The sequence below is a fragment of the Dipodomys merriami genome, unplaced genomic scaffold (assembly GCF_024711535.1).
Source record: "Dipodomys merriami isolate MVZ:Mamm:240054 unplaced genomic scaffold, mDipMer1.0.p SCAF_1, whole genome shotgun sequence".
Lineage (NCBI taxonomy): Eukaryota > Metazoa > Chordata > Mammalia > Rodentia > Heteromyidae > Dipodomys > Dipodomys merriami.
This window is the reverse complement of record NW_027202270.1, coordinates 121,937,283-122,170,563: the sequence shown is the minus strand read 5'-3', so window position 1 is coordinate 122,170,563 and position 233,281 is coordinate 121,937,283. Positions and strand designations below refer to the sequence as shown.

Genomic DNA, 233,281 nt, shown 5'->3' with positions numbered 1-233,281 from the left:
TTCAAGTTAGCTTTTTCCAAATGATACAGACTATGATGTTAAGTTTATAATTTTAAAATATCAGGAAAGAATATAGAATATAGTTATAGTTATATGGGAATTTGACCAGTGAGATAGAGAAGCCACACGTTTAGAGGTCGAATTGGGGGTCTATTAGAAAGCTGGCAACTGAAAGTGTACTCCTGTCCCAAAGACTTGAACCACTCAAATACACTTGATACTGTTAAAGCAAAGAAAGAGTAGGAAAGCAATCTCAACAAACCAGGTCAACTCTAATAGAGAGCTGAAAAAAAGGACACCATGGTGACCAGAGTACAGTCAGGAGACATGAGGCATGGCACAAATGGCGGCTGAGCTGGGGGGGGGGGGCAGGTAGGGAGAGTAGGGAGTAGGCTAAGTAGGGTCGTGGTCAAGGGGCAGGGTCACAGGGAGTTCAGGATGTCTGGAGAGTTCATGGTGCAGTTCTGGCAGGACCAGCAATCTATTGTCCAAGTGCCCATCCCTGCCTCTAGGAATTCAGGCATGCCCATCACCTGGGGGTGGGATTTCACCTTCATCCACGAAGAAGCCAAGATGGTACCAGTTAGACTCCATTCCCTATCATCCACCACATTGCCAAGATGGTGCCAGTTAGACCCAGGATCCTTATTTCATTATGAATATATAACTTTTTGTCTGGCATTCTGGAGATAAATAGCCTTTTTAAACATCCAGGCAGTGCTGGAAGTGAGTTTATACTGTTTTCTGATTCATATTGTTTGGGGCACATTTTTGACATACACCGAGAAAGCCAACTTTCTTTATTAACTATTTTTATTTTTCATGAGAATGGGCATCTTAAATATAAAACATCAAAAGTGTTAACATGTTTGTGTTAAAGGACGTAGATGAGATACAAAATAGTTTGGGTAAAAAGAGATGGTGTGGGTAGAAATAATCGAGGGCCATTTTAGATCTTTAAGATGTGTCCTTTTCAGCTCTGCCTCTGGATTAGTCCGTTGGTGCACGGTTAGTGAAGGACAGAAGACAGAAGAGAGTCGAGAGGGGTGGAAAGAAGGGCGTAAGCTAAGGAAGGGATGAAAAGAGGTGACTGAATTCTCTGACTCTCACACCTACGTTGTGAGGTGGGGGAATTTATATTTGACGTGAACTCTTTTTGGAAATTTTATGTCACTTCTGAGACCTCTTAAAAATAGTGAGAGTGAAACTGGGTGCCAGTGGTTCACACCTGTAATCCTAGCTACTCAGGAGGCTGAGATCTGAGGATTGTAGTTCAAAGCCAGCCCGGGCAGGAAAGTCCATGAGACTCCTATCTCCAATAAACCACCAGAAAACTGGAAGTGGCGCTGTGGCTCAAGTGGTAGAGTGCTAGCCTTGAACTGAAGAGCACAGGGACAGCACCCAGGCTCAGAGTTCAGGCCCCATGACTGACAAAAATAAAAATAAAAATAAAAATAAAAATAAGTAAATAAATAGTGTTTTTTTTTTCCCGGATGTTTAAGATTGACTTGTTTTTGTTGTTGTTTGGAAAGATTTTTCACTGAGTCTGACTGTATGAGACTAAAGCTTTTTTGCATAATAAAGGTCAAGTGAAGTAGAGACTCACTTTACTTCCATTCATGAGATCTGTCATTCCACTTAGTAGGCCAGTGAAGCAGATAAAAAATGCTGTCAAGTCAGAAACAGTCAATTGTGTGAGTAAAACTCAGTGAGTAATTGTGTGACTCATTTCAATGACTTCCTTCTGCTAGCCACAAACCGGAACACATTGTTCAGGTGCCTTAAGATCCTGGTTGGTGATGAGCCTGTCAGTATCCTCCAGGGAGAAATTGAACGATTAATTGGGGGTCATAGAGCAATTGCCATTAAAAAAAAGACATCCTTCAGTCTACCTGATGGACCATTCAAGTGATTTTTTTTTTAAGTGTTCACTTTCAAACAGATTCCCCACTTAATAACGGGATTAAGAAGTGTTTTCATTTTTCCCTTGGCAGTCAGAGACAGTGGTTTGGGGACATAGAGTTCACATATGCTCAGATTAGAGCAAAAAGGGGAAAAGATAATAAAGGACTCCACCTCCATGGGATGTAGTCAATGAACAGTAGGAATGTCTGATGTTTGTAAGTTCTTTCCTGTTTCTGGGCCATAACTAGTAACTATTTTTTGTTAACTTTTGGCAAACATGTCATAACCTTCAGCCTTGGATTATTAGTACCTCACAGGCTTTCATTAAATGAGACAATACACCTAAAATTCTTGTACCAGTGGTTGCATCAGAGTACAAATACTACAAAAGTACAAAGTAATGTTATAATATGGGAAGAGAAAGCTGTCCTAGCTTGGAGGAATTGAACGTTGGTAGTGGAAGGTAATTAGGAGCTGGACTTTTGAACAAGAATGAATAAATTGCTGGGTGCGTGTGACTTACAACCTGTTATCCTAGCTCCTGAGGAGGCCAAAATCTCTGGATCATGATTTGTAGCCAGCCTTGGAAGGAAAGTCTATGAGACTCATATAGAATTAACCACCAGAAAACCAGAAGTAGTGGTGTGGCTCAAAGTGATAGAGCACAAGCCTTGAGTGAAAAAGCTGAGGGACAGCACCCAAGTCTTAAGTTCAAGACCCACAGCACCCAAGTCTTAAGTTCAAGACCCACAACTAACAACAACACAAAAGAATGAATAAATGCCATCTTAACTTTAAACATCATCTTAACTTTCTCCTATCTCAATCCTCTTCTTAAATCCTGAGAACACTGGTGTGGATGTTTGGCCTCACTTAACTACTGGGATATTAAAGAAAAATGGGACCGGCTACAAGGCTAAATCCTGTGACAATGTGGAACCTACAGTTAGCTCTCCAAACTTGGGGGTCTAAGAATAGTGGGAACCAGTAGACTTATTTTCCAGAATCCTCAACTTAAGAATAGTATGCTCAGCCGGGCGCTGGTGGCTCACGCCTGTAATCCTAGCTACTCAGGAGGCTGAGATCTGAGGATCGAGGTTCAAAGCCAGCCCTGGCAGGAAAGACCGTGAGATTCCTATCTCCAATAAACCACCAGAAAACTGGAAGTGGCGCTGTGGCTCAAGTGGTAGAGTGCTCGCCTTGAGCTGAAGAGCTGAGGGACAGCGCTCAGGCCCAGAGTTCAAGCCCCATGACTGACAAAAAAAAAAAAAAAAAAAGAATAGTATGCTCTTATTTTTGTGTACCTGAAAGCATCTGCTAGCCCCAATTTTGTAAGGACTTGGGTATGCAATTCGGTGTGTTCTACTAGGTCATGGGGCTTAAACTGTGGGTCTGGACGCTGTCCCAGAGCTCTTCAGCTCAAGGCAAGCCCTCTTCCAGAGGACTAAAGCCACAGCACCACTTCCAGTTTTCTGGTGGTTAATTGGAGATACAAGTCTCACAGACTTTCCTGCCTGGGGTTGACTTTGAACCATAATCCTCAGATCTCAGCCTCCTGAGTAGCTAGGATTATAGGCATGAGCCACTGGCACCTGGCAAGATCTCTTAATAGAGACACTTGTCAAGTTTCTCCTCTATAAAAAGGTTGTATTTTGCAATAAAATATCCCTGGTTGATGTAAATTAAGCAAAACATGAGCTTTATTTTTTGCTTCACTTACTTTCATCTCTCCCACAGACCAGAATAATCTAGTATGTTGTTGACAGTCTTTTCCAGTTGTTTCCTGGCAGTCAGGCCAATAAGGCTCACAAAATATTTGGTACATGACTTCTATGATTCCCATTATCTGCCTGTAGCCCAATTGAATTTTGTGTAGTCTGTGAATGATGTTACGAATATCCAAATAGCCTTTGGCAGGAATGAAAGGTTCCTTTATTGGCAGGATTCCCAAATGACTTCAGTGCATTTTTACTAGATTAAGTCCAGTCTCACACTGGATGCAAGCTTTACAACAGCTCAGCTATATCATCAATCTTACTCCCTGGTGTGCATGAAGCCTTCACCCAGGTCAGGCTGATCTTCAGCTATGGTAGCTTACCTTTTTTTTTTTTTTGTCAGTCATGGGTCCTGAACTAAGGTCCTGGGTCCTGTCCCTGAGTTCTTTGTGCTCAAGGCTAGCACTCTACCACTTTGAGCCACAGAGTCATTCCTGGTTTTTTGAGGGGTTAATTGGAGATAAAGCCCCAGTTGGCTTTAAACTGTGATCCTCAGATCTCAGCCTCTTGAGTAGCAAAGATTAAAGGTGTGAGCCACTGGCACCTGACTAGCTTACCATTTTTACTACTGCTTGCCAACCCTAAATTGTCTTATTTCTATAGATCCAAATTTTACCCCTATCTCAAGGTCTTACATAAAAGCTACCTAACCTTTCTTTTTCTTTTTTTTTTGTCGGTCCTGGGGCTTGAACTCTGGGCTTGGGCGCTGTCCCTCAGCTCTTCAGCTCAAGGTGAGCGCTCTACCACTTGAGCTACAGCGCCACTTCTGGTTTTCTGGTGGTTTATTGGAGATAGGAGTCTCACAGTCTCTCCTGCCTGGGCTGGCTTTGAACTTCGATCCTCAGATCTCAGCCTCCTGAGTAGATAGGATTATAGGCGTGAGCCACCAGCGTCCGGCACTACCTAACCTTTCATTTGAAATCTTCCAAAGAAGTTTTTCTAAATCTAATCCACATTTTTTTGGTGTGTTCATATTAGTAGTTAGGATTCATCAACTGATTGAACAATTGACACAATACCAGGATCATAATACAAATTTAATTATGTGTTCTAATATTACATTTATTGTATGTGAATGCTTCAACAACACCTTAAAGGGTTTTAATCATAATCAATTTTTTTTTCTCGTGCTATTGGGTACAAAACAGAAATGCAATAATTTTTTTTTTTTTGGTCAGTCATAGGGTTCAAACTCAGAGCCTGGGCGCTGTCCTTCAGCTTTTTTGCTTAAGGCCAGAACTCTACCATTTTGAGCCACAGTGATTTTCTGGTGGTTAATTGGAATAAGTGTTTCACAGACTTTCCTGCCCAAACTAGCTTCCAACCCTGATCCTAAGATTTCAGCCTCCTGAGTAGTTAGGATTACAGGTGTAAGCCACTGGCACCCAGCAATAAATATATCTTGACTTGACAAAATCATATGCAAGATAAAGTTAACTAGAATACTTTAAGTGGGTCACTTGTTAGCCTCTTAGCTTATGGTCATTAACCATACTGAGTGGTGGACTAATAGTAAATATTTATTCTTCCTTATACCTGTCCTCATAAAAAATTTCAGAGACACTTTGTTTAAAACGTTTTATTAATAGTTCTTTTTCATAGCTCAAAGATACTACAGATAATAATCAGCAGAACAACTACAACAGAAACTTCACCTCTACAAAGATAGCCAGTGTATAGACTTCATTACATAGGCACATTTTTTTTTTTAAGTAAACTGGTTTTCACATCAAGTTAAACAAAATACTGCAAGAAGTTAACTGAATGAAGATGTATGGTGAATGAAGGAAAATATAAACCTTGGATCAGCTAAATCACTCAATGGATTTGGGGTTTGTCCATCCACACACATTCAGACTCACGATGGATATTATAAAAATGGAGGATGCTCCTCTTTCACCCACTGTATAAAACATTGATTCTGATTAATCTCTTGAATATGGCAAATGTTTTCTCCAGATTATGTTGGCAAGTAGAGACAAAGTTAAGTGAATGCTGAAAGTCAGAGATCATCTAATCCCATTCTCTCATTGATATATTTTAAACCTTTAAATCTAACAGACTGCTGTTGAGAGCAAGCCATACCTCTGCTTTCCCAGCACTGATCCTGCCATTCTAAAACACACAGGAGATGAGAGCACTTGAGCTTAAGGCTTTACTAACAGCGTGGCTAGATAGTGAAGGTTTGTTCTGGATAGAACCTGAGTATGAACTGCAAGTAGATGCTGAAATTCCTTGTTCTATCCAATTGAAATTGATCCATCACATGAATAAAACCAGAAAAAAAAACAAACAAACTAGAACCTCCCTCAAACATACCATGCAAGAGAAGTTATTTGTGGCTTTTGAAGTTTTTTTAAAAAGTCACTGAGGGATAGTGATATGGAGGGCAGGAACAATCCCTTTCTTTCAGAAAACATGATACCCTAGTCAGAAAACATGATACTGTTTTCCATTCTGAAAGTCTTGTAGTCTTTTATATAATTGGACATGATCTATAACTCATTGACCATCTTAATAGCTTTACAACCAGACATCCTTTGTAGCTTGAAGGCTTAGATCTAGATCTACATCTGCTGTTAAGTTGTTCTGAAATCCTAAGATCTATCTGGGAGACTTTATACTTCTTTACACTTAAACCACTGCTTTACACACTAGGAGATGCTGGTGGGACTTCCCGAGCAGCATGCCAGCTTGATCATTACCTCTATCTTTGTTTCTGATTTAAGCAATACCTTGAAGGGAACTAGCAAATAGAGGAGAGCAAGCTTTTCTGCGTTTCTGTCATCTGGGCAGATGCTAAAGGGGAGAAAGATAGGAAAAAAAAAAAAAGACGAACAAGCCACTTTTCCTAATATAAACAACTTAAATTTCTTGGTTCTTACAATATATGAAGTGTCATATTGACACGAAAATCACTATCACTAAAATGGCACCAAAAGTTATTTTCATAAAATAACCCATAAAACTAGAGCTGGAAAGGGCCTGAGGAAACGAGTCCAGCTCTCTGACTCTCATCTGTGGAAAATGAAGTCCAATAGGGAAAATTCCTACCAAGTCAGTTAACAGTGATTGTCTTCATAACTATGTCCTATAAAAAGCCACAGAAACCCCAACTTTTCCCTTGGAATAACAAGTATGGCACACCTACCAATGATTTTATATAAATAATCTTCAGTGTTCCATGTGTGCTCTTTACTCTCTTCCAAGAAGCTGGCTGCTAACTCAGCATCTTCATCAAGTAGACACTTGCTACAATACTTGTTATGCTGAATTATTCTTTTTTCTTTTTTATCCCTGCCTTGGAATCTTCCAGTTTCATACTTATAGCTTTAAGAAATGATCCCAAGTTCCAATGTTTTGAGGGTTAGTGTCCAATATTGTATTTTCCATCTCTTTATAATTTTTCATACTGAAATTCTAAATTTTCCTTTTTTTTGGCCCGTACTGGGGCTTGAATCCAGGGCCTTGTGTTCTCATTTGACTTTTTCCACTCACAGTCTTCTACTACTTGAGTCATGCCTCCAGTTCTGGCGTTTTGCAGGTTAGCTGAAGGTAGAAGACTTGAGAATTGGTCTTTCCTGGATGGCTTTGAACTTGGATCCACAGAAATCACCTTCAAGTAGCTAGGATTGTAGGTATGAGCCACCAGCTCCAAGACCTGTATTTTCTCAGTCTGTTCTTCTATAGCTTTTAAAACAACAACAACAACAACAACAAACACAGGGCCAGGAGCTGGTGGCTCACGTCTGTAATCCTAGCTACTCAGGAGGCTGAGATCTGAGGATCGCAGTTCAAAGCCAGCCCAGGCAGTAAAGTCTATGAAATTCTTACCTCCAATAAACCAACAGAAAACCAGAATTGGTGCTGTGGCTCAAGTGGTAGAGTGCTCGCCTTGAGTTGAAGAGCTGAGGGATAGCACCCAGGCCCAGACTTCAAGCCCCACAACCAACAAAACAAAACAAAACAAAAAACAGTTATTGTTGACCTGTTTGCCTCTTTCCAGGCACTACCAAACACATTACTTTGGAAACTTTCTTCCTTTATGTTGGCTTGGAATTGAAACTTGAGAAATATAATTTTTCTTATTTAGCTTTAAAAACAAAGAACTAGACTTTCTTAAGCAGATTTACTAAGGCACACTAGAAGAAATGTAAAATCTCTACTTTCTGGCTTTAGTTAATACATGGAAAAATATTAGTAAGACACACATTGTTTTCTACATTTATTTGCCTTGCAGATCTTCACTTTTAATTCCTTAAATACAAAATTATGAGTCGCAATATCCAAAGTTAGCTAATCTCATTTACAATGGACATAATTTTAAAATGGAAATTGGCACTTAAGATATTATTTATAATGTTTAGAAATCATCTTTAGAAACTTGATGAGAATAACTTGACTAATTTTATATAAATTATAAAATTGCCATGGTCTGGATAGGACTTGGTAGTGAAGTGTTAGAGATGATTTATTTACTACATGACACATTTTTTCAATATTTTTTTTTCAATTTCCTTTTTTTGTTTTGTTTGAATTTCCTGTCAAATTCCATTCTTATCATCATCTCTAGTATTAACATATAAAAATCCTTAGAAGAGATAAAACTGGTATGTCCAAATGGGAGAATTTGTAAAAGTAAGCTGGATGACAGTACTCATACACAAATTCAACAATTCTGAAGTTTTAAGAAAACATTTCCACTTCTACACGTATCATAAAATAGTAAGTCATCGTTGAAATTACCTTAATTACATCTGGCAAGCCTCAGCCTTCCTATTTCAGATCTTTTACTATGATGACATAATAAGTGCCATGTAAAACTGGTCATGTTCAGTATTGGGGAGGACTAAAATTGACTATGCACTGTATACAGGGGATTCTCTCACTCATGTTTTCTTCATTTTCTTTTGTGCTGATACTGGGCCAATCTCACATAGCATTTTCATGCAAGCTGGTGTTCCACCACTTGAGCCACATCTCCACTTCTGGCTTTTTGCTGGTTACCTCCAAAGGTAGGAGTCTCTGAAGATTTGTTTTCCTAAGATGGCTTTAAACTGGGATCCTCAACTATGATTACAGGTATGAGCCACTGATTTTTTTGTTGTTGTTTTTTGAGACAATCGTTTTATGTAGCCCAAGCTGGTCTTGAACTCATTATGTAGCCACACTGGCTTCCAACTTTAGAACCTCTGCTTCCCCCTCCAGAGTGGTGATCTTCCCACTAGCCTTTCTAATGGGCAAGGCCCAGGCTCATATGTCTGTTGGACTGGAAGCAATAAAAGGGAATCTGTAATTTGCCTATGGAAAGCATCTTTGCTACTGTAGCTTTGTGCAGAAATGTTTTTCAATATGAGGAAGGTACACTGTAGTTCAAATTCAGCAGCACATTAAATACTTAAGTGCTGATAGTTACTATTAGTTGATTCTGGAAGCAAGAAAAAAAGGGAAGAAAAATTATTTAAGTGCTCCAGAAAATGAAAGCAGCTTGCTCGCTTAAAAATGAGTATTTGGTGGAAAACAGAGGTTAAGTAGTTTCAGAGTCTCAGGTCAGTGTTCATTTAACAAACAATTATGAAATACCTAATAATGTCCCTTTATTTCATAAGTATGCTTACTCTACAGTAAGAGTTTAAGGTGGCTGAACCTTATTATACTCCAGGCTTTGTTAGAGGTACTGAAAACACACAGAGTAAAATATGTTCCTTGTCTTTATGCATTGTACTTCTCAGGAACAAGAGTTTCTAGGGAAATAAATTCCTGCTTTCGACTACTGGATTGGAATAGAAATTAGACTCATTTCAAATAATACTTTAAACTTTAAAACTGGGTCTCAAAGATCATGAGCCCTGATAATAGCATAGGAAGGTAGAGGGTAGAGAAGAACTAAATAGGGGGAAAACCGCACAATAAAACTGTCTAGACAATATTTAATATGAACAAAGTGCAAACTTTTGATAAGGAACAACCAGTATTATGTCTACAAAAGAAGGTCAGAGGGGAATAATACTCCTGTCCCAAATACCTCACATTTTCTAGTTTTGCATATCAAAATGAGTACATTTCTCCCAGTTTTTCTTTGTAAGGTTGAAAAGCAAGTCCTGGACTTAAGAGAAAGCAGAGCTCTTGACATCAGGTGACATCTACTTTATGCCTTAATAGCAATACTCTGTAATGATAAAATGAATTTGCTTTTAAGATTTTCATGTTATTGATAACAAAGAACAAATTCTCCCCCAGCCCCACAAAAATCCCACAGTCTCAGATACACAGATCTGTATACCAAAAAGGAAATTTGCCCAACTGTGGGTTTTTTTTTCAGGTTTTTAAAAAATTAGGTTATTAGTAAAACACTAAAGAAATATTACATTATAGTCTCCTCAATGTTACCTATAATATTTTGCCTAAAAAAAACAGTAGACCCGGCTGGGAAGGTGGCTCAGTGGTAGAGTGCTTGCCTTGCATGCATGAGGCCCTGGGTTTGATTCCTCAGCACCACATAAGCAAAAAGAAAAAAGCCGGAAGTGGCGCTGTGGCTCAAGTGGTAGAGCGCTAGCCTTGAGCTGAAGGACAGCGCCCAGGCCCAGAGTTCAGGCCCCACGACCGGACTCAAAAACAAAACAAAACAAAACAAAACAAAACAAAACAAAACAAAAAACCCAGTAGACCCAAAATGAACTAGCTGGAATCAAGGTAGTAGGGTTTTGAAAAATTAAAAATAATTTACTTGAGGAATAAAGATCACATAAAGGGATTTCTCCACCTTGGTTAAAAAAAAGTAACAGTTCAGATGAAAGCATAAAGGCAATGAGAAGGAGCAGGAATAGGATGGAAAACAATATGCACATGGTGCTTTGCAGGTTGGTACAGAATCCTGACACAGTGCTGGGCTTGGGGAAGGGACTGGGATGACCTTCATTCATATTGACAACTCTCTGGTCCACTGGACATTCTGTGCCTTGAATTCACCAAGCATGCTCTGGGATCGCCTGACAGAGCACTTCTGTGGACTCCACTGTATTTCAGCATGAAGATATTTAGGAAGGAAAAGACAACTGGAATTAGCCTCATTTCTACTGAGACCATTTAAAAGGAAATTTAAGTCATCATGCAGCCAAAATCCGGTGTGAAAATCCCTTTTATAGCATGTGGGATAGGTGATTATTTTAACCCTTGGGCATTACCAGCAACAAGAGATTTTACTTCTTCTAAGACAATGTTTACTAGAAAATTCTTAGAGTGTACATTTGTTATCTATAAAGTTATGCTTTGTTTCTAGTTTTGCTCTTGGAAGTTATACAAAATCTAATTTCTTCTCTTTTTTATAGTTCAACAGTAACTCCCAGCTATACTTTCTTTTTATTTATAAGAGCTGTTTCCCTGTTCTTTATATAATCAGACTCTTGATAATCCTCATCTACCTGTGGACACAAACAACTTATTAATACCTCTTACAATAAAGCACCTATAGTTGAACCCAACCCTCTATTTAGATATTTACTGGCCAATGCATCATGCAGAATCCTTTAAACATCTAGTAACACAGATTAAGATAGAATGCACTAGCTTTGTGAACAGCAACAATGAACTCACAATTCAAAATCCAACCTCCACTTCTCCAGGAAAACATTTCTACAAGAATGGCTGGAAAACCAGGTCTCCTCAGTACCCTCCCTCTCCCTCCCTCTCCCTCTCTCTGTCTCTGTCTCTGTCTCTCTCTCTGTCTCTCTCTCTCTCTCTCTCTCTCTCACACACACACACACACACACCCACTCATATACTCAACATTGTACTTTGAGGATGGCATTTTAAGTATAAAAACTCAGAATGTAAGATTTCTTGCTAACATCTGTTCAACCACATCCCTGTAGGTTCAGTACTTGTAGGTTCAGTATTATCCTTAGAAAATTTAAAACATTACGATTTCTGTAATCCATTGTCAAAGCAGTTAAAATTCAATGACCATTCATTGAGTAAATCTTCAATTGGTCAGCCAAAACTGGAAATATTGCCAATTCCTGTATTAGCTACAAAGCTGATTAAGTGTCCTTTCTTCACAAGAGAAAACACCAAGATACAAATGTGACGCAGATGTGGGCAGGTATAGATGAAGGGAAAGAAGATTGAGTGTCTCAACTCTTAGAACCAGGATTGGGAAATAATGGCTTTCTTCCATACCTACTCTACTGTTTTGGATCTATTACAATACTGTGATGATCAAACTCTGACACTGGGGGGAAAGTTCATTCCAAGTTAGTTAAAAAAAATCCTTTCACCTTGAAATTCTTGTAACATTTGAGTTAAAGAGACATGCAACAGTTTAGTGGCTATGAGGTATAAAAAGGACGCCCAAATGCCCCTGAAAATGCCAGAGGACATGAATCCATATAAATGAGTCCTCATATGTCTCAGGAAGCAGAAGGGGTATGTATTTTTCAGTGTGAATTTGAAAATTCACTGACACTGAGGCTGTTTACTGAACTGAATATAATCTTACATTTAATGACCCTTTTCCACAGAGGAAAGGCAAATTCAATTTTGTTTTCCACTCAAAAGAAATATAAATCCAATCCAATCTATTTGTAGAATGTAGGCCTGGTCACTGAATTTTTTTAAAAAATCCTATTTTTTCCCATTGTCTATTGTGACGTAGGATAGCAAATCCTGTGACTGAAACCTTTGAGAAATAGGAAAATAATAAACAACAAAGCACAACATAACAACAACAACAACAACAAAAACCCTTGAGTTCAAAACAATCTAGAACAAGGAGAGAACACCTGAAAAACTCCTCTTGCATAGTGTTAACATTTAACGATCAAAGACTCTACACAAGGTCTACTAGACCCAAAGAGGAAATTTGCTTTGAACCTTTTCAGAGCCTTTTATATAAAGAGTGACAGAGATGGTTTTGGGATTGATTTCTCAGGACTACTTTTCTCCAGACACTCTTGAGGGATAAATGATTTTCAGAACCAGTACCAACACTGACGTTGGAGGTTCCTTTCCAAACTCTGTCTTCACAAACCACATACCAGTGCTGCAATACAAGCAGAAACAGACAAAGAAGCTTAATTACATAATAAGCTTCAAAAGTCAGGTGCACCACGTGCTTCAGGCATGATCAGGGTCAACTAGCTTCCAGCAAGCAACCACCTCAGGGGTTCTCCTGTTGAAATACAGGTAACCTTGAACAGGAAGCTCTCATAGACTGTTCCCACATGGAGTTGCCACAGCACGTGTTGACTTCAACTTCAGCTATTCAGGAAGGCATCCTGTCGTGACTCTTGGGTTAGGATTAGTTGATGTAAGTCTTTATCACTGTACCCCACACTCCTTGGGATTGGCCATTTCATCTTCATCACAGTCTGGCTTCAAACTCTTTTTTTGTTCAATTTCCACCTGCCCAAAGAAAAGTTGCAGAAAATGTCATGCAAACAAATGGAAGAAAAAGACATTCAAACAAGCCAAAAGAACCTCAGAAGGTTCTTTGAGATTCCTTGTGCTTTTGCTAAGGTTTTGGGCTTTAACACACTGGAATTACTGGCCTTGAGTTCTCATCTTTCCTCTCTCCTTTCCCCCTTTCCCCACTCTTTTCCCCTCTTTCTTCCACTCTATCTGCCATACTAGAACTCAGGGCCTGGGCACTGCCCCTTAGCTTTTGTCAAGGATGGCTCTCTACCACTTGAAGTACAGCTCTTCTGTTGGATTTATGGTGATTAAGTAAGTGGAAATAACATCTCACAGACTCTCCTGCCTTGGCTGGCTTAGAACTTCAGTCCTCAGGCTGCAGCCTCTTCAGTAGGTAGGATTACAGGTGTAAGCCACCAGCACCAGCAGTTATAACTTTCTTTGCACACGTTCTTTGCATGGTCTGGAATGACCTCTTTCCAATATTGTAGCTGGAAGATTCTTATTCTCTGTCTTGCACTGTTGCTCAAAGGTCACCTTTGTTCTCGATTCATTAAGTAGACCAAGTGCCTCCCAGTGAACTGTATCTAGAACATTTGGAAATGTACCTGGCTCCACTATTCCACTGGCTCCGTAAGACAGGGAGACCTCATTGGCTACAATATCCAACAGTGTAGAATGGAGTAAGCAATTGAAAAAAATGCTACCCAACGAAAAAACTCCCATCTATCTGATTTAAACCCCTCCCAATCCTTCCTCTTTTAACAGCCTCCAAACTGACCAATAGTGGAGTAAATGCCAATACAAAAAGACAAACCAATCTCACCTTGAAAGTACCACACTTCAAACTCAAGCAATTGTTTGCTTGATAAGGGAATTGATAAGGGAATTCTTTGAGCTCAGGAATCTCATAATTAAGGTTGTTCTTCAGCACTTGCTTGGCTGTTTGTGCTGACTGAACAGGGTCATGTTTGAGGGGAAGTGCTATATATTTTTTCTGGCCACAAGGTGGAGAATTTGTTCTTTTCTGGTCATTAAATGTTTCAGGCCACACAACTAAGAAAACATTTAGAGGAACAATAAACTGTTGCATAAATCTAAAGATATTATTTTGAATAGGAAATTATTGAATCACCTTGCAAAATACTTCTTAAATAACATTCCCTAAAAGATCTGACTCTAATTCTTTAAGACATAGTTTTCTGTATATAGCAAGGAAAACTCCCCACTACATAGACCCTGTCTCAGACCAAAACAAAACAAAATAAAATAAATGCTCTCCCCCAACTCCCTTGAGCTCCAGCTTTGACTACTTCTCACACATTTCTGATCCTATTATTATTATTGCAGAAGTTTGCTTGGCTTTTGAGTTTTGTTTTTGTTCAAGTCCTGGAGCTTGAACTCAGGGCCTGAACACTGTCCTTGAGCTTCTTTTGCTCAAGGCTAGAACTCTACCACTTTAGCCACAGTACCACTTCTGGCTTTTTCTGGGCATGTGGTACTGAGGAACAAATCCAGGGCTTCATGCATGCTAGACAAGCACTCTATTACTAAGTCATATTCCCAGCCCCAGCTTTTGAGTTTTTGTACTGCTATGGCCCAGGACAGAGGTTATGTGTCCTAACTATGTTCAGATCTATCATCATCGCCTCCTGTGGATGAAATATGTGACTCAAGAGTCAGCACTTCCTGATACTCCCCCTTCATTTTGCAACATAAATGGTATTACAAAGATACTCTCCCTTCATTTTGCAACATAAATTGGATTACAAATGAGTAATAACAATTGCTTCACCCACAGTTCTTTTTGTTGTTATTCACATTGACAGACATATTATCTCTCCTTTTTTTTTCAACCTTTCTCACAATACAGATTATACATTAAAATCAGATATTTCCACAGCTATGCATGTGAGCTTCCTCTAGGGTGGTCTGGTCAATGAATGTTTTTTACCCTGGGTAAGCACCGCTTAAAAGGAATAAGGGTGGAGAGGGGGTTGGGTCAACAAATGGACTTGGAAACCAGAGAGAGCCCCTCAAGGCTACCTTGTAGCTGTAGTGTGCAGAATAATTGACCCACTTCCGGACATCAGTCTTGTCTTCCACGGAGACGGATCGAACAGCAGCTTTGGAGGCAGAAGTTGTGGGCATGCTGAATTCCACATTCACATGACTGGCAAACTTGGAAGGCACTTCCCGGTCAGAGCCAAGTTCCAGGTGGCAAAAGAAGCAGTGTGGGTGTCCAGATGCTGTGAAAGAAAGCAGTCAGAGATCGAGTTCTTTGAGGATGGGGGTTTTAGTCTCTCTCTTTTTTATTTTAAGGCCAAAGATCCATCTCAATAACAAAGGGGGCCTGGCAAGCCTGGCACCTGGAAGTCTTTCAGAAGGCCCAAATCTGAGGGAGAATTTGCTTCAGTAAAAATCATACTCTGTGTGCCTCAGGCTATTTGATATAACACCATCTCATTATTGCAGCCTGGTATCCTAGCAATAAAACCCACAGCCTGAGAAACAGGGGCTGTTCTGCCTGCTCAGGTCAGAGTGATATGAGGACACAGCACAGATTACTAAGCAAGAGGCTGTGGGACAGAAGAAACAGAATCAGCACCAGCATTTAATAAAACCTCAGCTACAGCCATCTGCAGCAAGACAAATTGAACTTTCTTAATAGCATTCCAAGCATTCAGAAAAGCTTTTGGTGTGTTTTTGTGCATGAATGATACATGACAGTGACATTCCTTGTGAGACAGCACACTCGTATTAGGAAATACATGGCACACTAAACCGGACACTCGTCTGCACTCAGAACTCCCGGGCTTGACTTCCAGTTCTCCTACAGACTGGCCTCAATTCTTCACCTGTAAAATGGGAAAGGTATGAAAAATGGGTTCAATCTGGGTTCCTGTGGCTCACACCTGGAATCCTAGCTATTCAAGATGCTGGGATCGGAGAACTGTAGTTTGAAGCCAGTGTAGGCAGGCAAAGAGTCTGTGAGACATTTCTAATTAATCTCTCTCCCTCCATTTCTCTCTCTCTCTCCCTCCATTTCTCTCTCTCTCTCTCTCTCTCTCTCTCTCTCTCTCTCTCTCTCTCTCTCTCTCACACACACACACACACACACACACACACACACAACTGAAAATGGAGCTACGGCTCAAGTTGTAGAGTGCTAGCCTTGAGTGAAAAAAATAAGGGACAATACCGAGGACTGAATTCAAGTCCCAGTATCAGCACAAAAGAAAGAAAAGGAAGGAAGGAAGGAAGGAGGGAGGGAGGGGGAGAGGGAGAGAGAGAGAGAGAGAGAGAGAGAGAGAGAGAGAGAGAGAGAGAGAGAGAGAGAGAGAGAGAGAGAAGCTGGCTTAGCTGGGTGCCAGTGGCTCATGCCAGTAGCTACTCACAAGGCTGAGATCTGAGGATTATGGTTCAAAGCCAGCCTGGGGCAGGAAAATCCATGAAGTCCATCAAACTCTTATCTCCAATTAATGAGCCAAAAAAAAGAAATCCAGAAATGAAACTATGGCTCAAGTGATAGAGTAAGTGAAAAAGCTAAGTGCCCATGCTCTGAGTTCAAGCCCAAGTACTGGTGTACACACACACACACACACACACACACACACACACACACACACACACACACACACACACACACACACACACACACACACACACACACACACACACACACACACACACACACACACACACACACACACACACACACACACGCAGCAGCTCAATGCCAGGCAAAGTCCCTTGATGATCTTTTAATCCTGTAAGTCTATGCATAGTTTTACTGAAGATGGATAGAAAATGTAGCATTTTATTCTCATTTGGGAATATTATCAAATTTTTTAGGAAAGAGCTCAGTGCTATGATTAGAACCATGGATGCCTCATTGTCATTCACCAGACGTAACAAGAAACATTCATTGAGCATCTTGTGCCAGGTGTCATGCTAAATGCTTCAAACAGATTCGATTCTTTCACTGGATCTTCCTAATTAATGATCTCTTGATGTCTTAACGTGATGCTCACTTTACAGATAAAGCTTTTGGAGGCAAGTGAACTGCCCTAGGTCACAGCTAGGAAGTAGGAGACTAAGAACTGAATCCAGTAGTCAGTTCTTAACCACACTGACTGTAGAGTATTTTTAACCACCTTGTCTAAGTCATAACCTTATGGTCTCCAAAATCTAAGTCTAGATTTGAATGGGATAGAGATGGAGTAGGCTGTATGAACTGGCTATGGATAAACACAATGAAATGTGTTCAGCTTCATTATGTAACTGACATAGCCTTTTAGGTATGCATTTCCCCTAGGTAAACAATTCCAATTTTTTTTATTGGTTTGGGCAGGATGTTTTAATCAGAGAGTAAAAAGACACACACCCGCTCTCTAAGGAAAACATTACAGAGTGAAGTATTTGTTTTGCTCTTATTCATAAATCTAATATAATTCAATGGTTATTTCCAAAGACTAAGACTTTAGATAATTGAAATGTTTGTACTGATTTTTAAGAAATTTAAATAAGATACAAAGAGGTAAAAATGAATCCATTTGCTATATCTTTTTTCAGTACTATGGATAAAATTACATCACTATAATTTACTAGACATTTATTACAGGCCAGATACTTAACAGCATTATATAATTTCCTTATGAGCTAGGTATTAATAACCCTATTTTAGAGATGAGAAAAATTAGGTTTCTCTGAGAGGGTTAAGTCAATTGCCTGAGTTCATACCACCAATAAACAGTAGAGGTGGGAATATATTTCAGATCTGACTCCAAATTTGGTTCTAAAAATTTCAAATGTATTGTTACAGATTAGATCAAAGTTATATATAATATATAGAATATGATATATAACCTATATATAATATCTTAATAGTATCTTGAACAAATGTTTTCATGTTTTTATTTAATTACCTTTCTTTGTACATTGTGGGAATATTCAGAAATTATTTCTTTTAAAAAAGTGACTCTTTTCTTTCTACCACAGCACGTGCACAGCATTCTACCAAAGCATGTGAATGCAGCACTGTATCCTATATTGCTGTTAGCACCTATTTGTTGTTCAAGGCTGGCTGAATAGTTATAGAAGCTGCTACTACTTAATTTTATGATCATTAGCAAAAAGCTCACATATCATATAATCTTTCTAGATTGAATTTAACATTAATATTCAGATGTTGGGGCCAGGCAAATGGTGCATACCTGTAATGCCAGCTATTCCAGGAGGCAGAGGTAGGAGGATTGTGGTTGAAGGTTGTTCCAGGCAAAACAAGTAAGACCTTACTTGCTGTGAGTGAAATTCAAATAGAAGAGTGCCTGCCTAGCAAATGTGAGGCCAAGTTCAATCCACAGTAGCACACATGCGCTCGCATGCGCACACGTGCACGCATATACACAGAAAAAAAAAACCCATAATTTTTTCAAGAAAAGATTAATCTCATATTTGGCTTGTTTTGAACTTCATATAGTCTAAAAGATAGCTTTATTTGTTGGAAACAGCTATCAATTCAGGACAAAGTGCCTTATTTTTTCCACGTGGAAATAGTAAGATTTGTCTAGCACCTTACACATGATTCAGAAACACTTGTGAGGTTTGGATGGTCCTTGAAGAACTGCTATGCTTGAGGTCAGCTGGGCTGAGCTGTACTGGTAGAGCACATTAGAATTCCATGCAAGCTACTTGGTCTACTGGTGGTAGATGCTGGGCCAGGTCCAGTGTGGAGGTAGGCTTAGGATATCAGGAAAACTAGGGATGTTGCCTTGCTGTCCCACACTGCCTGAAACCATAGTCATTAGCTTTTCCTAAGGCCATTCCTTAGTACTTATATCCAAGAAACTACTCCTATGGTACTTTTGAACATTTGAAACCACTTTGAAATGTGTTTGTATGCACCGAGAAAATGGCAACTATGGTTCTCATGCATTTTATTTTTTTATTTTTTATTTTATTTTATTTTTGGGTCCGGTTGTGGGGCCTGAACTCTGGGCCTGGGCGCTGTCCCTCAGCTCTTCAGCTCAAGGCTAGCGCTCTACCACTTGAGCCACAGTGCCACTTCCGGCTTTTTTTCTTTTTGCTTATGTGGTGCTGGGGAATTGAACCCAGGGCCTCAGGCATGTAAGGCAAGCGCTCTACCACTGAGCCACCTCCCCAGCCCCTCACACATTTTATTTTTGAACCTCCTGAAGCTTGAACTCAGGGCCTGGGCACTGTCCTTGAGTTTTTGTGCCTGAGGCTAGCACTCTACTACTTGAGCCATGGCTCCACTTCTGACTTTTTAACTCTTAATTGGAGATAAAAGTCTTATAGACTTTCCTGCCCAGTCTGGCCAGACTCCTGAGAAGCTAGGATTGAGGGCATGAGTCACCGGTGCCCAACAGTTCTCATACTTTTAAGATAAGGTCCACCACTTTTGTTTGGCCTGACCTCAAAGTCAGATTCCTCCTGATTTCCCTCTTGAGTAGCTGGGATTACAGATGTACATTACCATGCCTGGCCATTAGAGATTACTTCAAGTGTATGTCTATCAGCCTTCCCTATGAAGAGGATTTGGGGTATGGCTGTGTGGCTTTAGAAGAGTAATGTTGCTTTCTGGGCCTTCATTTTCATTTGTAGCATGGAGAGGTTTGACTAAGGACCCTTTCCAGCTTGAAAATACAGCCATTCCACGGCTCTGTCCTCACAAAGGCTTGTATCCAAAAGAGAATCAGGGGTTCTCTTTTCCTCTGTCAAGCCGGATGGGGTCTATGGCTGAGACACAAATTACAGTGCAGTCACCAAGAGAATAATGCAGAGCTGATTTCAGGGGGCAATGAATAAGCAAGCACAGAGAGGAAGCCTTGGTTTGTACAATTCTGTCAGTTTAGAAATAGACAGCAGCAGACACAGAGGTCCAATTGTCTCTTCAGTTTGCCCTGCTACACCCAGTGTCTGACACAGAGTGCCTGGTGTGTGCCCACTCCCCGGGACAGCCTGGGGCGTCGAGCAGACTGTACTGCCTGCTGCTGTCACATCCAATCCATCCTGGATACCAGGATACGGTAACAGACACTCCACAATTGAAGCAGCAGATGAATACTCTGAACACACGGTAAGGATTTAATGGTGAGAATGGAAAAAGGCCTGGCTCCATATTTCAATCAGGATTTTTTCCCCCCAAGCCTTATTCTCTCTCCCTAACTAGCAAATCTGCTTTGGTGAAGACATGGACATAATTTATTATAAACAAGAGGAGAAGTGGTTTGTGGTTCTGAGGATCCTGGGCTTGTTGCCTGCCACAGTTAGCCACACTCGAAGAACATGAAGTGATTAGAGCTGCTTTGCCTGCTGCCTCAGCCTGTCCTTTCCTTGACTGTTACCAGAGGAAAGTAATTGTGGTGGGATCAATCAAGCACAGCAGCATCCTTTAGGGCTAAGAGCAGGGCAACTGGCTAGGAAATGATTGGCAATTGTTTCCATCAAACATTCCTTCCTTTGCTTTTTGTCTGGTAGCATGATGGCCCTCTTGGATCTCATAGTCTGCCAGATCTTTAGTCTCTTTTCCATCTCTGAGTCCCGAGCCAAGCTCTGAGTTTGAGTAACTGGACTCAGAACTCTCACATGCATGTAAGATTGCATATAAGCCAGTCCTTTCTCTTTTATCCAGGGCATTGTCAGAAAGATCTCTTTGGAACCCACGCATTTTCCAGGATCTGAGAATGGACTGCTTCCTGCCCTGTAGCTAATGCTCCAATGAGCCCCAAAGGAACACAAATTGAGAAGAAGCTTGCAGCTCAGCTGAGCAGAACAATACAGCTCGTTATGGACTATGTATGATAATAAGGGGTGAAAAGATGTCATGAATTGGGTCACTACACTTATTACTTCATGCAAACAAATACTTGTACTTTTCCACCTCTCTCCCCCTCCATCACCTTCCCTGCCACACTATGAGAAAAATCTCTTCATACAGAGATAGGATGTGGAAAGTGAATCCCAGCTCCTCAGCAAACACGTGACTGTTCTCCACAGGAGAAACTACCCACCTGAGTTTTTGTCGGGCAGTCGGTTTATCCTCCACACAATGGAGTTGAAGGCATGCTCATATTTGGCAGTTCCCAGAGTTACTCTCATGACAGGCTCGGAGCCCGAGATACTAGTTGAGCCAAAACTTGCTCCCCGGTTCACTTTGGCTTTCAAAGACTTTTCCCCCAGGACACTTTCCCTTCGGAAGTTTTTCACCCACTCACTAGGCACTGGGTAACGAACCATTACATTCTCACAGGGAACCTGAGTGAGGGGGTCGCGGTTAGAGGAGAAGCCGGTTGACATCCTCAGCCAGCTCTGCACCTCCACCTCTGCCCCGTTGATGCTGGCTGCCGTCCTGAGGGTGAAGGGCAAAGTCTTTTCAGCAAACACGGTCCTGAACCGCATTAGTTCAAACCGGCATGCATCCAAAGGGTTGAACAGAATAACACGAGAGCTGTTGAAGACCTCCTCGTCCACACACCCATGGAAGCGGCACTCATGGAGCTTGATCCACTTGCTGGTGGTGGTGGGCATGATGTCCTGTCGAGAAACAATCTCATTGCCTTTGATGAGGATATCATTGAGGCCCAAGCGACACTCTGCCAACCCAGAGAGAAAACTCAGGATATGGATCCGAGTCAAGACATGGTGCTGGAGGATCTGGTTTTCGCCTTTGCTCACAATACCGGTGAATTCATCTCTGACATCCACCGTAATCTCTTCTTCCAGGTAGTTCAAGCCAACAGTGCTCAAGTCCATTGACAAGACAGGCAGATCCATGAGACGGTCCTGAACTGCGCGGATGAAGCTCAGGAAGTCGTCGTAATTGGTGGTGCCCAGCTTAATCACTTGCTCCCGCTCTGCGGTGTGGGTCACAGCGGGTTTGGGCTGGTATTTCTTCTTCTCCTTGTAAGTGACACGATCTATCCGCAAACTGTGGATCCTCCCATTCTCGTCGTAGTTTTGAAGCCGGGGTTCTGAAACGTCATGGCAGATCTCCAGCTTGAACTCACGGAATGGTTTTTCTAGGCCCTGTTCATAATATAGCTGCAGGAAACCACTGTCAGTCAGTTTGATGTAGATTGGTCCCCAGTGCCTGGAGGACATGATGTTTTTCTTCTCAGGGATCCTCAGCATCATTGACCACCCATCCCTGGGCTGGGACACAGCTGACCCAGGCAGGTGAGCGTCCAGTTGAACCCAGGCTGCTGGGTCATCGTCAGGTAGTGTTGTGCTGCCCAAGTGATCAGGGTCATCAATTTGGAGTTGTTTGAGTTTTTCCACAGCATCAGAGTGGGATTGAGTTTTGCTAGAATCATCAAAACTGATGGCATCCTGGTAGATGACAATGAGAGAATCTCTTTGGCTTTTGCCAGTGGTACTGGAAATGGAACTATTTTGGGAACGCCGCTCCTGTTCCTCAAAGAAAGCACTGAATGGGTTGATAGGGGAGGGCTCGACATCCTGTAGAGTCTCATTCAGGAAGGGATTGGTTGCCCTCCACGGCGGTGCCTCAGTTATGGAAGGTGGGCGGTTCAAGGAGGAAATGTCCAGCTTCTGAGCTTTGGAGAAGTTCATCAACGTACTCTTGGGACGGTCCCTCTTAAATGACCGGGTTGAGTTATAAGGTATGTCTGAGGTCACAGATGCAGAAGGTGGTGGTGTACTTGGCTTCAAAGGGGAGGTGACGGGTGGCAAAGTGCAGTGGACTTCATTGTCATCAAAAGTGACCCAGCTGGGGAAGCGCGCAGAAGTCACTGGAGGGGCAGGGTGCCCGTTCATGGCTGGCCTGCTGGCCTGCCAGCTAATGGTTTCCACCTCTACTTCTTCATCTTCCTGGAGGGAGGAGGAATTGTCTACAAGGAAAAAGAGAACCATTCAGGACGTCTGGAGTTATGAGAACCTAAAGCAGGGGAATAAGGGGCAGTTTGAGTTTTATTTAGAACCCCAGTAAATGCCAAAGCGACTTATTCCTATCTCAAGTGCATGGCATGGATGCAGACCTCAGAATTTTGTAATGAGCACACCAGAAGGACCATGACATGAAATGCATTGGGTATACAAGGCTATCAAAACAGAAGCACTAACTAGAAAGACCAAGGCCTCGAACAGATGTTTTCTGTACTTAGCTCTGAAGTATGTATCATTAATATTTAAACACTGAAAATGACTTTCTATGTAAAATGATAACAATTGACCTCATTAAGACAAGATATAATTGCAAACAATAGAGTGAAAAGAATTCTAGCCTAATTGTGGTCAATACACATTAAAGACAATGTTAACATCCTTAATATGCATGTAATAAGCTCATACAAGTGAATAAGAAAAACATCAAACTCCAATATGAAGGGACATAAAGAGATGTCTCATGAAAGAAACTTAATTGTCAAATAAGCACATGGAAAATATCCAATCTCACCAAGAGTAAGAAAAGTTAAAATTAAGCCAAAAAAGCAGTGATTTTTAAAAGTTTTTATCATTTAGTGAAAAGGACAGGCTCCATGATAGAACACTAAATACATTCCCACCTTCTTTTTTTTTTTTTTTTGGTCATAGGGCTTGAACTCTGGGCCTGAGCACTGTCCTTCAGCTTTTCAGCTCAAGGCTAGTGCTCTACCACTTGAGCTACAGTGCCACTTCTGGTGTTCTGGTAGTTTATTGGAGATAAGAGTCTCATGGAGTTTCCTGCCCTAGCTGGCTTTGAACTGCAATCCTCAGATTGCAGCCTCCTGAGTAGCTAGGATTACAGGCGTGAGCCACTGGCACCGCCCCCCGCCCCCCCCCCCCCACCTTCTGTGAGCCTAAATTGCTATAAACACTCTGAAGAGCTGGTGGCAGTTTCCACTGATGGTCTCACAAATACTCATCAACAATGGCTTAGCAATTCTACCCCAAGGGAACAAATCCAAATTCAAGTTGGAAGAACTTAGCATTATTTGTCATAGAGAAAATAAAAGGAATGATTTTAAACACTCAACAACTGGGTGAATAAACTCCAAGAAACGGAAACAAGAGGTTTTTCTAGTGTACCATTTGCAGTTTGCTCGGTTTCTTTCTTTTTTTTTTTTTTATGTTCCAAATGTGATGGGTTTATTTAAAAATATGGAATGCTTCACCAATTTGCGTGTCATTCTTGCGCATCATGCGATGAGTACATTCTTATTTCTTTTTTTATCCTTTTATTGTAAAGGTAATGAAGATCATGCTGATCTTCTCTGTATCCTTCCAATTTTAGTATATGTGCTGCCGAAATGAGCACTGCTCGGTTTTTCTCTCTCTCTCTTTTCCTTCCTTCCTTCCTTCCTTCCTTCCTTCCTTCCTTCCTTCCTTCCTTCCTTCCTTCCTTCTTTCCTTCCTTCCTTCCTTCCTTCCTTCCTTCCTTCCTCTCTGTCTGTCTCTGTCTGTCTCTCTGTCTGTCTGTCTCTCCCCTTTAGTTTATCTATTCCTTGTTGTCACCGTGCTTGATTTCTGTACCCTTTGTCTTATATAAGTTTATTTGATTTGGAAGGGGAATCACAGAAACGGAGGGACAAAGTGATACGCACTAGACACTATGTTGGAAATGAACTTTACAACTTGGAAGGGAGGGAAGGAAGAATGAGATAAAATGAGGGAGGAGGTAACACTGTTCGAAAAGAAATGAACTCATTACCTTACTTATGTAACTGTAACTGTAACCCCCCCCCCCCACATCACCTTTTCTTTAATATATATTTTTATTGTAAAGATATTGTAAAAGAGGTTACAGTTACATGAGTTGTACATTACCTTTACAATAAAAGGATAAAAAAAGAAATAAGAATGTACTCAAAAAAAAAAAAAGCTGGTGCTGGTGGCTCTCGCCTGTAATCCTCGCTACTCAGGAGGCTGAGATCTGAGGATCCCGGTTCAAAGCCAGCCGGAGCAGGAAAGTCCGTGAGACTCTTATCTCCAATAAACCACCAGAAAAGCAGAAATGGTGTGGTTCAAGTAGTAGAAAGCTCACCTTGAGCTGAAGAGCTAAGGGACAGGGCCCAGACCCAGAGTTCAAGCCCCACAACTCACAAAAACAAACAAAAAAACAAAAACCCTTAGGGACAGTGTCTAGGCCCTGAGTCCAGACCTCACAATGGGCACAAAAAATAAAAATTAAAAAAAAATTGAGGCATATAGTAAAATAAGTCCCAGACACTAAAATGTTTACAAGTTTAGAATAACATAAGAACAATGTTATAATGATGATATGATAACAATCTCATGATACCACCTCTTTTTTACCCTAAAATTTCCATCTTGGGTTTTACTTATTTTATGATAAAAAAAAAAAAAAAAGCAACAGAGTCTTGAATCTTGATGAGGAACAATCCAAACAGTTTTTGGTAGCACAGGGATCTATGTGTCTGCAAGTTGTGGGAAGGAAGGAGGACATGAAGCCTTCAGAAAGCAGGAAGGGAGGGATTCTGATGAAGGCAAGGCACAGGTAAAAGCTGTTTGGTAGACTGTAGATAGTAAAGGTTGATGATTGAGTGGGAAAAGAAACTTTGCTTTGGAGTAGCTCTTTCGCTTTCCTTGTCTTTGGAAGGATGCACATAGGAATCTGTGCCACCCTTTCACCCACCAGGTCCATTGCTGGCCATTTGGAATCAAAGGGCAATGGACATTCAAAGGTTGAGTTTTCTGATTGCCTGGCTCATCCTTCAGGCATACTATACCCAGCTATATCAAACCTGCAATGTCACACAGAATTGCACAGGTAATTATCCATGGATGGAATGGTTGGCTTGTCATCCACTCTTCCAAGAAGTGTATTTAAACAGACAGCAGTTTCCTTGGGAAATGTCTTTGAAAAGGTAAGATGAACACATGAGTACACACATGAGTAGATCCAGATCTATACCAGCAACAATGAGTATACAGTACTTCCTAGATGTACAGCACTGCAAAAGCCTTTCAAAGCACCTTAAAAGTAATAATGAGCCAGGAAATAGTGACTCATGCCTGTATTCCTAGCTACTCAGGAGACTGAGATCTAAGGATCGTGGTTCAAAGCCTGCCCAGGCAGAAAAGCCCATGAGATTCTTAGCTCCAATTAATCACCAAAAAAGCTGAAAGTGGAGCAGTGGCTCAAGTGGTAGAGAGCTAGCCTTGCACACAAAAGCTCAGGGAGAGAACCCAGGTTCTATTGTGCCCAGGACCAGCACACACATATGCACAACAAGTAAAAATGAAAATTCACTTTTCTTTATGTATATGTGATTTATTGTGTGGAAAATGAAAGGAAAGTGATCAAGAAACTATCTAGGTCTATAGTATTTACATTTTATATACTTACTATATTATTATTATTATTATTTAAAGCTAAGAGCAACAACGTAACCCTGAGTAAAATATAGTCACCTCAGTGGAACAGGTGATCAGCCTCCCTAGAGAACTGAGAAAAGCAACTTTCTTTTTTTCAGAATTTAGGCTGGGCACAGTAGTTCAATCCCAGCTAGAGACTGAGGGATCATGATTAGAGACCAGTACAGGCATGAACATAAATGAGTCTATAGTTCAACCAATGTCCAGGCATTGTGGTGGCACTTGTCCTTTCCAACTGTAGGGGAAGCAAAATGACGGTTACAGCGGTAAGTGCTTGTCATCCTAGTGCCAAACCAGGAAACACAAATAAGAGGATTGCAGTCCAGGTTGGCTCAAGAATAAAATAAGATCCTGCCTTTTTTCTCCTAGTTATGGGGCTTGACTCAGAGTCTAGGTGCTGCCCCTGAGCTTTATTGCTCAAGGCTAGCACCCTACCACGTGAGCCACAGCTCCACTTCTGGCTTTTTGGGTGGTTAATTGGAGATAAAAGTGTCACAGTCTTTCCTGGCCAGCGTGGCTTTGAAACTATCATTCTCAGATTTCAGTCTCCTGAGCAGCCAGAATTACAGGTATAAGCCAGTGGTACCTGGCAGAGGACTCACGAATCTGTTATTAGTTTATTCTAAGACAAACATGCAACAATGTACAGTGTAGATGTTTATCATGGCAATGTTTGGAGTCCTGAAAAATTGTAAACAACCTAAATGCTCAACAATGGGAGACTGGTTATATAAATTGTTATATCCTTAAAATGGAATCCCTTGTTGCCATTGAGACAATGCTCTTGATATATGTTTACTCACATGGAAATTGACCAGGACATACTGAATTGAGTGGATAAAAATAAGAACTTTCAATCTGAATTCAGATGGCCTGTGTTTCCATTATATATTGGCAGTTTACTAGTTATGTCACTTTGGGCAATTTTAATTTCCCTGTGCCTCAGTTTTTCCACCAATGGTTTCAGGAAAATATTAAGCACTACTTGGCTGACAAATAATAAAAGTTCAGTGGATGTAAGTTGCTCTTACTACTGATACTGGAAAGCTACATTTATTATACAAAGTATGCACGTGTTAGAAAGTATACAAATGCAATATTTTATAATGCTTTGTTACTGAAAACAAATGTCTTAGATGGAGTAAGAGGCAGATAAAAATTTTAAAATGTTTTCTTTCTTTTAAAAACAATGTTATCTTGGTCACAGGGCAAAACACACCCTTATTCCAATTACAAATTAACCTTAAAGAAAAGACACAAGCAGCTTAACAGCAGTCTGTTGAGAAAGCAGCAATTATATCTTTCCTCACACAGTTATGACCAACTGGTGAGGCCAGTGGTAGCAGCAATGAGGGGAAACAAAAGCCTGGCACATTTTTCCAATAAGAAACAAGCAAAAGCTAATTATCTTGACTACAAAGTTAACTATTACCCACAATTCCATTTTACTGACTCATTAAAATGAAACCTAAACCAAAGATTCAACATTTGTTTAATTACTATCTCTTCCACTTCCTACATCCAAATTGGTTTGGTGCTATGAGCTGGGTTCCTGCCCAACAAAAGTCATCTGTGAAGATTAGGTTCTCCTGTACCTCAGGGAAAAATTTCAGTTCCTACGAGGTTCCTGGTATTTTTACTAATGCAGACTAAAGAGAATCAGTGAGTTCTTTAATGTTAGACCACAATCTGTTCTAAGTTCTCAAAAATTATACTAAATGAAGTGATTACAATGGCAATTAAGGATGTCAAAAGAAGCTATTTTGCCATCTTCTTTTTCCCATTTGTTAAACTAACTTGTTAAAAGTTATGGAGAGGGCTGGGAATGTGGCTTAGTTGTAGAGTGCTTGCCTAGCTTGCATGAAGCCCAGGGTTCAATTCTTCAGCACTATATAAGCAAAAAAAGCTGGAAGTGGAGCTGTGGCTCAAGTGGAAGAGTGTTAACCTTGAGCAAAAGAAGCTCAGGGACAGTGCCAAGGCCTGAGTTTAAACCCCAGGACTGGCAAAAAATAAACAATGAAATAAATGAAAAAAATAAAAGTTATGGAGAGATATTTGCTGAAACTTACCGGGAGTGGCAAGAATAAATATTCTTAGGTCAACATGAAATGGCAGTCACATTCCAATCAGCCTACTAAAGAGAATATACTGAAATACATGAGACTATGCTTAAAACCTGCAACACAAAAGATAGTTAAATATTTTTAAGGCAATCTGTAAAGTAAAAAAGGAACATAAAACTTTTTTTTTTTTGCCAGTCTTGGTTGAATTCAGAGCCAGGCCGCTGCACCACTTAGCCTTCTACCACTTCAGCCACAGCACTACTTCTGGCTTTTTCTGGGTGGTTTATTGGAGATAAGAATCTTATGGGCTGGGAAGGTGGCTCAGTGGTAGAGCGCTTGCCTTGCATGCATGAGGCCCTGGGTTCCATTCCTCAGTACCACGTAAGCAAAAAGAAAAAAGCTGGAAGTGGCTCTGTGGCTCAAGAGGTAGAGCACTAGCCTTGAGCTGAAGAGCTGAGGGACAGCGCCCAGGCCCAGAGTTCAGGCCCCACGACCGGACCCAAAAAACAAAACAAAACAAAACAAACCAAGAATCTTATGGACTTTTCTGCCTGGATTGGCTTTGAACTGAGATCCTCAGATCTCAGTCTCCTGAGAAACTAGAATTACAGGTGTGAGCCTCCAGTGCCCAGCTTCATAAAACTTTTTTGTGGTTAAAGAGATTTTTTTTTCTTTTGTTCTGGTACTGGGGCTTAACCTCAGAGCTTTATGCTGTTGCTTGTCTTTTTTACTCATGGTTGATTCATGCCTCTAGTCCCAGCTTTTTGCTGCTTAATTGGAGATAAGAGTCTCTCAGATTTGTCTGCGTAAACCATAATCCTCACATCTCAGCCTCCTGTGTAGCTAGGAATATAGGTGTGAGTCTCAGCACAGGCTGCTTGAAAAGACCTTCAACATAGTAAAACTTAACTAGTCTCTTCATTTTGCTGAGCAGACTGTGGCTCAGTGACGCACTCATTTGGATTTTCATTAATTCTGTTGTTTCCTTAACGTTTATTAAGTTAAAATTTACTTTCCCCCATAACTTTTGGAGTTGTCAAGAGTTATCTTTTTTTTTTTTGGTCATGGGTCTTGAACTCTGGGCCTGGGCACTGTCCCTCAGCTCATCAGCTCAAGGCAAACACTCTACCACTTGAGCCACAGCGCCACTTCCCACTTCTGTTTATGTGGTGCTGAGGAATCAAACTCAGGGCTTCCTGCATGCAAGGCAAGCACTCTACCACTGAGCCACCTTCCCAGCCCCAAATGTTATCTTGACATTCAGCTTCTTAGGGGTTTCGTGCAACAGGGAAAAGACATTAATTAAACAATGATTAACATCTATTTATATAGTGAAGTCTTTGAGCAAAAGGTGAGGCAACATTATCCCCTAATGCGCAGGTGAGAAGAGTGCTGGCCTAAAACATGCTGAGAACACAAATAAAAAGCAGAGCCAGTCTGTCCTCATCTGTCTTCAGTGATGTCCAGGAGAGAGAAAGCTTTCATGCCGGCAAAGTTACCTGGTCAGAGATATCCCCAAATCTAAGAGGCGAATGCATCAAACTACCATTTACCATTACTTCCCAGAATCTCTAGGAAGACACTACGTTCTGTTTTCACTTACTGAAGGAATCTATGAAACCATACTGAGCACCATTTCCCATAGAATGGTCCAGTTTGCCTTTCTACTTCTTCCCTAGTTATTAAGACTGGCAAACCCAACACACAGAAGAGCAAGAACCGCCGAGGGATATTCTACTTCTTGCAGGTTGCCGGTGGATACCCTCATATGCCAACCAATACTCAGTCTTTTCTCCCTGGTTCTAAACTTTTGCCTCTGTTTAACCATTGTTCATGTTTTTAAGTTTTTTCTTATGTTCAGATTTTGGACTTGCTATTTTTCTTTTTTTTTTGGGTGGGGGGTCCAGTCGTGGGGCCTGAACTCTGGGTCTGGGCGCTGTCCCTCAGCTCTTCAGCTCAAGGCTAGTGCTCTACCACTTGAGCCACAGCTCCACTTCCAGCTTTTTTCTTTTTGCTTATGTGGTGCTGAGGAATCAAACCCAGGGCCTCAGGCATGCAAGGCAAGCGCTCTACCACTGAGCCACCTTCCCAGCCCCCAGACTTGCTATTTTTCTTGTAACCACTTCAACTGAACTGGGCTTAGTGCCTCCTGACTTAATAGTACTTTTGCTCAAGGATAGCATTCTACCACTTTGTGCCACTTCTGGCTTTCTAGTGGTTAATTGGAGATTAGAATTCATGGACTTTCCTGCCTGGACTGGCTTTGAACCTCGATCCTCAGATCTCAGCCTTCTGAGTAGCTAGGATTACAGGCATGAGCCACAGCACCCAGCCATATGCCTTTTTTTTTTAAATGTCAGTTTCTCACATTATTTTAGATGAGAGCTCCATTCACCAACTTAGAGAGAACTGAGAACTGTACCTGCGCCTAAGCAAGGGGCAAGGATAGATTCTACCATCTATAATAAACTGACAAAGCCAGTATTTGGCTTTATAAATTAGTTTAACATTTTCTGTATCAAAATATTCAATAAGACTAATGATGAGACCCTAACTTGCTTTTTTAATTTTTTTCTTCAGGTCCTGGGGTTTGAATTTAGGGCCTGGGAGCTGTTGGTAAGCTTTTTTGCTCAAGGCTAGTTCTTTGCCATTTGAGTCACCTCTCTACTTTCAATGTTTTGGTGGTTAATTCAAAATAAAAGACTCATGGACTTCCCTCCCTGGGTTGGTTTTGAACCATGATCCTTAGGTCTCAGCCTCCAGAGTAGCTAGGATTACAGACAAGAGTCATCAGCGCTCAGATCCTAACTTGCATTTTAAAATTTATTTTTCATTATCCTAGCAAAAAAAAATTGTTGTTTGCCCATATTCATATGGACTTACCACACAGCAGTACACTGAGTGGTTTCTAGGGTGTGAGTCATTTTCATGCTCTGTGAAGGTCTGCTGATGGATCATTAAACTCTAAGGTATGTGAAGCAGCAGAAAGGGCTCTTGTGTTTCAAGCTTCGAAGAGAAGATCCTATAGGGGAGAATGGTGAGCCTAGTTCTTATGCCCACGAGGTATCAGGACTGAGCTTAAGGAAAAGTACTTCCTGGAGGAGCACTGGCAAATCCTAGAGAAGTGACAGGATTGTAATGTCCATGCTCCAATGAGCAGGACTGACGAGGACTGCCTGCCCACTGTTACAGAAGCCTCACTCACTCCTCCGCACCTCCACGCTCCTTCTCCTGGCTGCCCTGTGGGGATACATCCCAGAAACGGCCTGGGACACACCACACTCGTCAAGTCAAAGTGATTTCTGTATCCCCGAGGGATGGAGAAACAGCCAAGCTTCCACATTTCAGTGAAGGACTAGGGTGAACAATACATCCTAAAGCAGGGTGAGGAGAACTTAACCTCGGTGTTGCACTTGGTCGAGAGTATCAATTTCTAAGAGCCTCTTGGGCTTCTAAAAGCCTCTTGCCATTTGGGCAAACAGGTAAAACTAGGTTTTAGGCAATTACAGGAAGATTCCTAGAGCGATAACTGCAATGAAGAAAGAGCATACTATCTTTACAAGCTGTGTGTGTGTGTGTGTGTGTGTGTGTGTGTGTGTGTGTGTGTGTGTGTGTGTGTGTGTGTGTGTGTGTGTGTGTGTGTGTGTGTGTGTGTGTGTGTGTGTGTGTGTGTGTGTGTGTGTGTGTGTGTGTGTGTGTGTGTGTGTGTGTGTGTGTGTGTGTGTGTGTGTATGCGCACATGCACACGGTGGTCCCAGGGCTTGAACTCAGAACTTTAGTGCTGCATCTAAACTTTTGTGTTCAACTCTAGTATACTACCACTTGAACCACAGCTCCACTTCGGGCTTTTGGTGGTTAATTGGAGGTAAGAGTCTCATGGACTTTCTTGACTGGGCTGGCTTCAAACTACAATCCTCAGATCTCAGCCTCCTGAGTAGCTAGGATTAAAGGTATGAGCTACTGGTACGTGGCTTCACAAGCTCTTGTTTTTTGTTCTCTAAATTGAATTAGTATAAGTTGCTTGTACACTGTGATATTTACACATGATAGGGCACAGAGGAGAGGACCAGACTTACAAATGACTAGCAAACATCCAAGCACAATGGCGAACCTGCTAAGATCCTATCAATCAGTGTATGGGCCTGCAGAGCTGGGGCCCATCATCCTATTTATAAATAACACTTCAATGTCTTTTTTTTTTTTTTGGGTCCGGTTATGGGGCCTGAACTCTGGGCCTGGACACTGTCCCTTAGCTCTTCAACTCAAGGCTAGCGCTCTACCACTTGAGCCACAGCGCCACTTCTGGCTTTTTTCTTTTTGCTTATGTGGTGCTGAGGAATCGAACCCAGGGCCTCATGCATGCAAGGCAAGCACTCTACCACTGAGCCACCTTCCCAGCCCACACTTCAATGTCTTATTTCCACATGTGAGCCATAGACTATATACACCTGGGCACAGACCCATGCCTTCTGATGCTCAGAGTGGAGCTTAGGAATCTCATCTGTCTCTCCTGATTGAAAATACATACTAACTCGGCCCTGGTGGCTCACACCTGTAATCTTAGCTATTCAGGAGGCTGAGATCTGATGATCATAGTTCGAAGCTAGCCCAGGCAGGGAAGTCCATGAAACTCTTATCTCCAATTGGCCATCAGAAAAATGGTGCCAGTGGCTGACGCCTATAATCCTAGCTACTCAGGAGGCTGAGATCTGAGGATTGCAGTTCAAAGCCAGCCCAGGCAGGAACATCCATGAGACTCTTAATTCCAATAAACCACTGAGAAGTGGTGTTGTGGCTCAAGTGGTAGAGCACTCTCCTTAAGCTGAAGAGCTGAGGGACAGCGCCTAGGCCCAGAGTTCAAGCCCCATGACCAACAAAAAAAGCAAACAAAGCAAGCAAGAAAAAGAAAAAGAAAAGAAAAAAGAAGAAAAACAGTGCTGTATCTCAAGTGGTAAAGTGCTAACTTTGAGCATAAAAAGCTTAGGTACAGTGCCTAGGCCCTGAATTCAAGCCCCACCATTGACCAAAAAAAGAAGGTGAAGTACTATAAGGGAACATACTTACTTTAAGTGTACTCAGCAAAATCCTCTATTTCACTGTCCTAAAACAGTTTTAGTAGTGCCACTGTATTATAGAGCACACTGGAAGTTTGATTCTTGTTGAACCCCAGAGATGGGGGGAAGATGGGTCCGTAAATTTAATCAAGGTGCTAGTGGGAGGGGAATTGCCTGGAGTGGGGAAGCTCTCACACATTATTACATAAGCTTGTGGTTTTGTATACTAGGGCTGAAAATAACAGACAGTCTGACTGAGTCTGAATCAAGTCTCACTGACTTCCTCCCCCCCCCCCCCCCCCCGCCCTTTGCTAGGTCATAATCTTGCTTGTTGAAGAAATTGGAGAAACTTGTTGGGGGTGCTAATCTCACCCACAGGAAGGTAAGGGATGCTTCCTATAAACTAAAAGGATCTGAAGATTTTTTTTTCCACTTACATTACCCAAAGCTCATTTTTCTTTAAGTCAGAAACAATAACAACAACAAAACCACGAACAACTTGTGTATACAATAGGCCACTTCTTTCCAATCGAGTTTGGATTTGATAATTTGATTTTATTTTAGTACTTATCTCTCTCTTAGCAAGATCAAAAGAGACATTCTTACAGACTGATGATGGATGCAGTTAATAAAACTATAAATATATTTAGTTAAGAAAATCTTTGAAAAATGGGAAAACATCTGATGCTTAGCATCTCAATAGATTTATTCTAGCCTGTAGAAATCTAGCTGTACTCTCAAATCTCTCAAAGTTTTCAAGTAATTTGTAAAGTTATTCTCAGATGACTCATTTACTCAGCATTCTCCTGACTTGCTACAACATGCTCTTCTTTCAGCATAAATACATGAACATACAAATGCCTCCTAGGTGGACACAGGCTCATAAAGGAAATTCTAGTTTAAGAATGGTTCATATTAATGCTGGGTTGATTTCCTGGCCCCATACTAATCCCCACTACCTGTTAAGGGTCAGGACAAGGCAAAGGAAGATAAACAACGTCTAGAATCAGAATGACCTGGCTCTGCTATATGAATACTCTTACGTTCTTGAGAATGTTACAGTACCTACAATCTGGACTTTTCCTCTTGCCTGGGATCTAAATAAAACAAACACCACTGCTACTCTTCTTTCTAGATTTTTGTTTGTTTGTTTGTTTTGTTTGGTGGTGGGTCTTGAACTCTGGGCCTGGGTGCTATTCCTCAGCTCTTCAGCTCAAGGCTAGCAATCTAGCACTTGAGCCACAGTGCCACTTCTGGTTTTCTGGTGGTTTATTGGAGATAAGAGTCTCATGGGCTTTCCTTCCCCGGGCTGGCTTTGAAATATGATCCTCAGCTCTCAGTCTCCTGAGTAGCTAAGATTACAGGCGTGAAGATTACAGGCGTGAGCCATTGATGCCTGGCTCTAGAATGTTTTAACACTAGGCTTCTGATTCCTGAGAAAATTGTTGTAATTGTTGCCATGACCAGGAATAATGTGGCCTTAACTCAGAAAACCATTCTTTTTATGTCCCTTTCTTAGATACACACCCAGTGCCCAATGAACACACAGTAATGACCACCAGGAGGGGATTCTTATGAGCTCTTGACCTATTTCAGAGGCATTACTAACATTACAGCAAATGTGCCCTTTTCTTCTCCACATCTCCTCTTCCATTTCTCTTCCACTTCTTCCCTTCCTCTTTGCCACTCTTTCCTGTTGCTCTTTTTCTCTCTTTTCTTGAGACAGAGAAGAGAATTCTATCCTTATGAACACACACACAGACACACAGAGCTTCTAATGTCCCTGGCCATGTGTGGAAGACACTAACAAAGCCTATAGATGTTTTTCATCTCTATGCTATTGGGCAGTCCTCTCTGCCACTGACTGTTGCGTCACATGATCTTCTTTAATCAAAGATGAATTCACAAACTGCAAGCAGAAAGTTGAAAAGTACTTGTCCATAGAAGTTTGCCCTTTTTAATTTTTTTAAATTTTTTTTTTTTTTTTTGCTGCGCTTGGACCCCGAGACCATTTTATGTGTGGCCTTCCAGGGGATATGGGGCATTGGAGGATTGACATGGTACCTAACAGGCAACTGACTGCTCACACATGACTGAGTCCCTGGGATAATCTAAGTCACATATAGGGCTTAGAGATCAATCTGATTTGCAGAATCATTTGAGAACAAATAATTTTTTCTTAGGCCACTAAATTTAGGGATGTAAAAGCTGATGTAGCAAATCCCCAAACTCTGAACTTTTCTTTTGATTCTGTAAGCTACTAGATCTTTAGAACAAATTCAATTTGTAATGCCAGCTCCTTAGCAGCTAGACAAGACAAATGAAAAGATTCTTGTGGCAACCTTGGGCAGATACAAATTCCTAGAACCTTCAAACTTGTCTGGTTAATGAGCAAAAATGTTTCAGCTCTTTTGATCCTGTCTACTCTCCTTTTCACATAAGGAGACAGACTGTATTATTATTACCTAAAGAACATAAGATTATGCTACAAACTCTATAAATTTGAGGAAAGTAGGTTGTTTTTTTTTTTTCTCCTCAGAGATTCTAATTGGAAAATTGCCATCAGTGGCCTGTGAACCTAGGAATAACTATGTGGGAAGTAGACAGGCCCAACTGTATTGCCAAGTGGTTGGGACAATGGGCTTTACATTTATATCCTGCCTATAACATTTTCTAGCTTTGTAGCCTTGAGTGAGTTACTTAAACCAATGTGGCCTTAGTTCCCTCAACTGGAAAACAGAAATAATGAAAATATTGGTCCCTTAAGTTGGTTCCAGGACTGTGTTCACACACACACACACACACACACACACACACACACACACACACACACACACACACAGTATATGGAGAGAAAACATATATGATAATTTTTGCATAGAGTCAATATTCTTTTGGGGGAAGATCTTGGAGAGACATCTGGCATTGTGGACCTTTTGATAAAGCATGGAACAGTTGGTTTTGTGTCTATTCTTGGCTCTCCCAAAAGCTATTTTATCAATTACCTCACTATAACAGAATAATCATAAATTCTAGTCAACAGTTGTTTAGAAGCAAATATGAATCAAATCGTGAACACACTTCTGAACGTTCAATAGTGTACAATCACTGTATAGTTAAGTAGGCCTGTAACTACTATTCAAATAGTGAGTTTTAGGTTCCAAATAATTTCTACCTTTCTTGTCTAATCTGAGTCTGTCCCAAGAGGGCAGTTATTACATCTTAGAGATATATAACCATAAAATTAGAAAACAGTATTAGAATATTTATTTGCAAATATACTTAATCTAAACTTGTCTATACTAACTATAGATCTGTAACGAGAGTATAGATTGTATCTATCTCAATGAGATTGTAGCCATTTCAATAGTCTCTCAGAGACCATAGTTATTTCTGCTCAAAAAGTTTGGAAGGCTGACCATTAAAATATGTTGACTGTAGAATGTATATGCAAGAGTTGGCTGCTTCTGTGGGAGCACACAGGGTAGTAAAAAGTAATGAAGTGAGAGATTGGATAAAGGATGACTGATCCTCATGATTTATTTTCATGGAGTAAATTTGGTTTTTGTTGACATTTAAAGTCAGAGACTTCAGTAAACAGACATGAGGTAATGGTATCAGGACTGCTGTTTTCTAATCTAAAGCTTCTTGTCCAGCTGTGACATTCCATGTAATGTTGACAAACATGCTGCCTTCTACTCTTTAAAAGTAGTAGCCTTGCCAGGCGCTGGTGGCTCACGCCTGTAATCCTAGCTACTCAGGAGGCTGAGATCTGAAGATCGCGGTTCAAAGCCAGCCCGGGCAGGAGAGACTGTGAGACTCCTATCTCCAATAAACCACCAGAAAACCAGAAGTGGCGCTGTAGCTCAAGTGGGAGAGCACTTGCCTTGAGCTGAAGAGCTGAGGGACAGCGCACAGGCCCAGAGTTCAGGCCCCACTACTGACAAAAAAAAAAAAAAAAAAAAAAGTAGTAGCCTTTGTGTCCTATATTGAGGACACTTCCTAGGGATCAACGTGAATAGCCTTTGTAGGCAAACACACAGATTGGCCCACTTCTCTGCATATATGAAAGAAAAGGGACATAAAAGTGGTACTGTCAGCCTACCACTAAATAAGAAACTTATAAATATGCTTGCACAATTCAAATTACAGAGATTTGCTTTTGAAGAGCATGAATTATATAGATGGAATCTCTCTCTCTCTCTCTGTCTCTCTGTCTCTCTGTCTCTCTGTCTGTCTGTCTGTCTCTCTCTCTCTCTCTGTCTCTCTCTGTGCTTGAGCTTAAACCCAGGGCATTGTACATGACAAGTACATGCTCTACAATGGAGCTATATCTCCAGTTGGAGTGTAAAAATTTCTATGCTTTAAGAGCAGACATAAATCAGTATGAATTTGATAAGCATTGTTATCAAAGAATAAATAGTATCCAAAATATTTAGAGCAAGAATGTAAGTATCATGTTTAAAATCTCAAGATTTCTTAAGAAACTTAAAAGACACTTCTTAAGAGTGTCAAGGGACATGTAAAAGGACATGTGCATATATACTTTGTTCATTCCTATGTCAGTTTTTCTTCTTCCATGTATTTAATTTGAGATTAAATTTGCTAACCCTTCTGAGATGATGTTAACTTCTGGAGCATATCTGGACCACTTTGGTGCCTTCTAAAGTCTAACTGATCTTACATGGAACTTCTAAAACCTTTAAAATACAAAATTCTTGCCATTGAAGAAAGTATGGAGCTGGGCACCCGTGGCTCACGCCTATGATCCTAGCTATTCAGGAGGCTGAGATCTGAAGATCGCGGTTCAAAGCCAGCCTGGGCAGGAACATCCATGAGACTCTTTGAAGGCATAAACCAAACTGATAGGTGATTTGATATTTAACAAACATGAGAGTAAGGAAAAGAGAGCTTCTGTTTGGACAATTTTATTGTTAGTTTATTACCAATAAAGCAACAGAAAACCAGAAGTGGTACTGTGGCTCAAGTGGTAGATTGCTAGTCTTGAGCTGAAGAGCTGAGGGACAGTGTCCAGGCCGAGAGTTCAAGCCCCATGACCAACCAAAAAATAAATAAATAAATAAAATAAAAAAGAAAGTATAGATAAGTAAAAGAAATAAAAATCACCTACAATTCCACTGTAGTCACAATAAGAGACATCTGTATTATAAAGAAGAGGGATGAAATAGAAGCTAAAATAACAGCCCAAAGTGCTCTAAGTTCACTATGGGAGTCTGGTGACATCAAATGATGCATGGTACTGTATCATGGAAGTCTCTTTAAAAATGCATACCAAGGGGAGGAGTAAAGGAAGTGGGAGAGGGAAGGGATAGTGGGAGAACAACAAGGGAGGGGGTACCAATGCTTGACAAGAAATGGACTCATTGCCTTACTCATGTAACTGTAACCCCTCTGTACAGCATCTTTACATTAAAAAAAAAAAAAAAAGGCATGCCAAGAGCTGGTGACAATGGGTGATATCCTAGCTACTCAGGAGGCTACGTTCTGAGAATTGAGGTTTGAAGCTATCCCAGGCAGGAAAGTCTGTAAGACACTTATCTCCAATTAACCACCAAAAACTTCCCTCTGAAACCCAGAAATGTAGCTGTGGCTCCAGTGATAGAGCACTAGCCTTGAGTGAAAAAGCTAAAGGACAGAACCCAGGCCTTGACTTAAAGCCCTAGTACCAGCGCGCGCGCGCGCACACACACACACACACACACACACACACACACACACACACACACACACACACACACACACACACACACACACACACACACACACACACACACACACACACACACACACACACACACACACACACACACAGCATCACACAGCATGTCTGGACCATCAATGCTGGGTTCGATTCCTCAGCACCACATAAGCAGAAAAAAAAAAAGCTGGAAGTGGCACTGTGGCTCAAGTGGTAGAGTGCTAGCCTTGAGCTGAAGAGCTGACGGGCAGCACCCAGGCCCAGAGTTCATGACCTGACCCCCCCCCAAAAAAAGAAATATGTGGTGCAGAAATATATTGTGACACTATGTTAATAAGTGTAAAAAAAACTAATAAATCTTACTATCCATGAGTGATTAAAAACAAACCTCTCAGTAAGGTAAGAAGAGAATTTCCTCAGCTGACATGATAATGGTTCAATACCGAATGTGTTCCCCACTTCATCACTTCTATTTGGTATTATATAACATTTCTTAGGTATTATAATAAGGAAAGAAATAAAAAGTAAAAGACAGACGTAGAGCTATGTTTATTCACAGTGATTTCATACAGAAAAATCTAAGAATATGAACAAAACCATAAAACTAATAAGTGAACAAATGTATTAAGGTCTTAAGATCCACAAAAATGGAGTAATTTCATGTTCCTGGGATTTACATACTTAAAATTGTTGTGATGAAAAAGGTTCTGAAGTTGAATCAATAGAATTCCCAATAAAAATCCCAGGCCTTATTTTTTTCATTTATTTGTGTTTTGACAGATTGTCACTATCTATCCAAGTGTGTCAATAGCCAAAACATTCTTAAAGAAAAATATGTTGGTAGACTTCACCAAATTTCAAGATTCACTATGCTCTGTGGTAGTTACATAGGAGAATAGAAATAATAACCAGATCAGTGGAACAGAAGAGTCTAGAAGTAAACCATTACATAATACAATCATATTCTGACATAGGTATTGTCAATTCAACAGAAAAGGAAGTCTTCAATACAATGTGTTGGAACAACTGGATATCCATACTGAAAAGAGTAGCATGCCTTAACCCTTTCTTCTCTTTATATATAGAATAATATTCTGATATATCATCATATCAATATACAAATCGATATGAAAGCTAAAATCTTTAAAAAGAAAAAGAAAACCAGAAAATTGCACTCAGTTTCAACTTAACACGATTCATAGAAGATTTGATTTTGGTACTCTGCACCTTGTGTGTGTGTGTGTGTGTGTGTATATATATATATATATATATATATATATATACACACACACACTATATATATATATACATGTTATATATATACAGTATATACAATATATATACTACATATATATTTATCTAATAATATGGGGAGGGGAAGGGGAATAACAAAATGCTGAAACAAGGACACAGGATGACCCATTGCAACAATGATACTCACACTATGTTGAACATGAACTTTACAACTTTGGGCAGGGGGGAGGGGAGTGAAGGATGTGGAGAAGGGAAGGGATAGAAGAAGAAAAACAAAGGAGGGGGTAACAATGTTCTACAAGAAATGTAATTATCATCTTACTCATGTATCTGTAACCCCTCTGTACAGCATCTTTACAACAAAATAAAAATTAAAAATATGAAAAAAATTCATAGAAGAAAAACAGAGTGCAAGATCATATTTATTCAATATTAATTGAACATACTCTATTTGCTACCAGGCAATGTAACACATGCTGAGGATAGAATCAAGATTTAACGCAGTCCTGCCACTACATGAGATTTATCAGGCATATGATAGACCAAATGTAAAATAGGAACAATCCCCTGACAGTGTCTTTAATAAGTTCAGAATCTAACAAAGGAAAGAGTAGGATATACGACCAATTACAATATGGTTAAAGTGATCACAGCACCATATAAAGTGATCTTACAGGTATATAAAAAGTGCTGTGTGAACCCCAAAAGGAAATGACTGTCACATTCTGCCTGGATAGCTGAAGCCAAGCTGGCAAAGAAGCTGACATTCCACTTGGGTAATAGGACAAAAGCCAGAATGCCTCAAGCACAGCCAAGTGCTCACTACATACACTTGGTTGGGATGCCAGCTGTGTATTCACATTTATGGAAATAATTATCCAAGAACATGAAGGGTGACTGTGGGAACTGAGGGAAAAAATATCTGTAAAGGTCTAAACGCAAACATAAGAAACAATTTATAGTAACCTTACAGTACTCTACAGTAACTCTCTAGCAACATAAATAACTGGCCTTAGTCATAGTGACAACAAATGTTATCTGAGATAAACTCGTGTCAATCTCCAAAAAGGCCTGCCTCCCAAAACAACAACCCTAAATTTCTGAGGCTAAAAAGTATGAGATGATATTTTAAACTTATGCTAATTTGCTGGCCTTTGACCTATGACCTATCTCCATGATTGGAGCCCAATACATACTATGGCCATATAGAATAAGTTGAAGTGGTATGAGAAGGTCAGAGACTAGGACAGGTAAAATCTAGACTATGCTGGCTCTAACAACCATTCACAGCATAAGCATTTGTCTGACCAGCTGCCTACTCTGTGCTCATGGCAGTACTCACCTTTAGCAGCAACCAACTCCACTATGTGCCCACAAGTACCCTGAATAGAGGATAGCAATAAATATGAAATCAATTTGAGAAAGACAGTCCAGTAAGCTAGGACTGAAATGGTAGATCTTTCTCAAAATGCATAGGTTCTTCCTGTAGCGATGAGAAGGCTCAGTTGTATCTGAGATTTTAATATAGATAATGGCATACCCCTATCCCTTCTGGTGTTAAAGCACGTTAGAGCTGTTGAATATTAAGGAATTCTAAAATAAGAGATCAGAATTTTTTTGCAAGGATGACTGGCTCTTTGTGATATTCCAGGGGAACTAGAATTATTAAAAGAACTGTATGGCCACAATGCCAGAGTCAAGGTGCCAATTTCTGCGACCACAATGGTTTGTAGGTGCATAAGCTGACAGAACATTGACGCAGAAGGATGTTTATATTATCTAATAAGTTCAGCAAAACAGCTCTATAAGGAGAATGATACAGGGTAAGAGTGTGGGTTTGCACTATACCACAAATAGGATGCGGTGATGTTAGGAAAGTTATTTAAGTCTCTAAGCCTCACCTATGAAGTGAATGATGCCCTGTGGGAGACTGTGATAGTCACAGATAATGTGGTCAAGTAGCAAGCAAAGTGCACTGCATAGACACCTAATAAATGGTTGCATTTGCAACAATAATTAACATAATGCACCGCCATTAATGGTTTTGTAGGGGGATGGGGAACAAAGAGAAAATGTATGCTATGAATTGATTGTTTTTGTTGGACAGATGCCATGTCAAATGGATTTGAGCTTGTTATATGGAATGAAGCCCAGTGAGAGAAACAGAGAGAGGGAAAGACAGAGAGAGGAAGGCGGTGGGGAGCGAGAAAGAAGAGGGGAGGAGAGGGGGAGGGAGAGGAAAAGGGACTTGAATTAGAATATGAAATAATACATACTGATTGAGGACAAGAAAAAAAAAAGAAGGAAAAATGTATCACTCACACCCAAGAAACATGTATACATTGTTACTAAACTAAGTGACTTGAAGGCTACGGCTTCAATGTTTCACTTATTTTTTTTTTTTTCCCTGCTTGTAATCATGATTATGTACTCTGGTCAGAGTCTAATCCAGTGGCTCCATGTAGCTGGCATCCAATCCATATTTACTGGATGCACACCTGAATCAGGTACTGTACTTAACTTGCAGGTGTAGCTTAGAGTAAACACAGGAAAAGGAAGCCAACCATAGCTTCCTATGTGGGGACAAGTGTCAAGCTCTCATACACAGAAGTGCCCTTTGCACTGTACTTCCACAATGACACATTGTCACAGGTCCACTCACAATAAGGACAGGGGTCATTGCCTGAACAAAGCAAAAAACCATAACAGACGCTTCAAGTCTTGACAGGAAAGGTCTGTGTCAGTTTGTTTCCCTCTTCCCACTATGAATCCTTCAGATGTATGAAATACTTTGTACTGTCTCATTCTGAACTAGGTATTCTAAGTAAATTTGATGGATAAATCCTCATGACAACCCTACAAGAGGTCTTATAATCTGTATGAAGAAAACAGAATTCACAGAGCTTAAGTATCTGTTAGAGTAAAAAATCAACTAGGCTTCACCTCTCTATTCATCTACTTAAAGTAGAACACACAAATTCAATAAAGTGCACATGTCCTAGCGCATGGCTTGTAAATTTTCACAGGTGAGCGTAGAACATCATTATGACTGGTAATCAACAAGATCCCTTATGCTTCTTTCCAGTAACTCCCCCCCATCCCCTGCAACTATAATTCCAAGTTCTAGCAATTCTATGAGCTTTGCGCAGAACATTCTAACTTACATAAATCAATCATTCTGTTGAAGTTCTGCTTTTCTTGCCTATATCATCCATTTAAAATGTCCTAATATTCTTTGTAAAGTCAACTATTGTTTTATGTTCCTCTTCCTCCTCCTCCTCCTCCTTCCTCTTCGTCAGTCTGTGGAGCTTGAACTCTAGGCTTGCACGCTGTCCCTGTGCTCTTCAGCTCAAGGCTAGCACTCCACCACTTGAGCCACAGCGCCACTTCCTGCTTTCTAGTGGTTTATTGGAGATAAGAGTCTCATGGACTTTCCTGCCCTGGCTGGCTTTGAACCTTGATCCTCAGACCTCAGCCTTCTGAGCAGCTAGGATTATAGGCATGAGCCACCGGTGCCCAGCTTTTATATACCTTTTCTAATAATGATTATAAACTCCATAAGACTAGTTTAGGTTGAGTGCCTCTCATCTAAAATGTTTGGGACCAGGAATATTGTGAGTTTGGGATTCCCCACCCCCCGCCCCGATTTTGGGATATTTATAAATATAAAAATGAGATATCTCAGCTATGGGTCTAAAGTCTAAACCGAAAATTCACATATACCTTATATATGTATATTTATAAACATGTACTTAGATACATATACTTATACATTTCATATACATCCTATACATGTAGCCTGAAGGTAATTTGATACATTATTTCAAATACTTGGGATATAAAGTCAAATATGAAATTTCTCCCCTGTAGTGTCAAGACAGGACCTAATGCTCAGGACTTTAGAGCATTTCAGATTTCAGACATTTAGTTTAGGTATACCTGACTTGGGTTTTCTTACATTCCCCTTGCACATCTTACATGGTGAGCAATATAGGTACTGTACCCAAGAATGATTTTCTGCTGTACTGTTTTAAGTACTTTATGTAGATTTTCTCACTTGATCCTTCCAATAACCCAGTAAAATAGGTACTACCATTATCTCCTTTAACAGATGACGACACACAGCTAAGGAGGGATGGGGTCAAGGTTCAATCCTAGGCCTTGCTGTTACTCTCCCCTTCCCCCTCTGCAGATTGAACCCAGGGCCTCATGCCTGTTTACTAGAGAGAAGTTATACTGCTGAGTTATACTTCCAGCCCTATTTTTCACTGCCTATTTTTCAGGTTACAGTTTTGCTTCCCACTTGGCCCGCATCTGAACTGCAATCCTCCTGTTATAGGCTTTCCACCTACTCCAGGGTCACAAGAGTGCACCGCCATGTCTAGCTTTCCTTTGTACAGATAGTCTCAGGGACTCTTCTGCCTGGGCTCTTCTGTATGACAATCCTTCAGTCTCAGCCTCCCACATATCTTGGGATGACAGGTGCATGACATATGCCCAGCTGTGGGTTAAGAAGTAGCCTTATGAGCTTTTTTCCCATGATTGGCCTCAAACTTTGATCCTTATATTCTTAGCCTCTCAACATGCTAGGATTGTAGGTTTTCCTTTTCTTTTTGTAAACTTTTTTTCTTTTTTGGGGGAGGGGGTCGGTCATGGGTCTTGAACTCTGAGCTTAGGTGCTGTCCCTCAGCTTTTCAGCTCAAGGCTAGTGCTCTACCACTTGAGCAACAGTGCCATTTCCATGTAAACTTTTTTTGTTGTTATTAAAAGAATAAAGAAGGCCAGGCACCAGTGGCTCATGCCTATAATCCTAGCTATTCAGGAAGCTAAGATCTGAGGATCGTGGTTTGAAGCTAGAGACTCTTACCTCTAACAAACTACTCAGAAAACCCAAAGTGGCATTGTAGCTCAAATGGTTGAATGCTAGCTTTGCGCAAAAGAAGCTCAGGGACAGCACCCAGACCCAGAGTTCAAGTCCCACAACTGATAAAAATAAGTAAATAAATAAAAGTATAAAGCACACAGAAAAGACCATCAGTCCTATCTATGTTTAAAGCTTGGTGAATTTTCACAAAATAAAGATGCCAAATAAACTCAAAAGATCAAGAAACAGAACCTAATCAGTACCCCCTAAAGACTCTATCTGTCCCATTCCATTCACTAACTGCTCCCCTCTCAGGATAATTGCTACTATGACTCCTGACACCATTTCATAGTTTGATTATCTTTTAATTTTATTTAAATGAAATCATATACTATGTCCTTTTTAATGCTCATGAGGAGAAAGTGGAAAAAATCAAGCTCAAAAGCCAGACTCAGGAAGGGCAAGGAGCTAGCATAGTTCTCATAGTTCTGAAGATCTCTGGCGAGGTGTGGTTTCCTCCACACTACCATCTTGAAGAATGAGCAACACAGTCAATTCCATGGAGGGGAGGGGGGCGTGGTGGTGGTTATGGAGCTTTTTAGTGACTTAGGATACGATGATAAGAGAGTAGCAACTTTCTCTATCCTGCCAATCTCGCTACTGAGATAAGTCTCCCTAAAATCCATCTTAGATAAGACCTAGAAGCCCTAAGCATAAAGGAAAGTAACTGAGTATAATTAATCAATAAGGGGCTAGGAAGGTGGCTCAGTGGTAGAGCACTTGCCTTGCATGCATGAGGTCCTGGGTTAGATTCCTCAGCACCACATAAGCAGGGGGAAAAAAGCTGGAAGTGCGCTGTGGCTTAAGTGGTAGAGCGCTAGCCTTGAGTTGAAGAGCTGAGGGACAGCGCCCAGGCCCAGAGAAGAGCTGAGGGACAGTGCCCAGGCCCAGAGTTCAGGTCCCACGACCGGATCCAAAACAAAACAAAACAAAATTAATCGATAATAATGGATTAAAATGCCTGTCAATTAGAGGCATTATTTAAAGAAAGTTAAAGCTAAGCTACAGCATAGGAGGAGATATTTTCAGATAAACTCATATACAGCATATACAAAGAACATCTATGACTCAATAAAAACACAGTAAACGATCGACAAAAGCTTTGAAAATGCATTTCACAGACAAGGATAGCCAAATGACCAATTAACATATGAAAAGATAGACAACATCATTAGTTATAAGGAAAGGCAAATATATGCACAGAGTGACATATTGAAATGAAAATGACAGAAACAGCAAGTGTTGGCGAAGGTGAAGGATGGCCATAGCACTTATACAATAAGGGGAAAGGGAGTATTTATTTCTTTGAACATCTCCAAATCCTTCCAATAAGCTCTTCCTTTAAAATTTCTTATTAGCCAAAGGCTATTAGCTGTTGTTGCTTGCAACCAAACAATCCTACTGATTCCTTAATTCTCGTGTACTGAAGCTCTCTGTTTATGTATGGCAGCAAGCACAATCTGATCAGTCAAACTATATAAACAAGAAACTTCACCTTCCTGGAACCTAGTTTTCATCATTTTGCGACTTTCTAAATGATATCCTACAGACATCATCAGAGATCTCTCTTTTCTGACACTGAACACGTGAGTGAAAACAATGGCATATTCATCTTATTGGCTCTTAGTGAAATGACTAAGGGGAAACTAGCTAAAACTGGACTTCTTCTAATAAATCAGATGATTAAAAAATACAACAGAACATTGACCTTTGTACAAATTAGCAGCAACAGCAGATCTTCAGCAATGCCTAAGTGGAACCTACAGCTAGCATTATACTTAATGGTGAAGAGCTAAAGCCATTTCCTCTAAATTCAAGAATGAGACAAGGATGTCCACTCTCTCCACTTATCTTCAATTTAGTATTAGAATGCCTACCTAGAGCAATAAGATAAGATGCAAAAATAAAGGGGATCCAAATAGGGAAAGATGAAGTAAAACTCCCCCTCTTGGCATATGATATGATCTTGTATTTAAGGAACCCTTGGACTCCACTCCCAAGTTACTCGAGCTGATCTAAAACTTTGGCCAAGTAGCAGGGTATAAAATTAATCCTCAAAAATCAATGGCTTTCCTTTATGCCAACAATGAGAAGAGTGCAGCTGAAATCAGGAAAGCAAGTCCTTTTGTAATAGCCCCACAAAAAATAAAATGCCTAGGAGTTGAGTTAACTAAAGTAGTGAAGGGCCTCTATGATGAGAACTTTAAAAACCTGATAAAGGAAATTAAAGCAGAACTAAGGAAGGGGAAAACCTCTCATGCTCCTGGATTGGGAGGATTAACATCATGAAAATGGCAATACTGTCAAATGCTATCTACAAATTCAGTATGATACCTATCAATATCCCAACCTCATTCTTCAATGAAATACAAGAAGCAATCCAAAAATTCATATGGAACATTATTATCTTTTATAAGCTGGTAGCTATAAAAATAAAACCAACCAAGAAGTGATTAAGTAGAAGGACTTTCAGGAAGGAACATTTCTAATACCAAACTTACCTCAACAAACAGAATGAAGAACTGTACACCTATAGAAACACTATCATGTTTGGCAAGGTATTTGTGAAGTCATCTCTGTGATCACTGAGGCCTTCCATGTTTCCCAAAATATGAACACAGGCCAACATTATCAAGAGAGAGTAAGAAATAATGAACAAACTTACACTTAGAGTTGGCACCAGTGATTTACAGGTGTAATCCTTACTACTCAGAAGGCTGAAATCTAGAGGATGGAGTTTGAGGTTACCCTAAGAAGAAAAGTTTTTAAGACTCTTATCTTCAAAAATAACCAGCAGAAAAAGTAGCATTGGAGCCAGGGTTAGTGCACCAGCATAGCAAGCATAAGACTATGAGTAAAGACGTGTGTGTGTGTGTGTGTGTGTGTGTGTGTGTGTGTGTGTGTATGTGTGTGTATGTGTGTGTGTGTGTACCAGCCTAGCAAGCATAAGACTATGAATAAAGACTCCAGTGTGTGTGTGTGCACCAGCATAGCAAGCATAAGACTATGAATAAAGACTCCAGTGTGTGTGTGTATGTGTGTGTGTGTGTGTGTGTGTGTGTGTGACGTGTATGTTTATTTGTGTATCTCTCACAAGTCTACACTGGTGAGCTGTGTATATATTGCACTGGGGAAGTTGTAATGGGCATTTCTGGATTGCACCTTGGAAGTGCTTGCAGAATGGTTTCTTCCATGTGATCTGAGTGGTGCCAAATCATTCCTTAAAGTTGATTGTGTGTACTTCTTCAAATCAGTCAAAACTCAAGAGTCAATGCTGACTATTTTTTTTTAAGGTATCATATATTAGAAGCATCGTCTTTGGAGCTAGAAATCTGAATCTGACTAACACTTACTGTGTGTAATCTTGGATACAAAGCTGTATAGTTCAGCTTCAATTTCCTAACCCATCAAAAAGTGACTAATATTCTATCTCCTGTGCATGGTTGATAAATGACACAATGTATTGAAAGCAATTATATCTTTAGCTGCTACTATTATAATAAGGAAAATGGCTTCTATCAATTATTAATGTCTTTCAAATTGATTCCAAGAGACTTCCCCAAACAGAAATTTAGTATTGTTACTGTCATTAGTCCCTGTCAAGATTTACACTCTTTCTAGATTTATACAGTCTAGCTCAGACTCAAAATTACTTTTACAAGAATTTTGAGCAGACAAAAACATAGCCATAGTACCCATGAGCTGAAGTTAGTTAGGGCTTTTACTAACATGAAGGTAGAGGGGATTGATTGGAATCTATTGTATACACGTATTATTGTATACATGTATGTCATAATGATATTCCTTTGTATAGCTAATTAAGAACTATATGCCACAGCAGTGATTATCACTAGACACTATGTTGAAAGTTAACTATACAACTTATAGGGGAGGGAGGGAGTGAAAAAACTGGGAAAAAACGAGGGAAGGAGTGACCACTGTTCAAAAAGAAACTCATTACTTGACTTATGTAACTGTAGCCCCTCATATATCACCCATACAATAAAAAAGAACTAATTTGAAAGGATAAACTTGAACTAACTGCTGAATTTAATTTAGTTAAACATTTGTACTTAGTAGGCATTCCTTCATTGTCATTTAAATGCCAAATAATGATGTACATTTTCATAGCCTCACATTGTGTAAGTCAAGGCAATAAAGAAGATATTTTATGAGGGAAAAAAATATATGCCTTCCTCCTGCCTTTAAGAAAGAAAGAGAGGGGCTGGGAAGGTGACTCAGTGGTAGAGCGCTTGCCTTGCATGCATGAGGTCCTGAGTTTAATTCCTCAGCACCACATAAGCAGAAAAAGCCGGAAGTGGCACTGTGGCTCCAGTGGTACAGTGCTAGCCTTGAGCTGAAGAGCTGAAGGACAGCACCCAGGTCCAGAGTTCAGGCCCCACACCTGACCAAAAAAAAAAAAAAAAAAAGGAAAAAAGCAAAAGAAAGAAGAAAGAGAAAAAACAAAGCAGAAACAAAATACATGTGCACATGCCAGACCTGAGGCTGAAACTCAGGAACTCTGTTCCTGAGCTATTTTGCTCAAAGCTAGCATTCTAGCACTTGACCCACAGCCCCACTTCCAGCTTTTTGGTTTGTTTGTTTGTACTTAATTGGAAATTAAAAGTCTCATGGGATTTCCTGCCTAGGCTGGCTTCAAACAGCAATTCACAGATCTCAGCCTCCTGAGTAGCTTATAGGTGTGAGCCACTAGCATCCAACTTTAGAGTCATATTCTATATTTATCCATATATACAATTATGTGCATAATATATATGTATATATATACAATGTGGTATATATATACAATGTGATAAAGATATTTATCAGAGATTTTCAGTCTTTTCTTTTTTGCCTATTTCATATTAGAACCTCACATTTGGCATTTCCTAGTATCAGGGTTCTATTGGGGAGTGGGGAAAAGTAAGCAGAGAGCAGAGATGGCTGGACAGGACAGAGGTGATGATGGCTACTGTCCAATATGGGAAAAATATCTCTTCCTCTTCCTCCTATCCCATTGTTCTTTCTAGTATTTTCTCCTCTTCTATTGTTTTTTTCCCCAGTATCTTCTTTAGCTAATATCAGGTATGATTCAAAAAGGAATAGATATTTAGTTCTAGCTTCTAGGAAGTGAATTTAAGTTTTTGGCTCACTTTCCTTTCTTCTCCAAGTCCCTGATGTATGCTTGCTGTTTAGTTCAAATCCTAGCCCAAACCTGCCACAGAAACTAATGCCTGTCCCACGTGAGACACTCAAAGGATATCAGTCGTACCATTTGGCTTCGCTGTGGAAAGCAGAGAGACAGTCATAGAACTATTTGTCACTTACAGGAAAATACTTTTAAAATGTCAAAGAGTAGATCAGGTGACAAACTTTCCGAACTATCCAACCTCACAGGATTTTCAAGATTGTAAGGAAAGGATGTGAATCACTGGACCTGGAAAGAAGACACAGGAAGAGGAAACAGGAGCTTTCCTGTCCACCTTTTCTGTGAAAGAGCTGTCAGTACTGTGCAGATGGCCAGGGTTCTGGGTTTCTCTAACCCTTGTTTCCTAACCAACAAAATAGGGGTAATAATTGAGTATTAAGGGAGAGAATATGTATAAAGCACAGGACTTTAGAGCCTGGCATGTAGTAAGTACTTGATAAACCTTAGTAGTAATTAGCCCATTAATAACCCTTTGTATATTTATCAAGAAGCCAATTAGACGTCTCAATTCTGTGGAAGCTAACATTTACCACTGGTTCCTAAATTGCTCACTGCTCACATGTTCACCACAGTGTGTGGGGAGGAGGTACTTGCCACGCTGGCCCATCTGTCTGCAGTTCCACGTAGCCTCGACTGTCCATAGGGTGGTATAAAATGATGCATCACAAACAGTTTAAGATACTGTCTTGTTATTACCACAGAGAGTGCAAGAAAAAAGTGTACAACAAGTAGGCACATGTGATAATGAGCAGGCAGCTGCCCTGGTAATGACTTACCTGATGGTATTACATGCATACACTTCCATTTTTAACCTTAATTCATATGTTGTTCCTTTCATTTGTGTCTCATGGAGAGCAATGTGATATTCTTAATTCTTTCCAGTCCAAGTAGGGTGGCTTATATGGTTGACTTTCACCATAAAAGGAGAAGAATGTAAAACAAATTTTGAGATGAGCACGGATTTGTTCTGTCTTTAAACAGGGTAATTGGCTGGCTCCCTCACTGTCAAATGAGGCCCAGGAATGAAATGAATTCTCTGGTGGCAGAAGGACAGGTCTTCCAACTATAATTCAGGGTCCTACATATACACTCTTCTTGCCTGTTGCTTTTCCAAAGTTGCTAGGACATGAAACAATTTCAGAACTACTGTTCTGGCCATCTGAGTGGAGGACTCTCAAATGAAATAACACTATCTTTGGCCAAGTCTCTGTCTGTCTTTTTATCCTACTCCATGGGAGTATTATTCAAAAGAGGTAGTGATGACAAAATGAATAGTTCCTGTTTTTTCCACTGAAGGATAACTCTCCCATAGATTTTGTGTTCCTCCACATGTAGTCATGGTCAAAACAGAATAAGATTCCTGAATTCCACAGGACCCAGGAGAACGACTTCATAAAGAATCTCACAGAGGACACTGGTCCACTCCTGCTGCAGCAACCAGGTAGTAGGGTCAGGGCACACCATAGTTAAATCTGTTTACCCCTCATAACTAAGCACAATTCTAAATTATACAGATAAATGAGAAGGCATCGAAGAAGTATTTGGAGAAAAAAATACAACAGTGTTTGATCAAACTATGATCCAGCAAATCATAGATCTAGACTTGACTAATTTGATCTAGACTTGACTAAATGTTTCTCTCAATTAATAGGTTATCTTAGATCCAACATTTGACATCCCCTTTATCTAAAACCAACAATAATGATGATGATAATGAACTTTTCATCAGTAACTACAATTTGATGCAGTATAAGAAATGTTTTCCAAATTATATTAAGTGAAGTGGATAAACAGAGAGTGTGCGCATATGTGTGTGTATGTACATGTATATGTACGTGTGTATATGTACGTGTGTATATGTACGTGTGCACGTGCATGTGCGCACACATAGCATCTATGAAGTGTAGGTGTAAAGACTGCAAGGCACACCTTGCATTCTTGGATAAAATTTCTTCCTCTCCTAAAGAGAGATTATGTGATTAGCCATTCTTCTCTTTCCAACGTGGATCTGGGAAGTATGGAATCTGGCTCAGGTTTAATCTGCTTAATCCTCAAGGGGCCAAGCCTAAAAGTAGGCTATGGATACTTTCTGCGTTTGTGGGTGTTGGTAAGAAAAAGTAACAGCAACTGTCATGCAAACAACACTATCCTTTGCCATTGAGACTGAATTCTTGGGGAAAAAATAATTAGAAGAAGAGAAACTTCACTTTTTTGGGGGAGGTGCACACACGTGCATGCACGTGCAGTGTACACACCAGTATTGAGACTTGAACTCAAGGCATGGGCCTTGTCCTTTAGCTTTTTTACTCAGGGCTGGTGAGTCCTAGCTCCATTTCCAGCATTTTGATGGTTAATTGGAGATGAGTTATAGACTTTCCTGGCTAGGCTGGCTTCAAACTAAGATCCTCAGCTCTGAGCCTCCTTAGTTGCCTGAGCCACTGGAACCCAGCAACTTCACTGGTTTTAAACCTGTCTTCATATCTCCTCTACAAGTGTTCTCAAGATAAATGGGGTAGCCAGGGCACTAGTAGCTCATGCCTATAATCTTAGCTACTCAGGAGGCTGTGATTGGAGAACAGAGGTTCAAAGCCAGCCTGGGCAGGAATGTCTATGAGATTCTTTCTTATCTTCAATTAACTACCAGAAAACGGGAAGTGGAGCTAGAGCTCCAAGTGGTAGAAGGTTAGCCTTGAGCAAAGGAGCTCAGGGACAGCACCAGGCCTTGAGTTCAAGCCCCAGGACCAAAAAAGAAAAATTTAAATAAATAAAGAAAAAAATTAAGTGGAAGTTTCAGCTGTGTGTGTGTGTGTGTGTGTGTGTGTGTGTGTGTGTGTGTGTGTGTGTGTGTGTGTGTGTGTGTGTGTTTGCAGTATAGGGGATTGAACTCAGGGTCTTATGTTTATTAGGTAGATACTCTATTCAACACCTTTTGGTGTTGGTTAGTTTTTGAATTAAGGTCTCTCTTTATGTTTGGGCCACCCTGAGTTTCTATCCTCGTACTTGTGCTTCCCTGTGTAGGGGCTAGTGATGACAGGCACATGTCAACACAACCAATCATTACTTGAAATGGTGTCTTGAGAACTAGCCTCCAAAAATACACAAAGACCTCAAACCAGGATCCTCTGCCTCTCAAATAGGTAGGATTACAGGCTTAGGCCTCAGGACTAGCTGCTTTGGCTTTCTAAAGCTAGAGATTTCTATTGAAACAAGATTTCCATTGAAACAAATCTCTTTGTCAAAGTCCCCTAAGCTACTTCTACAAATTGCAATCTCAGAAAGACCAAAAGGAGTCCTATCTTGGAACACAGTTGACTCTCCCCCAAAGCTTCCTGTTCTGGCTGATGAATAACCATCACACCTCCAGCCTAAGGGATTCTCTTTTGCCCTCTCCACGTGTAGCTCTAGGCCTTCTGCTCAGAAGACAAACTGACCCAGACTGCTAAAGTGTCACTGTGTGGTGGAGATTTCTGCTTCCATGACATATTTGTCTGTATTGATTGTAACTGTACTGGTTATAAGAACCTGAAAATTCAGTTGAAAACAAAAAAAAATACCTTTCTGCAATCTTAAAAATCAAAATGACTTTTGTAATCCAGTCTAGTTATGTTTGCTCTTATTTTTTATTTTTTTAGTATGTAATCATCTTTTGATAACAAACTATCCATGCATATTACTCATTACTCATTATTAAGAAACATGTCCTAGTATGGGAGTTCCTCAAAAGACTCTACATAGAGCTCTCCTATGTCCCAGCAATCCCACTTTTGGGCATTTATTCAAAAGGTCACACTAAAGCTACCAGCACAGCCATGTTTACTGCACCATTATTTATCATAGCTAAGATATGGAAGCAACCCAGATGCCCCTCAGTAGATGAATGGATCAATGTGGTGTGTGTATATATATATATATATATATATATATATATATATATATATATGTACACACACACACACACACACACACATACATACACAATGGAATTCTATGCCTCCATCAGAAAGAATGGCATTGCCCCATTTGTTAGGAAATGGAAAGACTTGGAAAAAATTATATTCAGTGAAGTAAACCAGGTGCAAAGAAACATAGGTCCCATGGTTTCCCTTATTTGCAATAACTAGTATATGTCTGAGACAAGCAGAAAAGGTCAGATAAGATGATGTTAAGTGAAATGAACCTCAAGATAAAAACACAAGTGTTTTTTTCTTTCTAACATATTTATAAGGTGCACATGATTTTTTTGTTTTGTTTTGTATGTCCCTCCCCCACGATATAACCCTGCTTTCACTGTATTTGATGTTGGTATAATTTGGGGGGGCGGAAGGGAAAAAACAAATTGTTTAAATAGGGATACAGGTTGACCCATTGCAACAATGAGATGTATAAGACGCTATGTTGAAAAATGAACTTTACAATTTAGGCTGGGAGGACGGGCGGGATGTAGTTGTGGAGGTGGGAGGGAAGGGATGGTAGGGGAAAACAAAGGAGGAGGCAACAATACTTGATAAGAAATGTATTCATTACCTTGCTCATGTGATTGCAACCCCTCTGTACAGTATTTTCACAATAAAAAACTTATTAAAAAAAAAAAAGAAACATGTCCTTACTTGTAAAACCCAGCAGTCAAAATAGAAAAGCTCTTTTGGGCAAAACTAATTTTCCTCTTCCTTTTTTCCTACCACTTCCATTCTACATACTCTTCGATAATCTTTTGCTAGGCTTCACCTCACTTCATAGATTCTGCCATTAAGGGCTTATCAGTCCAATCAAGGAAAACAAAAATTTACCTAATGATCAGGTTGACTGTAAGAACTCAGGGTTTTTGTTTTAATTTCCTGTTGCATGAAATATTTTAGATCTGAGGTTTGGAAGGTAAAGCAAGAGAAGAATAGCAGAGAACAAACCTTATGATTCTTTTTTTTTTTTTTTGGGTCTGGTCGTGGGGCCTGAACTCTGGGCCTGGGCACTGTCCCTCAGCTCTTCAGCTCAAGGCTAGTGCTCTACCACTTGAGCCACAGCGCCACTTCCAGCTTTTTTCTTTTTGCTTATGTGGTGCTGAAGAATCGAACCCAGGGCCTCGAGCATGCAAGGCAAGTGCTCTACCACTGAGCCACCTTCCCAGCCCCAACTTTATGATTCTTAAGGGCAGAAACTAATGAAAACATCTTTGGGCCCTCCATAAAGCCTGAATTAGCCAAGGCCTTGGTCATTTACCTAAATATGGTCCTGAGTAGCTCTTCTATATAGAGACAACAGTGAACAAACAGACAATGCTTGTCCCACATTTCTCATTCTCATGGTATGAGAGGAAATGGAATTAAAAATATACATCATATGAGCAGAATAGCTCAATAACTACATACATATGACCATATAAGATGATGCTAAGCAAAATGAATTCCAAGACATGAACACAAGAGGTTTTTCTTTGTTGTTGTTGTTTATTTTATTTTTTTTTGCCAGTTGTGGGCCTTGAACTCTGGGCCTGGGTGCTGTCCCTCAGCTCTTCAGCTCAAGGCTAGCATTCTATCACTTGAGCCACAGCACCACTTCTGGCTTTTTCTGTTTATGTGGTGCTAAGGAATCAAACCCAGGGCCTCATGCATGCAAGACAAGCACTCTACCACTGAGCCACCTTTCCAGCCCCATGTTGTTGTTTTTAATGTACTATGTGATTTCTTGTTTCTTTTGTGTGTTCTTCCTCCTATGATTTATTCCCTGTTGTATTTGATTTTAGTATCCTGGGTATTGTATATACGTTAATCTGAATTAGGGAAGGGAAGGAGAACAACAAAATGGTGAGATAAAGGACAAGGAGGGAATCAATGAAACAGCTATACTCATACATAAGACAGTATGTTGGAAATGATCTGTACAACTTGGGGAGGCCTGGCGGGGAGGGAAAGTGGGAGAAAAATGAGGGAGAGGGTAACAAGTTTGACAAGAAATATACCTTTTACCTTACTTATGTAACTGTAACCCCTCTGTACATCACCTTGACAATAAAAAATTTTTTTAAGAGTAAGAAGAAAAAATATATACATCATAAAATAAATTACAAACTGAAGCAAGTGTGAAGTAAAAAATAACAAAAACAACTAAACAAAAATCTTCTCAAGGAACCCAGACCTGCAGTCCTCACCTAGCCTGAAGATCAGGGAATCTTCCCCTGGGGATCAACAGAGATGTAAGTATAGATAAGGGGTAAAGGAGACACACAAACATGTTGTCCAGTGCCTTGTAAATCAGATTTCACTGAAGTCTGTTGTATTTTAAAAACAAAGTAAGGGGGCTGGGAAGGTAGCTCAGTGGTAGAGTGCTTGCCTTGCATGCATGAGGCCATGGGTTCGATTCCTCAGCACCACATAAGCAGAAAAAGCCAGAAGTGGTGCTGTGGCTCAAGTGGTAGGGCACACTGGCCTTGAGCTGAAGAGCTGAGGGACAGCACCCAGGCCCTGAGTTCAGCCCCATGACTGACAAAAAAAAAATAAATAAATAAGGAGAGATGTGGGGAAAATTCTGGAAATCTCTTTCATTTTACATATAATGAAATTAACATCCCCAGATGAGCTGCCACAGCCACTTTTAAATAGGACTCCTCTAGGCTTCTGGCTTCTAGCCCAGTGCCTTTGACTATATAGCAAAGGGAAGTTTCGAGGGATACTAGAGACTTCAGTTTTGTAATGTGTTTATAAGAGATAGGGGATATGGCTCATATTCAACTTTTCCTCGCATTTAAATGGTATATATAATGGGTTGGGCATAACACATTTTTCAAAACTGAAGAATGGCTCAATATGTAATTTTGACCAAAATGTATTTATAAACCATAAACAAAGAGTGAACCAGGCAGACCTTTCTTTCTGATGTCTACATGAAAAGTGAAAACTGAGTTGCATTAAGTGATGACAGTACTGTGGTAGTATGACAGTTAATGGAGTTTTAGGGCAAGGGCCCTGTCTCTAGCAGTCCCAAAAGACTGGGTATGGCCATCAGTCCCATTAGAGAGAAAGGAAAGAAATTTAATTCACCTTCCACCTTCCTGGTATGGATGTGAGCCTTATGCCAAAGACTGGCAGCTACCCAGAATGCTGAGATATTAGAATGGTGCATTAAAGCCATCTCATGCATAACAATCCCTGAGACTCTCACCTCCGATTAGCCAGCAAAAAGTGTAGGAGGTGTGGTTCAAGGGATAGAGCACTTGAGCAAGAAGTCAAGCCAAGAGCCCATAGCCCTGAGCTCAAACCCCACTGGAATGTGAGTATGTGTGTGTGCACATGCACACGAGTGCTCACGTGCACACGCACACACACACACATACAAACACATGAAATAGTGGAGGATGTGAAGCACAGGGGAGAAAGTTACGCATACTTAAGTAGTGTTGGTCAAAGGTATGGTATCTGGCAGAACACTATCTCATGATTGGTCAGGCAGGGCCCTCTTGGGAAAAGAAAGTCATGGCTGTCTGGGAGGATGAATTCTACACTCTACTCACAAGATGTTTTTTCCAGTAGTCCTGTCTTTCCCAACTGAAATCAGTGATGACTGCAGAAGACAATGGCTTAGAGCAAAGGTGACAGATGCAACATGGAGGCAGAGATTGCCGAGTTCTTCTCCTGCTTTTAAGTTAACTTCAGGACTGAGTTTTTAGTTTTTAGTTTTAGCTTTTCAGCTAAAAGTGGTTTTAATCCAGAGTGACTATATACAACTTATATCCATTTGTCCCAAAAGAACTACAATTAACCCCAAACTCTGATTATTACCATACCTGAGCTTTCCTTGCCCTTCACAGAGGTAAGCAGCAGACTTTGAGTAAACAGGCTGGTACTTTTAAGTGATTATGAGGCCTCCTGGGAACTCACCACTGCTTAAGAAACTGTCCTTAGTAATTTTCCCATTTTCTTTGAACAACACAGCTATACTAAGTAAAAGAAAACACTCCCATCTTCCACTATTGCTTAGCTTTTCCTCTCATGAAACAAACTAGGTACAGTGTTAATGGAAGGCTTGGTAAAAGCAGAGGAAAAATCTCCATCCTGGTCTATTCTGACACCTGCAAACTTAGAAGTGAACACTGGCAACAATTCAAGAGCTTTTACTATTACTATGATTTAAAAAAACACAACAATAATAGTAGAAAGTTTTCCAAATGTAGCCTGGTATGTAATTCTCAGAAGATGCCTCATTGAGGAAGAAAGAATTTTATTAATTTCAGATTAAACCTTCCCCACCTCATACCTCTTCAAAGGACAAAAGATTGGAAATATCACTTCAATGAAAACAAGATATCTCTGCCTTGCCATGATTCTTAGCCCCTGCTTTGTATTAATCCTGCTGTCTCTGCAAAGAAGCTGCTTCGTGTAAACATCATAAAAAAATAAAAGAGTTGTATTCCAGACAATGAAATCAGTCACTTACACTCAGGCATTTCTAGGAGGCAGGGGACAAAGCTGGCAGAATTTTCAACCTGTTGCTATAGTAGCAGAAAGAATGTGATTTAAGCAACTCTGCAGAGATCCATATCCAAATCCCTCCAGCTCTTGTAGAGAACATTAACCCTTCACTGTCCTTTCTTTGGAACAGAAACACCTGGAAGAAACTTACATTTTTCTTAGAGCTGGATGTAATTGTCACAGCATTCACTCATTCTTTTATTCATTCTTTGCCTATTTATTTAGATTTTGTTTTGTTGGCTTCTATGTTTTCATTGTCAAATAAGGCAGACATCACTCTTGGTACTGAGCAAAGAAGACGGATATTAAATTACTGCTCAAGTAACAATACAGTATGGAGCAGTAGGATATATGGAAGACATGAAGTTTGCAAGAAACATCACTGTAAAGGAAACAACTTATCCAAGATAAGCAGCTTATCCTTTGATTACAGCAGACTATACTCTGAACCATACAATTATTTGATTGCTTGCAGATGTTAATTTGACAATACCAGGAGAAACACCTGTTCTGGTACTATCACATTTCTTACAAAGTATTAGTTCAATTGAGTTGTTGAATTAAACCAATTTTTCTACATTAAATAGAAATAGCATAATTTTTCAGAAAACCACTGCACAGAAGTGCCAAACATGAGGCTGTAATTCTTCATTTAATGTCACCAGCCAACAGAAATGGTAAGTAGGATTCAGCACAGTCACAAGGACCTGAGGGACAGTCTCCACTCCAATTGATTGTTACAGTCAAGGCAGTAATGAAGAAACATCAGCAACTACAGTTCAGAAATGATCATGATCCAGATTTCTTTCCCTTCTGCTATACAGTGTTAGAAGTCTCATCTTGAAAAAGCACTTCCTTTGCTAGACTTCCTTGTTTCCCATACAGCACGGGTACTAGGAAATCAGATTTGCTACCCTATCCCAGCCCCCAGAGTCACTAGATAGTGATATCCCAATAAGCTTTGTGAAGTAGGCGGCAGAATCACATTGCCAACCAAAAGCTGAGAAAATGAGAAGACAACTAATAAGCTAGCTACAAGATATGATCTCAGAAAGGTTATATAATCCTTTGTACTCCAGTTTCCTGAGAGGTAAATCTGATGTACCATATAGATCTAAAGGCACAGAATACTCAATAGCAGAGCTCTGTAAATCAGTGGCCTGTAATAAAATACTCCTTTAAAAATTAGCATAAACTAACTATACAAAGGCATTTACATACAGGACTCTAATGTACATTCTTCAAATTCACCCCTTTTATCTTATTTTATTAGCATGTTACCTTCCTCTTCCTCTTTTGAGAAAGTTTTTAGTGGGTTTCATTATGTTATCTACACACACACACACACACACACACACACACACACATGCATATACATAATGTACTTCTATAATATTAATAGTTTTTGCTATGGAGAATATTTGAGAATCTCAAACATATTAGCACATTGGTTCCTATCCCAACAAGAGAGACTCAAGTCACAAGCAAACAAGGGCCATCAGGAAAAGATATTCTCCTAAACCTCTTACCCTTTGCAATGTGCATTAAGCCAACATTGTTCAGACTAGAAATTGGTTAGTTACTTTTTCACCTGAGAAACCTAACAAAAGGATGTCATATGACACAAGTAATAACTCAATCCTGATTAACACCCTTCCTTGAACTGGACAGTAGACAGCCATCTCAGTGACTAGCGTTCACATTTTATAGGGCTGGATGGGATGGAAATAGAGATCTGTCTACTAGGATTCTAATGGGGTCTCTTCAATTATGAGATGGATTCATGCATTCCTTTGTTGTTGAAATACCACCCAATAGACCACTGCAGCAATGACTCAGACATATATCCTTGTTACAAAGAACAGATTGGCTTCACAAGATGAATAGTTCTGACTCTTGGTTATGCTGGTCCTATTGTATTCCCAATACTCGACTTAATAGTACACACCATGTTCCAAACACCAGTGAAGCTGTCACTGGATAGGTGAAGGTTTGAGAAGTTTCCCTTTAAAAGTACAGATTCTTCACTTAGGGTTCCTGACTTGGATTCCAGAATAAGAATTTCTGGACAAGTAAGTCACAATGGTAAGAAAACTGGGCAGAGCTTGAGTAAATAAGCAAGCAGGAAAGCAGATAGAAAGAAGGCAGATACATACTCAGAGTGTGGGTGCTCTAAGGAGCCTGCTTACTTACTCACTCAATAAAACCCCATCAAACTTTGTTACTATTATGATTTGTCCAGAAATTCTTAATCTGTGATCGAAGTAAAGGACCCTAAATGAACAGTCCCTACTTTTAAATGGACACTTCACAATCCCTCACCTGCATCCAATGACAAATACTATGTTCAACAATATACAATTCCAGACACCAATTTGCAACTGTGACTTTTTTTACCATCTACCATCAGGATGAATTTGCTTTTTCCTTGAAGGTGATATTAATGTTTTTGTTGTTGTTGTTGTCTTTGATAAGAACATGAAAGTATTAGTTTCTAATGCTGGCCAATCAACAGAACTTTGGAAATTACAGATTCATATAGAACTTTGTAAATTACAGATTCCTTACAGATATCTGATGGAATAATCTGACACAGGTCTTGACCTGTTGTTAAAAAATATCTCAAAGTAACACTGGCAATCACAAGAATTGAGGTTCCCTTCCCATCTTACCTAATAGAACTAACTCAATCTGGTGACTGACTTTCTTCCATTATGTTGAACAAAGTATTTGTTGATGACATTAAGTATACAGAGGGATCAGACCCAGATAACTAGTGTATCAGTTAGATATCATTAACACAAGAAACAACTCTAAACCAGTAGCTTAAAACAATAAGCATTTATTATTGCTCATTAGTCTACGGGTCTGAATGGGTTTGTCTGATCTTTGCTGGGCCCACTCTAGTGTCTGAGGACAGATGATTGGTCTAGAACTGCCTGGTTCACATGTCAGCTGGTATGGCAGGGGCTCCAGGCCCCTGGATGTCTACATGATAGCTGAACTGACTTCAAAGAGAGCAAGCACAGTGTGTGCCCCACCACTCTGTCAGCCAAAGTAAGTAGTTAAGTCCAAATGGAGATTCAAGACCTGGGGTAACAGACTCTACCAACTAGTAAGAAGAGCCTCAAAGTCACATTGTAAGGGAACAAGTTCAAGGAGAATAATGAGGGCCATTTTTATCTATCAACCTGTAATATAGTATTATACAGAAAAATGTCCCCTCCAGCCAAATGTAACTTCTAAGTGAGAGCAAATGTTTTTATTCTCATCTCAAAAAGATATAAAGCATACACATTATAACTTCATCTGCTAGCTTCCATTTCTAGTTTCTGCCTGTATTTACACATATATGAGCACACAACATACAATGTTCTTCATGCTGAAAATCTTAACATCAAACTAAAGCAAAACCTCCCCAAACCTTTTCATCCACATCTTCAGAGATCACTCCCCCTACCCAAGGATGTAAATGGAGAGGGAGTGATCTCTGAAGATGTGGATGAAAAGCCAGCCTTATGAGGACTTGTTCAGGGTATGTCTATCTTTGACATTACATCCCCATTTAAGGTATACTTACGGATGAAATGTAACATTGGTCCTGAAGGGTATATCCTCCAAGGGACTGAGCGGCATTAACATGAAGAGGGCTGAAGCATAAGAAGAAATATTACAGGAGAAAAAAAAAAAAATCTGTAAGAGCAGCAACTGGCCCAGAGTAGCAGGAAACTGGTGTTTACAGGAGGCTACAGGCTGATGCTAATTATAATTTAGCCCTGGGCTGCTGGCTAACCATTCTTTACCTCTGGCTTCCCCTACTTTATTTACCTTTGCCCAGATTGCCACTACTCAAGAAATGCTGAGACTGAATCCACAACTGCTTTTCCTGATCTAGGCTCCAAGGTGTGCAGTCAGGGTGAGGCTTAGCAGCAGTTATGATAGTGTCCCTACTACCAAGGTTCTGTGTTTTGTCTTTTAGACAAACAACCAGGACCTTTTGGCTAGAACTACTCACATTCTTTAAGCACCTACGTGTGAGGTCTGTGACAGCAGGGGTGGAAGAAGAATGAATTCCAGAAACCAGAAATACATGATGATAGAGGAGTGGCCAAAGCTAGGTAGTGCCTGAAGGCTCTTTTGGAAGGAATTCGAAAAAAAGGAAGAACTTATAACCTGCCCCAAGACAAAGCTGTCTTACTTATTTTGGTTTTCAATGTGCTTGGTAGAATGAATGAAAAATTAAGCAACAAGAGTAAGTATAAAATTAAAATAAAAAGAAATGCTACAATCATCATCATGATGCTTCAGAAAGACCAAATTCAAGCAGACACTGCATTTAATTTACTTATGAAGAGAGCCTAGGAAGTTAGGAAAACACGTAACAGGACTTCACTGGACGAATCATTATCCACAACGTTGTCAAACTTGAGTGCTCACACAGGTTGGAAGGGATAGTGATGTTTTTATGTGGTAATAGTTAATACTCCTGTGCAAAGGTCCTAAGAGCCAGGATGACTATCAGTGCAGCTGACTCCATGGGTAACTTGATGTTGCATCTATGTCTTCTCACTTATAACTGGAGAGTCCCAACTTTAAGTTGGACTCTTCAGGTAAAATCATCCTAAATGACCTCAACTCCTGTTGACTTTGTCTTAATGTAAGTGGCATTCTTGGATCGGATGATGTGCCAGCTGGCAGGTGGCAGCCAGTTTCTGCTTTTAATTAACCAAAGGGAAGCTAAAGCAGTAAGGAAGCAAACACCAGGCATTATCACCACAGGGCACTGATAATGACAGTGATGAAGAACTATGGATTCTTTTCAGCAAAAGACATACTGTGCTTTTCATAAATTTGAAAGAGGGATTTGCCCTCTATATAAGGGGATTTCTACCATGCTGGGATCCCTCCCTACTCCATCGCACTCATACAGCCAACTCTGTACTCTTTACATGTAAGAAAGTTCAGGTACAAGCTCTCTGTACAGTTTTTTTGTTGGTTTGATTTGGGTTTGAGCTGTTGTCTACTGCTGCTCCAGAATCCTAACTATGTTAAGTACAGGCTGCTCCTTATAGAGAACCCTTAAGTAGCCTGCACAAAGAAGCCCCAAACAAACCTATATTGCATTTTCAGACACCTGGGCACAAGTCAAACATATACATGCTTTGGGCAATTTCTGTTGCAGTTTCCTATGCTGTTCCTCTGCAAACCTCTAAGCTCAGCATCTTCCTACTCCAATGTAATAATGAGGTAATTCCTCATGGCTGATTTAAAAAAAAATAGTGCTGTCTCAAGCATACTACAGAAGCACAGCATCAAAGTAACTTTATACACAACCTTTTAATATGGTAATGTTTTGTACTCTTGGTGCAAAGGCCTCAAGACCCACTTAACTACATGGGTAGCTGCTACTCTATTGGTAACCTAATTTCTTTTCTTGCCAGGTGTTAAAATTTGGGTTAGACCAGGGACCAGAGGCAGCAGTTTTATTCCTTCTCATACCAGGGTAGCCAATGGCTTGTTTTTAGAATAAATATCTGAAGCACAGAAGCCTGTTAACAATGAAGCACTTGATTACTCTGAATTACTCTCTCATCCACAGCAATCGAGGGAGAAGTCCTTGGCACCAACCCCATGCCAAAAACCTGCTTCCCAGCCTCCTCCATTTGCCTTCCCACCCTCTCCTCAAAGAACTCTCAACACACATACAAAGATCTCAGTTTTCTCCCTTAAATACCACATGAAGCCCACACTGAACATCAGGCCCACTTCTTCCCCGGAGGACTGAAGATTTAATTCAGCACTTCCATGCTCACATCTATTTAATTAAACCAACTAATCTTTTAGTGCTTGTCCTCAAACACTACCTCTGGCATTGCTCATTCCACACTGAACCTGTTAAACAGAATTTTCTGTTTGATTTTGTTTTGAGACAAAAAAAATAAAATGTGGTTTTGGGTTTGTTATTGTAGAGCTATGGTAACAATTAGCTACACTTCAATTAGTAAGATTTATCCATGCACTACAATGCCAACAATCCTCAACGCTTTTTCTTCCTCAAATCCTATTTGGTAGAAGCAAAGTGGTGTTGGGGGATCTCTCCCACCCAACACCCCAATATATTGCACCAGTCAAAAGGTAGATTACACCAATCAGAGGTAACGATTAAAGCTGTGCTCTAAGGCCAGGCTATCAGGTTACAAGTTCTAATAAATCCTCCTGGAGAAAGACATTTCTTTGTTTTGAGACCACTGAGAATTAAACAACCAAACAAAACAGCTTCAAATCACTCAGAAACACACAATCAAGAGAGACAAGCCAATACTAAAGCAAGTAAAGTGGATGAGGTGATCCTGCAATTGTCAGCCCTTACCATTGGGAGTAGGGGCTTTCTGGGCCCCCTGGCCTGGACTCTGGTTCCTCCTGGTGAGGGATGATAGTGGTAAGGGGTCCAGGCGGTGGGTGTGGGTAGAGGTACGCTCCTTGCATGCTTGAACAGGACTCAGCACTGTCTGCCTGCCTGTCTGCCACTCAGTCCTCTTGTCTGGGTGGGAAGGGCCAAGATGAAAAAAAAAAATGTGCAGGTTACTCACTGGCCTTCCCATGCAGACACACCCAGGAGGAGGGAGAGGCAAGGCAGACTGGGAGATTCTTCAGAGGCAGTGCCTGAGATCTGGCTTCTGATTCCCTTTGTTATTACTTCCTGAACTTTGAGCTCTGTCTGCGATGTGTACAGAAGGGAGGTAAATAACACTTGGGTGATTAGATTCCAAGAGTGCAAGCAATAGTTACTTCAAAAAGGACTGTTTAAGTGCATACACCTTTAAACTTAATACTCTAACATATATTGGAAACTTTCATGCTCAGAACTCAAGTATGCTATGAACCCTTTCTCAGATTTTTTACATTATTTTTTTGTTTTTGCTTCAAGGGGTGCAAGTGGGGGAAGTGGAGATGGAGATCTTTGATTTGGAGAAACACTTATCAAACTGTTGTATTTTTCTCTCCCAATTTTTTTTTTTTGCCAGTCCTGGGGCTTGAATTCAGGGCTCAGGCATTGTCGTTCAGCTTCTTTTGCTCAAGGCTAGTACTCTACCACTTGAGACACAGCACTACTTCCAGCCTGTTCTGTTTATGTGGTTCTGAGGAATCAAACCCAGGGCTTCATGTATACTAGGCAAGCATTCTACCACTAAACCACATTCCCAGTCCTTCCATTTTTTCCTAAATGTAAATTTGTTGAAAGATTATTGTGAAAAATTCCAAGTACTGGGCTTGGAACGTGGCTTAGTAGTATGCATAAAGCCCTGGATTTGATTCCTCAGTACCACATAAACAGAAAAAGCCAGAAGTGGCACTATGGCTCAAGTGGTAGAGTGCTGGCTAGCCTTTAGTAAAAGAAGCTCAGGGTCAGTGCCTAGGCCCTGAGTTCAAGCCCCAGGACTGGCAAAAGAAAAAAAAAATTCCAAGTAGTATTTATCAATATGAAATAAAAGTAAAAATCTCTCTATTATCCACAATGGCCAGGTTCATTGCCCAGAGGAAATCACTGTTAGCAATTTCGTATGTGTAGTTTACAAACTTTCATGCATATAACACATAGATGAATACTCCTTTTAAAATAACATACCTAAGATTAAAGTATACCCATGATGTGCTACCTGGCACCTTTTCTTTAATTAAACTTAATGATACATGTGAGATTTTCCATATCAGTATATAGAATTGCTATTGGCAAGAAAAATAAAAGACTGTTCTGTTTATGTGGTAGGTCTGGGGCTGGGGACATAGCTCCCTGGTATAGTGGTAGAGTGCTTGCCTAGCATGCTTGAGGCTCTGGATTTACAATACAGCACTATAAAAACAAAAAATAGATCTAAAATCTGGGGTTACTGCTTTATGAAAGAGTCTTGTATTTGGGTCACAGAAAGCTTCCTGACTCTGTGGGAATGATTGGTTTCCCATTCCAAGTATGGCTGTTAAACTCCATATTTGATGCTCTCATATCCAATAGGGAAGATCCTAGGATCTATCTCACCATGATGGCAATAGTAACGTGACAGCCTCATCTAACCCTTCCCAAGCATTTATTCTGTGCCAGGCACTTTTCTTAAGGTTTTGTATGTATTGATGTCACCCTTATCCTCCACAATCCATGAAGCCGGTGCTGTTACTATGTCAATTTTTTTTTTTTTTTTTTTTTTTTTTTGTCGGTCATGGGGCTTGAACTCTGGGCCTGGGCGCTGTCCCTCAGCTCTTCAGCTCAAGGCGAGCACTCTACCACTTGAGCTACAGGGCCACTTCCGGTTTTCTGGTGGTTTATTGGAGATAGGAGTCTCACGGTCTCTCCTGCCCAGGCTGGCTTTGAACCGCGATCCTCAGATCTCAGCCTCCTGAGTAGCTAGGATTACAGGCGTGAGCCACCAGCGCCCGGCTTACTATGTCAATTTTACAGAGTGAGAACCACCTCAGAGTTCATGGACAAAAGAAATACTTGAAAAGCACTGCATGACTGAAGTAACTGGCATCAACAACTGTGATCTTTACAACAATGTATTCCTCAAAGCATCGTTAAATGGACACCATTTTCCAATGGGACCGGTGTTGTAATTGGGGTTCTGTTCCAAGATCTCACCTTGGCAATTGATAAGCCCCAGACATAATAATTCATACCTTCTAATAATCAGTTAAAACAGTAAAATGATGTTCCACAGCAGAGATTTGAGAATAGTTCATATAACACTTTCTTTTAATTGACTAGGTAAGTAATGTTTAAGAAAATTGTGTGGGTCTTTTCTAAGCATGCATACTTTGTTATGCTGCTCAGCAATGAGACAGTTACTAAACTATAAGCATAAATACATTTGAGCTCATTTCCACAAAAGACTATAACCTATTCTTTAGTGTACATGAGAACACATTATATCATAAATCTGATATATTAATATGAGGTTATAACAAGCAATAAAACATTTAACTATAAACAATCTGCATTCCTGCCTCTCAAACAGAAAATGTCATCTGAGGAATAATTTTGACAGGCTTATTTCTTAGAAAAACTATGCAGGGATAAGGGGAATCAGCACCTTATTTTATCAATAATTCTACTTTAAGAAATAGAGCTTCAAAAACAGTCCACCGAGTTTTATTCCTTTTAACATAGGTCCATAAGCGCATTTATAGTTTCAGCCACTGACCTGATCTTTCTCCCTCTCCCTCGTCTCCCTTTCCAGATAACTTACCCAAACACGGGAAAGACTTGTAGGTGAAATTACAGAGGGGTAGACTGAAAGACAGGAGGAAGAGCAACTAATTCTCACTTAAGATGATTATAGTTGGGGCTGGGAAGGTGGCTCAGTGGTAGAGCGCTTGCCTTGCATGCATGAGGCCCTTGGGTTCGATTCCTCAGTACCACATAAGCAAAAAGAAAAAAAGCTAGAAGTGGCGCTGTGTCTCAAGTGGTAGAGTGCTAGCCTTGAGCTGAAGAGCTGAGGGACAGCACCCAGGCCCAGAGTTCAGGCCCCACAACCGGACCCCCCCCCCAAAAAAAAGATGATTATAGTTGAGTCAATACTATGTAGTCTGCTCTCCTTCCACTATGACAAACTTTCAACACAGCACCTAGAAAATGGTAGGACTTTAGTGGTTATTTGAGAATCTGCCCTGTCTAGTTCTCTAATTCAGAGTACTTTAATCTTTATGTCCAATAGGATCGCCACTGATAAAGTATGTTGTTTTCTTATTTGCAATTACATTCAACAGTAACTATCAGTTCAGAAAGAAGTCTACACCTTAAATAGAGTGTGGTACTGCTATCAAACAAGCAAAGCTCTAGATTAACTATTAGGGAAAATCAACACATGGCCAATGGTAGTGAAGATAGCATCTGAACTTGAGTTCTCCCTATGCTCTGGTCATGTCAAGGTTGGAAGCTCCAGATTTCTGGAATCTCGGGTAAGAATATCATACTTGGCTGAAGATTAACTGAAAGATATATAAAACATCATGTATATTACAAAGTGCTAGCCAAATGTTGGATAATGACTACCATTGCTTCTGGAGCTCTGAATGGTGGCAGTGGAGGGTGATCATTGCTTGCAGAGAGAAATCAAGTTGCTTCTGCTATTCTTGATAGTCTCCCTCTATCTGTAGCTGTTGTCAGTGTAGGAAGGTCTATCTAAACTCAAAAGTAGCAGGTGATGACCATTCAAGCAGAAAATGTGGACACAAACATTTTCTTCCTACATTCCTCTTTTTTTTTTTTAAATTAGATTTTGGGAAATACCTCCTGTTAGAATATTTACAAAACCACTTTTAAAACTTACAGTTATAGAAAATTTCAAATGTAAAGAAAAATGGAGGTCCTCCCCTACAGTATAACCCCTGCTTTCACTGTATTTCATGTCGGTATAATTTGTGGAGGGGAAGGGAAAAAACAAATCGTTTAAATAGGGATACAGCTGGACCCACTGCAACAATGAGATGTACAAGTCATTTTGTAGAAAACAAACTTTACAACTTTGGAGGGGGGGAGGAGAATTGGGTTGAGGGGTAGGGGAGGATGGGAAGGGATGGGAAGGGGAAACAAAGGAGGAAGCTACAATACTTAAAAAGAAATGTATTCATTATCTTGCCCATGTAATTGTAACCCCTCTGTACAGTATTTTCACAATAAAAAAAGAAAAAAAGAAAAATGGAGGTAATAATCTAAAAAAACCCCTTAAACATCACCATTATTTACTGACACTCACACATCAACAATTATTGACTCATTAAAATCTTGTATCACTTGTATCCCTACCCACTGAGGATTATCTTAAAGCAAATTTACAGTATCATTATTCTTTTACCCATAAACACACATATATGTATCTGTAAAGACAAACAGTTCAATGTTTCAACTCCAGATATCCTGCTTTTAAACTCAAAATATTATTACTTGTAAAAATGAATTATAACTCCCAGGAAATATTAACTTCCTCTAAATATCTAAAAGGTATTTTTTGAATTTTGTTCAAGTCAATCCACAAATTAGTTGGTAATGTCTTTTTCTTCCATCTTTGCATTTTCCTTGTGATTTAATTTTGGAAGAACATCTTTTTTTGCCATGAAGATTGCCCCACAATCCATATATTGCTAATGGTACATTCCTCTGTCCCTTACATTTCCTCACTGAGTCACAGATCTAGACCTTGATCAAATTCAGGTTTGTTTTTTGGTAGGTATAGTTGTATAAATCTATCAGTAGGCAACTGATCTTTGTTTTAGCTCTAATTTGTGTATGCTTTGCAATCACTGACGACCAGTCCTTCAATATTACCTCACAAGTATTAGAAATGGTGATTTTCTTCCATTACTTTCTCATTTACGTTAAATTTTTTGTAAGTTCTTTTCTAATCAGAAAAGAACTTTCTTTTGTGGAAGGAGGACTTCATGGTGACATTTCCACACATGTACCCCATTAAACTCACTTCTTTTATCACTCTCACTTCCTTATTTACTAACTGGGATACTATTGATGTTAAAACTGAGGCCTTGTGAAGGTTAAAATATGTTTGTAACTTTAACTAAGTATCACTATCCTACAATACTGTGAAATTCGTGAAATGTATGTAGTCATTTAAATTCAATAAAAATATTATTAAAAAACAAACTGAGGCTGGGCACAATGGCTCATGCTTGTAATCTTAGCTACCTGGGAGGCAGAGTGAGAAAGAATGAGATTTGAAACTGTGTGAAACTTGTGAAAATGTCCTCAAGCCAATAGGCAGAAATAGTGATAGGTAGGATAAGAAGTGCAAATAGGAAGATTATGATCTAGGCTAGTGTAGGCAAAAGTCACATTATCTTTAAAAAAAAAAAAAAAAACAACTAGAGAAAATGGGGTTAGAAAGGCCATACTAAAGCTACCAGCACAACTATGTTTATTGCAGCATTATTCACTATAGCTAAGCTATGGAACCTACCCAGATGCTCCTCAGTAGGTGAATGGATCAAGAAAATGTGGTATATATGTATATATACAATGGAATTCTATGCCTCCATCAGAAAGAATGGCATTGTCACATTTGTTAGGAAATGGAAAGACTTGGAAAAAATTATATTCAGTGAAGTAAACCAGGTGCAAAGAAACATAGGTCCCATGGTTTCCCTTATTTGAAATAACTAGTATGTGACTAAGATAAGCAGAAAAGGTCAAAGCTATGTACATATGACCATATAAGATAAGTGAAATGAACCCCAAGATAGGGACACAAGAAGTTTTTCTTTGTTGCTGTTGTTTTTAATGTACTTATAATGTACTTTGTGATATTTTGTTTCTTTTGTATGTTCTTCCCTCCTGGTATAACCCCTATTGTCACTGTATTTGATACCGGTGCCCTGTATCTTGTATATACATTTTTCTGATTTGAGGAGGGGAAGGAAAATAACAAAAATGCTGAAATAAGAATACAGGTTGGCCCATTGTAACAATGATATGTACAAGATACTCTGGTGAAATGAACTTTACAACTTTTTGGGGGGAGGGAGGAGTTGGGGAGGTGGGGAAAGGATGCTAGGGGAAAAACAAAGGAGGGATAACAATGCTCAATAGGAAATGTACTTATTACCTAACTCATGTAACTGTAACCCCTCTGTACAGTATTTTTACAATAAAAAATTTTTTAATAAAAATAAAAAGAAAATGGGGTTAGAAGCATGAATCAAGTGGTAGAGTGCCTGTCTAGCAAGTACAAAATACTTAGTTCAAATCTAAATATTATTAAGAAAATGAAAGGGGCTGGACATATGGCTGGGCCATAGAGTATCTGCCTAGCAAGCTTGAGGCCCTGAGTTCAAGCCCCAGTACCAACAATGAGGAAAGATTTGTTGCCAGAGGTAGAGCTCGAACCCAGTGCAAGAAAAAAAAAGTACTTAGCTGGGTGCCAGTGGTTCATGCCTGTAATCCTAGCTATTCAAGAGGCTGAGATCTGAGGATTGCTGTTCAAAACCAGCCTGGACAGGAAAGTCTGTGAGATTCTTATCTCCAACTAATCATAGAAAAGGCCAGAAGTGGCAATGTGGCTCAACAGGTAGAGTGCCAGCCTTGAACAAAAAAGGAGCTTAGCAATAACACCCAGGTCCAGAGTTCAAGACCCAGGAATAGAAAAAAAAAAAAAGGCATGTATTTATCATATCTATTTTTGGCCATGTGTACTATTAGGTAATATATCAATCAGTTCCATTAGTCTATGATACTAAAAAGATTATTAATATTATTTTTTAAATATTCAAATTTCTGGAGGAAGCAACTGGGAAAGATTAATTAGAAACCTTTCATTAAAAGGTAGAGAAAAACTGGTGTACCATTATCATCAAGTTTGCTTACACTATTACTTGTGAGCTCTTGGACTCTGGTTAAAACTTTTCATCTTCTTGGTCTCAGTTTTCTCATCTATAAATTGGGGTTAATGTCAACATTATAGCTTTTGTGAGAATTCATGACAAAGAATGTAAAGACAGTTTGACAAATAACTGATGTTCAATAAATTATAGCTACTAATTTTACCAGTCTTTTCCCTGATTCCAGCACAGTGCTTAGCAAACAATACTTGCTCAATAAATATTGAGTGAATAAATAAATGACTAGTTTTACTTCGTCCCAAGCTGATGATGCAGTTAATATTTCAAGAGGCTGAGCATATAGAAGTAAACAAAAAGTCACTAATGATGAGCTTACATTTAATTGGGTGTAGGCATTAAAGGGGCATTCCTTGCTCCCAGTCTCAATTCACAGTCAATTATTTTGACAGTAAGTACTATTGGTAACCCATAGGATTGAGGCAAGAGAGAGCAGAAACAACTCTCTTACATCACTGCAGGTGTGAGAAGAAAGACTTCAATATTTTCTGAAAGAAAGATTTATCAGTATTCCTAACTAGCTGAGGTGAATTAAAGGCTAACTTAATGCTATGATTTGGTAAGTATCCACAAGGGGGGCATTCATGTGTTGAATGAAGGCTTGGTTTTTCCCAGGACTGCACCATTAGCAGGTAGAGAAACCTTTGAAGAGTGGAGCCTAGTGGAAGGTTGTAATATCACTGAAGGAATGCCCTGGAAGGGGACTGCAGGCCTCTGGACATCTCTCCTTCCTCTTTTTTACTTCCTGGATGAAAGGTGAGTTGTTTTGCTCTGCTGTGCACTCTAACCATGATGTACTGTCTTGCCACAGGTTCCAAAACAACAGCCAACTGATCGTGGAAAAAATCTTCCAAAACTATAGACCAAAATGAACCCTTCCTCTTTGTAAGTTGGTTTCTCTAATACTTCTTAATAGTGACTAAATAAAAGCTGACCAACACACCTAATTTAGTGGGTGGAACTGTGTCCTTTAAAAGATAGGAAATGCTACTTTCCAATAGTAGCACCACCTAGGAAACCAAGCCTTCAACACATAAAACCCCTACTGGATCCTTAGCAAACCACAACAATATGTGAGGCCTTAATGCCCTTCAGCCCAAGTCAAAGGTTAACATCTTTCTTTCTTTCTTTTTTTTTTGCCAGTCCTGGGGCTTGAACTCTGGACCTGGGTACTGTCCCTGAGCCTCCCTGTGCTCAAGGCTAATGCTCTACCACTTGAGCCACAGTGCCATTCCTGCTTTTTCTGTTTAGGTGGTGCTGAGGAATCGAACCCAGGGCTTCATGCATTGCTAGGCAAGCACTCTACCACAGAGCCACATTCCCAGCGCAGCATCTTTTTTTTTTTTTTTTTTTTAGAGAAAATTGATGTCTTCTTATATCTCCAGTGATACAGTTCAGGTCCTAGCCCCCAAAACCTATTAATGTGCCCTTTTTTGGAAATAGGTCTTTCAGGGATAATTAAGAGGAGGTAATACTGGATTAGGATGATCCATCAATCTAATTGTTGGTTTCCTTATAAGAAGAAACCCAACGATATGAGGGAAGGAGGCCATGTGAAGATGGAGGCAGAGATTGAGGTTAAGTTACCACAAGTTAAGGAATACCAAAGGCTGGCAAGCAACTGCATGGTTGTGGATTTCTGGTCTCTGGGACTGTAAGATAATAAATTTCTGCTGTTTTAAATTACCTTTTTGTGGTGATTTGTTCTAGCAGTCCTAAAAGACAAAAACATCTAGTGAACTCAGGCCAAAAGCATGGATCAGTCAGTCTCCCTGTGGCCTAAGTTGTTCAATAGGAAAAGAAAGAAGGGGTTGGGGGAAATCCTAGATAGAAGAACCTGAATCAGCTTTAATTTGTCTTACATTAACTGGGCCAACAGCCGACTCTTCAAAGCAGTGCAAGTACTAACAAGTCAGCCTGCCTTGCCTGAAAAGCAAGTGGGAAGAAGCCACAAAACCTGTTGGCACTGAAACCTTGTGGATGAAAATGGCCTTTGTGAAGTTAGGTGGCTTTCATCTTCCTCCATGTAGGGGAAAGGGAAACATTAACATGGGAACAGCACTCTATCCTAGGCTTCCTCTGCTCTGCCCTTATTGTATCCCAGGAACCCCGGGGGCTTAATGAGAACATCATATGCTGGGGAGGTTACCAGTCATGCTGAGACCTAGCACAGTGAGAAGAAATGGCCTCTTTCAGTATGAGTAGAAATCAGCTCACGAATGCTGAGGTGAAGAACTTGTCTATGGAGCTGCATCAGCTGGGCCATCTTCACAATGTCACTGTGGGCATGTGTAACAATAGGTGAGGGTGGGTGGACAATCAGAGTCCCCAAACACCCTTTATGAGTCAGGCACTATGCGGGACACTGGAGAGACTAAGAACAGGCTTTACTCTTACATATGGGAAATGTATGAGGGCTGTGAGCTTAGAGATGTTTGATTTCTTTTCCTTAAAAGTTATCTTAATATTGTTACTGAAGATCTGCTCGGTCTGTTAAGAGCGATTTTAGAAACATGAAATTTCTTTTCATACATATTTAGTGTTTTAAAACTTAGATAAGAAAATTACTTGCTTAGAGAGAAAATGGTATTTTAATGTCTTAATAGGGTTTATAGTGAAAATGTCTTAAATAAAACTAATATAATTGTTTTTAAAGTTGGGAAAACTGTCATTTTCATTTATTAATTTTTTTTTTGTCGGTCATGGGGCTTGAACTCTGGGCCTGAACGCTGTCCCCCAGCTCTTCAGCTCAAGGCTAGCACTCCACCACTTGACCCACAGTGCCACTTACGGTTTTCTGGTTTTATTGGAGATAAGAATTTCAAGGACTTTCCTGCTCGGGCTGGCTTTGAACTGCTATCTTTAGATCTCAGCCTCCTGAGTAGCTAGGATTACAGGTGTAAGCCACTGGCGCCTGGCTTAAAAATATCTTTTACAGCATTGCTCAACTATTCAACAAGACACAGCACTCGGGGTATAGTATGTTTCCAAAGGAAGATGTCCACACTACAATTTACCCTCAACTGCAATGGTCTAACATTGGGTCAGCAGTACATGATTTACTCTGTACTTAATAGATGGCTAATAGGGGGCTGGGAAGGTAGCTCAGTGGTAGAGCGCTTGCCTTGCATGCATGAGGCCCTGAGTTCGATTCCTCAGCACCACATAAGCAAAAAAGAAAAAAGCCAGAAGTGGCGCTGTGACTCAAGTGGTAGAGTGCTAGCCTTGAGCTGAAGAGCTGAGGGACAGTGCCTAGGCCCAGAGTTCAGGCCCCACGTCCAGACCCAAAAAATAAATGAATAAAAATAGATAGCTAATAATTTTACTAGCCTAGTGTAACTTGCCTAGGGAAAGAATGGCCTCCATTCACACCATCCGTTAACACTTATTCCAAAGCCCACCCATGCCCCCAGGATCAGTGGGGCTTACCACAGGATGTACAAGAAATTCCTCTCTGTTTTTCTAGAAAACAAGTCATAACAAGTTGTTTAGTGATGTTCTTAATGCAAGGGGGAAAAAAAGGAAAAGAAGCCATGAGTAAGATTTGTACTCACATTTGGGGTCTGTTTTTATCATTTTCTAATGGTTCACTTCAAAATGGCACCACTAACACAATGGGCAAAAAATACAGATGGGAATTGGAACATTGTGTGTGTATGGTGTGTGTGTGTGTGCGTGTGTGTGTGTGTGTGCACACATACACTCGCACGTGCATGAATGCATGTGAACACGCACTCTGCAGTGAGTGTGCATACACTGACACGAGTAGTGTTCATGCACTGACATAACACCTCAAGGCTAAAGCAACTAACTCTTTCTCTACAAAGAGATTAAAAACCAGCCTTTCTCAATGACTTCTAGAATTGTTGCTTCATGGTTGCCACACATGCTTTGGAATATTTGCTGGTAGCAACAGACACATCAGTCCAGATATCTCTAGAGATGTGCACAGAGGTATTATGTATCATCCTGTGCTGATTCTTTTATTGCTTGTCTAATTGTGATAGGGTTTTCTACAATGGTGAGGTTGGTCTCAAACCCATAATCCTCTTGCCTCAGAGCTTTATAGATATGTAGCACTTTGCCCTCCTTGTGCTAACTTTTTCACTTTTGCTTTTATTTTTTTCTACTCAAGCTCTACAAGGTACTTTTCTAAGCCTGATCTCACTGGCTGAGACACTGCCTAGAAAAGGCAGAGCCAAGACTCCAGCATTACTTCTCAGCACACAGTGTGATACTATTGTAAAGAAGTGATGACAGCCATAGAACTAATATTAAGCAGAACTGTTAGTTCTTAGCCATTTTTCTCCGATACCATCATCCACGGACCCACAGCATAATCAATGCATTTTGAAAGGGGAACTTAATATCACTTCAAAAACATAGCCTTCATACATAAATCTAGCCCTCAAGCCAAGACAGCCACATTGAAACTGCTCTCCTAGGATTAAAAAATGCCTTCTCCCTCTCTCTATGCATAGCAGCTGAGGTTAGAGCCACAGACATGAAGCAAAAGGCTCAGAGGAGCCTACACATTCTAGCCGGACTGCTGTCAGCCACTGCTAACAGGGTAAACAGCCTTCCCTCCCCTCCCCCTTCATTCCTCAACAGCTTAATGAAGATTTGACCTGTCATCTTCCCAGGGAACATACTCCATGGCTGTCTGAGAGAGATTGATTTTCATTCTTTAATAGAACAGTGGATTCTCCGTTAAGGCCAGAAGCCAGCAATAAAATGGGTCATAAACGTATTTATAGGGTTATAACCCCCTTAGAGTAGGCAGCTGGATTTCTCCCAGGCCTTGAGCCTGCCAAAATCAAAACTGAAGAAATCCTGGCATAATCATCAGGGAAGGATAAGAGGCTTGTGGAGGTCATGACTCTCAATAGGCTGCTGCTGCAGACCAGACCTGGTTAGGCTGGGTCCTCCTCCTTGGTCTTTGGAACTGATGGGCCTATTTCCCCAAGACCATCTGGCAGCAAATGAGGAAATACAGCTTGCATTGGAGATTTAGGATAATCCTGAAAAAGTCATATTCACCCTCTAAAATGTCCAAGATTATGGGCTGGAGTGCGGTCCAAGCTCCTAGCAAGTATGAAGCTTTGTAATCAAACCTTAATTCTAAAATAAATAAATAGATGAATGAATGAATAAGAAAATGTCCTTAAGGGGCTGGGAAGGTAGCTCAGTGGTCGAGTGCTTGTCTTGCATGCATGAGGCCCTGGGTTCGATTTCTCAGCACCACATTAGCAGAAAAAAAAAAAAGCTGGAAGTGGTGCTATGCCTCAAGTGGTAGAGCTAGCCTTGAGCTGAAGAGCTGAGGGACAGTGCCCAGACCCAGAGTTCAGACCCACGACCAGACCCCCCCAGAACAAAGTCCTTAATTCTATAGTATAACATTATAAATGTAAATATGTACACATATCATAAGTAAGTGCTGGTTTTCAATATATGAAAGTAAACCTGTCTATCTTCTTGTTAGCCTGATAGTCTAAAATCTCTTTTGGGGATAGGAATTCCAGGCAAGAAGTCATCATTATTCAGATATTAAAAAATATTTTATTGTTGAGTTGACCAGATCAGCTGAAGTATGTAAAAGTTGTCTTTGTTCCTTGACCTTTTGTCATCCTCTACAACTTGTCTTTGAAGAATTAAGATGACCGGTACACTATATGTGGGACTGAGAATAGCTAACTATTTTCAAAAAGGAAGTTATCATATGGGGGAAGATGTCAGATTTGTTCTTTTTCTGATATAATAACACAGATGAATCCTTATTAGTATATTAATTAACAAAATTTAGGACTCAACCTATACTCACTAAATTTAAATATGCTACTGAGTGCAAACAATGTTTATGGTATCTCCAGCAACTGTAATACAGAAATACCCATGAGTGTATTGGTGAAAAAAGTCGGGTAATCATTCAGATGTGATGCTTTGCCCACATTCATAATAAAGAAAAGGCCAAATTTTAGTTAATGTTTAGTATAAAATTTTTTTTAACTTTTAAAACTCATGAATTCCCTCCAGGAGAATCAAGTTATAAACCCTGAGATTGGAATAGCTTATCTCCTATAGCAAAATCCATTCTTCTACTCTCCCTTAGATTTGCTCTTCACAAGTCACAGATACAGCATAATGGTAGTAACTACTACAATAATAGTGACTATCCATTAATCACACTTATATCAATAATTATTGTCGGGGCTTTAAATACATTTTTTTCATGCAATTGGCACAGCCCCATGAAATTGCTGCTCTTTCCACTCTAATCTTGTATATAAAATTGTGTATCTGAAAGCTTTTTGAAAATGAATGCATTTTCACATACTATATAATCCTTTAAGCTAAGCTCATGGTTTTACTTCCAGTGAGAACCAGGTGATTTTTCTTTGTTTCAAGTCAGAAAAATCTTACACTTAATTCTACTAACTTCCCCCTACTTAACATGATCTGAACAGAAATAATATGAATACCATTCCTTGACACAACTTTTTTGGACACAAAGTAAAAGTTGGATATGTAAACACATTCAAATGTGAATTTATAGGTGGCTACATCAATAAAATAAAAATATCACTGGGTACCAATAGTTCACACCTGTAACACTAGCTACTCAGGAGGCAGAGATCAAAGAATCATGATTTGAAATCAATCTGAGACTAACCTCCAATTAACCATAAAAAAAAGGGCAGAAGTGGAGCTGTGGTTCAAGTGGGAGAGTGCTAGTCTTGCACACAAAGCGTAGAGACCGTGTCCAGGCCCTGAGTTCAAGCTCCAAGACCAGCACAAAAATAAAATAAATAAAAATATCAACTATTCTTCATTCGCATTTTCCTATTTTTTCTCCCTCAATTCTGGCTGTACATTCTATGCCTGGAAAATGGTCACATTGCTAACCTAAAACATCGACTGAAAAGGGGACATCAAAGTGCATTTGAGTGCTAGCAACTGAGAAGGAACAATGAGCGTAACTGAGCATGAATGGGGTGCAGACTTGCTCAGCCACAGAACGCCAATAACTTCCTGGGATTTCTCCCAGGAATCCCTGCTCTTCTCGGTAATGCTACTGTGCATACTATTGCAAAAAAAGTTCTACCAAAAATCCTATTTGAAGTAGGTAAAGTCAGATACTTTTCAGTGAATGAAAACTCTTCATTTTGGAATCAGTTCTTTTAATTATGCTACAGTGATATATCATTCTAAAATCTCTCAGTTTTCAATTACAAAGATTTAGTTTGCCCATGACACTTCTGGAGAAGGAGATGCAGCTGCCCCACCTCTCCAGAATGCATACTCATTCCTAGTATTAGCAGTCACTGGCCTAAAGTTCAGATAGAGGCCCAGAGAATATGTGTTTAAGGATTTAAAGGCATAAATTATGCCCCAAATTGCTAATATATGTCCTACCTTGCTTGATCCATATATATGTTCCTAACAATCTTGAAGGCCAAAATAGAATTTCAATTTCTTATACTCTTTGAAATTCACAGAAAAGCATCACAGTGCACAGAAAGGTGAGAGCCTGTTACCTGAAGCTTGCCCCCTACTTTCTCCTCTCCCACGTAGCCCCTCATGTCTAAGGTCGATTCCTAGCCCCACAGTTTAATGGTGACACACCAGCAATCTTGAAAATACAGGTGCTAGGAAAGGTCTTAAAAAGGCCTCTAGGGCTGGGAAGGTGGCTCAGTGGTAGAGCGCTTGCTTTGCATGCATGAGGCACCACATAAGCAAAAAGAAAAAAAGCCGGAAGTGGCACTGTGGCTCAAGGCTCAAGCCTTGAGCTGAAGAGCTGAGGGACAGCGCCCAGGCCCAGAGTTCAGGCCCCACGACCGGACCCCCCTCCCCCCCAAAAAGGCCTCTAAGCTGTCTAAGCAGAGGATTCTAGAGTCTAATTGTGGCAAGCGTGAAGAACACTAAGAAGTGGCTCTGACAGAGAAAAGGAAAGCCATGGAAATCTGTGCTGCAAGTGACATTTCAGAATCCCCAAAGCAAGTCACATGACAAAGCCCAATGTCATCAGGTCAGGAATATCACCCTGTTGTGAGGGTCACCGATGTCCCAGGGAGGCACAAGGAATTTTCCCCTTGGTCACCAGGACTGAAGGTTGAAAGAGGGAGGGCAAAGTCTAAGATAAAACAGCTCACAACTTGGTGCTTTCCAAATGTAGCAAAATAACCTGGGACCTTGCACATAGCACTAGAAAGAAGTGGGAAAACTGGACTGCAATATACCAAAGTGGAAAATGTCCCTGCAATTCTAGCATCCTCTGCCGGAAAAGCACAATAACCTGGCAAAAAGGAAAGCAGCGAGTTTCCAAGGATACATTCCATCTCAAACTAATGTGTTGCTTGAGGCAACCAATTTGTACAAACAAACCAGTCCTGGGGAGGGGAGGGACAGCTACTCATGCAAGTGAACCTGGCAGCTCCCCCACCCCCACCTTCTGAATCCTCCTCCCTCTCATTCTATTCCACTTCCCACCCAGCTTTTCTCAGGAAAGCTTTGGGACCCAAGTCTGCAGGGGACTAACACAGACACCAATTGGATGAGCCCGACCTTTGGTTATGAGAACTGAACCAATAGAGGAAACCACTCTTTTATAAAAGCAGTTTATAAAAACTAGCCAACAACATAAATGAAACTTTTCCTAGGTTTAGCTGGAACTTTTGTGGTTTTTTTGTTTTGGGTAACTCTCAATTTTTTTTTCTTTCTACTTGCTAAGCTCTAGATTTAAAATATGCTACCATCAAAAGAGTTATTCCACAATATGTTCCAGGAATTTTAATTGCCTGGTGTAAAGTTAACCCTCAGAGCAAAACTACAGGCTCAGTATTGTTACCAGTATTATTTACATTCTACCATTCAGGAAAGTGATGGTTAATGAAGTTAAATAATTTGCAAGGAAGTGGTATTGCTGATAGCATATCTTGGTTTGTTGGAACTCTTAACATTGTTTTTTATATACTAGGTCTACTACTATAAAGAATAAGCACTATGCCAAAGAAAAGCTAAACATAAGCACCTGACTCTCTTTTTGTACACAAACAAAAAAACAAATATTTGAAAGACTAGCTCCCTTAAGCAGAGACCACCTCCATCCTGCACACAAATAGACCAGTGCCAAAACAATTAAATCAAGACATCTATCATAAAAAGTATTTTAAAGCCGGCACCAGTTGCTTATACCTGTAATCCTAGCTACTCAGGAGGCTGAGATCTGAGAATCATGGTTCAAAGCCAGCCCAGGCAGGAAAGTCCATGAGACTCTTTATCTCCAATAAACCACCAGGGAACCGGAAGTAGCCCTGTGGCTCAAGTAGTAGAGCGCTTGCCTTGAACAGAAAGGCTGGGGGATAGTGTCCAGACCCAGAGTTCAAGCCCCCTGGCCAAATAATAACAACAATAACAATAATAATAATAATAAAGCCGAAGTGCACAATTAATGCACACAAGAATCTACAGAAACAAAAATGGGGTCAAATTTCTACTGGTTCACAAAAAACTAATTTGTTTTAAAAATATTCTGGTATTCTTCCATTTTGAGGGAGAAAACATTTGTCAAGGAAGATTAAAAATATCTTCTAAATTTGTAGTTAGAGGAAAGAATTTTAAAAATAATTAACTTTTTTTTTTTTTCCAAAGAATAAGATCAGAAGAGGTAACTTAAAAACAACAAAAATTCCCTGGAAAGCCATCATGGAAATCTGGGCCCCTGACTCTGGTTTCAACTCTACAAGCTGCAGCAGGAAGGCAGAACAGGCAATAGAGAGGCACATTCATCTTGAAACCTGTCCTTGTACCTATGGGTAGATGATGTTCTCATTCTAACCTTGACAAATCATGACAAGAGAACCTTCCTGAGCATCAAAAAAGTCTGATCAGGAAACTGAAGGTTTATAATCCTATCTGCATAGGCACTTGTTTCTGAGAAAAAAAAATGAGTCCCAAATATCTAGGGATAGCATACTGTCTGGGCAGAGTGAAACACACACACACACACACACACACACACACACACACACACACACACACACACACACACACACACACACACACACACACACACACACACACACACACACACACACACACACACACACACACACAGACACACACACGAAAGCCATGAGTTGAACAAAGCACAAGTAGGGATAACTGTACAGAACTGTAAAAAAAAAAAAAAAAAAAAAAATCCAGGCAGGTTCATCAACATATTTCTTTCTGGGTTTTCTGTTTCCAACACTTTAGCAAAGACATGTAATTCCAAGTAAAATCTGACATTTTATGTGGTTTGGGGTTCCTGTAAATTGAGAGCTGAACAGATCGTTTAGAAAAATGTAGTATGGGGCTGGGAAGGTGGCTCAGTGGTAGAGTGCTTGTCTTGCATGCATGAGGCCCTGGGTTCAATTCCTCAGCACCACATAAACAGAAAAAGCCAGAAGTGGCGCTGTGGCTCAAGTGGTAGAGTGCTAGAGTGCTAGCCTTGAGCTGAAGAGCTGAGGGACAGTGCCCAGCCCAGAGGTCAGGCCCCACGACCAAAAACAAAAAAATTATATACAGAATACATACATATAATTTCAGAACTTTTCAAAGCCTTTAATAAGCTAATGCCTGATATAGATTTCTAATAGAGGTAGTACAGCATGGCATACTGATGCTCGCAGCATGCTAGTTTTCTTCAAGCTGCTACATGGGACATCCTGGGAAATACTGGGCTCTTAAACCCAATGTTTGGAACACACCTGCCTCTTACCACCTGCATATCTCACAGCATTCATTTGAGGATTCATTCAACAGAGCATTAAGCATCAGCTACGTGATTCAGCCAGTCTGGACACTCCTCAGTTTGTCTGTGTGTGTACATTCTAAACCCCACATGTAAATGTATACTTTTCTTGCACATAAAAGAAAACCAAAAGGGAAGCCCACCAATCAATCAGCTTGTGCCACTGTGAATGCTTATGTGTTTTCACATAGGAGACTGTCTCTTGGAACAGCCTTCAAAGGGAGAGGCTTGTTTTCACTCTTGATCCTCTTGCTGTTTATAAACACTGTAAACCCAGTGGCATCACACAACTACTCATCTGGTGAGGATGACAGGGTGTGCTTGTCTGGTGTAGGCAAAGGGGACCCTGGGGAGACAGGAGGTGATAGAAAAGACAGTAGGTTTTATTTCTGAAGGAGGGAAAGCTGGCCTGTTTTCTACTTTCCCTGTCATTTACCCTGGAGAATTGAACCCCAGAACAAGCATCAACGCTGCTTTCCAGCACTGCTCCACACCCTGTAATCTAACCAAGGTGAGGGGATTTGTTTGCCTTCCTCCTCTAATTATTCCCTCGGTGAGAAAATGAGAAGAAAGTGTAGGCTGTTCACAGGAGTCTTTCCCTCCACAACTAAGCTGCAATTCAGATTGTCCTATGGGGTTGCCAAATCCCTGCAGAACTCCTACACAGATGACAGAGAGGAGGCAGCAGATCAGCTCACAGCAGCCCACTACCAAGCAACAGGGGCAAGGGAAGCAGGCTTGGTCTGGGACAACACTCCACACAGAGGTACAACATAGAACATCTGCCACAGCCACTGTTCTTATATACTGTCTAACCAAGGATAGCCCTGGTCAGCTGTTCTGTGATTGCAGTTCTTGTTTTCTCTGTAAGCAGTCCCTTCATTAAATGCTCTCCAAATAAACCCTTTCTAGAGTGCCATTTGCTTCTCACCAAGACCCTGACCAAAAAAAAAGCAACTGGGCATTAGAATGACTTTAGGAAAGGAAGTGGTACTGTGGCTCTAGTGGTAGAGTGCTAGCCTTGAGCCAAAGAACTCAGGGACAGTGCCCAGGCCTAGAGTGCAAGCCCCACAACTGACACAATGACTTTAGGAAAAGAGAGGTGCTAAAAATACTTAGAAACTTTGAAACACATTAGTAATGGCTTGTTCAGGAGCTGAAGGTATAGCTCAGAGCAGTCATTGCCTAGAATGTGCAAAGGCCCCGGATCCCCAGTATTGCAATGACGACGACGACGATGACAATGACGATGATCATCATCATGATGACGATGACGATGATCATCATCATCATCATGATGACAATGATGTCAACAACAATGGAGGAGGAGGAGGTGGAGGTGGTGGGAGAGGAAGAGGAGAAAAAGAAGAAATAATAATTGTTGTTGGTGTTAATATCCACTGCAGGGAGGACTGATTTTCATCACTTGAATTATCAAGAATTAAGGCAATTTTTACCAGTGAGAAAGTACAGAGACCACCGAAAAATCACTATGAGCTTAGAGATCCTCACTTTTTTTTTCCCCAGTGAGGGGCCCAATTTCCCAAACAATGAGAACCCTGCAGCGCGCGCGCGGGAACACACACACACACACACACACACACACACACACACACACACACACACACACACACACACACACTGCCAAAGGTCATATAGCTAGTATGTGACAGAATTCACACACACACACACACACACAAACACACACACACACACACACACTGCCAAAGGTCATATAGCTAGTATGTGACAGAATTAGGAGTTAAACGTCAATAAGACACCAGAGTCTGAACATTCTTAGTCAATACACACACTGTATTTTTTCCTCCTTAGGAAGGTTTGGAAAAGAGACTGAAGGCAAAAGAGGCAAAAAGGCTCCATCTGTCTTCCTAATGGCATCAGCTGCTACAGGTGCCTTCCTATCATTGAGCTGCTTCCCAGAATGAAAATGGGGTAGTAGGTCATACATTAATTAGCCACTAGCCAGTGGATCATAAGCCAAAGACTTGAAGTACCTGTGAAATCAAAATGCTATAAAGAATCGTGGTTTGGGGCTGGGAAGGTGGCTCAACGGCAGAGTGCTTGCCTTGCCTGTATGAGATCCTGGGTTCGATTCCTCAGCCCCACATAAGTAGAAAAGGCTGGAAGTGGTGCTGTGGCTCAAGTGGTAGAGCGCTAGCCTTGAGCTGAAGAGCTGAGGGACAGTGCCCAGGCCCAGAGTTCAGGCCCCACAACCAATAAAAATAAATGAATAAAAATAAAATAAAATAAAGAATCATAGTTTGTGACAATAGAATCTGTGATATATTAGGATACCCTGCAATATTATCAAATACCAAGCAAAATCCTGTCTGAACCCTTTAGTCTATAAGCAGGATCTTCAAACTTGTCCTTAAAAGCACCCAACGTGAGTAAATGCTATCCGAATATGAAAAATGACCCAGAGACAAAATCCTAAGCAATATTTTTGGGAAGGGAAAACAAATATTGTTGACACACTGGATAACTTCATACACAATGAAACTAACAGTAATTCTACCACTTTCAGAAGAAAACAACCCTTTCAGCCAAATATTCATACCAAGAATATAATCTTGCCAATGACTTTCTAAACCGTCTATAACATGGTGCTTGTTGGCAGGCTCATACTCCACCTGCAAAGAAAATGAGTTTTCCATCCTATGCCGACTGCAAATTTAATAAGTGAGAACATGGGACATTATAGACTAGCAGATAGCTCAATTAACGTATACCTGAAGGTCAAGCATTCACTTGCAAAGTGATTTGTAATCTGGGTACAAGGGCTGAATCCTGACTCTCAATCTGCTTTTTGTAACATTTACCTTCTTGCTGCTTACATCCAGCTCCCTTCTGCTGAAGAGGCAAGATGTGTGGGTGGTAGGATGAATGACTCAGCCTTGTGAACACTACAGTTCAGAAGGAAAAAAATAAATTGATAGGGAATGGTGCTTGTACTAAACAGCCAGAAAATAACACATTAAAATACTCTGTCAAAAATGTTTCCTCTTATGAATAATTAGTCAACCAACTAGCTAATTTGTTTATACATTTTTCTCAGTGCAATTTCAAACCACTCTGGATGCTATTTTTCTTTTTTTTGGTCTGGATGACCACACCTGAATTCTGCAAACAAAATTGGCTGTCAGGATTTAAGAAGACCTTAAAGAGGAACTGGAAATGTTTAAAAAAAAAAAAAAGCTAAAAGTGTTTTGCAAAGAATTCTGCCTTGGAGGCCTAGCTTACCAGTTGAGTCAGCCCCAGAAGTCCTGCGGCTTGCCTGTTCTTCTGCATTGATGAACTGTAGGTCTGTGTATGAAGGGCCAACACTAGGACTGCTGGTATCTTCAGAATGGGTGGTCCAGCTGCTCTCGGAGGTCAGAGGACATCTCCTCAGGGACTCAAAGGAAGGGCATGTCCAGCAGGGCATGGTCAATGGAAGAGCTGGGGACAAGACCAAAACCAACAGTGACAGTAAGTATAATTAGCAACCATTTGTTTTTCTTCGGTGCTTGTGTTGCTTTGGTGTCATTCACAATCTACGCAATCCATGTCAACGGTCATAAAAGGCAAGGACAGGAAGAGTCATAGGGCTATAGACAGGGAAATTGATTGAGACACTATGATGAGTCACAATTAAATCAGTATTAAAACTCAGGTCTTGAATAGAGAGAGGTAGGCAGTACAGTAATGACACTCAATGAACATATGTAAAAATGGAATCAGATAACTTGAGAGGATAGGTATTATTGAGATAGATGTGGGAAGAATGATGGAAGGGGTGACACTGATCAAGATGCACTAAACTTGAATTGTAATCTCTTTGTACAAGTATCTGAAGATAATAGAAAACCTCAGGTCTCAAGAACCTCAAATCTAAGCAGAGATATAGCACATGTGTATACATATACAGAGTAGCTATATGACTATATATGTATACACACGTGCTATGTCTCTGCTTAGTGTGATTTTGAAAATCACTGGAAATTCTGCAGACTGTTAGATATGCAATTGAAGGTTCACTGAAGCTGCTGACCTGCATGAAATCCAATGAAAATTATCTTTAAGGGGGAAACACACAACCTTAGTCTAGGGCACCAAATCAACCTTTCAAAATCACTTCAAAAAGTGCTTTTTTCTTTCTTTAATCAAACTTCCTAATTCTCTTAACTTGTCTACAATTAACTTGCTCAACATCTGCTTTCTCCATGGTGCTGCACAAGAAATCATAGCCCTGCAAATCTACCAAATATTCAAAAGAGTGCTATCAGGGAAAGAATAAAAATGGAAGACGCTACTGTTTACCAAGTATCCACTCAAAGGTCAGGCACTTTTACAAATGTTGCCTCATTCCACCCATCAATACCAAAAGGTCAGCAGAAATCTAATTTTATACAGAGGGACCTAAACTCAGAGGTTAAGAAAAGTGCCAAGATAACACAGCCAATTTTCCTGGCTGGAAATAAAACTGTAGTTGGGTTGAGAAACAGAAAGAGAAAACAGATTTAAGAGCGAAGAAAGAAGGCTGGGAGTGGTGGTTCACACTCATAATCTCAGCTACTTGTGAGGTAAAGACTAGGAGGATCTCAATGCAAGGCCAACCTGGGAAAGAAGTTAGCAAGACCCTGTCTCAACCAACAAGCTGGGCATGGTGGTGTGCACCTGTTATTCCAGGAGCTTCGGAGCACAAGCATGAGGATCACAGTCCAAGGCTAGCCCCAGACAAAAATATAAAAATATGAGACACTACAAGAAAAATAGCAAAAATGGGCTAGGGTTGTGGCTCAAGTGGTAGGTGTCAGCCAGTAAAGCACAGGGCCCTGAATTTAATTCCAATAACTACAAATTACGTGTGTATATGTGTGTGTGTGTGTGTGTGTGTGTGTGTGTGTGTGTGTGTGTGTGTGTGTGTGTATGTGTGTATATATATATATACATACATACACACATAAATATATGCTGATAAGGAAGAACAATACTTTTAAATATGTGTACACCAATACTTTAAATATGTAAATAAAATTGTAAATATCCTAGAAAACTACAACTTGTACAATAACTGAATTAAAGTGAGTCAGTCCTTGGAACTTTTCCATTAAGACAACTGTCAGGTCAGGTGGTTTTCCTAAAAAGTTCTATCAAACTTCAGTGGGAAACAAAACAAAACAGAACTTTACTCGTCTGAAATTATTGTAAAGTACTGAAAAGACACCCCATTCCACCCCTGCCCCGCCAACATCCACATCTGTTTTGCAAGGTCAGCATTTTCTTAATACCAAAACATGGCAAAAAAAAAAAAAAAACCCACAATTTATATTCTATAAAAGAATTACGGTCTAACTTTTTTTGTGTGGCAGGACTGGAGTTTGAACTCAGGGCTTTGTGCTTCCTAGGCAGGTGCTCTACCATTTGAGCTTTTTTGTTGTTGTTGTTTTTTTGTTTTTGTTGGTCATGGGTCTTGAACTCTGGGCCTGGGCACTGTCCCTCAGCTCCTCAGGCACTGGTGCCCAGGTTTGTTTTTTTTATATCTAGTATGTGGGCTAGGGAAAGTAGCTCAGTGGTAGAGCACTTGCCTTGCATATGCAAAGTCCTGGGTTCAATCTCTAGCACTGGGGAAAAAAAAAAAAAAAAACATTTGATTTTTTTTTTTTTTTTTTTTGCCAGTCCTGAGGCTTGAACTCTGGGCCTGGGCACTGTCCTTGAGCTTCTTTTGCTCAAGGCTAGCACTCTACCACTTCAGCCACAATGCCATTTCCAGCTCTTTCTTTGTATGTGGTACTAACGAATTGAACCCAGGCCTTCATGCATGTGAGGTAAGGAGCCTACCACTAAGCCACATTCCCAGCCAATGTGATTTTTTTTTTTTTGAAAGGAGAATTAAATCATAACTAAACAGAATTTATCAGACTTACACAAAGATATTTTAACAGGGCTGGGAAGGTGGCTCAGTGGTAGAGCGCTTGCCTTGCATGCATGAGGCCCTGGGTTCAATTCCTCAGCACCACATAAGCAAAAAGAAGAAAGCCGGAAGTGGCACTGTGACCCAAAAAAAACCAAAACAAAACAAAACAAAAAGATATTTTAACATTTTCACATATTTTCTTTCATTATTGCTTCCCTAAGGAATCATCTTATATAGTTTTCCTCTCTTTAACTACTTCTTGTCTAATGGAATAACAAAGCCAGGAAATTGATTCAAATATAATCTACCAATCATTAGATCCCTCCAGTTTTACCTATACTCTATGTGTGTGTGTCGGGGGCGGGGGAGGGGGGGAAGGGGGAGTGCTTAGCTGTATGCAATGTTGCCAATGGGTAGATCTGTGTATCTAGCACTAATCAGGATACAGAACCACTCTATCCCTCATGTCACCTTTATGAACACTCATTTCCCTCCCATTTGCCTCAGCCTCCCTGTTCTATTCCCTACCACTGGCAACCACGAAGCAAGTTTTTGTTTCTGTAATTTTGTCTTTTCAAGCATGTTATTGCGAGGGATAATAGTGATCACCAACTCACTTGGATTGAGAGGTGCCTGGGGGATTGGTAAAGCACACCTCTGAGGTGCTTCCAGAGATGATTAGTCCATGACAAACAAGTCCAATGACATCCATCTAGCAAAGGACTTCTGAGATGCTTCTCACTCTGACATATTAGAAATAAAGCTGTATGGACATGTTTCCATTTCTGTGGGGTAAATCTTCAATAGTACAACTGGCAGGGCCTGGGCATCAGGATCATGCCTGTAATCTTAACTATTTGGGAGGCAGAAATTCAGAGGACCAGATTTCAAGGTAAGACAGACAAAGAGTCAATGAAACATCATCCCAACAAATAATCTGTGAAACATGGTATGTGGTCCCAGTTATACAGATGGTAGAGATAGGAGAATCCTGCCAGATTCAGCAAAAATGTTGCTATCTTATCTAAAAAAAAAAACAACTAAAGCAAAAAAGCACTGGGATATGGCGTAAACACTAGGGTACCTGCCTAGCAAGGAGAAAGCCCTGAGTTCAAACCCAAGTAACGTCAAAAAGAAAAAGTACACTGTGAACCAGTGGCTCATACCTGTAATCCTAGCTACTCAGGAACTGAGAATCACAGTTCAAAGCTAGCCCGGGCAGGAAAGTCCATGAAACTGTTACCTCCACTTAACCACCAGAAAAATGGAAGTGATGTTGTGGCTCAAGTGGTAGAGCACTCACCTTCAGCTGAAGAGAGCAGTGACAGCACCCAGGCCCAGAGTGCAAGTCCCACAACCAACAAAAGAAAAGAAAAAGTGCAATTGTGGGAACATATGGTAATTATATGTTTAGTTTTATAAGTAGTTATTAAACTATTTTCAATAGTAGTTGTACCAACTTAGATTCCCACTAGTAATTTATGAGCAATCTAATTTCTCTGTGTCTTCACTAGCATTTAATATTAGTCTTCCTTTTTATTTCAGCCTTTCTGATAGGTGATAGATTTTTCTAAAATTTGCATTTCCCTAGTGGCTTATAATAATGAATCTCTCTCCCTCTCCCCTCTCTCCTCTCTCCTCTCTCTTTCTCTCTCTCTGTCAGGGGGCTTAAACTCTGGGTCTGGGTGCTATCCCTAAGCTCTTCAGCTCAAGGCAAGGGTTCTACCACTTCAGCCACAGTGCCATTTCCAGTTTTCTGGTGGTCTATTGGAGATTAGAGTCTCATGGATTTTCCTTGCCCAGGCTGGCTTTGAACTGCAATTCTCAGATCTCAGCCTCCTGAGTAGCTAGGATTATAGGCATGAGCCACTGGTGCCAGGCATGAATCTCTTTTCATGTGCTATTTGCTATTTGTATGTGCTTTACATGTTGATGCCTATTTCCTATTCTTTTATTGTTATTATAAAGATGATGTACACAAGGGTTACAATTATACAAGTCAGGTAATGAGTACATTTCTTTTTGGACAATGTCACCCCTTCCTTCATTTTCTCCCAGTTTCTCCCACCCATCCCCACCCACAAGTTGTACAGTTCACTCTTAACACAGTTTCTACAGAATACCACTGCTACAATTGTTTCCTCTGTGTCCTTGTTTACTCTATATCCTTGTAACCCCCCCCCTCTTACTCCTCCCAAAGATGGATAAATGAACAAACAAGATAAAAAAAGAAAAAGAAAAACCAAAAAAGCCCTCTTATTTCCCTTTCCTATTTTTTTAACTGAGTTGGTAGTTTCTGGTTGGGTTTTAGATTTTTGCTTTTTTGGTATATTGTAGATACTCTTCTTTTGTTGGTCATGTAGTTTGAAAATATGTTCAGGCGCTTGTCTCTTTATTTCACATGGTCTTTTGCAAAGCAAAGGATTAACATTTTGGTTTTTTTTTTGTTTGTTTTTTTATTTTTTTATTTATATTGTGAACACACTGTACAGAGGGGTTACAATTACATGGGCAAGATAATGAGTACATTTCTTGTCAAGCATTGCAGCCTCCTCCTTTGTTTAAGGATTTACACTTTGATGAGGACCAATGTATCAAATGTCACAGGTATGTTGTATGCCTATTTCCTACTATGTATATAGTAATTCACTATATAATGATTTAAGATTTCTTGCCTCCAGGGGGTAATAGTGCCCTGTTGAGAATACATGGGTTAACATAAGAGAAATCAAACAATGCAATTCAGTTTACTAATGCATTAAAGAAAAAAATTACTTCATTGTCATAATATAGGAAAAGCATTAAATATTTTGTATTGTTATTGTAAAGATGCTATACAAAGGGGTTACAGTTATGTAAGTTAGACAATGAGTACATTTCTTTCTGAACGGTGTAATTTAATACCAATTTGTGGAGTAGTTTTTGGCAAACTGCAATGAAAAGAGACTCAAATGTAGTAATAATCGAAAGAGATGACAAATCAGAAGAGATTCAATCAAATAGATATAACAATCTGAAGAGACTCCCAAATCTAACAGATGGTAACTAGAAGATACTTCTCAAATCTAACAGGGATGGCAATCAGAAGAAGATTCTTTAAATCAGATAAGTCAGTAGAGTCTCCTAAATCTAACAGATATGATGATGAGAAAAGACTTCCTAAATCTAACAGAGATGACTAAATTCTACAGTTGACATCACAAAAAGTTGAGTAGCTTCCTTTGAAAGCTTATCTGATGATATTTACTACTCTACTTCTGTTCAACATTGTATTTGTGCTCAGAGTGTGTGGTGAAACAGGAAGTGAAAAGAAGGGAAAGAAACAAAACTTTCATTATTTGTAGCTGATACGTTTATATTTATATATGATAACAAAAAGGTCCTACTAATCAATCATCAAGTAAGTAATTTCTGAAAATCAGCAAGATTTATGTAGAAAATAAAATAACAAAAATGCAAAGCATCTATAATAATAAACCTAACAAATAACCTAAACAAAATAATAAACCTACCAAAGCCTCAGAAAAGGTACTTCTAAAGTTGGTTAACAGATCAAGAAGATCTAAGTACATGCAGACGTATATACATATATATGGACTGAAAAATTATTTTATAGATTTACTACAATCTCAATTAAAATCTAAACATGTAGTTTTACTTACATTAACAAGAGAATTTACCCTATTTATATTTGAAAGAAGTAGAGTTGTTTGCTGTATTTACTGATCCAGGGGCTTGAACTCAGGGCTTGAGAGTTATCCCTGAGCTTTTTTGCCACAGCTACTTTAATGGGTTTTTTGGTTGTTAATTGGAAAGAAAAGTCTTGTGGACTTTTCTGCCTAGGCTGGCTTTGAATCACAATCCTCATATCTCAGCCTCCTGAGTAGCTATAATTAAAGGCACAAGCTATCAGTGCACAGCTAATAATTTAATAATATGTAGATATATAAAACAATCAAAATAGTACTGGGAAGACTGGATACCTATTTGGAAAAATAAAATTAAACTTCACACTGTACACAAAGTATCGAACACAGGGCTAGGAAGGTAGCTCAGTAGTAGAGCACTTGCCTTGCACGCATTGAGGCCCTGGGTTCGATTCCTCAGCACCACATAAGCGAAAAGAAAAAAGCCGGAAGTGGCGCTGTGGCTCAAGTGGTAGAGCACTAGCCTTGAGCTGAAGAGCTGAGGGACAGCGCCTAGGCCCAGAGTTCAGGCCCCACGACTGAACCAAAAAAAAAAAGTACTGAGTACAGGTAAATAAGTGTTTATTACAGAAGATAATATAGCCAAATACATTTATGATTTTGGAATAAGGAAAAATTAGATTTTCTTTATCAAAACACAGAAAGCACTCAGCATAAAAATTTTTTAAAAATGAGCGACCATCTGTAGGGTTTGAGTTAACATCTAACACATAACCACTAGCAGTTCCTAGAAATCTGCAAGCAAAGGGTAGAGAACTCAACAGGAGTGTATTTAAATAGGCATTTTATGGAGAAAAAAATCCAAATAGCACTCTTAAAATAATGCTAAACATAGGGGCTGGGAAGATGGCTCAGTGGTAGAGTGCTTGCCTTGCATGCATGAGACCCTGGGTTCGATTCCTCAGCACCACATGAGCAGTAAAAGCCAGAAGTGTCGCTGTGGCTCAAGCTGGGAAGATGGCTCAGTGGTAGAGTGCTTGCCTTGCATGCATGAGACCCTGGGTTCGATTCCTCAGCACCACATGAGCAGTAAAAGCCAGAAGTGTCGCTGTGGCTCAAGTGGTAGAGCACTAGCCTTGAGCTGAAAGAGGTGAGGAACAGTGCCCAGGCCCAGAGTTCAGGCCCCACAACTGACAAAAAAAAAAAATAGTAATAAAATAATGTTAAACATTATTGGCAATTTTGGAAATGCTAAATAAAAGCACAACAGAAGCTGAGTAGTGGCAAATGCCTATAATCCCCGCTACTCAGGAAGCAGACATCAAGATCATCATGATATGGGGCTCAACATGAGCAAAAAGTTAGCAAGAGCCAATCTCAATGAACTAGTCATGGTGGTTCGTACCTAAGGTTTCAGCTACATGGGAGTCTACAGGTAGAGGGTTATGGTCTGATGCTAGTCCTAGACAAAAACACAAGAAATAACTAAAATAAAGGGAAAAAGCCTCAAGACTTGGCTCAAGTGGTACAACACTTTCTTAGCAGTAGGCGCTGAGTTCAAACCCCAGTATCAATTGAAAGAAAGAATGAATGGAAGAAAGAGGGGGAGAGAAAGAAAAATGAGGGAGAAAAAAGGAAAATTAAAAATAAAAAAATCAGAAACTTTTTTTTTGCAATTTCTAAATTTTTTAAATATATTAAGTAGTTGTACAAAGGAGTTGCCATTCAACAAAGCAGTGTATAAACTGAACATCCTGATCGATGTCACCAGATACTATTAATCATCCAGGTGCAGTGGTGCACTCCTGTAATCCCTGTACTTGAGATCCTAAGGCCAAAGATCAAAAGTCTGACACAGGTTCCAGGCAAGCCTAGGCTACAGCCAGATCTTGTCTCAAAACAAAATAAAAGATAATACTCTTCCTCCTTCTGACAAACTCACATGTAGGCTGGGAAGTGGAGCCACTCTCTAATAAAGAGCGAGAGTAACAGAAACTGCTGAGAAAGCAGCTCAGTGCTATCCCATCAGTATGATAATGAATGCATCTAGAGCAGCAATTTCCCCAACAAGAAATCTAACACCTGCATACCTGGATATAAGAAAACTCAGAAAACAGAAAGGATGCTCATCGAAGCCTATTCTGAACTTTCAATATGTAAAAAATGTTCCAAATGTCCATCAGTAACAGATAGATGAATTATGGTGCATTGCTATAACTACAATGGAATACAAAGCCATAAAAACTTAACTACAGGCAATGAGATGAACAAATCTCACCAACATATTATATTAAAGAAGCACGTTGGGGCTGGGAAGGTGGCTCAGTGGTAGAGCGCTTGCCTTGCATGCATGAGGCCCTGGGTTCAATTCCTCAGCACCACATAAGCAAAAAGAAAAAAGCCAGGAGTGGTGCTATGGCTCAAGTGGTAAAGCGCTAGCCTTGAGCTGAAGAGCTGAGGGACAGCGCCCAGGCCCAGAGTTCAAGCCCCACGACCAGACTCTCCCCCCTCTCAAAAAAAGCATGTTATCCAGATGCCAATAACTCATGCTCATAATTGTAGCTACTCAAGAGGCTGCTAGCTTGGACAGGAAAAAAAAAAAGCCACACGTTTAGCTGTGGCTCAAATAGTAGAGTATTATGCTTGAGTGCAAAAGCTCAGGAACAGTGCCCAGATTCTAAGTTTAAGCCCCAGAATGGGCGTGCTCACCTGCACACTTGCACACCCGCACACATGGGCGCGCGCGCGCACACACACACACACACACACACACACACACACACACACACACACACACACACACACACACACACACACGGAGCAAGTCATAAATACTAGCTACAGTACTATTTCATTTATACAAAGCTTCAAACCAGACTAGATTAAATGATGTCCCTCTTGTATAGTTGGTAAAACTGTGAAGTATCAAGCATGGTACCATTATCACAAAGCTCAGGAAGATGCTGGTACAAGCAGGGAAAGGGATGTGGTGAGGAGGAAGATGTGATAAGCAGGGAATTACCAGAGGCTTTTGGATGATGATAATGTTCTATCTATTAAACTAGGTGGCTGCTTATTCTGTTCTTTACAGCTTAGCCTGTTTTAAAAAAAAAAAAACAAACTTTGATTTTATTCAGTAGTGAATAAAATGTGTTCAATCTACCTATCAAATTATAGATTCTGGTTACTCAAAAAGGAAACGATTTCAATTATTTGTAATTTTCCTTTTGGTTTGCTTTCCTTTTTGTTTTTCAAGATCCTCCGGCCACAGCCTCCTGCTGTGATCACATTGCTGTGAACCACCATGCTCAGATTCACATTGGTTCTTTTATAAATTTAGATAAAACATTTCCCTTGAAAGAGAAACTAAGAATCATGTAGCCCCTGGGAAAGAAAAGACCCCAGAGCTCACAAACTATTCTCATTTGCTATACTATACTTATTCAGCTTTAAGATCTTAGGAGAGTTGACTTTTTTTTGTTTTTTTTTTTTACTCCATAATTGGGTTTCTTCAGGCCACAAGCTTCACTGAAATGAGAATGTACAGTAATGAGCCTAGATTTGGCTCTTCTCCCAGAGCCACATCTTTGATGCCTGCCACCACCGTGCCACAGCCACTCAGCAATGAACAAAGTAAAAGAGGGAAATCTGCCTCTATAACTTCTCCGGGTGGTTATGAAGAAAGGCCCTGATCCAGCTTGCCTTGTGCACAAGCTGGACTCAGCCCGACAAGCTGGGGCAAATAACTCAACCCATCTGTGCAGGCATTTTCTCACCTGTAACATTAGGCTAAAAACAGTATAAACCTCACTAGAGAATTTACACACACGTTGACTGAGCACTTTTAGAAAGTGCTCTGCACAAGGTAGTAAGGTACTCAAGATGGGTTAGATACTGGTGGTTATTATGTCCAGATATATTCCTATGTCCTACTTCAGGTCTCCATCACAACCTTTTTTTTTTTTTTTGGAGGGGGGGGTCAGGTCATGGGGCCTGAACTCTGGGCCTGGGCGCTGTCCTTCAGCTCTTCAGCTCAAGGCTAGCGCTCTACCACTTGAGCCACAGTGCCACTTCTAGCGTTTTTCTTTTTGCTTATGTGGTGCTGAGGAATCGAACCCAGGGCCTCAGGCATTCAAGGCAAGCGCTCTACCACTGAACCACCTTCCCAGCCCTCCATCACAATCTTTTAAAACTAGGTTTTTCTTTTCAAAACTAGATTACTGCTATCTGTCCCCTGAAAAACCAGCTCCTTCATCCTTTCAGTTGTTTAAACTGGTACCCTGTCATCCTCAATTCTCCTTCTATTTGGTCCATGATACGTTGTCAGTCCAACTTTCAGAAGATATCTGGAGTCCACTGACTTCTAGCTATCTCTATACTACCACCCTGGGCCACGCCACCACCTTCTGCCTGCATCAATGCAGGGGCTGCCTTTCACTACTCCCCCTGTCTTCTTTTCAACCACCTCCCCTCTCAATCACTTCCCTACAGCAGTTTCGATGGCTACCTACTGGATCATACTGCTTCCAATGGCTCTACCATACTCATAATAAAAGCCAAAATTCTCATCAAGCCCTCCAAGTATCTCTGTGCCTGAAGCCCCATGACTTTCTGTGCCTGAAGCCCCATGACTTTCCTGCCTCACCTGTCTTTTCTCCCCACATTCACCCTGCACCGACAGGACACTGTGAACACAGCTGCCCATGGGACTTTTCACTTGCTGCTGCTTCTGCATGGACGGTTCATCTGCATGGAAGGTTCTCTCCAATTTTTGCAAGGCTCGCTCCCTTGCTTCTTTTAGGTCTTCACTCATATTTATCCCTCAAAAGGAAACTCCTTGGCCTCACAAATATTTACATAGCCTCTTCTCCACATTCTCTTCCTTTGCCTTATTTTCCTCTCCTTCCTACTTGCCATATTACCTGACATGCTTACTCTCTTTCTATTTTCTAGTTTTGTTCCCCCAGCCTGGAATGTGTGCTCCATAGGTCAGGAAAACTCAGCTGTATCATGTGCCTTGAGCAGTGACTGCAATAGGTAGGGTCTAGGGGAGGGGAACAGTGGGCTTAAAGCAACACTGGCTAGATAAGTCATACATGGTGTACGCTGTCAGCTTATACAATGTTTTTCTGTTTCTCCTTTAGTACCCTGGTTGATTAAAATGTTAAATATTTTCTTATGTTTTGACATGTCCTTTATTTAAACGTTGATGTCTAATCACTAGGGTTATATGATTTTTCTCTTGCAAAGCTATGAAGGTGCCTATCCATGAATACAAAAGAGATCTAATCCTATTCTTCATCTGTGGCTCCCCTCTTTTTCATAGTTAGCGATATGAAGCAGCTGTCCCCAGCACTGACTCAGAGAAGCTCTTATTTACTCCCAGAAGGCTCCATTAGTAACAGATTGCCTAACTGGTAGGTAACCTCAATTTGGGGAGAGCAAGGATGGTAACCAGCTTTCTCATAATTGTATCCCACTATCCAAATATTTGCTGCATGAATGCACTAGTTAATTGATGCATGCTTGGGCACTTTATTGTGCTTTGTGTTCTATATTAATGGTAAGATATGCCACAAATCCTCTCTGGGTGAGCCAGCACATTCTCTGGAAATGGATTTTTTGTTTTAATATTTTAAGGTTCTTCTTGAAGAACTGAAAAAATTTACCTTTGGGAGCTCTTTCCCTAATCCATGGAATGATGATACCTTTAAATAAAATAAAAATATAGTAAATAATTTAAAGTTTGCTTTTATAAAAGGTAGCCCATGGCTGGGAATGTGGCTTGCCTAGTGTGCATGAAGCCCTGGAACCAATTCCTCAGTACCACAGAAACAGAAAAAGCAGGAAGTGGCACTGTGGCTTCAGTGGTAGAGTGCTAGCCTTGAGCAAAAGAAGCTCAGGAACAGTGCCCAGGCCCTGAATTTAAGCCCTGGGACTAGCCAAAAACTAAAAGTAAATAAATAAATAAAAGCCCACCACAGGAGTACATTTGTGTTCACATATATTTGTGAATGTATATATATATATATATATATGTATATGTAAGTATATGTGAATTTATATGCTATGCTATATTAAGTACGGATGTATGTGTATGTGTATACATGCATACATAGATATATGTATATATAGATACATATATACACATCTACATGTTTGTATGTGTGTGTGCATATATATATGTATATATATATATATATATATATATATAGAGAGAGAGAGAGAGAGAGAGAGAGAGAGAGAGAGAGCAGGAGAGAGAGAGAGAGTATAGCAAATGGGGAAATAAACTGATGGCCATGGTCAGAAAAAAAATAATTTTTATGTCAGTATTGGGGCTTGAACTCAGGGGCTGGATGCTGTCCCTTAGCTTTTTCACTTAAGGCTGGTACAATACCACATAAGCCACAGCTCCATTTCTACTTTTTCTGCTGCTCACATATTTTCCTGCCCACATTAGCTTTGAACGTCAATCTTCAGATCTCAGCTTGAGTCAGTAAATAATAAAACAGCATGATGACTAAAAGGCTGGTCTAATTTCCTTGCCTTCTTCTAGTTTAAAACAAAAACTAGTTTCACGGAAGAAACCAACACTCCTGGTCTGCCTCACAGTTCACCAGGCCCACTTAAATATTCTGCAATAGGTTTCCTATACACCTTCTATTTTTCTAGCACTAATCCAGTAGATATTAAGCTTCCATCTACAAAGTTATGCATACTATATTCTGGGATAGAGAATAAATTAAGAGATAGGAGGTCCCTGCCTCTCTGGAGACAATTTTTTTTAAAAAAGCAAAAAGTATGGTCTCATTCAAATAGAGACATAGACTATGAAGAAACTGAAAGCAGGGCTGGGAAGGTGGCTCAGTGGTAGAGCACTTGCCTTGCATGCATGAGGCCGTGGGTTCGATTCCTCAGCACCACATAAACAAAAAGAAAAAAGCCGGAAGTGGCGCTGTGGCTCAAGTGGTAGAGCGCTAGCCTTGGCTGAAGAGCTGAGCGACAGCGCCCAGGCCCAGAGTTCAGGCCCCACGACCGGACCCAAAAAAAAAAAAAAAAAAAAGAAACTGAAAGCAGGAAAAAGCTAAAGAAAGGATGTGGAGTGTTCTAGGCTTCCCTGAGGCCATGATCAAGCAACATTGTCTAAGTAAAAATTTGGAGGTAGAAAATACAGCAACAGCAGCAACGAACTTGTCTTGGCACAGTAAAAGACGGAGAGTGTTAAGAGCTGAGCCTCTGAGCCTGGTGCAAAAGAAGGACTCTGTTGAAATTTATTCCTGGGTATGTCCTCTGGAAAGGTCATCATTACATTTAGAAGGAAATAAAAAACAATTCAAGGTATTAAAAGAAAATAAGACTGCTTCTGTTGAGGAAAAAAATACATATGCATGCAAAATGCAATAGGTCTTATCTATGTATTGACCCAACCATTGGGATCTTACTTCACCCTCACCCACCACCCACCCTCAGTAGCCAGAATGAACAACATAATAGAATTCAACCACTGGGCTAGTCTCTGGGATGAAATCTCTCAGCTGTTGCTCTTGGCTGACGTCATCTTTGATTCTCACCCAAACAAGTGGTTCTTTCTCTAGTCCCAGATAATTAGCTCCCCCAGACACAATGGGAAGGCCTTAGCCCAAGCTTTTAGGAAGGACATTTAAAACACAAGGGAATGCTAGTGTTTTGCTTCAGCAATGAGATAAATGTTCCGGAAATGAAAGTTTATTTATGTTTGCAATTATGCACATCCTGAAATATCTGTATAATGGGTTCAATTCAGCCTTGGCCTCACCAAAAAACTGCCATATCCTAGGAGGAAGGCTAGGATATAAGATGAGTGCACAGGAAGCCTCTCTTGATAATAGTGTCTTTTTTTTTTTTTTTTTTTTTTTTTTTGAGGATGAACTTTGCTCTTTTTGTATGTATACCAGCACTTGGCTGCAAAAGTTTAAAGCACACACAAACACGTAAAATACACCAACATGAAGTTAGGACTTGCTCAGAGAATCTTTATAAAGACTTTAGACGACAGGTAAGCTGACCACTATATTCTTTATGATGCACAGTGAAGTTTTAGAGCCATATAATACCTTAGTTAAGTTATTCAAATTTTTGCAGCTAGAAAATGTCAGGAACACCACACTAATAGGCCCAATGTGAATAAAAGACCAGCTGGTTTAGGTTCATTTTCAAAAATTTCTTTAGCTGGGAGAATGTGGCTTAGTGATAGAATGCTTGCCTAGCATGTATGAAGCCCTGGGTTCAATTCCTCAGTACCACATAAACAGAAAAAACTGAAGTGGGGCTATGGCTCAAGTGGTAGAGTGCTAGCCTTGAGCAAAAGAAGCTCAGGGGCAGTGCCCAGGCCCTGAGTTCAAACCCCAGAACTGGCACATATATATATATATATATATATATATATATATATATATATATATATATATATATATATATATATATATATATATATACATATATATATATATACATACTTAATATATTATAATTAACATATACGTTTAACATTTATAGATAAGTATATTTATAAATATACATATATATTTCTTTAGAGAACAACATGAAGATTCAATTTTAACCTGAATAGATCTGTCAGAAGTTTGTTTTGAAATATGGATATTGGTTCTAAGCAATGCCATCTTGTCCCCACCGCCATCTTAATCCTTTAATAGGCAGAAGGGACTCAATTCTGAGAACTATAGATGGGGCATAGGTCATTCCCAGAACTGCAGATATGTAATGCATTGTTAGACTCCACAAAATCCCTATCCTTTACCCCGGATTGTTAAGATTGTTGGATTCTGGTAAATATCTATCCCTGGTTGGTTGTCCTCACTAGTTAACTTCTACTGAATCCTAACTTCCCCCTTTATTTAACCCGTAACTGGCTTGCTTTGCTTCTGTAAACACACTTTATTAATCCCCATACCCTGTGCCATCTGCCTTGATGTGGGTTTTGCCTTTATAAGCTTTATGCGGCACTGCAGGTACTTTAGGACACTAGTCTGCTTGCAGTAGCTGGCTTTCTAATAAAAACGCCCAATTTAACCTCTAAGAGTGTGGCTTCTCCGTATCTTGCTGATCTAGTTCTTGTGTAACAGTTTCATTTGTGTCTCTACACAGAGGCATCCAGCTTGGGGTAAATCAGACAAGTTTTCAGTTCAATTTCTTGACTTTTTTTCTTATATGACTTTATATCAGATATCTTCAAAGTGAAATGTGAACCATATTCCTGTGACTAATTTAAGTCTTAGGTTTAAGTATTTGACATTTAAAGTTCTAATAAAAAAATATTTCTTGCTGGGTGCCAGTGGCTCACACCTCAGGAGGCTGAGATCTGAGGATTGCAGCTCAAAGCCAGCCAGGACAGAAAAGTCCCCATGAGACTCTTATCTCCAATTAACCACTCAAAAACTGGAAGTGGTGTTGTGGCTCAAGTGGTAAAGTGCCAGCCTTGAGCACAAAGAAGCTCAAGGACAGTGCCCAGGCCCTGAGTTCCAGCTGCACAACTGACAAAAAATACACACACACACACACACACACACACACATTATTTATAACCAGGCACTGGTAGCTTACTCCTGTAATATTAACACTCAGGAAGCTGAGATTTGAAGACTACAGTTCAAAGCCAGGACAGGTAGAAAAGTCCATGAGACTCTATTCTCCAATTGACCCGCAAAAAGCTGGGACTGGAAGTATGACAAGAGCATGAGGCTCTGACACTCCCTGCTACCCCTACCCCACAACACGAGACTATTAATTTGGACCACTCAAAGTGATCTTATTAAATCAAAGAGGTGAATCCCACATCTGGCCTCTACCATATTTTAATGGGTGAACGATTTTTCTCATATATGTGGTTATAAAAAGGCTTTTGTGGTGCTCACTTTATTTTGATCATATTTTTCTAAAGATCATGAATCTCTTTCCCCAGATGAACCATAATGGCACCTATTCACTTCAAATCCTGTCCTAGTTAAAAGTTCAAAAGAAAGTTGCTCCTGTGATGGATTTAGACAACTCTGGAGTTGTTTTCCTCACCAAAAATTGTTGCTGATAGTTATCTAGTCACCCTGGGTAAGAAAATAAGTAGCCAGGTCACCAGGGTGGGGACTAACAACTCCCAGGCTTTTCTGCCCTCCCTAGTACAGCTTTTGACCATTTAAATGCCACAAAAGAGATCTAGCACAGTTGCTTTGTCCCAGCTCCACTGTGCCTACAGCCTCCTTGCATTTTAATTAGGGTAAATAGTACATTCCTATTCCAGGCTGTGCTCCCTTGGCTTTATTCTTAGGTGGAATAACTTAAAAGGCACATTCTTTTGTTTTGTCCTCCTCCTCCTCTGCTAGAAGGACTCAAAAAAGTAAAAGGAAACTAAAGGAGGGGAAAGGAGTATCCTAGATAGCATCTCTCCATGTAGCTACTTCTTGTGTGTATGTGCAACCCTGTCTTTCCCAGTATTTCTTTGCAAACCAGTATGTCAGATGTGGAACCATCGGCTGGGTAATTACAGAAATGAAAAACCAGGAGCCACAGTGTCAGTCCCACTCATCCTTCTCATCTTCCTACCAGTTACTCTTAGGCTAAGACCTCAAAATGGACATTAACAGGGAAGGTTACCATCTATCACAAGTATTTTTCCCTGTCCCCAGACTGGAAGACACAGAATTCTAAAGTATGAGCATTTACTAGAAGCAAGGATGATATAGGGAATATGAAAGGGAGAAACTGAAAATTACAACTACGTGTTATAGGAAAGAATTAGTTTGCTCTGATAATGCTGATATGTCTAGGAAGAAGGCTGAAGCAAAAACAAACTTTCCACAGATCTTTTTCTCTGGCTGGACTTTACCAACTATATGGGAAGAAACATATAGATATAGTCTACATTTCACCAGTTCAAATTTTTGCATGTTTATATACATATCAAGCTTCTGTCTTGTCCCATTTCATTTGTGTGTTGCCCATTCTATAATCATTTGTTTGACATACAAAAGTGAGCTATAGATCCTAGATCTGATAGATGGAAATTGATAAACTAAAAAAAGCATTTTTTAGAATTAACAAGTGATAAATTGATGAACAAATCATTTTTAAAAAGCACCAGATGGCCATTTATTTCATATAGTTAGTTGGGTTATCTACCAAGCAGTGAATTTTTCAATCAGGCACCACTGGTCCATAGTAAAACTGAGAAAGAGCTTTGGGAAAGCCCCAGAGGTAACTGACAGTAACAAGGGAGGGTGTTTTGAAGTCTCATGTAATTCTTCACAGGAAGACACAACTGATAGACCTGGCTATAAAATGAAGCTCTTGGACAAACAATTCTCTCAACACCCACCTCTTCCTTTGTCAGTTCCTTTCCTCTGTCAGTTCCAAATTCAGCTACCATCAGATGGAAACGTTAATATCAACAAGAAAAAGTCATTTAGTAGTTGAAAGTCTTGCATGGAAAGACATTTAGCTGACATCTAGAAGCAGTTAAGGGCACAAGTTAAGTTCTTCTTACTACAGGACCTACAAAGAAGCTGAATGAATTTCTGTTAATTTCGGAGCACTGTACTGTATCTTTGAATACTCACACCTATTAGAACTACAGAGACAAAGTGTTCAATAAAAAACCAGTGATTCACAAGGCACCTGTGGCTCACACCTGTAATCCTAGCTAATCAGGAAGCTGAGAGCTGAGGCTCACAGTTCAAAGCCAGCCTGGGCAGCAAAGTCCGTGAAACTTATCTCCAATAAACCACCAGAAAACCGGAAGTGACCCTGGGGCTCAAGTGATATTGTGCTAGCCTTGAGTTGAAGAGCTGAAGGACAGTGCCTAGGCCCAGAGTTCAAGCCTCATGACCAACAACAACAAAAAAAGGGAATTCACATTGGTCATGGCGGCACATACCTGTAATCCCAGCTACTCAGGAGGAACTGGTGAAAGGACTGTGTTCCAAGGTTGGCCTGAGCTAAAACATGAGACACTCTATGAAAAACGAACTGAAAAATCAAAAAGACTGGGGGCTGTGGTTCGAATGGTAGAGAAGGCCTTGAGTTCAATCCCTACACCTGTCGAAAAGAAGAAGGAGGAGGAGGAGGAGGAGGAGGAAGAGGAGGAGGAGGAGGAGGAGAAGGAGGAGGAGGAGGAGGAGGAGGAGGAGGAGGAGGAGGAGGAGGAGGAGGAGGAGGAAGAAGAAGAAGAAGAGGAAGAAGAAGAAGAAGGAGAAGGAGAAGGAGAAGGAGAAGGAGAAGGAGAAGAAGAAGAAGAAGAAGAAGAAGAAGAAGAAGAAGAAGAAGAAGAAGAAGAAGAAGAAGAAGAAGAAGAAGAAGAAGAAGAAGAAGAAGAAAGAAAGAAGAAGAAGAAGAAGAAAGAAGAAGAAGAAAACATAGTGGCTCAGAGAATAAATTATAAAAAACTGTAAGGTTTGGAGATAAAGCATAGTGGGCAGCATACATCTGCTTAAGAGCCTGTGCTATTATAGATGTTCCTGGTTCAGTTCAGACTCATTCTCAGCTATATCCAAATGGTTCCAGTTTAAGCATTTACAGACTTACTCCATTAGTTTCATGTGGCTACTGTAACAAATTATCACAAACTTGGTAGCTTAAAACAACAGTAATTTATTCTTTCATGATTCTGGAGGCCAGAAGTCTGAAATTAGAAATCAGTACTGAAGTAAGGATGAGATGTCAGCAGGCTGACACTCCCTCTGGAGACAGACAGGAGTAGAGAATCTGTTCCTTGCTTCTTCTGGCAAGTGGGTGTAGGCATTCTTCGGCTGTGGCTTCCTCACTCTAACCTTTAAGGCCAGCATCTTCACATCTTTGTATTCCATCTTCACATTGTCTTCTCTGTGTGGGCAAAATCTTTCTCTGTATTGTTTATGAGGGTGCATGTGATTGCATTTAGGGCTCACACAGATAACAATCAGGAATGTCTTCCATTTCAAAATCCTTAGCCAAAATACCTCTGTAAGAGCCCATTCCAAATAAGATAACACAAGCCTCAGGGAATAGAACTTGGGTATCATGAGGTGACAACAGTCAACCACCGAAACATAGTCACAACACTCTTACTAAAAGAACAGAGCAAACCTGGCATTGGTGGTTCACGCCTGTAATCCTACTCAGGAGGCTAAGACCTGAGGACTAGAGCTAAAAGCTAGCCTGGGCAGAAAATTTGTTGAGACTCATCTCCAATCAGCAAACCGGAAGTGGAGCTGTGGCTCAAAGTGGCAGAACACTTAGCCTTGTGCAAAAAGAGCTCAAGGACAGTGTCCAGGCCCTGAGTTCAGGCCTCATGACAAAAAAAAAACAAAAAACCAAAATAAAACAAAAAAAACAGTGAATGTAAGAAATCTCACCATGCCTCTAGCACTGTGAGAAACAGACTGTACACATCTGGGTCATTTTTGTGTAATGCCTGCAGTACATATGTGCTATTATTAACATAGCACATGTATCCAAATATTTTGGAATCAAATTAAAATACAAGCTGCTCAACCACCTATAGAACAGAATAACTAACTTGAGGGAGTCCTATATAATCCAAGCAAAGAAGGCTAAAACCCAATTTCTTCTGTTTATCAGTTGGCTTTGGCTCTACCAACCACTCTTTCTTATTGTTAAATGCAATCCAAGAGAGGAAATCCAGGGAGATCGCCTGAGAGAAGTTAGTTTGGGTAATAAAAATGTATATTATAGCTTTTTACTTACTAGGTTAATTGATGGGTCATGGCTGGGGATTTGGCCACTGGCATTTTACTACCACTCATCTTTAATCACCTTCATACTCTGCAAACATCCAAGGTTCTTTGGTTACTAGGTTAGAAACTGTTGAATGAGAACTGATTCTCCATGCCACTTCTAGCTTCTTGCTTTCCCATCAGGTCTTAAATTCCTCCTAAGGCAGAGAGCTCCATGTCCATAATGCTCAGTGAAATTTTCATATGAGCAGACAGCTGGGATTATTGATGTCCAAGCAATTTTCAAACCAGAATTATGCTTTCATGTAATTGAAAGTTGTCGCTTCTTAATTTGCTTTCTAATAATGTCAGTAAATCATGTATCTTTAGAATACTTCAGGAAATAAGGAAATAATTTATTTGCCTTGGGTGCATAGTTTAAGGAGGAGCCAATAGCTTCAGTTATCAATACTTTGATGTAAAAAAATATTGAAACAAGCCAGTGTCTCAGACTTCTAGTTACTCAGGAGGCTAAGATTTGGAGGATCACAGTTCAAACCAGAGCTCTACCGTGTAAAAGCATCTCTATTCCCAAGGATTTGGAGATAAGAATGTCCATGTTTATTTTCACTGAAGTCTCTAGCAGAGATGGTCAGTGATCCCCATTTTAAGAGACATTCATTTCTAGTGTATGAAGCCCATAATTTAGGGCCTAAGTAAAGGTATTTCCCATCCAAGGCGCCAGTGGCTCACTCCTGTAATGCTAGCTACTCAGGAGACTGAGATCTGTGACTCAAAGCCAGCCCCGTAGGAAAATCCGTGAGAATCTTATCTCCAGTTAATCACCAAAAAGCTGGTAGTGGAGCATGGCTCAAGTGGCAGAGTACAAGCTTTGAGCAAAAAGTTTAAAGACAGTGACCAGCCCCTGAGTTCAAGCCCCATCTCTCACCTATAAGGCTAGTGCTTCAGGACTGTGGCACAGGTAAAGTGAACACTGGCATGGAAAAAATATCTGCTGGGCATGTACCAAACCAAAATCCATCCTAGTCCCCACACCTGTCCTACCTGTTTCCTTATGAGATGGTGAGGTGCTGGCCCAGGGTGTGTCATCTTCAAACTGAACCCAGTTGCTAATGGCTGAGGCAAGGTCAGGTGGAGGCTGTTCAGGGCTCCCAGGAGGGGAAGCTGCTTCAGAGATGAGGCCCATCTTTTCAGAAGAGTCATCCTGCTCTGAGTGGGAAAGATCCTGAGAGACTCCATCCACCACATGGTTCTCCCCAGAGGAGCTCTCAGATGGACCTGAGGAAGATGACAGTTCTGGGAAGTGCTCTTCAGTGCCCCCTGCAACATATATCAGAAAATATCATCACATGTGAAAGGACAGCCATGAAACTGTCCCATAGAGTCAAATACAAAAGATGGGTAAGAGACAAAATAGCTATGCCATTCTATTCCTATGCTAAAGGCTTGCTCCCTAACAAATGTCTAGGATGGCTGGGAAGAGGAGTCTTGTTATCTTTCTATATCAGCATTCACTCTATTACTTGAGGGAGGGATACTGTGGCATGTTCACAGAGGTCCAACAAGTGGCACAAGTGAAATGCAATGACTAGCTGAACAGTTGAGCGTCTCTCTACTAAATACATTCAAATCTCAAATTTTTGTGGTCCAACTACCAGGTGGAAACTCTGAAAGTGACAAAGAGGTCTTCCTATAACTTCTGTCACTTCACTGGCCCTGGAACATTTTATACACACACACACACACACACACACACACACACACACACACACACACACACACACACACACACACACACACACACACACACACACACACACACACACACACACACACACACACACACACACACACACACACACACACACACACACACACACACACACATTATGATGGTGATAAATACATAAATCTAAATGAGCTAAAATTTATCAACTTGCTGGGTGCTGGTGGCTCATGCCCGTAATCCTAGCTACTCAGGAGGCTGAGATCTGAGGATCACAGTTCAAAGCCAGCCTGGGCAAAGTCTGTGAGAATCTTATCTCCCATTAACTACCAGAAGTGGAGTTGTAACTCAAAGTGGTAGAGTATTTGCCTTTTGCAAAAGAGCTCAGGGATAGCTCCCAGGCCCTGAGTTCAAGTCCACAGCCAACAGAAAACAAACAAAAAAGAAAAAAAAAACACAAAAATTCCCAAAGGCACACCACTCATCTATGATGAGCCAGGTTTGAGTTCCAGTAATCTGTCTCAGAGCCTTTGTCATTTTTAACAATTACAGTTAAAATTTGGGAAAATCAAAATAGCCACCATAAAAGGCTGCTGGCAAAGTACTTTGCAAACAGGAAGTTATTGGAAGAAAAGAACTCATAGTTTTGGTGCTTCCAGACTCTTCTTTAGAGCCTTAAGGTTACAACGATGTCTTTTCTCTGGGCTTTTTATTATTGTTGTTGCTGTTTTGGCAATTCTGCCTGACAATTGCTAGGCAGGCACTCTACCATTTGAGCCATGTCTCCAACCCTTCTTGCTTTCAGCTGTTTCTAGAGTAGACAAGTGTATGTCATCACACCCTGTTTTTTATTGACTGAAATGAGGTCTCTCAAACTTTTTGCCAGGCTAGCTTCAACCCACCGACCTTCTAATCTCTGGCCCCTGAGTAGGTAGGGTTTTAGTGGTGAGCCACCAGGCCCAGGAGAAGTCACTCACCTGAGAAAAGTGACCAAACCAACTCCATTCTACCTTCCTTTCTGAAGATTCCACTTAAACAATGATCAATGTAAGCCACAACACACAGGCACAGAACTGTGCCAGTCTTATCACTACAGGAAATAAAATATTCCTTACCCTCAGAAGGGACAAGAAAGAGTGGCTCTTCATTGAAGGAGACCCACTCTGACTGATGGGTTGCGATCACATGGTCCAAGGTCGTCATGCTAAGAAGGTAAGAAGGCACTGGTCATCTTCACACTGTTGACCTCATGTGGACCCCAGAGGAGTGTCTGGGGTGGGAAGGGTGTATGGCAGCACGGATGACTTGGCCTCCAGTCTGTTGCTGGGGTTTTACAGGGGCAACAATCAAAGAATGGTAGGGTGGTCCTTCTTGCCTTTGAGTAATCTGCCAAGCAGAAATCTGTTTTTTGGAAAAACAACAAAAAGAATAACCATCACATTATACCCAAATTCACACAGGTCTAAGGCTTTTAGCATTGCTCATGATTCTGAGCTGTTTCCTACTAGATTACTTCTCCTGTTTTTCCTTGTTTTCTTTTTTTAAAATAAAGTACCTGCCATTACCACCAAGGTCTCTAGACAAGCCTTTATCTCAGACTTGTAATTAATGACTCAAATTTTTAGCAAGTAGATTCTCTAATTTCTTCAATCACTATGTTTTGGAAACACTGTTCTTATAATATAGTGATATCACTATAAAGCAAATATTCAAGTCTTTCAAAGTGTTTTCAATTTCTTTTACCAGATGGTGATATTCACTACTAAATCAGTGCAGTTTCTTGCCTTAAGCAGGTAGCTAATTTAAATTTTTGGCAGAAATCCAAAAATCTCCAGATGGTATCTTCAAGCATGGTTTACCAATCTAAAGAAACTGATATGGAATTGTCTTGTTCATTTAGAGTGAGAGGATAAGAGAATATTTGCTTTAATGAAAATGTGAATGATGAAACACATTTTCAATATAAGCCAATTTCAATTAGTATATAAATGTTAAGCCTTTTCTTACATGGCAATTATGTTCTATCTACACAGGATACTTAATTGTCCCATAATTTATATTTATAATTAATGTGCTATTAGTGTCTTTTTACAACCAGAATGTAGTTGTTGATCTTTTGATGAACTAATAAAACTGGAATTAATGCAAAATTAATGTGCTGCCACAAAGACTGTCTTGAGTAATATCAATTCTTATTAACTGAATACTCTCAATATTCAGATAATTTCTGGAACAACTTATCTCATAGCCTTCCAACTGGCACACAATATCAAGGAAGGCTGAAGAAATTTTACTACAAGTTATTACATTCAGTAAATAATCTATGCTGGAGAAAATCAGAATAGAAATGTTAATTGTTTTGTCTTTTTGGTGATTAAAACATTTAACTTTGTTTCATACTTCCTAAAAACAACAAATATATAAAATTAGCAATTTTTAGAAACATACTTCTATACTTCATTTGACTCAATATACCCATTTTAGATGAATAGACAGTAATTCTTTTATAGATTACAAAGCTTTGTGTCCAGAAATTAAGTGACTGACTCAATACTTTAAGTGTATAAACACGACCTGGTACCCTAAAATTATTTGGTGCTCTATAGACTTCCACACTTCTAAGAGGAAGAACTCACAAATCTTAGCACACTGACAAAATGACTTTTTTTATTCTACAATAAGATCCTCCCAAAAGAGTAACAGTATAGAAGCCAAAACAAACAGGTGGATTTAATACACTATATTAGGAATTGATAGATCCAATCCTTGAACTCTGGTCATCTGATGCCAAAACATTCTAACCTTTAGACCACAGCCATGACAAAGTACTATAGAATATATATGAACTGTCAACCAACTAAAGTACTTTACAAACATCAATTGCAATGGAACTGTAATAACACTTCCTAGGAAACTCCCCATATGAAAATATGCCAAGTCTGCCACAGATTGAACATGTTCAAACAGTCTGGCGAGTGAACATATCCCAAAGCAGATCTTAGCAGAGAGCAACACAGAGCCCACATAAAGAGCTGATTCCTACAAGCTTCTGCCTAGGAAACCTTGCCCAGGCCCTATCAAACATCAGTGTCAGTCAATGTGGTAATGGCTGCAGGCCAAGATAAGACAGCAAACAGCAGCAGCATGTAAACCCCCATCCTCTGCCCTGTAGCTCTCCTAAAGAAAGCCACAATGCACATTCACATGCTGACACATGCAGTGTCATCATTCAATGGGGAAAACATCCTGCTGAACTCGTGATGATGAACCCAGAACAATCCATGGATAAGTGGATGGGGGGAGGGACCAGGAGAAAGAGAAGGAAGGGATAAAGGGAATAGGGGAAAAAAGAGACCAAGAAATTTTAGAATTAAGGAGTTTTAAAGATCAACAGTGCAGCATTCCAGTTTTAGTGATGGGAAAACTGAGGTGCGAGGAATTCATATTTAACAATGGAGCTAAGATGTCAGGCTGCGGACTGAGTCCTGTGCAATCTTTACATAGCCTCTCTCTGTAAGCCTCGGTTTATTCCCATAATGGCAGATGGCCTTCGAGGGATGACTCTGTACCAGGTCTTATTCCAAACCCTTAATAAGCATCAGCATCACCATCAACACCGCTGTTGTAAAGTGTTTCATCCTGGGGTGCATGGCAAGGACTAGGAGGGAGATTTCATGAAGTCCCTCATCTTTGTCATTTTTGCATTCTGGGATTAGTGATTGTCCTTTTCAGTCATTGTTACTGCAGTTCTAGAAGTTAAATGGAGTCTGCCAATCAGTAACGGGGCACAAAAGATGAGTTCTGAAATGTCCTTATTATACAAACAGGTCCATTCTAGCTGAGGAACCAAGACCACCACCCAAAAAAAATACGGTTGAGAGAAAAGCCCCAGATTTAGCTACTCTTCCTTGTCTATCGCCGACCAGACATAGACAAGGTGTAAATAATGAGTATCCTCAAGAAAGGCTTAGTGGATCATTTTCTACAGGGAAGCCCTATCATAACCCTATGAAACAGATTCTAGGCTTTTGCCATGGAACAGCCACCTCCAAGAAGCCAGAGACACTGGACCTTGAAAGTGCTATGCTGGCAACTCAAAACCCACAGAGGGACCCAGTCATGGTGGGGCTAAGTTCAGACTGGGATAAGTTCCTCAGTTAAAAAAACCTCACCCCATTTTTAGAATGTGAATCATAAAGTGAGGCTTAGAGTCACCACAAATGAGTGCTGACTCAGAATCAGCAGCAACACTGACGGGGAGACATTAAATGTTTCATTGTAGTCTTTGGGTTGCCACTGAAGATAGAGTCTTCTCAGCATCCCTCGCACCTAGCTTTGGGAGTGAACACTGTAATTGGCAAACACAGGTCATAGACATATGACTCTTGTATACGTCTTGTATTACATCTACCCTTTTATGCTCGTTCATGCACCCTTATATGTGTGGAAATGTTCCAGGAACCCTTTGAGATAGACACCCTTGAGCAGCTCTCCTCCTAACTAAGACAAAGACACACAGAACAGAAATAACAAAGATGAGTCCCATAGTAACTGCCTGTGAAAGGCACACTATGGGTGCTGTGACAGTTTAGCTATAGGGCAATCTTTGAGGGCTGGAGTCATAAGGACACAGGTTTGTGGATTTGGAGGATGGTCTAAGGCTGAAGGGGAGAGAATAAGGATTCCCTTGGACAGAAGACTAGCTTGAATGAACAATAACAAGCTGACTCCAGCAAGGCTTTTTTTCCTGAATCAGATGGATGATAACAGAGGTACCCACGGGGGTGGGGGGAAATATTGGGGAAAAGCGAAGGAGACAATTCAGTGGGGAGTGAGAAGCTGCAGCATGCTCAGGGGAGATTAATATAGCTAGGACTGTGCTGGGCCCAGAGGGTTCTAGAGTCACTGGGTGTAAGAAGAACAACATGGCACTGCTGCCTTCAAATAGCTTAAGGTCCATGTGGGCAGGGAGGTGTGACAGTGACCATCTTCCGCATTTCCCTAATCTGTTCTGATGGTTTATTTACTACTACTACAACTGTAGCAGAGTAAAGCAACCAGACACTACTGAGTCAGGAGGACTGGGAAAGAAAAGCAGAGGGGAGAGGCATGTAGGAAGGGTGCAGGAGCAGCAATCCTAGCCAAAAGTGAAACGCAGTTTAGCTGAAGCAGAGGAAGTGGTGTAGGGAATGCTAAAAAGGGAGTGACAGCTCTTTTTTTTTTTTCTCAGAATGAGAATGTGCTGATTCTCAAATTTCTTAAAACCATTCTTCATTACCACTCCACTGCCTTGGCTACAATTCCCACTGTCTTATCCAGCTACCTGTCATTTACCAGTCCCCTGTCTTCAGCATCACCTCACCCCTCCAGCTTGCTACTCAACCTATCACGTTACAGTGTTTTCCTAAACCTGAAGACAGCCATGCTATGGTTCTGCATAAAAACTTCTTTGTTCCCCACGGTATAGCCCCGGCTTTCGATGTATTTGATATCAGTATAATTTGTGGAGGGAAGGGAAAAAACAAACCGTTTAAATAGGGATACAGGTGGACCCATTGCAACAATGAGATGTACAAGTTGTTATGTTGAAAACAAAATTTACAACTTTGGTGTGGGGAGGGGGAGGAGGTTTGGGTGGGGGGATGGGGGGGAAAGGATGGGAAGGGATGGGAAGGGGAAACAAAGGAGGAGACTACAAATGTACTCATTGCCGGGCGCTGGTGGCTCACTCCTGTAATCCTAGCTACTCAGGATGCTGAGATCTGAGGATCTCGGTTCAAAGCCAGCCCGGGCAGGAGAGACCGTGAGACTCCTATCTCCAATAAACCACCAGAAAACCGGATTTAGTGGCGCTGTAGCTCAAGTGGTAGAGTGCTCGCCTTGAGCTGAAGAGCTGAGGGACAACGCCCAGGCCCAGAGTTCAAGCCCCACAACCGACCAAAAAAAAAAAAAAAAGAAATGTACTCATTATCTTGCCCATGTAATTGTAACCCCTCTGTACAGTATTTTCACAAGAAAAAAAAAAGAAGCTAACATATCTGTTTCACTAAGATAAAATAATTAAAGGAATGCATGTTTGACATAAAAAAAAAACTCCTTTGTAACTCCCCATAGTATAAAATGAGAATGAGCAATGAACCAAGGTTCTCTAAGAACAGATCTACATCAGTGCTGCTAGGCTTCGCAGTAAGCACAGTACCTGGTACAGGTCAGGAGCTCAATTAATGTTGCAACACCAATGTAGATACCTTGAGATTTTATGCCTTCAACTTCTCTAATCTCATTTGCCTTTATCTCCTCATCTAAGCCCGGTATTCTAGTTAAATGAATTCTATATTCATTAGAGTAGGGAGTAATGATGAATTATCTAAAAGACTACTTGTGCATATGCCTGGTGCTCCTTAACCACTTGTTCATATATTTGCCAATTTAATATTCTATTAAGTGTTCCCTTTGGGATACAATTCCCCTTACATTCTTATTCCATGAGCTCTTATTCATCTTCAAGTCCTAACTCTTCATCATCTCTGGTTCAGTTCAACATTTGCAAACAGAGGCAATCACTAAATCCAAAGAGAGAACACAGACTTGGTGCAAAACCTTCCTTCCTTCCTTTTTTCTTTCTTTTTTTGTGATTCAATATCCAAAAATTTCTTCTTTTCGAGAAGAAAAAAAAGTACTCTCTTTCCATTCCCATCTCTCCAGGAAATGGATCCAAACTTTGTTAATGGATGTTAGAGTCTTGAAAAAGCGCTAAGCAATGTACAAGAGTCTTGAATACATGCAAGTACGGCAGCCAAGCAACAGAAAATTGGTGCCAATCTAGAGGCAGTTACATGCTAATTAAGTGGTGTTGGTACTAAATACAGCATCCTAAACAGGCCCTATGGTGTGACCCTGGCTCTATTCAATGCTGTTAGGTGCTGTGGTTCCTACCTATTTACCAAGCCATGTGATAAGTCATCTACCAATCCAATGAGAACTACAGTGCCTTTTTTTTTTTTTTCTGCCAGTCCTGGGGTTTGAACGCTGGGCCTGAGTGCTGTCCCTGAGCTCCTTTTTCCTCAAGGCTAGCGCCCCTACCACTTGAGCCACAGAGCCACTTCCAGCTTTTTCTGTGATTAATGGAGATAAAAATTTTACATACTTTCCTGCTTGGACTGGTTGGAACCTCCATCTTTGGATCTCAGCCTCCTGAGTAGGGAGGATTAGGGCATGAGCCACTGGCACCCAGTTCCAGTGCCTTCCAATAGTCCTTTCTTTATCCATTTCTGTTACTTGCAAACAAGAACTCTGATAATTTGTTGCCTTTTCTCCGCTTCCACTAATCTCATTGGATCTATTCCCTCCTTTATTCTGTAAGCTGATAGAATCTTAAGCTATGATCAGATATCAAAGCATAATGAAACTGTTAATGTGGCCAATGTGCCAACTAGCCAGTGAGCTTTCCCTAAAAAAAAAAAAAAAAAGTGACTATATATTTTGTTGATGTCTCTAACTCTTACAAAAGGATTCAGCATTTAGTGTGATTATTGATTTAATGGTGGTTGAATGAATGGATGAATGTGTTTTAACACATGACAGGTAGACTGCCAGGTCTTTTGAGGTGGCAAATGTTTTTAAGAAGTCTTATTTAAACACTATGTATAAGATAGTTTGGTGGAGGATCTGGATATAGTAGGCAATATGTTTATCTTCCTTTCTCATTTATCTAAAATTATACTTGATGGGAATCTGCTCTGTTCTCTTAACTCAATGTTGCCCCATGGCTTGGCCCACTGACTACCCTGCTCCCCCCTTTCCTGAAATTCTCTAGCCCATTCTATAGCCCAGAATCTTAATCTGAACATGAAACCTCAGTTCCCAACCCCCATCCATCAGGTGTCATGCATCTGAGTTCTCCATTTCAGGCTTTTACCACCAAGAGTGTCCCAAGTCCCAAAACTTCTTGTAACTCTCCAGCTATGTTGGATCCTGCCCCAACCTAGGACCCTACTTAAGTCCCTCAAACCCTGCCCTGATTACAGCTCATATCTCCTGACTCTTTTCAGGTCACCATGGTGTCCATCTTCAACTTTCCATTAAAATTGATCTGTTCTGTTGCGTTTGTAGATTTCTGCTCTTTCTTTATTCTAATACCTTTATGACTCAGTTTCCTAACAATACTACTCAACTCCATTATAGTAAGTTACTAGACACAGTCACTATTAAAATATGGCTAGCTCAAACTTGAGTTGTTCTCAAGGTATAAAACACACATTAAATTTCAAGAAAATATAAAATTGTGTAAAACATCTAAAGCTTTTTGAAAAGATATTTTGAATATACTTAGTTAAGTAAAACATACTGTTAATTTCACCTGATTTTACTTTTTTTTACTGATTTTACTAAAAAATTAAAATAATACATATGTAATTCACGTTGTATTGTTCCTGGGTTGCACTGCTCTAAAGCAATTCATTCTTACAATCATTATACTCAACGTACATATATGAAAACAGAACTGGGCAACTTGAGGGGATGGGTAGGATTTGGACAGGTGGAAGAGAATGACAGAAAAGATTATGCTGATCAAGATGCACTCATAAACTAACGTGTTGAGTTGAAAGCCTTTGTACAACTTAAAAACAATACATTTATTAAACAAAAAAATCCTAATGTCTATCCAAAAAGTAAAGAATTTTCATGACCACTAAGAAAAAAATACTCACGCCTATAATCCTATCTACTCAGCAGGCTAGATTTGCGGTTCGTGAGACTCTTATCTCCAATAAACCACCAGAAAACCAGAAGTGGCGCTGTGGCTCAAGCAGTAGAGTGCTAGCCTTGAGCTGAAGAGCACAGGGACAGTGCCCATGACTGACCAAAAAAAAAAAAAAAAAAAGAAAGAAAAATACATAAATAAATAAAAAGAAAAATGAAACAATCCATTTTTTATTCATCTTTGGTTTTTATGAAGGTTATTTTTCACTAACATAAAATTTTTCTTTCAGTATTTATGTTCTAATCTGAGTAATTCAATGATAAGGTATTTGTAATACCCCCATGCATAATTTTTTCTATAAATGCTTTCAATTTTTTATCTTCAGTTTTCAGCACTTGACTGTTGTCTAGTTTGTTTTTTTCCTTAGAATCCATCTTACTTAAGAGTTTGTGGAGTTTTAGGATCATTTGTCAATTTTCTTCATTCAGTTTGGAAAATTTCAGCCAGTAGTTCTTCCAACAAGATTTTCTCTCTTCTTCTGCCTCTTCTTTTGGTCTGTCTTCAAATTCATGGACTCTTCTATCATTTCCTGTAAACTGATTGTGTGAAGTTTTTCATCTCTTCAACTTTCTATTCCAGAATTTTCATTTCTTTCCTATTTCTCTGCTGAGGTACACTTAAACATGTTTTGGGGGACAAACTGTAGTAGGACATGATAGGACACCTTCAGTTCCTTAAACATATTTTTTTTGCATATTTGATAATTGTTGGGTTAAAAAAAAAAACCCTTAGCCAGGCGCTGGTGGCTCACACCTGTAATCCTAGCTACTTAGGAGGCTGAGATCTGGGGATCATGGTTCAAAGCCAGCCCGGGCAGGAAAGTCTGTGAAACTCTTAGCTCCAATAAACCACCAGGAAACCGGAAGTGGCACTGTGGCTCAAGTGGTAGAGTGCTTGCCTTTAGCTGAAGAGCTGAGGGACAGCACCCAGGCTCAGAGTTCAAGCCCCACAACCTGGGGCCGGGGGGAGGTGGGGTCGGGGGGGGGGGGAAATGCAGCAAACCTCGAAGGCATAAGGATTTGAGTTTCCCTCTGTGGAGTGTTTGTTTGTTCTAGCTTGTAGTTCAACTGCTGGCTGCATTTCTCAAGCTCATATAGGCATGGCTTTCACTTCGCAAGTAAATTTATTTTCCCCCTCATTGCCACAGGATTCTACAAACTCTCAAAAGTGGTGCTGTGGCTCAAGTGGTAGAGCACTAGCCTTGAATAAAGGAGCTCAAAGACCCAGGACCAGAGTTCAAGCCCGTGGACTGCCCCCCCCCCACACATACACAAAAAAAGAACGTTCAAGCTTGCACTCTCTCGCTCTCTCTCGCTCGCATGCTCTCTCTCTCTCTCTTTCTTTCTCTCTCCATCACTCTCTCTCTCTCTTCTACAGAGCTCACCAAAACTGCGTTCTAGGTTTTGTTATGTGGGGGTATAAAATAAAACCAACTCTAGAGCAATGTTAAACAAACATTAGCCACAGCCTAAGTCTGAGTCTTTGCCCTTTTTTGTAAATAAAGTTATATTGGCATGCAACTGTGACCATTTTATATTGTCTATGGCTCTTTTTGCTCTAAATAGATGAGTAATTGTGAAAAATACCATATGGCTCACAGGGCTTACAATAACTTCCTACTAACTCCTACTGTTACTCCTACTTTACTGCTTGTTCATAGAAAATAATTTATAAATGCTGCTTGAAAACATGGTCCTAACCCCAAGATACAGACATCCTCTATCCTGGCGGGTGGATTGGGATGTTAGTAAGATGTTAACAAGATCTTTCTAGTGTGAATGAAATGGACCACCAAGGTCTATCTTATTATCTGACTTCCAGTATCTCTGTCTTCTCTCAATCCTGGAACGCCACCTTTAGCAAACTGTATACAGTTTCAGTGTATAGGTATGCACCTTAGTTCCACCAAACATTCTCTGAGTACACTCTAACATACTTCCCCTGCTCTCTCCCCGTCCCCATGCCCTGTCAATAGAAAGGTTCCCTATGATGTCCTACTACAGTTTGTCCCCCAAAGACATATGTGCTGGAAGCTTGGTCCCAGAGTGGTGGTAGTGAGGTAGTGGAATCTGTAAGAGGTGGAACCCAGTGAAAGAACATTAGATCATAAGGGCTGCATCCTCATGAACAGATTAATACCATTCCACAAAAGCAAGTTGTTATAAAACGAGGTTACCCCATTCTTTGGTTCCTACCTACACCCAGCTGCTTCTCTGACAATATTATGACATGGCATTCAGGATTTGATTGCCATGGGGCCTGAACTCTGGGCCTGGGCGCTGTCCCTTAGTTCTTCAGCTCAAGGCTAGCATTCTACCACTTGAGCCACTGTGCCACTTCCGGCTTTTTCTGCGTTTGTGGTGCTGAGGAATCGAACCCAGGGCTTCATGCATGCAAGGCAAGCACTCTACCACTGAGCCACCTTCCCAGCCCAAAGTTCTTCTTTATATATTATACCTAGAATGGGACATTTTGTTATACTAACACCAAATAGAAAAGGATATAATCTATCCTGCAGATCCTAACTGCTTCAGTTGCTCCAAACCTTGATCTCTATTTCCTCAGCTCAACAGAACTGCTGTTGTCAGCTTAGACTTCTCTGACCACACTGCAGTCAAGAAATGGTTCCCCTGGAAGGAAGCCAAGGAGATGGTTGGTGGGGCTCACTGCCTGAGATCCTCCCCTCAGGATGGAAATCTTGTGCGGCCTATTGACCGACGCCTGAAAATAGTTGCCTCATACAAGTTGTCATCTTGTGGTTATTTACTGCAGAAGGGCCAGTTCGTTACCAGTTAGAGCCAAAATTAGAAGTCCTCCCCTAAAACATCCTTCCTGGTTTGTCCTTTAAAAAAAAATGAGAAAGACCAGTTCAGAGTATCTACACAAGTTAACTTTATGCTAGTGTCCTAGAAGTTAATTAGAAGTTTTATTGAGCTTTTATAAATCATAAGTATGAAAGAAGAATTTTATGCAACCATATGAATTTTGCCTTTATGGAGTTTTATTAGATAGCTACACTATATAATACAAAACATTATTGTTGCCTGTTTAGTGATCCAAAAGAAGTCTTCAACTTTTGGCCATCTTCCCCTTATATACCAGACACACATATAACACACATACACACGATCTTTCTCTCTATATATGTATGTATGTAATATATGCACATATATACATATTTGTAATTTTCAAGTAGATATTTTCTTCAAAACTCTTCAAATCCACTTGTTGAAACTGAGGCTACTGTCAAACATGATTCTAGTCATCAGTTTACAGTTTGTGCAGCAACATCTTAACCTGTATCCTGATGCCAATTCTAATCTCCAAATCAAGCCTCAGCTTGTTTGGTTTTTTTCCTGAACAAACACAAACATCTGAAAGTCAAAAGCAAAACTAAGAAGAAAGAAAAACTGAAGAAAACATGACTACATGGATTCTGTGCACTTTTTTTTTTTTCCAGTCCAGGGGCTTGAACTCAGGGCCTAAATGCGGCTCCTGAGCCTCTTTGTGTACAAGGCTAGCACTCTACCACTTAAGCACACAGCTTGTTCTGAGTAGTTAACTGGAGATGAGAGTCTCATGGACTTTCCTGCCCAGGCTGGCTTCAAACCACGATTCTCAGATTCCAGCTTCTTGAGTAGTTAGGATTATAGGCATGAACCACCAGCATCCAGCTTTCTGTGCATTTCTTTAGCCCTAACTTCAAGTCTATTAGTTTACTGAGCTACTAGTATGGCCTCAAAATTGTATAAAAGGCTATATAGTCATATCAATAATAGTTTTATATCATGGGATTTGCATCATAGTAAGCTACAGAACTGACAGAAGTTTATTCAGCAAGCTGAAGCAACAACACTACTTGTTTCATAAATTATTAGAATAAGCTGAAGTCTAGATGGCTCTATTACCAGTTCTATGAGAAAGATCTAAATCAGATTAAGGTCTACTTCTTGCATATTCTTCTCCTTTATGAGAGTATTTTATAACAGAAAGTAGTTCACTGAAAAACAGATACACACAGACACTCTTTTTAATTAACAGGCAGAACATTTAGTGGAGTTGAGTGACTCTGGTTTGTTCTTCATATTTCAGCCTTCTTTTTCTTTCATTTAAATGTTTCATGCTTTAAAAAAAAAAAAAGGGAAGCTGTGGTAGAGTGCTTGCCTAGCATGCATAAAGCCCTAGGTTTGATTCCTCAGTATCACATACACAGAAAAAGCTGGCAGTGGTGCTGTAACTCAAGTGGTAGAGAGCTAGCCTTGAGTACAGAGGCTCAGGGACAGTGCCCAGGCCCTGAGTTCAAGCCATAAGACTGGCAAAAAAAAAAAAAAAAGGGGGGGGGTGGGAGGGGTGACTGATCATTCTTCTAATTTTCAATGGAAACTAGGAACTAAAGAATAAACATTTTATTCCAAAATCAAATATATCTGAGAAAGAACTCCAAAAAGGAACAAATGTCACTTTTCAACTATAGTCAATATCTAGTCATGATTCTCCATGAACTAACTCTTTCCTGCTTTGAATCTTACCTCTCTTTGAATCACACACATCAACTCTTTTAGCCCTAGGTGTTTTGTTCACTTTCTGAATTCACATTATTTATATGCATGGCTGTGTATGTGTACACATGGACGTATAATAGCACGAGCCTATACATGCCTGTATATCTCAAGGTCACAATTACAAATATTTTATGAAGTGGTTGTTTTTCCAAAGAAAAAAATATCAAATAATTTCATGGTCCTACATTCAGAGTCAAAGACCAAAGTCACACTTGGCTGGAAAAATAGGTTAGGTATTGCCTCTGGTCTTTGGTACCCTACTGAGCCAGTGACCTTGAATGGCACCCTAGTCACCTGAACAGTGGGTCACTTCAGTGAATGACCCTGATAGGAGGTCATGCTATAAAGTTTGCAGAATGCTTTCCAGGTCTTCAACTCTCAGAAGGTACTAGATTACTCCGTCTTAGGAATGCATCTTGGCTTACCTCACTTTCACATGTTTGGAATGAGTTTACTAATTTTTTTTACCCATGTGAATATTCTGGTATAGAAAGTTTCCTTTTGTTTATATTTTACAATCTATTATTCTGGATGTTCCAACATAAAGCTGTTAGTTTTCTAGAAGTCTACCCCCCACTGCCAATGGTGGCCATATTGCCTGAGCATAACTTTAAGATTTTCCAAGACACTTCACAAAATATTGCTGCTGTATTTCACTGATGCTGAGATGCCACCGACTATAAAATGTATCACATTTTGGAAAGATACACACACATTTCTTGAGAATCAATTAGTCTTCTTTATACAAAATAGTTACACCCCCCCCCAAAAAAATCACACACCTATAGTCCCAGAATGCAATGAATTTTATGAATTTATTTCCATTTATTTTTTTCTTAAATCTGACTTTTGGTTTACCTTCACAGTGTTAGGGACTGCATGCAGGACCTTGCAAACATATGAAGGCGAGTACTCTACAACTGTGCTACAACTCCTAGCCTCCAGCTTACTTTTATAATAATCCTGAGATGACTAAAACTGATGCTTCTCCCAATTGAAAGAGAAAAATATATATATATATATATACACACACACACACACACACACTATATATATATATATATATATATACACACACACACATACACGTACACACACACACGGACTGGCTCACCAAAGTTATATAACTAGTTTGGGGTCATAGCTAACCACAAAGAGTTTAGGACAAGATCATAAACCTTTTTTTGTCTTTTGGTTCTATACTCTGCACAATACTATACTCTGTCATGTAACAGTATCAGCTGTATCCACTAAATCCATTTCCTCTAACAATACAACACTGAAGATGAATCATTAGTGGTTTAAGGCAACCACAATTCCGATTCCTGATTTCCTATCCTCCTTTAGCTGAGCAGGGGTAAACTGGAGTACCACTTTACCAAGCACTACTTAATGAGCCATTTCTAGGAAATATTTTTAGGAAAATGAGGATGTGGTGCTGAGGTTTGAACTCAGGGCCTTGCACTTGTTAGGCAAACACTCTATAGTTTGAGCTATGCCTCCAGTCATTTCTTTTGGCTTTAGACTATTTTAAGATAGTCTCACACTTTTTGCCTTGGGCTGTCTATGGACAATGATCCTGTTTCTCTTTAGTTGCCGAGATTACAGGCATGTCCAGCTTTGCTAGTGTGGAGATTAAAATCTGCCTGGGCTGGCGCTAGAAACCTCAATCTTTCTGATCTCTGCCTCCTAAATTGTTGAGATTACAGGCATGAGACAGTGGGTCTAGTATGAGAAGTATTTTTTTTTAATTTTTGTGTTGTTTTCACAGTAAAGAAGATGGATATAGTGAATGCAGTCCTAATCCTTCTCACTTTCTGTTCATTTTTTCCTTTCTAGAATATGGTTATGATATATGTATCTACAATAATCATATGAAGGACAAGCTAAGACAACCATGGTTTTTTAAAAAAGTACCTTCAAATACTTTAAAGAGTTAAGGTAAGCAATACTAAAGTATCTTATAACATGTAAGGTGGATATGAGAAGATCTCTCTGAAAAAGCTGCATTTAACTAGTACCTCAAAGATGAGAAGAAACTCAATATGAAGGAACAAAAGGGAAGAGTATTTCAGGGAGAGGCAACGGCAGACCGAGGGCCTGAGACAAGAAAATACACGAGAACACTTGGCTTGCAAAGAAACAGGCAACAAGGGGAGGGGCATGACATCAGGTAGTAACAATGATTAGTTTCCAGATGTACATGACTCTGTGTTTTATTCTATGCATAATGTGAAGTCACTGTAGTACTTTGAAGAAAAATAAACTTTGAGCTGGGAATGTGGCTTATTGGTAGAGTGATTGCCTACCATGCACGAAGCCCTGGGTTCGATTCCTCAGCACCACATACACAGAAAAAAAGCCGGAGTAGCACTGTGGCTCAAGTGATAGAGTGCTAGCCTTGAGCAAAAGAAATTCAGTGACAGTGCTCAGGACTGGCAAAAAGAAGAAAAAGAAAAAAAGAAAAAGAAAATTTGACTTGCATTTTTCAGAAGCTGAGTAATGAAGAAACTGGAAGGTGGCAGGGGTGGGAATTGGAATCAGAAGGCTGTTGCTGTAAGCATTAGGCCCACCTTTGGTCCTCAGCTCCATCCAGACCTGAACTCCTCTCTGCCCTAGAGTTCCCGCCAAACACTGGCCCCTCCCTCTCTCCGCCCAGACCCACCTGAACTCCCATCTACCTCACTTCCTACCCTCAGACCCTGCTGCTACCTAGATAGTGGAGGTCGCCATGTGCTCTCTCTCCCAGGGAAATATGGCTCCTCTAATAAACCTTGTAATAATCTTTCTCCGGTGCCTGCCTGCCTCTGCACGGTCCCCTGGGATGGATGTGATGGATCCTTTCAGTTGCAATAGATGGACATGAAAGAGGTTGATGGCCTAAAACAACCGGAGTGTCCCTGGAGGAATGAATGGATGCACAAAACATGGCACATCCATGCAGTGGGCTGTTATTCACCTTTAAAGGGAAGGAAATCCTGACAAACAGCTAAATATGAACCATGAGGATCATAATAAACCAGTTTCAAAAAGAAGATAAATACTATATAATTCTACTAGACTAATCCAATTATAGAGACAGGAAATAGAAAGGGGCTCAAAGGGGCTCAGAGCAGGCAGGAATAGGAGTCAGTGTTTATTAAGTATAGAGTTTCGATTTTATAAGATGATGAAAAGCGTTTCAGAGATGGGTTGTAGAAAAATGTGAATATATCAAACGCAACTGAGCTATGCTCTTAAAAATGGTTAAGACAGAGCCAGGCATCGATGGCTTACATCTGTAACCCTAATTTCTCAGGAGGCTGAAATCCAGCCCGGGCAGGAAAGTTCATGAGACTCTTTTCTCCAATCAATCATCATAAAACTGGAAGTAGAGCTGTGGCAGAGTGCTAGCCTTGAGCAAAAAGAACTCAGAGATAGCACCTAGGCCTTGAGTTCAAGCCCCATGACTGGAAGAGAAAAAAAAAGGTTAAGCTGGTAAAATTTTATGGGTATATAATTAAGTTTTAAATAACCATGCAAGCTGAAATTATAAAGTTATCTTCATAATCAATGGCAAAATATGATTGTTTTGTGACCTGGAATTTTTTTTATCAAAACAAAGACCTCTTACTATCACAATTTAAAATATTAAAAGTACTGCAGATGAAGTGAATTATTTCTTGTATAGAGAACAAATAGATAGCAGTGGCTGGAACCTGGATGGAGCAATGGAGATGGAGAGAAAGGGGTTTTATGTGAGACGTATTTCAGAGGCAGGTCTGTAGGAATTACTGATGGTGTCTATATGGAATACAGTGCAAATGTGGGAAGTGATTTTGGTTGAAGACTGACTAGATAACAATGCCATGGCCTAGGGTAGAGTGGAAGAGTCAGGATTTGGAGGTGAGATAAGCATATTTCCCCTTCCCTCCTCTCCTCTTCTCTCCCTTTCTTTGGCTTTCTGAGACAAGGTCTTGCTATGTAGCTTAGGCTGGCCTCATATTCATGGTATTCCTGCCCAGCCACTCAAGGGCTGAGATTACAGATAGGAACCACTCTGCCTTGCTTAGCATTTCTTTTAAAATATGATACAATTGAGACATTTAAGAGACATCCAAGAGAGATATCTATCTAGTAGGCACTTGGAGATGAGTTTGGAACTCGGAGCTGAAAATCAGCAGCATAAATGTTATTTAGGGAAACAAAAGAAGTGATGATGCTTTCACGGGCCTGGGGCATGAAAGCAGTCTTATGAGCTTGTGTGCCTAGGACCTATGGCGCCAAATGACCAGAAAAGATGAGAATGTTCCAGCGTGTGTGTAGGTGGGGTGAGGGTGTTGCTGTTCCCTGCTCTTCAGTACAAGGTTACACAGGAGTCTGAGGTCCCAGACTGCTCTGCACCTGCTCCTGGGAAAGAGAGCAGTTTAAAATAGGGCTTTTCTCCATGAGATTCTTTGAATTCCCAGAAATGAAAAATAAAAAAGAAAAAGAAAATTTTGCCATAGAACTGAGAAACACAGGAGGAAATACCCTTGGTAACAACTCTGCCCCATTAGGAGAGGGGCAGGTACCCGGCATGTTATAGCAAGAGAAAGAATTTGCTAAAATTACAGGTAACTTGTCATTCTGAAAGATTATTAAATGAGACCATGTAGGTGAGAAGCTCAGCAGCCTGCAGTGCATTAAAGAGTAAAGGTCTGTATATTGCTGTGGAAGGATGTAGAGGCTTTTTTTTTTGGGGGGGGGAGGGGAGGGGGTTGGTCATGGGACCTGAACTCTGGGCCTGGGCACTGTCCCTCAGCTCTTCAGCTCAAGGCTAGTACTCTTCCACTTCTGGGTTTTTCTGCTTATGTGTTGCTGAGGAATCGAACCCAGGGCCTCAGGCATGTGAGGCAAGCACTCTACCACTGAGCCACCTTCCCAGCTCTGTGGGGAGGCTTTGTCCCTGGGAACAATTCAGGAGCCATAATCTTCTAGACTGTTGGAGAGGCAGAGGGAAAGGAAGCTTTATTAATAATGGTACCGACCAGTGTCCCAACACCTGACCCTAGGCCCCAGCACTGTTCACCCCATACCTGAGGTACACTAGCTATCTCTTTTGTTTCTCTCATCAGATGTCCCAGTAATAGGCTTAGAGAAGGCAAAAAACGGAAACCAGAGAGCCCAAGTAACTCGCTCAGGTTTAGAGTGTAGTAAATGATAGTGTTAGGATTCCAACCCAAATCCTTCAAATTCCTGAGGTTTTTTAGGGATGATTCGTGGACTAACTCATTCAACCAACATGCATTAAGAGCTTCTAATGTGCCAAGTTGTGCTGCTAAGCTTGGTATTGAAAATAAAGAAATAAAGTAGACTCCAGAAAAGCAAACTGTTCAAAGGCATCATTCTATGAGACACTGACTATCACAATGATGGACTGAAGGAAGATGGGCCTCCCACAACCTTAAATACAAGACTCCTCTGGACGGAGGGTACAATGAATATCTTTTGAAACTCCTACAATTAGTTACCTTGTATCTAACAAAATTGTAATACAACTTCCAGGGGAAAAGGGTGAACAAGCACAGCCCTGAAGCTCACTGGACACTGTGTCAAAACTGAACTACACAACTTGCAGGTAGAGATGGGAGGGAGGGACTGGGAGAGAGCAAGGGAAGGGATATCACCATAAGAAAGGAAAGGTAGCCAGGCGCTGGTGGCTCATGCCTGTAATCCTAGCTACTCAGGAGGCTGAGATTTGAGGATCGTGGTTCAAAGCCAGCCCGGGCAGGAGAGACCGTGAGACTCCTATCTCCAATAAAAACCACCAGAAAGCCGGAAGTGGCGCTGTAGCTCAAGTGGTAGAGCGCTCGCCTTGAGCTGAAGAGCTGAGGGACAGTGCCCAGGCCCCACGACCAACCAAAAAAAAAAAAAGAAAGAAAGAAAGGAAAGGTAGGCGGGTGCCAGTGGTTCACACCTATAATCCTAGCTACTCAGAAGGCTGAGATCTGAGGATCACGGTTCAAAGCCAGCCCGGGCAGGAAAGTCTATGAGATTCTTATCTCCAATAAACCACGAGAAAACCGGAAGTGGTACTGTGGCTTCAGTGGTAGAGCGCTATCCTTGAGCTGAAGAGCTAAAGGACAGTGCCCAGGCCCAGAGTTCAAGCCCCATGACCAACCACAAAAAAAAAAAAGGAAAGGTACTCATTACCTGACTTATGTAACTGTAATCCCTCTGTATGTCACCTTTATAACAATAAATTTAAAAAATAAATTACAATAAAAGAACTGTACTCATAGCCTGATTTAAGGAGTTGTAACTTGCTTGCATATAACTACTTGATAATAAATAAGAAAAAACGGAAATACAATGTAAAGGTTTGAACTTGGTAAAATGAGAATTCATCAAAAGGATAATTTTTTAACTCCTGTCTTCGAATTTCAACATATGTGTTTTCCATTCTGGTTATGCTTCTGTTTTCTTTTGCTTGTTATTTTTTAACTTTGAGACAGGGTTTTTCTAAGTAACCCAGCCTAGTCTGGAACTCGGTAGGTAGCTCAGGCTTGCTTTGAACTCCAACACTTCTGACTCTACCTCCAAATGCAGGGATCATAGGTATGTATTACCTTGCCTAGAAGATGTTCAGTTTTTAATATACTGGGAACCTCAGAAAAAGCAAAGAATATTTATCTCTTTCTACCACTTCTGAAAGGCCCTGAATACAGGTTACTATGGGGGATGGTGTCTAACGGTGTCAGGTGTAGGAGGGTCCTAGAAAGGATGCACAGAAAGCTCTATATATGTAGCCTGAATCTTTGCAGGTACATTCATTCAGACCATAAGCTATTCAGGCAGGCCAAGTCCCTTCACAGTTCACTGCTAATCATGATTGCCTCTGAAATTCTCTACACCTGACTTTCATCAGATAGTATCTACCTCTGAGATCAATGTAAGATGGGAAAAAATAAGGCCTGTAAGACCATTAGCTCTGTGAATATCAAGTGTGCAAGCAAAATTCTCCTCACCATTGCTCTTCTACTTAAAAAGGATGAGTAGGAGTTAGCTTGAGAAAGACAGAGAATGAGAACTTGATGATTTCACTCATGATGGCATTGCAGAAGTGAAAGTAGAAGGAAGAGGGAGGCCTTCCAAATTTTAGGAGAAAAGGAAGTAGTGGTGTGAGTTGCAGTCTGAGACAGGAAACACCAGCCATCCTGATATGGGGCACTGGCTGGCTTGGGAACAAACAGCTAGAGAAGGTACAGGAGGCAGGGCCATCACACTGGATAGCCTCTAGGCCCCAATTTCATCACCTGTGTATGTAGTATCCATAGGTAAGTAGTTAGCCTGTTCAGTTGAAGGGCCACCCGCCTACAAGTGTGCTCCAAGGGACACTGCTGCCAGGGGCATTGTGAAGGTGTCCCATTGCTACTGTGACCTCACAGCCACTTCAGTCTGTAGGGGCAGCAGTGTGACCAGCGGTATTATCCACCTCTATGTCACATGGAAGTCATATCCAAAGAAATGTAGTACTCCTGCCAACACTCTCTACATCAAACATAACAAAAACGAGAAAAAACAGTTCTGCACCACAAATCTCAAGCTTAGCAGTTGGCTTGTGAATAAAGTTAGCTCAATACAGAACCGTTAAGAAAAACACAGAGCAGGGCATTGGTGACTCAGGCCTGTAATTCTAGCTGCTCAGGAGGCTGAGATCTGAGGCTCACAATTCAAAGCCAGCTCAGGCAGGAAAGTCCATGAGACTCTTTTATCCAATTAACTACCAGAAACCGGAAGTGGTATTGTGACTCAAAGGGATAGAGTGAAAAAGCTCAGGGACAGCACCCAGGCGATGAGTTCAAGCCTCACAAGGGAAAACAAAAAAAACCAAAAAACAAAAAGCAAAAACACAGAGCTTCATCCTCTAGGCACATGGACAGAGAAAAGTTATTTCCCTGTTCTCCCTTTTGTAGAAATGAAACTTGCCCCTAGCTGGAACTGCCTACTCCTTCACCTGTGTTCCTTCAAGCCTTCAGCATAGCACAGGACTTGACAACACTCTATCCCTTACACTCCAGGTTCAAGACCTGCCAGCCATGTATGATGCGAAGTGAACTGTACACCCTTATCTAAACACTGCCTACAGATAAGCAGCCCAATAGCACTTTAGAGCACACATCCCTGGTATCCACATCATGTTCAAAGTTAGGAAGGTCACAGAAATATAGATTGTTCAGGAGAAAACCTTAACTGGGCAAAAAGGTGAAAGGAGAGAAAACATGTATGACTCTGAATCCTTGTGTTTTTCTTCATTCAACAAAAGAGTGATAAGAAGTACCTAGATATGGGGCTGGGAAGGTGGCTCAGTGGTAGAGTGCTTGCCTTGCATGCATGAGGCCCTGGGTTCAATTCCTCAGCACAACATAAGCAGAAAAAGCTGGAAGTGGCGCTGTGACTCAAGTGGTAGAACACTAGCCTTGAGCTGAAGAACTGAGAGTCAGCACCCAGACCCTGAGTTCAGGCTCCACAGCTGACCAAAAAAAAAAAAAAAAGTAGCTGGATTTGGAAGAAATAGTTGTATTGTCAAATCTCATAGAATTCACAAACATTATAGACCATGATAATTACGATTTGTCTTGTGAAGGTTAAAATGTGTTTGTGACTTTAAGTATCACTATCTCACAATACTGTCAAATGTGTAAAATTTATGTAATCACTTAATCTCAATAACAAATTTATTTTTAAAAAGTAGCTAGAAAGGGGGCTGGGAAGTTGGCTCAGTGGTAGAGTGCATGCCTTGCAAGCATGAGGCCCTGGGTTCGATTCCTCAGCACCACATAAACAGAAAAAGCCGGAAGTGGCGCTGTGGCTCCAGTGGTAGAGCGCTAGCCTTGAGCTGAAGAGCTGAGGGACAGCGCCCAGACCAGAGTTCAGGCCCCATGACCAGCAAAAAAAAAAAAAAAAAAAAAAGTAGCTAGAAAGTTAAGCTGTGGCTCAAAGTGGTAGAGTGATAACCTTGAGCAAAAGACCACAGGGACAGTGCCCAGGCTCTGAGTTCAAGCCCCATAACTGACAAAACAAAAAACAGTCTTCCTTTAGGCTGGAAATATGCTTAATGGTAGAATGCTTGCCTAGCATGCATGAAGCCCTGGGTTTGATTCCTCAGTACCATGTATACAGAAAAAGCCAGACATGCACTGTGGCTCAAGTAGTAGAGTGCTATCTTTGAGCAAAAAGAAGCTGAGGGACAGTGTCTAAGCCCTGAGTTCAAGTCCCAGTACAGCAGGAGGAGGAGGAAGAAGAGGAGGTGGAAGAGAAGGAGGAGGAGGAGGAGGTGGAAGAGAAGGAGGAGGAGGAGGGGAGAAAGGAGGGAGGGAGTGAAGAGGGAGGAGGAGAGATCAGAAGAATGGGTAAATTTGGGAGATTAGAAGCATGGCAGTATTAGAGGGTTCCAGTACAGATCCTAAGGAAATGAAGAGTGGCTTGTTAAAAGGGAGAAGGAAGGGTGGAAAATATGCTTCATGTGGGATGGTGTTGAGAGTCATACAAAAAAGGTGGCTGGGGCTGGGAAGGTGGCTCAGTGGTAGAGCGCTTGCCTTGCATGCATGAGGCCCTGGGTTCAATTCCTCAGTACCACATAAGCAAAAGAAAAAAGCCGGAAGTGGTGCTGTGGCTGAAGTGGTAGAGCGCTAGCCTTGAGCTGAAGAGCTGAGGGACAGCGCCCAGGCCCAGAGTTCAGGCCCCACAACTGGACCCAAAAGAAAGAAAGAAAGAAAGAAAGAAAGAAGAAAGAAAGAAAGAAAGAAAGAAAGAAAGAAAGAAAGAAAGAAAGAAAGAAAGAAAGAAAGAAAGGAGGCATGTGAAGCCAAGGGAACAAATGGGTTTTCATCATAGGAAGTAAAAAGATGGACAAAAGAAGCTGCAACAAGGTAGGCGCTGGCAGCTCACACCTGTAATCCTACCTACTCAGGAGGCTGAGATCTGTGACAGCCTTGAGCAAAAAGAGCTCAGGGACCACGCCCAGGCCCCAAGTTCCACCCTCACAATCACCACCAGCAACAACAAAAAGCCACAGCTGTGGTACTCACTAGACACTATGCTGAAAATGAACTATATAACTTGTGGGTGGGGGTGGGAGGGAAAAAAAAACTTGGAGAGAGGGAAGGTGGCACTGTCCAAAAAGAAATGTATTCTTTTTCTGACTTATATAACTGTAACTCCTCGGTATATCACCTTTATAATAACAATTAAAAAAATTTTTTAAAGAAGCTGCATGACTCTTGGAGCAAAGGAGGGGAACTTGGGAATTGACAGCTAGGTGGATGGACAGAGAAACAAAGTCTTCTAAGAGGACCGGAATTTTCTAGAAGAAAGTATACTTCAGTGGTAAATTCTGCAGAGACAAATGACTGGATAGTCATTAGAAATTCAGGAATGTTCACGGGAGTGCTTGTCCCGTGGGGGAGGACGAGGCCCTTCTTGTAGAACCGCCAAGGCTCTGTTTTCCTTGCACAGAAGGAAAGCAACAAGCATTGTGAAACAAAGTAGCACAGCTAAACTGGAAGCTTCTTCCTAGGGATTAATAATAACTCACAATTACAGTTTAATACAGCTCTATAAAATTACCAGCACACACACTGTCAATTCCCCTATAGAACAAGCTTTTACAGGGGAAAAAACTTTCTATTTGCCCAGCCTCAACCAAAACCTGACAAAGGTGAGGGGCAAGAAGCTATTTACTGAGATCTTCTTGGCTACACATTCTCTGAATGGCCATGGTAAGATGGCAAAACCTCTCTACTTTTGTCTCCGTAGTTTATTAATTTAGAGTTGATATGAAAGTTATTGGCAAAGACCTTGAAAATATATCTATACTTAAAATGCCTAGTAGGTAAACAGCTTGCATGGAAGCTTTTATCCTGCCTTTGCATCTATTCTGGTGGCTTGTGGTTTTAATTTCCCAGGAAAAAAAATTCCAGACCAAGAAAATATCTCTTATAAACCTCTGAGGGCTACAAAGTCTCATGGTAAATTAGGTTGTTTGTTTGTTTTATAAATCTACATGGGATTAACATTTACCATTCTCTTGTTCTCTCAAAAAAGAACAATAACAATGAATACTAATATCTTTTGAGTGTTGAGGGCTTTATATGCATTATCTTATTTAATATTTCCATCAGCTCTATGAGATAAGATGCTCTTACTAAGTTTGTTTTCCAGCTAAGGAGACTGAGGTTTCAATGGTCTAAATTTCTCAAGGTAACACAAGTAATAAAGCAAGAAGATCAAGGATTTAAACCCTATATATACATCACAAATCTCATAGTGATCCATTTCCATGGCTATATAATAATCCCTCAAATTACTGACATTGTGTATATATTTGAGATCACTAATTAAAATAGAAATCATGGAACAAATGGCCAGCCTGCCGAGGGACCAGGACACAGGTTCCAAATGTCTAGAATGGAGCCATCTTCTCAGTTCCCCTAAATAAGGGTGGTCAATGCCACTCCGTAATCAGGTGATGCTTGATTAAAGCCTCTAGTTCCCAGCTAAGCTTTGTTGGATGTGTTTAGAAGACTGCTTGATTAGTGGTGCTCTTTCCTTTCTGTTTTGTCTCTGTGTTTTTCCAGGGAGAAAGCGACAGATTTGAATGTGTCATAGGCTAAATTCCCTAGAAAACAGAGTCTGAGGTCAGGCTTCCATGCCAGTGCTTCGTAGCAATCCCAGAGAAGCCAGAATGAGAAGCATAAAGAGGCAGGGTAAGCAAACAGGGCTGTCCATAGCTTCACAAGAACCACAGCGTATTGCTGGCCATCTCAGAGAGACTGTTCCGGACAACAACATCTCAAAACCCACAGAGGAGCTGGTGTGAAAAGAGGGAATCTAGTTTTGTTTCCCTTTTCTCCAAGTTCACTCCAGGGTAACCCAACTTCCACACATGTTGTCATGTGTCTTCTGGCTCTGGCAGCAGCAGATGGAGAAGCCAGATCCCACACCCTTCAGCCTCTGAACCTGGGAGGAGGTTCTGCAGGAAGGGCTCCCAGCAATGCCTTGGATGGCTACAGGGTTCAGTCCAGTATAGTCTGTCACCATAACAGCCTAGAGACACAGGGGATTGGGAGGGCTAAGAGGTAACCAAAGAAAGCTTAAATATGGACAGGAAGCCACATAAAGATCTGAGGGATGATCTAATAGGTCTTGCTGGACTCTCAGTGATTTGTGCTCATGGAACTTCTGCAGGTTATGGATTTCTGACTGTCACAAAACACATTTCTTCATATCTTCACTTATTTACTAATTACTCATTGTGCCTCTCCTCTTGCTAGGCACGGTGAAACTCTAGGGACGGGAGGAGGACTAAAATTCATCCACTGTCTTGGAGAAACAGGCAAAGCAACAGAAATTACAATGTAGCATGCTCAGGGCCACTGGGAAGCATAAGCGGCCATCAGTCAGCACACATTTATTGGATCTCAGGCTGTGCCAAGCCTACCAGTGTGGTTCATTGGATCTGTCCCTGGCTGTTGGAGACAACCATGTTCTCATTCTTCACAAGCTTAGAATGTATCTTATTTGTGATCAGCTAGGTTACAAGCTGAGTTTTGTTGTCTGGCTGAGTATTTCTCTCACATGACTCCACTAGGAGTTCTCTAGACAGGCCCAAGGCCACAAGTCAACCTTAAGGGCTTCTCCCTAGGATTGGTTTTAAGGTCTGTTTTTCATTTTGTTTTTAATTACAGCTCTCCCAATCTCTCTGAGTTCAATCTTTAAGCCACTCTCTCAGAACAGGAAAGCTCAGAACCCAGAGTTACAGTGCTAGCTCAATCTGCCTCTCAGGCCTTTCAAAACAAAACTATTTGGGAGGATCTCAGAAGGAAGCCAGGCACTGTGGCTATAACCCAGAGCTGATAATTGCTTATTTCCATTTTCAGTAATGTGAAGGCTATCTCCTTCCCTTTTCTGATAATTCATTCCCTCCCTCCTGCTCCCCAATAACCCAGGCATATCAGCAGAAAACCCAAACAACCCAGCCAGACACCAAAATTCAGGACAAGGCAGCAAGCAGCCTCTGGGACCCCAGGCTAGGTGTGATGTTATCTCTGTAACCAAGCTGATCACAAATAAGATAGATCCCAAGCTTGTGTGAGCTGACTGAAGAAAAGGGACAGATCTAATGAACCAGGACACACTGGTGGGCTTGGCACAAGCTGAGGATCCAATAAATGTGTGCTGTATGATGGCTGCCTATGCTTCAGTAAAATAGGACCTAAAGTTCAATACATGAAATATACTGCCAACATCTCTTTTGTTGTTGTTGTTGTTGGCCATGGGGCCTGAACTCTGGGCCTGGGCACTGTCCCTCAGCTCTTCAGCTCAAGGCTAGTGCTCTACACCACTTGAGCCATAGCACCACTTCCGGCTTTTTCTGTTTATGTGGTGCTGAGGAATCGAACCCAGGGCCTCATGCATGCAAGGTAAACACTCTACCTCTGAGCCACCTTCCCAGCCCCAACATCTCTTCTTTAAAAAAAAAAAAACAGAGAGAGAATTCTTACATTAGTAAATATATATAAACAACTAATAATCCTTAAATGGCAACAAGTCACTCATTCCCATTCCTAGTTAATTTCTTTCTTTTACATTTTAAATTTCTCTCTGTATTACTGTAAAAAAAAAAAAATATATATATATATACACACACACACACACACACACACTATATTAGCTGGGTGCCAGTGGCTCACGCCTATAATCCTAGCTACTCAGGAGGCTGAAATTTGAGGATCACGACTCTTATCTCCAGTAAACCAACAGAAAACTGGAAGTGGTGCTGTGGCTCCATAGGAGAGAGCACTCCCAAGAACTGAGGGACAGCGCCCAGGCCCAGAGTTCAAGCCCTACAACTAACAAAAAAATATATATATATGTATACTAATACTAAAGAACACCTGAAATATATACAGAGAGAAAAGTATAACCACCAACATATCTCTAAAGAGATAAAATTGGCAGACACCAGAAGCTCTCTCTCACCTGTAGTCCTACTATTCAAGAAGCTGAGATCTGAGAATCTCATTCAAAACCAGTGCAGCTTGACAAATCCATTGAACTCTTATCTCTAGTTAACCAAGCAAAAAAGTCATAAGTGGAGTTGTGGCTCAAATGGTACAGCACTAGCCTTGGGCAAAAACAAAAAGAAAAGCAACAACTAAGCACCCAGGCTCTGAGTTCAAACCCCCACACTAAAACATACTCAAAAAATAAAATAAAAATGTTTTAAATTCAGTGATGTGATTTGTTAGAAAACTCCATTTGCAAGCATTTCAACTTCCCAGGGACACGTCTATTGTTTAGGGTAAGGCCTTCCTGTGGGGACAGGAAAGGATGTCATCACAGATAAATGGGACAGGATCCTTTGACCTTGTGACTTTCCTAGGCCTGTATATTAGTGATGAAAAATTATTTGTTCTATTGTTTTTTTCCAACTTGATGGAAATTTCCTCCCATTTATGCCTATTCTCTTTGCTTCCTCAACCTGGAAGACCAGGTTGAAGAAAACTGCAATCATTGGAAGCTCTTTCCTATAAATTTTTCACTCCAATGTTTCCAATGGTTTCTTTTTTCAGCCCTCATCACCCACATCCATCTGGAAAAGGTTCTGAAAAACTCTACTAGCAATTTCAAAACAAACCATACCATTTCATACTTGTGGTCCTACTACCACTAACAGTAGTATTTATTCAGTGAATATCTCACGGACAGGAACTTGAAAAACAGAAAACCACAAATTCAAGGCATATAAGCCATATATGCAAACATAGCATATGGACTAACTAAAGAATAGAGTGACAAAACCTTAGAGCAGCTGGGTGCCAGTGGTTCACACCTGTAATCCTACACAGGAGGCTGAGATCTGAGAATGGAGGTTCAAAGCCAGCCTGGGCAGGAACATCCATGAGATTCTTTTTCTTTTTTTCTGTTTTTTTGGGGGTCCAGTCGTGGGGCCTTAACTCTGGGCCTGGACACTGCCCCTCAGCTCTTCAGCTCAAGACTAGCGCTCTACCACTTGAGCCACAGCACCACTTCCGGCTTTTTTTTTCTTTTTGCTTATGTGGTGCTGGGGAATCGAACCCAGGGCCTCATGCATGCAAGACAAGCACTCTACCACTGCGCCACCTTCCCAGCCCCATCCATGAGATTCTTATCTCCAATTAACCACCAGAAAACCAGAAGTGGCACTGTGGCTCAAGTGGTAGAGCACTAGCCTTGAGCTGAAGAGCTGAGGGACAGTGCCTAGGCCCAGAGTTCAAGACCCACGATTCACACACACACACACACACACACACACACACACACACACACACACACACACACACACACACACACACACACAAAACAAACAAACAGAACTCAGAGCACAGCTCCCCATATCTCTGCATTCTTATTTATCTCTGTGAGACCTTTAAAAAAAACTCAGAATAATATTATTTGCTGAATGAAATAAGGAGGTTACAACCAAGCATAAAACTTGAACAGAGCAGTAGGAAGGCTCAACTAGACCCTTGAAAGACAGTGAAATCCTTCTTATTTGGCCCACAGTGGCAGAGAGCAAGTGCACACTGTGGAAACACTGGCATTGCCAGGCAGATCCTTTTTGGCTGCGTTTCAGCTTTCAACTTGAGATTCATGTAGTAGTACTTTCCATGCACACAGACTAGACCTGATCTTTGGATATAGTGTTTCAATTACGGAAGAAAGGTAAGGAACTGGCATGTATGTAGAATGTATTGCAGTTATCTGCCAGACCTCTCTTTTTAATTTTATTAAAAGGAGGAAAAATTGTAGCAGTGTGAGTTAAATTAAAATGTGATTTAGGAAAAAATTCAAAGGGCTGTAAAAATGTGCAACATGTCAGTGCTGCCCACTTCGAACATGTTGGAGTGATCAGGAAGAGCAGCTTCACAGTAGTAACACAGTAGTAACACAGTCTTTATACAACTCAAACCTATGAGACATACTCATGGAGAAGGAACTGAGTCTCAGAGACCAAGTCACTGTCCAAGGGCTCAAAGCTGGCAAGTCAATGGCAACTGATCCTGGTTTATTAGCTTTAAAGCCTATGTACTTAGCCATAACATGATACAGCTTGAGATACCAACTACCCAACATCCAACAGGTCCATATTCTACATCTGACATTGGCAAAGTGAAGTAAAGAACAAACTACAAAACTAGATCCAGCTTGACTTTTGTCACTGGAGCTGAAACATCCCTGGTTTGGATCTGTCCTCGATGACTTTCATTCCTTACAGTGTTAAGTATGCCTGGGGACCCCCATAAAGATGTTCCAGCCTTGAATTCTCACTTGATGCTTGTGATGACCATTTTCATGTCAGTATCTAACAATCCTTTTAAATTTCCCACATCCCAAACTGATCAAAGTACTGTTTCTGCCCAGAAGTAATGCAGCCCTAGAAGCTTTGAGCTCCAACCCTAGCCAATGGGTCACATCAAGTGAACCATTTTTCCCTTTTCTTTTTCATTACAGTGCTTCTCTCTCCCCTTCATTTTACAAATAGGCAGTTTATAAATATCACATATGATTCTTTAAAGTGAGCACTGCCCTCAGTGCACTTAATAAGATTTCATTTGCTTGTAACTCATCATGAATACCTTCACTGACTTCATCTATCATGGGCACTGCTGAATCTACACAGGCGGCATTCACCCACTACTTTACTTTTATTTGTTATTTGATGAACCCTTATGTAACCCTTCCTATTTCCCAGACATGGATCTGAAGGTGCTTTATAGCTCACTGAATTAAGTCACTCAAGTAATCCTCATAATGAATCTAGGAAGCGGGTTCTATGATTATCTGCTTTATGAAGATAAGAAAGCCAATGGGAAGTTAAATAACTTATCAGAAGTCTCACAATTCAAACATGGACAGTCTCATTCCAGACTTAACCATTTTACCAACCTCTACTCAGTGATATAATCCCCCATCCCTGTAGATTTTCTTCCTATAAGTAGAAATATATATGATCAGCACTGTTGCCTGGCTTTCTTATGGCTTCCTGGCCACTTCTTCAAACTGCCTCTCCTAATGGGATGCACACTGTATACACTCTTCAAAGGAAACAGGCAACCAGTGACAGGTGCTCAAAGCCCCTGGTCCCATGAGCACTGTGTCATGACAAGCCAAGTCACCCAGACCAGAGGCTGACATGTGACAGCAAACAACTGACTCTTTGGAACTGCATGCCCAAAGCCTGCTCAGGGATCAGGAACTTAAAACCAACCAACAGTGGAGCTTATGAGTTCCCAGGGTATGATGGATGGCACAGCTGGAGGAGTCAGCAAAACCACCCGCCTATGCCAATTAGGCCAATGAGTGAGTGACTGAAAAGACATGCTGTGTTCACTCAAATAGATTCCCCTTTCAACGAGTCTGCTTTCACGGGCTCCTTTATACTAATGCTTTTTTAAAAAAATACTAAGGAAGAGGAGATAGGGAAAAGAAGAAGGAAGTGTACTTCAACTCCCCTTGCTGATAATGTGACTAAACTGCAAATGTAAGAACAGATTTTTGGGCTGGGAAGGTGGCTCAGTGGTAGAGCGCTTGCCTTGCATGCCTGAGGCCCTGGGTTCAATTCCTCAGCACCACATAAGCAAAAAGAAAAAAGTCAGAAGTGGCACTGTGGCTCAAGTGGTAGAGCGCTAGCCTTGAGCTGAAGAGCTGAGGGACAGCGTACGGGCCCAGAGTACAGGCCCACGACTGGACCCCCCCCCCCAAAAAAAAGAACAGATTTCCTTCCAGTGGGATTTCCAAGGGTATGCAAAGAGGTAGACAGATTGTACCTGTTGACTCTGTGTGTGTGTGTGTGTGTATATGCACATGTGTGTATATGCACATGTGCATGCACTCACACATAGTACTCTGGACACTTTGGCTTGAACTCAGGCTTCACTCTTGCTTGGCTTTTTCACTAAAGGCTGGCATTCTACCACTCTAGCCAAACCCCACTTCTACCTTTTTGCTGGTTAATTGGCAAAAGAAGTCTCTCAGCCTGGGCTGACTTTTAATGGTGATACTCAGATTTCAGGTTCCTGAGTAGCTAGGAAAACAGGCATGAGCCACCTCCACTTGACTCCTGTTAACTATTTAAAGCACTTTTCCTTTGTTTACAGACACTATAGTGACTAAGAGCTTCCAGAGCTCAGAGATTAAAAGAAGTGGATCCAAAGCCTAACTCGACTCTAACCTCTGACAAATTATTTAACCCCAAACTCTGGCTCATCTACAAAATGAGATACTTCTCCTGAATGTACTAAATGGAAGGGCTAGTAAGGCCAGATAATGTGGTGAATAGAAAAATTCAATAAATGATAATTACTGATCATTTCAATCAGCAAACTTTTGACATCCTTCAACTGTTCAAAGTCTGAGGCTGAGGAAACTGTAGAGACAAGAAGTGAAAGAGAAAATTTTATGTTTGGTAAGAGTAGAGAAATATACAAGAAATCTGTAGGTTTGACAGCTCTGGGCTGGAACAATAGTTAACATTTAAACCATGGATAAACTAATCCACTGGTTATGGGTCACCCTAGCCTTATCCACTTAATCATGGCTAAAGTCCAGAAAGACAGACAAATATACTCAATTTCTAAAGCAAACAGAGACATAAAAAAATCTGTTTTCATTTAAATTACCTCACTAAAAGAATAAAATTAAATAAATAATAAAAGCAAGTGGCTACCTTCCCAAAGCTGTCAATGGAGAGATTGTGTCAAGTAGTAAGGGTGTGGTGTCTTCAAAGTACTGACAGACTTGCTACATGGCATTTTATATATAAAAAAATACTTAATGCCATTTCATTCAGATGGTGTGAACAGACTCACCATCTTAAATGGTCCTTTCTTTCAATGAGAGCCAGGGTTAAGACTTAAAATTAATGAGGAGCTTTTGAGGTTACAGAGAAGACATGATGCTAGCTGCAGAAACTTAACTAGATAACAGAGCCCTTAAGTTCCTCGTATCACCATCCTTAGGAACATGTGTGAGGCAATTTAAGCTAGACACCACCAAATGTCAGGGGAGGCGAGAATGCCAAGAGATTCTCCTGTGACTTTAAACAAGTCCCTTGACCTTTCAGGTCATTTTAGAAGTGCAGAAAGACCAACTGCCTGCCAGAAGACAGAGTTTATGGTAGGATTAGATTGTGTTTATAAAGAGGTTTGACATCCTTAGACTCAAAGTGATTTCCTATTAATAAAATGAACATGTGAAGAAGGTCAAATCAGTAGTCCAGAGATCATCTACTAAAGCACCATCTGCATTTGGGAACAAGTTGTGCAAGCTCTCCTATGTAAGAACATTCAGATTAAAGGGTGAGATGGCAACCAAGAAAGGAGGACTTTAAGAAGTCATCTAGCTCAGATTCCCCTTCTTCTTTCCTATTTGATTCTTCTCCTCCGTACACAACAGTGTAGTCAGTAAACCTGAAACAGAACCACAACCATGCAGAGCCACAGTTCACTCAGGACCCCTTCTCTATGAAACCAGTGTTTCTACCTGCGAAATTCTATTTCCACATCTGGGCCCAACACAATTGTTCTTTCAGGTACCAGCAAGGCACAACCTCAGAATGATTTTCTGTTTGAATTCACAGTGCTTAGTATCCTCTTTGATTATTTGGCTACTGTTAGTTTCACTGTTATTTCACTAGTATTTCTTTTTTTTTTTTTGGTCGGCCGTGGGGCTTGAACTCTGGGCCTGGGCGCTGTCCCTCAGCTCTTCAGCTCAAGGCGAGCACTCTACCACTTGAGCTACAGCGCCACTTCCGGTTTTCTGGTGGTTTATTGGAGATAGGAGTCTCACGGTCTCTCCTGCCCGGGCTGGCTTTGAACCGCGATCCTCAGATCTCAGCCTCCTGAGTAGCTAGGATTACAGGCGTGAGCCACCAGCGCCCGGCTTCACTAGTATTTCTTTTGTGTAAATATTAGGAACTCGCTAAGAATGCAGGCTGGAACAAGGCACTAAGCTCTGAATTCTCACAGCTAGTCTTATAGTTGGAAGGTAGTCAATGTCATTTACCCGAACCATGTTCCAAGGCTTTCGTTGGGCAAAGCAGTTTCATATCTTGCTTTGGGACTAAACATCATAGGAACATTGATACCACTGTTTTCTGGTCAGTGAAGCCACTGGCCACCACAGGTAAGTTAAGATCAATAGGAGGCCAGCTGGTATGCACAATGAATGAGAACTTTAAAGGATTATTTATTTTTAATCCTACCTTCTGAAAAACCTAAAATGAGTGACTTGTCTAAGTTCCTTTTAGAGCTGACCAAGAGATGGTAGTATTGGGGCCAACACCACAGGAGAGATTTTAAAAACACACTTGAGCCAGGTGCTTGTGACTCACACTTTATAATCTCAGGAGGCTGAGATCTAAGGATTGTGGTTCGAAGCCAGCCTGGGAAGGAAGGTCTGTGAATCACAATCCTCAGTTCACAGCCTCCTGAGTAGCTAGGATTATAGGCGTTCATTGAAACACCAGTGTTCAACAAGTTTGCACAATTTTCGGATGTAACATTTTACATTCATCTCACTTTGAAACAAATATTTTAACTTCACTCTTAATTTTTGACTTCATCACGTATTTAAAAATTTATTGTAATTATGGGGCTGGGAAGGTGGCTCAGTGGTAGAGCGCTTGCCTTGCATGCCTGAGGCCCAGGGTTCAATTCCTCAGCACCACATAAGCAAAAAGAAAAAAAGCCGGAAGTGGTGCTGTGGCTCAAGTGGTAGAGCACTAGCCTTGAGCTGAAGAGCTGAGGAACAGTGCTCAGGCCCAGAGTTCAGGCTCCACAACTGGACCCAATAAAAATAAAAAAATAAAAGTTATTGTAATTATAACGGTGATATACAGAGGACTTAGTTACATAAGTGAGGTGAAGAGTACCTTTCCTTTTGGACAATGTAACTCCTTTCACTCTTTCCCAATTTTTCCCTCCTGTCCCCACTCATAAGTTGCATAATTCATTTTCACCACTGAGTACCACTGCTGCATTTGTTCACTTTTTTGTTCCTCTCTTTCTCTTTTTTTTTTTTTTTTTGGGGGGGGGTCCTGTTGTGTGGCTTAAACTCAAGGTGTGCATTGTCCTTGACCTCTTTTGCTCTAGGCTAGCGTTATTCTACTTTGAGCCTCAAGGCTATTTCTGGTTTTCTGGTGGTAAATTGGAGATAAGAGTCTGAAGGACTTTCCTTCCCAGGCTGGCTTTGATCTGTGATCCTCAGATCTCAGCCTTCAGAGTAGCTAGGATTACAGGTGTGAGCCACCAGCTCCCAGCTTGTCCCTCCATTTCTGTGCCCTCCACTTACCCTCCCAAAGACAGATAAATGCATAATTCTAATTTTAAAATTATTTTATACATTTAAGGGCTGGGAAGTTGGCTCAGTGGCAGAGCGCTTGCCTTGCATGCCTGAGGCCCTGGGTTCGATTCCTCAGCACCACATAAGCAAAAAGAAATAAGCCGGAAGTGGCGCTGTGGCTCAAGTGGTAGGTAGAGTGCTAGCCTTGAGCTGAAGAGCTGAGGGACAGTGCCCAGGCCCAGAATTCGGCCCCCATGACGGGACCCAAAAAAAACAAAAAACATAAAATTATTTTATACATTTGGATGCTATCTGTTGGTCAATATATCATTGATTATTTGTATCCTATATAGAGTTTGTCTTTTACTTTCATGACTAAGAAAAATATAGTAAAAGGAAAAGAAACTCTTTGTGCTTAAGTTCCTGTATCATGTTTTCTCCTTAATGTTCATTTTTTTGAAGTTCTGTCACTGCAGGAGTGATGAGTCAGAGCCAGGGGAATTGTTGTGACTTGCTCCACCTATTAGAACAAGCCAAACAATTTGAGGGTTGGTGCTCATTTGTCAGGGGCTTATTTATCCTGGGGGAGAGTGGACTGCAATTTGCATGACCACATAGTGCAGATCTTTATTCATGAAGCTGACCTCAAGTAAGGCAAGCAATTTCTTGGTCTAACTATGCTATAATTCAGCCATGTGTCTACCCAGTGGGCAAGCTCAGTTCTAGAAGAAATTAAGCCTGGAATGACAAGATGTATGAGGAACCAGGGCTGAAATAAATGGACAGGACTGAATGAAAGATTTAGAAGAAGATGAAAGAGTGTGTACTCAGTGGAAGGATGGAAAGGCTAGGCAGAATTACTGAGGGAAGGGACATTGTTGCTCTTCGGAATCTGAGTTTTTTTTCTCATTTTCTCACTATAAGAATAGCATCTGGGAGCTGGGGAGGTGGCTCAGTGGTAGAGCGCTTGCCTTGCATGCCTGAGGCCCTGGGTTCGATACCCCAGCACCACATAAGCAAAAAAAGCCAGAAGTGGCACTGTTGCTCAAGTGGTAGAGTACTAGCCTTGAGCTGAAGAGCTGAGGGACAGCGCCCAGGCCCAGAGTTCAGGCCCCACGACTGGACCTAAAAAAAAAAAAAAAAAGAATAGCATCTGTGCCAGGCACCGATGGCTCACACCTGTAATCCTAGCTACTCAGAAGGCTGAGATCTGAGGATCACAGTTCAAAGCCAGCCCAGGCAGGAAAGTCTGTGAGACTCTTATCTCCAATAAACCACTAGAATACCGGAAGTGGCACTGTGGTAGAGCATTTGCCTTGAGCTGAAGAGCGCAGGGACAGCGCCCAAGCCCAGAGTCCAAGCCCCACGACTGACGCGCCCCCCCCCCACCAAAATAGCATCTGCAATTTAATATAAAACTTGGAGATGCAGTCACACTTACAGACTAACAGCTCAGGGTGAGCCTTCCACAATACTGCTACATAGAGGATGCTAGAACCTTCCAGCCTATTTCTTCCTTCTATGGGGTACTTCCATTTAGGTCTGCTTTCTACTACATTTAGTGGTTGTCAAAGTGTGGTCTCTGGTCCAGCAACATACACATCATCTGAGTGCTAGGTAGAAATGCTCGTTCTCAGGCCCCAACTTAGAATAACTGATTCAGAAAGTCTAGAGAGGGACTGGGAACAGTAAATCCATTTTCTCAAGCTATCTAGGTAATTTTTATGCAAATTAAAGTATGAAAAGCACTACTTTAGATGGAATTACCAGATAACTTCAAGATGAAAGAGTATGTTTTAGGAGAGAACTTCTCAAAAAGACAAGGCACTCAGTTGTCAAATGAATAATTTTCTACTAGTGGAATTTCAACTCATGTAAAAAAAGAGTCAAGGCTGCTGCATTTGTTCAGGCCTTCATCATCTCTTGCCTTTCACCTCATCTACTTGTCTTCTCTCAACATTGCTACTAGAGATATATGCTCAGCCTGAAACTCTGACCCGTCAAACTCAATTTAAACTCATCCGTGGCTATGCCCTGCTCAAGGATAAAGTTCCAAGCCTTGGCATAGAACCATGGTCCTCCATTATCTGCCTCTGGCCATTTCCCTGACCTGATTTCCTTCTGTACCTTCCTATCTATTCACTAGCTGCAGGAAGCTTACACTTATTCCTCAGACCTCTGACATCAAGCCTGGCCATGTGATTGACCTTAATCAACACTTTAAAAAAAAAAAAAGGTGAAGGAAGAGTTGTCACCTCTGAGCAGACTTTGTCATAGTTTTGTTCTTTCCCTTTGCCATAAATGACACTGTCCCAGAGAGAGACTATATTCTTTAAGCTTAGTGGGACCTACATACAGACAGATGAGATGCTAAGTTACAAAAGACCTACCAGGACATGCAGCCTCAGTGGGGAGGGGGAAAAAAACCCATGTTGCTGTCAACCCCTGAGAGTAGGAGTTATTTGTTACTTGGCCTAGACTAACAACGATAATACTTCTCATCATTCCTCTTGGCATGGAATGTCTTCTCTCTCTGCTTACCCTTCCTTCCAATCCTACCCCACCCAGGCTGCCTAATGAACTTATTCATCCTACACTTAGCTCCAGGGTTACCCTCAATCAAGCCTTTATCCTTCCCAGGACTGAATGATCACTCACTTTTAGGGCCTCCTCTAGATGCTACCGATCTAGAACTATACCCTCCAAACAGTGCTAGAGTACTGTTTCCTTACTATTGTAATAAAATAGTAATAACAGCATGTATCTACAGCTTACAGAACAGTTTTGGTTCAGAGAAGCAAAGCAGCTTGTACAAGTTTGCTAAGTTCCTACTAGGTAGGAGCCTGGTCCTGAACTCGGGCATCTGCCCCAGGCCACACCCCTCTGTCCTCCCTTCAGACTCTCCCCTCCGTCAGCAACTGAAAGGACCACCACATAAATTTGACACTTTCAAGATTTGTAACTGGGAGGGTTCTTCTGATTCTCTGGGAAGATCGTCGCTTTCTCTAAATGGGTATATTTATTCTAAAGCACCTAAAAACTCTATGAGAACTAGGGCAGTGTGCCTGTCCTGTCCCAGGTCCCAGGCTGCAGAAGTAAAGCAGCATGATACAGCAAGCACACTATTCCCGCTGATATTGCCCTGGGAAACCTTATTTACAGAGTAGGAAGCGAGGCGCAGAGGGTTCAGAAATAGAATCAAGTCTGCTACATGTTGAAATTTTAGGTGTTCTTTTTCTTTCAAAGTAATTGGGAGCCACACACGGATGGCTCACACGTGTAATCCTAGCTACTCAGCAGGCTGAGATCAGAAGATCATAGTTCAAAACCAGCTCAGGAACAAAACTCTGTGATACTCTTTTAACTCCAATTAATTACCAGAAAACTAGAAATGGTGCTCTGGCTCAAAGTGGTAGAGTGCTAACCTTGAATGAAAGAGCTGAGGGACAGCTCCTAGGCCCTAAGCTCAAGCCCCAAAACCAAACAACAATAACAAAAATTAACTGGGGCCAAGTGTTTATTTGATTCTTCAGATTAAATGAGGAAAGACAAATGATACCACAGCAAAAGATTTAACTGGACTGCACAAGTCAGACATGGGGTTAACTGGCTGAGAGTAGCAAACACAGTTTTAGGTTTCTATGAGCTGCTGGTATTTTGTTCTGTGGCTGTAGAGTTTGTTTTTTTCCCTCCCTCCCCCCTCCTTTATCTCTTCCTTTCTAACTTTAAAGAGTAGAAAGTATGCAAACCTAAAAATATACCCTGACTCAGTCTTACTAAACAAAAAAATTAGTATTCAGTAAAGTACCACAATATTTTTTTTTCTTTTGTGGGGCCTGAACTCTGGGCCTGGGCGCTGTCCCTCAGTTCTTCAGCTCAAGGCTAGCGCTCTACCACTCGAACCACAGCGCCACGTCCAGCTTTTTCTGCTTATATGGTGCTGAGGAATCTAATCCAGGGCCTTATGCATGCAAGGCAAGCACTCTACCACTGAGTCACCTTCCCAGCCCCACAATATTCTTTTCATATAAGGATTACAAAGCTTTGGTTAGGAGTTACAAAGCTTTGGTTAGGAGTTGGAATCCATGTATGTATCATTCTTCCAATGGAGAGGCTCCCCCGCCTCTTCCCTAAAGGATATATTACCTTTAAACGATACCATCAGTAACATTAATCGCATTTTCCCTCTTCAAGTGCAGAAAGCTGTTCAGAGCTCCAAATGGCTGTTGGACCAGTTTGGACACGTCTGATTTACTCTCTAAATGAACATCCGCTTCACACAATAAATAATAAGAGCCAGCCTTTATAGAGACTACTTCAGGCTAGCTTGTGCTGGATGTTTGGGGGGGGGGGGGCAGGGGTTCACATAATCCTCAAAACAACACGTGCAAGTTATCGCCACTTCGCAGATGAAGAGAGGGAGACCCAGGGAGTGTGAAGGAGATGAAGGAGAGAGTGAGAGAGAAAGGGGGGGGGGGTAGAGAGAAGGAGAAGGGAGAGGGTGGAGGAAAGCGGGCAGGGGCCAGTAGCTGCGCAGACCATAGTTAATCATTCACACACAGCCCTCCGGGCAGCTCTTTTCAGTAGGGGCGGAACACGAACACGAACACACACACGCACACGCGCACGCACGCGCGCGCACACACACACACACACACACACACACACACACACACACACACACACACACACACACACACACACACACACACACACACACGAATCGTCTTCAACTCCTCATCCCAGCGAGAGGCGGTGTCCAGCAAATTGCTTGGCAACGGGCGCAGGAAACTCCATCCAAAAGCCCTGGGTCCCGGCGGCCTCTGGGCGCTGTCCAGCGGGCAGCGCGCCTGAGAGTCTGGGCTGGGGGGTCCCTGTCTCAGGACACCCCGAGGATGGGGCCGAAGGCCAAAGGCCGGGGATCTGCGTCCACGCGGGGGTGGGGGGGGAGGTAGGAAGCCCCGACCCCAGGGACACCTGTTGTCGCCTTTCCCACTCAGGCGGCGGCGGCGGGGGCGAGCTGGGCCCCGGGAAAGGCGCCGGTGGACCTGAAGTGCGGCGCAGAGCTGCGGGGGTGGCAGCGCGGGTGCAGGGGGGCACAGGTGCGCTCACCCCCGCTCACCTGGGGCGTGCGCACCTCACGCCTCCCCCGGCAGGGCGCGCGCGGCGGGCGCCAACCCCGCGCCTCCTGCTCTCCGGGGATGCGCGCCAGCAGCGCCGCGGCGCTAGGACCCCGCGGCCCGGCCCCCTCCCCGGTGCCCGCACTCCACCTGAGGGGCCCCTCGCCCTCGGCGTGCTCAGCCCCGCGCCGCGACCGGCGGGCTCCGTTACCTGCGGCGCACTCCGCCCGGTCCCGGAGCGTCGGGCGGCAGGTCCTCCCGGGCACCGCCGGCGGGTTCCGGCCCGGTAATCCCCACCCGCCGCGCTGCCCTCGCCGCGCTCCCTTCACGGCCGCAGCGCCGCGGTCCGCTCCCGACTCCGGGCTCGCTCGGCGCCCGCCGGCTCCTAGCGCTGCTCCTGCCGTTCCTGATTGGCCGAGGCGCGCGCCCGAGACGCACTCTGATTGGACAGATGCTAGGCAGGGCGGGGAGGAGTCGGTGGGGGCGGGGCGATGGGCGGGGCGCCTCCCGGGTCTGGTTTTCTAGCCTCGCGCGCCCTGCCTCGAAAGCCCAAAGCAGAATCTGGTCAGCTTTACGCCGCCAAATGGATGGAGTCGTCCGGTCTGCACCGGCCAGACACTGCTAAAACACTAGTGGCGGGGAATGACTCCCACCTTGGTAGTCAGGGACCTCCAAGGGGTGGGTGTCGTTACTCCCATGTCACGTTTGCACTTCAGCTTTGTTACTTTTTACTCTAAGAACTGCACATGGCTCAGGACAGACGCTGGTACACATCAGGCGCCAAATAATGTACGCTGAACTCTTCACGCGCTCTGTGGTCCTGCCATCCCGCTGTACGGGGGAAGCCACCCTGTGTCCAAGGTCCTAAGCACATCAACAGAGAAATGTAAGAAGCTTGTGCCACTGCCCGGTGCTGGTGGCACACGCCTGTCATCCAAGCTACTCAAGAGGCTGAGATCTGAGGACTTCAAAGCCAACCTGGAAAAGAAAAGTCTGTGAGACTCTTATCTCCGGTTAACCAACAAAATCCTGGAAGAGGAGATTTGGGCTCAACTGGTAGAGTGCTAGCCTTGAGCTGTAGTTCTATCCCCAGTAACAGCACAAGACAAAGAGCCAGAGCCAGAGAGACACAGACACTGAGAAGGACAGAGGCAGACAGAGACAGGGAGACAGGGAGAGATGGTCACCTGTGCTGAGAGACATAGGGACAAGTGACACCAGTTCTGAGTATGGGAAGATTTTCATCTGGAAGATGCCACAATGTCCACTCAGTACAGAGGGACACACACTAGAACAGAGGGGAAGTATCAGCGATTATAATTGTTCCATCTTCCATCTCTTCTCCCATAATTCTTTAGCCTTCTCCACATTTCCACCTACCCTCAGATCTCAGCCTCCTGAGTAGCTAGGATTATAGAGTTTTTCTGAGAAATAAAAGCAAATGCTTCAAATCTGCTGCTACTAGAATTCTCTTCTGTCACCCTTAAAAGCACCCTGATAGACAATAAGACAAGTAAATAGCACTGTGTGTATATGTATATGTGTATATATATGATTTTTCTATAGGTATTTTTCTCTTTCTACGCTCCTATTCACCTTTGAGTGAAAAAGTTCCTATGAAACAAGTACTTAACCACCCACACCAAAAAAACAGCTTCACCTACACTGAATAGTCTTAGCTCCTACCCTATTATGAGTCAGTCATGTACTTTGAAAGGCTTGAGTCCCAGAAGGGAATTGGATCCATTTTTTCCAGTTTATATTCATGGATAAACAATACATTAAGGTTGTATTCCAAAGGTTGGCTGGGCATAAGCCGGGTAGAAACCATGTGAAGAAAGTTCGTTCAGAGTTTTGTTCAGTCCAAGCCTCAAAAGCACATGAACATGCTAACTCATCACTCTGCTTTCTCACTTTAGAAAAAGCAACAGCTTTTTTTTTTTAATAAGTGAGCAACCGGAGTGATGAGTTAGCGTGGATTACTCAAGCATTCTGTCCAAGGAAGAGAGGCTTGTTTCAGCCAGAGAATGGAAATGACTCAAGATGATGTGTCAAACTGCTCCATCCTAGATGCAGCCCACTAAGCAGCCCAGGGACGACCAATAGAAGGATGGAAAGTGAGGGGAAGATGAAAGAAGATTCTAGATCCCACAACAAGCACCGCAGAATCTTCTTGTAAACAAGAACCACATAGTTCTATGCCTTGTGTCTAGAAATCTGCCTCCTACACCACGTGTCTTCTTTGGTGATTCTTACATAGCACTCAAGACCAAGACCAAGACCTTCCTCTGTAGGCCTTCACTAATTCTCCCAAGCACAAAGTAATAGCATTCTAGTGATTTAGTTGCATGATTTTTTTTTCCAATGACAGGACTATGCATTACTTGATAGTGTAAACCCTCTACTAGACATAATGGTGCAGGTCTATAATCCCAGCTCCTTGGGAAGTGAAGGCAAGGGGCAGAAGTATCAGTGTACTAGCCCAACTAAAAGTGGAAATTCTGGGCTGGGAAGAGTGGCTCAGTGGTAGAGTGCTTGCCTTGCATGCATGAGACCCTGCAAGAAAACTGCATGCCTATGTTCACACAAAGATGTTCACAGTGATGTTTATAGTACCACTATTGATTATAGTTGAAAAGCATAAAGACCCAAACATCCATCAATTGATGACAAATTAAAAAATATAATAAAATATAGTAAAGCCATCTGAATATTATTCAACCACAGAAACAAAGAAACAAGTGAAGTATTGATGATGTAATCACATATCTAAAAATCCTGAAAATGTTATGCTAAGTACAAGAAACCAGACACACAAGGTTATGTACTGTATAGTTCCAATCCTATTCAATATCTAAAATGGGCAAATCTGTAGTTGGTTTTCAGGGAGTGGCAAGAGGAGATATGGTGGTGAGTGCTTAATAGAAATGAGATTTGTGGGCTGGGAAGGTGGCTCAGTGGTAGAGCGCTTGCCTTGCATGCCTGAGGCCCTGGGTTCGATTCCTCAGCACCACATAAGCAAAAAGAAAAAACCCGGAAGTGGTGCTGTGGCTCAAGTGGTAGAGTGCTAGCCTTGAGCTGAAGAGCTGAGGGACAGCGCCCAGGCCCAGAGTTCAGGCCCCACGACCGGATAAAAAAAAAACTATAAAAAAAAAAAAAAAAAAGAAATGAGATTTGTTTGGGTGTTGGTGGAAATGTTTGTTTGGGTGTTGGCAGAGATGTTTGTTTGGGTGTTGGTGGACATGTTCTTAATTAGATAGTGGTTCTGGTTTATATGTCAGTGGTTTTTTAAATAAAACACTGACTTAAAAATGTATACTGTATATATCTGAAAATGTAGATCTACTAATGAGAGAAAATTTAATTAAATGCCAAGCTGTAGTAGGTAAAAGTATCAAAATGTGGAGAACCTTTCTGTGCTATGGCTTCAATGGGTTCATTTATCTTTCTTAACTCCCCTCTTCACCAACCCAGTGGAGATTCACTCCTTAGGTCTGTGTTATCTAAAGTTAAATATTCCATGATACTAGACATGTTCTTCATCTGAGCTGTTTAATATGACAGCTTCCAGGCACACATGGCTACTTATTTACAATTCATTTAGTTATAATTTATAAATAACAAATTTAATTCTAAAAAGAGCACAAAGGTACATTCCACTTGTTTCTTTCCTTGTACTGTTCTTTGGCTTTAACTGTCATGTTTTTAGGTTGGTTTTGTTTTGGTTTGGTTTTGTGCTGGTCCAGAGGCTTGAACACAGGGCCAGGGCATTGTCTCTGAGCCTTTTTGCTCAAGGCTAGTGCTCTACCACTTGAGCCACAGCTCTCCTTTCTACTAATTAGGTGACTAATTGAAGATAAGAGTCTTACAGGCTGGCTTTGAATCACTATCCTCAAATCTTAGCCTCCTGAGTAGCTAAGATTACAGGCATGATCTACCAGCATCCATCTAAAATGTCATGTTGATCATTAAAACTCCTAAGTATTTTTCTGCTTCCTCAACATCCAGGATTTATTTTTTTCCTACTCCTATCCCTTGAGATCTCTCCCTCCCGCCCTCCCCGCCCCCCGTGTCTTTCTCTCTCTCTTCCCTCACTTGTATATTTTCTGACATCTTCAATAGATGTATTTTTGAAGGAAAAGTGAACGAAAGTAAGGGAGATGACTTTAAACACTTATAATTTATGAACACAAACCTGTATTTCATTGTACACCTGTCTTAAGGATAAAAGGATGGACAGAGGGCTGGGAAGGTGGCTCAGTAGTAGAGTTCTTGCCTTGCACACATGAGGCCTTGGGTTCGATTCCTCAGCACCACATAAGCAAAAATAAAAAAGCCGGAAGTGGCGCTGTGGCTCAAGTGGTAGAGCGCTAGCCTTGAGCTGAAGAGCTGAGGGACAGTGCCCAGGCCCAGAGTTCAGGCCCCACAACTGGACCCCCCCCCAAAAAAAAAAAGGATGGACAGAATAACTTGGAGATATGGTGCCTCTCTTAGCAGTAAGAGGAAGAAAACAAAAGGAACAGCAAACAACCCTCTCTTCAGAAAGGGCTCTAGCCTGGGCTAGGAATGTGGCTTAATTGTAGAATGCTTACCTAGCATGCATGAAGCCCCGGGGTTCGATTCTTAGTTCCATATAAACAGGAAAAGCCACAAGTGGAGCTGTGGCTCAAGTGATAGCGCACTAGCCTTGAGCAAAAGAAGCTCAGGGACAGCGCCCGGGTTCTGAGTTCAAACCCAGGACTGGTAAAGGAAAAAAAAGGGGGGGGGGCTCTAGCCTTGAAGGTCATGCCCTCCTCCTGGGCTGTGGAAAGGCAAATGACAGAATGGCTGGAGTTGGGTGTAACATCAGGACAAACCTCGGTATGAATCACAATTCAGTCACTCTGCAGCTATTTACCACAGACCCAGACATCTCTGAGCCTGTTTCTCACCTATAAAAGAGAGGTTCACACTAGACTGGATGGGTGATTTTGATAATGAAATTAGGTGCAATGTCTGACACTTAGAACATGTTTGATAAACAAATAAAGAGGACTTTTTTTAAAAAGTACCTTCGTTAGAAGCAGTCGTGCTACCGTTGAAGACATATCAATGTTGCCTCATACATACCATCATCAATGGATTCTTTCCCAGAGCTCACAGAGCTATCTCCACACAGCTGCTCAGACTCTTGTTCTAGAATTGAACTGCTACCAAAAAAAAGCCTGGGAAGCAGGGATTTGGCAAACCCCTACCCCAAGCCCTTCTCTTCTCCAACTGGCATAGAACCATGTTGCCTTTACAGCTTCCACAGCAGTAAGAGAACCTACGCCCTTTTATTGTTTTCTTTTCCTAATGATGGAACCATCACATGACTTCAACAAGAAAAATTACTCTGAAATACAGCTAGACCCCCCTCCCCATGTCTGAGGCCCTGAGAGAGGGGGTTGGGGAGAGAGAGCGAGAAAGGGGTGGGGTTCAACAATGGCAGGTAGGATGATGTGGAGAGAGCTGTTCTAGATAAGAACCATAACCAACACATCTCACATGACGAGGCTGGCCAACTGAGCAAGTTGTATTTCAGGATTACAGACAGTAACAATCCTAACCATATTGGAGCTTTGTATTTACTGAATGCTAATGTTCTACCGGTATCTCCAATCTTAGCCATCACAACAATCCAAGAGGCAAGGTTTTCTTGTCTTTATTACATCGGTGACACAAAGGTACCTTGGAGAAGCCCAGAGCTTAGCTAGCATTTGACCTCTTCTGTGAAGGCCCAGAGCCTGTGTATTTATTCCCGAGCCCCAAGGCTATAACACAATGCAGAGCCCAATGCCAAGGGAGCTTGTTGGAGTGCCCATTCTCACTCTCCAGGGTGGTGGTGGGATCTGAGGCTCAACCCTTTCCAACCAACTTCCAGAGAACTCTACTAGCCACCCACTGTAGTTGCCCAGGTAGGGAGGACGGCTCTCAATTTGGGCTGCACCTGGGAATCACCTGGGAGCATTCAAAATGCTGCGGCTGTCTGGGCTTGTCCTAGAGAGCTATGATCAGCTCAAACACAGCATTTCCCAAAGTCCCCTGCTGATGGATGGCCCTGCAGGGAGGGCGGGAACTTCTGCAGATGCCCAAGGACACCTCATTACTTAGGGCTTCCTTTTCCCAGCCACAGAGGCTTCAGTGGCTGAGCTTAGAGCACCAGGACGCCCTTGAAGGAGGCCTCTCCCAGCCAACTCCAAGCCTGGAAGAAGCCACAGCCACCACCTGTTTCCTTGAAATAGTTTGCAGCTGTGCTGGGTGACCTCATCGCTCTGGCTCCACCGCAGGCCAAGCCCATCTGGAAGGCCCTCTTCCCAAGTGTGCGCTTCTCCAGGGCAGCAGAGGAAGAGTCCAGGAGTTGCTGCAAGGTGAGGGTAAAAAAAACCAGGACTGAGGGTCCCTGGAAGGAGCAGGGCCATACCTTGTGTCCTGGGTTTCCTGGCTGAAAGCGAAGCTGCCAGCATCACCCCAGACTTCCAGCTCCACTCATCCTCTTTCAACCCTTGGGAAACCACAATGGTGTACAAACATCCCAGTCCCCAAGGCAAAGAGCATCTGCTTTCCAAAGGCAGGTTAGCTCTTATCTTTCCAAACCTTTTTTCTGTGTATCTCTACACATCTATACATTCCGTCTCTCTCCCCACTTCCCTCCCTCCCTCTCCCCCATCTAAGATTCTTAGTTATCTTTTTTATGTAGCCTTATCAATTCTTGTAGGGAAATTAGAATCTCTTTGGGGGTATATATTTTTCTTCTTTGTTTTGTGCTGGTATCTGAACTTGAACCCTGGGCATCAGGTTCTCGTTGGCTAAAATTCTACCACTTAAGCCACACCATCAGCTCTTGCTCTTTGCTAGTTAATCGGAGGTAATAAGAGTCTGGGCACCCTGACTCAGGAGCTTCTAGGCTCATGTCTGTAAGACTAGCTCCTCAGGAGGCTGAGATCTAAGGATCATGGTTTAGAGCCAGCCTAGACCAGAAAGTCCCTGAGACTCTTATCTCAGTTTGACCAGCACCAAACCAACCAACCAACCAACCAACCAACCAACCAACAAAGCCAGAAGTGGAGCTGTGGCTGAAGTAGTAAAATGTTAGCCTTGAGCAAAAAAGCTCTGGGACGGTGCTCAGACAGGTAGTTCAAGACCCAGGACTGGAACAACAACCACCACCAAAGTCTGGGACGTAAGTCTGACTTTTTAAACCTCAATCTTTGGATCTTTCCTGAGTAGCTCCTGATTACAGGCAGGAGCCACTGGAGGGGCCTGGACAGTCTTTTCTGTTTCTTACATAATTATCTTAGGGAATTTTAGAGAAAATGCCTTGCTTTTCCATTGGCTCTACAGTCCCATATAGGGGGAGACTTCTCTTTTTCTTGTTGTGTTGGGGATTGAATCCAGACCAAATTGAATGCTAGACCAAAGCTCCGCTGATCTACTCTCCTAGCCTTGGATGTAGCAGTATTTATTAAGTAGGTGCCCCTTATTTTAGGTTGTTTTCTTTTTTCCAGTCCTGGGGCTTGAACTCAGGGCCTGGGCACTATCCCTGACTTGCTTTTGCTCAAGACTAGCACTCTTACCTAAACCTGAGCCACAGCACCACTTCCAGCCCTTTCTGTTTATGTGGTGTTTAGGAATCAAACCCAGGGCTTCATGCATGCCAGGCAAACACTCTACCACTAAGTCACATTCCGCACTCAGGTGCCCATTATTGAATGTTCAGGTTATTTCTATTTTTTATATATATATATATTTTGTCAGTCATGGGGCCTGAACTCTGGGCCTGGGTGCTGTCCCTCAGCTCTTTAGCTCAAGGCTAGCGCTCTACCACTTGAACCATAGAACCACTTCTGGCTTTTTCTGCTTATGTGGTGCTGAGGAATCAAACCCAGGGCCTCATGCATGCAAGGCAAGCGCTCTACCACTGAGCCACCTTCCCAGCCATGTTTCTATTATTTCTCATCATGCTATAAGTATGTACTTGTTACACAGGAGCCATGGAGGCTGTTCCTCCAGCACAGGCCCCAAGGATCTAATAATGGAACAGCGAAGTCCAAGGCTTACTGGATTGTCCTTTCCCCTCGAAGACCCTTCATACTTACATTATGGAATCTTCTATCAGGACACAAAAGTTTTATTTTAGTGGTGCTGAGGATTGAACCCAGGACCTCTACATGCTGAGCATGCTGTGCATCGAGCTACATTTGCAACCTTAGGAGAGAAACCTAAAACCAGTGTAGTTAAGATTAGTCTACCTATTATTAATTGAGGAGCTGATTAGGTCATCCTTGCCTTGCAAGGATAGGACACTGAGTTCCATCCCCAGTACTACCAAAAATACATGCATGCATGCATGTATACATACAAAAAAATAGGCCTAGCCGGGTGCCGGTGGCTTATACCTGTAATCCTAGCTACTCAGGAGGCTGAGATCTGAGGATCACAGTTCAAAGAGCACAGTCACATTTCAGGAGTTTAATAAACGACATGGACTAAGTAAGTAAACTTTTACTGAACAGTGCAGCTCTAGATTTGTATTTTACTTGGAGGATGTGTATAGAGAAGAATCCATTGTGGGCCACCTTCAATCGACTTGTCTCCAAACAAGCACCTAACACTCGTCATTGTTAGTAACTGCTCAGAATAAGTGGCCCCATCTTCCCTGAGCTCATGCCCCAATTCCCTGTCTATCGCTCCACAGTTGGGGCTTCTTGTTCTCTACCTCCTGATGGAGAAAAGAGGGAGTGTGTTGGGAAGTGGCAGGGAGGAGAGATCTGTACAGACTCAGGGAAGCCATTCAGGAGGGTGAGGGAAGCCTGGGAGATACAGTTGATAGGGCAAAACATGTGATCTAGCTACTTGTGGAGGAGGCTGCTCACCATCATCACTCAGCCATCACTTAGAAGCTTAGCTGAAACCCAGACTTTCTGTACTGGAGACTATGTGTCTCTTTGACCTTATCAATGTCTCCAAGTCAGCTATCCCTACATTCCTGATGCAGAGAGAGCTGTCATCAAGTGAAGTGAATTATAATCATCACATCTAAGTACTATCCAATGGAGATAGACTCATTGTTTTAAAAAAAAAAAAGTGTGCACTGGTGCCTCCTGGTGGAAATCAAGATTCTTGCAAGGGGCATTTGTGGTCCTTCCTAATCTTTAATGGGCTATACAGAAATATGGAAACATACATATGGAGGTTCTTGAAATTAAAAGGAATTTTTTGGCTGGAAAATTGGTGACTCATGCAGTAGCCTCTTCTATGAAAAATCCAGAATAGCTGGGCGCCGGTGGCTCTTGCCTGTAATCCTAGCTATTCAGGAGGCTGAGATCTGAGGATCACAGTTCAAAGCCAGCCTGGGCAGGAAAGTCCATGAGACTCTTATCTCCTATTAACCACCAGAAAACTGGAAGTGGTGCTGTGGCTCAAATGGTAGAGCACTAGCCTTGAGCACAAAGAGGCTCAGGGACAGTGCCCAGACCCTGAGTTCAAGCCCCAGGATAGTGAGGAATGTATTCTCATTTTAAGTTTGGCTTCAACTGTGTAATATTTGTGCTTAGTGTGTTCTCTTGGAGTTGGTTTTGCATATACATCTGGTCTTCAACTAGACTGTCATCTCCTCAAAGGAGAATCAAAGCCCCTGATTTAAGCCTATGAGCACTTTGGTTCTTAATATTATTAACTGCCCAGTTAAAAATAATGTACGAACACAAAATAAATCTGATGTCAGTAATGACATCTATGGATTTTTGCCTGCTCAGAATTTCTTTTTCTTTTTTTTTTTTTGGTCCGGTCGTGGGGCCTGAACTCTGGGCCTGGGCGCTGTCCCTCAGCTCTTCAGCTCAAGGCTAGCGCTCTACCACTTGAGCCACAGCGCCACTTCCAGCTTTTTTTCTTTTGCTTATGTGGTGCTGAGGAATCGAACCCAGGGCCTCGAGCATGCAAGGCAAGCGCTCTACCACTGAGCCACCTTCCCAGCCCCTGCTCAGAATTTCTTTTTCTTTCTTTTCTCCTGAGCATGGAAGGATCAGCATTGGCAAATGAGAATTGTGAAGATCTGGGACAGTTGTCCACAGAGAGGACAAAGCCTTGATCTCCACGTCTTCTGTCATTGCACGTAGCAATTGGCTAGGTAAGATGACTCCAGGCTGATGTTAGTATCTGTCCTCTGCTACTTGTGCTTTAAAGAAAACAAAACTAAAAGTATGAGGAAAGGCAGCACGAGTGCCGAACAGAAGCCCAGATAATGCTTCTAGCAGTTGCCATGACCTTGTGGGAAGCTGGACAGCTCACACCTCTCAGATTTTATCTTCCTGTACAAGTTTGAAAAAACAAAAAAACACTTTTTTAAAACTTTCCTTTTGGTGTCCTCTAGTGGACACTTTGGTAATGACAATCACACTGCTGCCCTAAACCCATTCTCTGAGTGAGAGATAAGGTTGAAGGTCAAAATACACATGGAGTTAAACTGGATTGTCAAGTTGTCTGGATGAAGAAATACCTGGGAAAGCTGGGCATTAGTGGGTCACGCTTATATCTACTCAGGAGGCTGAGACGTGAGGATCATGGTGCCAAGCCAGCCTTGGGTTTGCTGGAAAATCTGTGAGACACTTATCTGCAAATAACCACCAGAAAGAAACCTGGAAGTGGTACTGTTGCTCACTCCAGTGGTAGAGTGCTTGGCTTGAGCTGAAGAGCTGAGGGACAGCGCCCAGGCCCAGAGTTCAAGCCCAACAACTGTGATGACCTACCAAAAAGAATATAAAATGTGAAATTAGAAATAGAACAAAATTATTAATTTTTAAGAATAGGGCCAGACTTGCAAGGCAGGATTGAACTGGAAAAACTAGTTCTTAGGAAAGGATAAGGCCTATTTACCCCCTGGCTGCCTCTTCTACTGTAACTACTAGTTTCAAAAAAGCAAAACACCTGGCCCCAAAACAAGGAACTGCCCGCTGCTTTAGGTCAAGAAATTGTTACAGAGGTATTTATAGTTTTACATATTTCAGGAATGTTTGTGACTTGCACGCTTGCAGAATAACTGCTAAGTTCTGCTTCTGTACACCAGCTTGCTTGTATCTGCTCTAAAAGAATGCATTTTTTGCCTTTATAAACCCTGAGCTATTTGAGTTTGAGGCTGCTCACTCTCGAATTGAGTTAGCCTCTGCGGATCAAACCAATAAACTCCAGGCTTTAAGATACTGGTCAGTGTCTGTGACTTTGTCAAGGGGGTCAGTCCACTTCACAACAATACAAGAAATGCCTGGGAAATTAGCAAAGCACTCCTCTAGGCAGGGCTGTGATGGTGTTTCTGGTGAGTTAGATCTAAAGGGCTTGGACCTAATCAATGGATTAAAATCCCTTGATGGATTCATGATAGGTTAGTAGCATTTGGGGGGGAAGTGGGGATGAAAAGTAGGGATGGGGGGGTCTAGTTAGAGGAAACAGATCTCTGAATGTGTGTCATGGTGGGGCTCTTAACTTAGCTCCTTCTATGTCTTTTTTTTTTCTTCCCATACTGAGAATTGAACTCAGAGCCTATGTACTGTCCCTGAGCTCCTTTTGCTCAAGGCTAGCCTTCTACCACTTGGGCCACAGCGCCACTTCTGGCTTTTTCTGTGTATGTGGTACTGAGGAATGGAACCCAGGGCTTCGTACATGCTAGGCAAGCACTCTACCACTGAACCACATACTTTCCCAGCCTCTGTGTCTCTGCTTTCTGGATGCTAGGATTTGATCCTATGCTACCTAACAGTATCATCTTACTGGGTGAAGAAAGGTATTCATGAAAAAAGCCTGTGGCCCATGGAAGTTTTCATACACCTAACAGGGACACAGCAGTCTCCAGGTAGTATTCTTAGTCCCTTCGGGGTTTTCATCATTCCTGGCATAAGGCGAGGACATAATAAGCATTCAAACAGAACTGAGCAGGGTTGCCACACCACAGCGCGGAGGGCAGAGAGGTTGGCTTGGTTTCTTTTCAGTGGTGGTTTTAAGTACTCAGTGCTTCCGGCTCTCCAGTTTGCAAAGAGCTTTGTTACTTCGATGGGCCAAATTCAGTGTGGAGTCCTTGTGTCCCCGTTTCTGGAGCATAGCCAGGTGTGTGGGTGGTGGTGGGGTATTATTTCTGGGCTGCACAAAGGCCACAAAAGAACTCTGCTTCCCCTCCTTCTTTTGAGTTCCTGGAAGGGATTTCTCCTGCTCACTTTGGAATTGGAAGAATCAGGCCCAAAGGGGCTGGGAAATCTCACAAGTGGCCACACCATACAAACCCTGTGTGCCCTTCAAGTGCATGTGCACGCGGAAGGATTCTCTCAAAGCTGCTTGGACATTTTAACTGTCTTTTATAATGTTTTTTCTTCTGGAAAGCCCATCTTCTAACTCAAGGACTAGTCAAATTAATTCTCATATTGGGCATTATGCCAAGCTCCATACACACTGCAAGAATAAGACTGGTGCCTGTCCTCTTGTGATTTGATTTACCAACAGGATGCGCAAGCGAATACTGTATGTAATCAATGATTTTAAAAAAGTTATAAAGGAAAAACTCTGGGAGGTATACAGTGTCTTGGGGGGTAGTGGGGCGGGGTGGGGGGGGGAGAGACATCTGATTGGCACCAGTGAGTCTGAGCAGAGACTGGAAGAGAAAGTGAACCTGGCCGGGTGGGGGGGGGGGCAGGCCAGATCATTAGCTACGGTCAGTCTTTTCACACGTTCAGGTATTCGGGGAAAATGAGTTTGGCAGGTCTGGTTCTAAATCTATAGACAAACTGGGTTGATAATGGATGGGAATCTGTTTGGTTCTCATAACTCCATGTTGCTTCTAAGGCCCATTGACCCCCGTGTCCCCCATGCACCCCTCTTGATTCTCAGGAAAACTTCATCCTTATCTGAAAGTGCAGGTCTGTCCATGTCAGAAGGATACCCTACCATAAAACCCCAAACAGGGCAGTTTGCACTATAAATCCCCAACAGAACAGGATAGAGACATTCCAAAGAAGATCTTACATTGGAATGTATAAAAGCCTTAACGCACACCCCTACTCCCCACTCCTTGTTTCCCAGACCCTGCTCAGGGCAACTGCTCAGCAGCACTGATTAAAGCCTGTTCTAGTCTGTGGAGGTCTCGGCCCTCTTTCTCTCCTTTCATTTACTTAATCTTTCCCTCACAACAATAGTAACACCAGAAGCTGCTACAAGAGGAAGTCAAAGAAATAGCTTGTCTGGAAAAGTTGAAAGCCACATTTAGGAGGTCTTTAAGTGTGAGGTCTGCCCGGGGTCCTGCAGGCCCTGTGCAGACACTGCCCTACCTCTTGGCTAAGTTTCCACCCAGTAGCTGTGTTACCTAGATAACTAGCACACCTGGAAGCAGTCACCTCCCCCTCCTGCTAGGTCACAGCCTGGGCTGCAGGTAGTCACGACTCCCATCTGACCTAGGATGGTCCCAGGCCCTGAGGTCAGATCCAGATCCAATGTGGCCACACCTTTTCCCCACCTGGCCACACCTCTTCCAGTCCTAGGTAAGTCCTGGCCTGGAGACAGGTCACCCCTTTTTCTGTCATGCCTTTCTGCCAGGCACAGCCGGGCAGTAAGTTTGGTAAATGAGCCTCTTTTCCCGCCTGAGTAGTGCGTGGTATTCTCTTCATCAGCTACCTAATGAAACTTCTACCTACTTAATATACCTTGCATTAGGGACTCATCGTCTCCTCCTGTATCCACAGTGAATAGCATGAGTGACCTATGGATGGATGACTTATTTGGAAACAAGTCAAGCACTGCTGATTTCCATAAGGAGTTCGTGAAGGAGGAAGCTGCTGGTGCTGCTAGCTCTAAGAGCCCTTGCAGAGCCACTGGGCTCTGGGCAAGCCTGCCCAGAGGTATTTTGCATAGCCTGTGAGCCGCCTGAGGGCGGGTGATGCCGTCCCCAGCTGTTTTGGACAGCCCAGCCCAGGCCTCAGGTATGTGGAGTGCAGAGTTGTCTTGAATATTTGAGATCTGGCAGATATCAAATGAAAAGAATGAAAATAAACAAGCTGAAGTTACAGCTCTGAGACTCCTGTAGCCATTTAAGCCATCCCCACCCACCATGATCTTGGCAAGCAGAAATGAACCAACCTTCTTCATGTGCTCCCAGGTGTTCTTTTGTCTTAAAGATTGCTAAAGTAGCACTAGCTACCTGCAAACTATGCTTTTGTAGTAATGCTAAAAAACAGAACATAGCCTATCAGTGTGGATAAGGGTGACTTGTAATGAAGTAAAGAAGTCGGGTCTGGCCGGTGCCATATTGGCCACATGGTAGATGGTAGGCTCTGGCATCTTCAAGCTGGGGAAGGGAAATGCCCCAACCCATCACCCACCTCCCAGGTAATGGGTGTGTCTGGAACCCTGGAGGCAAGGGCTGAAACTTGGCTGATTGGTTACTGAATCTGTCAGTCCAGTGCCTGGGACTGGGAATTTCCTGTGGACCTGCCCCTGACTTGACCCTATTTAGGCCCAGACCAGCACAGGTGCCATTACACCAGGCCAAGTGTGTCTCCATGTTCCTGTCCTGTGTCCTGTCTAGTGGCTTGTCTCTGGTTGGCTTGTCTCCGGTCATCATGGTGTCCCAATTCTGCTCTCCATTGGAGCTGAATTGGCTTGTTGGTATTGTTTTTGTTCTTTCTTTCCTCTCTAGCCTGTTTCCTAGCTGTGCTATGTGTATTTGGGAGCTGCAGGACTTTTTAACAACTGGCTGCCTGCAGCCTGTTCACTGTATAATAAACACTCCAATATTCCATCTTCCAAAAATGTGACTTCTCAGATAATTCACCTTATAATAGAAAATGGGACAGGTGCTGCACATTTTGTTGTTTCTCCTCCTGCTCCCACAATGTTGTGTCCAGACCTGCATTAAATAAAAGCCTCAAACCTTACCTTAAGTTTTATTAGGAGTACAACATAGGGGGCTGGGAAGATGGCTCAGTGGTACAGTGCTTGCCTTGCATGCATGAGGCCCTAGGTTCGATTCCTCAGCACCCCAGAAGCAGAAAAAGCCGAAAGTGGCACTGTGGCTCAAGTGATAGAGCACTAGCCTTAAGCTGAAGAGCTGAGGGACATCCCAGGCCCAGAGTTCAGGCTCTACTACCAACAACAAAAAAAAAAAAAAGAAAGAAAGAAAGAAAGAAAAGAATAAAAGAGTACAACATAGTGTAATAGCTAAGAACTTGGGTTGTAGAGCCAAGACATCCTTGCATTTAAGTACCACCTTTAGGCTGAAATATGGATACTGGATCTAAGTAACACCATCTTGTCCTCATTGCATCTTTTTTGGCATCTTCCTATCAGATGATGGTGAATTTTCACCCACTTCCAAGAACTCTAGAGGTGATATAGGACTTTCTTTGGCCTGTAGCTGTGTTATGGGTTGTTAAGCACTATAGAGGTGATAGTTTTTGAATTGCAGGCATGTCATGAGTTGTTTAGCTCCAGGAAAGTTTTGCTCCAGAAAATACTTGCCCTTGTTTGTCCTTGATAGTTTCCCCCTAGATAGCTTGCTTCAGTAGAACGTGCTTTGCTAGTCCGCATACAGGGTGACATCTACCTTGGTGTGGTTTTTTGCCTTTATAAGCTTTGTAATAACTGCATTCAGGGCTGCAGGTTCTTTAGGACACTAGTCCGCCCGCAGTTGCTGGCTTTTTAATAAAGTCTCCCAATTCGACCTCTCAAAATGTGGTTTCTCTGTTTCTTGTTGTACAATGAACTCTCATTTTGATCTCTCAAATGTGGCTTCTTTGTATCTGGCTGATCAAGCTCTGGTATAACAATGGCTAACATTAGCCCAGCAATCTTGACCCAGGAGCTTAGCCTCTGTAAGCTTGCTTCTTTAGTGTTCTAGGGGAGTGACATGAAAAGTACTGACATCATGGAGTAGTTGATTTCAATATATATGAAAGGCACTTAGTGCCTGTTATTTGTGGCATGTGACCAGCAAATGGCAAGGCTGACACTCAGAACAAGAGCCACTTCATCTTTAAACCCACTTTACTTTTTACTGCCTGCAACACAATGTCCAGAATTTAATGAAACCTTAGGGTTACAAACTCTGAGACTGATCTTGTACAACACAAATGGGAACCTTGCCTGGACAAGACTGTATCATTTCTGCCAGAAATGCTAGTGTTCATTGAAAAAGTCAATTCAAATGACTCCTGGCATTTTAAGACTTCTAACCCGCTGGGTAGGACCTCAGGGGTCTTCCTGTGTACTTGGTGGCACTGGGCCTGGGAGAATGGTGGGGAGCAGTTTGCCTGAGGCCACCCAGATTCAGCCTACTTCTCTTTCCCCTGGATGATCCATCTTTCCCTTCATGCTTCCCATTTCGGGGCCATTACCCATGTCATTTATGAAGCTGGTGGGAATGGGAGACCCACACTGTAGCCCAGGGAGGCTATGTGGGGAGCTTCCCCGCCTAGGCATCTCATTTGTCCTGATGCCTCTTGTTCTGGAATGGTGTCACCATTTCCATGCCCCTTTTGACAATGATAATAGTTCTAATAGGATGGGATTTCTTTTCTTGCAGTTGATTTTGGGGTGTCATCCCTGGGTCATGGTGTTCACTACTCTTAATACATGCAGGTCCTGTCTCTATAGACATTTTGGTATTGAGGGTTAAATTACTTTTGTCTCGGATAAGTGATGAAACAGATATCAATCAAACAAAGTTAATAAGGTTTCTTCAATTACCTTTATCTTGGCTTTTGAAGACATTAAGGCTGCTGTTCACAGCTGGGAATGGCCAAGTTCTACTTTTGTGGTATATTTTAGTTCTAAAGGGAAATACGGGCTATTCTCAACTCCCAGTAAGAAGTAAATTTGTACACATTATGTAAGATGTTCCTGAAGAACATTTCCCAAATACTATATGACAGAAAATAGCTTATGTGCAGATTGGAATAATAATTTTTTTTGCCAGTCCTGGGATTTGAACTCAGGGCCTGGGCATTGTTCCTGAGCTTCTTTTGCTCAAGGCTAGTACTCTATTACTTGAGCCACAGTTCTACTTCTGGCTTTTTTTGTTTATGTGGTACTGAGGCATCGAACCCAGGGTTTTGTGCATGCTAGGCAAGCACTCTGCCACTAAGCTACATGCCCAGCCCTGGAATAATAATAAATTTTTTTGTTTTTGTTTTTGTTTTTGTTTTGGGTCCGGTTGTGGGGCCTGAACTCTGGGCCTGGGCGCTGTCTCTCAGCTCTTCAGCTCAAGGCTAGCGCTCTACCACTTGAGCCACAGCGCCACTTCCGGCTTTTTTCTTTTTGCTTATGTGGTGCTGGGGAATCGAACCCAGGGCCTCAGGCATTCAAGGCAAGCGCTCTACCACTGAGCCACCTTCCCAGCCCCAATAATAATAAATTTTGTACTTCCCAGTAAGGGAAATAAAATCAGATAGAAGGCTCCTTCCAAATCCCACTAGCAGGCAGACACACATGCACAATCAGGATTAGTTTCTGCACTTCAGAAATGTCATTTAGAACAACAATAAAAAAATCCAATTAATGACATTTCCCCAGGAGAAAATCCAATTAAGGACATTTTCCCAGGAGAAGAATACTATGGGCAAGGCCGGGTGGGGGTGGGGGGATTGGGGGGAGGGTAAAGGGTGGGATGGGTGGGGAAATCCAGGTGAGTAAACTCTGAAACCCACAGCTGTGCTTTCACGGCTTGAAATAAACCTGTTTGCAAGAAATGGAGGTTTCTGTTCACATTTAAAAATCTTGAATCCTATGAAACTCAAATGACAACTTCATTTGCAAACCCAAGAATTCTTAACTTGAATCTCCTAATATTTCAAAGATTTTCGGAGCAATTCTTTTCAATCTTGCTTGGCAGGCAAATGAACTTCAACAAAATGCTGTGTGAGGTAGTAAGAAGGCAAAAGAAACGTGGACTAAGTAACAAGAAATATTTACACGAATGTTCCCAAGCCAGCTAACCACAGCTACCACATGCTATTCAACTTGCAGAAGGAAAAAATTCTTTAGCACTTTTAGATATGGGATTGAATATTCTTTCAATGAGTATTTGATGGGAACCTGCTTTGTTCTTACAACTCCACGTTGCTCCCCTCTCGGCCCAATCTTTTTATGTATCTAAAGATGGCATCTGAAGGATTGGATGCTCTCTCTCCAGCTTGCCTGCAGGCAAGCCATTCTGACCTTGGCTTAGCTGAAAAGTTTCCTCACCCAAGGTGGAACATTCCATTGTGGGCCTAGCCAAGGACACTTTGGCCCGCCAAGAAACCATAACCCATTTTTATTTTCTGTTTCCTTGTTAAGACCCATATAAACCTGGCCCCGAAATCCAGTCCCTGGCACAACCTCCAAACAAGATGAAGTGGACCCTGAAATGGGGCCCAACCTGGTAAGGTTCCATTTTGAGCTTTGCCTTTGTTTTAGGGATTTTAGACTTGATGGGCCTAGTTCCCGGAATGAAAAAAATGCTTCTGGTCTCCCTCCCCTGAACAACCTAACCCACCCTTGATTGTTGAGTTAAAGACTGACTGATAAAACCCATAGGTTGTAATCTGGCTCCAATTGTCAACTGGTTTATGGTAAACACTGCCTTTTGCACGTGCTTACGGTAAATTTGGTGGGCCTTTTGCCCACCAAAAGGTAGACCCCGCCTTACCCACTAAATTTGCATGCCATTTTAAACCAAGGTGATAGGCTGGTTTAAACAGCCATGACAGACAAACTGTAACCTCATTGGCCACCTGTGTGTGGTCTGGTATGACTGTACAATCCTTTGTGTGTGTTACGATCCCATTGGTCAACTGTACATGACCAGGCTTGACTTCATGGATTTTGCCTTTAAAAACCAAAGAACTGGGGCCGCTGGGGGGATGCAGTATCAGCTCCAGAGCCTGTGCTGCTTCCCTGACCAGTCCTGTGTAGGAACCTTCTCAATAAAGTTGCTTCTTTGTTAACAACTTTGTTGCGATGGGCTCTGTCACTCTGGACAACTAGGTGGGCTTGCCTGCCTGAGTAGGGGGTCTTCCCACTACAAAGTGGGAAGGTGTGTGCCCCTTGCTGGCAATAAACAGTCCTGACCTGTCTGTTGATGATCGAATCCGGCCTATTCCTTTTCCGTTCTCCTCCATTTTCCTAACAGTATTAATATTCAGTCTTCAATTCAGTATTAATACTAGGTCATGCCCCTGTTGGTGGCTCACACCTGTAATTCTAGCTACCGGAGGGTCATGTTCAAAGCCAGCAGGAGCACAAAAGTTTTTGAGACTCTTATCTCCAATTAACTGCCACAAAAAGCAAGCATCAATACATCAATACACACACACACACACACACACACACACACACACACACACACACACACACACACACACACACACACACACACACACACACACACTCTCTCTCTCTCTCTCACTCACTCACTCACCAGTCTGGTAGAATGTTTTAGGATCCAATTGAAATAAGAAGACTGAGTAACTGGTGCCATCTTGGCCATGTGGTGGATGATAGGGAATTGGATTTAACTGGTACCTTCAAGAGGAAGGTGGTTTCACCTCCCAGGGGATAGGTGTGCCTGAATTCCTAGAGGCAGGAGTGGGAAGTTGGACAATAGGTTACTGGCCCTGCTAGTCTTGCATCATGAACTCTCAAACTCTCTGTGGCCCTGCCCCGACCCTGATGCTATTTAGACCTAGACCAGCTCAGGCACCATAACTCCACCATGCCTCGAGTTCCCACTGGAACCGTCTCCAGTCTCCTGGTTCTCCTCTGGTCACTTTGGTGTCCTACTTCAGCTCTCCAATGGAATGGAGTTGATCTGGTTTGTTGGTATTGTTTTTCTGTTCTTTCTTTCCTCCCCTGCTCTCATGGCTCAGTTTTCTAACAGTGTTGTGTATTCCAGGGGCTTCAGGTGTTTGTGACAGGAGTCTACCTGCAGTTTCTGGCTCTCCAATAGACTCCTGACCTCTCAAAATGTGGCTTCTCTGTTTCTCATGACTGAATTTCTGTACAACACAATTACAAGCTTGTTTATGCAGAAGTGACAGAAAGCGGGCCTGTGAATGTGGCTCAGGGGTCCAGTGCTTGCCTAGCATGCATGAAGCCCTGGGTTCAACTCTTCCGTAACAGGTAAGGAGAAAAAACTGGAAGTGGTGCTGTGGCTCAAGGGTAGAGCACTAGCCTTGAGCACAGAGAGGCTCAGGGGTAGAACCTAGGCCCTGAGTTCAAATCCCAGGACTGGCAAAAAAAAAAAGTGATACAAGTATACAAGGCCCATGACACAGTAGCACTTCCTTTTGGACTTGTAGTTTCTTAAGATCATTTTTTTTTACTTGATTTTTTTTTTTGGGGGTCCGGTCGTGGGGCCTGAACTCTGGGCCTGGGCGTGCTGTCTCTCAGCTCTTCAGCTCAAGGCTAGCGCTCTACCACTTGAGCCACAGTGCCACTTCCGGCTTTTTTTTTTTGCTTATGTGGTGCTGAGAAATCGAACCCAGGGCCTCAGGCATGCAAGGCAAGCACTCTACCACTGAGCCACCTTCCCAGCCCCCTTACTTGCTTATTTTTACTACATAAATGACTTCTAGTTTCTTGAACATATCCATGTATATATTGTGACTTAAAATTTCAAATTTCAAAGCTGTAACACAAAGGAAGCTTAAAAGGGAGTTTCTCACCGTTACAATAAATGAAGCCCCAGGACTTAAGTTTTTTAAGGACATGCCAGAATGGGGCTAAATGGGGAACAGGACAAATGGGTATCAAACCTAATTCTTGGCAGAATGGTCAAACTGCTGGTATCTGCTCTCACATACAACATCCCTACTTTCTATTTCTGCCAAGGCCAATCAAAGTCATCTAGGGCAGCTGAAATGTGTTACCTCAAGTGAAAATTGAGATTCATGGTCTTGCTTGCCACAAATGGCACTATCTAGACTTTTAATCTGGGAATGTGATATTTCTAAACTAGAACATACTGACTTTATTACCACTGAATTGGGGGCTAGGAAGTTGATGGTGAAATTTGCAGCTCAGTTTTAACTTTCTTTTTTGTTCTGAGCACATGCTATAGTTAATGTACACTCACCACCTCAAACCTGCATTTTGTATGTAAACCTTAAGTATGACTTTTGTTTTCGTATTCCCTTTTACTCAACTTTTTTTTCTTTTTTGTTGGTCATGGGGCTTGAACTCAGGGCCTGGGCACTGTCCCTGAGCTCTTTTGCTCAAGGCTAGCACTCTACCACTTTGAGCCACAACTCCACTTCCAGTTTTTGAGTGTTTAATTGGAGAGAAGTCTCACTGGGACTCTTCTGCCTGGGCTGGCTTCAAACTGTGATCCTCAGATCACAGTAGCTAGGATTACAGGAGTGAACCACCAGCACCTGGCTAGCTTTTCTTATTCTAAATATTTTACTGTGTTCTATATGATACATGCCTGCAAGCCTTCTTAAAAACTTACAAGAAAATCCATGAATATACAAATTATACTATAGTCAGGCTAAATTAAGGTGAATTATGTATACTAGGTATCACAGACTGAGCCAGGTCAAGCATATCAGAATTTTCACAAATGGTTAACATCTCTTGGCAAAGTCATGTTATCTTTAGGGCAACATTCGGCTTATGGGACATCTGAATTTTAGGAGTTAAAGGTGAATGAATTCAAATTGCTCCAAATGAATGTTCTCCAGGAGCTTTTGCCTTTAACCTGAATGTTTCACAGAATGGAAGAAGTCTGACAGCACTGTGCTTGGCCATGGTGTACTACAGGAGACAGCATCACCAGAGGAGGGATCTTTATTTCACAAGTTTCAAGATACAGTACAAAACAAATCTGTACATCTTTCTATTCACAAGATTTGTTTGTTTACACAATTATATTACATTTTGCCAGCCTTTATAGTGCATTTCATTAAATACAAATTAATTTACAAAAGGGTCTACTATGGTATTATTCCTTCACAATGCTAACTGATGGTCTTTTCAAACTTCCTCTCCTAAATATTTATAGTGGTTATGAATGGATCATATCAACATTTTAAATAATTTTGTTTTTAAATCCAAAGGGAAACAGCATCAGCCTATGTGTCAATCCAATAGATACATACAAGATGGCTCCCTGCATAGGACCACAAGGTCCTCACTTCCATCGAAACAAACTCAGACCGTCACTTGTATAAACAGTCACATTTAGATACAAACTGTTACTTGGGGTCATTTACAATTTTCTGAAAATATAGTGGATGGAGAAATTTGGCTTCTTTTCAATGAATCCTACACATGTAAACAATTAAAAGCCAGGTAGTGCTTCAGACAATACAGTATTCAGAAATACATTTTCTCTCGGGACTGAGCAATGACTAACATTTGCATTAAGTTGTAAGTTTTCTTTTGCTGATTTTTTCTTGCATACTTTTAGACATAATATTGTGTAATCTATGATAGATCCAAATCAAGTACCAGTTGTCATTGGAGCCAACACAGCTCTGCTCTCCTGGTTGGGAAAGGGCTGATGAGCTGAAGCATGTTGTGATGGTCACATCAAATCTTAGTCCAAACCTCGTTAAAGGAAGGGTTGCAGATCAGACATTGGTACACAGGCTATGCACATGAACAACTGTGGTTTTTGTTTAGAGGCCTACATGCATACTTCCAAAACCTTGGTCTGAAGAACAAATAGGAGGAACAGAGGAGAGAAAAACAGAAGAAGCAAACAAAATCCTCCATACAAAATACCAAATGCTAAGACCATAAGATCATCAGCAGAGTACTGTGGAAGTTTAAGGCTTCCTGATGTTGCAGAGACAAACAGTTTAGTAGTAAAACCTAGATTTAACCTTCTAGTAGCAGGATAACAATTTCTCAAGAATAACCTTAGTGATTCAAAAGTGAATCCAAATTAAGTGTTCAATTATGAATTTGAGGAAATAGCAGCTTTTGATTTGCTCTTCCATCTGTGCCAACTAGTAAGTCAGCTAGTTATTAAAATTAAGATAAGCCTCACCTGGAAAACAAAATTTTCAAACACAGAAGTAAAAACTTCCAAAGTGCCACCATTGCAGAAGCAAAATGGGTGGTCTCAAGATTCTGAAAGTTTCAACCCACAAGAGTACCAAAGCTGAATTAAGTATGACTGTCATCACCTTCATAGGCTGAAAGACAGACTACGATAACTCTCAGGAAAGACAAGCTACCATGAAGAAATGAAGCCACACTCTGTCTAGCGAGTCTAAATTCTAACATTAAAACTCCTGAATCTCGGAGTTAGTTTAATGTCACTGACATTAACTAGCTTTAATTATTGCCACTTTATTCAAATGGATGCCATTTGATTAGGTTAAGTACTGTGCATAATTTTTAGGAGAAATGCCAAACCCAATTCCTATTGGCTTAGGTACCATGACCTATGAACAAAAAAGAGAGCAAAGTATTTTGAGACAGCATTTGAAAGAAACTATAAAACCGGAGTTATCTGAAACAGACCATTCAAGTTTCTCATAGCAAATGGCCCAGAGTAAAACAGGAGGTAGAGATAAGCCACGGAAAGGATATTTGCAGTGTTAATAGAAACTACACAGCGAGGAGGAAACTAACAGGAGTATGTGACTCATGAAGAACATCCAGCCATAGTAGCACAATATTTTAGGAAATGTTTTGATATAAAAATGCTGCCTAAGGAGATATTAGGCAGGTGAAGGAGGAAAAAGGAAACAAACAGAAGTTGGTAGTCATCTTGGAGGGGTTTTCAACTATTTTTTATTTATTTATTGACATGTGTTTAATTATGTTGCTTGCGAGGCTGGTTTTGAACTCAGGCTGAAATGATCCTTCCAACTCAGCCTTCCAAATAGCTGGGATTATATAGATGCACACCACTCCTTGAACTTCTAAATAAATATATGGATAAAGTACCTTCCAAATGAGTGTGGCTGCTGCCCTGTGTTCAATTTATTCTGATGAAGAGCACAGGCAGTGATGAAGGCACCTACACTCAAAAATGGAAGTGTCGGAGACCAAGCAAGCCTTACTATTTACAAGAGCTGCTCAACGCAACCTTACACTTCTGAGGGTAACATTTCCTACCTCTGACAGATATGGTATGGTCCTCTCCACGATCCCCTCTTCAAATCTGGAGGCAAATATCTGGTAGGAAAGTTGCCTACCAGGTTTCCCATAATACTCTGCTATAAATACACAAAAAAGTATACAACTTCACATTTAAAGCCTTCATGTTCATTGTAGATTAGTTAGATCTAGTTCTAAATACAACCCAATTTCAAAAACCAAAGCATTTTGACGCTACAAATAATAAACTCTTCAAGTTTTCTGGCAGGTTTAGGGATTATGGAAAACTGCAGAAAGAATAATATAAACAAGCTGATGTCGGCTCATTTACTAATGCATCTCAGACTAGAGATAAAGGCTGGTGAACACCACCCATTTGAGAATAAAAAGAAATACAAATTTAAGTTTTAATTCTTTCATTTGAAGTTCTCAATGCTCTTTCTTGTTGAGAAGTTCCCATCTCATCTATTTAATTTAAAGAGGCAATTCTCAACTCTGATAGCCTTGAGTTTCCTAATATTAATGCTAAGCATGTGTTTGATTTTTCTGTTACTATGAAACAGTGAGAAATTAAAAGCTGTCTGAGCATGCAGAATATTACTAACAGGACTTAGCTCTTGTCACTCACTGAAATGAATCCATCTTCATTTTTGAGTTTCATTATTATCATGGTAGTTATTGTCGGCCATTAGCTGGCAAGAGTTTTACATGTTTGAAGAATTCAGGGAGGGTGAGTTGGTCTTTATGCAGTAAGAAATGCAAAGTAAAATAAAACCTGGGAACAAATGCTCCAACTTTTGGGAAAGTGAGTCTATGATCTTGGTACCCCATATCTAAAGTCTTCCAATATTGCTTTTCAATTTTTCCCTTTTTAGTCCGTCCTCTGGCTTCTGGATCAAAGCCCTGTATATTCAAAATAAACAAGCAAATCACACTGGTATGTGGGGCAAATTGACATGTTAGCACAAGGAATCAGTTCACCAAGTTTTACTTATATTCTATTACAAAGAAATAAAGTTCTCCTAGAACTTTAAAAAGCCTGAAGTCTCTGAAGGAGATAAGTATGGTAGGAAGTGTGACAATTTCCAATAATAACAACACTCAACCTTCCCTTTTAAAACTAAAATAAAAACGCTGAATATGTGTACTTGCATTTGGATGTCTTGTTATTGTTAGTTCCAGAACACTTTGGAGATCGTTTTTGTTGTAGTTATAATTTAACAGGTAAGATCTACTTTTGACTTTTAGACATGTTTAAGGTGAAATTTGCAACTGAGTTTTTCCCAAGTTGATCACTTTTTAGTGTTGATACAAGACCTTAAAGATGGCTGATATAAGGACTCATAGACACTAAGAAGATGATCAAAGGACTCAAGAAAGATAGTAGATGCAGAAGACATCTCTTTGTGTGTCTCCCATGTTTCCAAGTGGACAAGGGGTAAGGGAAGAAAGAAGAAAGCCATCAAGAGTTGTTATTCCTTATGGCACTGAAACAAACATTCAACCTAGGTTAGGTAAGAGTTAACTTATCCCTGAAAATAAAGGCATCAGATTCTAAGCAGCTTTAGGAATTCAATGCTTCCTGGGCCTCTCCCAGGAGGTGGCCACCATCCAAAGTCCCGAATCAAATGCAAGTGTTCTCAGCAAACAAGGTTCTCAGTCACCAATCAAGGCTGCACCGGTGGCTGTTACTGTGGTGGTTGCTGCTCTGGTGGCCCCTCCTGTTGGGGTGGAGCTGGCCGTGGCCCGGGGGGCCTGGGCATAGGCATGTCTTGGTGCTGCCTTTGCCTGTAAGCTATGACTGTTCCCAACAGCAGTGCAATGATGGTCATGAGGTAAAGGTCCCATTCAGGTCCCAAAAGCTGGTCCATATCCAGTTGGGTGAACATATCTCGAATCTTCATGGAAATAGTGAAAAACAAATTATCACTCCAATGTTAGGCAATGAACTATGTAAGTTATAACACAAGTCAGAGACAAATACAGAATTCAAAGAGATTGCTTTTTGGAATTGTTTGAAATGTTTTGTGTGTGTGTGTTAGGATATAATAGCCTTCAACTGAAGCTCACAATAACATGAATCAGGAATTGAGACACTATTTTCTTTCCATCTATTCATCTATCTATTCATCTATCTATTCATCTATCTATCTATCTATCTATCTATCTATCTATCTATCTATCTATCTATCTATCTATCTATCTATCTATCTATCTATCTATCTATCTGTACCAGGGCTTGAACACAGTTCCTGGGCAGTTCCTAAGCTTTGTCACAGATAAAGTGATAAAGAGCACTAGAGCTAATACCTATACCACAGTTCTACTTCTTGCTTTTGGGCCCAGGGTGGCTTCAAACCTCAATCCGCAAGATCTCAGCTTCCTGAGTAGCTAGGTTCAAAGGCATGAGCTATCAATTCCTGCCTGAGGTACAGCTTTCTAAGATTCTTTTCATCAGTAAGTTGGTGTACCAATTTTCAACCATTTTTAACACAAAATACTGGAAACACTGGGACAATAAAAGAAACAAGGGGAAAAAAATCAAAATCCTGCCACTCCTGTAACCTGCCTGAAAAAGCTCAAAAGATCTATTCTGCAAGACAGCCAGGCTCGGTCTCCGCTTCTCTCATCTAAGTAAAGACTGAAGGCATTTAAATGCTTGAAAGCTGAATAACACCGCTTTTCAGTTAGGTTTTAGCTAAAATGCTATAACATATGAATTTTTATTTAGAATTTGAATTATGTTCTTAGTCTATGAGATCTTATCATTTATGAGAAGTTATTCCTGATATTTTCTGACTTTTACCCCTAAATGAGCAAATATGGGATGATTTAGTCCTTTATTTAAAATACTTAGAGGCACTCATACATTTGTAGGTATAGATTCTAAATTTTTCTGGATAAAAATTACTAAAACATACTGTTCTTTTGTGTGTGTGTGTGTGTGTGTGTATCTGGGTAGGTGTTTTTTTACTGTAAAACATACTGTTCGTGTGTGTGTGTGTGTGTGTGTGTGTGTGTGTGTATGTGTGTGTGTGTGTGTGTGTGTGTGTATGTGTGTGTGTGTGTGTATCTGGGTAGGTGTTTTTTTACTGTTAAGGCTTTTTTTTTCCTGTGCTGTCCTTGAGGTTTTGTCCTCACAGCTAGGACTCTAATACTTGACACAGCTCCATTTCTAGCTTCTGTGGTGCCTACCTGGAAATAAGAACCTCACAGACTTTTCTGCCTTGGCTGGGGGACTGGCTTCAAACTGTAATCCTTAGATGTTAGCCTCCTAAGTGTTAGGATAATAGGTATAGGCTCTGTCTGACTTTCTTTTCTTTTTTATAAAAAAATCTTTAAGTAGTTGTATAAAGGAGATGCCAGTTAATAAAGCAGTTATGAATTAATATATACTGATCAATCTCACCCCTTTCAAAGTTTTTTTTTTTTTTTTTTTTTGGTTATTGTTGGTCGTGGGGCTTGAATTCTAGGCCTGGGCACTGTCCCTCAGCTCTTCAGTTTAAGGCAAGCACTCTACCACTTGAGCCACAGTGCCACTTATGGTTTTCTGGTGGTTAAATGGAGATAAGAGTCTCATGGACTTTCCTGCCCAGTTTGGCTTTGAACCTTGATCCTCAGATCTCAGCCTCTTGAGTAGCTAGGATTACAGGCGTGAGCCACTGGCACCTGGCTCTTTCCACATTCTTACCTATCCCTCCCAACTCACCTCTTCCCTCATTCTGCTTAATTTTATAGGACAGACCTTGGACTCTTGTCTGCATTCTCTCTCCCTTCTTCCTCTTCATTCGTCTACTCTTTCCCCCATGATCCCATCACCCTACTCCTTTTGAGAATTAGCTTCTTGGTGTTTTATTTTGCTGAACTATTTGACTTAAAAAAAAGATGACAGGCTGGGAAGGTGGCTCAGTGGTAGAGCACTTGCCTTGCATGCATGAGGCCCTGGGTTCGATTCCTCAGCACCACATAAGCAAAAAGAAAAAAGTTGGAAGTGGCACTGTGGCTCAAGTGGTAGAGCGCTAGCCTTGAGCTGAAGAGCTGAGGGACAGCGCCCAGGCCCAGAGTTCAGGCCCCACAACCGGACCTCCCCCCCTCCCAAAAAAAGACAATACTGCTGGGTGCTGGTGGCTCACGCCTGTCATCCTAGCTACTCAGGAGAATGAGATCTGAGGATCATGGTTCAAAGCCAGACCAGGCAGGAAAGGCCGTGAGACTCTTAACTCCAATAAACCACTCAGAAAACTGGAAGTGGCATTGTGGCTCAAGTGGTAGAGTGCTAGCCTTGAGCTGAAGAGCTGAGGGTCAGAGCCCAGGCCCAGAGTTCAAGCCCCTTGACCGACAATAAAAAAATAAAAAGACAATATTATACTTTTGAAAAGAGCTGGACTACGTTAGTATTATGAATACCTTATTACCTTTTTTGTATTTCCTTATAAGAACTGCAAAGATATATTTAGTATGGTGTATGGCAACATCATATCCTAGACCACAATCAGTGTTCGGAGACCAGAGTCCAAAGTAATCCTGAGAGAGGGCTGGGAAGGTGGCTCAGTGGTAGAGCGCTTGCCTTGCATGCCTGAGGCCCTGGGTTCGATTCCTCAGCACCACATAAGCAAAAAGAAAAAAAAAATCCGGAAGTGGCGCTATGGCTCAAGTGGTAGAGTGCTAGCCTTGAGCTGAAGAGCTGAGGGACAGCGCCCAGGCTCAGAGTTCAGGCCCCACGACCGGAACCCCAAAGTAATCCTGAGAGAAAATCAGAGAGCCTACCACACCATTAGCTATTTAATTAAAGGAATGAGATTGTTCCAACTGGCAGAGAGTAGAGCACACCCTGGCTCATGCCAGCAAGGACTTAGAGCAACTGACATTATACAAATGAAAGCAACTGGGAAAACACATTCCAACATGCCTGGGCCTGGGGAGCAGGGGCAAAGGTGACCAAGGGAGAAGTCAGTCTCTGGGTACTGGAACAGCAGGGACTACGTTTATATCTGCCATATATGAGGGAAAGCCTGACTCTGAATCTAATGCTAAAGTGTGAAATGTCATCCTTTTATGATCTTTACGGAGGTGAAGTGAAGGGACCATTTTTTTTGTTGTTGTTGTTGTTGGTCGTGGGGCTTGAACTCTGGGCTTGGGCGCTGTCCCTGCACTCTTCAGCTCAAGGCTAGCGCTCTACCACTTGAGCCACAGTGCCACTTCCAGTTTTTTAGTGGTTTACTGGAGATAAGAGTCTCATGGACTTTCCTGCCTGGGCTGGCTTTGAACTGCGAATCTCAGATCTCAGCTGCCTGAGTAGTTAGTATTACAGGCATGAGCCACCAGTGCCCAGCAGGACCATTGTTTTTAACCAGGGCTTTGAGCACTGCAGGGGATTCCAGTGTGAAATGCTGCACTGATTAATTCATTACAGGGACTGTGGGTACTGGGAACAAATGCAGAACTGACAGAATCCCAAACCCCCTAAGTGCACACGTCTTATGAACAAGAGTTGGCAGTTATAAAGGGGTTGGGTAATTCATCTCTTATCCAGGTTTTACTAGTAGCTTATCTACTTAACTCAGGCTATTTTTTTGGGGGTGGTGGTGGTGGTGGGGGGGTGGGCGGGAACTGAACTCTGGGCCTGGGCGCTGGCCCTCAGCTCTTCAGCTCAAGACTAGAGCTCTACCACTTGAGCCTCAGCGCCACTTCTGGCTTTTTTTTTTTTTTTTTTCTGCTTATACCACATGGTGCTGAGGAATCGAACCCAGGGCCTCATGCATGCAAGGCAAGCACTCTATCATTAAGCCACCTTCCCAGCCCCATACTCAAGGCTATTTTTAAGGAAGAAAATTCTGGTGGCATTTTTTTTTTTTTTGGGTCCGATCATGGGGCCTGAACTCTGGGCCTGGGCGCTGTCCCTCAGCTCTTCAGCTCAAGGCTAGCGCTCTACCTCTTGAGTCACAGCGCTACTTCCGGCTTTTTTCTTTTTGCTTAGGTGGTACTGAGGAATCGAACCCAGGGCCTCGAGCATGCAAGGCAAGCGCTCTACCACTGAGCCACCTTCCCAGCCCTCTGGTGGCATTTTTAACTTATACTTCATTATCAGAAGAACCCAGGGCAATGGCCTGGGCAAGTTCTCAGGTTCTTCCTTTCTTTTTTGCTTTTTTAAGGTGCTAGTTCTGGCCAGACATTCATCTGATTTAATGTTTGCTGAATGGAGCTGTTTCAAATGGCTATAATTCACTTTTCCCTACGTGGAAGAAGGGAAGAGACCTCATCAGATATTCCTTCCTGTGTCCCTCAGTTTTAAAATACAAATGTCTAGGCCTAGGAAGGCATTATAAATTATATTTTCATTACAAAAGAGGCACAGACCACTTACATTTGTTTCCCGTATATACTGCAAGAAATAGACAATGCCCAATTTGCACAGAGCTAGGAAGACAGGAACTTGTGCATCCGGGCTGGCTTCCGCTGCCATGTCATAAAAGCGTTTTGCAAGGTGAATATCCTACAATACAGATAAACAAAGCAAAATTCATTTCTTGCCAATGTAGATAAAAATACTTTCTCAGTTTATACATGAGGAGAAATCTGCTTTACTTTTCAAGTTTTCATTTTAAGGTGAATTTTCCTTGCTTTAACTTGGATATCTAAGAAAACTAGAAAACTCAGGTCATTTTCACCAGTGCAGTGTCGTACTTGCTGTGCAGATGTCCTGGATACAGCCACGCATCTACCCATAACAAGAGACTTTCAAGGGTGAATTCGAAATTCCAAGCTTAATTTTTCCTTCTTAAAACCAGTGCTTCAGGGTGTCTTTCTGTGGTGACTCCTAAGGTTTTTGCATTGCTGAGACTAGAGGAAGGAGCAGGGTAGGTGAGGAGTATTTCCTTTTGCAAAGTAGAGAGACTGCTGTACATACAGGACAGGAAACAAGTCTTGGACTGACTGGACTGGTAATGGAAAGATTTAACTAAGTATGTCACATGATAGAGATCTTGCCAAGGCTGAATGTACTGAGTCTGCAGCTCCAGAGATTTGATAAACTACATGTAAGTGTTTAATTGTAGTGATGTTCTTGATATTATCCTAATCTTAAAAAATAAAAGTTTATACATACTTTACAAAAATAAAATATATATTAAAAAATGAAACAGGATGGGAAGGGGAAACAGCAAGGAGGCAACAATGCTTGATAAGAAATGTACTCGTAGGCTGGGAAGGTGGCTCAGTGGTAGAGCACTTGCCTTGCATGCATGAGGCCCTGGGTTTGATTCCTTAGCACCACATAAGCAAAAAGAAAAAAGCTGGAAGTGGAGCTGTGGCTCAAGTGGTAGAGCGCTAGCCTTGAGCTGAAGAGCTGAGGGACAGCGCCCAGGCCCAGATTTCAGGCCCCACGACCGGACCCCCCCCTCAAAAAAGAAATGTACTCGTTATTTTGCCCATGTAATTGTAACTCCTCTGTACGGTATTCTCACAATAAAAAAATATTAAAAAAATAATAAACAACTTTCTCTCAATCCCTGAGAGCACATTAGGTCAACAAAGTGTCCCTGTGACTAAACAAACCTTGTAAAGATTTTCTATACATTTCTTTTTTTTTTTTTGGTAGGTTGTGGGGGCTTGAACTCTGGGCCTGGGCGCTGTCCCTGCGCTCTTCAGCTCAAGGCTAGAGTTCTACTACAGTGCCACTTCCGGTTTTCTGGTGGTTAATTGGAGATAAGCATCTCATGGACTTTCCTGCCCAGGCTTGGCTTTGATCCATGATCCTCAGATCTCGGCCTCCTGAGTGCTAAGATTACAGGCATGAGCCACTGGCGACCGGCCTTTCTGTACATTTCTAAAGACTAACAAAGTGATTGGCACTAGTGATCTTGCCAGTCTTGGTTTCCAGTTGGTTTTTTTTTCTTTTAACAGAATGAAAACTAACCTCACTGAGCAAGTACAAGACCCTAAGTTCAAACCCCAATACTGCAAATATGTTATATGTGTATTTATTCTGTATATTAAAAAACTATGTCAGGCGCGAGTGACTCACACCTGTAATCCTAGCTACTCAGGAAGCTGAGATCTGAGGAACACAGTTGAAGCCAGTCTGGGCAGAAAAGTCCCTATAAGACTCTTATCTCCAATTAACCACTTGAAAAAACCAGAAGTGTCCCTGTGGCTCAATGGTAGAGCGCTAGCCTTGAACACAAAGAGGCCTAGAGATAGCGCCCAGACACTGAGTTCAAGTCCCACAACTGACAAAAAAACAAAAACAAAAAAACCACTATGTACTAATGTATGTAATCTATATACATGGCAACACTTGGCAGCAGTGGCTAAAACATAAATTTTAGGAGAAAAAGAGAAGATAAAATTTTCAATTAAATACCTTGTCTATCTCTTTTCCTCTTCAACATAGTACTGGAATTCCTAGCTAGAGTAATAACGCAAAAAACAAACATAGGGCTGGGAATGTGGCTTAGTGATACAGTGCTTGCCTAGCATGCACGAAGCCCTGGGTTCAATTCCTTAGTACCTCATAATCAGAAAAAGCCGGAAGTGGCTCTGTGGCTCAAGTGGTAGAGTTCTAGTCTTGAGCAAAAGAAGCTGATGGACAGTGCCCAGGCCCTGAGTTCAAGCCCCAGGACTGGCAAAAGAAAAAAAAAAAAAAAGAGAAAATATCTTTCATTTAAAAATGATTTAGAAACATCAGAATTTGGCTAAAGATGGATACTTTCTTAAATAATGAGCTATAACAGAAATAGTATTTCTGACTTATTAATCTGTCTTTAGCTTAATATTCTTAATGGAATATTGTGGATATCAATATTGCATATATGATGGAACATGAGGGATAGAAGGTGAGTTTTTTGAAGTTAGAAATCACTATTATACACCTTATTGGCTTCAAATTGATGAAATTCTAAAGAAAGTCCATTTTTTTTATACATACAGGCATTTCCCCCAACCATATTATTAAAACATCTGCTTTAAATCCCAACTCACCTGCTTAATGCCTAGACCTTTCTCATGCATATATCCCAGATTAAACATAGCTTGTGCGCTGTGTTGTTGCTCAGAAGCAAGACGATAATGAATAAATGCGGTCTCATAATCTACATCAGTGCCAAATCCATAGAAATGGTAGTCTCCAAGTTTAATTCGAGCCACAGTATAGCCTTTAGCAAAAGTTAAATGCAAAATTGCCAATAAATAAAGTGTGCTTAAAACAGACCAAACAACCATTTTTCCTCCATTAACATGCTTATATAATACAAATGATCTTAATTTGTAGCACACAAACTTTATAAAGTTGGTAAAAGTTTAAATGAGACACATATCTCCTTTGCAGAATGTCTTTTTTTTTGTCCGGTCGTGGGGCCTGAACTCAGGGCCTGGGCGCTGTCCCTCAGCTCTTCAGCCCAAGGCTAGCACTCTACCACTTGAGCCACAGCGCCACTTCCGGCTTTTTTTTTCTTTTTGCTTAATGTGGTGCTGGGGAATCGAACCCAGGGCCTCAGGCATGCAAGGCAAGTGCTCTACCACTGAGCCACCTTCCCAGCCCTGCAGAATGTCTTGTATCATTCAGCAAGTAAAAACAACCATGTTCCATTTTATAATGTTATTTACAGCTTAAATATCAGTTCCCTAGTTAGATCTGGAGAAGACCTAGACACACAACATTGAGAGGAATATGTATGTGAAAGAAATATTTACCACAAAAAGCAGTTTGGAAATCTAAGTCTTTTTAGGTTTCAGGACTCTATTACATGCTCTATTCAGTTCTCATTTTATACAGTAAGCTGGCTTTTTTACTAGAAACCAGTGAACCACAGTATAATCACATGTCCTTACAAAGACTTTGGAATGCAATGGAGAAACCTGGGTATGAAAACTACCACTTTGAGAGTCAATACTGATCACGATACAAGTTAAACAATAGTTAATATCTCTGATCAATTTTAAGATAAATGATAACAATTTAACATTCATCAGAGATAAAAATTAATATAAAGAGTTTACTGGGTGAGGCTCTTATCCCCGATTAATACTCACCTTGTGAAGCAGCCCTGTTCCAGTGTAACAAAGCTCTGGGGTAAGTTTCATTTTCACCTACAATGGTTGCTTCTCCTATAAAAAAAACAAAAAACAAAAACAAACTGGACATTTAAGGAGAGGGATTAGACTTTCAGGGTTAAGGTGGATATGTGGAGCATAACACTAATATTAAACAAGCACTGAGGGGCTGGAGATGTAGCTTAGTGGAAGAGTGCTTGCCTAGCAACTACAATATCCTGGGTTGATTGATTGGCAATCATGGAACAATTGTAAAGCTCCCCAGAAAAACAAGTACTGAAATTAAATAGGTACTAGAAAAAAAGTACTGAATTCAAACATTGGATTTAGGATGGTGCCATTTCCTGAAATGTGCTTTATCCACAGAACTAATGAAACTAATCACTGAACACTTCTTCAGATCTGGTGTTGGAAAATGATTGTTTTGTATTTAATCTATTTTGAGTAATGTATTTATTGAATGCAGAAGTAAATAAACTATGGCAGGACTAAATGAGCCTTACTCTGGTCGAGAATAAAGGCTGCATTGCTCTGGGCCACTTCATAGCCTTGTTCAGCCAGCAGGAGGTACTGTGTCACTGCAGAATTATAGTCACCGTCTTTGTAGCTGTTATAGGCAGTCATAAGCCTCTCAGACCAACGGCCTCGTTCACATACGTTCTTAAACAACTGCAGAGAGAAAAACAAAAAAACTGTTGCATCTTGGCTAAAATCTTGGTGGTTATTAGGTTTGCCCTATGAATCTCTAGCAGCTTGCTTTTTGTTTGCTCTGAAAAAGTTGGCTAGAGATGTGGCTCAAGTGGTAGAGCACCAGCCATAAGCAAGCCAAGTGAACACAAGGCCCTGAGTTGAAGCTCCAGTACCAGTCCTATTACCCAACTACTATGGTTTGAATATGCAATGTTCCCACAGGCTCATGTGTTTTACATGTGGTCACCAGCCAGGGGCACTGTTTTAAGGGGCTGTGGATATTTTAGGAGGTGGGTCCTAGTCAGAGGAAGTAGGTTGCTATGAGTGCATCTTTGGGGGCTCTTGTCTTGTCATGGGCTCCTCTCTTTTTTCTGTACTGTGTCCTGTGTACTGTGATATGAACTGCTTTGGGACACCATACCCTCTGCAATGGATTTCACCCTCTGAAGGTGCTAAAATAAATCTTTTCAATTTTAAAGAGGACAGCCAAAGAGTAATGTTTCCAATTGAAATATATGGCCAGCCCTCCTTCCTTCCTTTCGCCAGTCCTGGGTCTTGAATTCAGGGCCTGGGCACTGTCTGTGGGCTTCTTTACCACTTGAGCCACAGCACCACTTCTGGCTTTTTTTGTGTATGTGGTACTGAGGAATCAAACCCAGGGCTTCATGCATGGTAGCCAAACACTCTACCACTAAGCCCACATTTTCTTTTTTTTTTTTTTTGTCGGTTGTGGGGCTTGAACTCTGGGCTTGGGCGCTGTCCCTCAGCTCTTCAGCTCAAGGCGAGCGCTCTACCACTTGAGCTACAGCACCACTTCCGGTTTTCTGGTGGTTTATTGGAGATAGGAGTCTCACAGTCTCTCCTGCCCGGGCTGGCTTTGAACCGCGATCCTCAGATCTCAGCCTCCTGAGTAGCTAGGATTACAGGCGTGAGCCACCAGCGCCCGGCCACATTTTCTTTTTTTTAATGCTGACTATGAATCAGGTCCTGTCTCAGCAGACACCAACAGGTGTTCTTCTACTGATTTGAATAGGGAAAGACAAAATAAACACAGACTCCCAGATTCTTTCCTCACTATACTAATTCCAGTAAGCTCAGCCTTTTTCTGCTATAGAGGAGAGGACAGCATGTAAAGAAAACCAAAATGAAAAGGGCAGGCAAACCCATTTCCTGACTAAGTAGGTGGGAGAGGCCTTACCTCCACCGCAGTGTGACAGGATCTCATGACCCCCGTCCCACTGGCATGCATCTGTGCTAGATTATAGAAAGCCAGGATGTGCCCTCCTTGAGAGGCTAAATTAAAATACTTCAGGGCTTGTTTATAATCTCTCTTGACTCCAATGCCATCTATAAGAAAACAAAATCACATTATTATTTTTTTAAAGTTTTATTATCTTCAAATAGTTGTATGAAGGAGTTTGTCATTCAAAAAAGCACATTAGGAATACAGTGTGTCTTGATCAATGTTTTACAGCTGGCTTAGAGAAGCCATGTATATAAGGAACAAAGTTCTAATGAAAGTCTTACTTAGTGAACTATGTGAATTTGATAAAGATATAGAACTAGGTAGTTTATAATGAAAAATAAAATGCAAGTTGGTGCTGGTGGCTCATGCCTGTAATCCTAGCTACTCAGGAGGCTGAGATCTGAGGATTGTGGTTCAAAGCCAGCCCGGGCAAGAAAAGTCTGTGAAACTCTTATCTCCAATAAACCACCAGAAAACCAGAAGTGGTGCTGTAGCTCAAGTGGTAGAGAGCTAGCCTTGAGCTGAAGAGCTGAGGGACAGCACTCAGGCCCAGAGTTCAAGCCCCACGACCGACCATAAATAAATAAATAAATAAATAATGCACAAATAACTGAAATTAGGAGCACATTCATCAGGCAGAACTGGATAGTTCCTGTTTTCACATCATAGTGCCACCTAGTGGAAAACAGATATTCCTGTATCTATCATTAATTACATGATGATTACATGGTTACTTACTATAGTACATGGAACCAAGCTGTAGCTGCCCATCCACCCAGCCTTGTTCAGCAGCTTTCTGAAAATACTTTAGTGCCAGATCATAGTTCTGTAAAAAACATGTCAAAATGATATAAAAGCTCAAAAGGCTGAGATATAAAGTCAGGAGATTCATTCATTCAAAGAATGAACAAAACATACATAAAATATTCCTGATAAGTCATTAAAAGGACTCCCTGGACTTTTTATTTATGAAATACATATCTGTTAATGTACTTCAGGTCAGGATTAGTATGTAAGATTTTGAAGAAAAACAAATACTGAGTTTTTGTGTAAAATCTGTATGTTCATCTCAGAAAGCATAAATACTACTAGACTACCAGATCTGAAATAATTGTTCTTTCTACTAACCTTTTTAAAATTTTCTTTTTCTAATATTAAGAAAGGAAAATGAGCCAGGCACCGTTGGCTCAAACCTATAATCGTAATTATTTAGAAGGCTGAGATCTGAGGATCATGGTTCAAAGCCAGCCTGGACAGAACATCCCTGTGAGATTCTTATCTTCAATTAAGCACTCAAAAACCCAAGTGGCACTGTTGCTCAAGGTGGTAGAGTGCTAGCCTTGAGCCAAAGAGCTTAGGGAGAGCACCCAGGTGCTGAGTTCAAGCCTCATGACTACTACCACCAACAACAAAAAGGCAAATGATGGACTGGGAAGGTGGCTCAGTGGTAGAGTGCTTGCCTTGCACGCAATAAGGCCCTGGGTTCGATTCCTCAGTACCACATAAACAGAAAAAGCTAGAAGTGGCGCTGTGTCTCAAGTGGTAGAGCGCTAGCCTTGAGCTGAATGTCAGCATCCAGGCCCAGAGTTCAGGCCCCATGACCCCCCTTCCCCCCAAAAAAAGGCAAATGAATCTTTCCTTATCTGTTTCTTCTTTGTGTTCTTTATCAGATATCATGGTTACTAGATTTTAAATGTCATGTGTATCCCCAGAGAAAGGATAAAATTAAAATAAATATGACTCTGAACTTTAGTATCTTAAAATGACTAGAAGGAATCAAAGGAGGCCAAATTAATGTCTTTTGTGTTAGAGGATAACTATAGATTAAACTTTTCAATCTAGCTCTTAATTTCATGCTCAAATAAATATCTTGCTCGAAGAGATCCTACAAACCAGCATCATGAATCAGGGATATCTCCCCACAGGAGGTAGCAGAGAATAAGATCTAGTGGCCAAAGAAAATAAAGATAGCTTGCAGTCACAGAACCCAAGGAAGAGAGATTCAAACGAAGTAGAACCAGAAAACATCAGCTGGACTGACATAAGGGAGCCTCTGGTGATCTGGTCAAAGACAGTATAATTGTATGAGGCAGCAGGCTGACCACCAAGAAGAATGAATAGCAAGCCTTGGCTTGGGAAAGCCTGTTCACACTTGGCTTTAAACTGAAGAGCTATAGATAAGACAGGTGGTAGGTAGTTCAAAGGAATAAAGGGCAGGATAGAAAGCTTTTCATCTAAATGGGAGACTTGAGCATTTTGTTAGGCTTGAGTAAAGAAGTAGGCAAGAGTAGGCCAGGCCCAGTGGCTCATGCCTATAATTCTAATGAGTTGTGTGGTAGAGATCAAGAGGATCACGATTTGACATCTCAACAAATAACTTGAGCATGGTACTTCACTCCTGTGATCCCAGCTATGTGGGAGGTATAGGTTTTTGCTTGGGCAAAAAGTGAGGTCCTATAACCTAAAGTCAAGAAGGCCAGAGGTGTGTCCCAAGAGCAAGGCCCTGAGTTCACACCTTAGTATTGCCAAGAAATATAAATACGCAAGTAAATAATAAGGCAAGGGAGCTTTTTAAACATTGAAAAATGGGAACAAGAAAGGAGGGTAGAGCGCAAACACGGAAGAATGAAAAACAGTGTCACCCATTCAGAAGGTGGCAGAGCCGGAGCTGTTTTAAGATGACAGCTGAGACGGGGTTGTGGCGTACAAGGTAACTCAGAGGCCAGAGGAGAAAGCTCAACTTTGGTTACAATGGAACAGCCTCACCTGGGCTGACTGGAAACTGGTTAAGGAGAAATTTCATCCCTCATCAACTGACTGCTTACAAAAAGTCAGAATGCTAGACTGCACACTTACAACTTGAACTCCTCTCCCGTAGAGGTAGGCCATTCCTAGCCCACTCTGTCCAACTGGGTTGCCCTGTGAACCAGAGAAATCAGACAAGAGTAAAAAGGATTCCACTACAAAAAGGCGAGAATAAATGACTGTGAAAGAAATCATTTGCAAGCATATTCAAAACATATCTTAATAGTTTTCATTCAAAACAAAACTTCCTCCTCCTTAGCCTAAACAATCTGACTTTTAGACATGTGGGGACTGTTACTACTTTGTTTTCAAGAGCAAAGAGTAAATGCACTTAAGGACTAATTTTGGTGACTTACTTTGTCTGTACCACAAATTTGTGATACAAAACATGGCTAACGTATTGCATGAAAATTAAAAGCAAGTTATACTTTTTTGGTAGCGTTTTCTTGGCAACCCCTGCCCCAGTAGAGAATGAATACATCATGGGGTAGAGTCAACAGTCATGTGCTAACAGCAGACTGTTATCAGGTGCAAAGACATACTTAAGACTTAGCAGAGCATCATGGAACAAAGGTAATCAATGTCTTGAAACTCAAAAGAGAAAAATCTAGAATTCGCCCAACCTAGAAGGATAGAAGACATCTTAAAAAAAGTGTCACAGAATTCCTCTGGGAAGCACTCAAGTGCATTTGAAAGTATAGTAATACAGTAGTTGGCAAAGAGGTTAAGTACACACAGTGGGGCATAGGTATCCATAGGCAGATTTTCTAGGCCTAAGAAAGCCTAAATTGTGTTATTAGGATTACTGAAAGAACTAGATTATGTAAGCTTTTTACAACTGCAGTACAAATAAGGTAGATTATATAACTATTACGTTTTGTAGCTAAAAAACAATATTTCCCTGGTTTCAAATACATTTAAATACAGTTAGTATTCAACAATCTAGTTCCTCAAAAAGGAATTGCTTTATATTGAGAAACCTTTGTCTAAGCAACACATTTGCAGGAACCATAGTTACAGACATACTTTTGATAATTTATGGCATGGGTTAGTTATAATTAATCCTCTAACACAATAAATTTACTGTTTAAGTATCAGCATTGTGGCTCACATGTCAGTAATTGAGTCATGAAGTCTTACCATGTCAGCAGCTTTCTTAAAGTAGTGAAGAGCTGTCTCATTACTCTGAGGAACAATATCACTTCCTTCCGAATACATCTGGAAAAGAGATCCCACTTCATTGAAAGCTGTAACCCTCTTGCTAATTACACGGCTCTTCAGTCAGTTTCATCTCATTTGGGGTTTTATTAAGTTTCATAAAATCCATCTACAAGGCTACAATAGTCCGCAAGACATTTTAGAAGTAAAAGCAAACTCGTAAGAGGCAAAAATTTAAAATATTTTTATGTGTTTGATGTTGTATTAAATTTATGATCTATTTGTAAAAGTGAATGTCAGTTCACAGATTTATCTCAAAAGAAGAAATTTCCAGTTCTAAATAAATCATCTTCCTAATATCCCTGGGTAGCCAAATGGGTGACAACTCATTTGGGATCAGAGGAGTGGCTGACTAAACAGGGACAAGGACAGGGTTGGCAGATTCATATTACACTTTTTCTTCCACCATGGCTTCCTCAAGATAAAGGAAATGGTGAGCTTCAAGTCAAGACAACTATATGACAAAGGGGCAAGAAGCAAGGAAAAGAGAATGCTAATGCTATTATTTTTTTTATCCACGTACATATTAAAGAAATAATAAGCAGAGTTGTGATAGAGACAAGAGTTAATTAGTAATTTAGGGAAAAAGTCAAAAGAGCTGCAGTGAAAAACTTTTTTGTCTTTTGCTGGTCCTGAGACTTTAACTCAGGAACTGGGTGCTGTCTCTGAGCCTCTTTATGTTCAAAGCTAGCACTCTACCCTTTGAGCCACAGCACTACTTCTAGCTTTTTTTTGAGTAATTTATTGGAGATAAGAGACTCACAGACTTTTTTGCCTGGGTTGGCTTCGAACCATTATCCTAAGATCTCAGCCCCCTGAGTAGCTAGGATTACAGGTGTGAGCCACTGGCGCATGGCTCAAGAAGTTTTCAAGTATGCTGACATAAGTGAGGGAATGTCATTGTATTTCCTTTTTCGCCAGTCCTGGGGCTGGAACTCAGGGCCTGGGTGCTGTCCCTGAGCTTCTTTTGCTCAAGCCTAGCACTCTGCCACTTGAGCCACAGTGCCACTTCTAGCTTTTTCTGTTTATGTGGTACTAAGGAATCGAACCTAGGGCTTCAAAAGTATGCTAGGCAAGCACTCTACCACTAAGCCCCTTCTCAGCCCTGGGAATATCATTTTATATAGTTATAATGTTTAATGTAAGATTACCAGGTTCCAATTAGCTAGTTGTGATCATTTGATAAATACTGATGAGATTTTCATCTGTAAAAATGTTTGTAATATGTTTCATTCTGAACTTTCTTACGTTGGCACTTAGTTACACATGAAAATACCATGAGTTTCCACTGCATCAGTTTTTAAAGTAGTAAAAGAGAAAGTTTTGAGATTCTTCCACAATGAGAGCTACTAAATCTTTAGATGTAAATATTTTCTTCCATGAGAAAAGAACTGCACTGACAGGTGGATCAGAGCTGTTATATTTAAGATCTTTAAGAAATCTGTAGATACATTTCAACCAACTTCTTTTCTTCAAGAAAAAACAGAGTTGTTTTAACAAGACACTACATCACAGAATGTCATTCCTCACTACTGCATGCAATACTCACAAAGTAGGAGCACAGATAGCAATAGCTAATTTCAACAAAGGATTAAGATACTGGAACAAGTGCTGTTACGTTTGTCCAAGAAAATGCTTCAGACTAGCATTTCTCTTAAGACAGGGTTATAATACCTATACAGTAGATTCTACTCCCAATTTATGCTTGCAAATTATAGCTTGTGAATACAACATGTGCTCACTATGCAAACACCTCTCTCTACTGCCTAACACATTCACAGGTGTACAGTACCTTTCCCAAGAAGGCCATAGCATGTGAATTGCCAGCATTAGCTGCTAAATTGAAGTAGTCAAAGGCTCTCTGTGAAACAAACATATGAAAAAGAATTCATTTTTTACAGAACTTCTTTCAGCTAAAATACTTATTTCAAGGACATTGAAAGTTTTGTTGTATTATAGTTCATTTTTTGTTTGTTTGTTTTTGTTGGCCGTGGGGCCTGAACTCTGGTCCTGGCCACTGTCCCTCAACTCTTCAGCTCAAGGCTAGTGCTTTATTTATCACTTGAGCCACAGCACCACTTCGGGCTTTTCCTGCTTATGTGGTGCTGAATCAAACTCAGGGCCTCATGCATGCAAGGCAAGCGCTCTACCACTGAGCCACCTTCCCAGCCCTGTGTTACTTTTTTAATGGCAATATTGGAATTTGAACTCAGGGATATGTGTTGTTGTTTTTTTTTTTTTTTGTCTTTTCTTTTTTTGGTACTGGGGATCGAACCCAGGACATTGCACTTGCTAGGCAAGCGCTTTGCCACTGAGCTACATCCCAGCCCGGGGGGATATGTGTTTGTTAAGGAAGATACTAGAGTCATACTTCTAGACTTTTTTACTATTTATTTATTTATTTTTGGGTCCGGTTGTGAGGTCTGAACTCTGGGCCTGGGTGCTGTCCCTCAGCTCTTCAGCTCAAGGCTAGCGCTCTACCACTTGAGCCACAGCGCACTTCCAGCTTTTTTCTTTTTGCTTATGTGGTGCTAAGGAATCGAACCCAGGGCCTCATGCATGCAAGGCAAGCGCTCTACCACTGAGCCACCTTCCCAGCCCTTACAGTGGTTTTAAAAACTAAAATACCTAGTTATCTGAATTTCAAATAGAAATCTGAATATTCCTGTTTATTTTGTCTGTCAGGCATGTCAGGTATTATTTATCTCATGCTTATATTCACCAAGAACTTCCTGTGTTCCCTAAACGTCAGAGCTAAGAAGACTTGTATTATTTACAGGCAATATGAGCTAGGATCAGATTTTTCTGTGTACTTTACTACTGATCCTTGGGTGGAAAAAAAAAAAATCTGTAAAAGGCAAATCTTTGAAAGGAAAATAGACGCCCTGGCACATATGTCTCCGTGTTCCCATCCTGTGTCCTGACTCCTGTTTGTCTCTGGTCACCATGGCATCCCAATTCTGCTCTCCATTGGAGCTGAATTGGTTTGTTGGTATTGTTTTTGTTCTTTCTTTCCTCTCTGGCCTGTTTTCTAGCAATATTTAATGTATTTGCAAACTGCAGGCCTTTGTTACAAGGGGCTGCCTGCAGACTGCTAGTGTTCTATAATAAAGACTCCAAGATTTGATCCCTCAAAAAAAAAAAAAAAACACAAAATAAAAGGAAAATAGCCTATTCTGGGATACAATTCCTCTTGATTTTACTTAAAACTACTCAGGTGTGATAAGGGTTTAAGTGCCATAGGATCACTATTAGCACTGACTATTAAAAAAAACACATTTCATGCTATAACATCAGGAAAGCCTACAACAGGATCGTTACCTGATGGTTTTGTTCAACTCCACGACCTCCATGTAGATGCAGTTGTCCCAGACCAACCTGAAAACCAACAAAAATAAAGTAAAAGCAAATAGTGGCATGTGGCATATAATTAAAACCAGACTAGTAAGTAACTAGTTGGTCATAAAAAGGTTATGATACGAAGACTAGAAATTTAGTCCTAAGTCCTAAAGATACTATTCTATTTTATTTGCATAAAATTTGTATGTAATAAAAAGGTATGTTAAGCTGGCTGCTGGTGGCTCATGCCTGTAAATCCTAGCTACTCAAGAGGCTGAGATCTGAGGATTGTGGTTCGAAAGTCTATGGAACTCTTATCTCCAATTAGCCACTAGAAAATTGGAAGTGGTGCTGTGGCTCCAAGTGGTAGAGTGGTGGCCTTAAGTACAAGAGCTTGGGGAAGCAGGGCACCAGTAACTCACCCCTGTAATCCCTTTTTTTTGTTTTTTGCTGGTTGTGGGGTTTGAACTCTGGGCCTGGGCGCTGTCCCTCAGCTCTTCAGCTCAAGGCCAGCACTCTACCACTTGAGCCACAGCGCCACATGCATGCAAGACAAGCACTCTACCACTGAGCTAGCTTCCCAGCTCCTCACCCCTGTAATCCTAACTAATCAGGAGGCTGAGATCTAAGGATTGTAGTTCAAAGCCAGTCAGGGCAGGAATGTCCGTGAGACTCTTATCTCCAGTTAAGCACCAGAAAACCGGAAGTGGTGCTGTGGCTCAAGTAGTAGAGTACTCACCTTGAGCTGAAGAGCTCAGGGACAGTCCCTAGGCCCAGAGTTCAAGACCCATGACCAACCAAAAAAAAAAAAAAAAAAAAAGAGCTTAGGGACAGTGCCCAGGCCTGGAGTGAAAGCCCCACCATCTACCAAAAAAAAAAAAAAAAAAAAAGAAAAAAGAAAAAAAGAAAGAATATGCTTTAAACTACAAAATACCTTCTGAAATAAGGCTGAAATAAACGGATTTTCTGCTTTAAGGGAAATACTAAAGATACTTCTCAGGCAAGGAAGAAAATTATCTAAGGAACTTGGAGTGTGGGGAGAAGAATGGCTCAACTGATATTCGTTTCTTTTCTTTTTCATGCTCTTCCTTGGCTTTTTGGTTCCCAGCTGGTACTCTACCACTTGAACTATACCTCAAGTTCAGCATTTTTGCTAGTTAGCTGGAAACCATCTCATGGACTATTATGTTCAGGCTAGCTTTGAAACTTTATCATCAGATCGTAGACTTCTAAGTAGCTAAGATCACAGGTGTGAGCCACCAGTACCTGGCTTCTACTATTCATTTCTATATCTTAAATCAGAAACAACTGGGAACCTAACAGAAGATAGATGGTATAGTTCTTTCCATCTTACTACCATTAAAAATAAGCCATGAAGCCTACAAGTGCTTGTGTGTATAGAGTACTTTGGCCAACATTATCCATTCACATTAAACAAACCTTTTTGCAACTTTGAAGAGATTACAAACTAAGATGAACAAAAGAACCATGAGCAGTATATATAGCTGCTTTGAGAGCACCTGAGATTCTAAGAGTTCCAAAAGCTTTCAAGTGTCAGTGGTGCCCCATACATGTGGTAACTTCCAACTGTGGTATGTGAGCGAGCCATCTGGCCAACTGTTAAGTAACTATCAAGACCTAGGTCCCATCCCAGATAAACTCAGGGACTCTTGGTATTTTTTTTTTTCCTTAGTGCTCCTAAGGTGAGCTAGTAATTGCTCAGAACAATATATACGTTACTTAAGAGATGTGTGTATCCCTTCCCCAGATTAAAATAATCAATGTAGGAAGATATTCCCTGAGATGATTAAGCACATACCTGTGCTTGTACGTCACCTTTCTCAGCTAGGAACTGGTAATACTGAATCAAATCTTCTTCTAGCATTCCACTGTTCATTCCTGGGTTTTCCACTTCATCAGGCAGCCGTATTCTCTGTACTACCGAGCCTCCCGTTAGTGATATATCACTAGCAACTACAATATGAGGGCAAAACAACAATGGAGAGTTGAGTCAGAGGACTGTCTCATAGAAAGAAGTATCATTCCAGATGCCAAGTTTTTTGACTAACACACGTTAATGCTACTTTTTCTACAGTAGTCTATCGATCACAAACAGTAAACTATTATATAATACATAATTCACAATTTTCCACAAAATATTTAAGAAGTAGAGTCCAAACAAAATTAATCATCTAGCTTAAGGATGAATCCACATGACAGCTATGATATTCAAGTGCCATAATAATAACAGATGTATTTAAAGTTAATTCCATTTTGTTTTCTGGGAAGTGAAATGGGAAAAAAAAAATATCTACCATGATTGGCAACAAGACGATAATGGGTCAGTGCTGATTCACAACTCTGGAGGACTCCGATGCCAGCCCAGTACCGGTAACCCTGTAAGACACATTCAGGTGAGAAATGCCAGGTTCATAGGTTTTAGTGACAGTGTTTCTTAGAACAAATGAAGCTAAAACACACTCAGAATACAATTCTGCTGTGCTCTGATCCAAATAAACTAGCATCTCTTTTATCTCCAGCTTTAAGTTCTGAGGTCATCTTTAGTAACTTCAACAATTAGACAATATCTAAGACCCAGAAATAATAGTATGTACTTTTTGCATAAAAGCGAATTACTTAGGCTCTCACACAGACCAACTTTAATCTTATTTTAGTCTTCAAAAGAAGGAGTGATCTTTCAAGCCAGTAAAGGAATAATAAGTTAACAAAAGGGGTTAAAGGAGACTACTGGAAGTAGGCCCAGAAACAACAGCAGTAACTTCAGAAAAAGTAGGAAGATTGCTAACCATGAAGACCATAAGTCTACCAAAGTAGAACTCTTAGGAGTCAGTCTGTACATAACTTTATAAACTCTAGCAATCCTCAAGGTGTAATGATTTAATAACATGCACACTTAATATTCTAAATCTATAGTTATTCTTTAAGAAGTTTGGTAACTAATTTTGAAAAGAATTATGAAAATGTTTAATATACATTTCCTATACAGAAACCCAAATTTCGTGTTTTATAAAAATTGACCTGAAAGGAATTTTCAGTTAGTAATTTGAGGAATGTTACCAGAGTAAACCAACAAATGAAAGAGATGAACATGAGTAAGAGGTATTTCCAAAACTTCCTTCCATTTTTCAACTGCTTCAGACCAACTCCACGCTCCTTGGCATGACTCAAGCCCTCTTTGCTTGATATCCCATTTGTCCTGACTGTCAACCGCTGGGCATTCTATACCACAGAGCTTAGATTTTCCTGTGAATGTCTCTTGTTGCTATACTCTGCATGTATTGCTCCAGTTGCTTGGGCATCATACTCCTGCTTCTTCCATTTAAAAACCACTACCCCCTGAAAAACCTTATTTGCTTCTTTCCTAAGAAATACCTCCTTAAATACTGCTCCCTTTCAATCCATGCTTTTTGATATTTTTCACAAAGTGAAAAATCTTGTTGAAGGAAGCTCATATATGTTATTTATCTTCTGAATCTTAATGATATTTAGGTTCATTAAAAAAAAATATGTGTGGTTAAAATCATCACATCTACCTGGCTGGCCAGGTAGGAAGGACTGGATTTTCCTTTTTTGTTAAGTCTCAGACCCATCACTGACCAAGCCTGCAGATCTGATTGTGGACTGGTTTCTCTACTTTTCCTCTCATTTCAACTTAGTCTATCTCTTATATTCCTGCCACAATGAACTTAAAATCACCTTACAATCACTTGAAATATAGTGCCATGTGTCAGAGGTCATGTGACTTACCCTGAGAGGCAGATTAAGCATCCTGGCAGAAAAATCATGTGGAGGAAAGATTCTATATTTACTTACTAAGCTACTTAAGTGATCAATGCTATCAGGGAACACAGGAACATTCTTAAGTGTCCTTTATAGGATATACCCCTTTGTACAGTAAGTCCTTCATCAATCTAGATATAAAATCTATCATAATTCAATCAAAAAAAGCATACTGATAATTCCAGTGTACAGAAAATTTTCATCTCCATGTAGATTCAAATTTTTATGCCTATTAGTAAGAATTTGGAGGACATTCAATTGAATATTTGGTCTTCAGTAAATTTTAATCATGAAGTGTAAAAAAGTGGCCACTGTAAACACAATTTTTTCTGTTTCTTAATCGTATAGGCCTTCTACTGAAGTCATACTTACCAAAACCATGTGGGCTATTAGATTGCCTCCAAGAGCTCCAAAAGTATAATACACAAGAGCCTGTGAATGGATAAAAGACACTTAATTGAACACAGGTCAATATTTAATCAATTTCAATTATGAGATACATAATCAATTCCAATTATGAGATACAATTAAGCTTTAATAGTGTTACCTTTGCCTGACTTGAATTAACACCAAGTCCAGAGGCATAGAGAAAGCCAAGAGCCTGAAATACAAAAATAAAAGTGAAAATTCTTCCTTTGGTGAAAGTTTTTTCAACACATACATAATTTTGTATATAAGATGATGCAGGGTTGGGATGTGGCTTAGTGGGAGAGTGCTTGCCTAGCATACATGAAACCCTGGGTTTGACTCCTCAGTACCACATACACAGAAAAAGCTGGAAGTGGCACTGTGGCTTGAGTGGTGGAGTGCTAGCCTTGAGCAAAAGAAGTTCAAGGACAGTGCCCAGACCCTGAGATCAAGCCCCATGACTGGCAAAAAAAAGAAAAAAGATGAAAGATTTTTTTCATAATAAAGATTTGAAGGCAAATATGCAAATTGTGGAATAGCCTAGAGATATATTTGGGCTTGACAAATTAAACAATTAAATGCACCCTTAAATAAGTTGAAAAGTGGGCTGGAAAGATGGCTCAGTGGTAGAGTGCTTGCCTTGCATGCGTGAGGCCCTGGGTTTGATTCCTCAGCACCACAGAAGCAGAAAAAGCTGAAAGTGGTGCTGTGGCTCGCGTGGTAGAGTACTAGCATTGAGCTGAAGAGCTGAGGGACAGTGCTTAGGCCCCACAACCGACAAAAAAAAAAAGTAAAGAAGTTTAGTTAGAAGATCAATAACAATCTAATGAAACATTAACTATAAAACGAAGTTAAACCTGACTTTCACATCATCTTTGTGGGTAGTGTTAAGAAGACAAAAACCACTCTCCTACCATTAGATCAGTCTGTTTCTGTCTATGCAGAGTGGGATGCACAATGACAATGAACAAGAGAGTACTAAAATAATCCTAGGAGTGAAAAAGCAGCAGGGCACCAAGGGAGAAAGGCCATTGTACAATGGCCTTTCCTAAGCACCACCACCAAACCCTGCATTGATGAGGTTCTACTCAGACCTTCTGTGCATCATCCTGAAGACACTCAGGTTATAAAGAAGGTGCAGCAGGGAGAGCTGGTGCAATCCATGAGTTCCTCTACATGTCAGCCTCCCTGTAATTAGGTAGGCCTGTGAACTCTGCTGCTGATAAAAGGTATGTAAGCCATTTTTTAGGCTTGGCTGTTAAAAACATCCTGTGACATTTTCAGCTGTTTCTTTTCCCTTTCCAGTGGCCTGGAAACCCAGTGTTCTGGATATCCTAAGTACATGGTTAGCAGACATAGTCAGGAGATACAATGTGTAAGAGGATGATGCAGGCAGGAGAGCTCAACTGAACCTTAGCTCTGGAGTGCTAAGCTACTGTCATTTTTGGGGCATTGCCTGTTGTTGAATCATCAAGAACTGATTACTATGGAGAGAATGCTTTGTAGGATATAATGTGCTGTGACATTTCAGAGACCTATTACTACAGGAAGCTGATGCTATATAAAGTGAAACCATTCTTCAGAGCAAAATGCCTCTGAAGATGATCTATGTAATCACACATGAAGCTAATATTAACTGACTTAAGCAAAGGAGAGAGAAAAGAATTGAAAATAAAGCAGGGCAATTAAGATATACAATCTGCATATGCTTATACCTAGCACCAAAAATACAAAAGAAGATGAAAACTCATTAAGTATTCAGCTTCGTAGAAGTTGTTAACTGCTTAGTATGAAAACAGACTTTCTCTATGAAATTTTATTATTTTTTAAGCACATTTCATAGCTTGAATAAACTTGGAATTATTCAAGGCAATTTAAGCAAATGTGGTAGCCTTTTAAACCCAGGTGTCAATCTCTGTATTACTAATATTGTTAGGCTAACTTAGTCAGATACTTTGTTATCGAAGGGTACAATGAGGTATATTGAGCATCCTCTACAATGGGACAGCTGGGACATTCTGTTTGTAGAAAATACAGTTGACAAGAAACAAACTGAGGGCTAGGAAGTTGGCTCAGTGGTAGAGCGCTTGCCTTGCATGCCTGAGGCCCTGGGTTCGATTCCTCAGCACCACATAAGCAAAAAGAAAAAAGCCGGAAGTGGCGCTGTGGCTCAAGTGGTAGAGTGCTAGCCTTGAGCTGAAGAGCTGAGGGACAGCGCCCAGGCCCAGAGTTCAGGCCCCACGACTGGACCCCCCCCCCAAAAAAAAAAAAAAAGAAACAAACTGAGATGACTTGAGGATACAGAGGAATTCTACCAATTATACTGGATCTGTCTCTAACACAGGAAAAAAAAAAAAAACCTTACAGGCCTGGGACTGTTAGAAATGAATAAATACAGTAGTTGTGGACTGGATACTTGCTTGGACAAAATGGGTACAAGAATTTTTGGTTCAATGCTTTATCAATCAGTATGTTGTGGGTATCATATAGTGTAAAAAATGGCTAGACTGGAAGGGTGAAGGATGTTGACTGAAAAGAGCAAGTTATGGAACAGTAGGCAATGCATTTCATTTCAATCAACACTCACAAGTACATATATATCAAGAGAAAATTCTAGAAAACTATGAATGCCCTAACATGATTAATGCTTAGATGTGGGTGGAGGATTACCACCTATGTGCTTGGTAGGTATACACTCTACTACTTGACCTATATTTCTAGCCCTTGTTGCTTTCTTTTTCAGATAGGAATTGTGTTTTTGTCTACAGTCAGCCTTGGGCTTTGATCACCTAACCAATGTCTCCTAGTGGCTAGGATCACAGATGCATACCACCATATTTGGCTTGTTGGTTGAGATGGTGTCTCCTAACTTTTTGCATTGGTCTTAAACTGAAATCTTTTCTATCTGTGCTTCCCAAGTAGCTGGGATTAAAGGTTTATACCACCATACCTGGTTAATAAGAGCCTGAATATCAGAATTTTGGAATATATGCAACAATGAATTATTTCTCTATAGATTTAATTTGGAAAGGCTGCAAATATATCTTCAGTCACAAATGTTCTCAGACTAAGGGAAAGGAGCATCCAAAAAGATAGGTAAAATGGTCTGTTAAAAAAATTAATATAGGGGGCTGGGAAGGTGGCTCAGTGGTAGAGAACTTGCCTTGCATGCATGAGGCCCTGGGTTTGATTCCTCAGCACCACATAAGCAAAAGGAAAAAAGCCGGAAGTGGCGCTGTGGCTCAAGTGGTAGAGCACTAGCCTTGAGCTGAAGAGCTGAGGGACAGCGCTCAGGCCCAGAGTTCAGACCAGACCCCCCCCCCAAAAAAAAAATTAATATAGTACTTAAGAGACATGTCACCATCCAGTCTCAGTTGTTAGGGCATAAAGGGCAGTTTTGCTATTAGAATACCCAGTGTGGTGTGCAGAGGTTCTCGGAAATTGCACTTACAGTTTGTCCTTTGGGAGAGCCTTCCTCAGTCAGCTTCTCAAACATTGATTTAGCTGCTTGGATATTCTGTGTCAGGTAATCACCAAACAGAAGAGCATATGACACTCTCTCCAGGGCTTTAGTGTGGTTCATGCCTGCTGCCTTTTGAAGATACCTATATGCTCTTTAAATGTAAGAAATTACAAAACAAATTAGCAATGGTTTTGGACTGTCTTTAAAAGATTAAAAAAATCTACTGAAGTGCAACATAAATCATTTTCTTTTTCATAGTATGAAATTTCCTCTACTAGTACCCTGGATACTTTGACTTATGGAAGGTGCAGGGTTCTCCCTGTCATCTTAGCCCTTTGGGAGTCTAATTATACCAATTAATTCTAAAAATATGTAAAAGGTTAACTAGGCTTGTATAACAGAATTTCAATATAATGGTGTCAGGTGAAGATTGCACAAATAAATTACAATTTTCCTTTTCACTCTGCACAGGTTGTATAATCACTGTTTTACATTCCCAAGTACAAATTTTAAGTTTCAGTGAAAATTTCAAAGCAAAACCAAGAAATGACATACCTGATATTTCTCTTTGTTTTCTATTATTTTGAGCCCTAAATAGTATATGCATTCTTGGTTCTTAATTATAACTTTAGTCTGATTTAAAATTTTCTCACTGTTGATTCTTGGGACCAATACTTATAATCTTTTTATTCTGAAAAGTTAAAATAAAAGTAATGGCAAATCTTCTGTGTCTCTTATAGCACAGGTTTATTTTGTTTGTTTGTTTTTTAACCAGTATTGGGGCTTGAACTCAGTGCCTTATACTCTTGCTTTTTTTTCCCCCCTCAAATCTGGTGCTCTACCACTTGCCCATATCTCTTACAATTTTTTGCTGGTTAACTGGAGATAAAAGTTTGTAAGATATATCTTCTTGAAGTTAAGATCAGGTCTGGCCGGAGCCATATTAGGCCACATGGTGGATTGTAGGGTCTGGCATCTTGTCTTCATTCTGGGGGAAGGAACCCTCCCCCCCCCCCCCCCCCCCCCCGCCCCGCCGCCCATCATGTGTCTCCCAGGTAATGGGTGTGCCTGGATTCCTGGAGGCAGGGGCAGACACTTGGCTGATAGGTTATTGAGTCTGTCAGTTCAGTGCCTGGGACTGGGAATTTCCTATGGACCTGCCCCCTGCATTGACCTACTTAGGCTGGATCAGCCTAGTGCCATTACGCCATGCCATGTGTGTATCCATGATCGTGTCCTGTATCCAGTCTCCTGGCTCATCCCTGGTCATCATGGCGTCCCAATTCAGCTCTCCACTGAGGCCAAATTGGCTTGTTGGTATTGTTTTTGTTACTTCTTTCCTCTTTAGCATGTTTCCTAGCTGTGTTATGGGTATTTGCATGCTGCAGGCCTTTGTAACAACAGGCGGCCTGCGGCCTGTTAACTGTATAATAAAGACTCCAATAATCTATATTTCAAAATGTGGCTTCTGGGATGATTCACCTTACAACATTCTTAGACTGGCTTTGAAACATGACTCCTCAGATCTCAATCTCTTTAGCTAGGACTACAGGCATAAGCCACCAGTGCCCAGCCATTTGGCAGGAGTTTTGTAAAGTAAATTCTTGGCTATTTATTGCATGAGTGGTCTATCTTGGGGAAGAATGGACTTAGCAGTGCTACCTACTCTCTTTTTTGACTCTTCTTATTGCTTCCATTGAGGATTTTCATTCCAGTTTGATAAATCATTTCAGCTTCCTGCATCTGTCGTCTCTTAGCAGCCTCTTCTTCAGCTAAAAATAAAAAAAAAAAATCACATGCATTTGAGTGGATTTGAATACTATAGCAATTATTTGTCAGACATTGAAATATTCTTTCTTTTGGGTGTCCATACAAAGAAAATGAATACTTTTTCACTATTTCCAAATATGACTCTAAGAACACCTAGGTTAAATGTTCCCATTTAACTATTTTAAAGTGCTATACAAAATATATAAATGATTCTATCTATCTATCTATCTATCTATCTATCTATCTATCTATCTATCTATCTATACACACACTATCAGGATACTGCTAGAGAGTTACTAATGCTGATACTGTTTATATAATTCAACTAAAATTTTAGATTCTATGCCAAGGTTAACTAAAATAAGAACAGAAAAATATTAGAAAACAATAATCTGAAAAAAACTGTTTGGTCAAAGAACACTTTAGCCCTCTCTGTAGCACTACATTATCTTGCAAGGATAAAGTGTTTAATTACATAATAAAAATTAGGAAAGTACTTTTATTAAATATTGTCCAGATTTGGTGTTTAGGGCCTTCAAAAATACTGCTCTGTATAGAAACCAATGTGGACATTTCTCCTACTGAGCAATACTTACTTTCACAGAAGCCCCACTTTTCATCTGTCTTATAGTTGTAGGTCGTGGCACACCACAGTCTGCCATCTTCCCGCCCATCTGATGTACATTCATCATATTCCTTATCCAGGAAAAGAAAAGGGAAGTGGCAGGGCTCCCCATGTGCTGTGCCTTCGATGGCAGTTAAGACTGGGAAGAGGAAAAATAAAAAGCTAAACACCAACTTAGGCAAGAAGTATCCTCAAGCCGGGTGCCAGTGGCGCCTGTAATCCTAGCTACTCAGGGGGGATGAGATCTGAGGATCGAGGTTCAAAGCCAGCCAGGGCAGAAAAGTCCTTGAGACTTTTTATCTGCAATAAACCACTAGACAACTGGAAGTGGTGCTGTGGCTCAAGCAGTAGAGCGCTTGCCTTGAGCTGAAGAGTGCAAGGACAGCGTCCAAGCCCAGAGTTCAAGCCCCACAACCAACAAAAAGAAAAAAAAAAGAAAAATAAAGAAGTATGCTCAGGATGTATGACTCCATCCACTTATCCAAACTGAAACTTGCCTATATAATGTTTATTAATGAGTTAATATAGTAGAAAGTAAGATTTAGATATTTAATTTATAAATATGATTTTTAAAAAAAGCCTTCCCTGCCTTCTTTCTCCCATATGAGATCTATGTTGTGTGTCAATCTGACTGGGTCACATTGTCTAGATAGTCGGTTAAATATGGGTTCTGTTTCTGGAAGATGATTTTTGGATGAGATTAAAGTTGAAATTGGTAGACTTTGAGTAAAGCAGGTTATACTCTATGACGTGAATTAACTGTGTACAGTCAGTTGAAGGCCTAAACACATCAGAGACTGATTAGTTCTGATTCTGTACACTACCTAACATATATTAAGTGAAATATTTCACAGTGCAGTATTTTCATTTAACACTTCACGGATGTCTTTTAGGAAACAGCAGAATGGCAAGGTATCTTTTGGGAAGGCTTCGAGTACTCTGCTACAGGTATGCCTGAGGATAGAGGACATGGAGGTACAGAACTACCAGCTTTGAACATCTAGGACAGACATAAAAATGAGACTAATAAGGGAAACCATGGACCTATGTTTCTTTGGGCCTGGCTTACTTCACTTAATATAATTTTTTCCAAGTCTTTCCATTTCCTAACAAATGGGGCAATGTCATTCTTTCTGATGGAGGCATAGAATTCCATTGTGTCTATACACATTTTCTTGATCCATTCATCTACTGAAGGGCATATGGGTTGGTTCCATATCTTACCTATGGTGAATAATGCTGCAATAATCATAGTTGTGCTGGTAGCTTTAGTATAGCCTTGTTTGTGATCATTTGGGTAAATGCCCAAAAGTGGGATTGCTGGGTTCTAGGGGAGCTCTATGTAGAGTCTTTTGAGGAACCTCCATACCGCTTTCCAAAGTGGTTGAACAAGTTTACACTCCCACCAACAATGCAGTAAGGTCTGAGTCAAGCAGAAAAGTTCAGATAAGTTGATATTAGGGAAATGAACCCCAAGATAAGTATTCAAATTTTTTTTTCTTTCATGTGATTGTTTCTAACATATTTATAAGATGATTTATTTGTTGCTTTGTATGTCCCTCCCCCATGGTATAACCCCTGCTTTCACTGGATTTGATGTCGGTATAATTTGTGGAGGGGAAAAAACAAATAGTTTAAATAGGGATACAGGTGGACCCATTGCAACAATGAGATGTACAAATCGTTATGTCGAAAAACGAACTTTACAACTTTGGTGTGTGTGGGGGAGGATGGGGTGGGGGGAGCGGAGGGAGGTATGGGAAGGAATGGGAAGGGTAAACAAAGGAGGAGGCAACAATGCTTGATAAGAAATATACTCATTATCTTGCCTGTGTAAGACTAACTTACTATGGAGGCAAACAGGGGAGAAGGAAAGAGCTAGAGTCCCTGGCACAAGATCTGACTGGGTGACCTGTGGAGCTCTGATTATTCAAACTATAAAAACCCTGGATTCTGCCACTGTTTGCTTTTTGTTATTTGCAACCAAACATGTTCTTTTAAAACAGCTATAATAGAGAATTCCACAACATTCCCAGACCTTTCTCTCTCTCTCTTTTCAAAGAGTTTAACATTTGAATTTCTACTAATACATACTCCAACGACCATTCCACTCTTGGGGGCCATTCATTCATTTTCAACAACTGTTTACTGAAATAAAATGTAGAAAATAGTTGACACAGTTGAAAGACCTGTTAGGCTTCTGGCTGGTATCTGGGAGTTTAGATTTCAGTAGAGTTCTTTCCATACTGACTGAAAAAAGTGCCTCACTGGGCCTAAACTGTTTGTATAAACATGTGGTTTGAGCCTGGCACTGGTGGCTCACCCCTGTAATCGTAGCTACTTACGAGGCTGAGATTTGAGGATTGCAGTTTGAAGTCAGTCTGCACAGGAAAGTCAGTGAGACTCTTATCTCCATGAACCACCAGAAAACTGGAAGTGGTGCTGTGGCTCAAAGTGGTAGAGCACTAGCCTTTAGTGAAAGAGCTCAGAGACAGCGCCCAGGTCACAAGTTCAAACATATGGTTTGTGCTCATTGTTTTCCTTGTGACAGTTTACAATTTTGGGACATCCTAGACAGAGGTGTCTGCATCCTCAGTCAAAACCCTAGGCACTAGGTCTCTCAGGAGCTTCCCTGGTAGGTGGCATTTCATATGGGTTGTCACAATACACTGCTGGAAAAATTTAGTGCACCCTGTAATCTAACTAGGTCCCATGAACTAGGCAAAATTTGCTCTGAATTTTCATTCCAGCTCCCTAGAGGAAATAACTCTGCTGAGAATGAAACTGGCTTCTTAAAGCCCTGGCACCATGAGAAAGACTTATCTATCAATTCAGATAAGACCTTCAACCCACAGCTCATATCTACATATGCAAATTTTCTGGCTTCATTTGATCTAAGCCAAAACTCAAGAAGTGATTCTTGGCTTTTTTTGGTTTCTCATTTTTATAAGCTGAAAAACTGCTGCAGGTAAGGCTGAGAAAGACCTGAGAATTTCTTTCTCCCCAGTTTTAGCCAAGATCACTTGGATCCAGAGCCAGGCCTTAAGACCTGGCTGAGAGTTGGAGTGGGGTGGGGTGGGACAGGATCCTTGGAAGCTGTGCCTTGCTTCCTTGCTTCCTCTAGACTTTGCCCCATGCACCTTTGTATTCTGCTGTAATAAATCAGAGCCAAGTCCTGTGAGTCTTTCCCAGCAAATCATCACATCTTGGGATGGTCTTGGGCACCTCCTTACAGTCAGGACACAAGTGGTGGATTTGCTAGAATGAAGCTAACGCATGACAATATGATGAAAGCATTGTCTATAAAGAGCAAGAATAAGGTCCAGGGCACAATACATCCTTAGTGTCCAGTTGGTTTTGGAGCCGTCTGTGACAGCTTCTGCCTGTAAGGAGAGGTAAAAGCTCCCTTTCAGATGTGAAAGGAAGGGTCCAACCACAGCAAAGCTGGCTTGCTGGATCTCCTGACTGCTTTTGGTCCTAGTGGCTAAAAACAGTGATGCACCTGAGAAGTAATGCCTTTGGTTTTTGTTCTGTCCTCCAATGGGAGGAGAAAAGGTCCCGAAATTCCCCAGGATGGGCTAAAAATATTAAAAGTGTGTAGCTCTCTGCCCTCCAGGTATGTGTGTGTTAGGGGATGAAGTGAGTGGGGGAGTTATATGAGGTCCTAGGAGCAAAACTTCCAATCAACCAGGCCAAAAAAAAAAAAAAAAGAAGCATCTATTCCTGGCTGCTAGCGTTGCTTAAGTTGCTAGCTGCTCTGCCTCCCTTCAGCCACCCCATTCTGGCATTCCTGGACCCTCCCCAGCTGCCTTAACATTAACAGAGCAAATTCCTACTGCTCTTACTACGGGTTTGAGTAAACTGCTTTAAGACAAAAGCAAGCAAACAAACAAACAAGAAACCTGGAAATCCTCAGTGGCTTTGTATTTTATGGCTAGGGGATCTGGAAACATGGCAACATATAAAATAATAAATACTTACGATTTCATAAAGGCTAAAGGGATTGTTCTAACCAGGAAAAGCTACAAAACCAACCAAACAAACAAACCAGCCCCAGAAATGTGTTAATTGGGACAGAACTTCCTTGCTTTTTGATGGCAGTGTGTGGGCTGGGATGGAAATTTCAGGGCAAGTAGCTGATGGCTTTTGTAATGGAAGGTGTTCCTTATACTACCTGGTGTAGGCTTTCTGTCTCTGTATAAACTACTGAATTGAAAGCAGGACAAGCTCAATGGGCAGAACTTGAGCTCTGTAACCCTAGGACATCTCTCTATGGGGCCCTTAGCTGGGAAAAAAATATGACTGCTTAATTAGCCTGTAGAAGGCATGTTCTCTGACAGAACTGTCTGAAATTTAGTGGCTGACTGGCTGTTTATTGCCCAGTAACCGACAGCATTCTGAACTTGTGATGACTGCCAAAAGCTGCAAGTTGGGAGCAAGCACAAGCAGGGACTGTGAACCTGTGGACAGGTCAATCCGGCTCCTGCTGGAACAAGTCCCACTGCTATTGACCCTTGTGTTTGCGTTCAATGGCCTGATAACCTGGTTCAGCCTCCTACACCCTTCTCTTGCTCCATATACCTCCGTGAAATCTGATTATAAAGTACAACTGTCCTCAGAAAAAGACTACTCTTTTCTAGCCTGCCAAATAATAAACATGCATGGAAAAATAAGTGAGAAAGCATTTTAGGATTTTGTTCTAATCAATTTCTGAACATACCTTTGTGGTAAAGTTGTATAAAATGCTTTGCCTGTGAAGACGTTTTGCTCCTCTTGTATTAATGGTTGAAAACTGCAGTTATTTTAGAAAGATGACATCAATTCTCTGAGGAAAATAAATTGATGCTCCTGTACCCAGAAAACCAAGAGGGCATCCAGCAGGGGCATTAATGATCTTTTTCAAATGTGTTTCTGGAAGCTTCTACTTTTCCTTTAGGAAACTCTCCATGTGCTTTTCCAGGTGTAGATAGTGACTGAATTCACACTGTTATGCTTATAATCACACCTGACAGGCTGACTAGCAATAGCACGAATTGACCAAGCCCCTTTCCCAGTGGGAACATTTCCAGATGCTATTCAAACTCATGAGGTTGACAGTCTGGGTCATGGACAGCAAAGCCATTTGGAGAGTACTGGCAGTCCCTCTGAAATCAAGGACTGTACTGAATTACTTATGCTAGACCAGGAAGCCCAGGACAAGTAGCGCATAGTGGGATACAACACTGTATTGCCTAACAGATACCCTGCTGGAGATGTCCTGACAACTGCTTCTAGGCACTACCTTAGACCTAGAAGGCTTTCAGGTCAGCTTCAACCTACTGGACACTGTCCTGTAGTGAACTAATGCTTTTGGCCAGGTAAAACAAGGGTAATATAGAAACTTAAGAAGAAAGATAGACCTATTAGATTAATAAAATTTGTTTGAGTGGATATATATAAAGATTTATCTATATATATATATATCTATCTATATCTGTATTTATATCTATATCTATATATAACTCCTAAAGGACAAACTAAAACCAATACAGCAATTTGGTCTTATCCCCTCTGGGTCTTACATTGCCTCGGCCAATGATCATAGGGGTATGCTATGTAGAGTTGACATAGCAGGCCTATTTATTCTTGAAAAGTCCTGCTTGATTGTAGAAATCTGTGAAATTAGATTTCTGGTGAATTCTCACCATCCTAATTGATGAGTGGTATATGTTGAACACCTGCTTTCCTTCCGGAAGTCTGAAGTTTTGGTATGTGTCATGCAGAAGGTGCCACCTTAACCACTCCCCAGTGACAAATCCAGGTACTGGGGTCTCTACTGAACTCTCCTGGTAGAAAATCTCTGCTGTATATTATTGTAACTTATTGTGGGGAAAGTAAAGCACATCCCGCGTGACTACTTTGGGAGAAGACCCTTGAAAAATTTGCATCTGATTCCCCAACTTCAAACCATGCACCCTTCCTTTCCTTTGCTGATTTGCTTTGTATTCTTCTACTGTAATAAACTATAGCTGGGAATGTATGCTGAAACCTTTGAGCTTTCCTAGTGAATCAGTGGATCTGGGGATATGGTACTAGAGAACCCCCCAACAGTTAGAATTAAGTATGAAATTTCCAATAAACATAGGAAGGTGATTATTATAGGAGTCATGTGGTGAAAGGGAGTAGTAGAAGATGAACGTGTAGAAGAGGAAGGTCTGATCATGTAAGGTGTTATCAGTAAAGGTAAGAAGTGTGGATATTGGGCTGGAAATGTCGCTTAGTGGTAGAGTGTTTGCCTAGCATGCATAAAGCCCTGGGTTCCATTCCTTAGTACCACATAAACAGAAAAAGCCAGAAGTGGCGCTGTGGCTCAAGTGGTAGAGTGCTAACTTTGAGCAAAAGAAACTCAGGGACAGTGCCCAGGCCCTGAGTTCAAGCACCAGGACTGAAGAAAAATAAAAGTGTGGATTCTGAAGAGGAGAGGAAAACATGATCAATACAGCTGCTGTCAGAAAACTGACTTTTAGAGGAAAGGAGAGAAAGTAGGCATGCCAGATAGGAAGCTCAAACTTCAAGAAGCTCTTTAATTGCCTTTGGGTGAGTTAGTAACTTCTTCAGAAAGGAGAAATGTAAGTTAAGGATGAGCAGAAATTTGATAGATTTGCTAAAGGAGGTAAGGAAGGCATTTTAAACATCTGGGAGAAGCTGCACCAAGGCCCCAGGTATAAACTGTACGTACACTTGGAGACCTCTGAAAAAGGATGCTCCGGGAGAGCTACAACAGATAAGGTAACTGAAGCTGTTGGCTTGTCAGACACAAAAGACTGTCAATCATGCTAAGGAGTGTATACTTCATCTCAAAAGGCAAATGAGAGGTAATGGTTGTAAATAAGGGAGTTATACGCTCAAATTTGGTTCTGGAAAAAATAAAGCAACATCATAAATGAAAAGTTGAGAAAAGGAGCAACTGTCACATAATCCAATCCTAATATAGTCAGATCAGCACACAAAGCCATGCATATACAGCTTATGTTATATGTTAAGTACGTATGAGTATGTAACATGTCTAAGTATGTAAACACTTTCATGTATTAAAATGAATCTAAATAATTGTTGAAAATTACAACAAATCAAACAAATGTATCTAACATAGTTTGTTTATAAAATGTATAAGCCTGTAAGAACGTTTTACGTGTGACATTAGCTGTTATTTCTAATTGAAAGGATTAAAAGATTTTTGCTTAAAAATGTTTTTTCTTTTTTTTTTGGGGTCTGGTCGTGGGGCCTGAACTCTGGGCCTGGGCGCTGTCCCTCAGCTCTTCAGCTCAAGGCTAGCACTCTACCACTTGAGCCACAGTGCCACTTTTGGCTTTTTTCTTTTTGCTTATGTGGTGCTGAGGAATCGAACCCAGGGCCTCAGGCATGCAAGGCAAGCACTCTACCACTGAGCCACCTTCCCAGCCCTAAAAATGGTTTTTTTTTTTTTTTTTTTTTTTTGCTTATGTGGTGCTGAGGAATTGAACCCAGGGCCTCAGGCATGCAAGGCAAGTGCTCTACCGCTGAGCCACCTTCCCAGCCCTAAAAATGGTTTTTCTATTCATAGGTAAGAAACATTTGTCCTAAAAAAAAAAAGAATCTGAATTTTTTAAAGTTTAAATCTGGATTGATTCCTGACAGGTGTTAAAAATAAAATAATAAGTAGCTACAGAGGTGATCTTTAAAATAACAAATTAAATGACAGAATGGTGGCAGGATAGAGTGGAAATGTTAATAATTTTAAAAAGGAAAGACATTTAGAATACTCTGTAGTGAGAAAGATCAAAACTTTAAATTTAAAAGAAGCATTGTTAGAGTTTATTAGACGTTTTTTTGAGGGGGGGGAGGTCATGGGGCTTGAACTCTTGGCCTGGACACTGTTCCTGAGCTCTTCAGCTCAAGGTGAGTGCGCTACCACCTAAGCCACAGCACAACTTCTGGTTTTCTGGTGGTTAATTGGAGATAAGAGTCTCATAGACTTACCTTGCCAGGGCCGGCTCTGAATCATGATCCTCGGATCTCAGCCTCCTGAGTATCTAGGATTACAGGTGTGAGCCACCAGCACCTGGCTGAGTTTATTAGATTTTGCCAGAAAACCACCCAGAAATCCAGGCACAAAGAACAAAGGAAAGGTTTACTGCCAGCAAAGGGACTAGCAAGACCCCTTCTCATAAGAGAGAAGTGCCTGCCGGCTATTGTCTGAGGTGACCTATATAATCTATGAGGTTTAGGAGGTGGAGACCCTGGTGTGGATGTGTGGACCAGGGGCTTCATCATGTTGGGCTATGATTTATGGCTGCTACCCAAGTAGCAGATAAGGGGCCTTGCAGCTGCCCAGCCTGAACGTCATTCTAAGGGGATCCTGCTGCCTTATATCATTGTAGCTGCTCCAAAGGAATGCCATCTCAAGGTAAAGAGGGGTGGAGGCCAATTATTTACTGCCTTTACTAAATGGGCCTAGAATTGCCTAAGAAGGGAGCATGCTAAGCTACGACAGAGTGGGTGAAAGTTACAAGACGATTACAGTTAACATGTTTATGATAGCTTCAATTAGACTGGAGTAAATACCTAGAATCAAATTACCTAGGATAAGGGATAGGGTAGTTTAGTAAAAATTCTAACTGTACTTCATTTTGTGTATCACTTGAACAAGTTATTTTTTTAAATTTCTTAGAAATTTATATGAAACGTAAGTATATAATTGATATAGCCCATTATCAAAAATCCTTTAAAATTGCAGTCTAAATGTTGAATGTGGTTAATAGTATGATCAATCATCTTCAGTGCTCTTCTACACTCATTAGTTTCAAATTTTCAGAACACAACAGAACGAAAAGTCAAGAATACCTGGCTTCTGCACTTTCTTTGCCTCTTCATTATCCTTGTCTGGATTTGGAGATTCTAGAAAGCTGATTTCTTCAGCAACACTTTCTCCCTCTTGGCTCTTGAGGTTGTCTTCCTCTTCTTGAACAGAGGATTCTAATTCTGACTCTTCTGAATCAAGAAATATCTGACCAGCGATAACTCTGCCTGCTGTGGGGTGGTCCTTTACTGACTCATCTGATGGCAGAGAATCCTGATAATACAGAAGCATTCTTAGTAACCAACCGTCCAGAGATTCCCTCTATTCAAACCTAGCATTCCTTTCACTAGTCTATAGATGTTTCCTTTAGCCCCTTAAAAGTGCCACACTGGCTCAGCTCTGGCTTTGGCTGGTTTTTACAGTGCATCATCACCTGCCTAATTCTTACTTTCTAAAATTTCAACTTAGCTGTTACTTTCCCCAGGAAACCTTCTTTAATCTCCAAAGTTGGCTCCCATCCTACCTTATATTTCTCCTCTGATAACTGTATTATAGCTTCCTCTTTTTAATCTATATTCCCTTTAATCTGGAGATCAGAGCTCATAATCAAGTTGGTCTCCTTAGGTAAGAATCTGTTATAACCATTGCTCCTTACATTTAAGGTAAAATGTATATAAGGGAAAACAAATGGTGGAAAAATTACTGGTGGCTCATCCCATCTAGTAAACCTAGCAGTTTAGGGGGCTGAGATCTGAGGACTGAAGTCTGAAACCAGCCTGGGCAGAAAAGCCCATGAGGCACATTATATGCCTGAATCCTAGCTACTCAGGAAGCTGAGATCTGAGGACCACAGTTCAAAGCCAGCCCAGGCAGGAAAGTCCATGAGGTTTTTCAGAAAACTGAAAGTAGAGCTGTGGCTCAAAGTGGTAGAGCACTAGCCTTGAGCAACAAAGCTCAGGGACAGTGCCTAGACCTTGAGTTCAAGCCCTAGGACCTATGTATAAAAAGACAAAGAAAGAAAATTCCCCAAATATGGGAGCAAAACCAAATCTCTCCTAGGCAACAGAAACTTTATTGCCTTAAGACAATACATATATACAACTGGGATTGGGGAGAGGCATTTTCAAGTTGAAATGACACTTATTTAAGAGCCAATACTATTAAGGGAAATATTTACTATTTTCTCATTGCAGGTTATTTTCTTTAAGCCAGAAGCCCTCGTTCTAGGGCTTGAACTCAGAACCTCCCACATTCTCTTGACTTTTTTGCTCAAGGTAGGCACCTAACTACTTAAGCCACACCTTTCCTTCTGGTTATTTAATAGGTGACTGGAGGTGAGTCTTTTGGATAAGTCTGCTGTAGCAGCTTTGAACTGACAATCAGATCCAGCCTCCTGAGTAGCTGGGATTACAGGTGTGAAGTTGGAAACTGCCTACTTTTCAACTGGGCAGCAAAGACTGGTGATGGTGAAGTTTGTACACACCTTCGAATCTAAGGGTTCATCCTGGCTGCCATCGTCATCTGTGAAGAAATTTTAAGACAATTTAGTAATATTATTTGTTGGGAATTACAAATCATATTTTTTAAAGTATCTGGTAAATACAACAAATAATCATTGGAAAAACACATTATTTAAAAACTATTGCATTTGATGACTGTTCCCAAAAGGTTAAGTGAAAGGAAAAATACGTCTGTTCTACTTTGTCTTTCCCCAGATATGAAAACCAATACTCCCTCTGAAAAGAAAAGTCTCCTCTTCAGATTCTATCTAATTCTTCTACGTACACACTTACACTTACACATATACACACACCCCTAGGCATCCACCTACTTTGTTCCACTGCCCGGGATCTGGACTCACATGAGCTTATTTTAGTGTTAATGGGCATTTTATTGTTTACGAATACTACTATGGATGAGAACCAATAATATTTTCAACAGTTACTGAAAATATATTTGGATAGAATATTTAGGATTTGTGTTTTACTTTACTAAAGACATAGCCACAAAGGAGGAGGCTGCAATGCTTGGTAAGAAATGTAGGCATTATCCTGCCCATGTAATTGTAGCCCCTCTGTACAGTATGTTCTCAAATAAAATAAAATATTAAAAAAAAAAAAGACATAGCCAGTATGCATTAGCTCTATTAAAAGAACTAGCTCTAATTCCACCTTCCTTGCAAATTCCCGTGGTTTGTCAGATTGCCTAATTTTCCTCATTTTATTCTTGCCATGTTTGCTAGCTACTCCCACTATTCTGGCTAGTTATTATTCTTTTTTCCTGTTCTTAAATAAACACAGCCAACAAGCTCAACAGCCAAAAGAAAATGTTTGATCTTTGTGTTCATTACCAATTTAAAGAAGTAAAACTGTTAGATGATGTCTAAATTTCCTTATTATCTGTCTGACTTCATACAAAAACAATTTTGGTACTGCCTCCTCTATAAACTACATTAACAAATTAACCATAAAATGATGTAAGACTATGTGATTAAAAAAACTTACTGGATAATTTCGTATCATCTTTACTCAGATGGTTATATCCTAAATATTATGTGTCATATAACTATAACAAAGATGTTTCAGCATTTTGTTTTCAAAAACAAGCTAACTTTAAGAACAGTCAATGCATACATAAAATATTCAACTTTACTTCACAGTATTTATTTTGAACACTTGAGAAAAACCAAGTCTACCAGAAAAGTTTTTTGCCATATATGAAGATGCTGTCATTTCAAGGAAAATTTAAATTAAAAGCTACTGTTCACATTCCCTCACTTTTAGATTACCTTCAAAATGTTTAATTTTGACAGATGGGAGGTAAGTGGAGGGCATGTATTGTTTCCACAGTGTCTATAACCTTTCAGTGGAGATGTCAATTAATTAGTAACCACCCTCCCTGATAACTTCTTCCCAAGACATCCAATGCTCAGGTTCTAACAGATGGTTCAAATCCCACTCTTCAGCAAATCTTTGCACAAAGGAAAAATAAATTCATCCCCAAAGTATAACCAAAGTTATACTTGTAAATGTAATCACAAATATCAACCAATTAAAACATCAAGCACAGTAATTAAGTGTGCAAATGTTTATGATAAATATCCTCAAATACTGAAACTCTAGATAATCTGGAACTTTAAATCACTTACTGCTAAATGCAAAAACTCATCATATCAGGTCACACAGTAGGTAATAGCATAACAAGATAAATATTTACACATAAATTAAACAATACATGTTTTAAACACCATAAGCTCTCAGACAAGTGAAATATTCCTTTGGACTCCAAGAGAAATGACTTGTAACAACAGGGTTATTTCATGAGAATTGCATCATGCTTCCTACTCTTTCTCTACCTCTCTCTTTACAAACGAGGATTATGTACTAAGATTACTGGTAAATAAGAGATTTCTTTCTTAGCTGCCACGCTGAGAAAGCCTATTCCAGATGGTAGTCTCAAAGAAAAAACTTATTTCCTTTTTAAAGCTGATATTCACATAATACTTTAAAAAAAGTTGCTTCTAGACCTAAGTACTTCTGATATAGAGTAAGCAGGTAAGATTTAAGGACACTGAAGTTATAAAGAAAGAAAAATAGTCTTGCTTTTATTAGAACGTGGTATCAAGCAACAAAAGGATTCAATACAGGGTTTTCTTATCAGTGTCATATTCAACACTCAATACTCTAAACTGCTTTATTAAAAAGATCTATTTTTTCAACTGTATTAGTTCATAAAACTGCAAAGTATTAGGGATAGTTTTCAAGGAAAAGTGATTCATTTTGTTACCTGCACTGTAAATCCCTGATCCTCCTTCAAATACAGAAAGACTAAAGAGTTTGGTGAGAGGGGCTGGGAAGGTGGCTCAGTGGTAGAGTGTTTGCCTTGCATGCCTGAGGCCCTGGGTTCAATTCCTCAGCACCACATAAGCGGAAAAAAAAAAAAGCCAGAAGTGGCGCTGTGGCTCAAGTGGTAGAGCGATAACCTTGAGCTGAAGAGCTGAGGAACAGCACCCAGGCCCAGAGTTCAGGCCCCACAACCAGAGCCCCCCCCCCCAAAAAAAATAGAGTTTGGTAAGAAGAGATCAGACAGCCTGTCTTCTGCCCTGCCACTTTACTTAGGCTCTGTGAAAACTCCTAATTTTAAATGACATCAAATCTAAAGTTTGGAAAACTAAGATTGAGGCCGGGCTTCATCACATACTAATGTGGGCACACATAGTTCACTATCCAAAGCATGTTCAGACTAGATTTTCTCAATGTTGAAAGCAGGTAATACTCTACGTCCTGATGATTCACAATGACATTATGAGGGACAACTAAAACAGGAAAAAGAAACATCTTCTGCAATTTAAAAAGTTCTGTGTCAACTTTATGGTCATAATATAACTACTACTTGAAATATCTGGCAAAGGATGTGATTAAAGACTATAAAAATAAAAAAGAAAGAAAGTATCTCCAAAAAAAAGGATTATATTTTCACTATTATCTGGAGGAAACAAAGAAGAAATACCCTTTTAATGTCTTTTAAATGCATCTGTCCACAGGGAAGACATTTCTAATACAAGTATCATTTTTTAACATCTCTAAAACAAAATATTACTTAATTGCTGCTACAAGTGATAGGATCAGGTAGTATATGTTTATACTACCTGGTTATAAATGCAATCCATGCTAGGGACCATTAACATTTAAACCCAAAACTGCAAATGGAAAAACCTCACTTTTATGGGAGCAAAGCTGAACTATAAATGAGGCTGGATTTCTGTATAAATAAGCACTCTCATGAGTAAAAAGACCAGTGAAAAAAATCAATCCTTTAAGTTCTAAAACTTTCTATCACACATATTTTGTGATAGTTGAACTTTATGTGAGCACTGCACAGCTGTCTCTGAGTATACGTGGATGTCTGTTTCTAGGACTTACAATCCAACCCTCCCCACTCCAAGACACTGAAATCCATAGGATTTGCAAATAACCTACATCATTACTTATAACAACTAAGACAACATAAATGATATGTAAGTACTAGATATATTGTACTCATTAGAATAAAGTCTGTATATGTTCACTAGTACAAAATGCAATTTTATGTTGGATTGGCTGAATCTGATAATGTGGAATTTGTTTTTACATTGACCACAGAAATTAGAGTTGGTATTTCTTTTCTTTTCTTTTCTTTTTTTTTGGTCCGGTCGTGGGGCCTGAACTCTGAGCCTGGGCACTGTCCCTCAGCTCTTCAACTCAAGGCTAGCACTCTACCACTTGAGCCACAGTACCACTTCTGGCTTTTTTTTCCTGCTTATGTGGTGCTGGAATCGAACCCAGGGCCTCATGCATGCTAGGCAAGCACTCTACCACTCAGCCACCTTCCCAGCCTGAGCAGACATTTCTTACACTCAGTCCTCTCCTTACATCAATACAACCACAAGATATAACAGTTCAGTAGTCAGTCTTTTAGTATAGCCAACTGTTGACCTCTAAATATCCTCTTCACTTACACATGGTTCAATGTATATGAAATAGTCTAAGGAAGATGTATGCTTGTATTCTGCAAATTGAATTTGGAGGAATACCTATCATGTTCTTTATTATAAATTTCAAACTGTAGTGTGACGAGTCACATACAGAGCTTGTTTATGGACAGATCCTGGGTACAGAGTTTGTTTATGTACAGAACTGGGGCATATTCTAGACCTGTAAATGAATTTTTAACAACCTTCAAGAGAACTTCTGTTGCAGATGGTTCCTAGTTTTATCAGACATTTCACCCATTAATTAAACTCCATGGCTTCATTTCATATCTCATTTGACCAAATAATGGTTGCAAATGCTTCAGGAGTTATGTGCTTCAAAGTTTTGGACATGAGCACAATCCATCACCACAAGAGAGAGGAATGGACATTAAGAGTAATGTTGCCAGGAATTAGCATATGCTTGTTAGTTCTGAAATGCTGTCTCAAACCATATCTTGGGCAGAATTTTGGTTTAGGTCTTTTATTTTAGAGGCAGAATGACGTATGCCTTTGGTTTACAACTAGGACAGATAATTTGGGGATTCAAATAACCATCTGGGTAAATTTCTGTTGGAAAAAAAAAAGTTAACATTTATACTCTGTCTGTTCTGAAAAAAATTTAAAGCCACAGAACAGCTGTCTTGTTGACTGAAACTGCTGAAAATTCCAAAGCTTTATTTGTACTGTTTCTGTACCAACTCTTAGAATACAAAGACTTTTTTAAGCTCTCAAACCCTAAGTTTTCTGATGTAGGACAGGTGGGAAAACATGAAAGGAAATTATTTTCAGAAAAAAAATACACACTGACGAATTGGGAAGTCAATTCAAAAGCATACACATTTTGATACCTGCATATAAAAAGGTGAAATTATTTGCTATTTATTTTAGAACTCGCAAATCTTTCTAAAAGGAAAAAAAAATCATAAAACTACCAAAACCCATGGGGCCAACGTAGAAACACGGTGACAGAGGTCACACTTTCTCAGCAAGGGGTTGGGAGAGAGGAGATGATTAGAGGACTTCAAGTTTCCCCCCTCCCCTCATTTTTCCTCCCTTTTAAAAAAGACTAAGCAGGTGTTATGCAAAGCTATCAGGCCACTGCCATCACCCTGTCTTCTCAGGACCCGGCTCTGTCCCAAGTGACAGCTCCAGGGAAGCGTGTCAACGACACAGCCCACATGTGGGGCTGCAGCCTCTAAGCAGGACACCGCCTGCCGGAGGCTCGGGCGGCCTCATCGGGGCTTGACGTGTCACACGTGGGTCTCGGGCAGCCACGGGGCTCATCCCCACCCAGGCGACTCGGGAGGAGCCGTGCAAAGTTTCCTCCGTGGGAGAGAGGTTCGGGCAGTTAGGGTAACCGCCCGTCCGCTCCTTCATCTCCAGTCCCGAAACACCCCCACTGCAGCCCAGGCTAACTGACCTCTCACCCCCCGCCCCCGCAAGGAAAGCGCAAGTGACAGGCAGGCTGGAACCGGACAGAACGGAGTCCAGGCTCGGGAGCCCCCCAGGGCCGCGTCCAGGGATGGAGGCCGGGGGTGGGGGGGGGGCGGCGGCTCGGGGCCTTCGGCCCCAGAAGTGGATACTGACCGGAGGACGCCGAGGCCGCGCCCAGGAGAACCGTACAGAGCAGCAGCGTCAGTCCGACCCGGACCCGCATCCTGCTCACGCGGCCGCCGCCACCCCCGGGAGCCGTAGTCTCGCCTCTGCAACCACCGACTCCGCCGCCGCCGCCGCCTCGCCACCGCTCTTCCTGCTCTTGTTTCCTGCCTCCGCCCCTTCCCTGACCTCCCATACCCGGCGCCCAACCAATCCCTGCCTGCCGCTGAGAACACCTTGCCCAATTGTCGTAGTTGTCCGCCCACCTGTTTGTCCCGCCTCAAGTTCACTTATTAGCCAATTAGTGCGCTGGACTCTGATACTCGGTTTTCTGATTGGACCACGGCCTCACTGACATGGCCCCAGCTAATTGGTAGCACCCAAATCAGCGAGTCAGAGGCTAGAAAAAAGAAAAAGGCTCGCTCAAGACTACAACTCCCATAAGGCCCTTCATGAGAGTCATTGTGCCTGTGCTCTTGGGAAACGTAGTCCATCGTAGGGCAAGCTTTACAAATGCAGGTGGCTGTGAAAATTAGGAGGACGTAATTAATATCTGGACTAGACATTAACTCGTCTCCCTCCTCCCCGCTTTTCTGCGTTTGATCTAAAAGTACCAAGCGCAGAATAAGTGCCTCCTATTTATTTTATTTGGAAAATAATAATTGGACATAAAGTTGTAAACACACTAGGAAGGGTGCAATAGCTAAATTATTTTAATTTTTTTAAACTTAGATTAAAATTAGCTAAATACCTGAAAAAATAAAATAAAACAGTATCCTACTTTACAGAAACCAGAAGGCAATGAACCACCTGTTTTCCTTTCCCTGAGAAAAGGAAAGGAAATAAATCGCACCCAGTGTAGATTGTTTCAATGCTGGTGTTCACTTTTACTAGGGTTTACTGATCTAATAACCATCTAGAAAATGTGCCAAGAGCTTTTGCAAAAACCCTTTCAAACAGTTGTCCTCACATCTCTCATCTGGTCTTTCTTGTTCAGAGTTAGTGGTTAAGTTGATGTGCGTAAAGAGGAAGGCAAGAAGGTGACTGCAGAGACTTTATGTAGCAATTGCTGATTCAGACACATTCCTTATGAGCAGCAGGGCCGTGGCTTGAGGCTCCCGCTCTCCGTTTTCCCCATCAAATTGTGATATTCTGCTTTTGAAGTGGGGATGCTAGGGGGACCATCTTGGCCACGTGGTGGATAGGAAATTGGGTTTAACTGGTGCCATTTTGTCTTCATGGTGGAGGGAGGGAAAGTCCCACTTCCCAGGTGATGGGTGTGCCTGAATTCCTGGGGGTGGGCCCGACAAGGATAGGGTACTGGGCCTCAGTCCTGAGCCTTGAATTTAAGAGATTCTCAAGTTTCCTGTAACCTTGCCCCCTGACCTGACCCTGTTTTAGCTCAGATGCCATTATACCAGGCCTGAGTGCTGTGTCCTGTCTCTTGGCTCTCCTCTGTTCACCATGGTGAGAAACCAAAAATAAGTTTAGCAGTAATTTCAGACAAAACTAAAACATTTATCATCTGTTATTGGAAAGTAAGTGCTAGATCTTGCACCAAGGCAAGATAACAGTAAGAATTATTAAGGGATCAGTCTGCCCTGACCAGTCCAGGAATTTGGGCAGTCTCTCCAACAACCCTGCCTAAAAAACATTTAGGACAAGACATAATTCAGCATTCCTGTAGTTAGCCCCACTTATCCAACCAATGATGTATGATTTAACCTATCCTGTAACTGTTAAGTTAGAAAGTCCCTGCCCTTACTGGAAATGATCATACCCCTAACCAATGAGCTTGAGATATCCTTCCCGTCAATAAAAACCTGCTGGACAAGGGGTCTGGGACTCACAACTCTGACCTGCTGCATGGGTGACGATTGTGAGTCCAAGCTCGAGCTTGCAAATAAACGATTCTTTTGCTGTTTGCATTGGTTGTGGTCTCTGGGGGTCTCTCGGGGGTCTCCAGTTGGAGTCTAACAATGGCATCTCACTTCAGCTCTCCATTGGGGTTAATCTGGTAATTGGTATTGTTTTTCTGTTCTATCTTTCCTCTCCTGCTCTCTTGTCTCAGTTTTCTAACAGTGTTAAGGTTGTTCAAGGGGCTGTAGGTCTTTGTGACAGGAGTCCCCCTGCAGACGCCAGGTTTCTAATGAAGACTCCCAATTCGACCTCTCAAAATGTGGTTTCTCTGTATTTCCCCGACTGGATTTACACTTTCACCACTACCTTCCCAGAATGATCTCTGAGGCCTAGGACCTAACCAGGCTATGCCTCAGGGCTTGGGAATGTTGCTCTACTTCTTGACACCTTCAAGACTCTTTGTCTTGACATCTGTGGATGTCTCCCATTTTCTTTTTAGGAAGAAAGTTTTAAAGTAACAAATGTTTTTATTCAAATCAGAGGGGATGAAGGAAAAATCTTACACACAAATTCTCTTAGTCTGTAGCTTCCTTGGTTCTTATCTCCATTTCTATCCTTAAACATCCTCTATTTTTTTTTTTTTTTTTGCTGGTCATGGGGCCTGAACTCTGGGCCTGGGTACTGTCCCTCAGCTCTTCAGCTCAAGGCTAGCTAGTGCTCTACCACTTGAGCCACAGCACCACTTCTAGCCTTTTCTGCTTATGTGGTGCTGAGGAATCGAACCCAGGGCCTCAGGCATGCAAGGCAAGCACTCTACCACTAAGCCACCTTCCCAGCCCCAACATCCTCTAATTTTATATAAAGTTGGGCTTATTTTCCTTCCTTTTCAGCATTAATTCAGCTATATTTATGTCCCCTAAATCAGTCCATAAACTTGTTAGTGCCTTCCAACTTCCTTCCTTCCTTCCTTCCTTCCTTCCTTCCTTTCTTTCTTCCTTTCTTCCTTTCTTCCTTTCTTCCTTTCTTCCTTTCTTCCTTTCTTCCTTTCTTCCTTCCTTTCTTCCTTCCTTCCTTCCTTTCTTTCTTTCTTTCTTTCTTTCTTTCTTTCTTTCTTTCTTTCTTTCTTTCTTTCTTTCTTTCTTTCTTTCTTTCTTTCTTTCTTTCTTTCTTTCTTTCTTTCTGTCCTGAGACTTGAATTCAGGGCCTGCACACTGTCCCTGAGCTTCTTTTGCTCAAGGCTGTCACTCTACCACTTCATGCATGCTAGGTAAGTACTCTATGACTAAGCCACATTCCCAGCCCAGCCTTCTAATTTCATAGAATCAAAAATATTAGAACTTCCACCATTCACAAAATAGAAATGTGTGGTCACATGTTCCTCTTTAGGGAAAGATCTGGGGAAATAACTTCTGCCTTTCCCATAAGAAACAGTGATTTTTCTGGTTAATACAATTGGGACATTCTGCGTAATTGAGGCCCAACTTTTTTTTTGTTTGTTTGTTTGTTTTTTGGGTCTGGTCTTGGGGCCTGAACTCTGGGCCTGGGCGCTGTCCCTCAGCTCTTCAGCTCAAGGCTAGCACACTCTACCACTTGAGCCATAGTACCACTTCCGGCTTTTTTTTCTTTTTGCTTATGTGGTGCTGAGGAATCGAACCCAGGGCCTCAGGCATGCAAGGCAAGTGCTCTACCACTGAGCCACCTTCCCAGCCTCTTTTTCATTTTTTCTTTACTGAGTACCTTTTTTTTTTTTTTTTTTTTTTTTTTTTTTTTTTTTTGCGGTCATGGGTCTTGAACTCTGGGCTTGGGCACTGTCCCTCAGCTCTTCAGCTCAAGGAGAAACTCTACCACTTGAGCCACAGCACCATTTCCAGCTTTTTCTGTTTATGTGGTGTTGAGGAATTGAACCCAGGGCCTCATGCATGCAAGGCAAGCACTCTACCACTGAGCCACCTTCCTAGCCCCTGCTGAGTAATTCTTATAGTTGTGTTCCTGTGCTGAGTACTATATTGACTGATTCCTATTTATTTTTAGTTGCTCCAGACTTCTACATTAATGCAGTCTTGCCTTTCTCCCCAAACCTTTCCAATAACCATTTTTTGTTTGTCACTACTTTGCCATACTTCTCAGTTTCACTTGCATTTCTTCTTAGCTGAGATGTTTCCATCTTGTCTGTCCTTATTAATCTTCATTTCTCCAAGTATCTTTGAACATTTTCAACTTTGCCTTTAAAACAGGTTTAAACTTGCTAAGGCCAGAGATGATGGTATGATTTTGTTTGTAGCTATTTAGCACTGAACTTAACCATCTACTAGCACTAGATAATAATTGTTGATTGTCAGATATGCCTTATTTGTCTGTTGTGAGTTTTTAAAAAAAGAGATTTAGGTCAAAATCATTTTCTATGTTGTAGGGTATGGTAAAAACTTTTTTCTTACTGATTGCTTATAAAGGTTGAACATTAGTTTTATTCCATTATTTTGAAAGTCTAGCATTGTTAGAGATTTTGCCATTAACCAGCAGCCAGTAACTGACATGTTCGTAGGACCTTGACTTCCTGGAGAAACTCCAAGTTTCCAAAACAGGATCAGATTTATTTGGTCAGCTTGCTATACTCTATGATATTTCATTAGGATAGAAAAAAAAAAGGTGCAAATTCTCCATAGCCTTATTTAACCCAAGCATATACTCCTCAAGGTTCCCTGCCAAGATTCCCAGTGAAAGTTATGTACTCAACCTGTTCAAAATGTTAATGTTATTATTTATTAATTCATAGACTTGTCTAATATTTGTCCAGTTGTGTGTACTCTATTTCATCTGTATAGAAACATTGCAGATCATGATTACAGATTTCCAAGAAAAATCTGCTTACTGTGCATCACATCTTTTCTTCTTTTTTTGTTGGTTGTGGGGCTTGAACTCAGGGCCTGGGTTCTGTCCCTGAGCCACTTTGTGCTCAAGGCTAGTGCTCTATCACATAAGTCACAGTACCATTTCCATTTTTTTGAGTGTTAATTGGAGATAAGAGTCTTACAGGGTCTTTTCTGCCCAGGCTGGCTTTGAACCACAACCCCAGATCTCAGCCTCTTGAGTAGTTAGAATTACAGGCATAAGCCACCAGTGCCTGGCATAAATACCTTCTGATTGGGACAGCCAGAGTGTATGTTCTTCCTCACTGCAATGAGCAATAAAGCTAATATAATCACTTGTGGTGTGTTCCCGTGGCCTTTTTCTGGAAAGCATTGACAATGCTCAACAAATATTTGTGGAAAGAAGAATAGAAGGAAGGAAGGAAGGAATAAAGGAAGGAAGGAAAGGAAGGAAGGAAAGGAAGGAAAAAATAAGGAAGAAAAAAGGATGATGGTTTTGAATACATTTAACTCAGCATTGAAATTAAAATACATTTTCTTCTATTCAACAGTTATGTATTTTGAATTAAATGGGAGATCCAGAAGGTTTTTGTTTGGACTTTATAAAGTTTGCCTAATCAAGTCCTTATTGCAATTAAAGTTTAACCTAGTCTCTCTCCAGAAACTAAGATATAACAAATCTACAAAAGAGTTTGTACCCAAAGGTGCCTGACGAGTTACTTAGTGTAAGAAAATATCCTGGATTTTCTTTAATTTGATCTGGCTCAACACTGTGTAACCTGAGTTCTAGGCCACAGACTTAGCTCCAGAAGTTCCACATGTCAAGTCTGATCATTTGCCTCAATATGACCAAATAAAGGTATTTATTGATGTGGCATAAGCTAGTTGCAAGTATTTACTCAAGAAAAGTCGAATCACATGCCACAAAATATCTCAGAAAAAATTTGTTCATAGAAGTTGTTTTCACAATAGTGAAGATTTAGGAACACCTTAAAATTGGGCACTTTCTGGTGAGTCGGTAAACTGTAACATAATCATAGAAGAGAACATTACAATAGAAAGAGAAGGGCTAATGAGATGAGCAACATTATGAACAAATCTTGGTGTTGGTGACACATCACAAACCATGCTGAGTGAAAGAAACTAGACACGAATGATCACATACTTTATGACTTCATTCCCATGTGGTTTTAAGAACAGTGGAAATGAATCTATAGTGCTAGAGTTTCAAAAGCAGTTGTTAGGGAGAAGAGTAGTTGTAGGAAAATTGACTAGAAAGAGGGCAGAGGGAAGGTTTGGGTGAGAGAAATTATTGTGTGATGGTGTGTAGGTAGAAGGAATATACACATTTATCAAACTTGTACAACTGTGACTTCAAGATTCATGTATTTACTATATGTAAATTATACCTTGTGATAAGCAGCATAAAGTCTTTTCTTCAAAGATGTTTATGTCCTAATCCCCAAATCAGTGAACATACACTTTCCATGGCTAAAGGAACTTTGCTGATGCAATTAGCCTCTTGAGATGAGATTATCCTGTTTTCTGTGCATAGATCTTTGCTATAATCACAAGTGTTCTTGCAAGAGAGAGAGAAAACCTCAAAATCAGGAAGTGAAGATGTGAGGATAAAAGCCAGGTTTGCAGTGATACCGTTGCTAAAGTGGCCACGTGACAGGGGATAGAACTTACAGACTGGAAAACACCCCTAGATCCTCCAGAAGAAACACAGCCCCATACTTCATGAGTTTTAGTCTTGTAAGACCCATTTTTTTTTGTATTTCTGACATCCACAATCATAACCTAATGATTTTGTGTTAATATAAACCAATAAGTTTGTTGATTTGTGATGACAAGAATATGAAACAAATATATTCCTCACTTGAAAATATTTTAAAGATGCGATACTTGAGTAGTCTCATGTAAATGAAGGAAGAAAGAAGGAAAGAAAAAGAAGGAAAGATCAGAAGGAAGGAAGAAAGGAAGCAGGCAGGTGACAAAAGGGAAAAATAGGAAAAAAAGAACAACATAAAGTAAAATAAAACCTCTTGTTTCCACTTCTTGGAGTTCATTTTGATAAGCATCATTTTATATGATCATATGTATAATATCTATTAAGCCCTTGTGATCCTCTCCTAAGAATATCCTCCTTTGGTCTCACTGTGTGAACGAGTAGAGTCCTGTTCAATTTATCATGTCCGAGTGTCATTGTTTGCTTCTTACTATCCATTGGGTTTACTTACAGATTTATAGGCACATTGTAACTAGTACAAGTGGGGGAAACTGTGCAACCTATGTTTCTTTGATACTTATCTCTAAATCATTCCTGCTAGTATCCTGGAAGGTTCTCTAGGTTCTAGGCTATAATAACTAAAGTTTACTATGTACATAGCACTGTGGTAAGCACCTTGCATATATTAAGTCTTCTAAGACTTACATTAATAACGGGTCGAAGGGGCTATATTATTTCTTTTTTTAAAAAAGATTTTTAAATTGTTATTATAAAGGTGATGTAAAGTGGCATTATAGTTACATAAATCAGGTAAAGAGTATATTTGTTTTTGGACAATGTCACCCCTTTCCTCACTCTCCTATTTATAATTATTTCTTATCTTTCAGTTAGGCAAGTCATGGTCAAAGTCAAATTCAAATATTGAGCAACTCTCCCAGGTTAATAGCTCAGGCTGCCCATGCTGGCCTCTCAACCCAATCTGACTTCAGAGTCAGGAACAAAGGTGTAAAAGAAATCAACTTTGTTTCATAGAATAATTTAGACATTTACAAAATTTGCATACATAAGGGTATGTGCAAGTGTTTATATGAATGATGTAGAGTAGATATGTAAATATCTCTATCTATCTATCTATCTATCTATCTAAACAGGATTCATGCAAGATATTTTAGTTTTTATTTCATATAAGATGACTTGCTAACCAGTTTTACTCCAAAATGATCACTGGATTGTACTGAAGCAAGTGTCATGAACTGCAGAACAAATATTACCTTGAAAAAAGTCTATTATGAAAAGATTGGATAACCCTAGTCAAGGGGCTACTGATACTCATGTTCAAGAATCCATAAGAATTCATTATAATAAAAAGAGACACAATCACTGTCTTAAATCTCTGCAGTGAAGTAAAAAAAGCTGACAACATGAAAATTTCTGTTCTCACAGTTCTGAAGGTGGGAAGATGAACACTTCTGGCCTACGGAGAGGGCTTTTTCCTGGCCTGCAGATGGATGACTTCTTGCTGTGCGCTCTTATACCGCCTTTCCTTGGTAACAGGAACAGTGGAAGAGATCTTTTCCCCTTCTTTCTCTTTAGATAAAGCCATTGGCCTTGCCATTTATGTCCTCAATTATGATAGCACTAGAAAACCATCTGGAGAGGTAGGTAGAAGGGACTTGGAGCTGCAGCTGCAGGGTTAATGAAATTCAGTGAAGAAAAGAGACATAGCATTCCCAATGCCTCCTACTCTCCCTCCTCCCCAAAATCTGTGATAAACCTCTGTGCATGTGTATGGGAGTGTGCTGGTTAGAGTCACGAGGAATGTCCTGGACAAGAGGAACTGGATGGTTGGAGAATAAACACCATGTTTCACTTTCCAGACATTAACCTCACAAATTCTCACATCACTGTGAACAGAGAAGTTGTGAAACTGGGGACCAGGATACATGGAGTGCAGGAGTGTTCCAAGTGTAACATGGCATGTTTCTTTCTTCCTTTCCTTTCCTTTCCTTTCCTTTCATTTCCTCCCTCTCTCCTTCTCCTCCCTCTCCTCCCTCCCTCCCTCCCTTCCTTCCTTTTTTCATTCTTTCATTCTTTTTATTTTTATTTTTGGTCTGAAGCCCATGACACTTGGTATCCGATGCTTTTGTTCATTGGCTGGTGCTTTACTACTTGAGCCATGCCTCCAACCTTAGAAGGTTGGTTGTTTCTTAATCTTTTATCTTTTTCTTTTTCTGCATCTGAATGGTTTTAATCTTCCTGGATAGATTGAAAATGGACCATGAGAATCAGGGAAGTGTTTGCTGCAAACTGGAAATATAGGTAACCTAAATCACTTAGGATCAAATAAATAGCAGAAGTCTCATGGAATCTTCTAGGTCAAAGGGCCAGGTCAATGGACACTGCATTACACAAGAATAGGACTCCAGGAACCTTCTCATCCCCAGTAGACACATTACTGTGATCCCAACTTTCTCTGAATGCAAGATGAACCCTAAAGTGGTGAAGTTGTGTGTGTGTGTGTGTGTGTGTGTGTGTGTGTGTGTGTGTGTGTGACTAGATCTTGGACTAGTTCACTTTTAAAGCGGAGGTGACAAAATCAACACCACCACAACAAAAATATGCTTTATTTTAGACAGGGGAAACTATAACCTCTAAATTGGCTAGATTAAGTTGCTCTCCACTAGTGAGGCTGCTGGCACCAAGCTCAGACATGGAAGTGAACTGGAGTGCATTCAGTCCACTGCCATGCCAAAGGAAGCAAGCACCTAGTGCATCCTCAACCGCTCTGGAGACAGTTTACAGTGGTTTGAGGGGGAGAGGTGCGGCGCTCCATGGCCTGCTCCCTCACCAGCGCTGCCAGTTGTTTTCTGATGGCCTCTCATGCCCCCTGGTGGCCATCTATTGGCAGGACTCTACTTGCAACTGGAGGTTAGGAAGCAATTCACCAGGGGCAGCAGCTAAGAGCAAAGTATTGTCTTAAGAGTATGGCTTTTGGTGACAGATGTCTACCATATCTACGGGGTCAAGACAGATGAGGAAGAAAGTTCGTTCTGGAATCAGTTCTTTGTTGTGTTCAGATGGGCCCCTCCTACGACAGTCTGAGACCTGGGATGATCCTTTGCTACAAATCCAGTCTCTCTACTCCCTGTGGTGAGTCTGCCTGGAATCCTCTGTTCTTCATCCTTAATGCATACTACATTCAACTAAAACAGGAATGAACCTGCCTTTCTACCTTTCTGCCTTTCTGCCTTTCTGCCTTTCTGCCTGCCTCCCTCCCTTCCTCCCTCCTTCCCTCCCTCCCTTCCTTCCTCCCTCCCTCCCTCCCTCCCTCCCTCCCTCCCTCCCTCCCTTCCTTCCTTCCTTCCTTCCTTCCTTCCTTCCTTCCTTCCTTCCTTCCTTCCTCCCTCCCTCCCTCCCTCCCTCCCTTCCTTTCTTCTTCCTTTCCTCCCTCCCTCTCTGTCTGTCTGTCTTTCTTTTTGCCAGTCTTAGGGCTTGAACTCAGGATTGGGGCACTGTCCCTGGGCTTCTTTTGCTCAAAGCTAGCACTCTACCACTAAGCCACATTCCCAGCCCCAGCAACGTTTTTATATTAAAATAGTTTGAGACTTACTGAATATTTTTTATTTTAGCTTTCCCCCCAGTCTCTCCTGCTTTCCCTGTAGTTGTTAATTCCTTTGGTGGGAATTGTTTTCCCACTTTTTTTTTTCCTTCTCAGATTTATCTTGATCTTCCTTTTCTGTGTGCAGGATGTCTTTGGATATCTTCTAGTAGAGACAGTTTAATGGTAAGAAATTGTTTTAGCTTTTTGTTTATGATAGGAGGCTTTTATTTCCCCTTCATTGATGAATGAAAGCTTCGCTGGGTATAGCGTTCTTGGTCGGCAGTTATTTACTTTCAGTGCTTAAATACATGATTCCACATCCTCCCTGTTTTTGCAGTCTCTGTAGACGAATCTCCTGTCATTCTGATGGACTCTCACATGTAAGGGATCTTACTTTCCTCCGTTAGAGCGTTCAGGATTAGTTATTTACTTTCTGTGCCTGATGTTTAAATTATAATGTGTTGTGAAGGGGTTCTATTTGGACCTGGTTTGTTTGGTTATCTAAAAGCCTCTTGTACAGGAATGGGGTCTTCTTTTTTCACTATCTGGGAAGATGTTCTGCTAATAGCTTGTTAAATATGTCTCTATTTAGCATCTCCTCTCCTTCCCGCATTCCTGTGATTCGCAGATTATATCGTTTCATGGAGTCCTGCTGTTCTTGTAGATTTGTTTTTTTTTCTTTATGTTTTCTTCTGGTTTTTCTAATATGTCTGAACTATCATCAGACTCTGTGAGTCTGCTTTCCACATTGTCTGTTTTGCAGGAGACTCTCTCTCTCTCTCTCTCTCTCTCTCTCTCTCTCTCTCTCTCTCTGTTGTGCTGGCCATGGGGTTTGAACTCTGGGCTTGCATGTTGTCCCTTCGCTTTTTTTTCCCTGAAAGCTAGCACTCTACCACTTGAGCCACAGCTCCACTTCTGGCATTTTGGCTGCTAATTGGAGATAAGAATCGCAAGGACTTTCCTGCTGTTGCTAGTTTTAAAACAGATCTCAGCCTCCTGAGTAACTAGGGTTACAGGTGTGAGCCATCAGTGCCCACCTTTTATTTTTTTAAAAAAATATCCTACATTTTCATTTGATCCTCCTCATTTCTCTCTACTAATAATGAGCTCTTCCAGCTGTCCAGCTGTCTGCACCACGGTGAGGGTGGAGTTGTAGTGAGATGGTGTTTCGCAACCTGTACAGCTTAAAGCAGCTCCCACGGATGACACAGCTGAGACGGATTTCCCGCCTTATCCCTGTGGTCAGATGTTCCCAATAGCGGTCTCAGGCCTCTAGAAAGGTGCTTCCAGTTGAGATTCTATTTCCCTTGTTGTTTTCCTAGGGCAGAGACCTGGCTGAAGGCATCCTGGGAGGGAAGAGGCCCAGCCTTTGGCTTTGAAGGGCGGGAAGTCCCCCCTCTCGGTGGCTGCCGGCGTGGGACACACTGCGTGGCAGGTGGGTTCCCCCTGGGGTCTCCATTGAGGTGCAGGCAGGAGGCCCCATCTGCCCTGGTCCCTGGCACCTGGTCGGACAGCGATTAAGCTCTCTGCTTAATCGGACACGGACTGTCCCACGCCTATAATCACTGCTTTTGCTTGAGTTGTGCCTGGGCTGTACGGGTGACCTGGCTGCGCATCCTTGGGCCGTTCCTCTCCCACTGAGTTCTGCCTCTAGGGCAGATTCTGACCCACCGTGTGGGGGTGCAGGGAGGGGCAGACCACAGATCGATGGCCAAGTCTAGCCCCCTACCCAAGGTTCTTCACTGTCTCAGGTCTCCCGGCAATGGGATCGAGGTTTGTAGTTTCTCCCCACTCCCACTGGAGGGTGAAGTATGTGCTTGTTTTATTTTACCTTGTCTTGCAGAATTGTTTTTCCTCCCCTAACTCTGAAGGCCAGGGGACAATTTCTCCCATCACTGTCTCCCCCTCCCCCCTCTTTCCCCTCTTATTCCTCCTCTTCCCCCCAGTCTTTCTTCCTTTGTTGATTTCAGTTCTCTTCTTGTCTTTTGGGCTTCAAGATCTGGTCTCAGCTCTGTCACTGGACTGCTGTAATTAATGGGGTAAGAGTGTCTGCAGCTTCAGTTCACCATCCTGCTAGCCTCCTGATAAATTACTAGACTGGAGTCAATCGGCTATTCAGCTTTCTTTCTTTCCTTTTTTCCTTCTTTCTTTTGTCAGTCGTGGGGCTTGAACTCTGGGCCTGGGCACTGTCCCTCAGCTCTTCAGCTCAAGGCTGGCGCTCTACCACTTGAGCCTCAGCGCCACTCCTGGCTTTTTCTGCTTCTGTGGTGCTGAAGAATTGAACCAGGGCCTCATGCATGCAAGACAAGCACTCTACTACTGAGCCCTGCCCTATTAAGCTTTCTTTAATTTGTATGTAGTGTCCTTTTTTTAGATCAGGGCCTGGGTGCTATCCCTCAGCTTTTTTCCCTCAAAGCTGGCTCTATGATTTGAGTCACAGCTCCAGTTCTGGCTTTTTTGGGTGTTTAGTTGGAGATAAGAGTCTTTCCTGCCCAGGCTGGCTTCCAACCAAGACCCTCAGATCTCACCCTCCCAAGTAGCTAGGATTACAGGCTCAGCCACCACCACTTGACTGCGTGTTCCTTGTTTGTGATGACATTAATAGCTTTGAGGGAAACAATTAGGATGTTTTGCACCATGTCCCACAATTGGGATTTGTTTTCCTTATGAGGCTAGCGGAATAGGTTTTGTGAGGAGGATCATGGGTGGTGGTTTGCACCATATTCCATTAAGGGCAGTGTTCTCAACAGGACTGATCTAACTTGAAGTTGACCTTGATCACACATGGATGGAGAACTGACAGATTTTGTCACTGTCACAGGGCTCTGCCCTGCCCCCTTTCTGTACTGTGCCTTTTGAAGGAAAGTCACTATGCACAACCCTGTCTATTGTTTGTGGATCTCAATCAGAAGGAGTCAGCATTTCCAGCTGTGGTTGTATTTTTCCGCAGTCATTCTATAATCCATTTCTTAGTGTTAGTGTAAGAAGACACATTAAAAAATAATGTTTGTAGCCGGGAGCTGGTGGCTCACACCTGTCATCCTAGCTACTCAGGAGGCTGAGATCTGAGGACACAGTTCAAAGCCAGCCCAGACAGGAAAGTCTGTGAGACTCTTATCTCCAATAAACCACCAGAAAATCAGAAGTGGCACTTTGGCTCAAGTGATAGAGCACTTGCCTTGAGCTGAAGAGCTTAGGGACAGTGCCCAGAGTTCAAGCCCCCTGACTTACAAAAAAACAAACAACAACAAAAATAATGTTTATACCTTTTAGAAATATTCATTATCAAAAGAAAAAAGCCAGAAGTGGCACTGAGGCTCAAGTGGTAGAGCACTAGCCTTGAGCTGAAGACCTGAGGGATAGAGCCCAGGCCCAGAGTTTAGGCCCCACAACCGGAGCCAAAAGAAAAAAAATAAATATCCATTATCGCACTGTCTAGGTGTTTTCTTGATGGATTGGGCATATTTGGGTGAATCATCCATTAAAGACATACATAATTTGAAGTTATAGGCTTATTTCAGTTATATGCTTCCTTTAATTTTTCATTTCTTTCCTTAACATTAGTGATATTTCCAATTCTCTACAATCATGATTTTTATAAAATGTCTTTTCTCTTGATAGCAATGCAAAATTAATCTTTCTTGAGTTCTTGGGTAGCTTTAAAATTTCACTCTAGGGAAACTAGTGTGCTGCAGCTATATAGAATTGCCAAAAATTTCTTAAATATCATTACATTAAAAAATGAACCACAAATATTACTGATGTGTTCAAACAGAATTATGGAGTTGCATGTGATTAATTAGTTTGGTTCTGGAAAGTATTACAATGCATTTTAATTCATCATCTAAATTACTATCTCCTATGATGATTGTCTTGTTAAGCAATATCTAGGTCCATTCACTCTGAGGTCATTTAGTTTCATATTGAATTTGTTAAAATCTCTTTTCAGTTAAGAATATACCTTGATTTATGATTTGTCAGGGAATAAATAGCCTTTCTGAAATTTGTTTCATAATTACTTCTACATGAACCCTTCTTTTGTATTCATGAAACTTTCTCATTTTTTCTAAATTCTATACATTTTATTAGAATGCCACCTTCCTTATATAGTTATTACACAGTTACTTTCAATTTAGAAAAATTTAAACACATGTACTTATTGTGTTAAAAATAAATATCAGGCTGGGCACCGGTGGCTCATGCCTGTAATCCTAGCTACTCAGGAGGCTGAGATCTGAGAATCGCAGTTTAAAGCCAGCCTGTGCTGGAAAGTCCAGGAGATTCTTATCTCCAATAAACCACCAGAAAACTGGGAATAGTGCTGTGGCTCAAGTGGTAGAGCGCTAGCCTTGAGCTGAAGAGCTCAGAGACAGTGCCAAGGCCCAGGGTTCAAGGCCCACAACCCATACACACACACACACACACACACACGCACACACACACACACACACACACACACACACACACACACACACACGTCAATTTAGATGTTTTACTGTGTTACTTTTTTTTTTTTTTTTTGGGTCCGGTCGTGGGGCCTGAACTCTGGGCCTGGGCACTGTCTCTCAGCTCTTCAGCTCAAGGCTAGCACTCTAGCACTTGAGCCACAGCGCCACTTCCGGCTTTTTTCTTTTTGCTTATGTGGTGCTGAGGAATCGAACCCAGGGCCTCATGCATGCAAGGCAAGCGCTCTACCACTGAGCCACCTTCCCAGCCCTGTGTTACTTTTTTAATGGCAATATTGGAGTTTGAACTCAGGGATATGTGTTTGTTAAGGAAGATACTAGAGTCGTACTTCTAGAGTTTTTACATTTTATTTATTTTTTTGCTTTATTTAAAAAATAGGATCTCACATTCTGCCTGCGCTGGCCTGGACAGTGATCCTCCTATTCATACTTCTTGCCATAGGGTGACAGGTATGCTCTGCCATGTCCAGTTTTTTTGTGTGATGGGACTTTAACCTAGGTTGTGCTCCATCTGCAGTCCTCTCAGCGTGGAGAATAACTAATGTTACTGTGTGTGTGTGTGTGTGTGTGTGTGTGTGTGTGTGTGTGTGTGTGTGTGTGTGTGTGTGTGTGTGTGTGTGTGTGTGTGTGTGTGTGTGTGTGTGTGTGTGTGTGTGTGTGTGTGTGTGTGTGTGTGTGTGTGTGTGTGTGTGTGTGTGTGTGTGTGTGTGTGCATGCATGCTGGTACTAGGGCTTAAACTCAGGACCTGGGACCTGGGGCTATCCTGAACTTGTTAGCTCAAGATGTGTACCCAACCACTTGAGCTATGCCTTCAAGGCCTTTCCTGTTTGGTCTGGCTTTCAACCATGATCCTCAGATTTCAGCCTCCTGAGGAGCTAGGAGTAGGCAGGCATGAGCCACTGGTACCTGGCTTAGAGTTACTTTTTATTTTTATTATTTTATTTTATTTTTTGGGTCCGGTCGTGGGGCCTGAACTCTGGGCCTGGGCGCTGTCCCTCAGCTCTTCAGCTCAAGGCTAGCGCTCTACCACTTGAGCCACAGTGCCACTTCTGGCTGAGGAATTGAACCCAGGGCCTCATGCATGCAAAGCAAGCGCTTTCCCAGCCACTTTCCCAGCCCCTAGTGTTACTTTTTAAGAGCTAAAACAAAATAAGCAATAGGTCAAACAGTTAAAATTAATTTCCGTTTTGACT

General features: G+C 41.2%; 2 protein-coding genes and 1 pseudogene across 8 annotated transcripts; all 3 read right to left on the bottom strand.

The window, feature by feature from the left end:
- Positions 1-4,763: 4,763 nt before the first annotated feature.
- On the bottom strand, positions 4,764-148,443 carry Ston2 (stonin 2). Of its 5 annotated transcripts, XM_070028470.1 has the most exons (8): positions 148,345-148,443; positions 109,455-109,740; positions 107,658-107,933; positions 86,590-86,787; positions 65,506-65,676; positions 21,128-22,966; positions 15,138-15,340; positions 4,764-13,082 (listed from the first exon to the last, which is right to left on the bottom strand). In XM_070028470.1, exons 2-8 carry the CDS (start codon positions 109,540-109,542, stop codon positions 12,999-13,001), a joined length of 2,859 nt encoding a protein of 952 aa, XP_069884571.1. In that variant the 5' UTR covers positions 109,543-109,740; positions 148,345-148,443; the 3' UTR covers positions 4,764-12,998. The 5 variants fall into 5 exon arrangements, with proteins under 5 accessions (XP_069884571.1, XP_069884553.1, XP_069884570.1 ...); XM_070028452.1 differs by lacking the exon at positions 65,506-65,676; XM_070028461.1 differs by lacking the exons at positions 4,764-13,082; positions 15,138-15,340; positions 65,506-65,676 and adding an exon at positions 15,732-15,949.
- Positions 24,210-24,372, bottom strand: LOC138834884 (U6 spliceosomal RNA; annotated as a pseudogene).
- Positions 148,444-169,937: 21,494 nt separating the features above from the next.
- Positions 169,938-217,722, bottom strand: Sel1l (SEL1L adaptor subunit of SYVN1 ubiquitin ligase). Of its 3 annotated transcripts, XM_070028428.1 has the most exons (21): positions 217,553-217,721; positions 211,937-211,974; positions 210,498-210,726; positions 201,607-201,774; positions 200,907-201,012; positions 199,229-199,391; positions 195,917-195,970; positions 195,742-195,801; positions 193,884-193,965; positions 193,388-193,542; positions 191,551-191,607; positions 190,022-190,090; positions 188,152-188,229; positions 187,063-187,125; positions 184,945-185,032; positions 184,159-184,307; positions 182,774-182,939; positions 182,250-182,324; positions 181,200-181,372; positions 178,585-178,713; positions 169,938-174,118 (listed from the first exon to the last, which is right to left on the bottom strand). In XM_070028428.1, the coding sequence occupies exons 1-21, from the start codon at positions 217,620-217,622 to the stop codon at positions 173,909-173,911; spliced, it is 2,382 nt and encodes a 793-aa protein (XP_069884529.1). In that variant the 5' UTR covers positions 217,623-217,721; the 3' UTR covers positions 169,938-173,908. The 3 variants fall into 3 exon arrangements, with proteins under 3 accessions (XP_069884529.1, XP_069884536.1, XP_069884545.1); XM_070028435.1 differs by lacking the exon at positions 187,063-187,125 and having other exon boundaries at positions 217,553-217,722; XM_070028444.1 differs by lacking the exon at positions 201,607-201,774 and having other exon boundaries at positions 217,553-217,722.
- Between the last annotated feature and the right edge of the window lie 15,559 nt (positions 217,723-233,281).

Coding starts and splice junctions, on each gene's coding strand:
- Ston2 (XM_070028470.1), bottom strand. CDS start 109,542: ATGACGACCTTGGACCATGTGATCGCAACCCATCAGTCAGAGTGGGTC. Junction 65,677..86,589: donor TTCTGGGGCTGACTCAACTG/GTAAGCTAGGCC, acceptor CTTCCCACCCAG/ACAAGAGGACTGAGTGGCAG. Junction 13,083..15,137: donor CTGCACACTACAGCTACAAG/GTAGCCTTGAGG, acceptor TTCTTTGGGCAG/GTGGAAATTGAACAAAAAAA.
- Sel1l (XM_070028428.1), bottom strand. CDS start 217,622: ATGCGGGTCCGGGTCGGACTGACGCTGCTGCTCTGTACGGTTCTCCTG. Junction 211,975..217,552: donor CGCGGCCTCGGCGTCCTCCG/GTCAGTATCCAC, acceptor ATTTCTTCACAG/ATGACGATGGCAGCCAGGAT. Junction 178,714..181,199: donor AAGGTCTAGGCATTAAGCAG/GTGAGTTGGGAT, acceptor TCTGTATTGTAG/GATATTCACCTTGCAAAACG.